At 41.0% G+C, this 288,358-nt stretch overlaps 8 protein-coding genes across 17 annotated transcripts; 2 read left to right on the top strand and 6 right to left on the bottom strand.

The window, feature by feature from the left end:
• Window positions 1-2,996: 2,996 nt before the first annotated feature.
• LOC137288014 (TBC1 domain family member 5 homolog A-like) lies at window positions 2,997-5,345 on the bottom strand. The gene is made up of 2 exons (XM_067820373.1): window positions 5,320-5,345; window positions 2,997-3,846 (listed from the first exon to the last, which is right to left on the bottom strand). The coding sequence occupies exons 1-2, from the start codon at window positions 5,343-5,345 to the stop codon at window positions 2,997-2,999; spliced, it is 876 nt and encodes a 291-aa protein (XP_067676474.1).
• Window positions 5,346-26,920: 21,575 nt separating this feature from the next.
• On the bottom strand, window positions 26,921-42,012 carry LOC137286347 (uncharacterized). 2 transcript variants are annotated; one of them, XR_010956991.1, is made up of 9 exons: window positions 41,824-42,001; window positions 35,597-35,712; window positions 35,164-35,236; window positions 34,546-34,659; window positions 32,067-32,166; window positions 31,005-31,093; window positions 30,292-30,402; window positions 29,017-29,716; window positions 27,427-28,528 (listed from the first exon to the last, which is right to left on the bottom strand). XR_010956991.1 is itself a non-coding variant. In XM_067818154.1 (8 exons), the coding sequence occupies exons 1-8, from the start codon at window positions 41,989-41,991 to the stop codon at window positions 29,531-29,533; spliced, it is 957 nt and encodes a 318-aa protein (XP_067674255.1). In that variant the 5' UTR covers window positions 41,992-42,012; the 3' UTR covers window positions 26,921-29,530. The 2 variants fall into 2 exon arrangements, 1 of the variants encoding a protein (XP_067674255.1); XM_067818154.1 differs by having other exon boundaries at window positions 26,921-29,716; window positions 41,824-42,012.
• A 19,242-nt stretch (window positions 42,013-61,254) lies between these two features.
• On the bottom strand, window positions 61,255-68,838 carry LOC137286349 (uncharacterized). Its single transcript, XM_067818157.1, has 8 exons — window positions 67,242-68,838; window positions 66,745-66,860; window positions 65,865-65,937; window positions 65,176-65,289; window positions 64,168-64,267; window positions 63,966-64,054; window positions 62,858-62,968; window positions 61,255-61,864 (listed from the first exon to the last, which is right to left on the bottom strand). The coding sequence occupies exons 1-8, from the start codon at window positions 67,407-67,409 to the stop codon at window positions 61,679-61,681; spliced, it is 957 nt and encodes a 318-aa protein (XP_067674258.1). The 5' UTR covers window positions 67,410-68,838; the 3' UTR covers window positions 61,255-61,678.
• Window positions 68,839-75,739: 6,901 nt separating this feature from the next.
• Window positions 75,740-80,791, bottom strand: LOC137286350 (prefoldin subunit 3-like). The gene is made up of 6 exons (XM_067818158.1): window positions 80,678-80,791; window positions 79,785-79,912; window positions 78,339-78,405; window positions 77,866-77,964; window positions 77,327-77,465; window positions 75,740-76,429 (listed from the first exon to the last, which is right to left on the bottom strand). Exons 1-6 carry the CDS (start codon window positions 80,738-80,740, stop codon window positions 76,356-76,358), a joined length of 570 nt encoding a protein of 189 aa, XP_067674259.1. The 5' UTR covers window positions 80,741-80,791; the 3' UTR covers window positions 75,740-76,355.
• Window positions 80,792-82,044: 1,253 nt separating this feature from the next.
• LOC137286744 (cullin-5-like) lies at window positions 82,045-141,180 on the top strand. The gene is made up of 18 exons (XM_067818726.1): window positions 82,045-82,072; window positions 86,189-86,298; window positions 111,573-111,675; window positions 111,809-111,994; window positions 113,037-113,178; window positions 113,480-113,706; window positions 114,037-114,130; window positions 114,374-114,504; window positions 114,661-114,768; window positions 114,880-114,944; window positions 115,653-115,785; window positions 131,485-131,616; window positions 132,132-132,255; window positions 132,562-132,734; window positions 133,143-133,304; window positions 133,930-134,048; window positions 134,637-134,760; window positions 135,182-141,180. Exons 1-18 carry the CDS (start codon window positions 82,058-82,060, stop codon window positions 135,374-135,376), a joined length of 2,343 nt encoding a protein of 780 aa, XP_067674827.1. The 5' UTR covers window positions 82,045-82,057; the 3' UTR covers window positions 135,377-141,180.
• Window positions 141,181-142,010: 830 nt separating this feature from the next.
• Window positions 142,011-152,753, bottom strand: LOC137286531 (DNA-directed RNA polymerases I, II, and III subunit RPABC2-like). Its single transcript, XM_067818448.1, has 5 exons — window positions 152,559-152,753; window positions 144,646-144,709; window positions 143,461-143,594; window positions 142,904-142,975; window positions 142,011-142,415 (listed from the first exon to the last, which is right to left on the bottom strand). Exons 1-5 carry the CDS (start codon window positions 152,588-152,590, stop codon window positions 142,325-142,327), a joined length of 393 nt encoding a protein of 130 aa, XP_067674549.1. The 5' UTR covers window positions 152,591-152,753; the 3' UTR covers window positions 142,011-142,324.
• Window positions 152,754-162,404: 9,651 nt separating this feature from the next.
• On the bottom strand, window positions 162,405-200,692 carry LOC137286344 (serine/threonine-protein phosphatase 6 regulatory subunit 3-like). 8 transcript variants are annotated; one of them, XM_067818148.1, is made up of 27 exons: window positions 200,364-200,692; window positions 196,237-196,303; window positions 192,391-192,470; window positions 190,493-190,579; window positions 189,684-189,870; window positions 188,920-189,057; window positions 187,708-187,773; window positions 187,071-187,183; window positions 186,371-186,484; window positions 185,913-186,042; window positions 185,340-185,498; window positions 182,246-182,371; window positions 181,813-181,877; window positions 181,434-181,552; window positions 181,220-181,305; window positions 180,001-180,090; window positions 178,068-178,165; window positions 177,162-177,222; window positions 176,730-176,860; window positions 175,923-176,047; window positions 174,552-174,711; window positions 174,200-174,270; window positions 171,481-171,664; window positions 171,043-171,159; window positions 170,299-170,349; window positions 166,324-166,482; window positions 162,405-165,629 (listed from the first exon to the last, which is right to left on the bottom strand). In XM_067818148.1, the coding sequence occupies exons 2-27, from the start codon at window positions 196,294-196,296 to the stop codon at window positions 165,548-165,550; spliced, it is 2,859 nt and encodes a 952-aa protein (XP_067674249.1). In that variant the 5' UTR covers window positions 196,297-196,303; window positions 200,364-200,692; the 3' UTR covers window positions 162,405-165,547. The 8 variants fall into 8 exon arrangements, with proteins under 8 accessions (XP_067674249.1, XP_067674245.1, XP_067674247.1 ...); XM_067818144.1 differs by having other exon boundaries at window positions 189,684-189,891; window positions 200,364-200,690; XM_067818146.1 differs by having other exon boundaries at window positions 174,212-174,270; window positions 189,684-189,891; window positions 200,364-200,690.
• An 8,246-nt stretch (window positions 200,693-208,938) lies between these two features.
• On the top strand, window positions 208,939-232,181 carry LOC137286348 (SIN3-HDAC complex-associated factor-like). Of its 2 annotated transcripts, none has more exons than XM_067818156.1 (5): window positions 208,939-209,217; window positions 210,349-210,603; window positions 227,166-227,325; window positions 229,790-229,964; window positions 230,309-232,181. In XM_067818156.1, the coding sequence occupies exons 2-5, from the start codon at window positions 210,376-210,378 to the stop codon at window positions 230,631-230,633; spliced, it is 888 nt and encodes a 295-aa protein (XP_067674257.1). In that variant the 5' UTR covers window positions 208,939-209,217; window positions 210,349-210,375; the 3' UTR covers window positions 230,634-232,181. The 2 variants fall into 2 exon arrangements, with proteins under 2 accessions (XP_067674257.1, XP_067674256.1); XM_067818155.1 differs by lacking the exon at window positions 208,939-209,217 and adding an exon at window positions 209,825-209,964.
• The last annotated feature ends 56,177 nt before the right edge of the window (window positions 232,182-288,358 follow it).

The following is a 288,358-nucleotide window of genomic DNA, read 5'->3' as shown; positions in this document are numbered from 1 at the left end:
GTGAGAATATATGTTGCCAGCACCAGATGCTTGCCTCGGATTGGGTGGGTGAGAATATAGGTCCCCAGAACCACATGCTTGTCTCCGTTTTGGTATGAATGTAGGTCCCGGGCACCATATGCGTGACTCCCTTTTGGGTTTGTAGAAACGTGTGTTTAATAATTATTCTACGATAATTACTTGAAACCTATAAGTTGTTTTGCCAGGGTATATTACATCATAGGATTCAAAATTCCTGCTGTAGTGTTGGTAGCTACAGATAATATTTTGGATGTCAAACCTTATTTCAATGAAAAGTTGATCACTGGACTACCAGACTCGAGTATTTACAGACAGCCACCATATAGCTGGAATATTGCAAAGTGTGATCACATGTGTGATCACATGTGTGATCACTTGTCATCACACCAGTGAGATCGGATGAACTACATAACCTCATCACATAGCGCCGATGCAGCTGGAACCGGTCATTGTGTAGACATCGGCAATCAGCGTGAAGATAACTCTCAACATTGGGAAACGATCGCCATTTTAGTAATTCTGCACGTGCTCGTGCGCGTACCAACCCCACATTGTCATTGGAATTTTAACAATATGCTCTCACTGCTGTCAGGTGAACGTTGTTGCTGATAAGACAGTAGCCACATGTAGCGATAGGACGGGTTCGTCCTGAGCCAGTTGATGATACATGTTCGAGAGGACTTACCAGACGGGAGTCTTGGTAAAGGTCATGTCGGTGTTAGTTCGGATGGCTCCAGTATATGGCAGCAGAGTGAGAAAGTGGTTGGGTGAGTGAGTGGACAAGCATGTGGCTTCGGAAATCCACATCGTAATGGTCACGCATTGTATACTGTACACATCTTTATTCAGGCATCCCGGCAGGTGGGCAGATGAATCGATAGGTAAACAGACAGTAACACACAGAGTAAAACTGATAGTTAAACATGCAGCTGACTAACTTTGCTAACATGTTTATAACACAAGGTAATAAACAGGAATAAAACCTAGATGAAGCTGTTCTAACATGAACTGGTTGGAACTCGATATCCCGATAGCCTATCTCGGTGAGGAGGCGGTTGATTTGGATAATGACGTCCCACAAATTCGTAAAAACATGACCCATCCCACGAATAACGCCCACCCTATAGGCCCGGATGCCCGGATGCCCGGATACCGGTAGACGGGTAGTAAGTGTAACTCAACAGCATCGCTGTGTCCTCCAGCCACGCAGTGCCTCGTACGTGGCTCATTTGTCACCACCTTGTAAAAAGTGACGTATGTGCAGAACCAATGAGAGGCCTGAAGTTGGTCTTCCCGTTCTAAACAATGCACATCGAGGGAAAAAGTAATTATTTCAGTGTTCGTAAGCGTTTCAGAAAGTGAATTAGAACAATTAGATTTTAACAAGGATAGTCACTACACATGTATAGTGAATCAGGTTCTATATTCTATACACAATATCCTATATATTATTATTCGACACTGGGATTTTATGGTACAACGTTGTGTTTTGTGAGTGGACCCTACAGGTCCGATATTGATTTAAGCCAGCAGATGATACGGGCACTTGTGTGAATATGCCTAGTAAGCAAAAACGGCGCCCCCACTCGTCTGATCTCCAGACAACTATCATGGTTACAAATAAGCGTCCGCCTGGGTGATGAAGGATGTCTGCAGTGTCGTTGCAGCGTCAGCGACGTGGGAGATGTTGTTGTATTGCAGCGGAGGAGGTGGGTGCGTGGTTACGGGAGCTGCTCACAGTTCATCAGGTACAGGGTAGGGGTTGAGAACAGTTAGCATACAATATGTGCAAACTGTACAGTAAATATGGTGAGATCGGTAAATATGGCGAGTACAAGTCAGTTCTCGCTGTTACACTGACTGGGTGGAAATAAGGACTTAATGTACACACCGTTAAACGTGTTAAATTATTCGGTACATTCCTAATCATGGCTCTTTCAGGAATCAGTATCCCTTTCTGAGTTTATGACAACCATATACACTCTTGCTGACAAAGTGACAAGACTGAAATATAGAAACTGTGGATCCTTATCCAAATTTGATAAATGTCCCAAGGTACACACATTGCTCTTAACCATTTGCTTGTCAAGGTGCGACCAAGTCCAAGTGTACGTTCTCAGAATCCTGGTCTACCTGGCCACAAGGCACCAGAGGTGTCCCTGACATCCATCACCGATGATATCGATGTCTAACCAATGGGAGACACGCGGAAGGAGTGGTGCTCAACCAGTTTGTAGCTGCTGTAATTTCCCTCAAGGAAAAGGTCCTGGGATGAAACTTTATTCATTTTTAAGCAAGTGTTGAATGAAGGTTTGGGGCAGCTCAAAGTAGCCAAGGAAAATCCGATTCTTTCATATTACGATAGTTAATCTCCCACGAGTGATTGAGATTGGTTTTACGTCGCACTCAGCAATATTCCAGCTATATAGTGACAGTATGTAAGTAATCGTGTGATCAACAGCATGAGCACCGATCTACGCAACTGGGATACGATGACATGTGTCAACCAAGTCAGTACGCCTGACCTGCTGATGCAGTTAGTTGCCTCTCACCATAAGCATGGTTACTGGAGATCAATTTTAACCCGCATCATCACGGAACTCTTACGATACGATGGTTTACTGAAAATCAATTCTGACCCGCATAATCACGGATCTCCCATGCCATGGCAAATAAGGTTATTAAAATCAAAGAAATCGTCGGGTTTTAATATGTCAGGATTGTTGCTATGACCTTGCTTGTATGGTAGGAGCGACGTAAATACATTGATCTTTTGCAATTAGTCCGGGTGTATCACATAGAAAGGTGTGATGTGACCGCCTTAATGCGCTGTTCATTAAGATGTACTATCGCTCTGTAAAGTCAGCTACTGGGCAGTGTGACTGTCACCAGAGAACAGAGACAATACCCAGAAAGTAATGCACTACTGTATTGGTAAGTAACAAACTCAGTTAAATTCAGGTTCTGTTGTATATTCAAAACCCCAAGTAGATGCAATTGTCACTGTGGCAAATGTGGTAGTTGTCAATGTGGTAGTTGTCAATGTGGTAGAGGTGACTGAGGTAGCTGTGGTAGTTGTCAATGTGGTAGAGGTGACTGAGGTAGATGTGGTAGTTGTCAATGTGGTAGAGGTGACTGAGGTAGCTGTGGTAGTTGTCAATGTGGTAGAGGTGACTGAGGTAGCTGTGGTAGTTGTCAATGTGGTAGAGGTGACTGAGGTAGATGTGGTAGTTGTCAATGTGGTAGAGGTGACTGAGGTAGATGTGGTAGTTGTCAATGTGGTAGAGGTGACTGAGGTAGCTGTGGTAGTTGTCAATGTGGTAGAGGTGACTGAGGTAGATGTGGTAGTTGTCAATGTTGTAGATGTGGTAGTTGTCACTGTGGTAGATGTGGTAGTTGTCAATGTTGTAGATGTGGTAGTTGTCACCGTGGTAGATGTCACCGTTGTAGCTGTCACTGTGGTAGATGTGGTAGTTGTCAATGTGGTAGAGGTCACTATGGTAGATGTGGTAGTTGTCACTGAGGTAGCTGTGGTAGTTGTCAATGTTGTAGATGTGGTAGTTGTCACCGTGGCAGATGTCACCGTTGTAACTGTCACTGTGGTAGATGTGGTAGTTGTCACCGTGGCAGATGTCACCGTTGTAGCTGTCACTGAGGTAGATGTGGAAGTTGTCACTGTGGTAGATGTGGTAGTTGCCACTGGGGTAGATGTGGTAGTTGTCACTGTGGTAGATGTCACCGTTGTAACTGTCACTGTGGTAGATGTGGTAGTTGTCACTGTGGTAGATATGGTAGTTGTCACTGTGGTGTATGTGGTAGTTGGCACTGTGGTAGATGTGGTGTCACACACAAGTCTACTTACCAACATACAGTCACACACAAGTCTACTTACCAACACACAGTCACACACAAGTCTACTTTGGAAAACTACAGTCACATACAAGTCTATTTAACAATATACAGTCACACACAAGTCTACTTAACAATATACAGTCACAGACAAGTCTGTTTACCAACATACAGTCACAGACAAATCTATTTAACAACATACAGTCACAGACAAATCTATTAACAACATACAGTCACACACAAATCTATTTACCAACATACAGTCACACACAAGTCTACTTACCAACATGTCGTCAGACACAAGTCCATTTACCAACATACAGTCACATACAAGTCTACTTACCAACATGCAGTCACATACAAGTCTATTTAACAATATACAGTCACACACAAGTCTACTTAACAATATACAGTCACAGACAAATCTGTTTACCAACATACAGTCACAGACAAATCTATTAACAGCATACAGTTACACACACAAATCTATTTGCCAACTTACAGTCACACACAAGTCTACTTACCAACATACAGTCACGGACAAGTCGATTTAAAAACATACAATCACGCACAAGTCTACTTACCAACATACAGTCACACATAAGACTACTTAGCGAGCGACCAGCTGAATATTCGATTTCGCTGTCTTGTTTACTCACTCTACGTGATTTCCAAATGAAAATATAATCATTAAATTTTTGAAAGTATAAATATTTTATGTCCTGCCCCGCCTAGTTGGTCAACAGAGAGCCGGGAACTAATATCATCGGAGAGTATCTGGAACCATCTTGCATGATTGAACTGCTCTAAGATATTATCCCACCTGGCTTCATTGTGTGGTTTATTACTGAACGAAGATGAATGTGCGTTTCGTTTATAAAGAACGATGAATGTTAAGTGTCCACTGACAAGGTGTAAGGCTGTTAACTTGGCGCAGTAATCAAGGATCTTTAACCGTACAGTCGGTTGCATCCGCTTCCTGTCGTCTGCTGCATCAAAGCAGACAGCATTTGTCGGTAGTTGAATCAAATCTTGAACACAAACTAGAAGTTATGAGGGTTTGATTAAACTTGATGCCACGTTTGCGTCCATTTCGCCCACTCATTGCCAGACACTGTCTCAAGGTTGGCAGAGTTAAGTAGAAGGTCAACTCTCACGTGAATCCAGTCGTATAAGGTCGTCTCTTCAGGCCTTTCTCTATAACAGTTATGCTTATTTTTTATAGACAGTTCCGAGGCAGCTATTAGCGACAACTACACTATCGCGGGTAATGCACACTCTGCCGTGTTAGTGACTGTGGTGTTACACGGATATATCAGCTCCTCATATATGTTAAAGCTAATGCACGTTCTGGTTCGTAAATAAACTTCAGCATGTGAAACTGACAGAGCCTGATTTCAACAAAAGTATGAGCACAGGTACTAAATTTCAATTCAAACCCAGTTTTACGTTCCAACAGCTGACATCACCGACATATCTACGCTAATCGCTGTGATGGCGAGTCTAAGTTTGAAAGCGTGGTCATTGGATCTGGTCATTGGACATTGTTGCTGTGATTGATGTCGCTGTGGTAGATGGCGTGTCAGGGTAGAGCAGATGTTGCTGAGGTAGATGGCGTGTCAGGGTAGAGCAGTTGTTTCTGAGATAGATGGCGTGTCAGAGTAGAGCAGTGGTCACTGTGGTAGATGGCGTGTCAGAGTAGGGCAGTCGTCACTGTGGTAGATGGCGTGTCAGAGTAGGGCAGTGGTCACTGTGGTAGATGGCGTGTCAGAGTAGAGCAGTGGTCACTGTGGTAGATGGCGTGTCAGAGTAGGGTAGTCGTCACTGTGGTAGATGGCGTGTCAGAGTAGAGCAGATGTTGCTGTGGTAGATGGCGTGTCAGAGTAGGGCAGTGGTCACTGTGGTAGATGGCGTGTCAGAGTAGGGTAGTCGTCACTGTGGTAGATGGCGTGTCAGAGTAGAGCAGTGATCACTGTGGTAGATGGCGTGTCAGAGTAGTGCAGTCGTCACTGTGGTAGATGGCGTGTCAGGGTAGAGCAGTTGTTTCTGAGATAGATGGCGTGTCAGAGTAGAGCAGTGGTCACTGTGGTAGATGGCGTGTCAGAGTAGGGTAGTCGTTGCTGTGGTAGATGGCGTGTCAGAGTAGAGCAGTGATCACTGTGGTAGATGGCGTGTCAGAGTAGGGCAGTCGTCACTGTGGTAGATGGCGTGTCTGAGTAGGGTAGTCGTCACTGTGGTAGATGGCGTGTCAGAGTAGGGCAGTTGTTACTGTGGTAGATGGCGTGTCTGAGTAGGGTAGTGGTCACTGTGGTAGATGGCGTGTCAGAGTAGGGCAGTTGTCACTGTGGTAGATGGCGTGTCTGAGTAGGGTAGTGGTCACTGTGGTAGATGGCGTGTCAGAGTAGGGCAGTTGTCACTGTGGTAGATGGGGTGTCTGAGTAGGGTAGTCGTTGCTGTGGTAGATGGCGTGTCAGAGTAGAGCAGTGGTCACTGTGGTAGATGGCGTGTCAGAGTAGGGCAGTTGTCATTGTGGTAGATGGCGTGTCTGAGTAGGGTAGTCGTTGCTGTGGTAGATGGCGTGTCAGAGTAGGGCAGTGGTCACTGTGGTAGATGGCGTGTCAGAGTAGAGCAGTTGTCACTGTGGTAGATGGCGTGTCAGAGTAGTGCAGTTGTCAGAACACTCATAACACAAACATTTGGGTTTAGCCATAAGAGCGTCGCACGAGTCAACATCGCAATGGTTAGACCCAAGAAAACTGTCACCATGCACGATCGATTACCAGTCACTAGATTCTAAGTAAATTTACAAACAAAATTAATTACTGACAGTACATTTTCAAGTTCGTTAAAGGTGGAGAAAGAAACACATCGGAACACAACCAAACTCAACAAAACGAAACCAAATTTTCCAGATGTGATCATGACTTTCATCAACTCGATCCACTAGTAGGGTAGGGGAACACATCGTCGCATAATCCAACACTGCGTAACACCTCGTAACACTTTAAACTGCTTTGAGACCACTTAAACATAGTTATTTCTTCATTACATACAGTTACATTCCAAACCCGTCGGCCATTGAAATAGGCTTCTTTCTCAGCCATGGCCTTCGCGTTAGAATTTCAGTAAAGAACCCTTATTGAATAAACTCGTCTTTATATAATAAGCCTTTCCTGCATCTGTAGTCCGATGCCCTGTGTCAACAAGCCGAGCGACTGACTGCTGCTCGGTGATAGCTTAACATGAAAACTAACACAGAATCGAAATAACATTGATTTTTGTCTCTGACGTCAATTGTGACGTCACAATTGCATCACAATAATTCAATATCCGGTGAGAGGAAATGAGTCCCCTCACCGAATCCCTTGAAGTTGATGCGTTTTATCAATAAGGCAGGGTAAAATCAGGGGCTGTAAAAATGGTAACTCGTCGTCTGAACAGAGCTGGAGGCACTGGGGCCAGAACGGATCGCAGATCTCTTACTGTACATCAGAATACTACTGTAGCCTTGAAGTCTTTTTGCCAACCCAAGCCTTTTATATCTTTGTGCGTTCGTGTGATAGGGAGTATTTAATGTTAGCTTGTTATACAGAACTAGTCATACAGAGAACAGATTTTACTCAGAGTAGCGGAAGGAATTCGCTATTGTTAAATGACACAGTGATGGCACGTTTGGAGGGCAACATGTCCTTTGCCAACTGAGTGATGACAATGACGCCAGGATCATGAAAGATGAGGTACTCTACTCGAAGGGTACCAATCAGCTAGCCATAGCGCTCTGAGCCTTATTCCCAAAGTGAGGGCACGTGACGTGGTCGCAGTCAGTATTATACGTGTGTCGTTTGGAATCGACTTTGTTTCGTTGCCTTGACCTTGGCCAAATCATGAAAGCACGCACTAGAACCGGATCGGCATTGGCGTCTTTCTACCTCTCTTCCGCCTCATATGCCTTAGTGTCAACTTTATACAAATGAGAAGCTAAGATTGTTATCATGTTCAATCACAGCCACAACATCTCAGGTCAGAAATACCATGTTGTACACGAAAGACATGTAAGGGGCACATGCTCCCTTGTTTAGACTTGTGTCGTATATTCAGGTATTCAGTTGTTAAAACTTGTGCCGTGTATTCACTTACAAAAAAAAATTGTGCCATATATTGACTTGCTTGGATTGCCGTACTTATCGTGTGTTCTCTTGTTTAGATGTGTGCTTAATTTTCGCTCGTTCAGAAATGTGCTGTATGCTCTCTTGTTCATATCTGTGGCTTATATTCTCTAGTTTTTACTTTGCCGTATTTTCCTTTGTTTAGGCATGTGTCATATGTTACCATGTTTAGACTTCTGTCGTGTGTTGCCTTGTTTATATTTGTGACGTGTGCTCTCTTGTTTAGGCATGTGTCATATGTTACCATGTTTAAATTTCTGTCGTGTGTTGCCTTGTTTATATTTGTGACGTGTGCTCTCTTGTTTAGGCATGTGTCATATGTTACCATGTTTAAATTTCTGTCGTGTGTTGCCTTGTTTATATTTGTGACGTGTGCTCTCTTGTTTAGGCATGTGCCATATGTTACCTTGTTTAGACCTCTGTCGTGTGTTGCCTTGTTTAGACGTGCTGTGTTGCCTTGTTCAGACATATGCCTTGTGTTCTCCTGTTTAGACTTGTGCCTAATGTTCGCTCGTTTAAGTAGGCATGGGTTTAATCTTGTGTCGTGGTTTTTCCTGGTTCAGATTTATGCCTTGTTCAATTTTTTGTTGTTTCTCTTGTTTAGACTTCTTCCTTATGTTCTCTTGTTTACAGTTTGCCGTATTTTTCCTTGTTTGGAACACAGGGGCTCATAACGCTAAAAACTGCCACCAAGGTGTGTACTGTCACTAAAGGGGGTTTTAGGACAATATACAGTATGGTTCAAAATTATTGAGAATAGCTAAAACATTTCATATTATTAAACGAGAACAAATCAGATAAAACTGAATGTATTGTGAAAGTGAACTGACCTTTTCATGTTGTGTAGGTAACAATTTAATATTTTATCAAGTCTCCTTGAGCTTCACGGCACAGTCTAAGACGGGTAGGCATACTTCCTATCAGAGAGGTTAGTGTCTCGTGAGTTATGCTGTCCCAGTATCGGACCACTTCTCTCTTCATGTCTTCAATTTTTGTCAACCCCTTTTGATTCACACATTCCTTCATCATCCCCCAAATGTTCTCAATGGGATTTAAGTCAGGACTATATGCAGGAAATGGTAATGCAGTCACATTTTTCTCCTGAAACCACTGCTTGGCATGTTTTGCGTTGTGTTTAGGATCATTATCTTGCTGCAAAATCCAGCCATTTCCATAAAACACATGTGCACTTGGAAGGAGAAAGTTATCTAATATGTTAGTGTAGCGTTGACTTGTCAGATTTCCCTCAAACACACACAGCGGGGTCGTTCCTAATAAGGAGATCCCTCCCCATACATGAAACTTTGGGCTGTATTTAGGTCGTCGATACAACGGTGCTGACGCAGACTTTGTCCCTATTTTCACATTATTGGGATATACCCATATTGAGCTTTCATCAGTAAAAATCACATTTTCCCAGTCAAAGTTTTCATGTGCCAAACACCACTCAACACGCCTGTCTTTATGTTCTTGTTTCATGAGAGGAGAAGGAATTCCAGTCTTTTTCTCCCATCCAAGATCAATCAAATTTCTTAGAATTTGATACAACTGTTGATCCCCTTTCTATCATTTCATACCTGATGTTGGAGATGCTTGCCCTTTGCTTTTTAGACGCTAAAATTCCCAGCCGGACGCGATCTGAGAAGTCCAATTTTCTGGGTCTCCCTGCTCCTTTCTGGTGCCCAAAATCCTTTCCCTCTTTAAAATTCTTCCTAATCCTATACACAGTAGAAAGATGAGTTCCTGTTCTCTCTGCCAATGTATTTACATCATCAATTCCTTGATTACACAACTCAAAAATCAACCTTCTTTTATCTTCAGCAGACATTGTTGACAGTGCTGAGGAAAATGACGTCTGCTACAAATTCAGGGGAGGTAACTCTAATTGTACTATACTCAGTAGGCCAAGATGAGTTACCTCCCTTATACCATTACTTAGTTTTAAGTATCAGTGAATCAGCTGAGGTGTTAGGATAGCTCAAAGTAAGAAGAAAAATTCTCAATAATTATGAACCAGACTATAAAAGGAAAGGGATGTAATGAGGTCGCCATTGGCGATCTTGGCCTTGACCTGCCCTGCACTAAACAGAGCCAGGGACTCAGTCGCTGTTATAACTTCGTTCTGGTTAGATGTTTAACTAGGGCACATGACAAATCTCCATATCAAACTCGTTAACACATGGCAACTTATAACAGCCAATGAGCCAGTCAAACGAGAACAAAGTTTGATATTGAACTCGGACACATGATAAATCTCCCTATCAAGCTCGCGGACACATAGCGACGAATTTATCTCGGCGAGCACCCTTACGAAATGCTTTACATCTTGACTGTGAGAATGAGACAACAAAAATGGCGACCGATTGTCTCTGTATACGTTTTTATTGGTGAACGTACAATGTTTTGGTTTATACCATTGTATTCAGCACATGTCAATAACAATCGATCTAGGACCGTGCAACCGTGCCAGACTGAAGTACACTATTTACTGTAAGCAGTTACTGTGGACGTGTCGATATCCCACAACAGGTAAACACATGGACACAGCTGTAGTGAATGTGAGAATAGGTTTTGGTACACTGCTATAGAAGTGCATTTGTGACCTAGAAGTTACAGGATTTCTGTCGCCGACCCCTCTCAGGTGGAAGGCAACGGTCAGTTATGAGGAGTCCGGTTATGAGGAGTCCGGTTATGAGGAGTCCGGTTATGGGGAGTCCGGTTCAGCACAAGATTTAAGCGAGTCGTTTCGGGTCGCTTGCATCAAGGCAGGGACAGTAGATGTGAGGAGAAAAATAGGTGAATTTGTTACCCACTATATAACATGTAACGGTGCATCACAAATATGGTCGAAAAACGGACAATTAGGCACACATCAATCAATATATCCCATTTTAAAGGTCTCACGAGTATCAAACGCATTTGTCCATATTTGCGGTGTGAGAAAGAGACATATACACATTTCTTGTTAATTTTTAAAATCACCAAAGGCAGAGTTGCTGTGCCGGATGTATACAAAATTAGGTCATCAGCCCTATCAAATTGTTGATGAAATGACCTAAAATGCACGTGTGAAAATGAGCGAAATTCCAATGTCTTTCATCTAAGATGTCACGGTCTGTTGTTTTGTCTTGGTAAGAATAATTTTGAAAACGAGTGAAAACGCTTTTTTTAAAAAAAAATTAGCACATTAGTATCCATTCATGCAGGGTAATCTGTTAGCCAATCAGAGCACTTTTAGACTTCTGGTTTTCCGGAATTTATCTCCTCTTAGTTTTCTATGTGTTTACTTCCAGGACACTTATTCGAGGACATTCTACAGTGTTGGCTATGTTCGTAAGTGCCCGAACTTTCGGGAAATGACTGAGTATATATATAAAGGCTGGTTGCCGTGTTGAGGGCGACACACATTCACATAACTGGAGGATATACATCACTGCCAACGCCTGAATCTACATTATCTGCTGTCAGACTGATCGCTGTGTTTACATTCTTCATAGTTGATTATCTCTCGTACTGAGACTGGTGAGTTTGCTATATTATATCTTGTGACCCATTGCCTTAGATTTTGTCTCATTTGTATTGAATTTGTAATCAGCATTGTGACTATTGACTTGTGATTTTGTATACCTTGCTCTCGTTGCATAATAATACAGAATTTGAACACTTACGACTTGTCTTTGTTCTGTTTTGCTGGTTCACAGTGGATTTCTTACATAGTTTGTCATGGTAAATTCTTAACTTAACAAAATCAGCATATGCCTCCCCACGTCAAACCTGTGTATATGCCTTCTACAAACATTGGAAATATGGAAAATAGCTTTTCATACTTATGAGACCTTAAAAATACGATATATTAATTGATGAGTGCGGAATTGTCCGATTTTTGATAATGTCGCCGTATTTCTGTGATGAACCTTTCCATGTGATATAGTAGGGGGACTGGATAGAACACCAGGGCATAGTTAATGGATTTTCTGACATGCGGTGGACGCCTTTGTCAGTGACGGTCATAATTTGAGCTGTACCTGTGACAGAGTGATTTTTGTACACTGTTTATCCGTGGAATTGCGGCTTTAAATACTTACAGCTTGTAAATCTTGAAAGTTAAACATATCAACCATGAACTCAGCACTGACCTTTCACTACTGCATTATGAATCGAGTGAGGGGTGAGTATAGTTTTACGCCTCTTTTAGCAATATCACGGCGGGCGGGAGATACCCCCAAAAGGCTTAACACTTTGTACCCATGGGGGAAATCCATGCGAAGCCCATTTCCGTTGTTCCCCGACGTGATAGTGATCGAATATTGCGTGACACCGCACTCACTCACTCACTCACTCACTGTCGCATTCACAGCAAGGCAGTCGTATTGACTAACTAAATGCCTAAAACCATTAGCCAACCTGACCCACTGATGCACCAACGTGGAGCCCAGAACCCCGTTTCACAAAGCTCTCGTAACTTTTCTCGTAGCATTCCTACTATACTGAACGAATGCTGCGGGAGAAGTTACGAGATCTTAGACTTATGTTCTGGAGTTTACTTCACAAGGCATGAAGACTTCTTCCAAGAGCATCCTATGATTGTTCCATGGAAGTGAGATCGGTTGAACTCGATGGCCAGTTCATGACGCCATTAACCACATTTTGTAGGAAATTTAGTGAGGCATCTGTGCAAGGCTTAGACGGTCATAACAGCCCTACAGGTTGGCCAGCCTGGAGCATGCTAATTGCACGCTCTCGTTCAACATTTGTAAAGCTTGGCATGGGACAGGGAGCATAGACCACAGATCACGTGACATAGGACTGAGATCATAGATGACACACGACAGTGACACAGGGTGAAGTATTGTTCACAAGACTGGCTTTGACCTGTACCACCCCAGGTACATTACACACACGTGATAAGAGCACCATCTGGACGTTCTTATCTCTTGGCACTGATTAATGTGTATATATAGATTAATCATAGTATTTGTGGTAACGGAAATGACACGATAGCCTGAAATACCTTCATGGGAGTACCATCACCTGTGTTATATTGCTACTTAATGCACTGGGGGTAAGCCGGTTGACAATCACCGGTGCTGGCTGCCATGTGTTTCTTGACGTTCGCGGTGATTTGTAACACGTCATATCAGGGATTACACTTCCTCAGTAAAGTCAAGATTCTTCACTTTTCACTTCACTGGCGATTAAGTATCTGGCTTTGAGAGTACGGGTTCGAATCCCCGATTCAAAATAACAAAAGAAATGGAACTTGAACGTTTGAAAAAACCACCCCTGTTGTCCCGTGTCGTCGTTAAACGCACGTATCTGAATCCATTTTATGTCGACAAACGTGGTTATTTTGTGCCCGTTACACACAGAGTTAACAGAGTTTATTTAAATAACTACCACAGTGAGGGTGATAAAACGGCTGACACCATGACAGCATACTTATTTAAAACGCGTGGAATTATAAGGCATGATGATGATTGTCAAAATAAGTACAATTTTACTGTTTTAAATAGAAATGATTGTCCTAGGTCAGTTATGCTAATAAAACACTTCCAAGAACAATGGACATAACTTTCCCTGGTGATTTAATCATGGTCCTACAAGGAATGAGGCCCCCACTGACACTAGACATAAGGAGTATGCTATCTCATGGATTTCCTAAAATCACCTCCAGTCTTTATATTCAGTAATTTCACGAGTCCTTGAATAATTTTAGTATTATTAAGTAAAATCTAAGGCCAAAGAAGAGTTTTCGAGAAATGAGAAAAAAAATCATCCATTTCACGGAACTGTTGTACTACGTAGAGACTTGAGCCCCGCCGTCGCCACGTCCTGGGATCTAGATGCTCTGGAAGCGAACGGGGAATCGCTCTGAATCAGATTGTTGATGTAATAAGTCTGATTCTATTTAGTTTTCGGAAGATGATATTTGCATTAAATTACATCGCCTTCAGTTACAACAAAATACAATTATTTTTAGCAAAGATAGAAGAATTATTCTCTTTTAGGATAAAATACAACAATCTACAACAAATCGATATGAAGGAAATTCATTTTCACTGCGCAAACATCGTCACAGCTACAATTCAGATAACATAATCAGAATCGAATATTTCAACCTGTTAAAAATTTATTTTCTATTTAACTTAACACGTGTCACAAAAGAGATGAATTTCCCCAAAAGGGAATTCTAATCTGATTGCTCGGGAAATGGCATTCATTCCGCGCGATGTGTTCCAGTTTGGCGCATGTTTCAGGCAAGGTGTTCAGGTTTTAAGTGAAGGTCTGGTTCAGGCAATCACTAATGTTGCATGGTCGTATGTAGGTAGGAACACGTGCCCACGGACACCGGCTAATGTTCGCGTGTACCAGATGACATCTGATTAATCCTATCGCCGACGGACTTAATGGGCTGCATTGCTTTTGAGAATACTCCAATGTGATTGGTCAGAAAGGGACACCTGCAGGTGATCTGGAAATGTTGGTGGCCGCACCTTGCCGTACTCTTGAACGGTCACGTGATGTCACAGCCACGTGTACCGCCTACAAGCAATGTGAAGAGGTTTTTAACATGCTTAACTGCAACGATTCTCATGTTGTGTCACTGTTATAACATACCATAGGCGTTTGAACTGGGGGCAGTTGCTCATATAATTATTAGCATACACCGCCAGTTCGCATATTTCCGATGCTGTGGTTTTGAAAGTTCAGTCCTTCGAAAACAAACAAAATATGACTGCGAAGCGTAAATTTCATTATAAATTCTTCATGATGACATCGGATATCATAACATACTTGTCATAAGCACACATTATTTACCATTTTAAAACCAGCTGAAAATTACAAGCCCTGAAATTTAACAAGACATTGTTCGTGGCGGATTTTTGACTGACGTTACTGTTTCAGTCTTGGAGAAATATCAACCCTCCACACACTCACCAGACACATGGTGTTGACAAAACGTGATGCTCAATGCTACGACGTAAGTTATAATGAGACGTAAATACGTGTGTTCGTGTGTTCTTACATCATATTAGCTAGTTAGGGTGATAGATTTAGAAAGAAACGATGGACGTTGCTCAAATTTGGTACCACGGTGTCGTAGCGAGATTCACAGTCACCAGTTGAAGTCAGTGACCTTGAGAAAATTTTCAAAGTCACAGCAAAAATATTTGTGCATGTTAAAATTGTTGGCCCGATCACTTATGAAAGAACTGACAAATTCAGCTTAAAAGTAGTAACCAGGTGCGTTGGGATGCGCAGACACAAGATGAATTTGGCGACCTTCAGTGTTACTCGATCGGACACAATGCTTTACGTACAATGTATGTCTCATGTTTTCGAGTTGTACAACCAGGCTCACATGATAAATAAGAAAATGTTGAGAGGTAGGTCAAGGTCGTGTAACACAAGATAGTGACTGTGTAGGTATGTTTACGATACGTTTCATGTTAACCTAGGAGTCTTAAGACGTCATGAATGACTGCGTGTCTAAGCAGAACTATCGTGGCGATGCATTACGGATCAGCCTATTGAGCAACAAGAAAAGCCACACAACCAGCACACAAACTGAGTTACATAAAAAAATGCTGACATGATAAATAACAAAATGGTGAGATGTAGGCTAAGGTCGTTTAATATAAAGATAATAATTAAAGATTTCATTTCGCCACTTTGACATGTACTTTTGATAGCACAAATATTCCCAATACTCTGAATGTAATTTAAGTAGGGTAATATCCTCGTAACTCTCCATTCCTGAACAATAATGGGTGTTGCCCCCTCCGGGGCCACAGCTCCATTATTTTAAGGCAAGGAGAACGTTTACAGTCCGTGTCATGTTAACCTAGCCGTCTTCAGACATCATAGATAGACTGTACTTCCTATGGGAACCGTTCTGGCGATCCATTACGGTCCAGCCTCGTGAGCTGTAAGAAAAGCCACACAAACATTAGCCAAGTGTTTCGTCTCTGATGCCTGACGTTTACGATCACATATACATGCAGACATTTTCATAAGCTAGGGTAGGGTTTAGAGTAAGGCTTTTTCTGTACGCCGTCCTCTGTGATTAACTAGGAGTGAGACAGCGAGTTTAATGTCACATCGCAAGTATTTTAGCCAAATCGTGACTAAGAAAGCTGGACACTTACAATTGAATGATTACTTCAGATGTTAGCGATTTCTGGGGAATCTGGCCATAAATTAAAATGACCTATATGATGTAAGTAGTAACTTTAATTTACTTTGAACTTTCAGAACATACGTACCCACCGAGGACAATGTTTTAACAGTACTTTAATCCCCTTTGAGGATACAGCTCTAAACACACCTAATGGATAATCTAAACTTTTAAATACATGTATACAATATTGATCTATTTGCAAACATATAGGAATGTACGCTACAACTCTATCTCCTAAACAATCACAAACTTAATAAAATTACAGCAGTAAAATTAACCTTAACAGTTTTCACAGTGAAATGCTTGTCCCTTGTAAGGGAAAAATCAATGCAGACAAACAGGACATGCTTGACCGTGATTCTTTCATCTCAAGTAATACATGCTCAAAACGAAGGATCCTCACCTTTTAATAAGTATTCATGTGTATTTCGTGTATGGCCAATCTGACATCGTCGCATAATGACCTCCTCAAATCTGCACTGACACCCCGATAGTTGGTTTTATGTGATGTAATTTATTGATGCTAACTTCGGTGTCCCACTTCTTCCACCTCAGATCATGGAGACTTGATGATAACTTTATAATCAGATTGTGGAATCTTAAATGGTGTCTGAGATGTGTTGTGTGCTGCCTTAACAGGAAAATGGGCCCATGAATTACCAAAAGTTCCAGCATGACTGGGTAACCAGTGGAAGACGATGTATTGACCAGTAGCAAGATCAGTATATAATTCACTAATTTCTGGTAAAAGTGGATGTTGATAAGACACATTTTAATAGTCTGAAAGCACGAAAGAGAGTCGGAAATGATTGTGTATTGTTTATGTTCAGGGTGTTTATTAATATAGTGTAAGGCTGTAGATATCGCATTTGCTTCAGCTGTAAAGGTAGAGCTGTTATCGGGTAATCGAGAAGATATTTGCCTGGATCCAATGGCAGTGGCAACCGTACCACCATCCGTGGATCCATCAGTGAATAAAGGTTTGTAAGATTTATATTTATTTCTTAACTGATTATGTTATTGTCTGTGTGCTTCAGATTTCTTTGTGGTCACCGTTAAGTCTTCTTGTGGCCTCACCAATTGCCAAGCAGGAGAATAAAACAGGAAGAGACGAGATGTGGTTATTTGCATAAATGTTAGAAGCAGGAAGAAACGGCCTTATTCTTATTCCAAGAGGTGGAATAAGAGAAGCTCTTTTATAGCACAGATCCTCATGAAGAGGATTTAACACACAGGTATAAGCAGGGTTGGACTGATTCTGAAAAAAACGTTTAAGGACATAGTGCAAAGATAATTTGAAACGGCGATGTTCTTAGGCTCATCAGCCTCGACACATAGACTGTCGATTGGAGAAGTACGAAAAGATCCAAGAAAAGTCTCCGAGTTTGATAATAGATAGAATCTAAAACTTTAAGGTTGTTTCTGCAGACTCCCCTATAGATAGTAGAGCCATAATCCAGTTTGGAGCATATAAGTGTTCGGCAGAGTTTGAGGAGGGCTTTCTCATCACCTCCCCACCTTTTAACATTTAGCAAATCAAGAGTCTTCGGGCTTTTATATTTTAAATATTTAATATGAGGCCGAAAGGCCAAGTGCCCAATAAGCATAAAAACCAAGAATTATTTATTTATTATTACAGGATATGTATATAGTGCACATATCCATGCACCTAGTGCTTGCCCAAGGCGCTGGTATATGGTTCCCTCAATCATTGGATGTCAGTGTCAACGTCTCATCGTATTACCAATCTCAACTCCCTGGGGAGTATACAACTCTTGCTGCCACTAGGCACTAGTGTTGTTGTGGCAAAACTCCTAACGAGGTACCCAATTCACAGCTGGATGGACTGGGACACATAGTCACAGTACTTTGTTCAAGTTGCACGTTGCCGTACCCGTAACTGGGTGTTTGTATGTATTCATGCGGCCACCATCTGGCCATATACCAACGGATTCGTGGGTTCTTTTAAGTGCACAGGATTGTGTACTGTACACTAGGGGTTGTGACAACACTGAAAGAGTCTGCACACAAAGTTGACTCCAAGGTTTTTACACCCGGCCACAGGTGGGTTCGATCCCGTCACCTCAAAATCGCTGGATCACTAGTCTGGCGCTTTAACTAGCTCGCCCACCACTTCTTCTACAAATCCAATAGGTGTGTTATGTAAATATACGTGTCGGTCTTTGTGAGGTTTATATTTGTGACAAAAATGGATACAATTAGTTTTTGATTTTGAAAATTAAATCCATTTTCCAAAGAACATTCATTGTTTAAAAAAAGCTGCACTTGTATTGGTGTGAACATGCTGGAGCACATGTCAATTCACGTTTCAGGTAACGTTCATTTGAACCGAAGTGATAAAATTGAAACAGAATGTCGCTCACTATCTAACTCACAATTCCATCATTCCACTCACTCAATCACTCACTCACTCACTCACTCACTCACTCACTCAAAAACACTCTCTGACTCACGTACAGATCTACCATGGCATCACGACACCAGGCACCCACCTACCACTTCACCTTGCATCCAACTCACACACTCACTCATTCTCCTTTACGTTCAGGTAAGCTTTATTGACTAGCTTTTTCTTTCTGCCATGTAACGTGTTTATCTCCGTAAAGAAGTGGCATTACCGCAAACATTGACGCAAGCATCAATCTCTAAAATATGGAATCCTACAATGACTAAGGATCAATACTGTTATACTTCATTCTAGCTGGCGAAAACATTGAGCCAATAAAGGCGTATGAAATGAAATATGAGATTGTGTCGTTATATCCTGGTCGGCTGGGAGTGTTCTGGATAAATACGTCAGCAAGATCAGGACACGTGTACTCAATAATGCAGGTTCTGCATTCCAAACTATGGATAATTAATGTGTGTATTTGTCAGAATGTTGGACACACCTTACACACCACCACTACTTCACGACACCTTGGACCCCACCACTACTTTACGACACCTTGGACCCCACTACTCCTTCACGATACCTTGGACCCCACCACTACTTTACGACACCTTGCACCCCACTACTCCTTCACGATACCTTGGACCCCACCACTACTTTACGACACCTTGGACCCCACCACTACTTCACGACACTTTGGACCCCACCACTACTTTACGACACCTTGGACCCCACCACTACTTCACGACACCTTGGACCCCACCACTACTTCACGACACCTTGGACCCTACCAATACTTCACGACACCGTGGACCCTACCACTACTTCACGACACCGTGGACCCTACCACTACTTCACGACACCTTGGACCCTATAACTACTGGCACCCACAACGTCATGCACTTCACGACTGTCTGCATCCCACCATCACGACACCACTAACCCTTGCACACCATAGGTACCCATCTACAACGACACCTTGTACACCACCTTCACCTTCATGACATCTTGCACCTGGCCACCACGACATCACGACACCTTGTACCCCATCACAACGACATCACAACACCTTGTACCCCATCACAACGACATCACAACACCTTGTACCCCATCACAACGACATCTTGTACCTCACCACCACATCACGACACTTTGCACCACACCACGCCATTGCTACACCCATCTACCTCGACATCACGACACCTTGCACCCTACTACCACGCCATTGCTACACCCATCTACCTCGACATCACGACACCTTGCACCCTACTACCACGCCATTGCTACACCCATCTACCTCGACATCACGACGCCTTGAACCCTACTACCACGCCATTGCTACACCCATCTACCGCGACATCACGACACTTTGCATCCCTCCGCCACGATGTCGCGGCATGTTGCACCCTACCACTACGCCTCCAGACACCCATCTACCACAACACCTTGCACCCCAGATACACGACACCATTTATCCCACCACTACGCCTCCAGACACCCATCTACCACAACACCATGCATCCCAGATACACGACACCATATATCCCACCACTACGACGCCAGACACCCATCTACCACAACACCATGCACCCCAGATACACGACACCATTTATCCCACCGCCACAACGCCAGGCACTCAGTTCCCACCCCATGATGTAATTCACCACATGACAATCGGCATGTCGCCACCACGACAACCGACACATGATGCACAAGGAAGGGCCATCATAATAAACTATATAATGTACTTCCCTTAACGACTTGTGATATGAGTGTGCGTGCCGTGCATTAACGTGGATACTACACGTGAAGAGATGTTCAGCTGCAGACACCGAGTCAGGAGTTGGACGGGAGATGTTCAGCTGCAGACACCGAGTCAGGACTTGGACGGGAGATGTTCAGCTGCAGACACCGAGTCAGGACTTGGACGGGAGATGTGATTCACAAGTTCAATACATCGTGAGTGTAGTGACAAAACACACAACCGACACCCCAACCCTGTCTACAGTGACGGTAGGATGTTGTTAACACCGTGAATTAAAGAAACACTGGTTCCTAGAAACGATTCCCTGTGTAGGGATCGGCAGCGTAATGCCCTAGCACGCCTAGTGTCACGTGAGATAAGATATTACAAAGTGCGTCATCAAAATCAAACACATTCCCGCCATCAGATCAAACTTTGTCATTACTCGTTATCACACCCACAATCACTTTCCCTCACAACCGACCATGGCGGAACAATCATTTCTTTCCAATAGATTGAACACATAGGATACGATATACATTCTCAACCGCATGAAAGAACAAACCTAAAAAATATTTTTCACAGTAAAAATACTATCTGAAGCTCTCTGCTGGTGCCCCGCAGCTGTGACTGCAGTACGTTAAGAAACTGTTAATTTACAAAATAATTAATCTCTCTCCGCCTCTTTTTTACTTTAATTATCCGAAATAGATTCTTTAGATTCCGGAATCAGCTGATCTAGATTTTGAAGCAAACCGTCGAGAATAAACACCTCATCAATCAAAGGTTGTCGGAGACTGTTATTTCCAGCCGAGGTCTAGCAGAGGGCCTACGGCAGCTCCTGTAGGTGAGCAGACCGTGTACTCACAGCTGAGACTCAGTGGTCTGCCGCGACAAGGTCGCCGTGATGACGTACATTCTGATGGAGTAACAGCTTTCTGCTGCTGAAGTTGCAGCGAGACAAGTTCTGGGAGACTCATCTTCCATCCAAGTTGGGAATATCATCACACTGTCACACGTACGTATGTGTGATCACACGCAGCAAGCATTGTGGGTGGTGAGGTAGTCGAATGGTTAAAGCCCTCGCAAATGACAGCGAGTGCCTGGTTCGATTCGCATTTGGGTGAAAACTGAATTTCTGGTCACAGCTAAAGGAAAGGAATAAAAGCTAGGCGTCGAGATCGTGTATTCCCTACCCGATGATACCTTAAACCGTCAAAAGCCATGCTCACTCACTATAGCAAAACATTATAAACATATGCCTGCATGCGGTAACATTTGTTCAACTTAATGCAAGAAAATACCATTACCAGTAAACATATGACACCATTAAGAGCGTCTTCAGACTGTTCCATTGGAAAGGGCGATAAGCATATAGTAACCAACCTATGCCAGGAGACCCGTGAAGGTCCCGGGGTAGAATAGGCCTTCAGCAACACATGCTTGCCATAAAAGGTGACTATGCTTGTCGTAAGAGGCGACTAACGGGATCGGGTGGTCAGCCTCGCTGACTTGGTTGACACATGTCATCGGTTCCCTAGTGCGCAGATCGATGCTCATGTTGTTGGTCACTGGATTGTCTGGTCCAGACTCGCTTATTTACAGACCGCCGCCATATAGCTGGAATATTGCTGAGTGCGGCGTAAAACTAAACTCACTCACTCACTCCCTATGCCAGCAATCCCAATTTTTATAGTGTCATCGACCATGTTGCCTTCTCTGGGTGTCTGGTTTAAGGATATGGTTTTTGATGTGCTACTGGATCAACATACATGAAACAAGGAAAAGGTTGTATCACTTCTTGGGTAATGATGGGACATTGAAAAATGTTTCTTGCAGGGAAACACGGTGTTCCACCCAGATCATTGTGCCAGGATTAGAGACTGAGTTGAGTTTCAGACCCCTTCAATAGAGTCCAATGTACATCACGACGATAGACACCGGAAATGGGATTTACACATTACCCATCACGGGAGTCGAACTCAGGTGTAAGGCATAACAAGCTACTCACCATGTCTATGTTAAACCGTCCTTTTGGATATGGGAAAAGTTCCCACAGACGTAAAACTCAGAAGAAGGTAAGTTGTTATGTTTGCGCGTGACTTTGAGCAGAATTTACCTGAATATCAGTGGAAACTGACACCAATCCTTTTGCCATACTCATTTGTCTGGTGAATAATTTGAACCGCCCATCGTTCATTCCTTCGATAACTGTATTTCTTCTTTCATACATTCAGAAACACAAGCTCACTCTTGAAATATCTCCGACCAATTTCATACACGAGAATACTATTTGTATTCATACAGTCTATCCAGTGGGTCAGTCTATCACCTGATTATCTCATCATTTACCCTGTCATTCAGTCAGTCGTCCAGCCACGCAGTCATTTATCCCCAAGCTACGTTCATTCATTCATTCCAAGGTCCATTCATGCTGCCACATTCAGTCCACGCCAGTCTTCGATCGACCCATTCATAACCACATTCATTCAATCCTGATCCACTTCTCCAACATCGGTACTATACACTAACGAAAGCCGAAAAGAAAAAATCCACCAATTTCCGTTCTATCTGTAGTGCAAAGGTAACTACAATGCCAATTTCGCAATTATTTCTTAAATCGTAATCTCTGTCTGGTCAAGCTGGACAGGTCACTGCGACCTACTGATGACCTTAACTGAAACATTGACTGGGTCGATACGGAACAGTGTGCTTCTAGTGATGAATGACCAAGCCCCTCCTCAAACTGAACGAACAAGTGCTTGCGAACTAAACGTTCTCGGTGGAGGTACTTTGAAGAAGTCCTTAGTGAAATGTAATGACGTTACAAGTTGTGTGTCATGTCCTGGAGTTTACAGATCAGTAAATTACCACCCCTACCTTTCACAAAAAAGACATCTGTCTCAAATTATAGATGAATAGCAAGTAGTTTCACATCCCGTTCAGAGACAACACTGCAAATATAGGAGAACATGATGGCATGTCATAGATCACTACATTCAAGTGTTTCTTTAAAGCTGTTGTTAAGATTCGTAATTACTCCTTGCGCCAGACACAGTCCGAAGATATGTAATTCCATTGAAACGCAACACCACTACGCCATGATACCCAGTCTGTGAGCAGGTCGGGTAAACGTGGTCATTAGCTGGGTGAAGGTCATCATGCCCCGACCAGACGACTCCAAGGATGGGGTGGTCAAGCTAGAAGATTGTCCAGACACGAACAACAACAGACAGACGTTATATACCAGAACTATTTAATGATTGAATTATTGCAGGGCGTGACGCGACCTTGACCTCACTCTCTCTATATATAAGTGTGAGTGTTTGTGTGCGTGTGTGCGTGTGTACTGATGTGTAATTTTGTCAAAGGACTTTCGTTGTTTGTCCTCGGTGTGCAGGGAATAAAGGGGACTGGGATATGTACTGACTGCAATGGTGACGAGGGTTCGAGTTTGATATAGAGGGACAGGTGGGCAGTGGCTGAAACAGTAATACATACCGTGGCCTCACTCGCCCACCATTACATGGTGACTTACGGAGCCTGCTGTTACTATCGGTCCTTTGATACAGTTGGTCAGAAAATGAATATTCACCATACGGTTGTCAGTAGTTTGGTCAGAAAAGACAGAGAAGCCAGTAATGTGAAGGGTCACCAACGTTCTGTGCGGCCGATGGTAACGTCAGATCGTCAAGACAGGACACAATTGAGCCTATTTGGTATTTCAGAACCTGAGGACTTAACGAAGAATACATTGGTCTGTTGAGAGCTGATTTCGTTTCCTCCTGTTTTATTTGTCATAGTTGCTTACATAGGGTGGGCGCCATGTTGTGAAAGTCATGTTCACATCCAGACTATCAATCGGTGGTGATAAAATTAATATGAAATATTTCTCACACATTTTTATTCAAATATATGGAAATGAATCAACATAAACAGAGCTTCAGACAATAGCAATACGTCTAAATGTACAAATTGTGACGATTATGTTATCAAACATATATTTTAAGTGTTCATTTACATCAGATATAAATGTTGTCGTACGAAATACTATTACAAGAGTTTGTGAATATTTCTATTGTTGAAATAACATATATTTAAAGTTAATATTATTCTTACATTGATGACGATGAATCGTCACTGACAATAGTCTGCAAATAGTCTGAATCATGGTCAGTCAAAAACCACCCATTGATCTAAGGGAGACTACTCTGTTTAGATATGAATTCCCGGCAATCACGAACAATACGCGTCAACCTGCTGGTTCCATCCCACACACAACCAGTGTGACTGGTATGTTTTAGTATGTCTACAGTTCACAGGACGGTTACGGAATAACGGCATGCATGTGGCTGAACAAACATTGACAGATTGACAGATAGATGGACAAACATATTTATTCAGAACGAATCCTCCGCCCAAAAATATATACACGGAATGATTACGAAGGTGCATTTTATATATAGTGTGTCCTATTTTTGCATGTTGCGTGGGTAGACAGGCATGTCTGATGGTATCAATGCTTTCACGCGGCAAGACGTTCATTCTACTGTGTTGCACATTGCCTGGAGCTGCAAAATGTACTTTTCTCAGACTTCTTCAAAAAGATAACCTTCAATCAAATAATGAAAATAGGGGCGTCATGATAAGCCCATTATTGATCCGCAGGCAAATTATAGCGCAAATGGGACTGCGCAGCTTAGGGAATATGACAAGTCTTCTTACCTGCGAGCGAAGCGAGCAATGGTTGGAAATATACTTCCATCGCTTCGGATCGAAAAATATTTTTCATGTCAAAATAAAATATCGCCACCATCAAAGACACACTCCCATTTATTCACTTGGTTGTACTCTCAGATTTCCTATCCCATGTTTAATAATTACTCGCGTGAAATATGTTTCAGTCAACATTTTGAGCGCCACGCTTGGTATTCAGATCGTTCTTCGCCTCCATTACCCCTCCAGCTTCCGGTTGAACGGAATGACGGAACAAGAATAAGCATAAATTAAAAAGAAATACCATATTGCCTAATCTTACCATGAACATGTTGGCGTTTACTTGTCATTTCTGTCGTCGCTATTGTTAGAAGTCTCCTAACATTGATTCTACATAAAACACTTCTGGGGTACTGGGCGAATGAAGCTATCGAGGTAACTGTAAGTATTCCACTTGGAGTGATACCCTCCCCTTCCTTCACTCCGGAAGCTGGAAGGGGGGATGGAGGTGAAGAACGGTATGACATACCACGAGATGCGCTTAAATTGTTGAATAAAAATACATCACGTGAGTAATTATTCAACATCGGGTTGGAAATGTGAGAGCACAACCCAGTGAAGAAATGGGTATATACGTTTGATGGCGGCGATATTTTATTTTGACATGAAAAATATTTTTCGAACCGAAGCGAGGATAGTACGTTGCCAACCTTTGCTCGCTTCGCTCGCATGTAAGAAGACTGGTCGTTTTCTTTATGCTGCGCAACCCCAATTGGTTACAGTTTGCCTGTGATTCAGTTGATGATGCAAAATACGCAATATTTTGTCTTAATAGCGAAATGTACGTGTAAAGGGTTTGATTGTATTCAGTAGATCATTCTATAAACCCCCAGGGAGACTATATATATAGTCTGGTTCATAATTATTGAGAATTTTTCTTCTTACTTTGAGCTATCCTAACACCTCAACTGATTCACTGATACTTAAAACTAAGTAATGGTATAAGGGAGGTAACTCATCTTGGCCTACTGAGTACAATTAGAGTTACCTCCCCTGAATTTGTAGCAGACGTCATTTTCCTCAGCACTGTCAACAATGTCTGTTGAAGATAAAAGAAGGTTGATTTTTGAGTTGTGTAATCAAGGAATTGATGATGTAAATACATTGGCAGAGAGAACAGGAACTCCTCTTTCTACTGTGTATAGGATTAGGAAGAATATTAAAGAGGGAAAGGATTTTGGGCATCAGAATGGAGCAGGGTGACCCAGAAAATTGGACTTCCAAAACTTGTACATTTATGAAGGCGAAGAGAGATCGAATGGTGTTTAACATGGCGTCCAACACTATAGCAGGTGCATGCACACGTGTGTGTGCGAGTGTGGGCGTATGCGTCAGCTTGTAATAGCCGAAACATTGGCTGAATGTGCTAGCCCACGTTTCACATCAGCAACTTATTCAGACTTCGAGCCGACTTGTCCTTGTTATATCACGTTTAATGACAATCGCGGGCAGGGCAAAAACGAACACCATCTTCTAACGTTTTCTGATATGAGGAGGGTGGGTTCGGAAACACACTCTATCAGTAAACTACGGAGGCGGTGCAGCAAGCACAGGCAGGTCGTCAGCCATTCACACGCCGGGCAGTTTGTCTACCATGAGTCTACAGTTTTCAGCACCAATACGTTATAATTGGATCTCAAGGACATAAGTCCTTTACTGAAACACTTCGCTGAAAGAAGCACGGTGTTCCGTGTTCAACATCAAAACCTGACACGTGAAAGTAATACGATTGTATATACCAAAGGAATATATTGAAAGACAAAGAATAATGAAATTCAAAGCGTTTTGTTTTTAATTGCACCAAAGTGCCAGTTTGTATTTGATGTTAAATGTTAAAAGCTATGTCTTCCGGTCACCTTGTGTCCGCCATCACAAATTATATTGTCCTTTGTAGAACATGATTTGCGTCAGAGAAGTTTCAGTGGTGAGTTTCAGCCTTTAAACAAGAACCACAATAACATGCTGAAATGCTCACTTCCAACGCAACGCTGAATGATCGGCATACGTGATACACTAACCGATAGCCTGTTAATTTTGTCACACTGTGTCGTTGGTATGTATTCTGAACATAATAAGTCGCAGAAATATTTCGAAGTACATTTTGCGTTGTTGGAGAGTTAGCACAAAATTTGGTAAAAATATCTCCGCAAATATGTCTGATCTCCAACGTATTTGCCAAACATACATCACATACGTTATTGCTGTTGACCGTCGCCTTAAAACCATTCTCTGTGTAACAAATCTTACAAAAGGACAAAAAGCCAAATATAAAATCTTTGTCATGGTATTTGTTATATTCACAAATAGTGGAGCGGCTAAAATCAAGTGTCTATACAAATTGTGCATTTGATGATAAAAGCACCAAAATTAGTCATCATATAAAAACATGTCCGAAGTTATTCTTCACTGTTAGGGTTCAGGCATAGCACAACTGTTGATGAACCCCAGACGCACAAACCAGAAGAACAAGCTATGTAGCTTCAAACCATGAAAACGTATTACAAACTTGACAAAATAATTAAATTTCCTCTCGAAACGAAAGTATCTCGGACTGGAACGTTTTCAGTTTTTTTCGGGTTGGACATACAACCCGTCGACGATAATGAAATGTTGTTTGGCAACACATTTGCTGAAATAAGGGACAGAGGGACAAGTTTATAGTGAAGCCTTTCAAAGGCATTAATATCTTAAATTACAAGAACATGTGCAATGCAAATTCATGGAACATACTCAGAGATAAACTGAACCTTCTACAAGTTGATTCTGGCAGCCTGTACATCGATAACACTCAGTTGGTACCATCGCCTTTCCTAGAGACGTCAAACGATATTATAGCATCTCACCAATGGTGCTCAACATAGCGCCCCAATCTACACTCATCCACTTTCAAACAGCAGCTGTAATGTGTTTAGCTGCGACTGGCAATCAGAATGGTATGAAAGTATTTCAAGCACCTTTGCATCAGTAACTCAAGGAAATGACAAAGACAACTAACAACTGTTCACGACTTCAAAAACATCAGTTGAACAGATAATGTATTATATATACACACTAGCAATAGTATCCACACGTCCAATACACCCCCAGAATTTATCAACAACCAAAATGAAACATCTGCTAAAATTGCTATGGAGTTAGAAAAGGGGCAAAATGAAGTGTCTAAAGTGACAGAGTATCGTGAAGATGATTGGCTTATGTGTCACTGAAATGTGATGCATCAATTTATACCTGAAGTATAAGCCAACAAACATTTCCTACAAAACATAAACTAAACAGTCAGTTTTGGATAATTTCACTCAGACTCATGTGTGACCGCAGTCTGAGTAAACTTAGTCTCAGTGTATTTCGTTACACTTCACCACCGAGTCTAACAAAACCTAGCAGAAGGTCGCGTCAAGTAACCTTTCAGCGACCAATGACCATCCAATCAAATGCGAGACGGTTAAAAAGATTTAAGCAATCGGACAACGGCTACTATTTAGAGATTGGAGGGACTTTCAAAATATTCAGGTCACTGACACAGATCTCTCCACAAACAAATCCGCATATAACACAGTTAATTTGACTTGCAGTATATACGATTTGGGGTTTCTGTTAACATGGTTACCATTAGCTAATATTTCCGCAAGATGACATCCTTGAATGTTGCCCCAAACACCATTTTCAGTGTTTACTCACCGTTGTCATGGTTGTACGTAAGCCGTGTGCATCACCTGGAAGCGAGCATAAGCTAAATAGCATTCGGAATCGTTCGAGTATGAACCTTTTCGAGATAAAAAGTTGCAAAGGTATGTGCGAATGTGCACTTTCGCGATTTGGTAAGCTGTGTTCTGATTGGTTAATCTCAAAGGTTACCTGACGCGACCTCCCATAAGGTTTTATTAGACTCAGTGGTGGAGTGTAACGAAAAGTACTAAGACTAAGTTTACTTAGACCGGTATGACCGATGAGAGACCCACTTTAGATATAGTCATTTCATATAGCTTGCAAACAAAAATAACAACATTGCACGGTTTCACAAAAATACTGAAAACGTAATAAATATTTTTTTATGTCTTAAGAAAGATAAATCAAAACATTTAACAGACGCATTCACAAATTTCGCTTCCAACACAACTGTAATAACTTGAAACTTCAATATCAGTTTACAAGTGATTTTTTTTAAATCATCAGTCCTCATTTTCATTTATAATGTATGACTGACACTGCTGCGTATCCATCTACTTAAGACACCTTCTTCCTCTATGATGCTCATATACAGCAAAACTGCAACTACTAGCAATCAAGGATATGCATTAGCAGAGTCATTCATTTGATGATAAAAAAAATTAACAAAATCAACAGTAAAAACAAATTGTGTTTGTATGTATACCGTGAAATCAGGCTTCTTTATAAGTGGCCCTTATCCTGCCGATTACAAAGTCATGAGAATTAATAGGGCTGTATCGCCCAGATCCATCTAAACAATCGATGATGACGTCATCATCTGGATCCACAAAAAGAACCGCCGACTGCCGACATTGTTTCTTGATTGTCTCCGATTCTGGGATGATAACTCGGTGGACCTGAAAAAGAGATTTCCGTTTGAAGACCGTTCATCTAAACATCGCCCCTGTGTATTTACATGTTCTTGGATTCGGAACCTGTGAACATCCGGACTAGAGCTGGTCCAGAGGCAACTCACGGGACCGAGTGGTCACAGTCGTGCACCAGTCTTATGCATGCCAGGTTTCCAATTTAAGGGATGTTATAAACGAGATAAACTCTGCTTTCCAAATACTGAAATAAATATTTTATCCTCAGGCATTACATAAAACACTTAACGTTTTGGGAGAGTACCTATAGAGCACCACTGTTTCTCATGAACAAGTTCCCCTCGTGGATGCAATGTGTGAAGCCCATTTCTGATGTCCCTTGCCGTGACATTGCTGGAATATTGCTAAAAGCAGTGTAAGATCAAACTCACTCACTCATGAACAAGCATATCACGCATCAGTAAGGACATATAGCAACCTGCTTGCCAGACATGCGTTGCTCACTTAGGGTGATCACAATAATATTGCTGGAAGAATGATCCAGACGTGCGTTGCTCACTTAAGGTGATCACAATAATATTGCTGGAAGAATGATCCAGACGTACCGTGGCCTTGAGTTTGTCGGCCGTCCATCTCTGCATGAGGTCACCAATGTTGACCACGACTGTCCCCTCTATCGGAGGTACCGAGATGAAGGTTCCATCCATTGACTGTATCTGTTGAGAAAGATGCAGTGACATTGTAGCGTATTACAGGGTTGTAAAACAAATCACAAAGTCATAACAATCTTTCTTCAATTGTTATTCATTAACGACAACAATATGTCCCTGGGGAGATAAATCAATAGCAGTTATACCATACTGTTAGCAGCCTATTGTCTTGTTGTATACTTATGCATCTCCTATAATTAATAATAGATAATTAAATCATATAGTGGAATTGTGACTGAACCGCTTATTTCCCGTTCTACTCCAAACAACTGAATGTTGGAGACTGACCAAGCTACTGGTCTCATGTTGTGGTGCTAACATAACGCTAAAAGTGTGACTCTACAATTGAAATACAGGACAAATGTTAAGGACAACAACTGCTTGACTTATTTTTCTTCTTTTTTTCACAATTATTCTGGGCTATTTCTCACCTATTCTTCAGGTGGATAATGATCATAACGTACAGTACTGTAAAATCGTAAATGCCTTGGAAAAACTAATTGTAAGCAGTTCTCGAAGGTAAATGAATTACTGACATACTGAGCATGTGTATGTGAACGTCAGTGCACAGGGCGACATCCTTCAGTTCTAGTACAGAACAGACCTACCTGTAGACCCCCAATCTTGTCTTGGAACAACAGTGCCAGGGTGCCATAGTCTGTATGCTCGCCACATCGCAGCTGTCCATGTTTGATGGCTGGATAGAGAAGAAGAGAGAGGGTGAGGATGCATGTATGTATGGAAGTTGGGGTGGGGGACAGTTCACCCTTAGAGCACCCTTAGAGCACGTCCACTCTCTCTGTCTCTGTCAACTAAGTAGCACATTGTCACCTCGTTATTTCAGCTAGCATGGGTACTGAGGTTCCCCGTGGGGTAAATGTTTCCGACACTGATCAGTATGTAAGACCCACGTGGTGAAGGGATGGGGATGGGGCGATAATACTTCCGTAAAGCGTGTTACTTGCGCTCGCCTGATACAGGACTACCATACAAACGGTGAACAAATCATCAAAACTGAACTCATATACACCAAAACTGATAAAAACACTCAAATAGGAAAACAAATTATAACAATATTCTCTAAAACCGAAACCAACGCTCTGTAATGGAAAACTAACCGTTTGAAATGGTAACAAAACTCAAGTATCAGCTACAAGAGCGCCCGAGAACTGTCGCCGAGCGTACAAAATGCCAGTCATAGCATCCCAAAACGGCTATCATAATTTACTTAATCAGCACACTGGCTTTTACACAGGTGACCAAATAATTCAGACCTACATACATGATTTCACTTTCTTGGAAAACGAAGTTCTGAGGCTTGTTCCGAAAGTTAAATGATTTATTCATTATGTCGAATCAGATCATCCGAACAGCCAGGAAACCATGCTTCCTTCACCTGGTTTTGCGTTCGCCCATGGAACATGAGAGGCCACCATCCATGGAGTAATCTGATTTGAGCCCAGGTAGACCTATCTGTGTGCTGTTGTACTCAGGCACCTATGAGCTACGAAAGTCGTTAGTCTGTGTGAATGGGCCTAGAGATCACAGTAACGCCCGTATGGCTTAATACGACATCCTTGTGATATCAATGAGACTGGTAGCGCCACTAACGACTGGTCATCGTCTCAGTATTTCACTGCAGACAGCTACAGTGCTATATTAGTACTTACAACCATCATCCGGTAGAGGGGGATAGTATATGCTCCGCAGTGTTGCCGGACTTTTTTTGCCTCCGAGACTTCGGTGCCGGTTTCTGAGATAATACCTATCCTGCAAACAGGTGACGTAAACCCCAATCAAAAATGTGATGAGCGAGTCCGTAACCGCTCAACCAATATGTAAGGGACACAACTCTGCACAGCAAGCTTCAATGTGGCGATACTTTGTTTTCAAGTGACATCACGAAACGTCTTTGCTTGTGACGAAAGGTGAGTCAAGACGTTAGCGTGAGTCAGTGAATGAGGATAGCTTTGTACCGCATTCACCAATATTCCAGCAATATGGCGGCGGTCTGTAAATAATCGTGTCTGGGTCAGACAATCCAGTTATCAACAGTAGACAACACCATGACTATCGATCTACCCAAACGGGAACGATGACATGTGCCAACCAGTTCAACAGATATGACCATCTGATTAGGTCAGTAGCGTCTAACGACAAGCAAGGGTTACTGAAGATTCATTCTAACATAGTTGGTCGAATCTGGTTAGTTGATGGTGATATTTGTCTTTATTCTGGTTCACAGGCTACTTCTTGATTACTAGTATTTGGAATTTGGAGTTCTAAATGATATTTGGGTGAAAACAGATAACTGTTTGAACATATACGACATAAATTTCTTGAAAGGCATTCAGAAGTTGGACGGAGATGAAAACATTACACTTTTTATGGATAATGGCTCCTGTTTATGCTCCAAACGACGTTTTAGAGCTAATTTGTCTGATGAGGGAGCATGAAGTAGCCCAGAAACGTCGTATTAAGAATTTAAAAAATATTGTTATCTATAAAAACGTGTCGTGTATTTATGTACAACATGAGCACTTTTTTAAACGTATTTTTATGTGCGCTTCATTTCGTTCTGCCACATCTCTTGCTCTCACGGAGACCTCTGAAAATGACTGGTACGGATAACTGATAAGCGGAGAAAAGAGGTTGCACTGCCAATACCCTATAATTGTTTCATTTACCTAACACCCGACATGCCTCGTATTTAACATGACAATAAAGTGTTAACCATTTTGCTTAGGGATTCGCCGACCCATTTATTCTAAACTGAGAAATGTCTTAGTTTTATTTCTTTCGAAGATTAATGGCCGAAGTAAGCCAATGTAGCAGCTCCTCAATGTTGCACGCAAATTAAACCTTTTCATGTCCGTTTCAGAATTTAAGAATGTTTCTAAAATGTATACTGAGTTTGATTCCGACAACAATGCGTTTTGGTGACAAAATGCCTGTAAACCATCAATATCGGCATTCACTACACTTGTAAGCCACATCCATCACAAGCAATGCAGTTTCGCAGTTACGGGTTTCTATCCAGAGTGAGGTCATGACCGTGGCCGTGACTAAGCCATGGATGTCGACTCTGTGTAGGTAGTGTGTTAGAATCTTACCCTTGCCTGACGCAATGTTTGCTGCTGCTGATAAAGTGCTATAGCACATGTTACTGGGGGCGTAACTACCATTATTTAAAATACCCGGGCTGACACGATTGTTGCCAGAATGGGGCAAACCCTCAATACTGTCTAAATATAAAGCTTACACCATAAAATGGGCTTGCTGGTTGCGCACGACATACTATTGATGTGTTTTGGACGCTGTGTCTCAAGGCTTCCCTGTAGTCGGAACAAAGCTGATTTTAATTATAGGCTCGTCGTGCCACCATCTCCAAACCGACGTTGTAAACCAAACCATACTTTGTTTGGGCCTCCAGAAACACAGGCCCTCGTGTCATTGCGAGGACGAAAGATTTTTTTAAGAGATATAAAAAATTTCGAGATGACCCCCGACTTGAAACGCTTCGCAATACAATATATCTAGACATAGCCGGACAATAGTAGAAGTAGCTCGTCCCTTATTACTTCTACTGCTCCGGTCACTTGGGTGTACCCCACCCGCTTGCTTTACCTGTGAAGCGTTTCAAGTCGCGTTTCATCTCAAACTTATTGTTTTATATTTTTTGAAAATATCTTTAATCCTGACAATGACACGAGGGCCTGTGTCCACAAAGTGGTATCTCCCAAGATGTTGTTGGCCTTTGGCCCTCTAGTATGATGTTGCAATTTGGAGGAAACGAACTACGATCGTCTCTTTGATTTGTTGACATTTCTGGTGTCCCCCCTGATACTGCTGGAATATTGCTCAAAGCGGAATAAAACCATACTCACTCACTTGATCCGTTGGATGAAAACAGAACCTCAGAGCTGTTGTATGTCTCCTCTACACTTACGTTGTGTATGCAAACCCCTGACGGTTTGAGGAGCCTAAACCCTAAAGGTTCACAGTGAGCCCTAGACCCCCAAATCCAGTGATAACAGGACACTGACTGGTCATGATCAATACTAACTGTTAACCAGAACCACGGACAAGCAGGACTGTGTGGACGCCCAGACATACATGCCATCTAGAAGGGTGTCTGGGTTTACCCACCTGCAAGCCCAGGGAGAGAGACATGACATCCAGGACGCGATGGGCTAGATGCGTGACATGGGTGAAGAAGGTTGAAAACGCAGCCTCCATACCCGGAACACTGTCGGGATATTTCTGAAACAATTGGGTTTACCTGTAGATGAAACGTGGAGATCAGCTTGGAAACGATTCGTGATCCTAAGTCCCGATCCACAAAGTGGTCACAACGTTACGACGTTACGACATGTCGTAACTCTATAGTTTGTCACAGGCTTACGAATGTACGTAACGCTACATATGTTTCTTAATCGGGACTCAGGCCTTTATACAGTCGAATCTGAATAAGACAGACCAGAGAGTGATATTTTATGAACAAATCATTCTTCATGTTATAATGCACCTCTGTTCATGATGCATGTCATTAACCAAATCATCACGCGCTGATCTAAGTATTTTCCCCATACAATTATCAGAGGATTGAAAACTAAACCAAATACTCTAATATATGTGGACATTTGAAGACTTTCATATTCTGAGCGGGCGAGTCACCACGTGGTCCTGTGGTCATGGCGGTAAAGCACTACTGTCCCTCAACATTAATGTGTACAATGGTAGAATGAATGTTTTGTTCGTACTTACAATATTGAGGTGATCTTCACATGCTGCATAATTAAAGGTCTCCTTCAGATCTCCCGGTCTCGTGGGGGTCAGTCTGAAACAAACGAATCCCAACGAACGTGACGAGTAGAATACTACAAACACTGCCCAGACTGCAAGCATTCAGAATTATGGGTAACGAACTATTCGTGGTCGGAAACTTTGTTTTAACGGACCGTGCACGCAGTGAAGATTCTCAGTAAGAGAGAATGATTATGTACTAAATGGCGCATTTAACAACTGGCACACTTTTATGCGAAACGTGAGATTTATACAAAAAATGGATGTGTTTTTCGTTTCGAAGAGCCATCGTACTGTTTTATACGCAGCTCGACTGCAGCCATTTCGCTGGATTATTGTCGAGTGCGGAAAAGACCTAAACTCACTCACTCACTCTACGTAGTTCGATACTTGCCGTTCTTTTTCGAGTGCTTGGTAGCCATTGAATCTACCAGTCGGAGACTCACACGCGTCCTTCACGTCCCTTGGCTGACTGAAGAATGTTTTCGAAACCCTAAAAAAGTCATCGATCTGCAACATAAAAGATGGCATACCTTTTTTCCAAAAATACCAAACAGTCACATTATATTTACTGTCTTTTCCACGTAGCGTCTTTTGTACTGAACAAAACTAGTTAGCATGATACCTATTTTGGGACGGTTCAGTAGCCTAGTGGTTAAAGCGTTCGCTCCTCATGCTGACGACCCGGGTTCTATTACCCACCTGGGTACAATGTGTGATGCCCATTTCTTGTGCCGCCGCCATAATATTGTTGGAATATTGCTAAAAGCTCGTCACAATAAACTCATTAACTCATGTCAATGATACACAGTCTTCACTACGAAAATAAGACAAAATTGTGCCCAGGGACAATTCTGTTGTACACATAGAAGCTCAATCGATTCTGTTGCACACGTAGGAGCTCAATCAATTCTGTTGAGCAGCTTTTGTGGAGCCTTCATCCATTTCATCCTACACTATATCAAGAGACAAACTCAACAAAATTTTCAAACGGCATTAAAACTGAAAAACAAAATAAAATACAAAGTCAAAATTTGTGATGTACACCTTTAGAGTGCCTATAAAACACATGTGTAATCTAAATGAATTCCATGAATTAGTGTTTGAGAAGTGGATAACGTACACTGTGTCATGGCTATTCCAAATTGTATAATCCATCTATGCATACCTTAAAAGGTAATACTATCTCCTTTATCAGGCAAAAGTTACTCATACTACTTACTCATAGTTCTAGAAATACGTTTATCTTATCATCTAAAAATACATACCTACAACACACGACATAAAATCTAAATAGAGCACACGATAACGCTTAATTTCAAAGATACCAAAATATTATAGACTTTAGTGAACACACCATTGCAGCATGACAACAAGGTTCTAACGATATGAGCTGCAGATACCTATTATCCGTAACGTTACCTAACACACGTTAACCAATCACGTTAACGTACTCATGGTCCCCCGTTTCGTCCCGTCTTTGTTCATTTAAAGCTCATTCTTCCCATTGCCACTTATATGAATTGTTTATAACCCTAACGCCTATATAATACTATCTCAATAATCCAACTTAAGATATTAGATAATATGCTTCATCATAGCCTTCATTCATTTAGGGATATCATGGATTATGTAGCAAATGACTACGGTTATTGACTACTGTTTAATATCGAGACATTTTCAAATCATTTCAAGATATCTCTGATATGATTCAAGACATCTTTAAAACAGATCCCAGTAATTTTGGGTTATATTTGAAAACGACTTGCCATAGAAGCGCATGAATTGCACATGTCATGATGACAAACTTACACATAGAAACATCAACGTCATGCTTCTAGATAGCGACATTCTTTGTACACAGTTGCTCGGCGTCAATAAGAAAACCTGCTGATGTCATGCTGACAGTTAAGCAAGTTATTCTAGTAGGTTCGCGCGTACTTTTGGCGCGTGTGCGTTCTGTTTTCATTGTCTTATCGCCTCTTGTACAGCCGTGTTAAGATAATGTATATATACATTCCGATGTATAAATATCCGAGTAGGCAGGCGGTTGTTGACATTATGCGAGCTACGATTTGGTATCGAGTCTTTACTTTACTGCTGCTTGTCAACTAAACGTGCACACAAACAGTGGTGTCAGCAGATTGGATCACAGTTTCTCCTGAAACTCGGTAGCAGTACTAGCGCCCTAGTAGGCAGCTGAAGAAACCCTCGGTAACCCTAGTACAACCGAAACATCTGAAGCCAGGAACCCAAACCTACCTGCTTAACTTGGTATCACTTATGAGTTGGTGCTACGTCTTATGTGTGTCCTGAGTCCCTGAGGAGCCACTGCCCGCTGTGCACAGGTGCACTAGGGTGTCACGCTCGTTATTGGCTTCCTCTGTTATAACAGCTGCATTAGTCAGAAGTTCGGGTTCGTAAGGGAGGCCATATATCGCCATGCAATATTTCCTGGATAAAATTATGCCTCGTCACGCTTTGTCGTTCGTTTTGTCATGTGCATAGCACCATTCCCAGACTAAATATCAAGTTTTTGATTTGGCTGAGTATACATACAAGCCTGGCTCGAAATCAACCACGTGTACCTTCGAATTCCTACCCGAGAGCAGAGATCAACAGGCGTTCATTCGTCTAATAAAACTGCATTGGACCAGGAATTGTAGATTATCCCTGATTGGACTTGACTTCAAGAGTTTCAGATTAGCAGTATATGAGGATCCGGGTCTTGATTTGACGTTACAAGTGTGATCAGGCTCGATAAATGAGTTTATTGTTTCATTCCCCGTAGGGTTTGTTATGACAATGACCTACTTTTCAGCCGATCCAAATTTTGTGTAAAGGTGAAAATACCACAAACAACTCTGGCTACACTGAATTCCAAATCCTTGTTTCATAAGGAAATGGTATTTATGAACGGAATTTATTTTTGAACTTTAATAACCCCGTAAAAGGGATAGAGGAAGTGATATATTTTATGTCCAGGCCAAGGCAGCATACCTAACTAAGAAATCACAGACTGCCACTGTTTGATGAGGTCGTAAAATAATTCACAATGTATCTGGCTCACTGGTTACACCAGTTATGCGATTTAAACTTATTCTGTGTTGTCCTGTAACGCACAATGTAATTGATATAATATCAGTTGCATATCAGACCCTCAATGTTTTCCACCGGTAGAACCTCCTAATGAGATTTCCGATTTTCTGGTGTCCCCCGCCGTGATATCGCTGGAATATTGCTAAAAGCGGCGTAAAACCAAACTCACTCACTCACTCACTTACTCACTCACTCCATGACTTCAAGGTTTCTGTTTGTCAGAGTTCGCTCTGCGTCAAAGCACGCTGTACGACGTGTTTGCAAAAATTAGAAAGAGCGTAGTGTTGCAGTCAGTATACAAATGGGCAGACGAATCATACTGATGAATATTTATTCATACAGTTAAAGGAAGTAGTCTAAAATTCTGGACTGGGTGTTGCACAATTGGACGGAACTCGGTAACAGGAAACGAACTGATCTGTAATCAATGTTTTGACTTGATAATATCAATCTGTTGTTTGGCACTGGGTATCGCACTCAGTTGCGCAATAGGACGGAACACAGGAACAATACAGGAAACGAACTGTTCTGTAATCTATGTTTTGACTTGATCATATCAGTCTATTGTTTGGCTGGTCCAGACACAACTAGTTGCAGGCTACCATAGCAACCTCGAAGATATTGTTAAGTTGTTGTATAACAACTAGTTGCAGGCTACCATAGCAACATCGAAGATATTGTTGAGTTGTTGTATAACAAATAACACGTAACATATAATGATCAAATAAGGCAAGCCATCAATAAATGACCGAAACTCCTCACGGCGCCCAATAATAATGACCCCTCATAGACGGCCATTATGTACCCACGTGACCTCGCGCTCCCAAATGGCACCGGTTGTACAGCCACAAGGCCAAGGTTGAATGTTCCTCCGGCTTTAATAACGAACCGACAACAATCGATATTAACATCCAATGTGTAATTATTCTCCCTGCCACCTGGTGTATCAGCGGAAGAGCAGGTAATGGAGAAATGTAAATTATGTTGATTATTAATTGCCACACAAGATTCGTGCACCATGTAGAAATAACACAGATATTTGTGTTTGAGTGATGAAGCCTGAGTTCAGTTTATCAACATGACATGACAACTGAGAACATGTACATAGCAAGTGCACGCAGAGGCACAAGCACGTAGACGCATCAATGTCCACCCACGGTTGTGTGTCCGATGGTCATAACACCACACTTTTCAGGAGATACTTTCAGTGCTTGGGTGTGAAAGACTGTGTCGAATCAAGCGAATATCGGCCTAAATGATCTGTTTAGAAACGACTCGATGTGTGGCAAAGTGTAAGTTTAATTCTTGGTAAATAGAGAGGAACCTGCACGTCTTTTGATATGTAACATACATTGTATCAACACAAATCAATGCAATCTTGAAACTTGTAGTGAGGTTTGTTCATGTTTGACGACATCAAAACAACAAGGTTGAAACTATCTATCATCCACAATCGCTTCCTCTATCCCTTTTCAGTTAGTAGATAAAAAGCCTAAAGTTGTCCGACAGATTAGTACTGCCTCTAAGTCTTACCTGTGGCTTGAAGGTATAGTAACCAATGCTAACGAAATATTAGCGTGCTGATAGAGCCCACATGGTACGCTCCATCTTTCAAGCGACATCTCGTATGGACGCCATTAGGTTTTCATTTGTAAAGGGGAGCGTTTGTTTACATGGAAGAAAACAGTTTGGTGGAGTGATATGCAGATTCGATTAATCATATAGATGGTGTAATGCTGAGTCATCATTTCGCCGAAGAGTGAAGCCGCCCGTGGAAAACTTTTCACACAAGATATTGTCCGAGGATCAGGCATAGGCATAATCATACACAACGATTTTCAAAAGCCATCTTCAGTCTAAAAGCAATTTAAACTAGATCTACCCGAAGATCCGGGCAAATACTGATCTTCAGCAACCCATGCTTGTCGTAAGATGCGACAAGCGGGATCGGGTGGTCAGGCTCACTGACTTGGTTAACACAATCAATCACAATCATGTCATCGTACACCAGATACGTAGATCCATGGTCATGATGTAGATCAGTGGACTGGCACCATATACTCTGTATCTAAGGTGGTGCTGCAATCGTGAGAAACATGGCAGCAGGGAGATCGTTTTGCCGTTATTTCCCTCGAATTAACAGTCTTCCAGAATTATTTAGTACACTGATAAACCTTGATGGCGCAAAAATACATTGAATGCGCTTATTAATGTCCATGTGTTGAAGGGTAAGCGTTTTTGAAAACGCGCGAGGATGTCGGTAACTCAAGGTAACTCAATGGACATCAAGACTTAGAGTTACAATGATATAGCAGGAAAACTGCTGAGTGTTGTATAACACTCACTCACTGAGTCAAAACTCGGACATAAGTCTATTCCGAGTGGCGAGTTCAATCTGCTACGCCCAATAACAATTAGAAGACGTCATCTTTATTAGTAGGGACGAAGGTATATTATGACGTAATACTGAACAGATCTCTTCACAATGGAACGGAAAGACCAATCAGCTTTGAAGCAAACAGTTACATATGGTTCACTAACGGAACGACATCAGCTGGTAGCACGAATACTAATATAATTCTGTTCCTTCAGTTCACATGAGGCTAGCACGACGCTCCCCATAGCTACTGGTATGACGTGCTGGTTAGAAGAAATATTATTACTGTGAAAAGGAAAGGCAATGGCAGATAAGTTTGAGTGAAGATTGTTTCACGCCGTGAAAACATTACATACACATTCACATACATTTATTCAACTGGTACAGCCCTCTGGGGCGCCTTCAGCTTCATGTGTAGAGAGCTGTGGGGGGCTGTCTATTCTTTTACAAAGACGGACACTGACAAATATACTTATTGCAGTAGTCATAAGTAATTAATTCCCTTTGATATAAACCAAGGCAAGATATTACGGCGCTTTCTAAGAAGACTTTGAAGTTCGCTTTACTAAATCGAAATACTGTACCTACAGTATGATATTTTATCAGTGGTTCGTGTATAATGAGCAAATACATTTTACATACACTAAAAGAGTTATAGCGACAAATATATACTGAATAAACGACTGCTACGCCATCACAAAGTGTCCACTGCTCGCCTACCAAATCCACAGCTAATGCATGGGTATTTATAAACTGTTCGATAACGCTTAATCAACTCCCCATGGCCATGGAACGCTGTTCAGGTAAACAAGGCACAGTCACTTGGTCACTAATGGGAGCATTCAGAAAGCCAGTAAGTTCCGCTTGCTAATTCTTTTCCGGCTTGAGTGCTTAATGGAGAATGCCGAAGCAAACCTGGATGACACGATACTGACAATTCAGTAAATATTTGATCACTTACTAAGACATTTTAACTGATAACAAGGCTGGTTGTCATCAACAGCAGCCCGTGCCAGCCAGCGTTACGTATCTCGAAGGCTGCAGGGACACGGGCTTGCTGTACAGTACAGTACATACTGTAACATAGCGTGGGGCTGCAGACGATCCGACATGTGCGAGATATTCTGTCGTGGAAGTGCACCTACCTTGTCTTGGGATAATCCGTGATTCTTTATGTAGCAAAATCCAACTGTACTCAACGCTTCATAAAAGCTGTCAGCAACTGTCTTCAAATCTGAATCTGTAACAGACTCAGGGTCAGTAATCTGCAATCGGTAAGCAGCAAAATCTATGACCGGCACTTCCTCAGCCATCGCGTCGGAATGAAGGGAGGTAACTCTATTGTTTACGTCTATATATAGGCACGAGTAATGGGACGGGCCACATGTTCAGTCACGTCGAGGATTTGGGGCAATCAACGTGAAATGTATTCGCCCTCATGTTAAACTGGAATATCCAGAATGTTTTCATGGTATCTGGGGAAATATAATTTTTTTTGTGTGTGGAATTTAGAGTAAGTTAAAACCTTCTACTCTGTAGGTATGTTAAAACGGGTGTGCCCATTCCCACCCCCTACCCGGTTCAATTACTTAATAACCAAATTCAGGGTTCACTCCGGGACAAGTCGTTAATAAGGTATGAACGTACGGGCCAGTCTGGGTAAGTTCAGCGTTGATGTCCATTTTTGTATATTTCCTATATGCAGACTTCTGGGCTGGTTGAATCAGCCATGATTTTAAAGGGAGAGATAGTTCCTAGTAGACAAAATGGGCTTGATATTTTAATGGAGGGTTTCGGATATAACACGATGAAGCAAATGCATTAATGTATGGTAAAACACTCTGGTTGGTTGTGTTTGTTTTTCAACATGGTACACAGAGGTCTTGTAAAGCATCACACCTCTGTATTTATCCAATACTGCTGGTGCTTAAGTTGATTGGTCTGAGATTTCATCTTTGAAGGGCGGGAAACAAGGCGAGGAAATTCAGGGGCCACTGTATGGGAAGGACATAAATCGGTCAGTCGGTTGGCTGTTTATCCCACGCATTCAGGAAATGTTCAGGTGTGTGACGATTGTCTGTATATAATCGGGTTTGGACAAGACAATCTATTGATTGACCCCATGAGCATCTTTCTACGCACCAGGAATACAGTGGCATGTGTGAACCTGGTCAGCGAGCGTAAGCATCAAATCCTGTTGAGTCAGTATGAGGGAGTATAGATTTGGCCGAACCGTTATTATAAGCCTGCATGAGCTTTAACTAAACTGCCCACGAGTTGGGATCGTTACGCGTCTAACCGTTACCAGCTGAAATGTCAACAGAATTAATTTGCGTAGGGTTTGTATGTAATATTATGCTTACTCTCTCCCATTACAAGCGTGTTCACAATTGTCACATTTTCAAAATGTCCATATGTGACATTACGTAGGTAACTATCTCCATACATGACACTACTTTCATCTGCGTAGATAACTATCCCATACATGATATTACTTTCATCTACGTAGGTAGCTATATCTTCATACATGATAGTACTTTCATGTACGTAGATAACTATCCCATACATGACATTACTTTCATCTACGTAGATAACTATCCCATACATGACACTACTTTCATCTGCGTAGATAACTATCCCATACATGACACTACTTTCATCTGCGTAGATAACTATCCCATACATGATATTACTTTCATCTACGTAGGTAGCTATATCTTCATACATGATATTACTTTCATGTACGTAGGTAGCTATATCTTCATACATGACATTACTTTCATGTACGTAGGTAGCTATATCTTCATACATGACATTACTTTCATGTACGTAGGTAGCTATATCTTCATACATGATATTACTTTCATGTACGTAGATAACTATCCCATACATGACATTACTTTCATCTACGTAGGTAGCTATATCTTCATACATGATATTACTTTCATGTACGTAGATAACTATCCCATACATGATATTACTTTCATCTACGTAGGTAGCTATATCTTCATACATGATATTACTTTCATGTACGTAGATAACTACCCCATACATGATATTACTTTCATCTACGTAGGTAGCTATATCTTCATACATGATATTACTTTCATGTACGTAGATAACTATCCCATACATGATATTACTTTCATCTACGTAGGTAGCTATATCTTCATACATGATATTACTTTCATGTACGTAGGTAGCTATATCTTCATACATGACATTACTTTCATGTACGTAGATAACTATCCCATACATGACATTACTTTCATGTACGTAGGTAGCTATATCTTCATACATGATATTACTTTCATGTACGTAGATAACTATCCCATACATGACATTACTTTCATGTACGTAGGTAGCTATATCTTCATACATGACATTACTTTCATGTACGTAGATAACTATCCCATACATGATATTACTTTCATGTACGTAGGTAGCTATATCTTCATACATGATATTACTTTCATGTACGTAGATAACTATCCCATACATGACATTACTTTCATGTACGTAGGTAGCTATATCTTCATACATGATATTACTTTCATGTACGTAGGTAACTATATCTTCATACATGACATTACTTTCATGTACGTAGGTAACTATATCTTCATACATGATATTACTTTCATGTACGTAGATAACTATCCCATACATGATATTACTTTCATGTACGTAGGTAGCTATATCTTCATACATGATATTACTTTCATGTACGTAGATAACTATCCCATACATGACATTACTTTCATGTACGTAGGTAGCTATATCTTCATACATGATATTACTTTCATGTACGTAGGTAACTACATCTTCATACATGACATTACTTTCATGTACGTAGGTAACTATATCTTCATACATGATATTACTTTCATGTACGTAGGTAGCTATATCTTCATACATGATATTACTTTCATGTACGTAGGTAACTATATCTTCATACATGACATTACTTTCATGTACGTAGGTAACTATATCTTCATACATGATATTACTTTCATGTACGTAGGTAACTATATCTTCATACATGATATTACTTTCATGTACGTAGATAACTATCCCATACATGACATTACTTTCATGTACGTAGGTAGCTATATCTTCATACATGACATTACTTTCATGTACGTAGGTAGCTATATCTTCATACATGATATTACTTTCATGTACGTAGATAACTATCCCATACATGACATTACTTTCATCTACGTAGGTAGCTATATCTTCATACATGATATTACTTTCATGTACGTAGGTAACTATATCCTCATACATGACATTACTTTCATGTACGTAGGTAACTATATCTTCATACATGATATTACTTTCATGTACGTAGGTAGCTATATCTTCATACATGATATTACTTTCATGTACGTAGGTAACTATATCTTCATACATGACATTACTTTCATGTACGTAGGTAACTATATCTTCATACATGATATTACTTTCATGTACGTAGGTAATTATATCTTCATACATGATATTACTTTCATGTACGTAGATAACTATCCCATACATGACATTACTTTCATGTACGTAGGTAGCTATATCTTCATACATGACATTACTTTCATGTACGTAGGTAGCTATATCTTCATACATGATATTACTTTCATGTACGTAGATAACTATCCCATACATGACATTACTTTCATCTACGTAGGTAGCTATATCTTCATACATGATATTACTTTCATGTACGTAGGTAACTATATCTTCATACATGACATTACTTTCATGTACGTAGGTAACTATATCTTCATACATGATATTACTTTCATGTACGTAGGTAGCTATATCTTCATACATGATATTACTTTCATGTACGTAGGTAACTATATCTTCATACATGACATTACTTTCATGTACGTAGGTAACTATATCTTCATACATGATATTACTTTCATGTACGTAGGTAACTATATCTTCATACATGATATTACTTTCATGTACGTAGATAACTATCCCATACATGACATTACTTTCATGTACGTAGGTAGCTATATCTTCATACATGACATTACTTTCATGTACGTAGATAACTATCCCATACATGACATTACTTTCATCTACGTAGGTAGCTATATCTTCATACATGATATTACTTTCATGTACGTAGGTAACTATATCTTCATACATGACATTACTTTCATGTACGTAGGTAACTATATCTTCATACATGATATTACTTTCATGTACGTAGGTAGCTATATCTTCATACATGATATTACTTTCATGTACGTAGGTAACTATATCTTCATACATGACATTACTTTCATGTACGTAGGTAACTATATCTTCATACATGATATTACTTTCATGTACGTAGGTAACTATATCTTCATACATGATATTACTTTCATGTACGTAGGTAACTATATCTTCATACATGATATTACTTTCATGTACGTAGGTAACTATATCTTCATACATGACATTACTTTCATGTACGTAGGTAGCTATATCTTCATACATGATATTACTTTCATGTACGTAGGTAACTATATCTTCATACATGACATTACTTTCATGTACGTAGGTAACTATATCTTCATACATGATATTACTTTCATGTACGTAGGTAACTATATCTTCATACATGATATTACTTTCATGTACGTAGGTAACTATATCTTCATACATGACATTACTTTCATGTACGTAGGTAACTATATCTTCATACATGATATTACTTTCATGTACGTAGGTAGCTATATCTTCATACATGATATTACTTTCATGTACGTAGGTAACTATATCTTCATACATGACATTACTTTCATGTACGTAGGTAACTATATCTTCATACATGACATTACTTTCATGTACGTAGGTAACTATATCTTCATACATGACATTACTTTCATGTACGTAGGTAACTATATCTTCATACATGACATTACTTTCATGTACGTAGGTAGCTATATCTTCATACATGACATTACTTTCATGTACGTAGGTAACTATATCTTCATACATGATATTACTTTCATGTACGTAGGTAACTATATCTTCATACATGACATTACTTTCATGTACGTAGATAACTATCCCATACATGACATTACTTTCATGTACGTAGGTAGCTATATCTTCATACATGATATTACTTTCATGTACGTAGATAACTATCCCATACATGATATTACTTTCATCTACGTAGATAACTATCCCATACATGACATTACTTTCATCTATGTAGGTAGCTATATCTTCATACATGATATTACTTTCATGTACGTAGATAACTATCCCATACATGATATTACTTTCATGTACGTAGATAACTATCCCATACATGATATTACTTTCATGTACGTAGATAACTATCCCATACATGATATTACTTTCATCTACGTAGGTAGCTATATCTTCATACATGATATTACTTTCATGTACGTAGATAACTATCCCATACATGATATTACTTTCATGTACGTAGATAACTATCCCATACATGATATTACTTTCATCTACGTAGGTAGCTATATCTTCATACATGATATTACTTTCATGTACGTAGATAACTATCCCATACATGACATTACTTTCATCTATGTAGGTAGCTATATCTTCATACATGATATTACTTTCATGTACGTAGATAACTATCCCATACATGACATTACTTTCATCTATGTAGGTAGCTATATCTTCATACATGACATTACTTTCATGTACGTAGATAACTATCCCATACATGACATTACTTTCATCTACGTAGGTAGCTATATCTTCATACATGATATTACTTTCATGTACGTAGATAACTATCCCATACATGACATTACTTTCATCTATGTAGGTAGCTATATCTTCATACATGATATTACTTTCATGTACGTAGATAACTATCCCATACATGACATTACTTTCATCTACGTAGGTAACTATATCTTCATACATGATATTACTTTCATGTACGTAGATAACTATCCCATACATGACATTACTTTCATCTATGTAGGTAGCTATATCTTCATACATGATATTACTTTCATGTACGTAGATAACTATCCCATACATGATATTACTTTCATCTACGTAGGTAACTATATCTTCATACATGACATTACTTTCATGTACGTAGATAACTATCCCATACATGATATTACTTTCATGTACGTAGATAACTATCCCATACATGACATTACTTTCATCTATGTAGGTAACTATATCTTCATACATGACATTACTTTCATGTACGTAGATAACTATCCCATACATGACATTACTTTCATCTATGTAGGTAACTATATCCAGTTACAAGTAGTTACTAGAACTGCAGAAATGTATTCAAGACCCGTCATGTACCCCGCTGGCCAAACATTATTGACAAAAACATGATTATTCTATACAAACAAGCCAGTTACCAGTGACTACTCTGTTTCTACAAGAACTGTATTTACGGTCTGTCATATACCCACTGGCCAAACATTATTGACATAAAACTTGATAATTCTATGCCAACAAACTTTCTTCGTGTCATTTATTGTAAATTACGAAGAGAGATATGCACTTAGTGATATTCACAAGAATAGTATTGACAATATATCGCTTAATGTTTTAAACGTTCAATAGGTGCATGAACTGTTTATCCATTCACTGATCATTCACATGGAAGCCTTGTGTCGTATAGACGACATAGTCTGTATGACACTTTTTATACAGTAACATCTTTCTTCAACAACATACAACCGTATTCAGATTCTCGTATTTTCTTGAGATATTCTACAAATATATCCCGTGGGGTTTTGACTGAAAATTTGATACCGATGTACTCCGAGATAACTTCCCTGTACATACATGTCACCGTTATATTTTTATGACCATGAACTTTGACAATAACAGGCCGATACACCATTCAGTATTTGTATCAACGGTAGCGAGCTGACATGATGCCATGTTGTCTGCATATGCGAAATTTCTATAGGTTGTTTCTGAAGGTGTTCTGGCGGCAAGCAATGCTCACAAATATCTGATGGTAAATAGTATTATATCTTCTAATTATCTTTCGATATTTCTGTATTAACATCATTTTGCCATTGTAATTGTCTATTTTTCTCTTAAGACTTTTTAAAAGCAGCATATAACAAGTTCTATTTTTCAAACCGCCTGTATGTATATCGGATAGCATAATCTGTAACTTATGACATGAAATCAGATAATAGCGTTATGGTTAAGCGGCTTAAGTGAATAAGCTGTGAAACTGGAGGCTCTAGTGAGCATTGCGCACCGCCAGTGCAGAACACCTTAAAGGTTACATGCAACCAAAACAACAAACATAATTAAAACACAATTATCACTTATTCATGATGTATTAAATGCATTGCTGATTAAGAAAATACAGAATAAAAAAACCCCAGAATTATAAGTGTATAATCGCAAATCAAAAGTGCAATATTTTTTTTACCTCCCTCGAAACGAAGCAGCCGCGATACCGAACCCAATCAGAGCCGGTGGGTGTGCACTCAAGTGTAACGAAGTCTTTTCATTGGCCACTCGTTCATTTGTCGGCTCTTTGTTTATGGCGTGTAAACCTGATAGGTGTCAATGTCAAATTGCATGTAGTCAGTAACTGAAGCTGTGTATCGCATAATTATTGTCATTAGCAGACAGACAGGCAGACATTGCGTTTTCTCAGTGCCATCGGTTGCTTATCACAGTCAACATGTTGGTTTGTTATTGTGTCAACGTATTAAAATTCCTTCCTTTTGGTTTAAATAGTTTTAAACATTTCACATTATTTCAGTCGTCACAATTTTGCTATAAACTCACTGCCGCTTATTTTACGTACTGCCAGAAAACCACCGGGCTGTACATGTATTGGCAAATACACTGGACATCAGCCGAAGCAGGAAAGCTTACGCAATAATTTTCTTCAGACTGTCTCACGGCCTCTCCTGTCGAAAAGTTAAGTCAACCATCACACTATATAACCTCAAACAATAACTTACACCACAATAATTTAGAACTATCCTTCCGCAACCAAGTGTGATGAGAATCGCGCTGGCTAAAACGTAATGTTGGGTAAGGGCGTGGCTACGAGTGCCCAAACTAGTTTGTGACATGGTGTAAACATATTTATTCCCAGAAGAGGAATCGGATGGGTAAACAAGCAATATACTGCATATGTTAATACCGCTGCGGGATACAAATAACTTAGATACAATAGTGAGTGAGTGAGTGAGTTAATGTTTAACGTCACATCGGCAATATCTCAGCCATATCGTGACGAGAACATTTAAATTAAATATATGCATATGGAAAAATCTGTCAACGGAGGACAGTAAAACAACTAGCATATCACAATTTTAAGTAAAACTAGTATGGAAAGTTAAAACTAATAGCACTATTTAGACAATACATAATAAAAACAGACTATAGATCGCCAACAACTGAAGGTAGATCACCACACTAGGGACCATGGGGACTTACAGTACCTTTGCTACCTGCATGGACCCTAGTTGGATTTACATCATCCCCTCAGCTGCTGGCGATTGTACGAAAGGTTAGCCAAAATTAAAACAACATGAATACTACGATTAAAAACCTGGCAGACTTAAATTTACTGTGAATGTTTGTGGACTTACGTACCCTCTCAGGAGGACAATAATTTTACAATACTTCAACCCCCTTTGAGGGTACAGCCACCAACAATTCAAGTTACTAATTCAAACTACCAATCATTAAAATACATCTATTTACAGAAACATACTATTCAAAATTCACCCAAAAAATCAATTTCTTTTAAAAAACCTATAATAAAATGAGAATTAACGTTGGTAAAAAGATCCTTCATTGTTTTAACTGTAAAATATTTATCCCTTGTGATGGAGAATTCAACACAGTCAAGCAGAATATGCTTGACCGTGACTCTCTCATCACAAGGGATGCAAAATCGAGGATCCTCACCTTTCAACAGGTATGCATGAGTATATCTAGTGTGGCCAATACGACATCGTCGTAGTATGACCTCTTCAAATCTGGATTGACAACCCAAGTGGGTATAACCAATGTAAGGTTTTATCTCATGTAATTTATTTATACCCACTTGGGTGTCCCACTTCTTTTGCATCAGATCACGGATATAAGATCTAATGGTGGCTTTGTAATCACTGTAGGGAATAAGAAGCGGTGTCACAGATTTGTTGAGTGCTGCCTTGGCAGCAAGATCGGCCATTGTGTTCCCTGAAATGCCTACATGGCTGGGTAACCAACAAAAGACGATGTCGTATTGGCCAGTAGCAAGATTATTATACAATTCAATAATGTCAATTAAAAGTGGATGTTTACATGATAAATTTTTAATCGCCTGGAGACAAGAAAGAGAGTCTAAATAGATTATATATTGTTTACGTTTAGGGTGTCTTTGAATATATTTGAGAGCTGTTAATATGGCGTTAGCTTCAGCTGTAAAAATAGAACTACTAACTGGTAATCTGGAAGATATTGTTCTGGATCCAATGACAGTGGCACAAGCTACTGCGCCACCGTCCCTGGACCCATCTGTAAATAAGGATTTATAATTGCTATATTTATGCTTTAATTGATTATATTTTTGCTTATATTGTAATTCATTAGTCTCTGATTTTTTAAATGTGGTCAATGTTAGGTCTACTTGAGGCCTGACCAACTGCCAGGGAGTAGAAGAAAGAAGACGGGAGGGAGCTATGTTTTCCAGCTGAATCCCAGCAGCAGAAAGAAAAGGTGTAATTCTATGTCCCAGAGGCGGGACAAGAGAAGACTTTTTGTTGTATAAATCCTCATAAAGGGGATTGAAAACACAGTTATATGCAGGGTTAGAATGATTAGAGTATAATTTAGTAATGTATTGTAAAGCTAACTTTATACGGCGCTGCTCAAGAGAAGGTTCATCAGCCTCAACATAGAGACTGTCAATAGGTGAAGTTCTAAAAGATCCAAGACAAAGTCTCAGACCTTGATGATGGACAGGATCAAGAAGTTTAAGATTGCTTTTGCAGGCTCCCCCGTAAACGATTGAGCCATAATCAAGTTTAGAACGAACTAGTGATCGATAGAGATGGAGAAGGGTAGCTTGATCCCCTCCCCATTTTGAATTTGAAACAACTTTCAACAAGTCAAGTGCTTTCAGGCATTTAGTTTTAAGTGATTTGATATGTGGTAAAAAAGTTAAATGTGAATCAAAGATTAGACCCAAGAACTTGGCTTCCTTCACAACTTTAATGGGCGTCCCATCTAGAGACAATTCAGGGTCTTTATGTGGTTTGTATTTACGACAAAAATGTATGCAGTTAGTTTTCGATTTAGAAAATTTGAAGCCATTTTCAAGACACCATTTATTTATTTTGTTTAAACAAAGCTGCAGTTGCCGTTCAATGGTATGCATATTTTTCCCACGACAAGAAATATTAAAATCATCCACAAATAACGATCCATCAATTGAATCGTTTAACACTTTTGATAAACTATTTATCTTGATGCTAAAAAGTGTGACAGACAGAATACTGCCTTGTGGAACACCCTGATCCTGATTGTAATGATCAGACAGGGTAGAACCCACTCGAACTTGAAACTGTCTGTTATTTAAAAAGTTGGCAATAAATTGAGGCAAACGACCTCGCAAGCCGAAGTCATGTAAATCTCTTAAAATACCATATTTCCAGGTTGTGTCATATGCCTTCTCAAGATCAAAAAAGATAGACACAGCATGTGGATTATTAATCAGTGCATTTTTAACAAATGATTCCAGTCGCACTAAGTGATCGAAAGTACTTCTGTTTTTACGGAAACCACACTGTATATCAGTTATAAGGTTATTTGTTTCCAAGTACCAAACAAGTCGATTATTTATCATGCGTTCCATGGTCTTGCAAACACAGCTAGTTAACGAAATCGGACGATAATTGGATGGATCGGTATGATCACGTCCAGGTTTAGGTATGGGTACTACTATGGCGTCACGCCATGATGAAGGAAAGTTACCCGATGTCCAAATATCATCAAAAATATTTAGGAGAGTTTCTAGGCAGGATTCTGTTAAGTGCTTCAGGAGTTGATAATGTATGTTATCAGCTCCTGTAGCAGTATCATGAGCTTGATCAAGAGCAGTATAGAGTTCATGAATAGAAAAAGTTTCATTATAATCTTCCCCATTATCTGAGTTGAAATTAATAGTTTTCTTTTCTTGTTGTTTTTGATACTGCTGGAATTTAGGTAAATAATTAGAAGAGGAAGAGTGTTTAGCAAGGGTTTCACCCAGTTTATTTGCGATATCTGATTTATCGGTAAGTACTTGATCTCCATGTTTAAGATGATTGACAGTAGATTTAGTACCTTTACCTTTAATTTTCTGGACCATATTCCATACCTTGGACATGGGTGTCCGAGAATTTATTTTAGATACATAATTTTGCCAAGATTGGTGTTTGTTCTGTTTAAAAGTACGCCGTGCTTTAGCATTTAAAATTTTAAATTTATTCAAATTATGCACCATAGGATGGCGACGGAAATAATGTTCTGCTTTTTTCCTTGCCTTCCTAGCTTGTTTGCATTCATCGTTGAACCATGGTTTTCTTATGTGTGGAACTGCAGAGGACTTTGGTATACACTCATCAGCTATGGAGTTCAATTCATCAGAAGAACATTTAATAGCATCAGGAACGTCAGTAAAACGTTCAGGTTTAAGCTTTTCAGCACACAGTGTTTCATATAAAGTCCAGTTAGCCTCTTTAAAATTCCGTCTTGATGATGGAGGAACATCGGATGGAGTTACAGCTTTTAAAATAGTAGGAAAATGGTCACTTCCACAGAGGTCATCATGGACTGACCATTCGAATTCATTAAGTAGTTCTGAATTTGTGAGTGACAGGTCAAGAGCAGAATAGGTCCCTGTCCCAGGGTGTAAATACGTATTGGAGCCATCATTATAAATACATAAATCGTTGTCAGAACAGAAGTCCTCCAACAACTTACCTTTAGCGTTTATATTTACACTACCCCAGAGAGGGTTGTGCCCATTTAAATCTCCCATTATAATACAGGGCTTCGGGAGTTGGTCATAGAGAGCTTGCAGATCAGTTTTGGCAAACGTCGAAGACGGCGAAATATACAGCGAGCATAGCGTAAACGCTACATGTAAAGTAATTCTCACAGCAACAGCCTGCATATTAGTATTAAGTGATACAGGGCTTTGAATAACGTTTTGTCTGACTAGAACGGATGACCCGCCAGTGGCTCTATCACCCGGAGGTGAAAAAGAATGATATGCATTAAAATGGCGAAGGTCAAATGCATCTGTTTGTTTTAAATATGTCTCTTGGAGACATAACGCTGAAGGTGTGAAATCTTGGACTAATAGCTGTAATTCATGTAAATTAGTCCTCAAACCTCTGCAGTTCCATTGTACAATATTATTGGAATAAACTATCTTTTGGGGGGATTTTGGGGGGATCTACCCCGCACTCTTTTGGAGGGCGACAAGCTATGTGCCCTAGAATGGACGTTTTCAGAAACGTCCATATCTTCAAGAGACCCATATTTATTAAACAATTGAATTTTATTTTGTGACCCCTTAGGAGCTCTGCCACTTTGTTGCTTTGAAGCATCAGACTTAGGTTTGGGTTTAGTTTTAACAATTTGTTGTCTATCAGCTGTTGAATGAGACTCAGAGCGTGACTGTGAAGATGACTTATGATCAGAGGACTTTGATGTAGTAGGAAGTGATTCCTCAGTCTGGGATGATATAGCAGGGTATAAAACCTGTGGGGAGTCAGAACTGACCCAAGTCAAGGTAGTTTGGCATCCTGTGGATGATTTTGTTATTTTAGAGTTGGATTCAGATGATGATTTTGCTACTGTAGCATAACTTTCTAGAAGGTCAGATCTCTTCACCAGTTTCTTTGCCTCAGAAAAAGAGATATTTTGGGTGAACTTTATTTTGTTAATCGCCATTTGCTCTTTCCATATTGGACACTGTTTTGACGAAGATGAATGGTCGCCAGAGCAGTTAGTGCATTTTTTAAAGTCACTGTCACAATCTTCTGTTGTGTGTGTCTTCTCACCACAGTGAGCACACACAACAGACAATGTGCAGGTAGATACACCGTGTCCATATTTCTGACATTTAAAACACCTGAGCGGGTTGGGGATGTAGGTTTCAACTTGGATATTGCAGTAACCCGCCTTTACTGATTTGGGAGCATTTGGCAATGAAAAAGAAAACAGATAGGTATTTGTTTGGATTGTTTCATTGTTTTTTCGGGTGGAAAAGCGCTTCACATACAGCACACCTTGATCCTTCATTTCGCATGCTATATCAAGCTCGGACATGTCAGCAAACAACCGATCACGATCTCTCACGATACCTTTACTTGTGTTCAAGGTCTTGTGAGCAGAGACCGTGACCGGAATGCCCACAAAAGATTCAATGTTCATCAGATTGGTTGTCTGCTGTTTCTTGCCACACTCTATTAGTAATGCACCCGAACGCAAGCGTCTAATGTTCTTGACATCCCCAGCAATACCTTGAATGCCCTTAGATACTGCGAAAGGGTTCAACTTCAATGGTGTCTTGTCCGGAGTCTCAATAACGAGAAAACGTGGCCAATACTCAATCGATAGAGACGGTCTATGAGAAGTATCAACGGGATCAATTTCAAGTGGACGTTTGGTTTTTTTGGGGGGTATTTCATAAGCCATGATTGGTGTCATATGATTCATCATGCGAGCTCCCCACCCACCATGGAGTATCACAAGGACAATGCTAAAGCAAGCGGGCCTCCAGCTTGCAGCACCAAGGATACCCGGATGATATACTCCAGCAGAAGAATTAAGAGATTAATAATTCTACCAGATTGGCCCATGAGCCACCGCCTTCTGGCATAGGACTCTAGGCAAATTACAGAACAACATACTTCAAATTCAAAATGTTTTAGATTATATAGTCAAGTCCAAATTTACAACGATTCCAAATGATATATGTGCATTGATAAATATAATAATGCCCCATGCACAGGGCTTGGCATGACCAGCCGATTGGTCGAACCGGGCCTATTCGACCACCCGTCTAGGCGAAGTCAGGGCCGAAGTGGTGTATTGAGCAACAGGAACACGGTTGCAAGCTCCTATTGCTCTCAACCACCAGGATCCCCTCCTCCGCCGACACAGGGCTGCAACCCACGGCAAACGGGTTGGTGGACCAAATATCCTCCCGGGTCCACTACGGGGATGTCGGCGAGCTCTTGGCGTTACCCAGCACCCACCACGAGGAGGTGGCTCGCCACGGGTGCCTAGATACAACAGTCGTAAGGAGAAACCCGTTCAAATACCAAACAACAGACAATAGCTTTCTGAGAATGTAACAATCAAAACTTGATAACATGACCACCTATAACATTAGGATCAATAGTGTCGGAAGTGCAGTTCCGTTTTTACTATTACAACACAAATCTGCCTGAGAGTACAATGAAAGAATGGATAGATTCTAATAGTTCATGATTATCGTTGGCAGATGCATTAGAGTGGACGTATAGTATTGACTTGATGTCATATCCTTTGGTATAGAAGTGCATTTTATGTCTCATGTCAGAGTAATTTATGCACGAAAAGAAATAATGAAATGAATCTTCGTTAGAGTGGCCACAAGAACAAGACGAATTTGAAGATAAAAGTCGTTGATATTTATGTGCGTTTAAATCGCTGCAACCGACCCTGAGGTGCGAATGAATAATCTGACAGAATCTTGATCCAGAGTTTAAATTCAAGTAGTTTTGACTATTATTATTTGACACATTAATTATTTTTTAATCTACCGAAAGTAACCGATTCTGTATGATCAATGGACAAAGAATTCCACAATCTCACAGTATCTGGGAGACATTAGTTAGCATAAATTGCACTTTTACTATCGATAGTTTGGATCTTCAAACGGTCTCGGAAACTGTCGTCTGCAGTGTCAGATACCTTAGGAGGGACGAGATTGCTAAAATATTTTGGAGTTAAACCATCTTACAGAAAAATGTTAGTTTTTGGATGTGTCTACAAGTACATAGTGGTTGGAAATTTGTCTCATCATTCATTTTCTTGTGACTGGTACCGCGAACACCGCCGCAAATAGCTCTCAGTGCATCAAGATTACGTTTTCTAAGTGTTTATGCTTAACATTTGGTACAATTATCTCAGATGTGACAACAATAATCGAAAATAGGCAAAATAAATTGTCTGTACATTGTTTGTAAAGTTTACCGTGAGAGACGATATTTAAAACCTCAGTTTACCATAGGGGCAACCTTATTAGAGATGCATTTAGTCCAGGGGCAATCATGCTCTAAACATTCACACCGTATTCAACCTAATGTAAGTAACGTTCATTACCTCAAATACGTCCGCTATTTTAAACGCTTTATTCTTATATTTCACAACAGGTGATTAAATTAGGTTTTGAATTACTCTGTTAATTCTTCCGTATTGTTCTTATAGTGTTTTCAACACAAATTTAGATGTCAGTAATAGCAAGAATTAGAGATATCTCTTGTTGAATTGTACACATCTATAATACATTTGTAGATATGTACCATTTCAAGATATCTAGAAGTGAATTCAAGATATCATGACTGAACGCATTTGTCGCCATTTGTCACACTACACAAAATCGCGATTCACGTCGTTATTTGGTGTTCTGAAATGTGAAAATCGGATAAATACTGGGAGTATTGAATTTCATAAATAGCACATTAATGATCATGATCATGTTTTCATGTAACCAGTAATGATAATTCTGAAACGTCACCTATGAGTCCAGAATCGGTTTTCGAAAATACACTTACCGGAACGCCAAGAGCGCGTTCCGCCATACTGGATGGTGTTTACAAAATCACGTTTCGAGAAGGCCGGAAACGCCTATTACATCAAGTATATTTCATATATACACATGCATACACAAAAACACACACTCCCACCCCCCACCCCCACCCCTCTTTACACAAAAAAAACAACAAAAAAAACCCAACAAAAACAACAAAAAACAAAACAAAAATACAAAAACACAAGTGCAATTCGAAAACGATACTTACAATTTTGTACACATATGCTGAGTCAAACATTTTAAAGGGTTGCACATTGTTTCTGGAATGTTTTAGCAGATCATGCTTGACCAAACGCAACCAAACATCGTTTTGAACGGTTTTATCAATCAGGGTTGTCATTATGTGCGTAGATGTCATGCAGCAATATGCAGCGAATATGTCACAATGATTGTTTCTCACGTGCAAAGCGTGAGTACAGCATGTGACTAAAAAAGACCCAAATGAATCTCACAAGTTCACCCACGATCTTTGCAAGTACTGTTCACGAAAAGGGGACGTCTCAACGTTGCCGATCGGAATCAGGACGATTCAAGCTGGCGAATCAAAGAGTGAGGCAGCAAGAATCTTCAACGTTCATCCCAGCACAATAACTCGATTATGGAATCAATTTCGTCAAAGAAATTCGACAAATGACCTAGAGTCACCACACCTGCCCAAGATCGGTACATCCGGGTACCCACCCACGTGACCGCCATCGTAACGCCCGGGACACAGCACAAGAACAGTTTGAAGCCCGAAGAATGGAGAAGGATTCCACAACAAAACACCCAACGACTGATTCGATCTGAACCCAGGGGGTGTCGTGCAGTGGTAGCAGCTGCAGGTGGTCATACGAGGTACTGACTTCAACACCACCCGGTGGACAGCTGTAATGGCTGTGATGACTGTTGTTCCCATGAAATATTGCCAAGATAGCAATGCATTGTTCCACAAAATTTCATTCATGTATCTTTGTTTTCCGCTGATCTACACGTCCTTGAATAACACCACATTTTCATTGATATTTGGGTTTTGCGCTTCAGTTATTGAGAAGTGTACATTATCTTAGAGCCGTGTCATGTACTTGAAAGATACGTGCCGCGGCGCCCTCTAGCCAAGGGAGAAAATAAATTGTATCTTCCCACGAACCTCTGTTCTAATACGGCCATATTTCGCTTTTCTCATAAAATCCAGGCAAAAAGTGGCAGCAGATTTATCTCCATTTTTCTGTCCAATCAGAACACGTGTTACATCGACTTAGATTCAACATGACAAATGCAAGCAATGTGGGGAAACAAATATGACATGACTGAGTTCCGTCTAGAAGAGACATTTGAGTATCGCCCCCGGGAAAAGGTTCTAGTTTTCACGATGCATCCGGAAATTACCGAGATCTTGCGAACGATCACTATTGAAACAAGGGCACTGATTGCACTACTAAATCTGAGTACCTCCAATCACTAGTCTTGAAAGGGTCGTATTAGAACAGAGGTTACGTAGGAAGATGTGACATGTAACCACTGTGGGAAGAGAATGACTTTTCTTATCTGTCGTCACTATTGTTGGAATTTTCGTAACATTTATTCTACATAAAAATACTTTTGGCGTAATGGGCGAATGAAACAAGGGAGGTAATTGTAAGTATCTCATTTGGAATAATACCTTCCTGTTTCTTCACTCCGTTGACCTGGAGGGGGGAATGGAGGCGAAGAACGGTCTGATGCTTAAAATGTTGAATACGAAATATTTCACTTGAGTAATTGTTCAGCGTGGCGTTGGAATTGTGAGAACACAACCCAGTGAATAAATAGGTGTATACTTTTGATGGTGGCGATGTTTTATTTTGACATGAAAAATATGTTTCGAACCGAAGGAATGTAAGTTGCCAACCTTTGCTCGCTTCGCTCGCATGTAAGAAGACTGTTAATTTTCTCTATGCTGCGCAACCCCATTTACGCTACAGTTTGCCTGTGCATTGATATACCACGACGCTTAACAAATGATCTCATTGTGTAACTGTAACTGCATTGACCAAACTATGCTAAAAGACACTGCCAAGTGGAAGATGTCACATCACGTCAAACCTTGTCTGCCCCTATCTGAACGACATGCACATATACACTCTTCCAAAAGAGAAACACGCACGTGTTTTCAGCAGTTTGTGTCGATATATTTTGACAGCAATCGTCATTAAGACAATTCCTCACCATGTCGTTGTTGTTTTGTAGTGCACTCAAAAAGTGTTTGTAAATGGTTGTCATCCAAAATGTAAACGATACATGAATGTTTTTTCCACGTAAAGCACGTGCAATGTGTCGGGGGGAAAGAGAGTAGACTAACTAGGGAAGATAAAAATACAAAGATGAAATGCTACTGACCGAAATACCGCCATTAGACGTGTGGGGCCCCTCTCTGCATCATATCTCGATTGTGACATCAATATACCCGCTTCATTTCGACCAAAGATGAGCCCTGAGGAGGACGAACAAAGTGACCATTCCTGCTCAGGGTCGATTTGCTACAGCTACGGATACAGCGCGACAGGTGCCTGGTTGTCGGCCAAACCATTAGGTATCGTCTGAGAAAAGCGGGAATTCGAGCACATCGACCACATTTTTCACCACGTCGACAAGGACGTGGGCAATTGTGCAACAGCGTACAGGCATGGATGCTTGGGAACTAGCGACAGGTTTGGTTCAGCGATGAATCGTATTTCTCCTCCAAATACGTGATGGGAGACAACGTGTCTATCGACGTCAACACAAACGTAATAATTAACGAATACTTCTGTAATTTATTCAGGTCTGTATGAACGCTTTAGCCCTGAAAGTACCTTGAATTTCCAAAATTGTAAGAAATATTACATTCCAATGGTAGCTGAATGAAGGCAACAGTACAGTCAGTAGTGAAGTACGACAGTTGGGGTTATGGCCTTGACCGACAAAGGGGCACTATGGGAACTATCAAATGTGATGTTTTTTGTCAGTATATGCCTGACTTGATTTGTCAAACAATTCCATGATGTATTCTGTCTCAGACTCCCAATGGCGATCGTAAGTCGCAATGAGTTCTGTGTTTCTTCAGACTCCTGGTCCAGCCCTGGATTTAATATTGTTGCTAAACCATGTGACCAGATCTTAAGTATATACAATGCTTACATCATATCATCATGTAGATGACATTACAACATATAATATATGTATATTTCAAATGTGTGAGTAACATGATCATCTAGATTAAAACATCATATCCTAACCTCATTATAACATACATATTTGCATGCAAGCATAAAAAATTATAAATCGCTTTTCGTCAAGGTAATAGCTCAAAAGCGCTGAGTCCATTGTTTTCTATGTGGAGAGGTGAATAGGTGCATATGCAAAGACAACGTACCTTGTCCCCAATAAGTGATAAAACAATTAGAGTTGAAACTGTAGCAGTGACCAGAAAAAAGGAATGCTGGAGTACATAAAGCTCTACATCATGACCCGCTGCTGTGTATCATGATTATTACGTTGGTTAATGTGGACCATAGCAGGCACATTGCATGGCATGAGTGTGCGTGCGTGTGTGTGTGTGTGTGTGTGTGTGTGTATGTGTGTGTGTGCGTGCGTGCGCACACATATATGTATACTAACGTATATATCTATTAATACATTTTTAGAAAGTGTATCAGTATATCATGCAGAAGCATATGACGTTGGTTGTCTACACAAAATACTCAACATCTTGTTTTGCTTTGTTGTGCAATCTTCATACGCTTTATTAGATGTCTTTATGTTGTTGCTGAGTTACTGATGACACGGAAGCAGACAGTATGTCTAGCTTGCAGCAAGAGATGGATATTTTATCTACGTTTTGTAATAATTGTGGCAGCATTATACATTAAATGCCATATAACTTAACTTTACATGAGGTTATATAAAAAAATGTGCCACATTCAAATTGTTGTAAAATATTACACCTTCACCCGAAATCATTTTATTTCTTTCGCCTTTTTATTTTATTTTATTCTATTTTATTTTATTTAATTTTTTATTTGATGAGTCTTGGACTTACATGCTTTACTGACATAGTGCTGAGTTAAACTCTGTGGGAACTGCGCTCGAGTAAATTCACAGAAACTCCACTAAGTATTGACTGTTTAACTGTCAGATCAAGCAGGTTGGTACGTGGCCCTCAGTCTGTCGCGGACGTAGTCATAGGAAGTGACGGGTTTGTATTTCTTGGACCCATCCAGACACTCAATGACAACCTCGTCGTCAGGATCCACAAACAGTGCCACAGACTGTCGACAACCAGCCTTCTCCATTTCGACGTTGGGGAGGGTCACTCGGTGGACCTGCCATATCAGACAATCATCTTAAGTCGTTTACAAAATATTGTGGTGTTATGAGGCAACACGTTGCGAGACAGTATTCCAGCTGTTATACGTTGTACCTTTTGATTCAATGACGGACAGTGTGTTACATTCAGACCTAATCTACTTTGGGCAGAATGGGCTACAAGAAGCTATTCCAGAATAGCATGTGATGACCATTATACCCTGGACAATGTCTTCTTGACCCGTTTTACCTAGCTGGAAGTGAGTATCACCATCACGGTCTCTGTTGCTATATACACTACCCCTGTACTTTATTACCACTACGATTGTAGATCTAGACAATATTGTACTGTTATTATGATATCTGTGTAGTGACTGATTCCCTCTGGTATAGATACCATAAACGAAAGTATAATTGCAATATTTAGAATACAAGAACACCTTCTATATTATTTCGATTCAGGGCTGTGCCCTGGTTTTCGAACTGCAGAAATCAGAGCCTCAACGCCGATTGTAGGACTTGAAACTTTGCCACATCTTCAAGCATATAGTTACCGTACCAGAATACAGGATTCGATTTTTATGAGATTTCCGTGTTACTTATTTCAGAAACATATCACGTAAATTTGGAAACTAGTAATCCAGGGATCTACAACTACTGGTCATTGAGATTTGTGAGAATACATTGCCTGGATGGCCATTTAAAATACATCTGTTCATATCTATAACGTAACACGTAACATATAAGTTAAAGTCTGGTGAACATGATGTAGCTATGTTATACAGGTTGACAAAGGTAAATGGGATATTTCAACCACGGCTTCCTTTTCTTTCTTTTCTGACCACGAATTAACATATGCGGCAAAGACGGAAAGTAACGCCATCAATATTCGACCCACTGACCTGATGTACAGTGTGTGAAGTCCATTTCTGTCATTCCCCACCTTGATATTGCTGGTATATTGCTCAAAGGGGCGTAAAACCACACTCACTCACTCACAATTGACATACCGTTGCTTTTAGTCTGTCGGTGGTGAGTCTCTGCAGGAGGTCTCCAATATTGACAACTATCGTGCCTTCAACTGGGACGACTGGTTTAAACTCTCCATTCGGTGCAACAATCTGGGGAAAGATTCAGTAGGGACTTCTAGATGTTGTATGGTAGATAGCAAAACACTGTCTCCAGCGATAGACCTTGCATACATGGTGTAAACCTTGTGCTATGAGACAAACTGAAGGAGTTCCTTCAAAGGAAATGTCACCTAAATCCCATCACGATATTCCAGAGTAACACAATCACTTTAGGTCACTGTAGACCAGGCCTCCCTAAGTAATTGAATTAATTACAGCAAATTTGAAGGAATTGCATCTCAAATGTAAACAATTACGAATTACGAACGTGCGCCAGATATAACATCATTTTTTTGTAAAATGTGTTTAAATTTGTCAATTGCACTTCGTAGCAAGAAAAATTATGGCTCATAAACTTCTTCATGGCGCACGTTCATGATGTTCGTAATCATCGGCACGACTTCGATGTTCAGATGTAAACAATCTCCAGGGGCATGACTTGTGACACTCTTCTGCAGTGACAATCTTTTCCTAAAAACATAAGCTCTTGCCCCGACAACACCTCATACCTGAACGCATTCAACGCGGGTGGTCAAAGATGGATAAGTATGAAAATGTAATAGTAGGAACTTAAAAACAAATCTCACCGAGACGGGTGCTTCTTCCAACGACGCCATGTTTTGCTGCGTGAGTTTCCGCTCGCGACCGAAAAATCTCCGAAGATGGCCGATCGTGTTTCCAGTATTACCGACATTGCTTCCGATAGGGCCGATATGTTTCTGTTATTACCGCTAAACTACCGATATCGCTGCAATTGTTTCGCGAGTGGGCTGCGTTTGTTTACATTTGAGATGCAATTCCTTCAAATTTGCTGTAATTCCTTCAATTACTTAGGGGGGCCTGTAGACCATCGTCCATGATTTGATAATGCCAGGAGCTTATTTTAAAACATACAATAATCATTACTTGTGTCTGATGATTAGAAGTACTTTATCTGAGACACCATTACATAACCCTCCGCCATGACACCACATGCCCATCAACACACCTCAAGACCTCCACACCTGTCTTGAAAAAGCAGGGTTAGCGTCCCGTAGTCGCTGTGCTCCCCACACCTTAACTGGCCAGACTCAATACCTGCAGTAAACAATATTTGATACATTCACAATTCGTTTCAGATGGGGAGTTGGTTCCCCCATCTGTGACAAGACAGCATATTGTTCAATGGACAATACATGTAAAATACATACGGGTACTTGCAGGTAGAGGCGGATAGTACAGACTTCGCAGCGTTCCTGGGCTCTTCTTGCTGCCAAAGCTTTGATGACAGTTACGGAGAATATTCCTATCCTGTCAACAGATTGCATGTACATGGTTTAGCTCACTGCAAGGGCTAAACTCATCCCCATGGAATACATCAGTTAGGTGGCTGATTTAGTTAACATTGAATAATGAACAGGTTATGCTATGTGTGCTAACAAACGGGTCAACAGTTACGACAGGGTAGTGCCTGAGATATCGGTAGAAAATGAGGTCAGGTTGATGGATAAGTGTGAATTCATAAATGAGAAGTTGCCGTACAGCAAAAAGATGTAATTGTACAACACTAACAATTTAACCATTATGACATCAAACTATTGTAGTTGCTTTTTATTGACCACTTTCCGAACGTGCATTTGAACAAGCAAAACAGGTGCAACAACAGACCAGTTTGCCCGTGTTTTGTTATTTATGAATTAAAGTATGTTATATGTCGGCGATATCACTCAAAAGAAGCATCTTTAATACGTTATATGTACGTGTCTGTTCAATGCATCAAGGACCCAGATTGACAGTCACACGTTCACACCTACCGACAACCCAATACACAGTGATATGACGTCGAGGATCCGGATTGACAGTCACACGTTCACACCTACCGACAATCCAATACACAGTGATATGACGTCGAGGATCCGGATTGACAGTCACATGTTCACACCTACCGACAATCCAATACACAGTGATATGACGTCGAGGATCCGGATTGACAGTCACATGTTCACACCTACCGACAATCCAATACACAGTGATATGACGTCGAGGATCCGGATTGACAGTCACATGTTCACACCTACTGACAATCCAATACACAGTGATATGATGTCGAGGATCCGGATTGACAGTCACATGTTCACACCTACCGACAATCCAATACACACTGATATGACGTCGAGGATCTCGAGGATCCGGATTGACAGTCACATGTTCACACCTACCGACAATCCAATACACAGTGATATGACGTCGAGGATCCGAAGTGATAGCTTGGTGCTCTGCTCATAGAACTCGGCATAAGCAGCCTCCATTCCAGGCACGCTGACCGGCCATTGCTGTAAGTATACTTCTTGCTGTAATCCATTGTATAATTACACACTTTGTATAGATCTTATGTGTTTACTTCACACCTTCCTCGCCGTTGTTTCAACAACACGTATTGTACTGATAGGACTTCATGTACTGACATCACGCCTGACCATATATCACTTTGTTTCTAGTCTATATTAGAGCACATGCATTCCCTTCAGTACTCTTCAGTGTTTAACATCATTTATAGAGACAACATATTTGTAATAATTCTTAACTCTCTTCCAGTGATAATACACAAATGATTATTAAGAATCCTGTAAAATACCTGTAAATAGTTACGTCTTGAAAGTTGCCATCCTCTGATATTGTGCTGTGTTATTGTGTGAGTGCCAGTCTAGAAACAACTAGCGTAGAGTCATGAATGAATTTAAACAATTCTCTAAAATGGTTAAACGGCGAGTCGTGAATCCGTGGTGAGCATCGATACCTTAAACATATACTTACTATTTACTTGTATTAAGAGGCTTTTCTGTTGATTTCTACTGCATTATTTATTGTTGTATTGGCGACTGTCCCATTTCAGTGCATGGGTACTTACAATGTCTATAGGCCCATCGTAGGATGTATAGTTAAAGGATTCTTTGAGGTCTCCCGGCTTGGACACGTCCAGCCTGCAGCGTTAAACGTGTGTTGATAACGTCAGGAACACAATCAGCATAATGTAAGAAAAAAATCATAAACGCTTGAGGTGTGACGTTACAACATCTGCAACATCTGGAAATATGTGGACCACATTTTATAGCAAATAATTATATATGTACATATAATTTGAATTTAATCCTTCTGACTCTCGACAGCACATGCAGAGGAATTTATTTCAAACAAATAATTTCGTAGTTACAGCTGTGATGAAAACAGAAGTCATGTTGCAATTTTAGTTCATTGCGCTTATTCCAACACTCCTGACATGTTACAAATACATCATAGTATATATGCAGATCACCCCCGCTGATGACATAACAGGCATACATGTAGGTATTGTATAACACGAATATACACACATGTAGCTAATGTATAACACGGATATACATACATGTAGCTATTGTATAACACGGATATACACACATGTAGCTATTGTATAACACAGATATTCACACATGTAGCTATTGTATAAGAGACCCCTGAGGGTCCGGGGTAGAATAGGCCCTCAGGAACCCTTGCTTGCCACAAGAGGCTACTGTTTGTCGTAAGAGGCGACGAACATGATCGGGTGGTCAGACTCGCTGACCGTTTGCCCAGATCGTTACCCATGCTATCGTTCATTGGATTGTCTGGCCCAGACTCGATTTACAGACCGCGGCCATATAGCTGGAATATTGCTGAGTGCGGCGTAAAACTGAACTAACATGTAGCAACTGGACAACACAGACATAACATATGACTTAGATGGTCAGTATGACTGGAGGGGAGACTCCTACCGTTCCTTCGCAAAGCCTTGGTACCCATTGAATCCGCCAGATGGAGATTCGCATGTTGCTTTCACGCATTCCGCTTGGGTGAAAAATGTTTTGTTAATCCTGAAGAAGTTGTCAATCTGAAAAAAGATATAGAAATGTGTCTGTGTCTGAAACGGCATCGTGGTATCAATATTATGTTATTTACGCTTAAGAATTATAGTCACACAAAATGGAACCCAGGTTTTCGGCTTCAGGTCCTAGGATTGGGGTTGTGGGCTCTTTTTCGGAGAATCTTGTCAGTGTGAATGACCCCCTAATATTACAAATCCTGAACCCTCTCCCCTACTTTCCCAGATTAAAATGGGTGGAAACACGCACTCCCAAATATTATCTTCTCCTCCCACCCACCCAGCAAACAAAACATGCTTGTTTCTGTAAGGGGCCACGTCGTCCCTATGAGCATGTATTCCCACATTCAACAACTCTGTTTCAGCCAGAAGACAGAATATGCCACTTACCATCTTCTGAGGCATTCCGTGATTTTTGATGTACAGAAACCCGACTGTGCTCAACGCATGATAGACGTCTCTTGCAAGTATATCTAACTGCGAATTCGTCACCGAATCCCTGTCCGTTATTTGTAAACCATAAGCGGAGAAATCTATTATCGGCACTGTATCTTCCATCGTGAAATTCACGTGAAAATGTAGACAAAACCGGGATGATATTTCCACCAATGGGTCTGGTGCTGCGATGATATCTCTACCAATGGACCTGGTGCTGGAATTATATCTCTACCAATGGGTCTGGGGCTTGGATGATATCTCTACCAATGGGTCCGGTGCTGGGATGATATCTCCACTAATGGATCCGGTGCTGGGATGATATCACTACTAATGGGTCCGGTGCTGGGATGATATCTCCACTAATGGATCCGGTGCTGGGATGATATCTCCACTAATGGGTCCGGTGCTGGGATGATATCTCCACTAATGGGTCTGGTGCTGTGATGATATCTCCACCAATGGGTCTGGTGCTGGGATGATATCACTACCAATGGGTCCGGTGCTGTGATGATATTTCCACCAATGGGTCTGGTGCTGCGATGATATCTCCACTAATGGGTCTGGTGCTGCGATGATATCTCTACCAATGGACCTGGTGCTAGAATTATATCTCTACCAATGGGTCTGGGGCTTGGATGATATCTCTACCAATGGGTCTGGTGCTGGGATGTCATCTCTAGCAATGGGTCTGGTGCTGGGATGATATCACTACCAATGGGTCCGGTGCTGGGATGATATCTCCACTAATGGATCCGGTGCTGGGATGATATCTCCACTAATGGGTCTGGTGCTGGGATGATATCACTACCAATGGGTCTGGTGCTGTGATGATATCACTACCAATGGGTCCGGTGCTGTGATGATATCTCCACTAATGGGTCTGGTGCTGGGATGATATCTCCACCAATGGGTCTGGTGCTGGGATGATATCTCCACTAATAGGCCTGGTGCTGCGATGATATCTCTACCATTGGACCTGGTGCTGGAATTATATCTCTACCAATGGGTCTGGGGCTTGGATGATATCTCTACCAATGGGTCTGGTGCTGGGATGTCATGTCTAGCAATGGACCTGGTGCTGGGATGATATCACTACCAATGGGTCCGGTGCTGGGATGATATCACTACCAGTGGGTCCGGTGCTGGGATGATATCTCTACCAATGGGTCTGGTGCTGTGATGATATCTCCACCAATGGGTCTGGTGCTGGGATGATATCACTACCAATGGGCCCGGTGCTGGGATATCTCCACTAATGGGTCTGGTGCTGTGATGATATCTCTACCAATCGGTCTGGTGATGGGATGATATCTCCACTAATGGGTCTGGTGCTGTGATGATATCTCTACCAATGGGTCTGGTGCTGGGATGATATCTCCACCAATGGGTCCGGTGCTGTGATGATATCTCCACTAATGGGTCTGGTGCTGTGATGATATCTTTACCAATCGGTCTGGTGCTGTGATGATATCTCCACTAATGGGTCTCGTGCTCGGATGATATCTACCAATCGGTCTGGTGTCGTCCTGTTCCGAACCCTTGTGAAAATAGTCTTGCGATAATGATTTGTCATGGAAAAGGCTGCTGAGGTAATTAAACGTCCTCCCCATCTGTTGCACATCAACGTTTACTTTTATCGGTGCTGGATATTGGTAATGTATGTGTCATAGTACACACTTCGGAATAAAACGCTTAGGAGATAATTAGAATGTTGATTTTGTGGATGTTAAATGAAACATTTAACATATATGTGGTTTGAATAATAATATCTGTACTGATTATGTCAGGTTCGATAAAATCTAACGTTATTTTAAGCTTCTCCAATATAAGTGCAAGTTTCTATTTGTAGTCCATATCTCCATATACACCATGCATATTTACGAAGGGGCGGCAGTGGACTGCAAGGCCCACACAGGTGCCTGTATCACTGATGGTACAGCAATGGACGCTGAACAATACATGAATGTATGTATACGTCTTAAAGAGTGGGGATAGTCGACAATATCTAAAAACTACATCAAAGAGTCATTTGCTGTCACTGACAAAATAGGAACACAATACAAACGGTTGCGATGTATGTCAGTACTGTGAGACGAACTTACATTCCGCATTTATCAAAAGCATTATATTGAGTTTTAACTTCGGCACGAGTACGCACTTTTCCCGAGCTTGTAAACTTAATGGTACCCATCGCGGGAAAGCATTTACCTTCAACATGTCATATTTGAGATTTCACTTTCTTACTATGCACAAATTCTGGTACTTTTTGGTTTAGTCTCATCCGGGATTCGAACCTACACCCTCAGAGTCAAGCACCTAATCCCCAGCACAAAAAGTCAGCCGCCTAGCCCGATCAGCCACCTCGACGTTCAACCAAACAAAGTACTAGAATTTGTACTTTACTAAGAAAGTCAAATCCTAAATATGACATACGTTGCATCTAGGCACATTCTAAATGAGCATTGTGTAATCATAGCATGTCCCTTCGTCATTTAGTTTGCGCAAGTTAGTGACAGACATACCAGTAGAATCGCTGGCTTTTCTTTAGTGCACTGTGCTGTCGGAAATAGTACTCGTGTACAGAATGACATTGTAGGCAACATCACATGTTTGTGAATGAATGACTTGACCCCGTTTACCCAGTTTTGAGTACAACATGAAAAGTTTCAAATAACTGCAGAGTTTACCACAATTTTCACAGTCCACTTTACAAGATACTATTAAACAAATGCTCGAACAGAAACACGACGCTTCCGAGTAATTGCGTAGAAAGTAATTACTGCAAGGATCACAAAACAATCACGTGCGCGAAGTTTTCAAACCTGTTCCCCCTTCGAGTAGGTAGTGGATCAGATCACGCTCTACCCTCTCCTTTACAAACGCGTCTTTCACGCTCCTCATTCTAATGTTGGTTGGACTGTAAGTGTCATGAAAGTCAGAGAATGGAGATATGGATGAGATGCGAAATGTCCAACTTGACGTATTTGCGAGCAAGGTTCCGTTCTTCACGATGATCTCATCAGAACGACTGTGTAACGAAACAGTGTACCTTTGAAATTGGAGGTTAGCTGTACAGGGCTACAGGTGTTACCATTAGTCGACAGGCGTTTTGTAATCGGTTAGACTGGTGGAACGTGGATGTCCGACGTCTACGTGTTATGCCACGATTGATGGATCGTCACATGACTGCAGGGGTAGCCTAATGGTTAAAGCGTTCGCTTGTCACACCCAAGACCCGTGTTCGATTCCTCATATGGGTACAGTGTGTGAAGCCCATTTCTGATGAATCCCGCTGTGATATGGCTGGAATACTGGTAGAAGCGGCGTAATAATAAACTCACTTATTCGCTCACATTACTGCAGGATGTCGTTGGTGTCAAGAGCGGCACCGCAGGACTAATCCCATTCTCTTCCCACAGACGTTACTTGTCATACCTTCCTACGAACCTCTGTTCTAATACGGCCATATTTGCTGGTTCTCATAAAATCCCCTAGCGGCAAATAATCGCAACTCGAAGTATCTCCCTTCTTTCAGAACGCGTGATACATCGACTTACATCCAGCATGACTAACCTAAGCAAGTTGGCGACTAGTGTTGATGTGACGCACAGGTTTAATAGCTAGCTTGTCTGTGGTCAACGAGGGCGATGGAGACGCCATTGAATCGCCATTTTATGGATGTGCTCTGTCTGGAAGACGCATTTGCGCCTCGTCTTGGGGAAGAGGTTCTAGTTTCCCCGATGCATAAGGAAATTACCGAGGCCTTACGAATGATTACGTTTGAAAGAGCGTCGCTGATGGCACAACTAAATCAGATGGCAACCAATCACGAGTCTCGAAGTCTCGCCCCGTGAAAGAGCCGTAGTAGAACAGAGGTTCGTAGGAAGGTATGACAAGTAACCTCTGTGGAAAGAGAATGGACTAAACCTTCATGTGCTATAAATCATTTTGACTTTTCATTATAAAATGACGGCATGTGCAAATCTCATTTGGCTATCCCTATGACACAACTGAATTATTAAAATTTTGTCACACTAAAGATATAACATATTAACAGTTGTGACACATTTGTATTGAATATCCCTTCTTTCTTTAATAGTGTATTTGTTGTTTTGAACCCATTGGATTTTGTTGAAGGATTTATAACCATTGTTGTGGCTTGGGGATACTGCTATGAGCCAGAAACATTCAAAACAGTAAAGACATCCGGCATCTCCACGAAAGCTTGGCAAGGGTAAGGCTTCGTATTCTTGGGACTTCGAGGGATATTTTTTATCCGTTTTGGAAAAACTGTGAAAATGCTAAAGTTGAATGTGGTGGAAACCCACTACGTGTGTATTCTTCCACCGCATAGCAAGAAAAACCGTCAAAACGGCAACGTTGGAGGCACCCGAGTAAATGAAAAAAAACAGTAAGGACGTAAGATGATTTGGGGGTGAAGCTGATTTCAAGGGCACCAAGATGCCGAAAAGAGGTAAACTCTAAATGAGATACATCTACAATTCTTCAAGGCGTGTATATCATATAACTAGACACATTTGATTAGTGGGACATAATCAAACCTCGAGGGTACATGAGCCTATGGACCCCGAGGGACCGAACACCTGAATTTTAATTTTGAACTTTTTGAAGCACTTCTGTTGAATGCGAGGCGAATCGCCATTTAGCAGACGACACAAGGTAAACAGATTTAGTTATCTCCCATCGATCGATTGTCAATCGCAAATCATCGGTAATTTCCGTGCTTGATGCGTGATTCAATGTTATTCGAGATACAAAAGTACTACCATGAAGTATCAGAAGAGTTCGGAATTCCCAGCGGTGTACATTGAAAATAATACATCGCCTGTAAGCGGGGTACATTGAAAATAATAGAATAGGGCATAGCTAATCAGAAAGCGACATTCATGTGTGAGGTGAGATAAACGTTAATAGCGGGGCTAAAACGGGCGCTAGGGACCAAGAGAGGTTCGCGTCAAGGCCTTTTCCGGGCATCAGGGGGTCCGAACTCACTCGTCAACAGAGACAAACTGACATATTACGAAGGACATATCAAGACTTGCTAGGCCATATACACAGCTCACGCGTGAATATAAAACCGTATACAGCTCACTGTCAGGTGTATACGTCAAGATGCTGTATATCACCGTATACAGTTCATTTAGGAAAGATGTTAATGATGATGTTGACGACGGTGCGCCACCACCACCAGCATCCGCATCCACCGACCACCACCATGACTACGTCTAATACTACAACACTACTACCCTTTAGACTATAGTATTCCCAGAAATTATTGAGAATCATGTTGCGTCATGTAACTCATTACGTTTATTAACTTCTGGCGTTTTACTTACATAAACATGTTAAAACATCATCCTTTTACAGTCTCAGTCTTGTTTTAGTACTTTGTTAGACCTCCTCGCTCAGCAATGCATGCCTGAATACGCCTAGGCACACTACCCATCAAAGTTTGTAGGTAATCGTGTGACAGGGTATCCCAATATTGGACCACCTCGGCCTTCATATCTTCAATATTTCTCAGTCCCTTTTGGTTTATTCTGTCCTTCATGACTCCCCACACATTCTCAATTGGGTTTAGGTCTGGGCTGTAACTGGGCCAGTCTAAAACTTGAACATTTTCGCCCGACAACCACTGTTTTGTGTAGCGCGCAGTGTGTTTTGGGTCATTATCATGCTGGAAAATCCAATCATCTTCATACAATGTTTGTGCTGTCGGAAGAAGGTGACCATTTAGAATGTCAACGTATCTTTCTTTTGTCAAGTTTCCCGTGAAAACACACAATGGCGTCACTCCGCGAGCCGATATGCCACCCCACATGTGAAACTTCGGGCTATGTTTTGGTCGCTGGTAGATAGGTTTGACAGTATCTTTGGTCCAACTTTTCACACAATTAGGGAAAAGCCAAACAGAACTTTCATCCGAAAAGAAAACATTATCCCAATCTTGATTTTCATGAGCCCGACACCAGTTTAAACGTTTTTCCTTTTGTGCATCTTTCATCAACGGCGAGGGAATTCCACGTTTTTTCACCCAATTAAGTCTCTGTAATTCCTGCCTAACTGTTTCATTGCATACCTGAGGACTTCCTCTGCTAATCATTTCATTTCTGATGTTCTCAACACTTTTCAGTTTGCCCCTACTCACAATCTGCCCAAGTCTTCGGCGATCCACAACACTGAATTTCCTAGGCCGACCGGCTCCTGTTTGAATATTCTTCAAAGTTCTGTATACTGGAGACAGAGGAATACCATGTCTACAAGCTAACACTTTAGCATCAGCCTCACCCCTTTCAAAATCATCTAGAATGAGCTTTCCTTTCTCTCTTGCTGTAAATTCTGCCATGTCAACACAGGAAGCCGTCTGCTCAGACAAGGGAGATAATTCTTGACGTAATGAGCTGCCTTCTATGCCTTCAAGAGTTGTCTCCCTTATTTAGTATGCTTAGTGCATAGTGAAAGCCCTTTTTCCAATCTTATCATCATTAGAAAAAAAACCCAAAGATTTTCTCAATAATTTCTGGGAACACTGTACCACTGCCACCACTAAGGCCACCTCGACGTGTACCACGACTACCAAAGACCCTCGCGACTACAACCACGACTACTATTACGACATCCACTTCGACTACACTACGACTACTAGACCGATTACGACAACGGTTACGACTATGACCACTACAATGGCCACTGCAGCTACTATTACTACGACGTCGACCACTAGCCAACACCACCATTAGTACTGCTGCCGATCCTGCTGCTACTGTACTGCTATTATGGCAACTATCAAGGCAGCTACAACTATAACAGTTACTGTTACTGCCATTAAGTATTCTTTTACTACTGATACGATACACTTTACCCACAATGCATCTATCCAACGTGGAGAGCTTATGTGAGCTATACAGAGTGTCCCACAATACATGTCCTCCTCATAAAGAAACTTATTGTGATAGTTTGTAATTCAATGTATCATGTCCTGTGTATCAGTTTGAAGCTGAGAGGTTAATGAAAGTTTTGTGCAAAATAGAGACGTAATGTTGACGTAACGTTGTATGACATCATCTACGACATTAAATGGTTTGTTTCTTTACTTGAAAATGGCTGATTATGGTGAATGGAGATACACTTTGGCGTCATGTGAACCCTCTCTGATTCTCTACCCCTCATAGGCCAGGCGCATTAGACATGACATTGGATAAACATAGTAGAAAGCTGAATTTTTTCAGGAAACCTTCAGAACATCATTGCCATGTGCAAAGTAAAAATTCTGCAAATTCTACCTTGTGGCATTTTCTTCAGATTTCCATCAGCTGGAGCGTCCATTGCGGTGTTTAGTGTCACAGAGTTACTAAGAAAGTAAATGTTACCTACTGACGCCATAGTAAGCGGAATATTCGAAAAGTTCGTGTTCAGATTGTAAGGACTTAAAACCTTTTATCAAACAAAACTGTACTATTTACCGTTCAGTTCCTCAAAATGACAATCATAATAATTGGCAGGGTGTTTTTGTTGGCAAGTTGTTTAATAAGTTACAGATTTTTGGATGAGGAGGGTTTGATTTGATTTGAATGCTTCTAAGGATGAAGCATTTGTCATGAGGAAAAAGGGTTGGTGCTGCAAATTGAATGATCTATGGACAATGCGTTCGAGATGAACTTAGGGAACCGAGATAACATCTTGATTTTTAGTAGCTGAAAGAACAGGCAGGCATACATGTTGACATCATCTCAGAGAGGTATGGAGGAGCTAGGCTGCAGCGGGATATGACAAGAATGGGGATATTGACCTGAATTCTGGCTTCAACCACCAGCCAAAGCACACTCCAGGTGACTGGGGCTGTGAGAAACCATTTGGACGTTTTAGTGACAACTCAGGCAGAAGCATTTCGACATTTTTGAAGTCTGAAGAGAAGATCATTGGAGATTCTAAGAAGTAGAATATTGCAATAGTCAATCCTGATGAGAACAAGTGACTGGGTATGAACTTTAGCTGCATCTTTGGTTACAAAATGGCACATACTACCAATAGAATGGAGATGGAAGTAGTCTACTCTACAGAGATGGTTCACATCCATGGTGAGACAAAGATCAAGATAAACACCTAGGTTCTTGACAGTGGATGAAAGTGGGATATCTCAGTTACCTACTATGATGTGTGTAGAGCTGATCCTTTTCAGACACCAGTATGTGCCAGTCTACAGTCTCAGTCCTCAGTCTCGTCTTCATTAAGCCTCAGCTCATTTGTCATCTATGAACTAATGGCAGATGCAAATCCATGATTCGTGAACTACACGTTTCTGTAGTATGTATGGGGTGCAACTCTGCACAGCAATTGCAGCAACTGAGAGAGAGTGAGTGAAAACTAGGCAATCACTGATATCAATTCAGAAGTTGTACCTTGGCCGAACACACAATCAAAAGAGTAAATGTTTTAACTTTAGTTTATTTTCTGTGAGAAGTAAAGGTAATACATGTACCAGTCTGGCTTTGACAGAATCAGTCCTAAGATATGAGAATTTATAAAGCTGAGAAATGCACCAAGAAGAAAGATGAAGTCAAAATGCCCAAAAACATGATTCCTATCATAATGTATTTGTTCTAAATAGATTCTTTTGACAGCACACACAAAACAACACATTCGGAAGTAGACTGCATGGACAGAAATATGCCATATGGAATTTGAGACTACATCTTGAAATGTGAACACAGAGCTGACATCTGTCCAATTATTGGTTCTCCAAAGACAAATAGAAACTTTCAAAGGGAGATAATTCCACAACTATTTACTAGCCAGCTCCTTCGCTGTATGACATCGATTACTTATGTAAGCACGGTAACCGATCACAGTGATAGAGAGTCCACCACACTTCAGTGTCATCTGTAGCCAGTAAAGAAATCTGTACAATTAAGCTTTTCAGTCCTTACTGAACACAGCCATCATAAACTGAAACATTGGCAATGTAATATACAGGCATGTACATCAGATGACAAAATGGATTAGAAATATTCCACATGAATATCTGCTGATGAGGGAGCATCAGAGCTACGACTTGACAGCTGGGGATGTCTTGGTTCCTTGTCTCCGCTTCACATCCCAGTTGTACACACGAGCCATATCTGCCAAGGTCAAGGAAACTACACAAGAAAACTGGACTCAATCTCTACAAAACGTAAGACAAACCACACACAGAGATCTGGCATCAGTGCAAGGAAATAGATGTATCATCAGAGCTGCAGGTAACAATACCATAACTGATAGAAACATGTTATAATGTGGCAAAAGAAATATTACTGGAGCAGTATCAATGTCAGCTAAAAAGTCTGACGAGGGACCTCATGTACTTCAATTAAGGTTTGCTGTAACTGTTGAAAACTGATTGCTCCCTAGGTATCTGAGAGCTTGCTTTCAGTGAGCATGGTACTTGGGCATATATAAATTTTGCAGAGTTGACCATTTAATCAAAATTTCACTACATACAGGTCCAGTAAACTTTGAAATTCCTCTTGCCCAAACTAACAATTTGTTTTCATTTTTAAATAATCTATCAACTATGAGCAAGAAGACCGCTAAAAACCTCTTCAGTATTTTGGCACTACTGTACCATGGTACAGTTTAAGGTGGATATTTGACCTTGACCGACAGAATTCCACTCAACCTGGGCATTGGGTAATTGTATTTTTCTACCCCTATAGTGACTGAGGGAATGCAATTTGTGTTACGGAAAGCAGTATTGCATCTTTATCATGGTTCCGGACCAGCAAACCCGAGACATGATGAGCATCAATGCACCTGATTTATTCAGATGCCTCTTACAGTCATCTCCAAATGATTGTGGAGGACAAATTCTAACAAAGATCTTCATGGGGAGAAGCTCTTATATAAGCGTAGATAACTTTAGACATTACTTCAGCTCATGATCAGCAAGATGTACACAGAATTAGACATATTTCGAGAACATGAAAGTGTACTTTCAGGACAACACAATCCCATGGCCTTCCATAGAGAAAGGATACTGACTTCTAATGTCGTAGTTTGATCTCTAAGAAAACCCAGGTCCTCCTCTACTTGTGACAAAGATTTCTTAGCAGCATTTAAATTCTTCTCTAACAAAGCTTCGGCATCATCAAGGTTATATTCTAACATAACATTTGCCTGAAACAAAGGAAGCATGAACATGTTAGAAAGAAACAGTAAGGGAGGTAACGCCATCAAACGTAAAGCATTCTGAATTGATGGAAACACTTACCAGTGATGGAAACTTGAAAATTGGTTTTCAGCTGAAAACTTAATATTGTGTCATCGAATGAGGGGATCAGACGATTCACAAAAATTATCAGTTTGAAATAAAATGCCACCCCTGAGTTACCAAATCTGCGAGGTTGCTAATCCAAAGACTAAGGATTTGATGAAAAAGCACTCAATTGTTATTTTAAAATTTAACACTTTACACATTCTTATGCCACTTGACCTCCATGTTAAAGTGACTGTTCAAGAAGAAGACTCACACATGCGACACCACAAGACAGCAAACTCCTACTAAACATATACTCACCCCCAACCACAAACAAACTTTATCTGTGGGAGGTATTTTTGCTTTAGCATACACTTGATCTGATAGAAGAAAGCTGGCTTCTAGTGCTTTTGGAGATTCCTAGAAACCAAACAGACAAGCTCTTAAAGTTAGTGTCTTGCGAGACTTTTAACATAGGATGAGAAAATGACAGACAAAACACTTTTTCATACAATAAGACAGAGGCATGTCAGCAATACCATCTTTCTCTGAAATATAATTAATTTTAAGTGTGTTAAAATCTTGCCACTAAGCTACAGTCTTCCAGTAGTAAGAAGTGAATGTAGACATGTACACAAACAAGTTACACTCACAGATTTTTATAGGTTTCAAATCTGCCATTTCAAGAGGACTTAATTGCACCTTAATGATACCTTGTCCTTTCTCTCTGTGCAGACCTATATGATGACTGGAGAGAAGAATGTGCAACAACATAAGTCATCAACAAACCTCACCTTCTTTAACTGCAAGTGTTTGACAATGCTGAGAGTGGTTGTTATATCAGGAATCTGGGACTTTAACCTGAAATGGACAAATGTATATGACATCAGAGGTCAACCCATAAGCCGTCCTCCTAAGAGAAACGGATTTCAGACTATTGGGTAAACACTGAAAGTGTGCGAACTCATCACAGATGACAGTAAGAGTCCAGGCATGGAACAAAAGAAAAGGTGTTTCACGTCGCCGAACATTCCCTTTCTCGGCCCACTAAAATCAACAAGTCCATCTGTCCAAAATCAGTGAGGCCAACTGGCACAACACCAAAAGCTTCTGTTACACTGTCCTTAGTGTAACTCTGCATTACAGTAACATCTGGAGGCGTGGTAGGTGAACTGTCTAATGCGCCTGGCCAGTGAGGTTGGAAGTACTATGATCGAGCCCAACTGTGACTGTGTATAAAAACCTTGCCGTCATATCTTTGTGCAGTCTCCTTCAGTGTTGTCACAACCTTTAATGTACAGTACACAACCCAGGCACTTTAAAGAACAAATGAATCCACTTGTAAATTCCAGGTTTTTGCGACATGAATATGCGCAAAACACCTAGTTGCAGTACAGCCACGTTCAGTAAACTTTGGACAAAGTACTGTGAGTGAGTGAGTTTAGATTTACACCACACTCAGCAGTATTCCAGCCATATGGTGGTGGCTTGTAAATAATCAAGTCTGGACCAGATAATCCAGCGATCAACAGCATGAACGTCAATCTGCACAAGTGGGACCCTATAACATGTGTCAACCAAGTCAAAAAGCCTTACCACATAATCTTGTTTGTCACCTTTTACAAGCGTAAGTCACCTTTTATAGGACAAAGTACTGTGTGAAACTCACATCCCAACTGTGAATGGGTACCTCATGAGGATGAGAAAGCTACATTAACTTAGTGTGCCTAAAGTACTGTGTGTCCCACACATCCCAGCTGTGAATGGGTACCTCATAAGGATGAGAGAGGTACACTAACTTAGTGTGCCTAAAGTACTGTGTGTCCCACACATCTCAGCTGTGAATGGGTACCTCATAAGGATGACAGAGGTACACTAACTTAGTGTGCCTAAAGTACTGTGTGTCACACACATCCCAGCTGTGAATGGGTACCTAATAAGGATGAGAAAGGTACACTAACTTAGTGTGCTTAGTGACTCCATGAGTTATATGAGCCCTAGGAGTTGAGATTAAATATACAATGTACCGTCGAGATTCATATTCCGTGCTAGAGGGAAAAAACAAAGCACTTTGAGCATGCATGTAAATCGGATGGACTATGGTGCTACCAATATGGCAGACTTCTGATAATCTCAGCATCCAGCTTAATTTGTGCACGTGAACCCTGGATAAACATCCCCACCTAGCTACCCTGGAACTGTGTTCCATTGCTAGAAAGACATTTGTAATAAGACATCACCTTGTTTTCTTTGTGTTCAAGTTATACTCCATGAACTTGTATTTACTGTGCATTTCATCAAGTCGTTTGAGCACCACCTCTGCAGACTCATTGTTGTCAGCTCGCTTCATGAACGCCTCCACATCTTCCTGCAACACACACAGCAACAGTAGAGGCAAGCATTCTACACATGCCAGTACTGTTAGTTGCCTCATACAGGCATGGGTCATAAAGACCAATTTTAAATCAAATCTTCAAAGGACTTTTGTTAATACTTGTTAACAGGTGTTGATATCCAATTCCATACTTGGACATAAAACCTCATTTTGTTGTCTCTCATCACTGGGTCATGTTATGCCAAATGTATGGAATAATTACAGTTTCCTCTTTGTTCAGCAATCTTACTTTACTTATTGATCTAGGACAACAAAATGGTTATGTGTATTATTTCAGTAACATGATGCTGTTAACAAACCTGTTTGGGAGTACACTGTATTAGAAATAACTTAGAAACAGACTCTGTAGCCATAAAATCACATAACAGAACATCTTGAGGCGTTTTATTTTCTAATTTCAGTTCAGTAACGCGTAAATTGACGTCTCCATGACAGCGCATTTGAGTTTGATGATGCGAACACATTTCAGATACACTTCCTCAGGAAAAGATGATTGTATACAGTGACGATTCCTGTAGGTTTAGAGAGACTCTGTTTGTCGAGGTGTTTCGATATAAATAGATTAGAACCAAGCTAAGACTAGTAAGAGTGACAGCGAACATGCACGCACGTGTTGGGTACACGCCTACAAATGCACCCAAAATGTCAAAAAACATTGATATCTACCAACACATGATATGACTTTTAGTTCTTGAAATATCGGCATGTACGTTTGTTGACATTTAAATGAAACTTTACCACAAATTCAGTCTGAGGAATGCCTGATTGAGTTGGCTCTTCGTTTGATGTATCTGTCGCCATGTTTCTTCCAGTACCGGTGTAGTTTCCAAATGTTCCCTGTAAAAACTGACCATTCGTCTGTCCGAGTTATCGCCCTTTTGCACTGGAGCCCGGTTTAGGCTTTCATTCACGGTTGAAGGAATAAAGCATTTTCTCTTTCCAACATTGCCGTCGCAATTTAGCCACAACATGGTATTTTGAAATGAAAGTATCACCCTACTCTGTATATTTTATGACATAAAACATACCAAGGCTGCTCAGAAATGGTTAGTAATTTACTCCAACGTACATGGAATAAATATTCCCCGTCACTGGTTTTGCAAGAGGTAAACTCTCCGCACCTGTTTTTAAAAGTTGCTCAGAGAATATAGTTTTTTTAATGTCCTATGTGCGATTACAGCCTTTTTGCACACTCTTGAGAAAAGGGGTGGGGTGGTTGCACACTTCAATTTCGCCCCTTTTCACGGACAAATAGGGTGAGGGCTGCGCACTCCTCTTTCCGACCCGAGCACAACCCGCCTCCCCCTCGTCTTGATCCACCTATGTGCCCTGCTACATGAAACCAGGGATACTCTATAACACTCTCTATATAGGCTCCCTGATGAAACATTTACTCTGCGTGACAACTCACCTAGATATTCGTTAACATCTACCTAGTCTTTATATGTACATGTATTTATTTGGAGATGTCAGGCATGTTGTGATTTGGAGCGTGAAATGACCCAGTCTCTATCCTCGGGAGGCCTGTGGATGACTGACTCGGATATTACTCATATCATAATAATCACCGCAGCCATTCCTGGTTGTATGTTCTTTGGAAAAAATAGGGAACGTTTGAGAAATGAATCTTATTTACAAGGGTGTATTTTCTGAAAACAAACCACGCTTAAGTAATATTTGTAACAGCTTGTGAGAGATGTGGTTTGGCATGTTACAATGTATCCAATATGTATGATAACCATGTAACTTTTAACGTCATGAATAAAATAGTTAGAATGAAAAGACAATCACACTCTCGAAAAGTTAAAAAAAATATATATAAACAAAGTTTTACTGTGCAGGTTGAGATCTTCTCGTGGCATATCAGAAATCTCTGTCAAGTCTGATTATATACTGTCAAAATTGGAAGTGATTGTAATAAAACTTCACCAGTTTCAAATTTGAATTTTCTATTAAAAATCCACTTAATTTATCCATTGGTTATGTTATTTTGATTAACATTTTCGTGAGATGCAAAATGTCAGATGAAAATGGCAGGTGGTTGGGACTAAATGTCATGGTAAGGAAATGTGAATGCACCGGCGAAATCGCATATTCTCGCGAGAACATAAAGAAATCATGGCGATGTTAGGAGTGAGTTTAACTTACTGATCAATGACATTGTAACTGTGTAGTGACTCTGTTATACCATTGTTTATCGAACTGCGTTAATTATTCTGTTCTTACTCATCAGTACTTTTATTCTGGATCTTATTTTATCGAAATATGAAGCTATGTATTTTTCTAAATGTGACCATGCCGATTCAGTAAATTTGATGTTTTGACTGATTGTGAAATATAGGATATGAATATATTGTCTTGTTAAAGCTGTGACAGTCACCACATTTCAGAATAATTAATGTCAGTAGTTGTATTACTTGCATGATGATCCACAATTATAATATTTGATCATAAGGTCCAGTATTATTAGATCTATGATTGTCTAAAATATGGCTTAGTCATTGACAAATCTGATTGTTTAGTATTTGCACAGTGGTCATGTAACTATGCATTTGGAAAATTATGTAAACAACCATTATGTTATTGTTCCAAATTTATTGTCAGATATTGTTCTATTTAAAACAATCAGTTATCCAAACAACTGTTTAAGTGATGACATGAATTTGGGCTTCAAGCTTAGTTGTGATTTAAAGGCATGGCTGTTTTACAGGAAAGGATCAACCAGTAACCTTGGTCATCAGTTGTGTATAGATATACATGTTCATGGTATTCGTCATTTTGTAATCAGTACTTAGTCATAACCAGATACCCCACTAACTAATCCTTCCAGAAGATTCTGATATGATATTGTTTACCATGATTTTGTTTCATATTTGCATAGTCCTTTCCATATGATTTATGATTTGGATTTACATCCTGTTTTCTCTGACAGCAGGTGTCACTGTTATGTGTACTTCACTGTGTACTAGACTGAACTCTTGGCATTTCTTTCTGTACATTTTTGGCTCAGTCTGTGAACGTCTGGTCTGCCTGATCTGGTGGTACTGTTGTGTTTTTTCAGTGTATTAAACCAAGGTTTGACATTGTTTTCCAGCCAGAGTTTAATTGTCCAACATGGGAACAATCTATTGAGCCCAGTTCTAGCGTCCCCTGCTGTGATATTAGTTAAGCAGCATGAAACTAAACTCTTTCATGACACAGCTGAAAACAAATTTTGAAGGAGATTTGTACTTCTATGTCACAGCCAAAATAGCAGCCTTTAGCTGTGGATGCAATACACATATCTTTTTACTTCAACATGATATAGGCTCCAGTGAGGGTTTGTGATAGAAGTGATCTCCAGCATTCCATCCTTGTTGTGCAAGGTGATCCATGGGTCATGCAATAACAGTTGCATAAATGATGTTCAGTGACATTCTTACAGGACTATCTGGACCATGCTCAGCAATACTGAGACCACCACCTGGAATATCTTTTAGTTCAGTATTTAACAACAAACACATGAAATTTGATATAGGTTAATATTGACCTTTGTTTGCATGGTTAGTGAATGCAGGGAATATAACCTCTATATAGACTTGTGCATGCGAGTGGCAGTGGAATGTAAAATGAGCTGAAACAGAGCTTTTCTTTTGGGATTGGATTGTATTTGTATGGTCATTATTTTCCACCCTTAAAATTTAGAGTTTCTTTGACAATGCTCTTAATGATACAGTATTAACATGAATAGTCCCAATTGGGTTTTAAGGTACTGTAAACTGTCTTATTTCCATGAGGTGATCTTGTTACAGGGGTGTCCCTGAATGTTTTTACAAGACACGCGTGACCACTGAGTTGTTATAAAATAAACAGATTTGCGAAGTGATCTAAAAACAAATGTTATTGATTGCAGAATTAATCCTTTTAAATTGGGTGTTAGAGCAATGAAAATAGAATGTTACTGAGTTATTCCAGATTAGTCTAGCGATGACACATGATTGAGCAATGACACCTGTATTGTTTTCGTGTTGTTGACTTACCTGATTAGAGTGTATGATATATCTATATTATCGCGTGTTTTTATTCTCGCGTCATGAAGTCTGACGCAAAGTTTGCGAAAATTAAATAGTCACGAAAATTTGACTGTTAACAGTATCTTATGTTACAGGGTTTGCGTCATTGGTGTGTGGATGTGGACTATGTTACTTTTTATGATGAATATATGTTCAGGCTCCCTGTCCATGAAGCAGTTGTATTGATAAAATTGACACAAGTGTCTGCTATTGTTAAAGTGTGGCAGTCACGATTGTTTTTAGGGCTACAATCACTTTGGGGAACAGGGCCCAGAACTGTCATGTGTAGCAACTACTGACAGCTTAATACAGCTTAATACAGCTTAAACACATTTCCATGCAGTATCAGTTATAGAAGTAATCATCACCTCCAGGAATGATTGGCTGGAAAGTGAGGTTCCAGATTGTAGCGAGGTGTGGCTCTATCATCCATTTTGCATGTCACACTGGATCTGCAATGGCTGCCAGTTTGTTAGCTGGGGTCCAGCTGAACATATTTGCACAACTGAATGGGTTGTTGTTGACAAATTTACTCTGATATCTCAGGTGCTTTTTGGTTTACCAAACTGTCAAAATATGTAGGCGGAATGTTATGCTGATGATTTCTGATGCCCCCAGTTATTTTTAAAATGATCGGTTGACTCACTCACTGACTTTCACTGAATCACTGTCTGACTCTCACTGACTCTCTCTTCTGTTAAAAATGATCCAAGCATGCGGTCAGTTGTGTTAAAAATGATCTGTTGACTCTCTCACTGACTTTCACTGAATCACTGCCTGACTCTCACTGACTCTTTCACTGACTTCCACTGACTCACTCTCACTGACCCACTGACTCACTGACTTACAAAAGTTACATTGACTCACTGACTCTCTCACTAACTCAACTGTCACTGGGTCACTGACTCTCCGACTCTCTCACTGACCACCACTGACTCTCACACTGACCTTGACAGACAGACTGACTCACTCACTGATTGACACTGACTGACTCACTGACTGATTCTGACTCACTGATTGACACTCTCTGACTGGTTCTCACTGACTCAATGACTGACTCTATCATTATGCTTACGAACATTGTATGATGTAGCAAAAGTACTTTGTGAAGCAGCATTAAACCCGGCTCACTCATGAGTTGACAAGGCTTGTTCATTTACTCATTTGTTTCACTGATTCCCGTGCTCAGTAGCTGATGATAGAGTTTTTGTTTCAGCAGCAAGGGCAGTGTAAGTTTGAGGACAAATGGCCAAGCATGCCCCCAGTTAATGATCCGTTGACTCACTCAGTGACTTTCACTGAATCACTACCTGACTCTCTCACTGACTCTCATTGACTTCCACTGACTCACTCTCACTGACCCACTGACTCACTGACTTGCATTGACTCACTGACTCTCTCACTAACTCAACTGTCACTGGGTCACTGACTGTGAGTGACACACTCACTGACTGACCCTCTCACTGACTCCCACTGACTCTCTGACTACCATTGACTATCACTTACTGTCATTGACTATCACTGACTCTCACTGACTCATTAACTCTCACTGACTCACTGACTACCACTGACTCACTGACTCACTTACCCTTTCACTGACTCACTAACACTGACACTCGCTGACTCCCACTGACTTACTGACTCCTTATGACTCACTGACTCTCACTGAGACACTCATGGGCAGACTCTCTCAGAATGACTCCCACTGACTCACTGACTCTCACTGCGCATTCATAGACTGACTGACCAACTGACTTACTGATTGGCTCTCACTGACTACCACTGACTCATAGATTGACACTCTCTGACTCTCACTGTCTCACTGACTGACTCTGACACACTGACTGACTTACTCTCTGACTGACTCACTGATTGACACACTCTGACTCTCTCACTGACCACCACTGACTCTCACACTGACCTTGACAGACTGACTCACTGACTCACTGACTCACTGACTGACACTGACTGACTCACTGATTGATTCTGACTCACTGATTGACACTCTCTGACTGGTTCTCACTGACTCAATGACTGACTCTCTCATTATGCTTACGAACATTGTATGATGTAGCAAAAGTACTTTGTGAAGCAGCATTAAACCCGATTCACTCATGAGTTGACAAGGCTTGTTCATTTACTCATTTGTTTCACTGATTCCCGTGCTCAGTAGCTGATGATAGAGTTTTTGTTTCAGCAACAAGGGCAGTGTAAGTTTGAGGACAAATGGCCAAGCATGCGGCCAACCGTCCTCAAGCTGCTTCGACAAGAGGCCGTGACACGTGATGAGTGGCATGGACTCTTCTGGTAAGTCAGAAGCTTCACGTTTCCCAGACTACCTCTGACAATACAGAGTAGACCGCAGTCATTTTCACTAACTTACTTAATTGTTCACTGAGATGTCAGACCCTGAAAGAGTTAAGTTGCTCTTTCTTTGAGTATTTTGATACTTGATAGTTAAAATACTTTAGAATAGAATGTTGCAGATGTGATATTAGAGTCACTCTCCCTGCTTAAATGTGTTTCTCATGAGAGAATACACTACAGTGCTATGAGTTCAGAGACTGCTAGCCCATGGACACCCAGGTTAGCTATTCTGGAAATGATTCTAGCCTTACGAACTTCTTATGCCCATACTTAAACACACTGGCTACAATCAAATTTTAGAAGTGCCCAGATTTAATTAAATACTAATTAGCTTGTTCAAAAGTGGCATTTCCATTCAATATCTGTAAAATATAGTCAGAAATGTTTCAAGATTAAATTATAATTTTTTTTCCAAAACAGCAACATTCAGCTTTTTCTTTATTGGTCCTGTTATCAGTGAAATGCATGTCACCTCTACAAGAAGATAACTGCAAAACATGCTATATTTGGAATTTCACTTCCTCAGCAAAGTACAGATCCTAGTACCCTGTTAAGCTGAGTCCCATGTGGGATTTGGCCAAGCACATAGTAGTATATACAATGGGGGTTTTAAAACACTTTCAAGAAAAGTCTCTACAAAGCCTTATTTACTAAATAAGGCTTTGGTTGGGCCCTTAGCTCTTGCTACTATTACCCCTACTACTTAACGTGTGTTGGAGGTAACACTGTGCCGTACGGTACGATCAATAATTCTTCTCTTACAAACCCCCTACCCGGCCCATCCCTCAAGTAGTATAAGTTAGGTTCATCGGCTTTCATATCCACTTTATCTATGTTGTAAGTTTTGACTGACCATATAGGATCGGTGGCCCGCTTACGGCTATCACCCTCGTGTTCCCCCGGTTGGTATAGATACCTCACTAGGGCCCTATCTGGTATCTGTTTCTCCTTCCCACGCAATGGAGCGGCCGACTCTGCAACTATTGATTTTAGTTTGATAGCGTCTGCCGGTTTCTTACCGGTGAGACGGGTGACTTCATGGTTGATTGCCGACACCACCTTGGGTAACCTCGTGACCCATTCAGTCGATCGTTTTCCAGGGGTGGCCATCTCCCTAGCATACTGATGGCCGAACAAGCGCTCAGCTAAAGTCCTATTAAATCTCTCAACTATGGCTTGGCTGCGATGGGCTCCGGCCGTGCCACGCCTGACCTTTGTATCGTGTTTGGCTAGCAGTTATGATACGGCACCCATGAACTCCCGTCCGGGGTCAACTTGCAGCTCTGTTGGCCACGTCAGCGGACTGCGATTGTATATGCGTTCGAATCCTCTGGCTACCTGGGCCGAATCTTTCGTGGTCAAGGGTTCGGCTTCCTTGTAACGACTGGCTACGTCCACTACGGTTAAGGCATACTTGTACCTCTTGTCGTGGGGTAGGAACAGTAGGTCTGCCTGGTGAACGCTATTAGGTATGTTAATACCGAACCTCCTAGGCACGTAGCGTGGTGCCGGCAAATAGATCTGCCACAGGGCTTGTTTTTCAAGCCACGCTTTGGCTTCCTCCGGGGGTACTCGCGCTATTTTAGCTAGCTTATCTACTGCGCTAGCTCCTTTCCAGTACCCACGCGGGCTGTAGTAAATAGCCTCAAATTTTCTCATGTCCATACGCGTATGTGTTTATCCCATCAATAGCTATCCAACGTTTCGTGTCCATAGGCGACAGGGACGTCTTGTTTATAGTCAGTCCGTATATCTTATGTCCATCACTTCTAAGTGTGTTCATTTTATGCCTAAAGGTACGGGTCTTGAACAGGGCTTCCTTGAATCTGGCGTGTTTGATGTGTTGTTTCACCACATACTTCTTAACCCCCTTAGCCTTCCGGATCTCACTATTGTCGGCTTTCAGTATGGAGTACATCTTAGGTCTCAAACCTATGTACTCGGCTATGGGCGTGCCAGCACACTCGTCCTTCATCTTACCTAGGACCTTTTTATTTACCGTACTGTGTATGGCATGGGTCTTAGGGTAGTCGCTGGTGTCGTATAAATCGAGGTGTTTTTTCATGTCCTCGTACACGTCCTCGGTTCGAATCTCCATCAGCAGGGAATCCGTGTCAGTGTACAGCACTTCACACCTGTCATCGTACTGTTTCTTGAGCTCGTTGTAGTAAAAGTCGTACATCAGGTGTTTGGATAAATCGAGGATGCTCATCCCCACGTAAACAGGCCGGTTGAATTTTATGTGGCTTTTCTTCATGTGTAGGGCAACCAGGTTGTCTGTGAATATCTTACTACGGTTGAATGCCGGACTGGCTATCAATCTCCTGAGCTTGTCTTCCTCACTCGACCGAACCAGCTTCACGGTCACGCGTTTCCTCAGGTTCTCCATAGTCTTACCAAACACCGAGTTGTTCATGAGCTTGTAGAGATTTTTCTCAAAATCACTGGTGGCTTTTTTTCGTAGGTCTGTGTTCATTCTGATGTAGGGCTCCATCCATGGGCTCTGGTCGAACATGAGCACCCTGTGTATTTTGGTCAGCCTCATACCCAACGACAGGTACAGCTGTAGGTTGCGATAGTGAACGATGTACTTGGTCTTATTCATTAAGTTAGGCACGAGTTTTTCAACGTCTGTCACACGCCCACCTAACAAGTTATGTTGGTACTCAGACATCCAGTCTGGGTTAACCCTCATACGTTCGGGGGCCAGGGGGTAGCTGTTGTGTGATGTGTGTAATTCCTTGGTATACTCTAAGTCAACCTCGAGGATATACCCTTTGTTCGAATCTGGTGCAACCCCCATAACATCAACGTGGGGTACCCATTCGAATCCCCCTGTAGGTAGATACTGGCTCATGGCCCAGCCGTACAGGTTGTTTGCGTCGAGGTAGAGAATGTGATTGGTTGGCTTGTTAGGATCGTAACCTTTCACGTATTGATTATTTGCTTTCGCGTATCGTTTGGATGCCATGGAAATCCCACCTCGCAAGCCTTTCTCAATGAATAGGTGCATGTCGTAATCTGTGAGCAATTCCAAATTAACTCCGGTCTTTTTAAGCAAGGCGTCCCACGACAGACCTGGGCTGGTGTAATACCATGCGGGGTCGAGTTTATACTGCTTGAAACACGTCCGCCTAAACGTCTCAAACACGTCGGCTAACAGCAGTACATCTGTCCTCAAGTACAGGTCGTGATAATCACCCAGGTTCTTACAACCCAGTTTATTCCATACGTTAGTCGCGTGCGAGTAATCGTCTCGTGAGACGGACGCCTCATTCAGCTTGCTATAAAAGCAGTCAATAGGGGGTAGTCTGGTCTCGGTGAACTTGACCCAACTATCCATGTACTCATAGGGGTACACACCCTTCCTCATAAGCAGGGGTCTAGTCTCGGCGTCTGTGTATTGATCGGTGATAGGGAAGGTATTGTTGGCCTTGACCAGACTGTCGAGTGACGACAGGAGGAACTGAAACGAGTCAATGAACCTAAGTCCGTTTAAGCTGAAGGAGATGTATCTCTCCATGTTGTTGGGGATGCACGTTATATTACCATCGATTTTCGCGATGGCCTGCATGATCAAGTGTGAGTCGTACCCTCTCAAGTTGTGAAAGACAACGGGGATGTTTATTGTCTTAGGGTTGATTTTAAGCTTGAGGTTGCACGCGCTGTGAGCGGCGCCTCTATACTTACCAGTTATGTGGCAGTGATCTCTCACCGAATCACCGTTAAGTGGTGAGTCACACACGTGACAGTTAGTGCTACTAGCGTGAGCTAGCCTGTCGACTCGGGTCAGACGCATGGGAGCGATTCTATACAATGCATTCCTAATAATTTTTTCTTCCTCCTGCAAACACTTTAGAAACCTTTCAGCCGCGTCAGGGCCCCTATACACTACCGGAACTTTCGTTTCCCCGTCACAACGGACGACAATGTATCCAAACCCACAGGCTTTATGCTCTTGTGTTTTGTGGGTGACCAAGGCTTCGAAGTCGGCGTATATGATATAAGGCACAGACATTTGGTTCTTGTGGTTACCGAATTTTAGGATATTATCACCTTCCTTAGGCATGTCGACTCGTATGGCCGTCTGCCCCACACCTTGACAATCATCCCGGTGGGATTCTAATAAATCAGCTCGTGTGAAGCCATGTAGGCATCGTTCACAGAAGTGGGTCTTTTCTCTGTGTGCCGATTGGTCATACAACAGCCTGCTAAAGTGTTTTATCCATGTGTAGTGATACTTGTCACCTCGCTGGATCATGAATATATTGATAACTTGGCGATCCTTCACCGGGCTGACCCTGTGTACTATTGTTGTGTTACCTTCGTGCCCAAAGACATTTATAGCCAGATTATTCTGTTTTTCTACTTTAGTGATCTGGGATATGGGGGTGGGTTCATCTATACCATCCCAGTTGAGCCCATCATCCTGAGGATAATTAGAAGACCTGTTCGGATTAGTGTCAGCTGGAAATAAGGCTGACCTGATAGCTAACCTCAGGCAATCGTTTCCTCTATTCTTAACGTTTACTATGGCATGTTTGTTCCTATAGTAGGGGGGCAAGGCTAGGTATGACCCGCCTCTGAATGGCACGTAGTTAGCTATGTCTAGATAGACATTATCGATTTTATCTACAGCCCACCCGGACCCCAAGTGTGTGTAGCGTTCTAGGTATTCTCGTATCTGCGGAAAACTTGTATCGATTGATGCGTCAATGGTCTCTGTATGTGTGACAACCTCTTGTTTACCTCGGAAGTAAGGCTGAACATACTCAGTGGCCCCTGTGGGGCCCCCAACCTGCTTATCGAGCGACATTTTCACTGTGATCTGAAACTTGATACTTCCTAGGTTATTTAGTTCCTGGTTGACCTTATCAGCTATCAGAGGCTTGATATCTGTAATGTCTATGTTTCTATCAACGTGCATGCGCCAACCTCTCAAATAGTTGCCTACAGCGCGCTCAGTGCGCACGAACTGTAGGTCAATAGCTCTATTCTGTCGTAATAATTCTACAAGCTGTGGTTTTCTCATACGGGAATACCCGCCTAAACCCAAATCGCGTGCCTCGGCTTTCAGTTGTTTTACTGTAGGCACCACCACTGGGGTATGTGATAACAATTCGACTAACCCGGCTCTCCCCAGGTTTGAATAACCCGTGTATCCAAGCTGTTTTGCTTGAGCTTTTAATTGTTTTACCGTAGGAGGGGCTTCTAAACCTAGTAATCTCAACAATGCTGACTTCCGCATTCTAGAATACCCGATCACACCTCTCTGTTTTGCGACCCGCTTGAGCTCGCGCACAGTAGTCATAGTGTTTACACCTAACATAACCAATGTCTAACTGGGTCACAGTAAAGGGAAAACATTTATTTGGAGTCTATCTTGAGCAGTCGCCTACGTTCTTTTATGTAGTCCTTTTTATTCTCGTAGATGAGTTGATGTCTGACTACGTTCGCTCCGTGAGCTTTACATAGACAGTAGTGTCCTTTAACCCCGATACCACACACAGAACACGTGTAGTTAGGACTTCCCATATGGAAACAACAGAACCCCTGATTCCTGCATTTCCTACCACAGACCTCGGTCTTCCCCATAAGTATATATTCGCATCGGTATGGAGCGGGTCTCATGTTTACTTATATAGGTATTTAATTTAATTGCTTCGCAACCAACGCAGTAGCTGCTATACCCAACACTATGAAGCCCAGTTCACGATTCATTTGTCCCTTGGATGGTGTGTAGTACTGAGCGAGTGTGGGTTTATTGAGCGGTTCCAATCGTTTACCAGTTAGTAGGTAGTATTCTTTCATTGCTTCATCGACATCGTTGAATGTTTGAACGGCATGGTTTTCACGCTGGTGTTTTTCGTTAATAAAATCGATCCTCTGGAGGCGTTTTTTAGCGTACTCGGCCTGTGCCTTTTGTAAGTTCTCAGTAGCGAGATCATGCCGCTTCCTTTCTTCCTGTATTTCAGCCGCGTGATCATCTCGTAGTTTCGAGAAGAGGAAATTACTCCCAGAAAATGCCAGGGCATTCACTAACGCCCCACCGACCATTATAGCTATCGTGGCCATCCCTATATTTATTTCATTATATTATCAGGTATTATCCCTTGTTTTACTAGGATGTCTTTTGTGGCCATCGCCATACCAAGGTTCATTATGAGCATACCCATATCCTGCAGGTTGAAATCTAGCTTGATAGTTGGTTGTTTAAGCACCATTTTAGTCAACCGAGCGTACCCTACTGCTAGACTGGCGACCACTGTGGCGTGGTATGCGTCGTTGACGAACGTTTTCCCCTCAGACATTATGTATATATAAAAATATTTTAAATTATAACATGATATGCGGGTCGACAGTGGGGGTTCCCCCCACACCCCCAACAGTGGGGGTTACCACCTCAGGTACCACCTCACGGTGAGGGTTTCCCTCACGTGTATATAACCACGAGATAGCCAAGGCAGCAGTTACGCCTACAGCCAACAACAGTCGGGGGTTGGTCACTGTAATAATTTTATGTTGGTTACACCACCGTTTTTTACCGGCAGCTACTCTCTTAGGATTCTTCTGTCTGGTTACTGTTGGGGTCACTTCCCCCACTGGTTCCCTGGTCTCCTGTGAAGGAGTCACTTCCCTCACTGTGGGGGGTACCACCACTGGGGTTTCCTCCTCCTCCCTGGCATCCATCTATACTATTATTATCATTTTTTCTCTCAAATTGACAATGCTTTGCCGTGATAATCGCCGCCGTCACTGGAGCCAACAACATACCATATTTGTGGTACAGCCCGCAGCTGATAGAACTCACGGCGTGTTCGATAAAAGGGTCTTTCTCGAGGTCCTCCCACAGGTAAAGTCGGCGCTCTGGTGGAATGGGAAGGAAGTATGATACAATACCGGTGTATATCTGGGTCATAGCCGATCCTATTGTCTTTGTCATTTCTGCTCCGAGCCGGGACTCGTATCTAGCGTACAGCTTATCGATTTCTTCGGCTGACATTTTGTGAATTTTATCCGGAGTGTAGTCTCCAAAGTAATGTTTGGCTTTGCCGCCAACAGCCAACGCCACCAGTTTCTCTCGCTTATCATCAGTGTGGGAACCCTCCACCAACAATTGTTCGAGCAATTCCTCACACTCCATCTTATAATATAACAAGTAAGATTTAGTTTTAACTATATAATACCCGATGCAGACAAAACACAGAGAAATGAAGGTTAAGTTGCACACGACAAACACTTCAAATATCATAGCTATACTTAGCATTTGCTTAGCTTTGCTTAGCTTTGCTTAGCTTTAGCTTAGCTTTGCTAAGCTTTGCTAAGCTTTGCTTAGCTTTGCTTAGCTTTAGCACACCCTATATGCTACTGGTTGGTCGGTCTTGAGCACGAGCTTTGCGTGTTTAGTTTCAGCGAGCTGTTTCTTCACCCGTTCCCGTTCTAATTTGCTCATCACATCGTTCTCTCTCAAACACTCCTCGAACGAATCCCTGTCCTTGCAGTGAAATAAGGCCACCCATCGCGTCTGCTCCCTGAGGTCTTTCAACACCGAGTTGAACTTCTGCGTTAGCACCCAGACGCTGTGATTTGCATGCCGGCCGGAGAAGGCCAGGTACGATAGCATGTCTCTCTTTTTTGTTATCTCGCGATTAGCGCTGCAGTCGTCCAGTATGAACAGCGTCGGTTCCCCTTTAAATTTCTCGTGAAGAGCTTTCAACCAGTCCTGCAGGCGTGTTCCAGGGTCGATTTTGTGTACGTCCGGGTCCGTCATCACCCAAGGTCGCGCGTACGTTTTATTCATGCTCAGAGTAGGACACATGATAATGATGTTATCGAACACATCCTTGTAGTAACCCTCCAACATATCCAACACGAAAACGGTCTTCCCACAGCCAGTCTGCCCGCACACTATGGCGCAGTGTGGGTCAGTGGGGAGTGGGGGGTGTGGGGGTGTCCCCCACTCAGTAGATAGCTTGCACGAATCTCCCATTGTCTATATTAAGTTGCGCGTCCATAATAACGTACAGATATAATTTCAACTTACCAGCGGGTTGAGCCTTCTTAGTAATCTGGATGGTTATCCCTTCGCTGCCGTTATCTATACGGCGCCCGCTACCGTGCAGTTTATCATCATCCGTGGATCGCATGTCCAACCATAGGGCGTACTTGGTGGTCAGGTATTCACCGATCTGCACGGAGCCGAGGTCCAGGTCCTTTGTTATATAATCCCCCACTGGTAGCTTTTTTATCTCATCCCACTGCTGGTGTGGTCTCATACCATGACTGAACAGCTGGTTGGGCACGCCCTCGATGGTCACTTCCACCTTTTCAATCTCGGGGTTGAAAAACTTCTCGCTGTCCCTCCGGAATGGCTCGTAATCCTCCACGGGGACGACCAGGATACCTTTCATCGATCGCGCCGGCACGTTCAGGTTGATATTCCACACAGTGTCGCTCTTATCTCGCACGACTGATCTATGCCTCAGTACGCGATCGTACAGGATAGCCATCTTCCCAGAGTACTGGCTTCGAACCTGCCTGGCCAGCTCCGGGCTAGTGACCATGTCGAACTCCAGAGAGATGTTGTCTATGGCATAACTGGCCTCATCACCGTTCGGCGTACGCACTACTTTGCTATAGTCGTTAAACGTGAGCTCGTATTCGAGCCTATCACCCAGCGCGGCCTGGTAAAACGGCGCGTGTCCCGTGAGCAACTCGAAGTCGAGCGGCACGCAGAATCGATTCCCGTATGCTCGAGCGATGGCCTTTTCACCGTCCGATAGCTTGTCTAGCTGGTCTGGCGTGAAGCTCGCGTACCCTACCGAGCGTACCCTACTGCTAGACTGGCGACCACTGTGGCGTGGTATGCGTCGTTGACGAACGTTTTGCCCTCAGACATTATGTATATATAAAAATATTTTAAATTATAACATGATATGCGGGTCGACAGTGGGGGTTCCCCCCACACCCCCAACAGTGGGGGTTACCACCTCAGGTACCACCTCACGGTGAGGGTTTCCCTCACGTGTATATAACCACGAGATAGCCAAGGCAGCAGTTACGCCTACAGCCAACAACAGTCGGGGGTTGGTCACTGTAATAATTTTATGTTGGTTACACCACCGTTTTTTACCGGCAGCTACTCTCTTAGGATTCTTCTGTCTGGTTACTGTTGGGGTCACTTCCCCCACTGGTTCCCTGGTCTCCTGTGAAGGAGTCACTTCCCTCACTGTGGGGGGTACCACCACTGGGGTTTCCTCCTCCTCCCTGGCATCCATCTATACTATTATTATCATTTTTTCTCTCAAATTGACAATGCTTTGCCGTGATAATCGCCGCCGTCACTGGAGCCAACAACATACCATATTTGTGGTACAGCCCGCAGCTGATAGAACTCACGGCGTGTTCGATAAAAGGGTCTTTCTCGAGGTCCTCCCACAGGTAAAGTCGGCGCTCTGGTGGAATGGGAAGGAAGTATGATACAATACCGGTGTATATCTGGGTCATAGCCGATCCTATTGTCTTTGTCATTTCTGCTCCGAGCCGGGACTCGTATCTAGCGTACAGCTTATCGATTTCTTCGGCTGACATTTTGTGAATTTTATCCGGAGTGTAGTCTCCAAAGTAATGTTTGGCTTTGCCGCCAACAGCCAACGCCACCAGTTTCTCTCGCTTATCATCAGTGTGGGAACCCTCCACCAACAATTGTTCGAGCAATTCCTCACACTCCATCTTATAATATAACAAGTAAGATTTAGTTTTAACTATATAATACCCGATGCAGACAAAACACAGAGAAATGAAGGTTAAGTTGCACACGACAAACACTTCAAATATCATAGCTATACTTAGCATTTGCTTAGCTTTGCTTAGCTTTGCTTAGCTTTAGCTTAGCTTTGCTAAGCTTTGCTAAGCTTTGCTTAGCTTTGCTTAGCTTTAGCACACCCTATATGCTACTGGTTGGTCGGTCTTGAGCACGAGCTTTGCGTGTTTAGTTTCAGCGAGCTGTTTCTTCACCCGTTCCCGTTCTAATTTGCTCATCACATCGTTCTCTCTCAAACACTCCTCGAACGAATCCCTGTCCTTGCAGTGAAATAAGGCCACCCATCGCGTCTGCTCCCTGAGGTCTTTCAACACCGAGTTGAACTTCTGCGTTAGCACCCAGACGCTGTGATTTGCATGCCGGCCGGAGAAGGCCAGGTACGATAGCATGTCTCTCTTTTTTGTTATCTCGCGATTAGCGCTGCAGTCGTCCAGTATGAACAGCGTCGGTTCCCCTTTAAATTTCTCGTGAAGAGCTTTCAACCAGTCCTGCAGGCGTGTTCCAGGGTCGATTTTGTGTACGTCCGGGTCCGTCATCACCCAAGGTCGCGCGTACGTTTTATTCATGCTCAGAGTAGGACACATGATAATGATGTTATCGAACACATCCTTGTAGTAACCCTCCAACATATCCAACACGAAAACGGTCTTCCCACAGCCAGTCTGCCCGCACACTATGGCGCAGTGTGGGTCAGTGGGGAGTGGGGGGTGTGGGGGTGTCCCCCACTCAGTAGATAGCTTGCACGAATCTCCCATTGTCTATATTAAGTTGCGCGTCCATAATAACGTACAGATATAATTTCAACTTACCAGCGGGTTGAGCCTTCTTAGTAATCTGGATGGTTATCCCTTCGCTGCCGTTATCTATACGGCGCCCGCTACCGTGCAGTTTATCATCATCCGTGGATCGCATGTCCAACCATAGGGCGTACTTGGTGGTCAGGTATTCACCGATCTGCACGGAGCCGAGGTCCAGGTCCTTTGTTATATAATCCCCCACTGGTAGCTTTTTTATCTCATCCCACTGCTGGTGTGGTCTCATACCATGACTGAACAGCTGGTTGGGCACGCCCTCGATGGTCACTTCCACCTTTTCAATCTCGGGGTTGAAAAACTTCTCGCTGTCCCTCCGGAATGGCTCGTAATCCTCCACGGGGACGACCAGGATACCTTTCATCGATCGCGCCGGCACGTTCAGGTTGATATTCCACACAGTGTCGCTCTTATCTCGCACGACTGATCTATGCCTCAGTACGCGATCGTACAGGATAGCCATCTTCCCAGAGTACTGGCTTCGAACCTGCCTGGCCAGCTCCGGGCTAGTGACCATGTCGAACTCCAGAGAGATGTTGTCTATGGCATAACTGGCCTCATCACCGTTCGGCGTACGCACTACTTTGCTATAGTCGTTAAACGTGAGCTCGTATTCGAGCCTATCACCCAGCGCGGCCTGGTAAAACGGCGCGTGTCCCGTGAGCAACTCGAAGTCGAGCGGCACGCAGAATCGATTCCCGTATGCTCGAGCGATGGCCTTTTCACCGTCCGATAGCTTGTCTAGCTGGTCTGGCGTGAAGCTCGCGTACCCTACCGAGCGTACCCTACTGCTAGACTGGCGACCACTGTGGCGTGGTATGCGTCGTTGACGAACGTTTTGCCCTCAGACATTATGTATATATAAAAATATTTTAAATTATAACATGATATGCGGGTCGACAGTGGGGGTTCCCCCCACACCCCCAACAGTGGGGGTTACCACCTCAGGTACCACCTCACGGTGAGGGTTTCCCTCACGTGTATATAACCACGAGATAGCCAAGGCAGCAGTTACGCCTACAGCCAACAACAGTCGGGGGTTGGTCACTGTAATAATTTTATGTTGGTTACACCACCGTTTTTTACCGGCAGCTACTCTCTTAGGATTCTTCTGTCTGGTTACTGTTGGGGTCACTTCCCCCACTGGTTCCCTGGTCTCCTGTGAAGGAGTCACTTCCCTCACTGTGGGGGGTACCACCACTGGGGTTTCCTCCTCCTCCCTGGCATCCATCTATACTATTATTATCATTTTTTCTCTCAAATTGACAATGCTTTGCCGTGATAATCGCCGCCGTCACTGGAGCCAACAACATACCATATTTGTGGTACAGCCCGCAGCTGATAGAACTCACGGCGTGTTCGATAAAAGGGTCTTTCTCGAGGTCCTCCCACAGGTAAAGTCGGCGCTCTGGTGGAATGGGAAGGAAGTATGATACAATACCGGTGTATATCTGGGTCATAGCCGATCCTATTGTCTTTGTCATTTCTGCTCCGAGCCGGGACTCGTATCTAGCGTACAGCTTATCGATTTCTTCGGCTGACATTTTGTGAATTTTATCCGGAGTGTAGTCTCCAAAGTAATGTTTGGCTTTGCCGCCAACAGCCAACGCCACCAGTTTCTCTCGCTTATCATCAGTGTGGGAACCCTCCACCAACAATTGTTCGAGCAATTCCTCACACTCCATCTTATAATATAACAAGTAAGATTTAGTTTTAACTATATAATACCCGATGCAGACAAAACACAGAGAAATGAAGGTTAAGTTGCACACGACAAACACTTCAAATATCATAGCTATACTTAGCATTTGCTTAGCTTTGCTTAGCTTTGCTTAGCTTTAGCTTAGCTTTGCTAAGCTTTGCTAAGCTTTGCTTAGCTTTGCTTAGCTTTAGCACACCCTATATGCTACTGGTTGGTCGGTCTTGAGCACGAGCTTTGCGTGTTTAGTTTCAGCGAGCTGTTTCTTCACCCGTTCCCGTTCTAATTTGCTCATCACATCGTTCTCTCTCAAACACTCCTCGAACGAATCCCTGTCCTTGCAGTGAAATAAGGCCACCCATCGCGTCTGCTCCCTGAGGTCTTTCAACACCGAGTTGAACTTCTGCGTTAGCACCCAGACGCTGTGATTTGCATGCCGGCCGGAGAAGGCCAGGTACGATAGCATGTCTCTCTTTTTTGTTATCTCGCGATTAGCGCTGCAGTCGTCCAGTATGAACAGCGTCGGTTCCCCTTTAAATTTCTCGTGAAGAGCTTTCAACCAGTCCTGCAGGCGTGTTCCAGGGTCGATTTTGTGTACGTCCGGGTCCGTCATCACCCAAGGTCGCGCGTACGTTTTATTCATGCTCAGAGTAGGACACATGATAATGATGTTATCGAACACATCCTTGTAGTAACCCTCCAACATATCCAACACGAAAACGGTCTTCCCACAGCCAGTCTGCCCGCACACTATGGCGCAGTGTGGGTCAGTGGGGAGTGGGGGGTGTGGGGGTGTCCCCCACTCAGTAGATAGCTTGCACGAATCTCCCATTGTCTATATTAAGTTGCGCGTCCATAATAACGTACAGATATAATTTCAACTTACCAGCGGGTTGAGCCTTCTTAGTAATCTGGATGGTTATCCCTTCGCTGCCGTTATCTATACGGCGCCCGCTACCGTGCAGTTTATCATCATCCGTGGATCGCATGTCCAACCATAGGGCGTACTTGGTGGTCAGGTATTCACCGATCTGCACGGAGCCGAGGTCCAGGTCCTTTGTTATATAATCCCCCACTGGTAGCTTTTTTATCTCATCCCACTGCTGGTGTGGTCTCATACCATGACTGAACAGCTGGTTGGGCACGCCCTCGATGGTCACTTCCACCTTTTCAATCTCGGGGTTGAAAAACTTCTCGCTGTCCCTCCGGAATGGCTCGTAATCCTCCACGGGGACGACCAGGATACCTTTCATCGATCGCGCCGGCACGTTCAGGTTGATATTCCACACAGTGTCGCTCTTATCTCGCACGACTGATCTATGCCTCAGTACGCGATCGTACAGGATAGCCATCTTCCCAGAGTACTGGCTTCGAACCTGCCTGGCCAGCTCCGGGCTAGTGACCATGTCGAACTCCAGAGAGATGTTGTCTATGGCATAACTGGCCTCATCACCGTTCGGCGTACGCACTACTTTGCTATAGTCGTTAAACGTGAGCTCGTATTCGAGCCTATCACCCAGCGCGGCCTGGTAAAACGGCGCGTGTCCCGTGAGCAACTCGAAGTCGAGCGGCACGCAGAATCGATTCCCGTATGCTCGAGCGATGGCCTTTTCACCGTCCGATAGCTTGTCTAGCTGGTCTGGCGTGAAGCTCGCGTACCCTACCGAGCGTACCCTACTGCTAGACTGGCGACCACTGTGGCGTGGTATGCGTCGTTGACGAACGTTTTGCCCTCAGACATTATGTATATATAAAAATATTTTAAATTATAACATGATATGCGGGTCGACAGTGGGGGTTCCCCCCACACCCCCAACAGTGGGGGTTACCACCTCAGGTACCACCTCACGGTGAGGGTTTCCCTCACGTGTATATAACCACGAGATAGCCAAGGCAGCAGTTACGCCTACAGCCAACAACAGTCGGGGGTTGGTCACTGTAATAATTTTATGTTGGTTACACCACCGTTTTTTACCGGCAGCTACTCTCTTAGGATTCTTCTGTCTGGTTACTGTTGGGGTCACTTCCCCCACTGGTTCCCTGGTCTCCTGTGAAGGAGTCACTTCCCTCACTGTGGGGGGTACCACCACTGGGGTTTCCTCCTCCTCCCTGGCATCCATCTATACTATTATTATCATTTTTTCTCTCAAATTGACAATGCTTTGCCGTGATAATCGCCGCCGTCACTGGAGCCAACAACATACCATATTTGTGGTACAGCCCGCAGCTGATAGAACTCACGGCGTGTTCGATAAAAGGGTCTTTCTCGAGGTCCTCCCACAGGTAAAGTCGGCGCTCTGGTGGAATGGGAAGGAAGTATGATACAATACCGGTGTATATCTGGGTCATAGCCGATCCTATTGTCTTTGTCATTTCTGCTCCGAGCCGGGACTCGTATCTAGCGTACAGCTTATCGATTTCTTCGGCTGACATTTTGTGAATTTTATCCGGAGTGTAGTCTCCAAAGTAATGTTTGGCTTTGCCGCCAACAGCCAACGCCACCAGTTTCTCTCGCTTATCATCAGTGTGGGAACCCTCCACCAACAATTGTTCGAGCAATTCCTCACACTCCATCTTATAATATAACAAGTAAGATTTAGTTTTAACTATATAATACCCGATGCAGACAAAACACAGAGAAATGAAGGTTAAGTTGCACACGACAAACACTTCAAATATCATAGCTATACTTAGCATTTGCTTAGCTTTGCTTAGCTTTGCTTAGCTTTAGCTTAGCTTTGCTAAGCTTTGCTAAGCTTTGCTTAGCTTTGCTTAGCTTTAGCACACCCTATATGCTACTGGTTGGTCGGTCTTGAGCACGAGCTTTGCGTGTTTAGTTTCAGCGAGCTGTTTCTTCACCCGTTCCCGTTCTAATTTGCTCATCACATCGTTCTCTCTCAAACACTCCTCGAACGAATCCCTGTCCTTGCAGTGAAATAAGGCCACCCATCGCGTCTGCTCCCTGAGGTCTTTCAACACCGAGTTGAACTTCTGCGTTAGCACCCAGACGCTGTGATTTGCATGCCGGCCGGAGAAGGCCAGGTACGATAGCATGTCTCTCTTTTTTGTTATCTCGCGATTAGCGCTGCAGTCGTCCAGTATGAACAGCGTCGGTTCCCCTTTAAATTTCTCGTGAAGAGCTTTCAACCAGTCCTGCAGGCGTGTTCCAGGGTCGATTTTGTGTACGTCCGGGTCCGTCATCACCCAAGGTCGCGCGTACGTTTTATTCATGCTCAGAGTAGGACACATGATAATGATGTTATCGAACACATCCTTGTAGTAACCCTCCAACATATCCAACACGAAAACGGTCTTCCCACAGCCAGTCTGCCCGCACACTATGGCGCAGTGTGGGTCAGTGGGGAGTGGGGGGTGTGGGGGTGTCCCCCACTCAGTAGATAGCTTGCACGAATCTCCCATTGTCTATATTAAGTTGCGCGTCCATAATAACGTACAGATATAATTTCAACTTACCAGCGGGTTGAGCCTTCTTAGTAATCTGGATGGTTATCCCTTCGCTGCCGTTATCTATACGGCGCCCGCTACCGTGCAGTTTATCATCATCCGTGGATCGCATGTCCAACCATAGGGCGTACTTGGTGGTCAGGTATTCACCGATCTGCACGGAGCCGAGGTCCAGGTCCTTTGTTATATAATCCCCCACTGGTAGCTTTTTTATCTCATCCCACTGCTGGTGTGGTCTCATACCATGACTGAACAGCTGGTTGGGCACGCCCTCGATGGTCACTTCCACCTTTTCAATCTCGGGGTTGAAAAACTTCTCGCTGTCCCTCCGGAATGGCTCGTAATCCTCCACGGGGACGACCAGGATACCTTTCATCGATCGCGCCGGCACGTTCAGGTTGATATTCCACACAGTGTCGCTCTTATCTCGCACGACTGATCTATGCCTCAGTACGCGATCGTACAGGATAGCCATCTTCCCAGAGTACTGGCTTCGAACCTGCCTGGCCAGCTCCGGGCTAGTGACCATGTCGAACTCCAGAGAGATGTTGTCTATGGCATAACTGGCCTCATCACCGTTCGGCGTACGCACTACTTTGCTATAGTCGTTAAACGTGAGCTCGTATTCGAGCCTATCACCCAGCGCGGCCTGGTAAAACGGCGCGTGTCCCGTGAGCAACTCGAAGTCGAGCGGCACGCAGAATCGATTCCCGTATGCTCGAGCGATGGCCTTTTCACCGTCCGATAGCTTGTCTAGCTGGTCTGGCGTGAAGCTCGCGTACCCTACCGAGCGTACCCTACTGCTAGACTGGCGACCACTGTGGCGTGGTATGCGTCGTTGACGAACGTTTTGCCCTCAGACATTATGTATATATAAAAATATTTTAAATTATAACATGATATGCGGGTCGACAGTGGGGGTTCCCCCCACACCCCCAACAGTGGGGGTTACCACCTCAGGTACCACCTCACGGTGAGGGTTTCCCTCACGTGTATATAACCACGAGATAGCCAAGGCAGCAGTTACGCCTACAGCCAACAACAGTCGGGGGTTGGTCACTGTAATAATTTTATGTTGGTTACACCACCGTTTTTTACCGGCAGCTACTCTCTTAGGATTCTTCTGTCTGGTTACTGTTGGGGTCACTTCCCCCACTGGTTCCCTGGTCTCCTGTGAAGGAGTCACTTCCCTCACTGTGGGGGGTACCACCACTGGGGTTTCCTCCTCCTCCCTGGCATCCATCTATACTATTATTATCATTTTTTCTCTCAAATTGACAATGCTTTGCCGTGATAATCGCCGCCGTCACTGGAGCCAACAACATACCATATTTGTGGTACAGCCCGCAGCTGATAGAACTCACGGCGTGTTCGATAAAAGGGTCTTTCTCGAGGTCCTCCCACAGGTAAAGTCGGCGCTCTGGTGGAATGGGAAGGAAGTATGATACAATACCGGTGTATATCTGGGTCATAGCCGATCCTATTGTCTTTGTCATTTCTGCTCCGAGCCGGGACTCGTATCTAGCGTACAGCTTATCGATTTCTTCGGCTGACATTTTGTGAATTTTATCCGGAGTGTAGTCTCCAAAGTAATGTTTGGCTTTGCCGCCAACAGCCAACGCCACCAGTTTCTCTCGCTTATCATCAGTGTGGGAACCCTCCACCAACAATTGTTCGAGCAATTCCTCACACTCCATCTTATAATATAACAAGTAAGATTTAGTTTTAACTATATAATACCCGATGCAGACAAAACACAGAGAAATGAAGGTTAAGTTGCACACGACAAACACTTCAAATATCATAGCTATACTTAGCATTTGCTTAGCTTTGCTTAGCTTTGCTTAGCTTTAGCTTAGCTTTGCTAAGCTTTGCTAAGCTTTGCTTAGCTTTGCTTAGCTTTAGCACACCCTATATGCTACTGGTTGGTCGGTCTTGAGCACGAGCTTTGCGTGTTTAGTTTCAGCGAGCTGTTTCTTCACCCGTTCCCGTTCTAATTTGCTCATCACATCGTTCTCTCTCAAACACTCCTCGAACGAATCCCTGTCCTTGCAGTGAAATAAGGCCACCCATCGCGTCTGCTCCCTGAGGTCTTTCAACACCGAGTTGAACTTCTACGTTAGCACCCAGACGCTGTGATTTGCATGCCGGCCGGAGAAGGCCAGGTACGATAGCATGTCTCTCTTTTTTGTTATCTCGCGATTAGCGCTGCAGTCGTCCAGTATGAACAGCGTCGGTTCCCCTTTAAATTTCTCGTGAAGAGCTTTCAACCAGTCCTGCAGGCGTGTTCCAGGGTCGATTTTGTGTACGTCCGGGTCCGTCATCACCCAAGGTCGCGCGTACGTTTTATTCATGCTCAGAGTAGGACACATGATAATGATGTTATCGAACACATCCTTGTAGTAACCCTCCAACATATCCAACACGAAAACGGTCTTCCCACAGCCAGTCTGCCCGCACACTATGGCGCAGTGTGGGTCAGTGGGGAGTGGGGGGTGTGGGGGTGTCCCCCACTCAGTAGATAGCTTGCACGAATCTCCCATTGTCTATATTAAGTTGCGCGTCCATAATAACGTACAGATATAATTTCAACTTACCAGCGGGTTGAGCCTTCTTAGTAATCTGGATGGTTATCCCTTCGCTGCCGTTATCTATACGGCGCCCGCTACCGTGCAGTTTATCATCATCCGTGGATCGCATGTCCAACCATAGGGCGTACTTGGTGGTCAGGTATTCACCGATCTGCACGGAGCCGAGGTCCAGGTCCTTTGTTATATAATCCCCCACTGGTAGCTTTTTTATCTCATCCCACTGCTGGTGTGGTCTCATACCATGACTGAACAGCTGGTTGGGCACGCCCTCGATGGTCACTTCCACCTTTTCAATCTCGGGGTTGAAAAACTTCTCGCTGTCCCTCCGGAATGGCTCGTAATCCTCCACGGGGACGACCAGGATACCTTTCATCGATCGCGCCGGCACGTTCAGGTTGATATTCCACACAGTGTCGCTCTTATCTCGCACGACTGATCTATGCCTCAGTACGCGATCGTACAGGATAGCCATCTTCCCAGAGTACTGGCTTCGAACCTGCCTGGCCAGCTCCGGGCTAGTGACCATGTCGAACTCCAGAGAGATGTTGTCTATGGCATAACTGGCCTCATCACCGTTCGGCGTACGCACTACTTTGCTATAGTCGTTAAACGTGAGCTCGTATTCGAGCCTATCACCCAGCGCGGCCTGGTAAAACGGCGCGTGTCCCGTGAGCAACTCGAAGTCGAGCGGCACGCAGAATCGATTCCCGTATGCTCGAGCGATGGCCTTTTCACCGTCCGATAGCTTGTCTAGCTGGTCTGGCGTGAAGGCATACCCTATGCGCGACCGGGTTGATTTGCTGATGCCCTGGTACACATCATTGACTCGTTCTCCCTTGCTTTTCCAGAGATCCCCGTAGCAGTGAAACACGTCGCTGTCGTCGATGCTCAACACCTCGTTACCGCTGATCTTGACGGTCGTTTTCTTGATGATAGCTCGACCCACGTTCCGCACTAGCTCGTGTTTGTCGTTGTCGGAGGTCAACGTGATATTGAACGCCAGTCGAACAGTGCCTGGTACAATGAGGTCATTCTCACCAAGGTTTGGAAATCTAACCAGCAGAGTTTGATTCTGGTCTATCTTGCTGGGATTGTTGGTGATGGTCACCGACTGGCGCACGGCTCTGGCGCCTAATGGCTCTCTCAATCTTCTGAAAGGATCTAATTTTCTGCCGTACATTGTTATATAAAGGAAATATATTTTTAATACTAATGGATGAAGACATACCTATGGATGATATGTGGGACGATAGTGCCCAGGCATTCAATGATGACCAGGAGACCTCATTCAGTACTGGCCTACAGCCGGCTGTCGAACTCATTAAGGGCGCCGTCGACGATTATTACAACGCAGTTGAAAATAGAGACAACATCAAGCCGTTGGGAAGGGACTATTCCAAGTTTACCATCATCAATAAAACGCTGCGTTTGAAGGCTCGCCCGGATATCGATCTCGTGACAAAACGCAAGAGAGAACCACTTGCTTTATCAACACTGAGCAGTCGACATGGGAGTGACTTTATCCGCGATGAACTAGGCTTCATAGATTACAGTGGCGCGCGACCTAAGATTCCTCCGAAGTTAGTTCAAAGTCTGGAAGGCATCAGGGACGCCCCATCGGATCAAAACATGACTTATGATATTAAAAAGGTGTTGGCCGACTACGAGAACAAGCCCTTTCCGGGTCTCGAAATTACCTTTCGGGAACTGAAGGGGTTGGACCTGTTGATGCAAACCATTCGTGGTCAGCTCTGGAAAAGCACGGCCAAAATGAGTGAGATAGACGACCACATCGCCTATGAAAAGAAAAAACTCGGTGAAACTGAGGACGAGTCTATGAAAGCCACCATCGAGGAACGAATACGTAATTTGGAAGATGAAAGGCAGACCTGGTTGGAGACAGCGTCCGGCTACAAAGAAAAGCTTAGATCCCAGACCAACCGTGTGCGGGAAACCATCAATCAAGTCCTCCACCGAGACACCACGTTAGCAGACAGGATTCGGATATTGTTCCGGGAGCAAGGGATCACCATCGCCAGCATTCTGACTGCATTGGGTTTCATCATATCAACCTTGGTGGTGTCACTGACAGGGGGTACTGTGGGGCCTGCCGGCGGCGGGGGAACTCCCACACCTACCGGCGGTGTTAAAGACTGGATAAAAAAACTCGGGGAAGGCCTAGCTAAACTGGCTGGTAAAGCCGCCGAAGCCCTCCCCGGCATCCTGGGTAGCATCGTCTCGTGGTTGTTGGGCGCTCTTGCTAAAACTGCCATGTGGCTCAGTCAAAACATGTGGGCAGCCATCGTCGCCGTGGCGGGTCTGGTGTACGTAGCGGCTAAGAAATCTTTAACCAAATAAGTCCCAAAGCTACCCCAACAACCACCAGGGCCGTTTTACTATCGATGTGATTGGAGGCCTGAATATGGGTGTGTGTGGGGGGTACCTCCACATGAACTTTAGACTCTGGGGGTGGCGCCACTATACCCGTTTCACGTGGTGGGATGTGTGGGATATAGGGGGTGTTAATATCGGGGTTGATACCCAACTTTTGATCCGCCGTGGCTATGACTATTTTGTTGTTATAACCCACCACTTTTTTTACTCTCAGTTGCATATCACTCGGAGCCATGTACAGCCCCACGCCGAACACGTAGTTGACTTTCGATCTGGCGTATTCTAACACGTTTTGGTAACGGTCGATGGCCCGCGGGAGATCAACTGGAGAATTGATAGCGTTGGAACGTTGGAAACGAACTGTTTCTGAGCGTCGTAAGCAGTTCCCTTACCGAGGATGTTGGAACGCGTCATCGACTGCGCACCCAACAGCGCCCACACGTACGTTCGAATCGAGTCGTTCAAGCGTATTGTACCAGCACGAGTGAATTCTTTCGATGTTTTTGAGATCATTTTAGTCCAGGCTGTGGCTGCATCAGGATTGGTTTGCTTTATACAGCTGACATGGATCTTTTCATTCGTTGTGGGGCCTGTAAATGTATGACGGTTTGGGTTGTATGAACCATCTTTAGAACCGGCCTGATATGTTCCGGACCTGTAGAAGTACACGAGAACTATACCGAGACCATGGTTCACACCAGGAAGGCGAAAGTCTTTATTCGTTGGAATCTCAAACTCCCCACAAACACGTTCATAAGCTCGTTTATCATAGGGGTTATTCGTCATACTCCACGCTTTATCTTGGGGAAGAGGAGCACTTATTTCCTTCAATATTCGTCTCGTTTGATAATAAATATGAAACAAAATAACCGCCTTACTCAGTTCGTCTATACCGTAGTCTGGTGTCACACCCGACCCTGTCGTCGCACACCACACAGCAAAGTTGAGTTGGTTCTGCCAAAACTGCATTGGGTTTTGATTCCAGTTTACCACCGCCTGCGCGTTATTAACGGACACGATATAGTTTTCAAAGATATTAATAAAGGTTGTTTTAAACCCCGTACTACCTTCCACCACGATTTTCAAGTGTGCTAAATCCATATTATAATATATAATTTATATATTATAATATGTACATAACACTTCCAGGAATAACGAGCGGTGAGGCCGTTCAGCTGACGCACGCGATCGATAACACGTCAGGTCAACTCGAAGTCGCACTCTGCGATATCACCTACCTACCGCAATGGACTAACATCAATGCCAGCAACAATAAGCTGTTCGTCAGTGGGGCTCGCAGTCAGATAACTGACGGCTACTACAGCGTGTGCTCTCTAAACGACGAGGTCTTCAAACCCCTGGGAGCCGAACTCAAGATGAACGACTCAAACGGCACAGTGGTGTTAATCAACAACGGAAGAAACCCCTTGAGGCTCGGCCGACCATTAGCGAGGATACTCGGTATGTCTCCTGACGAGATAAAACCAACAACAACCGTCACAGGCACGAAGTTACCCGACCTAGTACCGTACCGAGAGCTGTACATTCATCTCGGTCAGGTGAGCACAACGTACAACATTCAAGGAGGTCACCCTTCCACTATACTGAGAGCAGTGCCGGTGAAAACTGAGAAATACAACGACGGTAGAACCGAGTCGTTTTCACCACGGCAGTATAAGAGATTAACCCAGGGCAACATATCTGAGCTGATAATATCGGTGTTAGATATAAATCATAATCCTGTAAATATAGGATACCTCAGCTTAACGCTTCATGTAAAATGACCAGCGCCCAAGGGCCCGGAGTGAAAAAATGCGTCAATATCGGGCTCTCCGACCTCGGAGACACGCGCGGTTTCGACGCTCCTGGAGTAGATGGTAAATCGTACGCCTTGCAACTGAAAAACAACATTTACAAACGCGTTGAAATCCCCTCCGGTGGAACCCTAAGTGATATAGTAGATACCACAAGAGCAAAAATCAACACTAAGTACACCCTTGTCAACACCGGTAATAACTGGATAATATACCCATCGTTCGGGGGTAAACTGTTCGACTTAGACGATGTTGAGAGCACTACCGTCGCCCGAAACAAGCCATATATGCTCGTCTTCACCGAAGATGACAAGTGGGTGTTGTTACCCGATAAAGACGACTGGTTTCTCAATATTAGGCTCGGCTCCCCTTACGTGTTTACTGATAACAAAGACAACCACCTAAACAAAGTCGTGAACAATGGAACCCTGCTCGTGGCTTACGTCCCAACTCAGAGACGTAGCGTAGTCGTCAGCCCACTCAACACTATGGCAGCCCACATGCTATCGAGTAAACTGACCATACAAAACGTGACATTGCAGTTGGTGTCTGAATTCGAAGGCGTGGTCAAGATACTAGAGAGTCTACCGGCAAACTCAACACTGATCATCAAAGTCTACCTAGGGGAACCATCGGGGAATGATGTCGAGATCGTGAATGGGATCAAACTCGGGTGGGTGAAACGACACCAGTATCAAGTTTGCAACGTTTACGTGCGGGTGGGTGTTGGAGCCGACACCAGTCTGGAGGGGGTCAACGTGATCGTGGAAAACAAGATATCACTAACCAAGATCTTCCTGCCTGACAACATACACTTCATGGGTATGAAGTTCACCCCTGAATTATTATCAAAAAACCAGTTGGAAATTATATCGTAATAGTATAATAATGACCAGTCATCATCCCAACACTACACTTAACGACCTAGGAGATACGGAGGGATTCGATCAGCCTGGTGAGGAAGATGAATTATACATCCTGCACTTCAAAGACAACGTGTACAGACGGGTGTCGTTATCAGATTTAAAAGAGCCCAAATGGCTGATCAACTTAACACTCGCCTCACCTTATATCACATTAAAAGAGGGGGGGGGGGGATTAGGGTTTGTCTCTAAGATTAGGAATAACGGTATCTGGCCCGGGGATTTCATTCTGGAGCATAACGTGAATAAAGTAGCCAAGATAAATGTTAGGGAAGAAAAAATTTTGTTAAGTACTGGAACAGTAGATCATAAATTAACATTTAACAGTAATCTTTATATCCAGAGTGTTCTTGATAGAACATCCTACTCCTACACAATCATCATAGAAGTCTTCTTTATGTATTTTGACAATGAAAACTCCTGGAAAGGACAACAAATTTTACCCGGGTTGATAATACACTGGTATACCGAACACGTAGATCAATATTGCCGTATTGTTATACAACGGAATACCCCCACGGGTCCTATAAACCGTTTAATAAGCCTCCGTGGGGTTTTTATTACAACAGAAAAGTCTATTGACCTCTCACCTCTTAGCATTAGTTATAATCTATCCCTTGTAGGTTTCAAATACATTGATAGAGTATTAACTGAAACCCAATTAAAATATCTTTCAAAATATATATTATAGGATGGGTCTGTACCCAGTCGTAGAGGAAGTAGCGAAGACGCTGGAAACCGTAGATGGGTTCCGCTTGAGGCAGTTATGTGATGTGAAACGCCAACTAGAACAAGACCGTGACACGCGGAAAGCACTATGTAAGAAGTACAATAGAGCTTTCAATATCGTGGACGGGGCTGACACTACCCTTATGGCAACCAGCATGGGACTAGGGGCAGCAGGTGTTGGGTTGTTAGCTACCATCGTGGCCGCACCTATAGTGCTAGGTATTGAAATAACAGCTGGGGTGGCAGGGTTGGCAGGGTTGGCGCTTAAGTTAGTATCACGCAGACTGCATCGTAAGGCATTGAAACACGACGAGATCAGGGTTCTGGCCGAAGCAAAGCTCAACACAGTGAGTGAGCGTATTTCCACGGCACTCTCTGACAGTAAGATCTCAGAAGAGGAGTTTCGTTCAATCCTCTCTGAACTCAAAAAATATAACGGAATGAAACAAGATATTCGGTCCAAGTCTCGTAAGTCTGCTATCAGCGAGGACGAGAAAAAAAAGTACATAGAACAGGGGATACAAAAAGCCCAGCAAGCCTTTATTACGAACACCAAAGTGATCGTAGGCGGTTCACGTTAAACTGTTTCATTGATATAAACGTGATATAGGCACAGTGTTACCTCCAACACACGTTAAGTAGTAGGGGTAATAGTAGCAAGAGCTAAGGGCCCAACCAAAGCCTTATTTAGTAAATAAGGCTTTGTAGAGACTTTTCTTGAAAGTGTTTTAAAACCCCCATTGTATATACTACTCACATTCAGAGCACCTAAACACCAGCTCTCACTTGGGTTTCCATTTCTTAGTGATGGAGGTCCATTATCATATTCCTCTTGACTCCTAATTCTTGCCAAAATATTGCTGAGTGTTTCAAGCCTCACAGTTGATTGACCCAGGTAGCAGAGTGCTCTCTATATCTATGGTTACATGAGTACACACTGAAGTATACTGTTCTGTTTGCTCAGGGCTGTACATTCTGTTTGTATGTGGGATGAGAAAGATGGCCCGCCAAAAATCTACCAAGCACTACAGGATGACATTCTGGACTTCATCAAACAGGCACAGACAGTAAGTACTTCAGTCCTCAGGGAAACTGCTGAGCCTAACAATTATCTCAGACCTAAACATCATATTGATACTGTTTGCTGTAGTTATTAAAAGGTAGCCTAGAATTCTCTCACATTCACGTTCTTGCTTGCAGCGTGTGCTTCAACACAAGGAAGATTCAGCCTTATTGCGAGCATACATTGCAGAGTGGGGCAAGTTCTTCACTCAATGTAACTACCTGCCCAAGCCATTCAACCAACTAGAGGCCAACCTACTCGGGAAATTACACAGCAGCATGCCCAAGAAGGCACAAGGAGGAGAGGAGAGCCTTGTTAGGAAGGTAAGTCTTTCTGAATAACTATGGATTCTAGCTCAGAAAGCAGGTTCATCTGAATATATAGTGAGTCTAGCAATGAAGACAGGTCGTTTGAGGAAGTAGTGAGTCTAGCAATGAAGGCAGATTTTCTGAGGAACTAGTGAGTCTAGCAATGGAGACAGGTCCTTCCGAGGAACTAGTGAGTCTATCAATGAAGGCAGGTCCTTCTGAGGAACTAGTGTGTCTATCAATGAAGGCAGGACCTTCTGAGGAACTAGTGAGTCTAGCAACGAAGACAGGTCCTTCTGAGGAACTAGTGAGTCTAGCAATGAAGACAGATCCTTCTGGGGGACTACTGACTCTAGCAATGAAGGCAGATCCTTCTGAGGAACTAGGGACTTTAGCAATGAGGGCAGATCCTTCTGAGGAACTACTAAGTCTAGCAATGAAGGCAGGTCCTTCTGAGGAACTACTAAGTCTACCAGTGAAGACAGGTCCTTTGAGGAACTAGTGAGTCTAGCAACGAAGGCAGGTCCATCTGAGGAACTAGTGAGTTTAGCAATGGAGACAGGTCCTTCTGAGGAACTAGTGAGTCTAGCAACGGAGGCAGGTCCTTCTGTTCTGAGGAACTAGTGTGTCTAGCAATGAAGGCAGGACCTTCTGAGGAACTAGTGTGTCTACCACTGAAGGCAGGTGCTTCTGAGGAACGAGTGAGTCTAACAATGGAGACAGGTCCTTCAGAGGAACTAGTGAGTCTATCAATGAAGGCAGGACCTTCTGAGGAACTACTAAGTCTACCAGTGAAGGCAGGTCCTTCTGAGGAACTAGTGTGTCTAGCAATGAAGGCAGGTCCTTCTGAGGAACCTCTGAGACTAGCAATGAAGGCAGGTGTTTCTAGGTTGCCACTGAGTCTAGTTATATATACTGGTTTTTCCTGAGGAACTACACAGCAGCATGTCCTCCAAATATCAGTGATTTTGTAATGTCTCAGTGGTTGAGGCAGTTATGTCCTTGTGTGCAGGGGTCCTACTCAAGTCAGATCTGTGACATAATGCTTGTGTTTCAGCTGATGCTTGACAGCTGGAATCTGAGCATCTTCTCCAACATCAAGCAGCGCCTGCAGGACAGTGCCATGAAACTAGTTCATGCAGAGAGGAACGGAGAAGCATTTGACTCGCAGCTTGTTATAGGTGTCCGAGAGTCATATGGTAAGTGTCCCAGCGGGAATGTTATGCTGTTCAAACGGAAACACTGAAACACATTCAAATCTAAGTGACTTTAGTTAGCATTTCCATTATAAAAATGTCCCTTGTTGTATTCACAAATTGTATTTACAACTGTCCTTCCAAGAGCCATGTAGGATTTCCATTGCTTGAATGGAGACTACTCTTATATTTTACATTGTGGTCGAGGAGTAAGTATTGTTCTGAGGAAAGCTGATATAAGTATAACATACTTCACATGAAAGTGCCTATTTATTTTTTCTTTTAATGTATTATTATTTTACAGTAAACCTAAGTTCTGATGTAGAAGACAAACTAAAGATTTATCGTGAGAATTTTGAGAAGGCCTACCTCGAGGCAACAGAAGCATTTTACAAGGTAAAGGCCCCCCGGTACTTGGAGGACAATGGTGTACAGAACTACATGCGGTATGCAGACTCCAAGCTGAAGGAGGAGGAGGCTAGGGCTCGCAGGTACCTCGAGACGGGGTATGGCTGTAATTCAGTCGCCGCTGTAAGTCCATACACTTTTTATATGTTTATAAGGGGTTTCAGTTTTTCACTTGCCAACTAGCTTTGGTCATTTTAAAAGAAAGATCTGATTAGTTTAAGGTCATTTGATAGATGTTGTTGTGTATTGTCTCTTGTCCTCATGCCTGTGTCTGTTTTGCTTTCACTATTTAGTAGTCACAAAGACTAAAGCCAATGAAGCAAAAGTGAATAGTCTCATTCACACCAAAGGGTGTGGCTAGGGGGATGATATCATGTATAAAGTTGTAAATGATGATGATGATGATGATGATGATGATGATGATGATGATGATGATGATGATAAATCCTTCAGCTGACGGAGTGTTGTGTGCGGGTGTTGGTGACCGATTTCAAGGAGACCATTCTACAAGAATGTGCATTGATGATCAAGAACAATGAGACAGAGAGTAAGTTTCCTACCTGGACTTAGCTGTGCCACATGATCCTAATATTGGGCCTGGTTACTTTGTTCCTTGTTGGTTAAGTTACGTTGACTTGATATGTGTACTGTGACTACTCACATTGCAGAACTCATGATGAAGACTATCTTTGTCTAGATTTCAGTCATAGATTTTCTTGTCATCATAGTGACTAGTCAATCAAACACCTAGTGTCTACTGAAATGTAAGTGTGGATGTTGCATGTTTCAGAGCTGCGGCTGATGTTCAGTTTAATGGATAGAGTGGCAGATGGCATTACACCGATGCTGCATGACCTAGAGTCACATATCATCAGTCAAGGCCTGGCAGACATGATGGCCTCTGCCGAGACAATCACCTCCGTAAGTCCACAGTGCTGTGTTAGCATCCCTGGGGATTGGATAAAAATGCACCCTAGTAACCAGACCTTGTCATAGATCATCTGATTGGGTGCCAGGTAATGTTTAAGTTACAGAGTTTGTTGTGATTATTTTTCCATGTCTTCTTGTATGTTCCAGGATTCTGAGAAGTATGTTGAGCAGCTGCTTGACCTATTCAACAGATTCAGTACCTTGGTACGAGAAGCCTTTAGCGATGACCCACGCTTCCTCACGTCGAGAGACAAGGTACTCAGATCTGTTTAGTGTTTGACATTTTTAAGAAGGGTCCAGATATCCCATGTCAGAACACATACAGTTATGCTTTAACATCTCATGTCTCTTTCCCTCTATTTTCAGGCCTATAAGAGTGTAGTTAACGACACATCAGTATTCAAGTTAGAAATTCCATTGAAAAACAAGGGGTAAGTTGATACTAAGATCATAGTGTGAGTGACAGGCATCAAGTCAGATTCTTGGAATCTTGGTTGTGTAGAACATGGCTTCCCATCTATGTGAATTCCTTTCATAATTGGATCTGTTGAAGTGTTTAATTAGTAAGAAAGTGAAATCCCAAATATGACATATGTTGTGTTTAATTCAAGATCAATTCTCGCAAAATCAATTGGGAATCCATAGAGTCCCAGTTAGTGGTAAGCATATAGTATCCATGATTACTCGAACAGTTACAGGGTAGAGACAAGTGTCCACACAGCCACACTTGCCCTAGTTTCAACCCTCTTAAACTCACAATTGATTAAACTCTCAACAATTATAGGAAATATATTAGAGGTTGGTTTTTTTAATATCTGACCAAACCATGCCAGTATTCCATCATGCCTGACAAGGGCACCTTTCATAAAAGGTAGAGGCGATAACTGTAGTTACATCAGCAGTTACTGCAGTGTTCTCACACGACTGATGCATCATCATCATGTAGAGGTGTGCTAGGATCTGGGAGATGATGTGAGGAGGGGGTCTTGATAATGAGTGGCAATCATGATACAAATCTACGTACGATGGTCTTGTTTGAGTCTAAGACAAAAATATGATACTTAGAAACTCTGTTAACTGTCTCTTTGAGTGAAGGCCAGCATGTTTTGTGTGGCATGATGCAGTGGTTTGTGTTACAGAGTGGGCACCAAGACACAGCCGGAGTCCAAGTGTCCAGAGCTCCTGGCTAACTACTGTGATATGTTGCTGCGGAAAACACCCCTCAGTAAAAAACTAACCTCCGAAGAAGTCGAGAAGAAACTTAAAGATGTTGTAAGTTGATTGATTCTACAAGTTTGTATGCATATGAATTATAATTCATCATCAGTTTCTTCTAAACTGTTGTGTTTATTTATCTTGATGATGCTACATTTAAAAGCAAATGTAATGAAATGTTAAAGGTCACATGCAACCAAAAAATCAAACATAATTAAAACACATTTATCACTTATTCATGACATATAATATACATTGCTGCTTAAAAAAAACCAAATAAACGAAATTATAAGCGTACAATCGCGATTCAAAAGTGCAATATTTTGTACTTGGGCTTACTTCCCCCGAAATGAAGCCCTCGGGAGACCGAACCCAGTCATTGCGGGTGGATATGCACTCAAGTGTAACGACGGCTTACGATTGGCTGTTTCATTTGCTGATAGGCTGAGGGTTCATTGTGTGTACAGAAGGATGATCTGATCTGATTTTAGAAGTAAAGCCAGTCACGAGAAAGTAAGATTCTTTATGGATAACAACTTTTTTTTGTGTATTTGATGTACATGTTCTATGAATTTGCACTCGATCCAATCAAAAGTCACGTCAGTAGAGATGGTGAACTACTGCGTGGCTGGAATCTGTCATTCGTCCAAGTACAAAGCAGGACTTGAAACTGACAAGAGTTTGCACCAGTTTCCGTCAGATCCAGTCATCCGAAAAAAATGAATATAGTTTGTTTGCAACCCACAGACATAAAAACATGTCATGTGTATCACACGTGCCTAATTACATAATGTGGCAGACACGGGACTCGGGCGCACGAGTCATAAATCAACTTATTTTCTTTATGTCGTATAGTCTGATAGGTGTTATGTTCAAATTGCACGTGGTCAATGATTGAAGCTGTGTATTGCATGTTGTCTTTAGCAGACAGGCAGGCAGACATATAGGTGTGAATAAACCAGACACTGAGCTTTCTCTGTGACAGAGACTGCTTACCACAATCAACAAGTTTTTTTACGTAACGAGTAGATCATTTGTACACAACCAATATTAGACTACTGCTCACGACCTCAGACGCTGGGAATGCATACTGTTCCAAGCTCCACGAACCTATTCACTGCGCATGCGTTATGGACGCAAGTAGTATAGGGAATAGGGGTTCTGGACCACTTTCAAGAAATGTCTCTACAAAGCCTTATTTACTAAATAAGGCTTTGGTTGGGTCATTAGCTCTTGCTACTATTACCCCTACTACAAAAAAGTTGGCGGTAATTACTATGCCTACTTTGTGTTGGTTGGAGGTAACACTGTGCCGTACGGTACGATCAATAATTCTTCTCTTACAAATCCCCTACCCGGCCCATCCCTCAAGTAGTATAAGTTAGGTTCGTCGGCTTTCATATCCACTTTATCTATGTTGTAAGTTTTGACTGACCATATAGGATCGGTGGCTCGCTTACGGCTATCACCCTCGTGTTCCCCCGGCTGGTATAGATACCTCACTAGGGCCCTATCTGGTATCTGTTTCTCCTTCCCACGCAATGGAGCGGCCGACTCTGCAACTATTGATTTTAGTTTGATAGCGTCTGCCGGTTTCTTACCGGTGAGACGGGTGACTTCATGGTTGATTGCCGACACCACCTTGGGTAACCTCGTGACCCATTCAGTCGATCGTTTTCCAGGGGTGGCCATCTCCCTAGCATACTGATAGCCGAACAAGCGCTCAGCCAAAGTCCTATTAAATCTCTCAACTATGGCTTGGCTGCGATGGGCTCCAGCCGTGCCACGCCTGACCTTTGTATCGTGTTTGGCTAGCAGTTGTGACACGGCACCCATGAACTCCCGTCCGGGGTCAACTTGCAGCTCTGTTGGCCACGTCAGCGGGCTGCGTTTGTATATGCGTTCGAATCCTCTGGCTACCTGGGCCGAATCTTTCGTGGTCAAGGGTTCGGCTTCCTTGTAACGACTGGCTACGTCCACTACGGTTAAGGCATACTTGTACCTCTTGTCGTGGGGTAGGAACAGTAGGTCTGCCTGGTGAACGCGATTAGGTATGTTAATACCGAACCTCCTTCTAGGCACGTAGCGTGGTGCCGGCAAATAGATCTGCCACAGGGCTTGTTTTTCAAGCCACGCTTTGGCTTCCTCCGGGGGTACTCGCGCTATTTTAGCTAGCTTATCTACTGCGCTAGCTCCTTTCCAGTACCCACGCGGGCTGTAGTAAATAGCCTCAAATTTTTTCATGTCCATACGCGTATGTGTTTATCCCATCAATAGCTATCCAACGTTTCGTGTCCATAGGCGACAGGGACGTCTTGTTTATAGTCAGTCCGTATATCTTATGTCCATCACTTCTAAGTGTGTTCATTTTATGCCTAAAGGTACGGGTCTTGAACAGGGCTTCCTTGAATCTGGCGTGTTTGATGTGTTGTTTCACCACATACTTCTTAACCCCCTTAGCCTTCCGGATCTCACTATTGTCGGCTTTCAGTATGGAGTACATCTTCGGTCTCAACCCTATGTACTCGGCTATGGGCGTGCCAGCACACTCGTCCTTCATCTTACCTAGGACCTTTTTATTTACAGTACTGTGTATGGCATGGGTCTTAGGGTAATCGCTGGTGTCGTATAAATCAAGGTGTTTTTTCATGTCCTCGTACACGTCCTCGGTTCGAATCTCCATCAGCAGGGAATCCGTGTCAGTGTACAGCACTTCACACCTGTCGCCGTACTGTTTCTTGAGCTCGTTGTAGTAAAAGTCGTACATCAGGTGTTTGGATAAATCGAGGATGCTCATCCCCACGTAAACAGGCCGGTTGAATTTTATGTGACTTTTCTTCATGTGTAGGGCAACCAGGTTGTCTGTGAATATCTTACTACGGTTGAATGCCGGACTGGCTATCAATCTCCTGAGCTTGTCTTCCTCACTCGACCGAACCAGCTTCACGGTCACGCGTTTCCTCAGGTTCTCCATAGTCTTACCAAACACCGAGTTGTTCATGAGCTTGTAGAGATTTTTCTCAAAATCACTGGTGGCTTTTTTTCGTAGGTCTGTGTTCATTCTGATGTAGGGCTCCATCCATGGACTCTGGTCGAACATGAGCACCCTGTGTATTTTGGTCAGCCTCATACCCAACGACAGGTACAGCTGTAGGTTGCGATAGTGAACGATGTACTTGGTCTTATTCATTAAGTTAGGCACGAGTTTTTCAACGTCTGTCACACGCCCACCTGACAAGTTATGTTGGTACTCAGACATCCAGTCTGGGTTAACCCTCATACGTTCGGGGGCCAGGGGGTAGCTGTTGTGCGATGTGTGTAATTCCTTGGGATACTCTAAGTCAACCTCGAGGATATAACCTTTGTTCGAATCTGGTGCAACCCCCATAACATCAACGTGGGGTACCCATTCGAATCCCCCTGTAGGTAGATACTGACTCATGGCCCAGCCGTACAGGTTGTTTGCGTCGAGGTAGAGAATGTGATTGGTTGGCTTGTTAGGATCGTAACCTTTCACGTATTGATTATTTGCTTTCGCGTATCGTTTGGATGCCATGGAAATCCCACCTCGCAAACCTTTCTCAATGAATAGGTGCATGTCGTAATCTGTGAGCAATTCCAAATTAACTCCGGTCTTTTTAAGCAAGGCGTCCCACGACAGACCTGGGCTGGTGTAATACCATGCGGGGTCGAGTTTATACTGCTTGAAACATGTCCGCCTAAACGTTTCAAACACGTCGGCTAACAGCAGTATATCTGTCCTCAAGTACAGGTCGTGATAATCACCCAGGTTCTTACAACCCAGTTTATTCCATACGTTAGTCGCGTGCGAGTAATCATCTCGTGAGACGGACGCCTCATTCAGCTTGCTATAAAAGCAGTCAATAGGGGGTAGTCTGGTCTCGGTGAACTTAGCCCAACTATCCATGTACTCATAGGGGTACACACCCTTCCTCATAAGCAGGGGTCTAGTCTCGGCGTCTGTGTATCGATCGGTGATAGGGAAGGTATTGTTGGCCTTGACCAGACTGTCGAGTGACGACAGGAGGAACTGAAACGAGTCAATGAACCTAAGTCCGTTTAAGCTGAAGGAGATGTATCTCTCCATGTTGTTGGGGATGCACGTTATATTACCATCGATTTTCGCGATGGCCTGCATGATCAAGTGTGAGTCGTACCCTCTCAAGTTGTGAAAGACAACGGGGATGTTTATTGTCTTAGGGTTGATTTTAAGCTTGAGGTTGCACGCGTTGTGAGCGGCGCCTCTATACTTACCAGTTATGTGACAGTGATCTCTCACCGAATCACCGTTAAGTGGTGATTCACACACGTGACAGTTAGTGCTACTAGCGTGGGCTAGCCTGTCGACTCGGGTCAGACGCATGGGAGCGATTTTATACAATGCATTCCTAATAATTTTTTCTTCCTCCTGCAAACACTTTAGAAACCTTTCAGCCGCGTCAGGCCCCCTATACACTACCGGAGCTTTCGTTTCCCCGTCACAACGGACGACAATGTATCCAAACGAACAGGCTTTATGCTCTTGTGTCTTGTGGGTGAAGCTACCACTGGGAGCCTCGCCGGCGGCAGCCACTAAGGCTTCGAAGTCGGCATATATAATATAAGGCACAGACATTTGGTTCTTGTGGTTATTGAATTTTAGGATATTGTCACCTTCCTTAGGCATGTCGACTCGTATGGCCGTCTGCCCCACACCTTGACAATCATCCCGGTGGGATTCTAATAAATCAGCTCGGGTGAAGCCATGTAGACATCGTTCACAGAAGTGGGTCTTTCCTTTGTATGCTGATTGGTCATACAACAGCTTGCTAAAGTGTTTTATCCATGTGTAGTGATACTTGTCACCTCGCTGGATCATGAATATATTGATAACTTGGCGATCCTTCACCGGGCTGACCCTGTGTACTATTGTTGTGTTACCTTCGTGCCCAAAGACATTTATAGCCAGATTATTCTGTTTTTCTATTTTAGTGATCTGGGATATGGGGGTGGGTTCATCTATACCATCCCAGTTGAGCCCATCGTCTTGGGGATAGCTAGAAAGCCTATCTGAATGAGTGCCAGCTGGAAATAAGGCTGACCTGATAGCTAACCTCAGGCAATCGTTTCCTCTATTCTTAACGTTTACTATGGCATGTTTGTTTCTATAGTAGGGAGGCAAGGCTAGGTATGACCCGCCTCTGAACGGCACGTAGTTAGCTATGTCTAGATAGACATTATCGATTTTATCTACAACCCACCCGGACCCCAAGTGTGTGTAGCGTTCTAGGTATTCTCGTATCTGCTGAAAACTGGTATCGATTGATGTATCAATGGTCTCTGTATGTGTGGCGACCTCTTGTTGACCTCGGAAGTAAGGCTGAACATACTCATCCTGCTTATCGAGCGACATTTTCACTGTGATCTGAAACTTGATACTTCCTAGGTTATTTAGTTCCTGGTTGACCTTATCAGCTATCAGAGGCTTGATATCTGTAATGTCTATGTTTCTATCAACGTGCATGCGCCAACCTCTCAAATAGTTGCCTACAGCGCGCTCAGTGCGCACGAACTGTAGGTCAATAGCTCTATTCTGTCGTAATAATTCTAAAAGCTGTGGTTTTCTCATACGGGAATACCCGCCTAAACCCAAATCGTGTGCCTCGACTTTCAGTTGTTTTACAGTGGGACGTGCTACGGGGGCATGTGATAACAATGCGGTTAACCCGGCTCTCCCCAGGTTTGAATAACCCGTGTATCCAAGCTGTTTTGCTTGAGCTTTTAATTGTTTTACCGTAGGAGGGGCTTCTAAACCTAGTAATCTCAACAATGCTGACTTCCGCATTCTAGAATACCCGATCACACCTCTCTGTTTTGCGACCCGCTTGAGCTCGCTTACAGTAGACATCGTGTTTACACCTAAGAGAACCAATGTCTAATTGGTTCACAGTAAGGGGAGGTAACCCTTAAGTGGCTATCTTGAGCAGTCGCCTACGTTCTTTTATGTAGCCTTTTTTATTCTCGTAGATGAGTTGATGTCTGACTACGTTCGCTCCGTGAGCTTTACATAGACAGTAGTGTCCTTTAACCCCGATACCACACACAGAACACGTGTAGTTAGGACTTCCCATATGGAAACAACAGAACCCCTGATTCCTGCATTTCCTACCACAGGCCTCGGTCTTCCCCATAAGTATATATTCGCATCGGTATGGAGCGGGTCTCATGTTTACTTATATAGGTATTTTAATTTAATTGCTTCGCAACCAACGCAGTAGCTGCTATACCCAACACTATGAAGCCCAGTTCACGATTCATTTGTCCCTTGGATGGTGTGTAGTACTGAGCGAGTGTGGGTTTATTGAGCGGTTCCAATTGTTTACCAGTTAGTAGGTAGTATTCTTTCATTGCTTCATCGACATCGTAGAATGTTTTAATGGCATGGTTTTCACGCTTGAGTTGTTCGTTAATAAAATCGATCCTCTGGAGGCGTTTTTTAACGTACTCGTCCTGTGCTCTTTGTAATTTCTCAGTAGCGAGATCGTGTCGCTTCCTTTCTTCCTGTATTTCAGCCGCGTGATCATCTCGTAGTTTCGAGAAGAGGAAATTACTCCCGGAAAATGCCAGGGCATTCACTAACGCCCCACCGACCATCATAGCTATCGTGGCCATCCCTATATTTATTTCATTATATTATCAGGTATTATTCCTTGTTTTACTAGGATGTCTTTTGTGGCCATCGCCATACCAAGGTTCATTATGAGCATACCCATATCCTGCAGGTTGAAATCTAGCTTGATAGTTGGTTGCTTAAGCACCATTTTAGTCAACCGAGCGTACCCTACAGCTAGACTGGCGACCACTGTGGCGTGGTATGCGTCGTTGACGAACGTTTTCCCCTCAGACATTATGTATATGATATAAAATATTAAAATTATAACATGATATGCGGGTCGACAGTGGGGCCTGCCGGCGGCGTGGGGGTACCTCCCACACCCCCAGAGTTTCCCTCACTGTGGGAGGGTACCCCCACGTATAACCATGTTATAACCACGGCAGCAGTTACACCTACAACCAACAACAGTCGGGGGTTGGTCACTTTATGTTGGTTACACCACCGTTTTATACCGGCAGCTACTCTCTTAGGATTCTTCTGTCTGGTTACTGTTTGTGAAGGGGTCTCCACCGTCACCTCGGGACTCACTGTTGGGGGTGGGGTCTCCTCCACTGGGGTTTCCTGTGCAGCATCCATCTATACTATTATTATTATTCTTTCTCTCAAATTGACAATGTTTTGCTGTGATAATCGCCGCCGTCACTGGAGCCAACAACATGCCATATTTGTGGTACAGCCCGCAGCTGATAGAGCTCACGGCGTGTTCGATAAAAGGGTCTTTCTCGAGGTCCTCCCACAGGTAAAGTCGGCGCTCTGGTGGAATGGGAAGGAAGTGTGATACAATACCGGTGTATATCTGGGTCATAGCCGATCCTATTGTCTTTGTCATTTCTGCTCCGAGCCGGGACTCGTATCTAGCGTACAGCTTATCGATTTCTTCGGCTGACATTTTGTGAATTTTATCCGGAGTGTAGTCTCCAAAGTAATGTTTGGCTTTGCCACCAACAGCCAACGCCACCAGTTTCTCTCGCTTGGGGGAATCCCCCACACCCCCACTGGGGGAACCCTCCACAGACAATTGTTCGAGCAATTCCTCACACTCCATCTTATAATATAACAAGTAAGATTTAGTTTTAACTATATAATACCCGATACAGACGAAACACAGAGAAATGAAGGTTAAGTTGCACACGACAAATACTTCAAATATCATAGCTTTGCTTAGCTTTGCTTAGCTTTGCTTAGCATACTATATATGCTACTGGTTGGTCGGTCTTTAGCACGAGCTTAGCGTGTTTAGTTTCAGCGAGCTGTTTCTTCACCCGTTCCCGTTCTAATTTGCTCATCACATCGTTCTCTCTCAAACACTCCTCGAATGAATCCCTGTCCTTGCAGTGAAATAAGGCCACCCATCGCGTCTGCTCCCTGAGGTCTTTCAACACCGAGTTGAACTTCTGCGTTAGCACCCAGACGCTGTGATTTGCATGCCGGCCGGAGAAGGCCAGGTACGATAGCATGTCTCTCTTTTTTGTTATCTCGCGATTAGCGCTGCAGTCGTCCAGTATGAACAGCGTCGGTTCCCCTTTAAATTTCTCGTGAAGAGCTTTCAACCAGTCCTGCAGGCGTGTTCCAGGGTCGATTTTGTGTACGTCCGGGTCCGTCATCACCCAAGGTCGCGCGTACGTTTTATTCATGCTCAGAGTAGGACACATGATAACGATGTTATCGAACACACCCTTGTAGTAACCCTCCAACATATCCAACACGAAAACGGTCTTCCCACAGCCAGTCTGCCCGCACACTATAGCGCAGTGTGGGTCAGTGGGCAGTTGGGGGTACCCCCGGGGGGTGTGGGGGTCTTGTTTATTGTTGGGGGGTGTGGGGGGGTACCCCCCATCAGTAGATGGCTTGCACGAATCTCCCATTGTCTATATTAAGTTGCGCGTCCATAATAACGTACAGATATAATTTCAACTTACCAGCGGTTTGAGCCTTCTTAGTAATCTGGATGGTTATCCCTTCGCTGCCGTTATCTATACGGCGCCCGCTACCGTGCAGTTTATCATCATCCGTGGATCGCATGTCCAACCATAGGGCGTACTTGGTGGTCAGGTATTCACCGATCTGCACGGAGCCGAGGTCCAGGTCCTTTGTTATATAATCCCCCACTGGTAGCTTTTTTATCTCATCCCACTGCTGGTGTGGTCTCATACCATGACTGAACAGCTGGTTGGGCACGCCCTCGATGGTAACTTCCACCTTTTCAATCTCGGGGTTGAAAAACTTCTCGCTGTCCCTCCGGAATGGCTCGTAATCCTCCACGGGGACGACCAGGATACCTTTCATCGATCGCGCCGGCACGTTCAGGTTGATATTCCACACAGTGTCGCTCTTATCTCGCACGACTGATCTATGCCTCAGTACGCGATCGTACAGGATGGCCATCTTCCCAGAGTACTGGTTTCGAACCTGCCTGGCCAGCTCCGGGCTAGTGACCATGTCGAACTCAAGAGAGATGTTGTCTATGGCATAACTAGCCTCATCACCGTTTGGCGTACGCACTACTTTGCTATAGTCGTTAAACGTGAGCTCGTATTCGAGCCTATCACCCAGCGCGGCCTGGTAAAACGGCGCGTGTCCCGAGAGCAACTCGAAGTCTAGCGGCACGCAGAATCGATTCCCGTATGCTAGAGCGATGGCCTTTTCACCGTCCGATAGCTTGTCTTGCTGGTCTTGCGTGAAGACGTATCCTATGCGCGCCCGGGTTGATTTGCTGATGCCCTGGTACACATCATTGACTCGTTATCTCTCGCCTATCCAGAGATCCTTGTAGCAGTGAAACACGTCGCTGTCGTCGATGCTCAGCACCTCGTTACCGCTGATCTTGACGGTCGTTTTCTTGATGATAGCTCGACCCACGTTCCGCACTAGCTCGCGTTTGTCGTTGTCGGAGGTCAACGTGATATTGAACGCCAGTCGAACAGTGCCTGGTACAATGAGGTCATTCTCACCAAGGTTTGGAAATCTAACCAGCAGAGTTTGATTCTGGTCTATCTTGCTGGGATTGTTGGTGATGGTCACCGACTGGCGCACGGCTCTGGCTCCTAATGGCTCTCTCAATCTTCTGAAAGGATCTAATTTTCTGCCGTACATTGTTATATAAAAGAAATATATTTTTAATACTAATGGATGAAGACATAGATATGACGGAGATGCCGGGCGCTAGTGCCCAGGCATTCGATGATGAGCAGGAGACCTCATTTACTAGTTCACCATTGAACCAAGAACTCTTGGAAACAACGGTAAATGATTATTACGAAAGTTTAAGAAGAGATAAAAACTACGTTGAACCACAGGGTCGATACCATAAGAATTTTTTTATTGATACAAAGGGTGTTCTACGCCTTAAGTCTGACCCAGGGGTTGACCTCTTTAACAAGAGCAATAAAAAACCACTGGCCTTGTCAACTCTAGCCAGCCGCCATGGTGTTGAATTTATCCGTAAAAATCTAAACATGAATGATTACGGTGGTGCAATACCTAAGGCCGTTAAAGAAGATCTGCAAGCTACCAGATCCCACCTCACCACTAGAGATGAAATGACACCACAGCGTGCTACAGAAGCCTCGGACAGCATAGAAAAACTGTTGAGCACCTACTGGGACAAACCGTTACCGGGGTTTGACTTTCCGGTAAGGGAACTGCGCGGCTTAGACGAAGCCGTGAAACGCGTGCGTGGAGAACTCGTGAACAACATGGGGAAACTGAACGAAATCGACGAGCACATCGCTAGGGAAAAAACCAAACTCAACGAAACTGAAAACGATGATATGAAGCGTCGTATCAATGAACGACTACGCGATTTAGAAGACGAGAGACGTACACGATTGGAATCCGCTTCCTCGAATCGTGAACAGCTTCGATCCCAGATCAGTCGTATTCGGGAAACAATCGATAGAATACTGAATGAGGATACAACTTTAGCCAACAGGATTCGGATATTGTTCCGGGAGCAAGGGATCACCATCGCCAGCATTCTAACTGCATTGGGTTTCATCATATCAACCCTGGTGGTGTCACTGACAGGGGGAACCCCCACACCTGCCGGCGGGGGAACTCCCACAGGCGGTGGTGTTAAAGACTGGATAAAAAAACTCGGGGAAGGCCTAGCTAAACTGGCTGGTAAAGCCGCCGAAGCCCTTCCCGGCATCCTGGGTAGCATCGTCTCGTGGTTGTTGAGCGCTCTGTCTAAAACTGCCATGTGGCTCAGTCAAAACCTGTGGGCAGCCATCGTCGCCGTGGCGGGTCTGGTGTACGTAGCGGCTAAGAAATCTTTAACCAAATAAGTCCCAAAGTTACCCCACCAACCACTAGGGCCGTTTTATTATCGATATGCTGCTGATAGGGGGGTACCCCCACATGCATATGGGGCACATGAACTTTAGACTCCGGGGGTGGCGCCACTATACCCTTTTCACGTGGTGGGATGTGTGGGATATAGGGGGTGTTAATATCGGGGTTGATACCCAACTTTTGGTCCGCCGTGGCTATGACTATTTTGTTGTTATAACCCACCACTTTTTTTATTCTCAGTTGCATATCACTCGGAGCCATGTACAACCCCACGCCGAACACGTAGTTGACTTTCGATCTGGCGTATTCTAACACGTTTTGGTAACGGTCGATGGCCCTCGGGAGATCAACTGGAGAATTGATAGCATCATCAACGTTGGAAACGAATTGTGTCTGAGCGTCGTAAGCAGTTCCCTTACCGAGGATGTTGGAACGCGTCATCGACTGCGCACCCGATAGCGCCCACACGTACGTTCGAATCGAGTCGTTCAAGCGTATTGTACCAACACGAGTGAATTCTTTCGATGTTTTTGAGATCATTTTAGTCCAGGCTGTGGCTGCATCAGGATTGGTTTGCTTTATACAGCTGACATGGATCTTTTCATTCGTTGTGGGGCCTGTAAATGTATGACGGTTTGGGTTGTATGAACCATCTTTAGAACCGGCATAATATGTTCCGGACCTGTAGAAGTACACGAGAACTATACCGAGACCATGGTTCACACCAGGAAGGCGAAAGTCTTTATTCGTTGGAATCTCAAACTCCCCACAAATACGTTCATAAGCGCGTCTATCATAGGGGTTATTCGTCATACTCCACGCTTTATCTTGGGGAAGAGGAGCACTTATTTCCTTCAATATTCGTCTCGTTTGATAATAAATATGAAACAAAATAACCGCCTTACTCAGTTCGTCTATACCGTAGTCTGGTGTCACACCCGACCCTGTCGTCGCACACCACACAGCAAAGTTGAGTTGGTTCTGCCAAAACTGCATTGGGTTTTGATTCCAGTTTACCACCGCCTGCGCGTTATTAACGGACACGATATAGTTTTCAAAGATATCAATAAAGGTTGTTTTAAACCCCGTACCATCTGCATTCACCACGATTTTCAAGTGTGCTAAATCCATATTATAATATATAATTTATATATTATAATATGTACATAACACTTCCAGGGATAACGAGCGGTGAGGCCGTTCAGCTGACGCACGCGATCGATAACACGTCAGGTCAACTCGAAGTCGCACTCTGCGATATCACCTACCTACCGCAATGGACTAACATTAATATCAGCAACAATAAGCTGTTCGTCAGTGGAACTCGCAGCCAGATAACTGACGGCTACTACAGCGTGTGCTCTCTAAACGACGAGGTCTTCAAACCCCTGGGAGCCGAACTCAAGATGAACGACTCAAACGGCACAGTGGTGTTAATCAACAACGGAAGAACCTCATTGAGGCTCGGCCGACCATTAGCGAGGATACTCGGTATGTCTCCTGACGAGATAAAACCAACAACAACCGTCACAGGCACGAAGTTACCCGACCTAGTACCGTACCGAGAGCTGTACATTCATCTCGATCAGGTGAGCACAACGTATAACATTCAAGGAGGTCACCCTTCCACTATACTGAGAGCAGTGCCGGTGAAAACTGAGAAATTCAACGACGGTAGAACCGAGTCGTTTTCACCACGGCAGTATAAGAGATTAACCCAGGGCAACATACCTGAGCTGACAATATCGGTGTTAGATATAAATCATAATCCTGTAAATATAGGATACCTCAGCTTAACGCTTCATGTAAAATGACCAGCGCACAAGGGCCAGGAGTGAAAAAATGCGTCAATATCGGGATCTCCGACCTCGGAGACACGCGCGGTTTCGACGCTCCCGGAGTAGATGGTAAATCGTACGCCTTGCAACTGAAAAACAACATTTACAAACGCGTTGAAATCCCCTCCGGTGGAACCCTAAGTGATATGATAGATACCACAAGAGCAACAGTCAACACTAAGTACGCCCTTGTCAACACCGGTAATAATAATTGGGTAATATACCCATCGTTCGGTGGTAAACTGTTCGACTTAGACGATGTTGAGAGCACTACCGTCGCCCGAAACAAGCCATATATGCTCGTCTTCACCGAAGATGACAAGTGGGTGTTGTTACCCGATAAAGACGACTGGTTTCTCAATATTAGACTCGTCTCCCCTTACGTGTTCACGGATAACAAAGACAACCACCTAAACAAAGTCGTGAACAATGGAACCCTGCTCGTGGCTTACGTCCCAACTCAGAGACGTAGCGTAGTCGTCAGCCCAGTCAACACTATAGCAGCCCACATGCTATCGAGTAAACCGGCCATACAAAACGTGAAATTGCAGTTGGTGTCTGAATTCGAAGGCGTGGTCAAGGCACTAGAGAGTCTACCGGCAAACGGAACACTGATCATCAAAGTCTACCTAGGGGAACCATCGGGGAATGATGTCGAGATCATGAAGGGGATCAAACTCGGGTGGGGCAAACAACATCAGTTTCAAGTTTGCAATGTTTACGTGCGGACGGGTGTCGACTCCAAGACCAGTCTGCAGGGGGTCAACGTGATCGTGGAAAATAAGATATCACTAACCAATATCTTCCTGCCTGACAACATACACTTCATAGGTATGAAGTTAACCCCTGAATTATTATCAGAAAACCAGTTGGAAATTATATCGTAATAGTATAATAATGACCAGTCATCGTCCCAACACTACGCTTAACGACCTAGGAGACACGGAGGGATTCGATCAGCCTGGTGAGGAAGATGAATTATACATCCTGCACTTCAAAGACAACGTGTACAGACGGGTGTCGTTATCAGATTTAAAAGAGCCTAAATGGCTGATCAACTTAACAATCACCTCACCTTATATCACATTAAAAGAAGAAAAGGGGGGGTACATCTCTAAGATTAGGAATAACGGTATCTTGCCCGGGGATTTCATTATGGAGAATAACGCAACAGTCTCGATAGATTATTATATTGGAGAAAAAAGTAGGTTAAGTTCTGACACAGAAAGTAAATTAACATTTAGCAGTAAGTTTTTTTTACCCAAGGAGCATCTTGATCAAATAAACTACCTCTACACAATCATCATAGAAGTCGTCTTTACGTATTTTAACCAGGAAAACTCCTCGAAAGGACGCCAAATTTTACCCGGGTTGACAATACACTGGTATAACGAACACGTAGGTCAATATTGCCGTATTGTTATACAACGGGATACCCCCACGTGTCCTATAAACCGCTTAATAAGCCTCCCTGGGGTTTTTATTACAACAGAAAAGTCTATTGGCTTCACACCTATTATCCTTAATTATGATCTATCCCTTGTAGGCTTCAAATTCATTCGTGAAATATTAACTGAAACCCAATTAAAATATTTTTCAAAATATATATTATAGATGGGTCTGTACCCAGTCGTAGAGGAAGTAGCGAAGACGCTGGAAACCGTAGATGGGTTCCGCTTGAGACAGTTATGTGATGTGAAACGTCAACTAGAACAAGACCGTGACACGCGGAAAGCACTATGTAAAAAGTACAATAGAGCTTTCAATATCGTGGACGGGGTTGACACTACCCTTATGGCAACCAGCATGGGACTAGGGGCGGCAGGCGTTGGGTTGTTAGCTACCATCGTGGCCGCACCTATAGTGCTAGGTATTGAAATAACGGCTGGGGTGGCAGGGTTGGCAGGGTTGGCGCTTAAGTTAGTATCACGCAGACTTAATCGTAAGGCATTGAAACACGACGAGATCAGGGTTCTGGCCGAAGCAAAGCTGAACACAGTGAGTGAGCGAATTTCCACGGCACTCTCTGACAGTAAGATCTCAGAAGAGGAGTTTCGTTCAATCCTATCTGAACTCAAAAAATATAACGGAATGAAACAAGATATTCGATCCAAGTCTCGTAAGTCTGCTATCAGCGAGGACGAGAAAAAAAAGTACATAGAACAGGGGATACAAAAAGCCCAGCAAGCCTTTATTATGAACACCAAAGAGATCGTAGGCGGTTCACGTTAAACTGTTTCATCGATATAAACATAACATAGGGGAACACGAGGGCGATAGCCGTAAGCGAGCCACCGATCCTATATGGTCAGTCAAAACTTACAACATAGATAAAGTGGATATGAAAGCCGACGAACCTAACTTGTACTACTTGAGGGATGGGCCGGGTAGGGGATTTGTAAGAGAAGAATTATTGATCGTACCGTACGGCACAGTGTTACCTCCAACCAACACAAAGTAGGCATAGTAATTACCGCCAACTTTTTTGTAGTAGGGGTAATAGTAGCAAGAGCTAATGACCCAACCAAAGCCTTATTTAGTAAATAAGGCTTTGTAGAGACATTTCTTGAAAGTGGTCCAGAACCCCTATTCCCTATACTACTACGCACCGCAGCACAGCTGTTGAAACCAGTTTTCCCCCCAGCGCTGGGGGGAATTTAGTGAAACGTTTGAACTCCGATTTCGCGGGCTTTTTTTTCATAGCGTTTGTTTCTACTTTATAGGTTGAATTGGCATTTTTTATGATTTGTTTCCGTAAGTGCATACCGAAAGGTACCAGAATCTGCAAAGTTGTGTTTTACGTTGCATGTGACCTTTAACAAAGTATGTGTTTTCTGGGAAGTTTTATTCAGACCTGAAAGATGTGGTATCTTCTCTGAGAGAACTATTTTGTTATGGTTTCGAATGTTCAACATATAAAACTGATGTGTCTCTTGCTCACTGTTTCAGTTATTAGTGTTGAAGTATGTGATGAACAAAGACGTGTTTATGAGGTACCATAAAGCTCACCTTACACGACGGCTCATCCTGGACACATCTGCGGACAACGAGAAGGAAGAAAACATGGTGGAGTGGCTGAGGGTAAGTCTCAGCCCAGTCTTGTTGATGGACCATTCATAATTTATAGCAAGGGGTTGATGACGATTTTATGGAGTGATCACCCATGTTGGAGATCTGGAGAGCTTTGGAGTTGGTGGGGTAGGGTGGGTGGGCGATCAATTTTGTGCACATGTAGTGGGTGGGGCCGTTAATGTTGTACATAAAGATGTAAAAAAAATTTGGCTTAGAAATTTAGGGGGATGTTGTTGATTTCCAACATGATTTGGGGAGGAGGGGAGGGACGGGGGCGATTTGCCTAACTTCATACATTTTGGGGGGTAGTAATTCACATTGTACATGCTTCTCTATAAAACAGTTAGAATCAGAATATGAGTAATAAGTGTTGCAAATATGCAGATGTTCTTTCATTCCCAGAAATTGCAAATGTTACACATTCTTGGGGTTAGGGATTATCTCATTCAGCTTATGTCAGTGTTAATCCTGATGAATATGGTTTGGTGATTGTTTTAAGTTATGTTTTTATGTTGTACAAACAGGAGGTTGGTATGCCAGCAGACTATGTCAACAAGCTGGCCAGGATGTTCCAGGACATCAAGGTCAGTGAGGATCTCAACAACGAGTTCAAGGATGCCCACCGAAACAACAATGAAGGATTGGCAGGTGAGCTTTATTTAGATGAAACCATAACATTTTATCACTTTTTAGCTTTCTTTCTATTTGCAATTGTTACAGAGTTATGTCCCTTGGCAGATTTTCTCCAAAATTGTCATTGATAGGTAAACCAAATTTGCCTTGATGGAGTTCGAAAAGAGAACAGAACACTTTGGTGATATTGATGACATAACTCACTCACTCTTGTTGTTGTCAACATTAGAGATTGGAACTTAATGCCTCAAGTGATCTGAATTTGTTTTACGATGTGAAGGTGGTATACAGATTCAATAAATGATAATGTTACTATTTCAGATGCAATAAACATAAAGATCCTTAATGCAGGGGCGTGGGCGCGGTCTAGTGACAGGGTAGCTGTGTCACTTCCCATGGAACTGGAAGACTATATTCCGCAGGTTGAAGAATTCTACAAACAGAAGCACAGTGGTCGCAAACTTCAGTGGCATCATCTTATGTCTAATGGCATTGTGAGTCATTTGCCGAATAGACTCAGGGAGGGGGTAGCATGTGCCCAGACTATACTTGTCTGTCCAATACTTACCCTTGATCTGGTCAATAGTGAATAGAGTGGTCAGGCTGGGTGACCTTAATGGCGGCAGGTCATCATTGTCAAGCACTGGTTCAGACGTGATTGTTAACAAGCCTTGAAAATACTATTGGTTACTGTAACAGCCCTGAGGATGTTCTCTAACATGTTTTGAGTAGGATAAATTTATCAAGCCATAAAATTATCCGTGCGATTCCTGTCTGGATTAGGCTGTGGCACCACTGCATGGCTGGTACTCACACTATTGATCACTGGTTTTTCAAGACTATTTAGAGGTTCTAGAACATATACCTTCACTCCTTGACACTGTGACTCTTCATACTTTCAGATAACATTTTGCAATGATTTAGGAAGGTATGATCTAGAAGTTACAACATTTCAAATGGGAGTTTTGTTTGCCTGGAACCAGCGACCCAGGGACAAAATATCCTACGAGAGTTTGAAGTTAGCAACTGAACTCCCCGATGCAGAACTCAGGAGGACGTTATGGGTGAGGACAACTCTAAAAATGACCTAGTTTTGTCTGTCATTGTATCAAGGTCATTTAACACAGACCAACAATAAGCCTTACTTGTCATCGTAAACCATGCTGTTTTTTACTTTTGTTGATATTATATATGTCCTGTGTTTCTTTCAATTACAAAGGTGAACTTGGATGAAATCCCTCATGACTAAAGGACTGTCTGATTTCATTTGGGACCATCTTGTGTGATGTGCTCACACTGTTGATAATTGGTTTAGTCTACTGGTTTTGTGGGATCCAGATTTGAACACTATAACCACTATAAAATAACCATTAGTGCAATTATCTCCTTTTCCCAAACTATTGTATTCACAATATTAAGCAGAGGTCAAGGCTGGCCATTGTTGGTTGTGGTTTTGTTTAGCCAATATGCCAAAGCAAAAATGATCAATACTTTTCTCAGAAATGTTTCTGTGGTAATGAAACTGTTTCATTTTTCTTATTTGATTATGTCCCGTTTACAATTTTTAAAAAATGGGTGATTATATACATGTACTTTTCAGCAATTAGACTTCACTTAAAGAACAATGACCTGATAGAGCTTAACAACTGTTACATTATGACGTTATGGCCATGTGTTTCTGTGCTGCAGTCCCTGGTGGCGTTTCCAAAGATAAAGCGACAGATATTGTTGTGTAGTCCAGATGTGAAGGCCCCCAAGGATGTTGACGACAACACACAGTTCTGGATCAACCAGGAGTTTGCCCTTATGTGAGTCACATTGTCCTCCTGTTGTGTGGCTAGGTTGACGTTTCCCACACCTGTCCAGGGCAGTCAAGTAGCCTAGTGGATAAAGTGTTCACTCATCACACTGAAGGTACAAGTTTGATTCCCCACATGGGTACAATTTGTGAAGCCCATTTCTGGTGTCATCTGCTGGAGCATTGCTAAAAACAGTGTAAAACCATATTCACTCAGACCAAAACATGCACACTGAGCTCATGAAATTCCATACACACTACATGTTGTGCATGATTTTATCACTTCTCACCAGAGATGTATTTTCACTGAAACTGTTGCTGTAACGATGTGAGTTCTGCCTCATGACCGCTTTTGTTCAAAAAGGTCAGTCAAAAATGTGGATTGTTATATGATATGCCCAATAAAGCATTATGGTAGGCCAGCTGTGCAAGCTGGCTAAACAACTTGTATGGGTTGTTACAAGATGCCATCAGGCAAGTTAGATAGCTGGATTTTTAAACACAGATTGGAGGTATGTTGTACACAGAGTAGGAGCTATATTTCTTCTCTTGATGGTCTTAATGGAGGAAATATAGAGTCATGAATGTCATATTACAGCAAAAATGGAAAAGTTCAAAAGCGTGGCAAGATGAACCTGGTTGGCCGTCTGCAGCTATCTACAGAGAAGACAAAGGAGGAGGATAATGAAGGCATAATGCAGCTTAGGATATTACGTGTACAGGTGAGTGTGTGGGATGCCATTCTGGGCAGGAATTACTGGAGGAGATAATAAAGGTGTAGCTCAACTTCGATGTTATGAGTGTACATCAGTAAGAATGAAAAACAATCATATGTTGGGGGCTTGATAATGTTTAATATACTGAATGGTTGTTGATGATACACAGTGTTCCTATTGTGATGACATTGATAACATTAATGTGTTAATATTGTTATATGAATAGTCTATACAGAAACGCTGTTAAGGACGATATATGTAGATCTGTGTCAGTGTATATTGTAGGATTCACAACACTGGTTTAAGTCTATGGCCTGTATCAGTTTAGGTTTTCCTCAGTCATTAATTGGCCATGATATGGCAAGAGTGGTCGATTCTTCCAGTCTTAAGAGTACATCTCTCATTCATGTATCTGATTTGTTTCCAGGAGGCAATAGTGAAAATAATGAAGATGAGGAAAAGAATTACAAACGCTGCCTTACAGACCGAACTCGTAGAAATCCTGAAAAACATGTTTCTGCCTTCAAAGAAACTGATTAAAGAACAGATCGAGTGGCTCATTGAGCACAAGTACATGAAGCGAGATGAGGAGAACATCAACATGTTCATATACATGGCATGAACACTAGCAAAATGAACATTATGCAATTTTCAGGGAAGTGAAAATTTCATACTAGACTGAAGAAGGTTTTCCCCAGGACACATGGGGCAGTTTTAAATCATTGTCTATTTATTGGTGCAAGCCTGAGTATGAACACAGTTGGATGTTTGCAGGGGTCAGCCAGTGAGCTGGTCCAAGCAGTAGGTCTGTTGAGATGTCTTGAAGCACCAGGTGGGACAAGCAGCCCTCTGGCCACAGTACTGATGTTTGGACTACAGACATCTTTTGAAAATTGTTATTCAATTTAATTGAAGTGTTCAAATGACTGAGAGCTAGAATTCTTTGAATGAAGAAATTGTATGCAGAATTATGACTTAATTATCAAACAAGTTGGTTTTTCAATGTTCAGATATACTGAAGTTGGCAAGCTTGGCGCTAAAGCATAGAATAATGTCATGCCAAATGATGGCACTGTTATCTTATATTCCTGCAGATCTTAACTTCAGTCAATTACTTGCTCATATTAAAAAAAACCAAATGCACATTTTAGAAATAAGGTTTAATATCATACTTCTCAGAAGGGGAACACACTATTCATACATGTTGCTATGTTTAATCTAACACTGAAAATAATGTACTAATTAACAGCTCTCTAAACAGTGTCAGTAAGTTTTACAAACTGCATCTCATAACGTTTATATATGTCTGAAATATGGTAGTTCTAGCAGTCATGAAAGCATCTGCATCTTACCATCCCTTTGACTGAAGATAGCCTGGAGAAGTTCCATGTTCCAGTGGTACACAGGCCAGATGACCTATATCTATAGATACCCCGGTCCAGCAAGGCTCTGGGGAGCTGAAGGTGGCATCAGAGACACAAAGCAGCCTAATCTGCTATATCACTTCATAGATAACTTTGATTATGGTAAAACTTTGGTCACCAAGTAAAGTAGGTCCGCCAGTATGTAGATATCTTGATACAGTAGAAACCTGTTAATCTGTTCTGACTTAACCATTGTCTGGATTATGGAAGCTATATGTGTATGTGAGTGCCTGTTTGCCTTCGTCCAGGGTTTGCTGCAATGGAAGTATTTGGTTGTCAATATTTTTAATGGCATACTTGAAGGATCTTCCACCTGCTGGGTCATTGGTAGCCATGTGACTGTAGCCTTGATCTGAAGCATTGTGTTCTTTTGTCAACCCATTTAACCACAACTATCCACAAAGGGGGGTGTCCAGATTAGTCAGGGTCCTCTCCTACAGGGTCTACGGTACAGGGTGAAACAGTTTTACAGGGCTGCTAGTTACACAGAATGGTCAACTGTTTGAAAGGCTCCACATCTGTATGATCAACACTTTTGGATCTAGAATGGCTGACAGTTATAGACTTCTTAAAATAATATTCTTTATGCGCACACATATGGATTGTCTTGTAGTTTGTTCTGTATTTCCCTGTGTATCTATGCCAATTACATGATATCTGTTTTAACATGTTTCAATCAATTAAGGTTTTACCAACAGTTTTGTGATATGAGTGTCAGCATATTAAGTGCATACTTTTGCCATCTCATCTGAGACTGACAACTTTCTGTCCTGTACGCAGTGGAACACTCTTGACTAATAGCCTTTATGTTAAGAGACAAATATCATTTATAACTTTATTCAGAAGACACATGTTTTGTAACTTTTATTCAGAGGGCACATGATTAATAGCCCATATTCAAAAACAAGCAATAACCTTTAAACAAAGAGATACATGATTGGTTACCTGAAAGAAGGATGCATGATTGCATGATTCCAGGGCGTTAGATGTGTACAGTTTTCACCAACATCACGTCACTTTATGGTTTTCTTCATGATGCAGTGCTATGATGGAGAACTTTGAAACAACATTAACTCTCAGTCACCTCATTCAGTGGGAGTGTTCTCCTCACATCTCCTCCAACATCTCACTGACAACAGTTACACTTGTCAGGACCTAGACAGGAGCTGTGATAAATGATGATGAAATAACCTAAACCAAACAAAAAGTATAACATTACAAAATATACATTGAAACATTGCTTTAGGAGATTTTCAGGCATTAGGAAAATACCAAAGAAGATGATAAAATATGCCTCTGACTTAATTCAGGTAGGTAGCAGTCTAGTGAGACGACGAAGCCATCAGGGACCTGTTGATAATAACCTCATCTACTGTCTCAGTATTTTCAGTGTAGTGGGAGGTTGGACATGCACTGAGTTGTATCCCAGCTGTACAGGAGAATCATCTCAGGTGTTGATGACTGTATTGCCTTCATGTTTCACTGTATGTCTTTGCTCTTAGATTTATTGAGAATATTATAATTAATAGGCGGTAAAAAATCATGATTCTGTGTTATAATGTCTTGACATTCTGCTGCATGGTCTGGTAACGCTTTGAAGAGCTTTCTTTCAGTGGTTCTTAGGCAATAGATAATACTATCTAGAAAACAAATTTGAAAAATATAATGTATTTCTTTCAAACAATATTGACTATTTAAGAATAATGGAGTCCTATCAGTGGGTGCTTCCATGTTCAAACCAGTCTGTGAAACCAGTTCCTACCTTGGCATCGAGAACACTACCTTGGCACCAACTGATCTACAAGATCCTGGCTTCAAATCTGATCAACATGTGCTGCCAGCCTTGTACATCCCTGGCCATAGTTTAGGTAAGGTGCTGGGAGAGATGTAACACAACATTTACTCCTTGAGTCTATGATTCAGTGGGATTGTTTGTATGTTCTCGGTCTTGAGTTCTTGATGCACCTTTATCTGTGTTTGTATGACTTTCCTTAGTGCAGGTGAACTGAAAGGGCCATTGTGATTGAAGCTATTTTTACGTGAATAAGTTTTGGAATTGAATCAGTACATTTTTTGTGGTAAACCCTTCTTCACTGTAAACCTTCCCTTCACTTCACTTCATAACTGAAATACTGTGCGGTTACAAAGTCACCCAATCAGTCTCTAGAGTGGACATCATGAAGATTAGAAAATTGTATAATACTGCACAATCATAGAAAGGTGATATTTCGGTAAATAGGTGGTTAAGCTTGGATTGTGGCATTAGATTTGTTTAAGGAAAGGGTGAAACAGTGATGTAAAAATATTTAGTTACAGTGAATATAGTTATAATTAGATGTGATTTAATGAAATATTTCAAATCATTCAGGGTTTTGTGATCTTGTGTAAGTGTGATACAAGTTCTCTCCAGGGATAGTTAACTTCAAGTGCATAGATAGATGATGGAGACAGGCTTTGTTTGGACAGCTTGGAATAGAATGGTTTCTAGGTCTGTCAGCACCAGGCCCCCTGGGTTACACCCATATTGTGAAGGTCTCAACTCCCACCCCTACATTGTGAAGGTCTCAACTCCCACCCCTACAGAAGGCTGACATGATGTGATATAACTGAGTACTGTTTGTTGTAGCAATGAACTCAACTCGATCTCACTGGCAAGGAATGAGAGGGAGAGAGAGCTATTGTATTGGTGTTGCTATCGGTTACGGTGGTTTCAACTTGCAATTCCACACACTGCAGGCTCATGTCTAAATACCTCAAAGACAACGCCTGGCGTCTAGGAACTGAAGCATGTAACATATCCCAATTCAGCAGTGTTCCTCCCTGTAAGTTTCTGGTGGAGGTCGTCAGTATACCACAGAATAGTGTGATAGATCCCCAGTGCATTGACCTTGTCTGCTGGGTTGGGGAAGGTTAGGTCTCGAGTTCTCCATGCATCCTTTATAGATTTCGGGGTAGAATATGCCTCACCCATGTAGAGTTGGGGACAGGTCCACACCAGTTGCTACAAGCTGTAACATTGGCTGCAGCGTTTTGGTTGGCAGGATTTTTATTCTTTGTAGACACATTGCTTGGACTTGGCTTGAGTGTTGCTGGCATTCAGTGAATACAACATTCATCACTGGCTTACTTAGTGGTTAAAGTGCTGGCCCATCACACCAAAGACCCGGGTTCAATTTGTGAAGCCCATTTCTGGTGTCTTTCTGCCATGATACTGCTGGAATATTGGCAGAAGTGGTGTAAAACTCAACTCAGTCACACACTACTGACTCATATCTCCAGTGGAATTCTTTACTGATCCCTCATGTAGATGCCTGCATCAGTGAGTATCTTTGAATTGGTGCTTGAAGGTGATGATAGTCCAGTGTATTGATGCCATGAAAAATTGTCAGATGGGAATAACTCTGACAGCAAAATTCCTCAACTGAGAGTGGAATGCATGTATTCTGATTCATATCACCATGGGGGCATCAGCACTGTAACTGCCTTAGTACCCTATGGCAATATTGCAGAGAGGAGGTGTCATCTTGGGCTGTCATGCCAGACCCATGATTCTCAAACAAAGTACCATCATTTGTCATGTGCTAGTGTAAAGAGGCAACCACATGGATGGTGTGTTGGGTTGCTGACAGTATCTTCAACACCAACGCCTTACATGTTGCTCATATCAATCACATGTTCATCTGGTCAAGTCTTGCATATTATTTGATTCCACCATGATAATGCTAAATCATAGTGCAGTACATTGGCCAGACACACTTACTGTATTATTAGCAATTCTTCCTGTGAGCAGAAAGTTTGTCATGATTTGATGGAGCATGGCTAACCAACCCAGTGGTTATAGGCGATGAATTCTCTATGCAGACTTCATCCTCTATTTGATTACTTAACAAGTCCATCGGTATCTATACCAATATATTGCCCACATCAGTGTCGGCCACAGTTGCCCTGTCCATAATCTGTATGGCAAGCCCACTTCGTTTTGAGAGTCCAGATCCTTTATACTGGAACTGATCTAACATCTGACAGACAAGGACCAACATACAATGATGTCTGGAACATCATTTAAAGAAATGAATTTGATTAGAGTCAACTGTTTTTGAACCACTATTTCATTGCTACTGATTAATTACAATATCAACAAACCTGAAGACACACACTCAACACTGTACATACTGCAGATGTTATATGTTTACTTCAGTGTCTGAACATACACACCTGTGAGATATAGGTGGCGTCACTGTGGTAGACAGCAACATCCCTGGCTATTGTACGGTATAAGAAGCTATACCGAAACGTCGCGTCATCGAAATAAGGAAGTTGTTATCCATAAAGTATTAGACTTTTCTACTGTGCATCAACTTCTAAAATGGCAATCAAACAGATCTACAGGGCTCTTGTTCCAGCCAGAATGCCCTACCATGATATCTGTGAAAGTTCAACCATTCTCTTGAATAGTTTTCAAATACAGTCCATAGTGCATGTGTTTTTTATGTTGAAAGTGGAAAAGTTATGTTTCCTTTTATTTACAAATTTGGGACATAAACTAAAATACACAGTGAACGGTCTGATTTGAAGTCTAATGTTTAGTCAGAGTGTGGCACACTTCATGTTACAATCACAGGTGATCAAGGGCATGGCAGAAGTCCAGGCACCCTCATTGTACATCATACTGATAATACATCTTTGGCTGTATGAAGCGGTTTTATCTCCTGAAACCCTGTGAACTTAATTGGGATCCTTAATTATGCTGTATTATCTGCCGTTATCGGTGTGAAATTGAGATGCCAATTTGATGTGAATCTATGAGAAATATTTCTATTTTTCCTATCTATTTATTACCATGTGTAATACGTTATTACTAGGAATAACTGGCGTTTCCGTGAGAATGAACCTCCAAGAATATGTTGTTGTGTAATAACTGTGTGAATTGTGGGGGTTATCCCACATTATGTACATATGCTTTTTTTAAAAGCATAAAAAAATAAAAAGTGTATAATATATCTGAGACCATGTTGTCCTTGATTCATTCAATACGAGAAAGATCATTTCCTAGTCAGGAGAACCAGGAAAATACAGGGTAGAATAGGTCTGCAGCAAACCACGCTTGTCTTATCAGGCGATTAATGTGATCAGGTGGTCATGCTCACTGAATTGGTTGACATGTCCTTCGACGTGCGCACATCGATACTCATGCTGTTGATTACTGTATTGTCTGGTCTTGACTTGATGTTTTACAGACTGCTACCATATAGCATATGGAATATTGCATGGAAAGAACAAATAATGTGATTGTTACAGGTCGAACAAGAATCTGTCCAAATTGATAAAAGTTTTATGATTTTGTCTGTCTATATACAGGTGCCGTTGGATTCAGAACTTTTCTCATGGATCTAACAACATAACTGAAATTCTGTATTTAGTCATGGAGTACTTGTACTGACCAGAAAATGGCAGTTTTGGAGATAGTTCACACATGACACAAGTTGACAAACTGATCTTAGTGTATGCTACGTTTCATGATAGGATACCAGTTACTCTCTCAAATATGATCCATGCAAACTAACAAATAACAGAATCCAAGACAAACTTGTTCGTGTCGAAAAGGACAAATATAAATTCTGAAAATCTCTCATTAGCAAAGACCTCTGGCTTGCAACCTGGTATTTTGCATCAGTGGTGTAATATAAGAATATCTGCTGGTTCTAAATACATGACAGAGACAAATGATATTATGACCGCCTTGTATTACATCAGAGAGCTCGGGGGTACGTCGCCCTGCACAACCTGCAGACGGTTGAGATTATACACAGCAGAATGACTAAAACTGCAAAGTGGTGTTTTATTGTTTTATTATAAAACAATGATGATGATTCATATGATGGATGATTCATGAAGATGTGAGAAAATGGTCTAACACTGTTTTTGTACCAGATCCCATCTTTCAAAGACATCTGACAGCAGCAAACTGATCCACTTCCTCCCTTCTCTCCTGAATTCATAAAATCCATTGAACAGAATGAATGTAAAATACTACATGAGAGATGAGGCTGCCATCATGAGCTGGAGAGATAGTCTACCACAATGGCACCTCCCATCAATAACAGATGTAGTTCCTGATTCAGCCAAGTCACATGGAGTTGACACGATCATTCTGTCATGATCAGTTCATCCAAAGCCCAATCTTCGAAGCTACCATCTGGTAAATATCGTCGGATGATAAAGGGGATTTTTCTAGCCCTGAAACAGCATATTGTGAGAGAAAGAATGTTGTTTACTGCCTACTGTTAATGTCAGCAATGTAAAAACATGTCAGGAACACAACAGCTTGGGCATAATCTGAAGGAAGCCCAAAGAGATATCTATTGTGACAACTAACCATTTCAAACAGGTACAGTTAAATCCAGATAAGTCAAACCACTGGGGACCAAGTAATAAATTCGACTTATTGATGTATTCGAGACATATGTATGTCTATGCTGGTAGAAAAAATAGTTGGGACTGGTACTTGGAGTTATGCCGTATATTCGAGAGGCTGGCATTCAGTTTATCGGGGTTTGACTGTATAACCCTACCACTCCTGAGGTATTAATGATGAAATGAGGGTAACCTAAGAATAATAATCCTGACAACCATAACTGGAAGTAGTGATGCATAACAGATCGTGTCCGATTGCCTATAACACCATTAATACTGCCAGTCTTGACTACACTGCTGAAGCTACTCACTTGAGTTCCTTCATAGCAATCATGAGTGGATCAGTTTCTCCCTCCAATTCCACCATCACAGGGGCACACATGCTGAAACACAATCAGACAATTACATCAAGGCACACATTCTGAAACACAATCCGACAATTACATCAAGGCACACATTCTGGAACACAATCCGACAATTACATCAAGGCACACATTCTGGAACACAATCCGACAATTACATCAAGGCACACATTCTGGAACACAATCAGACAATTACATCAAGGCACACATTCTGGAACACAATCAGAGATGGTTACCTTCCTGCACGTAAGCTTAATGTTGGAATGAGACATCATGATGGGAATTACAATTACATACACATCATGGCAAGGAACATCACTAGGGTTAATACTGGATTCAAACCTACAAATTAACAATTACTGAATCCTCATTCTGATGGTGCACCATGGACTGTCAACTGCTGTGGTGGTTTCGTGGTCATGGATGATGTCAAATGTAAACTACAGACCTCTTTCAGTTAGCTGACAGCATATTGCCTGAAAATCTCATGCTTGTTTAAGACTTACGCTATCTGTAATGCTCTTGTTCCAAGAATCCTTGCTCTCTCATATTTCGTCATATAGCGGGATGTAATTCTCTTCATTGGTTCTACCTGACGGGGGGTGTCACTAGGTAAGACTTCTATCTGCTCCTGGCCAACCTGAAAACAGGAAAACCTTCCCCAGACTTTGGCATGCTTGGTAGTAATGCTGAGTAACATGGTTGCTCATATACAATGTGTACTGCCTCAACCAAATGCTGAATCAGATTGCACTGTACAATAAGAACTCTGCTGAATTCACTTTCCATGCAAGGTTAACACTGACTTGTTGATAGCAATAACCCTGTCTACCATAAAGCATTGAGGAGCTCGCACAAAACTGATCCAAATTAAATATTCTGCTATGAATGCATACCATAACAAACTCAGTATCCCCAGTTCTGTTAGCAATGTTGCAGCAATAACATGGAAATAGGGCCCAGTGATGGGCTTAATGCATGATGCAGGTGTGGGGCACTGAACTTGACATGATCTGCAAACACTTCAACTACTAAGCTACTTTTCTGCACAAGAAAGTGCAACAGAACAGTAACCAGCAACAGTACTATATTTACACTGGTGTACAAAAAACAATAACATGTTGGTTCTTGCTACTGTTCAACTAAGATCCAAAGGCATCCATTTACGGCTCAAGAACTTCTGGGAACATAAACCACCCAATACAGCAACAAGAATTTCAACACAGGTCAATCACAAACTTGTACTGTCAAACTTTACATCACTTGTTTCAAACTGGTACCTCATGTTTAAGACTACACTTTAAAACATATCATGACATGTCAACTCAATTGAAAACCTGAACTAAAGCCAGTAAAGTCTAAACAAATGGCAGTGCTTCCCACACTAATTAATCTCTCTTTTCGTCAAATGTTTATCCCCACTTAGAGGCTTTTAGTGATGTTAAAGGAAATCAGTCATAAAGCCCATAACAGTCATTCTGAAAACCCTGTGTTAACCCTTTCAAGGCTGCATGGTTAGGGAACACCTTGGCACTCTCCCAATCTGGCAAGCAACCTTAAGACTGGTTGGATGCACGGACATTCTTACAAAACCTGTAACATCATGCATCATATCCCCTGATCTTTGTTAACATGGTTAATGAGGAATGACAACGAAATCGGATTTTAATGAGGCTGTGTACAAAAATTACCTCAGTATTCTCAGGTTCATCCAGGACCTCATCATCATCAAGATCATCAGCGACTTCATCAAAGCTGCAATAAACACACAACAGTCACCAATAGATCAGCATACAGAAGCAAGTTTTAAATTCCATGTCAACCATTCTCTACATCAGATTTAATTACATAAAATTCATTTTCTACCGCCATGTCTCATGTGTTTTTTTAGCTATGGGGCTTATGTCTGCTGGGGATTTTGTCTGTGGGACTTTTGTCTGTGGGACTTCTGTCTTGTGGGGCTTTTGTCAGGCAATCCCTTGATCAAACCTTATCATTCATCTAAAGTGATTGATCACCTATCACCTAACAGATTTTTCACTAAATGGAGCCTTTCTTGTGGTACATATTATTTTTTCTCAAGTAAACAACGTCCAGAATAAGAGGTTTCCAGATATATGGGGTCAGAAGCGGGATTCACTTTAATAAGAATGGTGATGACTGAGAAGTGGCTTAAACATTCAAAACTGTGATTGAAATACATCAATCTGTAAGTCAAGAAAGAATCCATTTCTGGACTAGGTTAATTTTCGTTTGTGAATTGCGTTGATGGTGTCTTCACGCTTTCACAGCAGTGTGAATGTGAAGGTGACCAGTAGAGGACGTAACGTGTACGCGAGACGGTCTCCCGTTACGCGTACAAGTGACTACCTGAGAGGGGGTCACTCATACGCGTGACTCCCTGATCACAGAGAGAGAAATTCTGCATGTCACACAAAAACATGTCTAAAATTGTTATTTGTGAAAATAATTAAACAAAATTTGCTACAGTCATTGACAGATGGTCAAGTTATCGGATGACGTGAATGAAAACATAAAAAGAGGAAATTAAATTGTGAAAAAAATGACAAAAATGTGCAAAATTTGAGCAAAAATTGGCGATATTCAACTGCGAATTTCACCTATGTGCATAATTTTCAGAAACGTACATTTAGTATTTTCTGAAAGCTCATTTATCGTAGATTCATAATATATATGCAGCTTTCGATGCACACCAACGCACACCTGTTTGTTATTGTGTTGAAACATGTTTACTTTCTTCGAAACCGCGCGAATCGTCTCGCGTGGAAGTGACCGGGTTAGCGTGTCATTAATGGGAGGTAACTGATGCCTGACTAAATTGCCCAGTCAAAACATCCGTCTTGAGTCTGAGACTGTGTGAAGCGTGCGTAATGTACATGGCGATATTTCTTGCGTTACATCAAAGGGGTATAATAAATTTAAACAAAATCACGAATAACATTTTTTCATACGGACTACTCTTTTGTTGGAAGTATAATCGTTGGAAAACACGATTAAGAGTGGGGGTCACTTCTACCGATGCAAAAACAGTTTTACGTTTTATGGTAGCTGCCATACCAGTAGATATTAGACTTCAGACGACAATTTTCACCTATGTGTACACTTCACATAAACATGATTTTCATATTTTCTGAAAGCTTATTCAACGCAGATTTACCTCGTACATGTACTTGTTCGTGTACATTAACGCACATAGGTGTATCATCGTGTTGTAACAAACCTACCTTCCTCCCACCGCTCGTCACAGACACACACAGCGTCCTCACAATATAGTTACGCGTACGAGAGACGCTTCCCAGAAGCACGAACAAAAGTAGTCAGTTTTTGACGGCAATTTTCACCTAAGTGCACATTTCTCACAAACATGATCTTTATATTTTCTGAAAGCTTATTCCATGCAGATTTACCTCGTATAAGTACTTGTTCGTGTACACGAATGCACATAGGTGTACACTCGCGATGAAACACATCTACATTCCACCCACCGCTCGTCACAGACACACAAACGGCCTCACAATTTCGTTACGCGTACGAGAGACGCTACCCAGAAGCACGAACAAAAGTAGTCAGCCTTTGACGACAATTTTCACCTATGTGCACATTTCACACAAACATGATGTTTATATTTTCTGAAAGCTTATTCCATGCAGATTTACCTCGTATAAGTACTTGTTCGTGTACACGAATGCACATAGGTGTACACTCGCGATGAAACACATCTACTTTCCACCCACCGCTCGTCACAGACACACACAGCGTCCTCCCAATTTCGTTACGCGTACGAGAGACGCTTCCCAGAAGCACGAACAAAAGTAGTCAGCCTTTGACGACAATTTTCACCTATGTGCACATTTCTCACAAACATGATGTTTATATTTTCTGAAAGCTTATTCCATGCAGATTTACCTCGTAGAAGTACTTGTTCGTGTACACGAATGCACATAGTTGTACACTCGCGATGAAACACATCTACTTTCCACCCACCGCTCGTCACAGACACACAAACGGCCTCACAATTTCGTTACGCGTACGAGAGACGCTACCCAGAAGCACGAACAAAAGTAGTCAGCCTTTGACGACAATTTTCACCTATGTGCACATTTCACACAAACATGATGTTTATATTTTCTGAAAGCTTATTCCATGCAGATTTACCTCGTATAAGTACTTGTTCGTGTACACGAATGCACATAGGTGTACACTCGCGATGAAACACATCTACTTTCCACCCACCGCTCGTCACAGACACACACAGCGTCCTCCCAATTTCGTTACGCGTACGAGAGACGCTTCCCAGAAGCACGAACAAAAGTAGTCAGCCTTTGACGACAATTTTCACCTATGTGCACATTTCACACAAACATGATCTTTATATTTTCTGAAAGCGTATTCCATGCAGATTTACCTCGTATAAGTACTTGTTCGTGCACACGAATGCACATAGGTGTACAATCGCGATGAAACACATCTACTTTCCTGCTACTGGCCACAGACACACACACACCGCCCTCACAGACGTTCGAGAGGCAAAAGTAGTCGGTTTTGACGACGATTTTCACATATGTGCCAGTTTCATAGAAACATTAACTTAACATGTTCTGAAAGCATATTCAATGCAGATTTACACCATACAAGTACTTGTTCAAGTACACGAACGCACATAGGTGTGGCATCGCGTTGAAACACATCTACTTTCCTCCCACTGCTCGTCAGACACTCAAACCTTACTCACAAGATCGTTACGACTACGAGAGACGCCTTTTGCCACGGGAGCCGACCCGGTGCTCAATATGTTCACTCGCATCAGGTGGTAAGTAACTTCGGAGGACTGCATGATCTTTAATAGTTTAAGCAAAATGTATTCTTGAACACACTGCATGCAGGAATTACCACTCATTTCCTTAAGTTTTATGTCATTGTCATCAACACGTAATATTATAGAAATGCGATTTCTCCACTTTTAAACAGATGACGTGAATGTGATAAAAAAAAGAGTTATTTAGACGGAGATTTAGCCTCAGTACTTTTCCTTACGCTCCATTACTGAGTCTAACAAAACCTTATGGGAGGTCGCGTCAGGTAACCTTTGGGACTGACCAATCAGAACACAGCTTTCCAAATCGCGAAAGTGGACATTCGCACACACCTTTTGAACTTTTTATCTCGAAAAGGTTCGTACCCGAACGATTCCGAATGTTGTTTAGCGTATGATCGCTTCTGGGTGATTCACACGGCGCACATTACAACCATGACAACAGAGTTAACTGTCTCCGAAAACAGTGCTTTGGCAATATTCAAGGGATCTCATCTTGCAGAAATATTAGCCAATGGTCACCATGTCAACAGAAACCCCAAAGCGTATATATCGCAGGTCAAATATCTGTATTTTCTGCGGATTGTTGTTTGTGGAGAGAGCTGTGCCCCTAAGTAGTAGCCGTTGTCTGATTGGTTAAATCTATATAACCGTCTCGCTATTGATTGGACGGTCATAGGTCGCTCAAAGGTTGCCTGATGCGACCTTCTGCTAGGTTTTGTTAAACTCAGTGGTGGAGTTTAAGGAATAACATTGAGACTGAGTTTACTTAGACTGACATTGTTTCAAAGCTGTATTATTAGTCAACTACAGCAATAAAATCAGTCGAGCCATCCCTGTTACACACGGAAGATGCCACTTCCCTGAGCAGATTTTGCTCACCTACATATCAACAGAACTTTTGTCACAACTGAATAAACATGATTCTGTCTTTTACCAGCTTAACAACACCAAACAAAATAGTTAGCATTTAATTGTGCGTTTTTAAGTTTATCACGGACGATAAAAGCATCGTAAGCAGGAAACTGCACAGTGGCTGGCAGTGTCCACAAGACAGCCGTGTCAACTGTCTGCAAATATGCTGTCTCCAAACCCAATAAATGGGTATCCAGTCTCCTACCTGTATATTCAGGGCTAATCAACTGCAGTCATAAACTATGCCTGACTGCATCCTCTTCATTCCGGCTTAATCATTGCTGGAAAACAGTGTCGTGTGTGATATTGCATAATCTGTGTGAAATTTATTTGTGTTTCATTCTGTCAGGGGACAAATACAATTCGCCGTACTGAAGAATTTTGAACATGCACCTGTGTCCGAGAATATAAAACTATTTCCATAGTTATACTAAATACATATAAAACAGTCAGTGAAAGGTTACGTAATTATGACAAATAATGCAAAACTCCCTGGTATACACATATTTCTTCATTCTGCTGATGATGGCTGAAAAGGCTGTCCAAACCAACATGCTGGACTGTAGCTGGGTCTGGTTGTCTTCTCCTGTCCATGCTGTCGTCCAGGAAGGAAAACCCTTCCTATTTCACGCATATACATAAAATATATATTTCTGTGTTGGCTTTGAATGTATTGTTTTTATCTATGAATACTGTTTAAATAATCTACCAAAGTAAAAGATAGGAAAGCCGATGATAGTGTTGACAACGACGCACAGCACTTTCAAGTACTCTTCGAAGATAATCAGTACAAGAATAACTCCTTCATACCAAAACAGAACACTTTGAAAAACATTATAACATTAAGCAATAAAAATCTGTTTATAAGTCGTCGATCAGTAATGCTATGGACAATATTTTGAGTTTGTAATCATCTGGAACAATTTTATTCCTTTCTTCCTCATAAATATGTCATCTCATTATCACGTGAGAGATCGTTATCACGTGATCAGTTCAATCGGAATGAAGTAAGAAAACGCTATTTTGCCCACCTCCATGCGACTTGAATATTTGTCACCACAAAATAAACATTTCTATGGCCTTTCACAGATTATCAAACACAAACAGGAAACGGAATACATATAATTAGCATTTAATTATGTGTTTTCAAGCTATCATAAAATATACCTCGAACGACAAAGGCACCGTAAACAGGAAATTGCACAATCGCCCCCCGTGTCCACCAGATAGCCGTGTAAACTGTCTGCAAACTCATTAGATGTACACACCCTGAAGTAACGTGCTGTACTGCATCACACCTGTTGCCTGTCTCCACCTGTATATTCAGTGATACCCAACTACAGTCATTAACTATGCCTGGCCGCGTTCGGCCCAGTCTTCACTCCAGTGTCACGTGTGTGATACAATAAATTGCGTAATCCAAATGAAAGTTAATTGTGTTGCATTCGGCCAAAAAGATGAACCAAGACAAGCACAATTCGCCGCACTGATCTATTTGAAATATGTACCTGTGTTTCATAAACATAGCTGTACTACATACTGTGATACATCTAAAACATTCAGTGAAAGCTTCATACATTTTCGTTTTTATAACAAATAATGCAATGTTCTCAGGAATGTGCGTGTTCCCTCATTCTGCTGACTCCTGGCGGAAACGGGCATTTGGCCGTTCCCAGTCCAACGCAGCATGCAGGATTATACACGGGGCTGGTTGTCTTCCACTGGCCATGCTGTCTTCCAGGAACGAAAACCTTTTCTGTTTCAAGCATATACATAGAATATGTGTAAACAAGAAAGTCCCAGTTTTTACCTGAAGTAGATCTGGTAATGTGTGTTGTTAGTTTTGTTGTAGAAAAGGTATGTATGCAAATACGTATGTATTCGATCTAATTGAAGTTGCCTGTGTGTGTACAGGGTAAGTGAAACAACACATTCTTACCTGAATATACTGTGCACACTGAAGGGGATAGAGGAATGATGTCTTCCAGGATGAGGGATGTTACGCAAATCGCCGACATGATGCACAATTCTTCAGAAAATGATGATTTGTAGACTTAACATGATCTTACCGAATGCGTAATGTATCCGCCAGGTCATATGGAGTTTGATCGAAAGAGGGGGCGAAAGATATTAAAACCTGCAGGGGGCGTTATGTTTCCTTATTTAAATTCGTACTTTTTTCAATTCGAAATTATGTCACAAAGTGTGATTTCTTTTTTTAAATGCCTTTATCAAATCATGTCAATTTCCGAAGGCATAAATTAGGTTCAAGTTACTTATATGCATTTTCATGATCAACAAGTCATCATTCGCAAGCTGGACCGTACAGAGGAACACCATCCTCAACTTGCAATAAGCAAACACGAGATCAGTGAGCCGCTTGAGCGGCTCACCAGAAACCTTATAACAGTTACCGTCTAATTAGTTTGTTTTCTTCCCAACTTCTGTCATTTTACACAATGCACATCTATTTACGGTGGTCTTAAAAGAAACATCATTTCTCTTTCAAGAGGTTCAGAAACGCTAATGCGGGCATAAACTGATATGTACTCTGGAAGATACGATATCCACATGTCAACACCATGAGCTGTAATGAAATATCGAAGCAGGTATTTTAGTATAACACTAATTTTGATCAGTACGAGATGTCAGCTTTGGCTGGCACCGCGAGTCCCTTTTTTCAGTGTGCTGTGTGGAGTTACACAATGGACGTACGTCACTTCCGAAAAATATGCAAATGATTTAATAGTTTTCGCAGGATTACTTTTGACGAAATTGGCAAAGTTTTGATTCATGCAAGATGCGGTAGGGGTCGTATTAGTTTCAAAATATTCTGTAACTTTCTGCAAGATGATTACGTTGACATTTCCACCAGTAATACATTCAAATGAAATAAATCACCTTTTCATGAGCGATGAGTTGATTTTTGTGTAATTGGCATGTGTAAACAGCCGACCTTGGGCGTGGTATTCTGCTTTCCCGATGTTTTCACGTGCCGAAAAAATCGAAAATACAGAGGCCAAGTATGCATCAGCCTAGGATGATTGTAAATATTTTGTCGGACAAACAACTTGTATTCTGCAGGTTGTAATCTGTTCAGTGCAAATGACGAAAGCGTGGCATCCGAGATCGAAAAACCTGTTCATTCACGACTGTCAAGTACCCCACCACCCTTGGGGATTTTACGGGACGCTTTAATTACCCTGCATCGTGTTCGCACCCAATCGAGGTGGTTCCACGGTGATTGAATTAATTAGTGGGAAGCGCTTCAGTTAGTACCGCGGAGCGCACCGTCTCGCGGACAAGAGACGATAGGCCGTCTCGCGTACACGTTACGTCTCGGACTGGTGACCACAGGGGCTTGTATTGCTGAAAATAGTACGTCCTGGGTCCAACATGCCTACACTGATATCCATATACATACCTTCTACATATGTATATGGATATCAGTGTAGGCATGTTGGACCCAGGACGTACTATTTTCAGCAATACAAGCCCCTGTGAAGGTGACAGATGATTACCTACAAAAGAATCGGAGACATTATAATCACTCTGTGATATGGTCTCTGATAAAAGTAGAGTAATTATGGTGCCTGGATTCTGTTAAAGTCTCAATGTCATCAGTTGATCGTAAGCATGATAGGTCTTCATTCCTCAACAACACGTGTGTCGATTCATGATAACAACTGATATAAAACCGTACCCGTTTGTTTTGGAAAGACTACCTATATTGCTCAAAACATGAGAACCATTAAACAAGCTTTTACCTTAACATACAAACTTAGATGTAGCAATCCTTGCAAATACGTAACAAACAAGAGTTAAAAGTAGTCAAATATTACAAAAGAGTCTTACTCATCGCCATCGAAATCCCCATCGTCCGCCATGTTCAAAGCAAGTGCCCTCTATCGGCGTTGTGACTGGTTATCTACCCTTGGTTTCTCCCGCTGGTGTGGGCCTACCTTCAGCTTACAGCACCACACGCTTTAAAGAGGCACTGATGCGGATCAATTTCCGTGGACTGGTGGTTTCTTTTGTTATTGTTTTTCTCCCGTGAGTACCCGGATGATATCCCAGAATTCGTGAGTGGTTCGTGATCTCTGCCGCGCCTCCCATATGCACAATTGATAATTTATGTGTAGACTGATCAACAAAGATTAAGTCTTTTACTTCGTTATTATGAAAACGAATCAAACACCTTGAAATTTACTCATCTGCCAGTGGTATAAAAAAAACGTTAGGACTGAAAAGTAACGAAGTCAGTGTACGTCTTTGTATTTTGCTTTGTAAATCTAATTAGTTCCTTGTCACATTTGAAAGTTAATAAATGTATGTACCCATCAATGAATGTATCCATCAATATCCACATAAAAGAACGATATTCCATTCACTTGCAGCTGCTAAATAATCCTGCTCTATGTCTTGTGTCTTTAAACAGTCTAATATGCGAAAAGTGACACATCGTTTGAAAAATTTTCACTCCGGTGTGTGTACATAATCTCACTGGTCACCCAGGACAGCACAGCTGGCAACTAACTGTATAATGTCCGCCATTAGTTAGCCAATAATAAGCAACAATCAGACAATCAAAGCAGTGGCGGTTAATTCTTTGTAGGAAGGATGTTGTTTTTACACTCGTACTTTACGACAGGGCGTATTCAGTATAGATTACGTAAATCTACACTGATAAACACTGCCTTTTTGACAAATTCGTTGTGGAAGTAATTAATCAATCAGTGTGTTATCGGTTGATCCTTTGATCGACGTTAAACCCTCTTGGATCACTTACATGCACATATTACATAACATCAGTCTAACTAAACTTCGTCTCAGTGTATTTCGTTACACTACACCACTGAGTCTAACAAAACCTAGTTGAGGGTCGCGTCGGGTAACCTTTGAGCAATCAATGACAATCCAATCAAATGCGAGACGGTTAAATAGATTTAACCAATCAGACAACCGCTACTATTTAGGGATCGGAGGGACTTTCAAAATATTCAGGTCACCGATCTCTCCACAAACAAACATCAACATATAACACAGTTGTTTGACCTGCAGTATATACGCTTTGGGGTTTCTGTTGACATGGTTACCATAAGTTAATAATTTGCGCAAGATAACATCCTTGAATATTGTCAAAAACACTATTTTCAGCGACTGTTTACTCACCGTTGTCATGGCGATCGTACGCTAAATAGCATTCGGAATCGTTCGGGTATGAACCTTTTCGATATAAAAAGTTCATAAGGGATGTGCGAATGTGCATTTTCGCGATTAGGTAAGCTGTGTTCTGATTGGTCAGTCTCAAAGGTTACCTGACGCGACCTCCCATAAGGTTTTGTTAGACTCAGTGGTGGAGTGTAACGAAAAGTACTGAGGATAAGTTTACTTAGACTGTACATAATATTCACTACATTTGCCACTACAGACCTTAATTTATAATGTTGAGTATTTACTCCAGACAGGAGAAATGCCAAATGGGAACCTATGTCGAGTAGTTTTAGTGGTGTTACCACTATTTAAACCCGTTATAAATTCATTAACTTACCATCAAGTGAATGCTGACAAATAACATGTGTAGGTTTAACACGTTTACCATCAAACGCCATTTACGGCAAGGAAGATGTAATCTCTGTGTCGCATGCAGCCTGAAAACACTTATGGGCCGAAACTGTTTTGAGGATACCAACGGAACGTCGCTGTTACATAAGAAATGCACATAGGTATTTCCTGTGTACTTGGGTAGGTACATGGGTATAATCATTTTTTTACGTCAGAAAATCTTCAGATTTCTCTACAGATGGCAAAGTCGTTGTTATTAGTTTAACAGATTAATCAACTGTATATTTTTTTACTATCATGGATAATAAACCAGGGTCGTACCTACCAAAATGTAGGTATGATGTTTGCTATGACAGCTGGACCAACCCTCAAAACTATCTAGAGATAAAGCTTTGCAATCTGTCGGACTTATATGAAACAAATGACTTGCTACGTGTATGTACATCATATTTTCACATGACATGATTAAATATCGAGGTAAAAACACAGAAATAGGATCAAGTTGGATCAGTCACTATACCACCAAGGCATCAGAAAAAAACCCTACACTGCTGCGATATTTTGTTACAATCAGATAAGGAATACCATGGATATTTTTAAATAACGGCATGTGATGGACATCCAGACTCCTGACTTTTTAGGGTGAAGAAATTCTGCTAATGTGGACTGGAGCCCAGTCCCTTTGTCCGTAACGGTCGAGGGAGCGGGTGCTGACCAATTTGCTGCATGGTTTCGTAATTAGACCGTTGCTGAGAAACTTTATTCGCTCCGCATCGGCGCCCCTTTAAAACACACCATAATATTCTTTTACGTAAATATTGGTGGTTAGGGTTAGGGTTAGGGTTAGGGTTAGGGTTAGGGTTAGGTTAACCTAACCTTGACGTCCTCACGTGAAGTGCTGTGTTCTAAAGGTGCTAGGCTTTGAGTAACCCGTTCTAGAATCGTGCACAAAAGCATTTGTTATACTCGCGACTAAAGGTGTTGAATAAAAACAAAACACTCTATTTACAGAGTGAAGATTGGAGTTGATAATCTGATTTAACCATTCCTTCCACACTGGTCCAAGTTCTCTAGAATGCACAAAGCCCGTGCTTTAAAAAAGTTATGAATCACGTCTTCATGTGCTCAGACGGCTTCAAGCACATACAAAATTCATCACATACATGCAGCATGTGCACTGCATTTTGCATAGGCTGAATTAAAAGGTAATAGTACTCAAACCCTCTTTTACATGGTCTAGAAGACGAGGACTGAGATGTAAAGGATCACCAACGATCCTGTAGACCGGAAAGACCAATGACAGCCAGTGAACCATTAGAGTGAGTTTAGATATATATAGGCTGCTTTTACTAAATACACTTGCAGGAGAGAGTGGAGTTGAGTTTTACGCCGCACTCAGCAATATTCCAGATATATTGCGGCGGTCTGTAAGTAATCGAATCTGGACCAGACAATCCAGTGATCAACAACATGAACATCTTTCTGAGTCAACCAAGTCAGCGAGGTTGACCCGTTAGACTTTCCTTGTCTGTATCAGACGCTTGGGTATTTTGTTTCATCATCAAGAGTTGGAGCATGTCTCTGGGATGTTCTGCCATCATAATCAGTGAGTGGTCATCGTCGTGTGGTACAACAATGTAAATGATGTACCGTTATCTGTTCAGATTTAGTCCTATCGTCATAAGGTTAAGTTTAAGGTTATGTGAGAGGCACGCCAACGAAAATGAGAAACCGACTTTCGCGCAACCAGTAGACTGGCTCGCAGTATGCTCATTTGTTTCGTGTAAGCCCGATAGGTTGCAAAGATTTATACACGCATTTAGAGGATTTGTCCACCCTTTTTAGCAACATATGTGAACCCGTTTTGCTTTTTTTTTTTTTTTTTTTCATAATGGTAGCTAAACCGCTGGTAGACCCTTCTTCTATGACTTGAAATTTCAGGGAAGTACGTCGAGCTTGACACCAAACTGGTTGTGCAACTTTGTGCTCTGGGGATCTTTACACTGCCCTATCACCGATTTTATTCGAATTCGGACCGTTCTCTTGGACAAATGACGCCGTGGAAGCCACTCGACAAGAATGGATGAAGTGTTGTAACTCTCCATCCTCGAGGATCTCCAGGGAATAATTATCGGAACGTTATAACCTGCAGATCATTGAGGATGATTCTCAGGAGACCTGTATCCTCCCTTATCACCTTGGTTTGGTGATGTTGTCAGTCCAATCGATTGATGACAAGAAAAATATTTTGCAGTAGCCATATATGACAGGTCAACATTTTCCACACCAATAACTTGTCAGTTTTGTGCAGTTGACAGTTGAGGAGACGGCGCATTTGCTTATCTCCAATGATATCAATTGAGTTTCAAAGCTATGAGAATATTTTAGTGAAACTTGATATTTGTTTTAGGACTGGAACAATAATTGCACGTGAAGCTATCCTTTGATCAAAGCATGTGTACATCTAGAAGTGATGTATGGTGCACAACATAATATAAACATAATAGTCATCTGAATATCCTGGCTATACTGGGGTTAATATCGTAAGTGTTGTGATATATTTGTCCATGTTTATAGAATCTTCGTTTGATAGTATCGTGAATATTTATGTCTGTTTCATGGTCTCTGGTTTCAGGTACTACTTGGTACGTATAGAAACAAAGAACTTAGTTAGCACCCACGACATAACGATTGAATGAGCCCCGATCATAAAACTTCGGTACATATCTGGGACATGAGGATCTACTGTAAAGAATCTGGCTTTGAGTGCTGGCTGTCATACAGTATATGGAGGTCACACTCGGACCTTGAATCGTAAATGACACTCAAAATGACGTTGGAATGCTCGCATTCACCAATAAATTCTACATTAGACATTACAGGGCCATACTAAAACGGACATAGTTTGGTATGAATTTCGTTATTTTTAAACGAGCATAAAATCACCAGGATAAAAACAATCACAAGGATCAGAAACCCCTCACGTTTTTCCATCGTGGTCACCACGAAAAGTTCTATGTAGATGTTGAAGACCTTTCATTAACAAACTGCAGGGAGTGCTCACTGTAGTTTTTTGTCTGTACATTTACTTTGTGTATACATGAAAGCATCCTCGATATCTCCAGGGTATACGTTCCGATAAGTCTCCGCTATACCCTGGACGCATCTACGGCTCTGCCCGATAAATTTATTAAAAGGTAAAATTTCATTGGGATAGCAGTTGTCATACTGCATTTGAAAAAGTCAAAGCAATACTCATGAATTCTCCAGTATTGCAGGCAACAAAGTTTGAGAAGGCATTAAGTTGCAAATAGATACAAGTGATGTTGGTGCAGGTGCTGTCCTTATTTATTCAAGAGAATGATTCAGGAATTGAACATCCAGTTTGTTATTTTTCAAAGAAATTTGACAAGCACCAAAGAAATTATTCTACCACTGAGAAAGAGACATTAGGTCTTTTGTTTGATTTGCAGCCTCTTGAAGTGTACCTTGGTACCACCACTTTGCCAATTGCAGTTTTTACTGATCACAATCCCTTGACTTTTCTTCACAAAATGAAGAACAAGAATCAGAGACTTATTAGGTGGAGTTTGACCTTGCATGGGTTCAGTCTTGTGATCAAACACATTACAAAGACAATGTTTGTGCTGATATACTTTCCAGGGTATAAATGTATGATGACTTGATGATGCTGTATGTATGTATATGCATTCTGTCATAGTAATTCTGCAAGAAGTTTCTCATATTACTCATATTATATTATGTCATGTTATTATTGCTATGATTGTAACAGAAAGTTTCTGTGCAACTTCCTTTTCCTCAAGGGGGAGAGTGTTACAAGAGTGTATTTTCTGTATATTTTGTTATTAATTCAGTAATAATTATTATTTGGTCACAACATTTGGTGTTCGGAATAATAATTATGATGTGTCACATTTCGTTTAATAGATGGTCAGCACTTCAGGATTCTGGTTTTCCGGAATTCATCTGCTGTCAGTTTTCTATGTGTTTACTTCCGGGAGACTCATTCGAGGGCATTCTACAGTGTTGATGATGGTCGTAGGTGCCCGTACGTTCGGGAAATGACTGAAGGTAAATATACAGGCTGGTTGCTGTGTCACGTTCGGACAGTCTTTCATACTCACTGGAGTTGCATCGCCAACGATCATCAATGCCTGACCTACATTAACCGCTGTCAGACCGATCGCTGTGTTTACAATCTGCATAGTTGATTCCCTCTCACACCAAGACTTTGGTGAGTTTGTTATACTGTATTTTGTGACCCATTGACTTAAATTTTATCTCACTTGTATTTGAAATCGATATTGTTATATTGACTTGTGACTTTGTATACCTTGCTCTCGTTGCAAGATAATATATAATTTGAACGTTTATGACTTGTCTTTGATCTGTTTAGCTGGTTCACAAGGGGATTTCTCACATTGTTTGTCACGGTAAATTCTTAACCGTAACAATCGTTTCTCATTTTTACACTTTGATATCATACAATACAAAAGTCAAGAGTATTGAAAAATAATAAAATAATTTTTTATGACCATTTTGACTTTTTGGTATGGCCATTTTGACTAGGGGTTTGTGTGGGTAGCCTTTTTGACTTTCTGTGGCTATTTTGATGTATGGCCATTTTGACTAGGACCGCTGCGCTTTGGTCCTATGCTTTAGCGATTGTGTGAAGAGTTCCACCACCAGAAATGGGCTTCACACATTACACTCATGTAGGGAATCAAACCCTGACCTTCAGCATGACGAACACTTTAACTACTAGGCCACTTCATCGTGACTGTACATGAAAGAAACAACATGTGTTATGACATGTGATAACAGGTAAACTGAATGATAGATATATCCGTTGCAGCATAGACAATGTTAATTGAACGTTTGGGGCACCCATGAAGCCAGCCGGGATAATGATCTACTCTGTGCCAACAAACTCATTCTAAACTATGGAAAAGCAACTCACCACAACTCATCTGTCAGAAACACGCTTACAAAAGAACAGAATTCATATCAATTTTTATAATTTATTTATAAATACTGTCAATCAACAGCCTTTGTCTCTGTATCTCACACCCTGCACTGTTAGGGAATACACAAATGATTCTGTACACAAAGTCATTGTCAAACTACCAAGTTTTTTTTCATGCAGCACTGTGAGAGCATGGCTCTACCTTCACCCTAAAATACACATCTCTTCACATAGAAAATTAGTTATTATGACTTACAATGAACTTACTGTGAACCACTGTACACCTCTGTACAGTATTTTAATATATATGTATCTATACAATATCATTATTCTGCATACATTAACAACAGCAGGGCTCGGGATGCGATTTACCTGGGCAAGGTAGGAAGTTCATTAACTGCATATCCTAGATCTGAATTATCAACAAAGAGACTGCTTCATGTCTTCATCATAAAATAGATATATAGCTTTTGGGTTGAAACCAAAACTTAAAGCAACTAAATTTTGGCACATATCAATGTACGTTATATGTCTAATGCATTTCCATAAACACAGATATGTCTCCAATGAAATAAATCAATTATACATCTGTACACCTGGAATATTTACATCTAAGAATCACATGTCTAAAAGTTGAAGATTCCAGCAAGATGGAAACAAATGTCTAAAAATACAATGAAAGAATGTTACCTGTGGATGGGGGAACACTCGAAGTTATTATGGAAAGTGGTTTCCATGGACAAAGGTGGAAATGAACTGCAAGTTATCAATTTTTCACTTATTCATGTGCTCAAATAAATACCAGGTTACTCTGACTTCTAGTCAAGGTATAAGCTTAGTTATATTTGTCAACTTGCATATTCATTCTAAAATGCTGAGGTTTGTTTTGTAGCATTACAAGAAAGTTTGGTCCCAAATTTTAGGGTCAAAACCAAAATCACTCATTGTTGGACAATTACTTCAACCCAATCAAGTACTACTTGACTGAAGTACTCGATTTGAACATTTCAGATGAATGTTCTTGAGCTAAGATCCACATAGTTGTAATTTGATTAGAAACTCGACATAAGTAAAAAGATCCCACACTTATACAACAGCTCATAAATGCACACCACACTTAGAACACCAGCTCAGGGAAACAAGCATTTAAGCACAAAACTACAAAAAACGTATCAGGCAACTAATAAACGTTGGTATCCAGAATAACAATATTAGGACAGATCAGTTTCAGAATTGACATGAATCTGTAAATATGAGATGTTCCTGGTGGTCCACTAGTGTATCTGTGGACACACCGCACCACACATACAGGGGTGAAGGAGACATCAATGAGGGACAAAACAACAAACACTGAACAACAGCAGATAAAACAACACATCAGTGAGGAGGGACAGTGCCCCATAATCTACAGCAGGTACTGGATCCATTGTGGCTATTCTGACGGACAGATTTAATTGTTGGGGGGTGGGTGGGGGGAAAGATATAGGAAATCAGGTTTATCTCTTAAAAAGACATACTTAGAAGGCCAGTCTAGCAATGGCTATAAATCTGGACAATCAGTCCTAATATTAATGTTGAACTTAAATGTTTTCTGCCTTTATGTAGGTGCTGAGGAGCAGATTTAATTTATCTAGCATACTTTTATTTCAAATATTCTTATTGCCTTAGGAGTGTGATATTCAAAGGTAAACTCGAAAAATATACTTCTGAAAATGGTATGTTTCCTTTGCAAACATGAATAATGAAAAACACAAATACTTCACAGGTTCTTACTTTCAGAAAGATAAAGTAGGTACACTGTTTCCATCCTTATTTTGCATTTCACAAATGACAACACCCCATATTTTCAAAATAGAAGATCAAAACCATATTTCTCTACATTTTTCCCCTGTTAATTGTCACATCAAGATCATAGCCGAGTAAACATAGCAGGCAGTTTGATTTGTATCAGTTTACCATATTACAACATCCACAATGACATTCACGAACTAACTGAACAAACTAAAACCTGCTGATGCTTAACAGTTGAGTCTGTGAAGTTCTTATCAGCACGTCAGAGAGGAATGAGTTAGAATAGCGAACACCTTGACCCAGCCATAAGCATACAGTTATACATATGTAACCTTTGAATGATTTCACCGGAGCTCCAACTTGAACATAAAGACTCTTTCAGATTAATTTGAGCATTGTATTCAAGTCACGGAAATTATCTGATGGTGTCAATACAGTTCATGAAATTGCTTCTACCTGTAAAATGATTTAGTGAACATCAGTCATTCTGCTAGAAATGTTGAACATCGAGACATTCACAGATTCAGTTATGGATATTGAAGGTACATACACAAAAGAAGTGTCTTTTCACTTGCAGCAATCATTTCAGGAGAGATGCTGATTGGCAGTAATGCCAGAAATACTGTACACTACCAACCAATGACTAGGGTAAGGGTCAGGGACTGTTTGTCTCTCCCCTTTCAATACATAAATGCTTGTCAAACTGAATTGTGTGATGGAAGACATATCTCTAGGCAGAGTCTATGTCTGGTCACAGAGTCTGAGCACATGGAATGATGACAATAACCCCATTTCAGTTATTCATTAGATCCTTAGGACTAACTCTGACCAGACATAACGATTAGTGTCATAGCTACAAGCTTGGACCTACGGACAATTCAACCTGCCACTTACTGAAAAAAGCGCTAAACCCCACCCCACCCCAAAACCAACAAAATAAACAAAAACAAAAAAACCCAAGAAAATGGTTTCCTCTTCTTTAAATGTATTCACAGAAATGTTTATCAGTATCTTACCATCGGCTTCCTTCATGAACCCTGTGTTAATTCAACAGTGCTTATTGAAACCATTTGAAGTGTTTAATTAGATCTGATGTTGAAATTGTTCCTAATGAGCATTGAAATCTAAGAAGAGATATGTTCTTTTCAACATTATGGAGTAATTGACAGCATAGTTCAGAAGACTGCACAGTGAGTTCTGTGAGGTAGAAAACTGTACGGTATGTCAGACAGTACAACATCAATGGCAAGCCAGACCAGGAGACTTTCACTAAAGCACACACAGAATCACTTCAAATGCAGTTATGGTCATTGCTGTTCCCTCAAGGCTCAACAGAAATTACAAAAACATCAGCAAAGATTCAATTTCATATTTTAATATTAGTCATTTCTATTTTTTCATATAATTTCCAGACAATATGAAAAATTATCCCATACCATGTGCAAGATGCTCCTCAATTGTGTAAGCACAACACTATTTAAAGGCGAACTCTGTGTGATCATTTTACATTACATCTTCTTCAAGACACATCAAGATGAATTAACTAGAATGTTGTGAACCTTTTCCACTCTCATTACCCTTCCTTCCTTCCACATATAGAAGGTGAGAATATTGAGAACCGATGGCCGTTTCTTAGGTGATTGTAGAGCAAGATTTAACATATGGACAGAGATATAACTGCAATACTTTCAGTAATCGTATGACAATACTGTAAGACAGCACCTTGGGGTATTTCAGTTGCTGGTTAATGTTGCTAGACATCCAACAGCACTTGAAAGCTGTGAGATGGTGAGTCACACTTACAACAAGCATCTTATTTCACACAGCAACCCCAGTTGAAGTCTCAAGTCTCCACATGTACTGCTGTGGCAGCTCCATGGAAGAAGTTTTTCGCATGAACACATTTTAACTGAAAATGTTATCACGATGCATTCAAAAACCTGGCAAGGAGTCTTGTGTAGGAAATAAAGAAAAGAAAATTGGAAAGACAGACATCGTCACTTGAACAATTCCCATCAATTAGCTATACATGGACTAACCATTCGTGATTGACTATTACATGGCTTATAATGGCCAATACATGTTGCTTGTACAAAACGCATTGACTTGTATATAACAGTATGTACAAATATCACAAAACAATTACCTAGCTAGTGTTCCATTGGAAACTTGCAAATTTGTTAGAATATTGTAAGTAAGGTATTTTACATAAACTCTCCTTCTAAAACTTAGTAATATTTACAACATTATACAGATCAGCACTTGCATGAGTAATGATTATCTATGAGCAGAGTGAGGGCATTGGTATAAAACATTTCAAAAAACAAATCGTCTAAGAAGATTCAAAGGCACAGAAACATTTTCTGAATTGGGTGCCAAAATCTGCAGACATGAATACTCAAAACAAAAGTATTGGCAATATTTCAGATTCATAAACAAATAAAAATTAACAGGAGTAATCACACTATTTCAGAGTTGTAAGTAGTTTCATGAAAAAAAAAGGGTCTAGTTACTTCAACAGGTCAACACAAAATACTTCAAAATCTAAGTTCAGAAAATACTTGTCAATGATACATAAGTTTTAATGACAAAGATCGGAATTATAAATGTTGTTTACTGGAACACCTGAGGAAAAAGAAATGAGATTATGATGGTTTGGTTACATTTCCAACATGGCAAATAACACTTATTACATAGATATCATTTGGTTATGAACATGTGTTGTTCAAACACAATAAATAAATTAGGAACAGTCACTTAAAATATTGCTAGTTTGGGTGCAAAGGGAAAACTGTCTATTAAGTGAAATTAAAACGTGTCAGAGAATATAAAATGGAAATACGAGATCATGATTTAAGCATAACAAATACTCATCAAGATGGAAACTTCACACTTTTATGACAATTACCATCTTGAGCTGACTGACAATTACTGAGCATTATTGAATACAACACAAAAGTACAGACCATGATTATCTCCATAATGTACACATTATTCAGACTTAATTACACTGAAATAAGACTTGTCTCCCCTAACACAGGCATGTGATCCGAGTCTTGGTGTTGTTGACAAAAATCACAAAAATAAAATGTCTATCTGATACAATGTAAAATATATCACAATTCAACTGCCCATCACAAGATGATCCACAAAATTTACGTACGTTGGAGACTGAGTGCTATTTTCTAAAATTCTAAAGTCTTTATGGCAATTATGCTTCATGAAGTTAACTGAATTAAATAGAATATTAAAATATACACGTACTTCTAGATGATGGATTACCCTTTGTTACCATAATCGATTAATGCATCTTCGGAGCATATAAAATTCACCCTCAACAAAACATACAGCAATAAATAAGTGACAAAACGATTCTTACTTTTATTGTACGTGTAAGTTTGCTTGTCACAAAGCATGCTAATACATAATATGGCTGTGGAACATAGAATCACAAGACCTTGGCAAAGATAAACTTTCTGATATGGTTTTTAAAAAAAAATTCTGTGTAGATAACAAACTTGAGCTACATTTTGATTTAGTTGTAACCATAATAGATTGCCACCTAGAGTTAGTGAACTAAAGTAATCCTTACTACACACAAGAAACAAACCCAGAACCACTTGCATAAGCAGTAGAATGTGTTGTTCCATACAAAGGAGCTATACAGACTGGGAACCAAATGAATTACAAAAAAGCCAATCAAACATTTAACATGATTTGCAAGTATTAATATCATTGTTGATATGCATAATGGGAGAGCTCTAAAAGTGCATAAAGTGGCAGAACATAGGGAATATAACTTTACCAGAACATTTTTGTTTAAAACAATATTGACTTGGTGTGGTATGTTAATACCACTAGGACTGCCTGTGCTAAGTGCATCAACAAACATTGTCATTGAAGGGTAACTCTTGGACTGTGTGATGTAGCTGTGGTCGTCGCCCAAGCTGATACCGAGTTCCAGCATCAGCATCAGGGAGGTCTGTTTATCATATTTAAAAGCACCATGACAGCGTCGTGGCAGTCCTCCCTCCCCCATCCACTCACTCTTTATACTCATTCATTCATTCCTCCACTCTCTCTCCCTCTCTTTCTCTCTCACACACACACACATGCATTGTGGCAGATGCTAGTCTTGGATGTCAAATGAAAACTAACAATTGTCTGCATCTCTTTCTAGCACAACTAAAACATCACAGGAATCGCAAGTGCTGTATGCCCATCTGTAATCATACTGACGACGCCAACAAAGTTTTATCTGGAGGTTAAAATCAGTCCTTTGAGCTGGCCATTTGTCAATGAGGGGTCTACACAAGTCGTCGCATGGTTGTTTGGGTGGGAACTGGGGCACACACTGGCTTGCCATTACAGACAAGATTAAAACTGTTAAAAGCCTGGCTGCTATCACAGGCATCCCTGTTTTTGATAAGGCATTATATACAGAAGCAGCTGCCTCATAGCATGTGTTCGTTTCCTTATATATCTAACTTAGGCCACAGACTCAAACGGGGCCATTGGGTACACTGGAAGAGGAATCGGGCACAACTTTGTTATAGTTCTCTAGGGCTTCTTTGGCCATTGCTCTGAAAAAGAGAGAGAGAGAGGACAGATGTTATTTGCAGTTCAATCAAATCAGTCACATTTATCAGGGCTATATTCTTAAAAACAATTTACACCAGTCTATAAATGATCACGGATTTGTTTGATTCTTAAGTTAAAATATTCATGTTATATGAAGGTGGCTTGAAATACAAGTCTGGACCAGACAATAGACAGAATAATATCTTGAACAGTGTCATGTAGTTGGTGTCTGATGACAGTCACTAAGCTTGACCACATGATCCACACTGTTGCTCCTGAAAGAAGCACAGCTTGGTGGGGACCCACTCTAACCTAGAATCAAGGGACAAGAACTAATAACAGTCTTAAGAAGCTTGATACTTTAATTGAGTTACTGAGCTGCACTAACCAGGTATATACATTAACTGTGAAATGCGATATGGAGCAGGTCCAATATAGCTGCATTAGAACATGTCAGTGGAATCAAAATCAAAATCTGCTCAGCTAGCTAAGATGTCTTATGGTGAATCGGGTCACTAATCAGTCTTAGCAAATTTGGTTCAAGTCACCCACTACTGCCACTGTTTTGTGAAGTATACTGCTCAGGGAGACAATGGAGGTTGGCAGTGTAATTAGAATATGAAAACACAGAATAAAACTTTACAGCAAGTCACAGTCCACCCTATTAAGCTCCCTTGATTTGTCCAATATATATACCTTGCCTCTTCAACCTTTGTTGTATCTACATTATCTGTGTTTAGGTCTTGTGTGGGTCCATTACCATGCACCTCTTCTGTGGCTATGGGTTGTGTGGCACTCAAGGGAGCTGGGGAGGATGGACTAGGGGACTTTATCAAACCAGAGGTCGCCAAAAAACTGCAAGCAATTTAGAGAATGTTAATTGCGGCAGACATTTAATTTCTAAGCATAATACAACAAAACCTCCCCATGGGAGTTGCACTGGATAATAAGCCTAATATACACATGAACACAGTTGAACATGAACTAGGGAGTCACATGGCATTCTTACAACAAATGGGTTCTTCAATGTACTTAAAGGAACAACATATTTCTCTTTCCTGCTTACTCTGGACAAAAGATTCTAACAATGAATCTATCAAAACATGCACAAATCTACAAACATCAATCATGCCATCAAACTGAATAATGGACAACACTGACATATTTAAGGACCAACAATTTCACCTGAGATGAAGGGTTATAAACAGGGATGCAAGCTAAAGAAATGTAAAACCTGTATATGGTGTTAATATATATTTCCAATAAAAAAATTGCTGCTACAGTGAATAAACATATTCAATCTTAGCTTAAATCTGGATATGAGGTGCTTTAATGTCACAGGCTGGTTATGGTTGTGACTCGTCTATATTACTTTCATTTCTCATGAAACCTACTTACACGGAAGAATATTTTTTAGTACAACTGACTGAGCCATGAAAGCACAATGAAAATATGAACCAGCAGCCTGTCTCCAAAGGGTAAAACATGTATTGTTTAAACAAAAGTCAGCAAATGTTGTTTTCTGCCAGTCAGCAATACTGAAGCTATATCCAGGAAGCGCTGAAGTAAAACACTGGAAGCACACCTGCCATCCCATATGGGGATCTTAAGAGTCTAAACTAAGGTGTGAAACAGGTATGTTTCCTGATAATTTATAATAGCAACGGGACTGAGAACCAAAACAAGTTCCAGTCAGGTTCACATACTTATCACTGTCAGTAACATATGTGATTTAATCTAAAAAATCTAGTACACCAAATAGTGACAATGCATACATAGCTGTAAAATTCACAAGCCCTTAACTGAAAGACAAAGCTTGTGCTAAGATGAATTCCTGCACAAAATACTTAATCAGACTACAATCATTAAAATGTTTCCTTCCATATCATGCCAGCATGCTGAATCAATGCAGATATCTACCGAAAACTGTTTCCATTTCAAATGCATATTAAGCTCTGACATCCAGCTCAAAACCACCACAGGCACACAACTTAAGTTTCGACTAGTTTCTACAATGCCATTTCTTCACCTAGACACTGTACAACAGCTCATGCAAGGCCACAAAGACGGATTTACTTCACTAATACATATATCATGCTTCAGAAGTTTGGTTTGATATGTCCCATATCATTCATTCTAATTCATCACATTTCAAACTATGAGAAACTTGGTGGTGTATAAAGGTGAAAGTGGAGATTACAACATCATAAACCATTACCAAGTAAGTATTTATTAGCTGCAATATGAATATATACATTGACAAAAGGATGGCTGTTTGATACTAAAGTGACCAAAGAAATGTTGTAATACTCATAGGTTTGGCTACAGCAGTTTCACTACGGTTGGAACAGTAATGGGTGTCATGATATCTCAGGCAAATTATTCATTTTTTGTAAATTATATTTTTCTTAAAAAAAGAATTTTTATGCAAAAGCACAGGCAATACTTATTTTTGTTTGTTTTTTGTACTGGCACAATCAGTCCAATCTCGGACAAAATCATATGATTAGTCATCACTAGTTATGAAGATCTTTTCTACGTGATGCTCACTTTTAGAGAAAAGCACTTGTCACTTCAACTTCATTTTGAGTTGAGCTCAAATGACAGTTCTAAACATAGCTATCTTGTTCTGTTCTTTTAAGACTGAAAGTCCAGCAGCTTAACCTCTTTAATTACAAAACGGGAATATTCTAATAATAAATTTCCCTTTGTCCTATACTCATGCAAAAGTTCCATCCCCCGACCCCATACAAAAATTGATTCATTACTATCTTCAGATCCACCTACTCCATCAGAATGAAGATTTGCTTCATACGCCATTTGTTGACATACGCCAAAATCTCACTCGTATTTCAGAATTTCGTCACCATATGAGTTTTCTTCTAGTTGAGAAACGGTATGGGTCATGAAAATATGTTATCCCAAACAGGTTATTGCAGCATAGCTATTGTTTTCTGTAACAAAAAAATCCATACCATGAAAAATTGGACTAAGCTGTAAAGTTTCTATCTTTTGGGGTTAAACATCATTTGCAGATTGGTCTAGAACTCAGTCATAGTGCATAACAATATTGAGCAGGGCACTTATTAATGTATGCTCAATGACCCATAAATGTTTGTTTAAGTTCATTGACAAGTAACTCCAAGCAGTGTGTTGCACTGTTGCTCTGTGAGAAATATTCTGTCACATTAAACAAAATGTCCTCAAAACATAAAGAAACACATTGTATTTTTTGGTCTAATTTTCTGTGTTGCCTTGAACACAAAGAGAACATACAATATTTGCATTCCTGACGTAGGAAAATAGGATCGGTTATGAAAATCGTAATTTTGAACAAGATAATCATTCTCCTCCCTCTGATCCACGGGGAACACTGAACATGTCAGGGATGAGTAATACACAAACATTAAATGAATGAAGCACTGTCATGAACGCATGACAGCAGTCAGATAAACACATGAAGCTTAATGATAAGCTCATCAGCAAACACTTCCATTGACGACAGAGCTGACTGCAATCAGTTATGGTCTGTGTGACTCAGTGGCCATAACTGGTGGTTGAAACAGGCGAGTCCATTAGTTATTTGCTACTGTCAAATTATTATACTTCTTTAGGGCTATGACAATAATATTTTTACATTCACTCTTCCTAACAATTGTTTGGTTCATTACTTCAAATAAACATAAATATCACAGAAAGGTTTTCAAATGTGTAAAACCAAACTGATATTCAAAAACAGGGCCTAAATTTTGAGACAGTCGTTAGGTAATGTTAATGTATGGTACTTAAGACTATCTTAACGCTTAGAGTGAATGAGTCAGTTTAGTTTTACGCCGCACTCAGCAATATTCCAGCTATATGGCAGCGGTCTGTAAATAATCGAGTCTGGGCCAGACAACCCAGTGACCCACAACATAAGCATTGATCTGCGTAATTGGGAACCGATGACATGTGCCAACCAAGTCAGCGAACCTGACAACCCGATCCCGTTAATGAGGGCTTAGAAAATCTAGGCCCAGACCTAATAACAAAAAGACATGAACAATGACCCTTGTTGGGAAATGTTACTGAAAGATGGGTCAAGGAACCTAACACACCCATAATACGTGAGCACCCATCACACTATGTCTGTATACAGACCGTGATCCCTAAGTATCTGGTTATAGGAATGGACACCAGATTGCAACCAGCTCCGTAATCATTCCACGTGTTCACTGTAGAGCAATTCACTTCACATCCTAGATTATCCAGCATAAAATACCTCCACTTGATCATGACAAATAAATACATTACAACCCTGTTCTGTACAGCTTTGTCTTGAATCCACTTAAACGACAACTTTTATGACAGTGTATTGTCTTGTCTATTTTTTAACTAAGGGAGATATTATACCCTGGAAAATCTAGGCTGCTCACATCCAAGATGATACCAACACCGTAACAACATATGAAAGCCTGGCACTAAATAGTCCAAGAAAGGTATTAGAAGTGTGCAATTCATGCTAAATGTCCTCTTGTTAACTTGGTCAGTGTCTTCAGCCCTTCATGAGCAAAAGTGCAAAATTAGATGCTTGGTATAAGATTACCACATTGTAGGTACACTAAATAATAGAAGCACTGGTGAATGAGCAGTGTCACCGACGACGACGACGACCATGAGAGCTGGACTCACTTATAGTTTGCATTCAGGTTGTCTTCTTCCTCAGATATTTCATTTTTTGTCCTTGACAGGCAAGTAGAAAAAGAAATGCTCCTTTCATATTGTGAAAAAGTACAAGCATTGGTGGTGCAGGGGAAACTCCAAATGGATACATTTTTGCACCAGCAGAAAAATGTGATAAAGGAGATTATTTGACACCAGGTGATAGTAGTTCCAGCTGATCTTCACTGACATACAATACTTGTAGCATGATTTGTTTGTTGCTTTCAAGCCACAGGTCCATTTGCATAGATCAATTATATAATTCATATATATATATATATATATATGGTTATTGTCAAGCAGGTAACCATTTCCCTAACTTTGAACAAATGGAATGGAACAATTTTCATTAGAGTTGTCAGCAGTGAGAATCGGCTTGAATATACTGAACTAATATTTTTGCTTGGGGAAGTATCACCTTTTATAGACAACGGAACATTAAAAGTGTTCAAAGAATGTAACATAATTGTCTTGAAAAAACTAGACACAAATAACAATATCTGCACATGACAATAAAGAATGAAACATCGAGAAATGAACAGCTTGAATAATTTTCATTTGATGATACAAAACTTTCTGTCTGGACTGGATGATGGATGTCATTTCATCACAATCTTAATCACCTTCTTCAGTTTTGCATAACAATGAAATCACTGGTATGAACATACAAATCACATACGAACACTGCAATGTTGAGATATTCAAGAGAAATACCTCTCATCTTGTTTGATCTTGTCCGGGCTTGTTCCTTCAGATATCACCTGATCTGGGGTGGGCTTGGAAGTTTCTTGTGACTGAACACTTTCTTCAATATTATTTTCACGTGGGGGACTGAAAGAAACAAAATTTAGCTTTCTTTAAATACCCCAGCTTTCTGATGTATGAAAAATAAAACTAAATGCAGCTTTTCATAATAATACAGCAATGTGACAGAGCCTGGGCCTTTATTGTTTAAGTTATCCTCACCAGTCAATCAATCTAGGTCAGACAATCTAGTGACCCAACTACTGCCGAGTCCACTCTGGACTTCATGATCAGTGCCATGTATTGACAATTTGTTGACTTTCTTTGAGTCGTAAATGGTGACAAACTGAAGGAATATGCCAACTTTGCTACTGCTGAATAAACTTGCGCTTTGTGAGTTTCAGATACCTCGTTGAAGGCGGAGGGGGTGGATTATCCTGAGAGTTATCTGATGATTGTGGTGACAGCGAAGCAATAGGAGTTGAACATTTGGCATCCGTTTTCTGTTCTTCATTCTCCACATCCTCAAGGTCAAGGTCAGTATGTGGTGATTTCTGATCAGCTTCAAGGTTGCTGCCTCCATGAGGCACCACTAGACAAAAGATTAAATCTGAAGATAAGTCTATTGTCAAAGAGCATGGTGAAAGTAGTAATGAAGTAATGAAGACTATCTTAACGCTTAGAGTGATTGAGTGAGTTTAGCAATATTCCAGCTATATGGCAGCGGTCTGAATAATCGAGTCTGGACCAGACAATCCAGTGACCAACAACATGAGCATCGATCTGCGCAATTGGGAACCGATGACATGTGTCAACCAAGTCAGCAAGACTGACCACCCGATCCCGTTAGTAGCGTCTTACGACAAGCATAGTCGCCTTTTATGGCAAGCATGGGCTTAGTTCAGAATGATATTGAAAGCAAACACTTTCATCAGTTATAAATAATGTTTCTGGTAGATGTTCTTTGAATTCTATGACATGAAAAGTTGTATTGATGGATGATGGGAGAGTATCACCTGACAGTAATAGGAACAGGCTAATCTTATTTGAATCAGCATTTTCATATAAAGTCTTTTAAAATATACATCAGTGACCCAGAATATATAATCACAGTTACATTCATTTTTGAGACGCCTTTTAATGAAGTATTGGACAGCTCTAAACTTCTTGCATATTCTTTCTATATCCAGTGTTCACTAATACCAGGTAATATATCACTGTTTTTGGTTTACAGATATTAAAGAACATCTGTTGTCTTGATTATCACATGAAACAAGATCAGGGACATCAATGCCCCTGCTGCCACAGGAAGTGTGCCCTACACTGAGTGTGCTCTGATGATTGATTTCTACTTAAAAAGTTCAATAATACAAAATACAAAAACAAAAACGCACACCTGTAGAGTCTCTACAAAAGTGATATGTAAGCTAAATGAGTTTTGTGGTTTTTGAGAAGTGCAAAAACTACGAGATGTTATGTGGAATGAACAGGATGAAGAGAACCAAATTCAACTAAGTTCAAGATGAACACTTTTAAAGTCCCAATGAAACACATGCAGTAGCACAATCAATTCCGTTAAACAGCTTTTTTGTAGAAGTGGATAGACTTCATCAGTTGTCACACTTCATTCACAGAGAAATTCAGCAAAAGTCATGTAAGTTCAAATGGTATTAAAACTGAAACAAGAGTCATCAGAAGATGACATATCACCCCAAGCCCCTACATATTTGAAAGGACAGATCATCTGACAGTTACTTAATGTCTTCATAGATTAAGTCTGAATTGTTTCCATGGAATTCATGCAAAATATAGATGACATATATCTGTAAACAGCAAAAGACACCACTTCAAGATCTGTCTCATACATCTGCCAAGATCTGTTGAAAGATATGAAATGATTTTCGAATTGTGCTCCGGAAACGAAGCCATTCTGTCCATTTGAGACTAAGTCAGAATTGTTTCCATGGAAACCAGGAAAAATAAAATGCCAAAACATTATAAAAAGCAAAAGGCATGACTTCGTAGTTTGCCTAAAAAAAAAAAAAAAACTACCAAGTTTTGCAGAAAAATATTGAACAGTTTTGAGTTGTGCTCCGGAAACTAAGCCCATCCCTTCATTTTGAGACTAAGTCAGAAGCGTTTCCATGAAAACCCCGGAAATTATAAATCACAAAAACCTGTAAATAGCAAAAGGGACCACTTTGGGGTCTGCAATATATATCTACCAAGTTCTGCTGACAGATGTTAGAAACTTTTTGAGAGGTGCTCTGGAAACGACAGACACCTCTCACTTTTGAGACAAAGTCTGAATCGTTTCGATGGAAACCAAGAAACTAAGAAATCACAAAAGCCTGTAAATAGCAAAAGGCACCATTTTAGCTTCTGACTGGTATATCTACCAAGTTTTGCAGAAAAAGAATGAACAGATTTTGAGTTCTGTGCCGGAAACGAAGCCCACCACTCCATTTTGAGACTAAGTCAGAAACATTTCCATTGAAACCGAGAAAATAATATATCACAAAGACCTGGATGTACTAAAAGGCATCACTTTAGGTTCTGACTAATACATGAAACATGTTTTGCAGAAAAATATTGAACAGCTTTTCAGTTCTGCTCCAGCATTACATGCCAGGGGGATAAAAATACATTAAATATAAAATCAACATATGAGATGCACACCTTTAGAGTCCCTATAAAGCACATTTTTATCTAAATGTATGCCATACAGTAGTTTTTGCAAAGAAGTGGATAACATACACACACCCTCGTCCCATACTACACTATCATCATAGAGAAATTCGGCAAAAGTACTTCCATGTCAAACCAAACCTAACCCAATAAAATGTGAAAGACAAAATAAGACATGCACATCATCTGAGTAACAAGAAAGTCCATGTGTAAGCTGAATTCCACAGAGCCTTTTTTGTGGAGAAGTGGAAAGATTACATTCCCTGTTTCATACGAACAGACATCGGGGCCACCCTATATGCCCCCTGCCATGTATGGTGGGGGCATGAAAATGTAAAACATATCACTGAATTATTAAAGACAACTTCATCCTCAGCCTTCAGCTGAGTATTTACAATATCCGTGATACAACCAGCCTCACTTGAATCTGATTACTAACCATAAGCACTACCTCTTGTGTTTTCTGACGTATCCATGGCAACTGGAGACGAACTTCTTGGATTTACAGGTCTGAAAACAAACAGTATCATCAGTAATATAAGTCCAAATTAGTTAAAAATACCAGATGAAAGAGTATGCTTTAAAGGACCATCAAGGTTGTCTATGATAGTGGTAGAATTCAGAAAACGAGGAAGGTGAAAGCCAGAAAGTCAATGAGTTTCTTAGCACCAAACAATCTTCCTGTGGTATTATAGTGGGTCAACCAACAAAACCCTTGTGATGGCTGTTAACACATTAAGAATCATTTTATTTCCACTTCAAAGGTCAACTGATGACAACAATGTGCTTACTCTTTGAACTGATTTGGCATATTGGAAAAGTCAGCCCAATTTTCTCCATTTTCTTCTGCTGCTTTGGCTGGCTGTGCCCATCTGTCCTGACTCCATGAAGCACCTGTCTCCATAGCATCACCAGACTCCATTGGCACATCATCAAAGTTAGCCCAGCCAGCTGCACACATGCATACAAGCAGTCATAGTCAAAAGCAAATCTTATTAACATCAAAAACATCAACAGTCAATAAGTTCTCTACCTTCACACAACACAACACTGGGATTGGGAAAGGCAGGGGCCATGGGCCATTTTGCACATAAAAATGAAATGTGGCCCAGTAAAATTTTGAAGTCTACTGTTGATACAGTGGCTCATTCTAAATTAAAAATGTGACGCTGGTTACATTGTGACGCTTAAGAAGAATGAAATATTTCTAACATATGGACTACTTTTTTTTTTGCTCACTCGCAACGTGCGTGAAATGATTGGTGTCTGCATGATCACCCAATGCAGGCTGTCAACAAAATGGAGGACATTGGTTACAATGTTTTATGGAATATTGCGTTAACATAAGTTCAAAAGTGGACAGTGTTGTGGCCATATTAACAATAAGATCAAGGTCACCCAAATCGACTGCTTTTTGCCTAATTCCCAAATGTCGGCTGTCACCACATTTGAACACATTCTGTACAACAGTGCATGAGATATTGTGTTAACAAGAAACAGGACATATGTACGGACGGATGTACAGATGCTGCTGAATACAAAGGCCCCAGTACCATGTTAGGGCAGTTGACAGCAAACAAACAATCATTTCTGGTGCATCCATTACCCTTTATGTTATGCTTAGTTGTTCATGAAACTGGAAACTGAATTAGTTTTTCACTGAATAAGAAAATCACAAAAAATGTTTGTTTTCACTTATCTCCCTTGGAAGCATGATAGAATTTAGAAATTTGAAGAGTTTTAACTGATCACATAAAACATGACCGTAAACCCATCTTATATTCCATTCATCTCAAAAGCACACCAATGAATTGCAATGTAACTACCAAAAATATACTACTCAATGAAACACTGACCACAATCAAAACATACCACCTCTCTGAGGTTTTTGCAGAATTTAAGTCCTATAACTGAAAAAGTTGTTTTACAAACTTTCATCAAAATACTGACATACTTCACTATGTGTTACAAAGGAGAAGTAAAGAGAAAGAGTAAAGAGAAAGGGAAAGGGACAACCAGGTGTTCGAGAAACGTGTACAAATGTCGACAAAGTTATTGTGCTGGCTCCATCCGTTCTTCCACACCAGGCTGTTCCTTTCTCTTCACTCCTCCTGTAATATATGGTCACATATATATCAACATATATATCAACATACACATACCATCCACATCCATCTTCTCTGCTTGTTGGCACTGTGTTATCCTCTGTGGTGAGTTGATCTCTTCCTCGCTGTCTGTGCTGTCCTCCTCTGAACTATCATGGCGGGCTGTCTCCCCTGACAACCTACTGAAATGCATACAGACTTTGAACATGTCCTTCAGGGAGTCATAGCTGATGTGTTTTCGATGCAGGTTACCACTCACTCATTCTGTTGTGTCACAATGAAATCTTTTTTCATTTCTGTGTATATCAGCAGCAGCAGAGAAAATACTTATTCCTTCATCTTAGAGAGCTTCCACATCAATCCAGCATAACAGAGTCAACTTAAACAACAAAGGTTTTACTTCTTCTGCATGTTTCCAATTTTCACATCAAACACCACAATGTCCTTAAATAATTTATCTAACAAAGTATTATGAGGCCCGCCAACCTCATATGGCAACCAAACATTATTTGCAACACAAAACTGAAATAGTTGGCATCTGCATAAAAAAGATCAAATTAACTGGATCTACCACTGCCCACATGTCATCATTTGCCCATCTTTGTTCGGTATCCAAACATTATCCTTTTAGATGTCAAAGATACTATGACTCAATCCTTTTATAACATAAGAGACACCATGGATCCTTTTGCCGCCACAGTTTTACTGAGATACAGATAGCGATAGTCAGTGAGATAGCGAGAGAGAGAATGAGACAGACATATGGCAATAATACACACACAATATCTGAAAATACAGTACATTAGATAGCTGATGATGACCAGCCCCATAGCACAGCCACTTTCTGGCACAAAGAAATCTGACCTTGATCTGTTTTGCTGAGCAGTCTTGTCGAAAGAAATAGGTTTCTCTTCCCAGATGTCTTCCTCACTGTCATCATCAAACTGCTGGATCTTCTCCTGGGCAGCCTGCTCAAACATGGTGGAACCTGGATGCTGCAACATGTAAGATGATTACTGAATATTCTCTGGCACAAGACTACACTGTCTCTCTGGAACTGCATTAACTATGCTTGTGAATTTTATCACTGAACGAAATATTCTCACATTCAATGTTCTATCAAAAACTTATTCATCTAAACATCTTCACAATAGAGCTTTGCCATAATGTGATAATAAATTAATGACTAACTAAATGTCATCACAAAATTCATATTCAGGTTGTTTATACTTGCCTTGACATCAAATGATGTTAATTAACGCTCACAAAAACTGGTAACATGAATGTCACACGTACCGTTTCCTCGTTTGCCCGAATATTGAAGTCTATACTGGATATTCTCTCGTTGAAAGGTGAACTGAAGAGGAGAAGAAGAAATATGTATTTTTTAAAAAGTATTTTCACATAACCAAAATTTGCTCTCTCCCTTGGATGAAAGAATTAGAAATTTGAAGAGATAAACACTGAATTTGATAAACAAGTACTATGAATAGAAAATAACGCTGAATGACGTGGGCAACATTTAAACCAAACATGACTGATAGAATATAGATTGCAAATTATCTTCCTTCCATGCAAAAGGATGGAACAACCTTTACACAACAAAACAGGCACAGGCACTGACACTAATTTCTAAAAATTTTGGATATCCTTAAACCAAATATAACACAGAATGCAATCTGGAAGATTTTTCCCAAAGCCTTAATGTACTCCATACATAAACGAAAGAAAATAGTAGATAATTAATAAGCTTAAATAACACTGACTATTTGTAAAAGGGACTATTCCTGCACGTCGAGATAACTAAAACTTCTGCTAACCTCCTTACAGGACCTAAGCTAAAATGGCATACATCTAATAAGCAGGTGACTGACAATCCTAATCGTCCTTGTTAAAAGGGATACCTTAACAATCAGATCACCAGACCTCTCAGATGATAAGGACCTTTTTGAAAGGATCACGCCAGTGCGGCTTTAGTCTGAAACTGAAATTGACCAAGAACACCAGCAAACCCTTTTCCACAAGAAGCCGAGTGATTCCCAAACATCAACATCCTCAAAACAAAACACTGCCCAAATCCCATCTTTCAATGACTTATGTACCATCACAACAACAACGACAACACCAGAAGATAAGACAACATAAGCTTACCTAGAGGGCCATCAATCAAGGCATGCACACTAGAAATAGATGTCTACTTACTCAATCTTTTCCTCCTGTTCTATCAATTCCTCTTCATTAAAGCCAAACTGGTCTATGAAGTTGCTTGTCATCTGTTGCAGCTGGTAATCAGAGAAGGCCTGATGAATAAACCAGGCAATGAAGGTGTCAACAGCAAATAAAGACCGACCATCTGGTGGCAGCCTCTGCACTACAACACTGCAGCAGCCAACTAAAGCAACTTCACTACACACACGAAGCACCCACATTTACAAACAACAACAAACCTTGATGTCTGTCCTGGCATGACAACAGGGATCAGAATTTAGAAGTAATACACATATCTTAAGATTACATTCAACACTACAGGAAATTTCACATGCACCATTTCTAAAGAGGAAATTCAGTGACTTTTTCTTCTATCACAGCAGCAGCATCTGTCACTGTAAACTTATGGGGGGTAAAATGGTCTTCGAGCTATGATTGCTTTACACAAAGTTCTGGAGGGGACTCAACCTAAATATACTAGAAGCTGAACTTCACAGAGAAAGTGTAACCAAAATTATTACATATGCTGCATTTAAAATGGCATCATGTATGCACATATACTATCGTTCTATATTTTCCCCAATTTTCTCTCTGCCCTTAAAGTAGTTCCAATAAAGGGCTTAACAATTCATAACAGTTTTCAATCCCGCAAAAAAGCATTTCTTTAGAACTATGGAAGCCCACGGCCATTTTATACAGCTGTTACGGTCCCCGATCTTGTGAAATATTTTTTACTGCAAATCAAGGTAAGACACAGACTGGCTATTTGTGACTGAAACATTTTCATCCCTGAATCTGGACAGTCCTTTCAGTTTCTATAAGAATGCTGGAATCAGTTTAGGGATATATAATTGGGGATATATTAAAATATGACCAGGTTCTCCTTAGAATACTAATTTCTATAGCTGTCATAATATACGTTGACCACTGATCTGGAAGGGAACATGCCAAAGAGGGGAACAGTTCGACGCCGGAAACAAAATAAGAGAGGCTACTTAAACACATATTAGCAAAACGAGCAGTTTGACAAGGAATTTATCTAAATGCACATCTAATTATAGAGCAGCGATGTCCTGTACCCATACACTGTGGTAGGTAACAAAATCAATAGCTACTTCCTGATATAGCTCCACACTGAATGCATTGTAAACGTTTAGAGAATGGTGTCTTTCATCAACTTGAGATAAAAAATTACTGTTGGCATGTTGCAGATGTAATACTAACATATCCTCAGTTTGAGTGAGAAATATACATGTTGGCAGGCTACTGATGTGAGAATGGGTCTCAGATAATCGAGTCAATTTATTCATCACTGTATTATTTTCCTCGATCTAATGAGAATAATACACATGCATAGTTATTCAGAAACATGTAAATCAATGCATGCATTTTCATTTCAATAGAGCTATCCTAATTGCACACCAAAGTTTGGTCCATTTATTCCCAACTAGTCTTACAGGGTTTTAGCAGAATAGTTTACTATAATGCTTACTGAAAACAGTTGATACATTTGTTAAGCATGCAGCTGAAACAACAATTTTAACATTAACAAGGGCTTTTAAATCTACAGCTACATGCAAAGGCTGGTTCAGCAGCAAACCATCAAAATAAGCTTTTGGGGAAAAGAAGAAGACATTTAGCTGTAAACATAAATTCCACTACGAATATAAACAAAACTTGACACCATTTACTGGCATTAACATGTTCAATTACTTGATATCCTATAAACAGACACTTAATAAACAAACTTGATGGTAATGTTCTGTGTTATTGTTAAATGCCAAACAAATTCAATAATGTGCCATTTAATTTGCAAACTATAAAATATATAATGTAACACAGGTAACAGATCACTGACTCAGTTTGTCAGTTACATATTGTGATCTTTTGTTGTGAACATTAGTTAGAAGTTCAGTGCAAATTTTACCTGTTGCATGGCAGTGTCCTGAGGGAAAGGAATGTCTTTGAAATCACCGTCATCTTCTTCACTGCTAGAGGCTAATGGGTGACCTCGTATCTAGAAATACCAATTGTATTTGAAAACATGAATCAAACACTAGATCAAAGAGAGGCAACATTTCACATTAATGCTCCCAAACTCCTAGCAATGAAACCAGTCACTACTTCATGCAATTCATATCAAGTCCCCTTATGCATAGTTATGCAGTATTTATCCAGCAAAAGGCATTGTGGTCTATTATGAACAAAGCAACACATCCTGCATTTTGTGAAAAAAAATCAATATTGTAGAAGTCAAACAGATTGAGATTTGCTGCTTTAGTATTTGGACCAATACTACACAATACTACAGCATGACAACTACATGAAACAAACATTTGTTATCAACTTTTCTTTGTTTTCACTGTTCACTGGAAGAGTGGGAATCCTGACAGAACTTGAACATATGTTGTATGTATATTATGCAGTGGTTCAGTCTAAGTAAACTTAGTCTCAGTGTATTTCGTTACACTACACCAACCAGTCTAACAAAACCTAGTAGAAGGTCACGTCAGGTAACCTTTGAGAAATGACCGTCCAATCAAATGCAAGACAGTTAAATAGATTTAACCAATCAGGCAACCGCTACTATTTAGGGATCGGAGGGACTTTCAAAATATTCAGGTCACTGACACAGATCTCTCCACAAACAAAAATCTGCATATGACACAGTTATTTGACCTGCAGTATATACGCTTTGGGGTTTCTGTTAACATGGTTACCATTAGCTAATATCTCCGCAACATCCTTGAATATTGCCAAAACACTATTTTCAGCGACTGTTTACTCACTGTTGTCATGGTTGTACATACGCCGTGCGCATCACCCGGAAGCTAGCATACGCTAAATAGCATTCGGAATCGTTCGGGTACGAACCTTTTCGAGATAAAAAGTTCAAAATGTGTGTGCGAATGTGCACTTTTGCGATTTGGTAAGCTGTGTTCTGATTGGTCAATCTCAAAGGTTACCTGAAGCAACCTCCCATAAGGTTTTGTTAGACTCAGTAGTGGAGTGTAATGAACAGTACTGAGGATAAGTTTACTTAGACTGTGCACTGGTTCTGGGCTTTTCATTCATGCATATTCGAGAAGAACTGCATTTTCAAGCCTATCAGTTTTGAGATATTCCAAATACTTTAAAGTTCTTACCAATTCTACTGTGTTCTTCTTATTTATTTCTGCTAATGTCCCAGAGACAAATGTTTCCCACTTCTGTCGACTTTCTTCTGGTGTTTCTGTAAAAAAAAAAAAAATTACATAGTGTAAACGTGATGAAAAGCAACTAATCAACTCAGACAGCAAAACTACAATGTTTAAAACCAAACTATATGAACATGAAAAGGAAAATGTGAATATGACTCACCATTAAAACAATCTTTGACAAATTCTGCATTTTCGCCTTTTTCTAAACTTGATACTAGCGTGTTAGCCATTTTCGTTAAATGTCCCATAAAACCTCTCCTTCTACCTCCTTCTCTGGCTCTGCAAACAAAAGACATGTGTCTACAGATGTGTATAAATGTAAATAGGTTTATAACAGTGCTCAATATCCAACTAAAATTCCAAACTATGATACAGATATACCTTCACAGTATGATTCAAAAGCTTCACATAGACAAAGACAAACATTTAAAAATCATGACAATGATGTCATGTTTAAAGTTTGTAAATCATCTTGTGGGTTACTAAAGGTTAATACATTCTAATACATCGCTAACCCATGAATGGTTTCTTATACTCACTGTTGTTGCTCATTTTCTTCCCATTCATCAAGTAATCTCTGGATTATTTTACAATCTGAAAATAGCTGCAAGAACGAGGACATTTTGTTAACAGGGTACAGGGTACATCTTTACATTCAAGATTTCATTAAAACAAATTATAGTGACGATGTGATATGTTTGCTATAAGTGTATTGTATAATAATGCTGCAAAAGCTATAAGAATGATAAGAAAAGCACTGCAAAATATCTCAGGATTTTTCATTTAACAATCCCTCAGGATGACAAACCAGTGGGTGATATTGTGAATGCAATGTAAGATAACATGGCTCAGAGAGACTGCTAACCAAATCACTGAATCTGGATACTTAAGCAAGAACATTGACCAGCACGGACTTGATTCAACAACGAATTGTCACAAGGTAAGTATCTGAATGAAGATAATTTCACTTACTTGAACTAAGAGAGGATTTTCTTTCTTGTTTTCAACTTCTACTGGAACGATACTGAGTATTGTGTTAATACACTGCTCCACTTGTGTGTGCAAGAAATTATTCCACACATACTTAAAATAGAGATCCTGCAAACATGAAACATTTGGTACAGTCAAGCAATAGTTCAAAGACAAATCACAAATACAAAAGGGTGTAGAACCAACTATACTGAGTCAAAAAAGAAACTTCACAAAATGTAATTTATAAAAATAATGAATAATTTTTCTCTAATGATACATCTATGTATCCGAAAAGGGACCCCTATCTTTTGACTCTAGAAAAACATTGTGATCTATTATGAACAAAGCAACACATCCTGCATTTTGTGATAAACTCAATATTGTAGAAGTCAAACAGATTTGAGATTTGCTGCTTTAGTATTTGGACCAATACCACACAATACTACAGCATGACAACTACATGAAACAAACATTTGTTATTTGATATCAGCTTTTCTTTGTTTTCACTGTTCACTGGAAGAGTGGGAAGCCTGACAGAACTTGAACATATGTTGTATGTATATTATGCACAGATACAAAATCACAAATACAAAAAGGGAGTAGAACCAACTATATTCAGTCAAGAAAGAAACTTCACAAAATGTAATTTTTAAAATTAATGAATAATTTTTCCCTGATGACACATCTATGTATCCAAAAAGGGACCCCTATCTTTTGACTCTAAAAAAACGTTATCAAAACCCACTCAAACACATCCATCCATCATGCAAATGACGTTAGTGCCAAACCAGGTTTTGCACGTGCAGTCGATCACGTGATCTTGCACTGAAGTTTTCTTCATTTGCACGATTCCACTGGCCTCAAGAACTGAAATAACTTTTAAACCAACAGTTCTAACGGTACTTTAAATGCCACGATTGTCAAATGTGCAACGTGAACGTGCCTTTGGCATGTAGCAAGTGGGAAGATCAGTTATTGACATCGCAAGAACAATGGGATGCAGCTGTCATACTGTGTATGACTTGCGAGGTCGTCTACAACGAACTGGCTTCACTTCTGATCATCCAAGGGTGGGTAGTCCAAGTGTGACGTCATGAGAACACCGTCAAATTGTCATCTGCGTGACAGATTTCTGCCAGCCACATGAACCAGCGCTGAGATGTTTGGAAGTCACTTGTCCTAACAGACCATTTGAAATCGATTGTGAGCTGCCAGTCTCCATTCTAGATGTCCATATCTTGAGCCAATACTGACGCCCAACGTCACCTCCAATGGACCCAGAGAGACTGGAATCGAATTGTCTTTAGCAATGAATCCAGGTTTACCCTCAAATTCACGGACGGCAGACAGAGTCTGTGGACGACATCGTGGGTACACAACAGTATGCCCAATGTGTACATCAAGTGGAAAGATTCGGAGGCGGAAGTTGCATGGTGTGGGGTGCTTTCTGTGGGAACAACTGTTCCTGACGTCTAGTCATCCATGGAAACCTCACAGCTGCTGCATACTGCAACCAGACGCTCACCCCAGAACTCATTCCATTGATGGCGGCTCACGGCCCAGGTCTACAGTTCCAGCATGATAATGCTCGGCCGCATACCGCAATATTGACACAAATTTCCTTCAAAACGCTGGAATCAGTGTCATGGATTGGCAATCAAGGTGCCCTGACCTTAATCCAACAGAGCACATTTGGGATGAACTTGGGAGAAGGCTTCGTGGTCTTAGGAACCAACCTCAGAATTTGCAGGAACTTGACACTGCCTTGCAAGAGCAATGGTGCAGCATCCCCAACAATGTGTTCACAAGCATCAGGCAGTTGATGAGATGGTTTTTGGCAGTGGTGTATGCACGGGGATGCCATACACAATATTGAACTGAGAAATTTCAAATATTTATTCTTGTGACTTGACATTCTGTATACCCATGTTTTGGAACAGCAGTGCAGCCTAATGGAACTGAGTGGAACAGTCAGTGTATCGAGTACATAACACAGATCTCAGCAATGAAATAATAAAAATTTAACCATCTTACCATCTCTTGTTCTTTTATACGGCCCAGAAGAAAGAATGTGAAGTTTCTTTTTTGACTCAGTATATATTTCTTCTAAGATGCCAAGTTGCTAACTACAAATCTAATGCAAAATATTATATTTTTAAACTGTTGTCAATACTGACATGCTGTTCTACTGATGCGAATGCCACCCCACCCAACCCCCACCACACATCGGCTAATGTTTCCACAGAGCTCCAGATAAGCTGCGTATCTGCATATGAAAAGTTGAAATACGCAAGAAAAATAAATGCCAGCATATGAAGAAACCCTGAACATTTACGCTTATGCTATGTCAAAATAACAATGTGTATTATGTCAAAATAACAATGTGTATTCACCCAATATATCAAAATCATGTCGCGTAGAGTATAAATTTAAGTCAATTGAAACAAACCTTATGGTTTTCCATCTCCAAATTTTCGCAATTAATAGAATCTTCCACAAGTTAAATTGCAACAACACAGATAGAATACCAGTCATGATTTGTTAACCCTTAACTGTTTGGTCCATTCATAAATAGCGACCAATGAAATAGCTGTTGTCTTTCTACAATTGTTGTCGTAAGAGCATGGTCAAAAGTTAGCTGCTAGATGAATTAATAGGTAAGTGCTGTTTCAGAATCAGATTCAATATCTTAAATGAACTTGTTACATTAGCTGTTTGCTGCACTGAAACAGATGTAGACATGCACATATTATTTCTTAATAATCTTACAGCACCAGTGGATATTAAGCTATAATTCACCATTATAAGTTATTTATCTTTAACCTGGAGGATTTTGTATTACCTCTGTTATCAAATGAAAACATGTTGCACCTCTCAAAAACTTGGTGGGGTATCAAAAAGGATAGAGATCATACCCACATGGCCAAAAGCTTATTTGGAGCTCTGTTCCACACATGATGACAGCTGACAGACACATCAAGTCAAGTGATGTTAAAAATTCGCCATATTTTGTGCAAATCATGCCCTGCATCCCAACGTTACCATGATGATCAGTAGTACTGTTGTATAAAGAAAGAAAGCTGATCATCCTTACCAGTAGAACTCTCGTGGTCCCGAGATTGGCTAGTTCTACATTGACAGAGTGTGTGTTTGTGGATACAAGAGCTGTGACCAGTTTGGCTATCTGTAGACGTGTGTTGCCGAGTGGGGGTTCAAGTGTTCCACACGTTGTTGGCATTGCACTGAAACGTTGCTGAAAGAAAAATTAGGGTAAGACGAATGAAACAAGCTTTGAGCACTATTTCATTCTTACTGAGTGTCAGCTCTATGTGGAGTGGAAAGGAAGCAAGGAGTAATGTAAGTCTTAAATGTTGATCACTTGAAAAGAATACTTGAGCACAGCTTTGGTGATGGCAAACTGACACATTAAGAGGAGGAATCATGGTTTCTGGAAGGCCTTACTGATGCAAGTAGATGCAGCAATTCACAGTCTGGCTTCCTGTGCCCTTTTCAAACTACCTTAGAGTTACGTTACTGCCTGAATGCCATTGATAACAATCAGCAAATGCAAAACTTATGCCAATAATAGCTTCAGCATGCTTTCCTATGCAGTTGTTGAACTCTTGAATATTTAATGGTAGAAAAAACCAATGTGAACGTATGTTACCTTTGGTGGCTCTAGCAAGAGTTGGTGAAAGTCTTTTAACCTTGGACTTATTGCTGCCAGCACACTATTGACTCCCTGAGTGAGACGTTCGGTGTCAAAGGCAGCCATGTGATCAGCTGCTCCCTCGGTCCTACCAGTCACAAATAGAAAAGCTTGACTAACTAGACTATAAACAAATTAAGCCATAATGGACATAAAGTAAAATAATGTTAATCTGAAAATCCTACTTACTCTACAAGAACGTACATCTACATATATAAATTTTGTTGCCTTTAACAACAAACAACAGACTTACAAATTCTGTACAGGCTAACTGAATGATCACTGTATCAAACCAAGCTTTCAAGGATGGATGAAATCAACTCAAAAACAATACTCCCATATTACCATAATTAAGGTCCTGAGGTGAAATGGTTTTTGGCATGACCTGATACAATGAGAAACATTTTTTCACTTACCCTTGCTTTCGAACCTCTAGAAGTGTGTGTATAACAAATAACCCATTCACCAACACAGATTCATTTTTCTCAGTGTCAAGAAGATTTTTTAATAACTGTGCCACAGTTTCCTCCCTGAAAACACAGAAATATATTACAGTTAATAATAAATGGCAGTAAATTAACTCAAACCATCAAAACTGAAAAGGGAAACCATGGATAAATTCCCATGTTTGATAAAGTTATATTTTCCCATAACCTGAGTGAGGGAGTGAAAGTTGTCTGAAGTCAATATACCAGTCAAATCTCAGCAGATTTCTTTATTATCAAGTCTCAGATAGGTAAACAAATAGTCAGTCCCATGTGCACTCTGAGGTTCATTTCTTACGTCTCCTCCTTGATATTGTTCGAATATTGCAAAAAGCAGCCTAAAACCCAAACTCATTCACTAATCTGCACTTGACCATGAATATTGTTTCAGCTGTACGACACAACAATCCAAAATCACTGCCTTGCTAAGAAGAACAAGTAAATAAAGCATGAGTGACCACTCCATAGAATCCCAACAGTGGCTGCTGGTACTATCAGCTTGGGTTTGAAGATTTGTTCTAACAAGCATTCATTAATCTGAAATTTACCTCAGTTTACTCAAATTTATCTTTCTGTATTTCTCAACATATGCTTCTTTTTACAAATTGGTAACCAAAAGATTCCAACTTACAGTTCCATTGTAACCAACAAGGGATCTGGATCAGAGGAGTCCTGCAGTTGAATAATTTGTTCTCTTCCAAGTCGTACAATATCACAGAGAGACTGGGCTGCATTGCAGTGAATCTGTACAATGAAGACCATACAGAACTTTTCATGTTTTCTACACTCGGTGACACACTAATCATCTCTAATATTAATATATTTCATGTCATTATATCTGAATAACATACACTTAACCCATAACCCTATAACTGTATATGGGCTGGCAAAACAAAACATAAGAACCTCGTCAAAGGTAAAAGAAAATTTTCCTTTAATTCAGCAAAACATGTTTGGACTGACAGGGACTAGGATGTAGAACGGGCCATTTCCAGGATCATCAGCCATTTTCTGAATTTAGAGGGGGCCACTGAACTTGTACAAATGGCAAACTTCAAATTTTAATTTTCTGTTTTAATGTGCTAAAAGGCCCACCGCCCCAGCCTTTCCCAATCCCTGGACTGATTATCTGCAAACATAAAATTGACTACTATAATTGATCTAACTCCGAAAACTATGCTCTCATTAGAATGACATTCTGGCAATGAAGAGATGAAGTGCAGCTATTGCATTCACAAAGTTTACAAATAATAATTATGAATACTCACATCTTCATCTGTTGACGGGACTATGCTAGCTACAAGCCGCTCCACCACATGTTGGTCATTCAACCACTGGAAACATATAGCTAAATACTAGAAATCACAATATTAGTGACATACATATGGACACATAACATTTGCAGTAACTGAAATAACTTTGCTCTGTCTATTGCATGCACAAGGTATGATGATGCACCTATATATACTGAAAGTAAGGAATGTGCTGTCCGTCTCATTTTCTTTGAAAAATGCAGCATATCCTTAAATACACAAATGCTGAAATAGTAAAATGCTGCAATAATATGAATAACAAGATCCAGAACAGCATGCAGTTACCTCCCTTTCAATAATCTCTTGTATTTAGGCATGCCATGTTGTGGTAATGGTAAGCTGGCCCCCATCTCTTTCACCATAATACACAAAATGGTGTGCACAAAAGGAACCTGGAGCTAGCTATTGGTAAGCAGTGGTCTATTTAACTTGCTAATGCAAGGTTGTTTGCTAATTTTGTCAATATCATAAGAGTTATCTACTTGTATTACAAGTACCCCAAGAAAGATCTCTCTTGAAAAAGAAATAAAAATTCACAGAATTTTGTGTACTGAATGCCAGACCTTTTTCATGCGCAGATATTAAGATTACTTGTGTATCTGGATCATTAAGTAGCCAAACATAGCATCAGCTGCTAACCGATTTTGAATATATTGGCTGTCCTCCCGATAGCATACACTGTTCATACAGTTTATACAATGGATAACCTAAGGTCAGTGCTGTGAACTGTAAGAAAGTTTGACTTAATGCCTTACTGTTTGACAACTATTACAAGAGCTAGCACAGTGAACGCGTATGTGACAAGTAGGTGGAGCAAGTAATCTGGATGAATACACTTGGTTGCTATAGGTAGATTGGTGATTAAGCATGCAGTACATGATGACTTTGGCGTCAAATCGATACCGCTACTATTTGACAAGTGTCTCGTACGGCGATAAAGTTCAGCAAGACATCATCATGACATGATTCGCACAAAGAAACTGAACTTTTCAATATTTACACGACAACCTGTTTCCCTCATTTCAAATGGGTGTTCTGGGGGTCATTTGTCAGGTCGTGGCTCATCTAATACTTGTCAAACGGAAGGAACTGAATAGAAAGATGGTGCATTATATGTGACAGCTTTCTGGACATACATTACCACTTCATCCAGCATTTGTTACGTACATCTATCACAGCTCTGCGTACATCTGGTAGCTCTATACAGGTGATCAATCGCAGTAGTAAATCCATTATTGCTGATGTGCCGATGTGATCTAACAAACTGCCCACAAAGTCTTTCTTACTCTTCAAGTATTCAAATATCTGTCAACAACAAACATTTTCAGGTAATAAGGCATAAGTCAACAAGGACGACTTACTGATCTGAACCACTATGACACAAGAAGGGAAGATTAAAGATATAGCAGATTGAATTGAGTCAAGTTTACAGGTCACGGAATAGATGACTGAACTGTGATTTGCGAAGAAAATGAACAGATGTTTGGGTGATGAACAGGGGTGAATATAATGAAAGAAATGACGAGGTAGAATAAGACCATAACTAACCTTCATTTATGAAGACGTAGACTAAAGTAGAATAGGTATGACAGTTAATACATCTTCACAGACTTTCTCTATTTAAAAATATCAAACATCAGTATTTTCATTTCAGTTGAACTTCAGTATTAAATCATGTCACAAAACTTGCAAGTGAAGGAAAACAAAGAATTATTGCCAATACCATCACTTAATTTTTCACAATGTCCAGTCAACCACAAAAGGACCATTTCCCACCTCGTCCTTTCAAAACTGATTAAATCTACTGGAAAATGAGATAAATAAACAACAAAAGAACCAAGAACACAAATAGAAACATAGGACATATAGATGGCATGCTGAATGGAATCCTCCACCAAAACGATGCCACACTGCTCTGCAATGATTCTCACCATTTCACTTTTCCGTGTAATTAATAAACCCATCACTTTACTGAAAAAGCTAGCGAGCAATGGGTTTAATGGTTTCTCCCCCTCAAGAAAACCATAAAGTTTATCTATGAGAGCTTCATCCCCAGCCAACTTGTCATTTATTTGGGTAACATCTGATGTCAGCACCTCGCAGGCAGTGTTGGGGTATCTGAAACACAATGTGTCGGGCCTATTAAGGCCTTCATTTATAATAACCGTTCATATACAAACATAATTACATCATTTTAGTTTCTCATGCGTTTTCTTGTACTTGTGATGGCAACAGGAAAATCTATTTTCAGCTGAGAACTTAATATTGTGTCACTGAATAGGGGGTTCAGAATGATCAGTTTGACACAAAATCTGCAGAATCTGCGGATCAGCATATTGCCATCTGTCACATATAGCACCATTTCTTGGTCTGTTATGAAGAACCTTCCCGAGAAATTATAGATGTGTGTGATTGAGGCATCTTGATTTGGGATATCAAATATAGTGTGACTGTGGGAAAATGTAACTGATGGTTAACATCAGCTCAACAATGAGAGAGCAAAACATCAAAATTCAGACAAAAAACTTAGTATTGTTGAAATTAATTCTGATGAATTTAAGTACAGTGAAAACATATCAGAATTCTGAAATGCCTTAAACTTACACCTCTACTTATCACATATTACACTTATGACTCTTTCTAATCTTGGGTAGAGAGCTAATATGTATCTTACTTTAAAAAAAGGAGGAAGAGACTATTCACTGGTTACAGTGTAAACCAACAGTGACTGGATACTTACTTGAACCTCATTTTCTCATCCACATCATCCGGAGGATCTTTTGTGATGAGCTGCACCATCTCCTCCATGTTCTCTGGCTGGATGATGCTTGAAACAGTTCAGAAATATGTCAGGTTTCAGAAGGAGATTAGTTGGGTGTTATGTTATATTTTATTTATTACACGGGACTCAGAACAGGTCATGGTCAAAGTCTGCTGTTTAAAGTTTTGAGTAAATGTCAGCTTGATATCACTTCTGGTATTTGAAGAAAGCTTTATCTAGACACCTGACTGGATAAAAGCTGGTCAAAGGAGGCAATAAATTCATTGAGCCATAGATGCATCCAAGGTATAATGGAGATTGTGGCACATTTGATTTGTTTTCGAAAGTGCATTTAAGCATATATTCACTGTTATTATCTTTCATGATTTAAAGTGACATTATGAACAATGACAAATGAGGAAGTGTGCAGATCTGCTAGCAAGCTAAGCATCAATGTCTTTTCAAGGTCTGAGATCACTGAATAAACAAAAATACACACCTAGCCTAGTTTTATTACTCGTGATTTATTAGTGAATGTTGCAATTACAACTTTTATATTCACTTCAAGTCATGTAATGTTTTGAAGTTCAGTGTAAAAGACCATGAATTTTGGGCACACCTGAAATTGAAATGGCACACTTAAATTATCATGACTGCAAACGAGGCACACTCGCAGCGATAGAAATTAACCTTATTTTCAGACAGACCCTTTGGGCCTAAAGACATAAAAACTTGCTGTCCCAAGATGTTTTCTACAGGCCCAGTTAATTTTGTACTAACCAAATGCAGTGAGGCAATCACATTTAAATTATTATGGTGAGACTTTATTATCACTTATCAGAGGGGGATATGGATGGAGTCTTTATAGCTTTATAATAAGCAATGACACATACCCTTCTTGCCTGGGTGGGGCAACCAGTGGCATGGTTCTAATTTACCTATACACATTTCAACTGACCACAGGTCTGGGGGAGAGTGTTAATTTCTATCACAGCACTTGAACAAACATTATTTCGGTCTCGATTTCAAACAAAAACATTTAGATTCAGAAGCATGTTTGGGGTATAATCATGTTATTCTGAACATGTTACAAAAACCAAATCAGCACCTATACATATATTTAGGATTTTAGTGGATGTATGGTGGTAGGCTATGACCAAATTTTAGTACTAAACATCATGTCCTAGCATGAAGTTTCAAGGTGATGAACGTTGAGATGTCACTTGAATTACATTACCAAAGTCCCTTGTATGGTGATATACCTTCAGTTGCTGGCAATCTATAGCCCGTTTTTATACTGTATTGTCTTCTGTAGATAAACTGTTTCAGATTTAATTACTAGTTTTAAATATCTGTGATAATGTAGTTGTTTAACTGTCCTCCACTGACAGGTTTTAATGATGCATTTGACCACTTTCTAAATGGCATCGTGTAATCAGGTTTTAATGATATTCATATACTCTACTTCTATGTCAAACATGTTCTCGTCACAATATGGCTGAGATATTGCTGATGTGACGTTAAATATTAACTCACTCACTACATTACATGATTCCACAAAACATGGAAATACAGTAAACTCCCTGGATCTCTAACTCTTGAATCTTAATCTTCTACATGTCAAACCTAATCTATGGTCCGTATCTCTTCTTAATTCCTAATTCCTCATTCCTGTATCTTCACATTTTCAAAAAATATATATCAAAAGTTCAAAATTTAGATTACTGCCTACTACTGTTTATAAATTGTAAGAAAAATATCACCACAGAGAATAACGAAAGACATGACGATGATTAGATAGAGGAGATCTGTCACAAGTTCTGTCAAGATAGAAGTGAACAGTTGATGTGATTGCATTGCAGGCTTATTCAACTTACAATTCGATGAGTTTTCTGTTCTGAGCTTTGCATTCTTGAAGGATATCATCTTCATCCATAAGCTCTCGTAATGTAACATCCTGAAAACATATCATTCACCATGTTAATATATAGACTGAACAGAGGGGAATGGTCATTGGAAAGTTGCACGGAGGTAGCTCTGCAGCCGCTGTAGTTAGACAATTGGGCTATCATCCTAACACCATCACATGACTTACTCATTATCATCAGCAATCCAGGGTTGGAGCTGATCGTCCCCATACGGGACAGCCACAAGATCAGTTTATCTGGGTCACTCATCTAAGGAACCAAACTCAAGCAGCAACAGTAAAAGCAGCCATAGTTCATGGGTCAAGGGGTGCAGTGTCCAGCGATACGATTAGGTGTCCTCTTTGGGATTTAACTTTTAAGAATCCAATTCTTGACGGCCACATGTGGGACAATTTTGACATGTGACCAATGATGGTGTTGTTTACAGCCAACAGCAAGAGTGGCAATGGATCATATGGCCAACAACAACATTTCACATTCTTCCATTGCCGTCTATGGCTCCAACTGAACATTCTGGGACAAAATTGGATGCATGATTGCTGTAGGTAGATTGCCACTCACACCTGCGCAGTTGGAACAGACTCTGGTGTCTGAGAGGAACCACTTTCCACAGGCATTCTTTCAGACTCCGGTGAACTTAATGAGGCAACATTGCACAGCCTGTATGCAAGCTCAAGGTGGCTATACTCGCAACTAAAGAGACTGTCACTTATCTCATTCAGTGGTATCTCCATTTGATGGACTGTGGTCAATTTGAACTTATTGCAATTCAATGTCAAGTGCATCTTTTGGCTGTTAAACTGACAGTGTTTTCTAGTGGTGCACCGACTGACCAAATAATTGGTTTATTGATCGTTTGACAATCAAACTTTGATAATCGATTGAAAAAATCTAACTCAATAACACTGTATACCATCTTCAAGAATATCATAAACGATTGGTGTAAATGCAAGATCTGTAAATAGCCTTAGGGAGGCTTGTCATTGCAGCTATAATATAGATGTCAAGCCTATTTATAGCCTGCCAAATTCAACAGTCTTTTCTTCTTGTGCAGGTAGTGGCTTGTAGCATAACAACAGTTATAGCATGGATACACATATGATTTAAACCCATGTTTCATTACATGTTTGAATATGCAAGCATAGATTATGGTTCTGTAAATGTGCTACTTTAGGTCATAAAATGCATTTGAGTTGGAACAAGAGTTACATCCCTTTGACCACAATTTTCACTTTGTGCGTAACAGCAACAATAGAACGGAGTACCTCCCTTGAAATGATGCTGCAATCGTCTACACTTTGGCGACAGATGTGCACCCTTGCAATGCTTTGCACCTGAGAAAAACAAAAATTCCTCCCACCCTCCAAGTTGTATTATTGGCGTGGCGTGTTTAAATGTATATGGTATCTCAAGCTCGTTACTTAAGGGTCAGCATACTATAGGCATACTTAAGCATTCATATTTTTTCTTTTTTTTTTTTTCCTGTTGCAGCCTAAAAGAATTAAGGCCTGTTTTTATCCCAGTGCATGTTCTTGTCATTTTAGTTACTTTACTTAAAACAGTACCTTATGAAATCCTGGTCCTAAAAACTATTCATACTCCTGAAAATATAACACATGATCAAAACACGCATTCATAATAGGCTGGTCATGCTGTAAACAAAATGCCTGCTTTCCCGCATGTGTTTGCTTCGGGAAAACATTTTGTATTTGCGAAAGGTTCATTTCTCGTTGAATTCATGAACAAGGCTGGAAATGGATAGCTTTAATTGTCGTATCTACACACTTACATGTATAGCCGTTCTACTCCAATTTCTGCATCAAATTCAAAACTTAGATCTTAAAGGTCACATGCAACGTAAAACACAACTTTGCAGATTCTGGTACCTTTCGGTATGCACTTACGGAAACAAATCATAAAAAATGCCAATTCAACCTATAAAGTTGAAAAAAAAAACGCGATGAAACAAAAAACCCCTGCGAAATTGGGAGTTCAAACGTTTCACTAAATTCCCCCCAGCGCTGGGGGGAAAAGTGGTTTCAACAGATGTGCTTCGCTGCGTCCATAACGTGAATAGTGAATAGGTTCGCGGAGCTTGAAACAGTATGCATGCCCAGCGTCTGAGGTTGTGAGCAGTAGTCTAATCTTGGTTGTGTACACAAACAAGTAAATAATCTACTTGTTACGAAAAAAAAACTTGTTGATTGTGGTAAGCAGTCGCTGTCACAGAGAGAGCTCAGTGTCTGGTTTATTCACACCTATATGTCTGTCTGCCTGTCTGCTAAAGACAACATGCAATACACAGCTTCAATCATTGCCCACGTGCAATTTGAACATAACACCTATCAGACTATACGACATTAAGAAAATATATTAATTTATGACTCGTGAACCCGAGTCCCGTGTCTGCCACATTATGTAATTAGGCACGTGTGATACACATGACATGTTTTTATGTCTGTGGGTTGCAAACAAACTACATTTATTTTTTTCAGGTGACTGGATCAGACGGAAACTGGTGCGAACTCTTGTCAGTTTCAAGTCCTGCTTTGTACTTGGACGAAAGACCGATTCAGTCACGTAGTAGTTTACCATCTCTACTGACATGATTTTTTATTGGATCGAGCGCAAATTCAGACAACATGTATTTTCCAAACCCAGCAACTCTATATACATTCTTCGTGGATAACAGCTTCTTTTAGTGTATATGATTTTGTTTGACAGCAGTATATGAATCCATACTGAAACGACGCATCAAGTACACAAAAAGAAGTTGTTATCCACAAAGAATCTTACTTTCTTGTGACTGGCTACACTTCTAGAATGCCCATCAACTAGATCATCTTTCTGTACACACAATGAACCCTCAGCATATCAGCAAATGAAACAGCCAATCGGAAGCTGTCTTTACACTTGAGTGCATATCCACCCGCTATGAGAGTATGACTGGGTTCGGTCTCCCGAGGGCTTCATTTCAGGGGAAGTATGCCTAAGTACAAAATATTGCAGTTTTGAATTGCAATTGTATGCTTATAACTTTGTTTATTTGTTATTTTAAAAGCAGCAATGTATATTATGTCATGAATAAGTGATAAATGTGTTTTATTCATGTTTGATTTTTTGGTTGCATGTGACCTTTAAGTTCAATGTTTTTCGAACACACAATTAATTGACATACACATTGTTTAACTGGTGATTTAAGTTCATACCAATTGTAAAATACTCCATGATTTTCAAAATCCTTTTGTCTAAGTGTTTTGAATCCATTTCTAAAGAAGATTAGGTGACGATCTTGTGTCATGACATATCTGTTACAAGCGATCATGTTGCAGTCGTATATCTTGTGTTCATAAATCCACATGTGTAGCCGATAATTTATTATTAATTGATTGACAGGAGACATTGATAATTGACTTGGGTTTTTGAGATCGATTCCAACAATGTTTTCTAAAGAATATATGTTTAGACATAAGTTTGGTTGTCTTCCAATTAAAAGCCTGACAAAAAGCCACACTTGTGTTTCTTATGCTGTTCAGTATTTGTTTGGTTGGTAAATCCTTCCTCGTCACTCAGATCCCAAGCTGGATCATACATGTACAGATTCAGCTTCAGATCAGGTAACTGGTACATCTGATACATCTCCTAGCAAATCTTTTTTTTTTCATTTTCATTGTTGTTTAATGCCACACTTCACACTTGGCAGCATTTCAGGTATCTGAATCAATGTCAACTCAATGAACAAAGGTACACTTTGAGTTTCTAGACACTGAAGAGCAAATGTTTTAAGTTACATACCTCCTTGTCAAGCAGTGAGTCAATGTGGGAGGAAGTCAATATATTGAACTTCCAGAACATGGTTGATCTGAAAAACATAACACAAACACACTCAAACAACATATGCATAAATACAAGGGTGATACATAAGGTCAGTTAAAAACATGTTACATTAATGGCAATCACTTTCTTTAGAAGACAGATAGAATTCTAGTAAAAGCCTAGGTGAAAGTAATCAGAACCACAGATTACTTTGGAGATCATTGAGTTATGAACTCACTGTGCTCATCTCAAATGGGTATCTTAACCTTACTTTTAGTAACCAAATACACTGCACCCACCCAAACTCAATTGGATATTTTGCTGTTTTCCATTAATAGTAAAAATATAATGAAGAGACCAAATGGATTTCTTGCTTACCAAAGTTTGTCCTCCAATAGGTTAAAGACAGGAGGGAAAATAAAAAGATATAAAATCACCAGTCATTGTAATATTCCTTTTAAATACCAAAAGCATTTTACTCTTGACGATTTATGAAGTGTTTATGTTGCAAAAAAATCAATCTGAAAAAAGAAAAAAAAAATCCATTTTTGGTCCATGAAACATTAGGATTCGATTTCTTTAAACAGGAAAATTTTCATTCATATATTTTCATTCTCATCCTTGAAAAACATATGACCAGTGGATCCATAAATCAAGAAATAAAATTGGTCTGGCTTACATTTAAATGTTTGTTTATGTATATGTTGTATATATTTGATCTGCAATACGAGGAACAATAAGAGAGACTGCAAGTTGACAAGTTCCTGATCCGAAAACAAAACCCCTCGAAATGCCTCAGTTATTGTATCTATCCTAGCAGGTTTGGTAACCAGAATTAATTCACCAGTACACAAGCTACGACTTGACATTTTTGTATGCATGCATGTAAGGTGAAATTTACTGAGCATTTACAAAATAATAATAGAAATTGAGTTTTCAAAAAAATATTTACATAATTAATGAAGATACGCAGGTTATCTGTACCTCTGAGTACACCATACATCAAAACTTCAGTTTTAAGAAAGAGCATGTATTTCATCTTTACTGGGTCAAACTTGAGCTAGTCATGTTAATTTCTATTATGTTATAACCTAAATTGTCGCATACAAGAAAGAAGAAAGCTTTTTCACTGTCATGCTCACATCAAAAACAAAATTTATGGTTTTAATTATGCCATTAGGACTAAAATACTACAAAATGTGAACCCTCATGAGTAAACAATGAATTTTATCAAATAATAGAGAGCGGCATAGCCTAATCTAAAATAAAAACATCTATACAACACTCAGATACTTTCAACAATTCATGTTATCAACCAGCTGGATATAAATGCATCCAAAATTATCCAGTCACCTGTGTTTAGTGGCGTCAGTTGTGCTAAGTAAATGGCAGTGTGAACACAATTACACTAAATTCTACAGAAAATGATGCAAAAAAACAACAGCATGTTGTAACCCACATAAATATACTTAACTGGCTTCACCACAGTAATATTTGAATAGATCAGGCTGGTGCCTGTTTCTGGCAAAGTTACACATTTTTAAAAACTAACCATTTTTCATCAAATTTTCTGTTCACAGGGAAGTAATAACTTTGATTTTGCTCCATGTCATGATGTCATGCATTAACCCACCATCACCTAACGATACCTCAATGACCTTGACACACTTTCACAGAATAATTTGTTTTCATATGTTGCTGTATTTCCCAAAAAGTATATATTTCTTCATCAAAATGACTTCAAAGCAGTTTAGCTGAAGTACACTTCAATATTTTCCTGGTCTCTAGCTAAGCACCATTTTCTGAAATAATTTATGCTGATATCATACGGAAATATTTAGTGATGTGTGCCGTTGGAACTCTGCACATCAAATTACAGCTCCTTACAAAACTAAGCCCACCCATACCCAAAGTTTTCATTGAAATATGATGCAAATCATATCAAAGTACTGTGAATATGTGTCTCTGTCCACCCTGCTGTGAATTGGGTACCTTGTGACACAGCCACAATAAACTCCCTTAGTGGCAGCAAAAGTTGTATGTTCCTCTGGGAGTTGATATTGATAATGCAATGTGACGTTGAGATTGAAATCCAATAATTGAGGGAAAGAAATGCCAGCTAATTGAGCAAGCACTAGTTGCATGGACTTGCACTATAAATACCCAGTAATAATAATTAATATTTACCAAATACATACTAAATTTGCAGATGAATTCCTTAGGGCACAAAATGACGCACATATCTGTTACATGTTTATAGATTTGTAGATCTGAACTCACACATGAATAAACTGGAGAACAAATTTTAAAGTAAGAGCCTGACAAAAGTTGAAGAATCCATATGCAAACTCATCACAGAATAATATAACAGTTTTCATCAATAAAGTATCCTGTCTTTACTGTTTCTCGCCAACTACTTACTTGCCATTGAAACAGAACACCAATTAAGCTGGGTAAGTGTCTAATCACACCTTGCATACCCCCAGTGATCTTGACACGAATGGTTGGTGTCCCGTTTGCTGTTAAAAATCTTAGATTTGGTGTGGAGGTTATTGAGGATTTCTGCTACAATACTGAAATCTAAATAAATTTTCGTAGACTCTTGACCTTTAATACTGCCATGGCACAGTGATCATGGTAGATTTTGTGCATGCAGAAATAAAATTATAAATATGTAGTCCAAATCTCTTGCGCATGAAATTTTCAGTACAATCCTGGATCATGTTAAATTTATTGTTTGTCTATATGTTGCAGATTTAAGGTACTTTTTAAAATCATGTAGATCAGAATCTATGCATCCAAACACGCGCAAAATATGTTTTGAGTTCGTGTTTATTTTTTTTGCGTGAAAAAGCATATTTCTGAGTTAATGTAAACAGTGCATGGCATAGTGCATTGCATGGCCATCTCTGGTACTAATATACCTACTGATCAGTAATGACCCCTGGCTAGCTGTCTGATGCATTATTACCCTTAGGAACAGGTTCTAGCGTTATCTAAGCCTAGGTAGACAATTCATTTCTGATCAATGACCTGCACAACACAAAACCATGAAAACTAGATAAGGGCAGTGACATGTAACCATTCCACTCACTTCAAACATTGGTTAAGTGAAGTTAATGTCTACTGATGAGTGCTTCTATCATTTGACTTGCCTGAATGTACTTTTCTAAGATTGATAATAACAAATTTATTACATTATGGAAATTAATACTTAAATAACCAACTCTAAAAACATTTTTTTGGTGCTTTTTTCTCGTATTCATGTTACATATTAGAGTAAATATTTACAGAAAAAATAGCTATCATTTATTATTGTGCTGATACTTACAGAAGAAATTTAATGTAATATCATTATGCAAAGAGTATATTGACATACAAAATCGTAAGTAGGGAGAAGAAGAACACCAAAAACCTGCAAAAATCACACTGTATGCAGCTCTTGGGGTGATATTATATAAATACAGTTCATGCATTCTCAACCTGTCATGTGTCACCATGGTCACTGAACAAGTTGTCAATGGCTTAAGATTTCACTGAAGAATATATAAGAAAAATCTTCTTTAAACTGTGCATGTAGATTAACTATTTCAATGAAATTAAAGATCACAAATTTCATATTGCAATGACCATATAAATTCCATTTACTTACACCTGAAAGATTCCGAATTACCGTAGCATTGTACCCGTGATTTAATGCTAAAATATGCATAGGCACTAAATTAAATATAATAATGATTATCTTAATTTGGATCGTGTGAAAAATGAAACAACGTGATGTTTATCAATGTGATTAATCGGGGTCATCCAGAATGAACTTGCACAGGTGACTTATACGTTTGACGGGCAGGGGAATCGTCAGTCATTACTAAAGGAGAAGTAACACGAATAATGAATGCTGGAACCTTAAAATAAAAGCTTCAGATGTTCAGTGTCATAAGGGCATGTCACTCGACAGGGACGCAAAATAATTCCAGGTGCGGAATATCCGAGTAGGCGTTTCTGACAGACGACCCTCGACATTGTTTTGATCAGTACACCATTGGTAAATAGATCTCAGTCGCCAATCGCGCTACACACATGCACGGCATAAATGACAAACTCACTCTTAGAGATGTCCGCAGTCTATGGTTTTATGTAAGTTGTAGCTAGATGAATTAGTTTGCAGCAATGATCCTATCTGTTCATGATTGCGTCGATGCAGGAAGGGTCAACAGTCCAGAGTCAAAAAGGGCACCATCGCAATGAAGGCGCGTGATGGAAGACGAGCTACATTCACAAGCAGTTACATTGATATATTTCTGATCATATGATCAAATGTCACAACGCCAATTTATCAATTTACAGTGTAAATTGAAAATGTTGTGCCTTTAGGCGGGAAATACCAGACACTTCCAATATGGCGTCCACTGAAAACGAAATTCACGCACAGCCCATAATTTTACGTTATCTCGCGAGATTTTACAGCAAGGTGCCCTTTACGTGACAACTGATTAAAAATGTGCATTGTGGTTCGACATAACGACTGCAATGTTCGGCTTTCAGTAAGGCAGATATGAATATGATTGGCAAGGATAGTTCACACATGCAGTTCTGGTGGAGATATTGTTATTGTCTATGACTTGCGTGTGATATATTGGAGTCGTATTAAGAAATCGGTACAACATGTTTAAGTTCAGCCATGTGTCAATGAGGACCGCTCATGAGCCTCTGACTTACTAGACTGATTCAGATGTGTTGATCAAAACAGATCGTGCACGTTGGGTATGCTACTCAAAATGCTAATTCAAATTTTTGTTCAGAGATAACCACGAACAGTGGCAATCACAGAAACGAACGTCAAGTCAAGGGGGAGATAGGACTGACATTAACAACACATTAATCATTTTTCACAAGTGCTTTTACACGGTTGAATACGTTGGGGGTCACTCAGTTTTAAACGGTTGGGAGTAAAGCGATTTTGAACAGAACAGTGGGTTTGAAGAATTATCCACTGTCTAAATTAAAATCTACTCACACGTCTAACTGATCAATCACTCAATCAGTCAAACGAAGATACCCTGCTCACAGCTTTCTGAAATGGAACCATACCCAAATGGGGGCCATTTTCAGTCTACAGTAGTAAACCCAACACAGTCAAAGTAGCAGATAGATTATTGAAACATACAAATGTAGACAGATTGCAAAACGACCTTTGTTTCAATGACTTTGAACTAAGGTTCAAATTACTGTGTGATATACTGGTATACTAACGAAATCAGTAAATCGCATAGAAAGAAAGTTATTTGAAATACGTGACAGAAATGAAGTGGCCAGAAGTTTTGGTGTCCATCGAAACAGTATCTCCATTCTCTGGAAACGTTTTCAAACAAACCGAGAACACAAGAGATTTGCCTCGGCCAACCGTCCACGCGTTACGTTACGTCACGTCAGGAAGACAACCACCTTCGGCTGACCCATCTAAGGAATCCATTCCAGACTTCTAGGGCCATTCCTGACTTGCACCCTATCTGTTCCAGCACGGTATGGAACCCACGTCCAGTTTTGCTCCAACGTCACCGAGAGGCGCGTCTTGCCTAATGCAAACGGAACCTACAGTACCGGTGACATGATATTGGGATATTCTTTTCTTTATCGACGAGTCGAGATTGCATCTGGGCATCTCAGATGGCAGGGCAAGGGTGTATAGGCGGTTGGACACAATTTGTTATTGTCAATGCAATCTTACAGGTCTGCTGTACAGAGATGTAACTTTACACTTTAGCTAGACAATGACTGTCCACGTATCGCTCGTGAAGAAAATCGAACACGGTTAAAGCTGCAGCATCTTTCATAAAATGAATTTCACCCTAGAATAGAGACCTCTTTGTGGCGGGTGCTGGGTAACGCCAGTGGCTCTTCGCTCCTGTATGGACCCGGGGTCGAATAGGCCCACAGCACTTGTAAGAAGCGACCAAATTTGACAACCCGTTTGCCACTGATTGGCAGTGGAAGGGAGTCTGGTGGTTGAGGATACTGTTCAATAATCCAACGCGCCACTTTGACCCTAACTTTGCCTGGACGGGTGGTAATATAGGCACGATCCTACCAATCAGCTGGTCACGCTTTGCCCTGTGCATGGAATGTTTATACAACTTTGGCATGTACAAAATGTTAACTGATATTCCGTGAAACCAGTTAGTCGTGCAGACACATGCATAGAATCCTGACGCCGATTTCCAACTGATTGTCATGAACCGAACCACCATGACCTTTAATCTATGAGACAGATGCAGCATTTCATGTCAAATTCGCTAGAATATGACACCCCATTATCCTCGGTCTTTGCAGCTTGGAGATCCGCTGCAATATAAGATCGTCCCTGTGGTCGCTCCATCACTGAAACGAGTGTGTCAAGTACCTTTGCAGCTGAACCCATTTTCAGTGTCCAACGGTATGGCCGGTATCTACGGAGAATTTGCCATTATCACAAAGCTCCGACCCACTTCAATCCTTCTAGAACGTGTTTGGAGACAGCAGTCTTTGAATCTAATGAAGTTACACGCGTTTGTCAATGTAAACGTCGCTGTCTCAACGCACAAAACACTTAACACGTGTAGAGGCATTGTACGGGACAGAGCTCGATGCCTGTTTGATATGACTGAGTAACAAATTGTCCAGGAACTCACCCAGTAGTCTGTCACAGCTGAGAAAAGATTCACAATCAGGAAGGATGATGTTGTTGAACCCACAAACACCTGTCTCTTTCCGTTCTCCATATCTAAGATTCCCTAACCCATTAAAGCTGGTTATTGCAGCATTTATGTGGAGGTGTACGCCCCCAATCCACTCTGGTGCTACAACTGCCAAAGTTTGGACATGCATCCATGTCTTGTCGTTCTTCAGCTGTTTGTTACCTCTGTGGAGACAAACAAGAGGGCAATGAGCGTACTAAGGAAGTGAAGTGCACAATCTATGTCGCCAACTACCAAGCCTCTTCCAAGTCATGTGTTGCAGCGTGAATCTGAGATCCTAAATATTAGACACAAAGGAAATATCTCCAAGTTTCATTGTAACCACTTCAACCATCTGCACGTCCTTCTATCACTGCTGCACCTATATATCTTGTATCGGACCGATTTGACATGGGCCACATCTTCTCAGCCACTTCACCCCCAAAACCAAAAGTAAAAATCTGTGAATCACAAACACCAGATCCAAATGCCAAAGCCAGAAACAGAAACTGTGCACCAAGAAAGGAAAGAAAAACCAAGATACAAAGACTAAAGCAACTTGATCGACTGCCAAACCTCAAACCAAAGCCCAACTTGCCTTTAGAGGTCCCCGTCGAGGTCTGTAACTCCTTTGGCACCCTGGGTGTGAAGACCACTCCATCTCACAATCAACAGGAGTACTTCAAACGCGTCCACACGATCACGTGACGCATCAACAGAAGAAGCACTATGAATCCACAAAACGTGATTCAGTAGAATTGCAGAGGATTTCAGAACAATTTTAACGACCTGCAGTTACTGATCCAAGACTTTAAACCATTCGCTTTTTGTCTGCAGGATATACACTATGTTCACTCCTCAACTATCCCCCTATCAGATCTTCTAAACTTCAGCTGCGGCAGGAGCTGCTGATAATCATTATCAGCTTCTGAAACATCTCTTGGATTCAAGTCTGGATGCTCTACTCACACGTATATTTGAAGTCATTTGGGCAACTAGAAATTTTCCTGCCTCGTGGCACAATGCCATTGTTATTCCTACGAAAGTCAGAACATACTGATCCCTCAAACTGTAGTAAATAATCCACTAATCTGGTACTTGTAGACCAATAATCTCATCAGTGACTCCCATTATGGTTTCCGAAAGAACCGAAGTACCACCGATTATCTAGGTGTGTCTGGGGAGTACTGTTCAGTATCTACCTTTTTCGATGTGGAAAAAGTATTTGATACAACTTGGAAACGTGGTATCGCAAAAGATTTACATGAATTTGGATTGAGAGGCAGATTACCCAGTCTAAGTAAACTTATCCTCAGTACTTTTCTTTGTGAGTGTAACGAAACACTGAGACGAAGGTTACTTAGATTGCAGATTACCTAAGTTCGTATCCCAGTTGTCTGACTGTTTCCACCAAAACCAGTGCTTCCCTCAAGGTAGCATCTTGTCTGTCTCACTTTTTACCATCAACATTAACATCTGACTAACGTTTTGAGTAGTTGTGCTGACGGGTCCCTTTTCGTTGATGATTTCAATATTTCATGCCGCGGTAAAAAAAATGCATGCTTTAGAAAGGCAGGTACAAATCTGCCTTAACAAAATAAATGAACCAATGGAAATGGTTTTAAAGTATTAAAACCCAAAACAAATTGTGTTCACGTTTTGTCATAAATACAAATGGAAGAAGAATCGGGATCCTTCACCTATAGAGATCACTGGTTCGCTCTAAATTACATTATGGCTCCATTGTCTATGATGGAGCCTGCAAAGACGATTCAGAAAAAATAGATTCTGTCCACCAATAAAGTCCATATGCTCAGTCTATGGGCTTTTTGGACCTTTCCGCTAGACAGTCTATGCCAAGGCTAAAGCACCGTCCCTTGCACAACGCCGCATTAAACTTTAACTGCTTTATATCACTATTTTACGTTCAAATGAGTGCAGTCCACCATACGATTGTGTTATCAACCCTTCCTACGAAAACTTGTTTCCTAAACTGCCTAAAACCAGAACCACTCCTAAAACTTCATCGATTGTTCAGGTTTATTGTCTTGCCTTCCAACACTACAAAATGTTACTTCAAGTCACCCTACCATCCTAAACATTTTCGAACTGTACAACGACCCTTCTACTGAACATTGTGACATCGTCCTCTGCCATTTGGCGGGTCACGTCGGCATAGCAATTAACACAAAGGCCGATGCTGCAGCTAAATCAGTTCTTTACAAACCCATATCGCCACTGCTGATCCCATGCGGATATTACAAACCCACTATCAAACATTATATGCAGGCCCTCATGCAAGAAAGGTGGGCACCCAGGTAGGAAGAAGTAAACTTCATGAATTGAAGCCAACAGTTGGTCATACCTCCTTGGTATGTCAGTCGCGACGTGAGGAAGTAGTTTTACGACGATGTCGTATAGGCCACAGTCGGTTTACTCATGACTATGACAAGGGATGAGGATGCACCTCCCACGTGTGTCTCGTGCGATGATTTGTTCTCCATCAAGCATATTCTGTTCGACTTTGTGGACTTTCCGATTGCAAAAGACACACACTATGATGCGAGAAATCTGAAAGATCTGTTTTCCCGCGTGAGCAGGCATCTGATTGTAAACTTCTTGAGGGAAGTTGACCTGTTCATAAATTGTAACTTTGTAAAGACAATAACGAATTGTATATGGTGCAATGGCATAATCTGTTTATAAATAATAATGTAATGAAAGTGTATGTTTTAATACAAAACTCTTTTGGACCATGGACTTAAAATGACAATGGCTGCAAACGTGGTCTCATCACTCATGTGGTGTAATAACGCTGATGTGACGCCAAGCATAACTCAACCAAACGTTTAGTGAACATTTTGTGATATGAAACAAAAATAACTGCAAATGTTTGCTTTAACGGAGAACAGTGCACAACCATTATTATACTTTAGACAGAAGTTTCACAACTTGAAAAGATCTTAATGCAAAATATGTGCACATGGTCGACAGTACGAACAGACATGCAGTCAAAGATTAACGGTCAGCGGGGTCACCACGTGATCCTGTTATTTGGACTGGCATGGTGTCAACAGTTCCCTTTTAGCCTTAGTGGAGTAATTTCCCTGAGTATTACAGACTTCATGTCCTCCATAACAAGGATTAGACGTCTTGTGCCCAATGTCCTTGGACCGTCAGTGTTGTGGGACAGCGTCCTCGGACGAATCCTAATGCTTCGCAGTGCCCTTGGATAGGACCTATTGTGCTATCACCGTAGTTCTATGTTGTAGTAATGTACAGCAATGTGCAAACATCTACACTGATAGCAATATACAATACACTATAACTGCCATCAGCAGCACAATCCACGATCTGAACTTGATCTGATCGTTCACTGGGAACTGGGAATACTCATCACGTGTAGGGTGTGAACATACATGATCATACCGTCAAGTTTTCATGTAAGTGATAATAGCGTGAAGTGTGAATACGGGACATGATCATAGCATTAAGTGTGAATATACATGATCATATCGTCAAATTTTCATGTAAGTGATCATAGAGTGAAGTGTGAATACGTGACATGATCATGGCATTAAGTGTGAATATACATGATCATAACCTGAAGTGTTAATAAACATCCTCATAGCACTAAGTGAGAATAAATATAATCATAAAGAGAAGGGTGAATATGTTTGATCATGACTCGGTGTGTGAAAATGCATGATCATGACTCGAAGAGCTAATATATACACATATGATGAAAACACGAACTATGAATACACATGATCATAACACGAACTGTAAATATATGTGATCATAGCACGAACTATGAATATATGGTCATAACACGAACTGTAAATATATGTGATCATAGCACGAACTATGAATATATGGTCATAACACGAACTGTGAATATATGTGATCATAGCACGAACTATGAATATATGGTCATAACACGAACTGTGAATATATGTGATCATAACACGAACTATATATATGTGATCATAACACGAACTATGAATATATGATCATAACACGTACTGTGAATATATGTGATCACAACACGAACTATGAATATATTGTCATAACACGAACTGTGAATATATGTGATCATAGCACGAACTATGAATATATGGTCATAACACGAACTGTGAATATATGTGATCATAACACGAACTATGAATATATGTGATCATAACACGAACTTGTTCGTATGTTAATACATTCTGGCTGCAGGGATGCAACTTGACGTTTGTAGACAACGATTTGTGAAGCCCGTTTCTGGTGTCAGTCGCCGTGATATTGCTGGAATATTGCTAAAAGCAGGGTAAAATCAAATTCACCCACTCACTCACGCTAACGACATTCCTGGCAGTTGAAATTTGATTGAGATCCCCGTGTTTGTCGTACGAGTGTAAATCAGAGCGTCAGCTGATAAACTTTTCGGGCAGTCTGAAAACACAAGCTTTCCGAACGGAGCGTGCGTGGCTAATTTGAATGACGTCATCTCTACCACTACAAACGAAATAAGCGTGCAACTTCAGTTGTCCAAGGTTCGAGATATTTCATTCTGGTGTTTGCGTAAAAATCTTTCCTGCGCGTCCTTTGAATATCGCAACATGAATATCCACCAGTTTCAATATATGTTTCGGTCACAAGACAAAGGACAATCTGATTGCAATGGGGGTCTCCGGGTTAAGTCGGCTTTGTCCTTTTGGCTGTAGCTTGCCAGTTGGTGAGTCGGTCCGTGTCTGGTTGTCTGTTGAATCTGGACTCTGCTTTACTGTATGGACAGGTCAATGACCCGGGCCTAGAAACATTCCTGTATGCGGACAAGCTAAGGAAGTGGAGAGTAGAGCTTAGTGTGGGTGTATTTATCTGAGAGCAGAGACCATAGTAATATTATATGGTCTCTGCTGAGAGTAGGAGGAGTGGGGCCTGAATAAATACACATTGTACTGTTCAAATATTTTCTTGGTGGTTTGGTAAGAAAGAATTGTATGTTCACAAGTAGAATACAGCAGGCATATCTCTTTCCTTGTTTAGACAAAAACCCTCCAAAAATACATGCTTGTACACAAACGTTCACAGGTTCAAGAATATCGGTACCCGTTTATTATCAAGGGAGACAACTCTTTCTGCTCTAAAACGCTGTTTGCCCACACTGACTATGCATGTGCCCTCTCTTTGATTTAGAAACTACATTGTACATAATGCAAGGCATGTGTCCTTGGTATGGCTAAAAAATCATAGTTACTTTATCACATAAAAAAGGGCTAATATACCCGATATTTTAATCATCGATATCTAAGAAAGCATCGAGTATGATTGTCCAAACAAAAACATGTAGCAGACAATATATTGTTCATGAATATGTGATACATAATTTGGTTTTCAACATACGTAAAACTTAAGATATGACAGTTGCAGTGTATGCCTAAAGCGGTTTTAAAAAGGCAGATGTACATTGATCTTATGTACATAGGCGACACTTACCTGGAATGTTTTCATCTGTTGGTGTATCTATGTTCATCAGTTAAAATGGGAGTTGGGTTATAGCCGACATACCCAAAACTATTGTAAAAAAAGTACATTGTTGAGTCAAGGTGGATCGAACTGAAGAAGTAAACTATTGTATGATCCAGATTTACGAGTAGCTAAAGTGGCAAAAAGACACTAGTTGTTTCCCTTTGCATGGCATTTTAGCCACGCCTCCCTAAATTATTCTCAAAATGACCAATTTACACGATAATTAGATAACTGTTCATCGCATATAGTTTTAATATACGTGTAGAGATATTTTATGAATTTGTATTGGAAGCTGTCATCTTTGTAATCCAAGCAGATACATGTCAACCGGGCCTAATGTGTCTATTTCACAGGAGGATTTCGGTCATTTAGCGATTGTTCGGTTGCTCATATCAGTTGTAAGGAAAAGTGAACATGACCATATAAGGCGCAGAGCCTATGAACACGCGGCGAAAGAGGTCACGTTTATATAAAAAACTGTATATTTATTTTCTCTGTCAGCGTTTGGAATAACAATCTTTTGCTGAGGAAATTGTTTGGTATACGTCTGATCAACTGACACTGTGTATTTTTGTAATTTTCATGTCTGTCAGGGCGTGAGTGTGGGAAGTCGTAATTTGCATCACAAAAGCCCCGCACATGCGCATTCATTGAACAGCTGAGAAGCGAGGGTCGTGGCAACTTGAAATAAGACAGAGAAAAAATCTGTGATCCCAGTTCAGTCGTCAAATCGGTAAGTGACAACATTCATTTAGGATATATTTGTCAGTTTACAACATATTTTCATTTATTGAAACGATCTCTATCTTTGGTGGGTGAAGTTAAAGCAAATTTTCGAACTGCGTATGTTGACCTTGTTTGATCGTTAGCTCACTTCAAAAAGTTTTTCCCGTTACTGAAAGTGGGTGTGGAACGCAAAAATAACAGGTAATATTTGATATATTTGTTGAAAATAGTGTGAAAATGAACTTTTACACAATTGTCAGTGAAAACGGGTGACTGTCATAACTTTTGAACGTGGGTGAGAAGCCTCGTGGCACAAGCATGTACACGATTTCTGCTGCGCGTCACAAAGACGGTCCTTTGTTCGTCTTTTCGGCGGTAAAATGTACCCTTTCATGAACATGACACCACCCTCGTGAGATTCATAGTGAAAGGAGAATCGTTTATTCTATCAGTAATAAATTTTGCTGTGGTATTTCGTAGTCCAGATTGTAGGATGTCAGCTTCTAAACAACCGAGACCTTTCTCGGCGGATGCATTTGCTGTGACCCAGTGACGGCTGCATAAATCATGAAAATGAGATGGTGTATAAATTTAGCCGGAATCTCCTAAGCTAGGTCAGTTTAAGTTCATCCTTACCAGCGCAGCAGTTGGGTTTTGCGTAACTCTTCAGTTTGGATGTAGTTAGTCTGTGTTATTGACAAATGTCAATTTGAAATAGACAAATTACTGACTCCATCGAATTATCATTGTTACGGTAAGTGTGTTAGAACGGGTGTTGTCATTTGAGCACACGTTTCGCTCATGATTTTATCGCAAGCGTACCAGGTGAACTTACATAGGGCGTTGAACCCTAAGTCTCAAACACTAATTGTACAAAGAGGTGTCCTGTCCTTGGCGAGATTGATATTGCTTGCACATGGAGAGACGAAATGTGTAGTGTGAAATAGAATGTCCGGGAATGTGAATTTCATTATGATAGTGCTGCTCGACGCGTGAGCCGGTGGTGTGAGTAACCCAAATCTGTGGGCGTTTGATTCATTTTCTGAATCATAATGAACTACAAGTGTCATTTCACCGCTTTGATGTAGTATTCTGGTTGGACGAGGCTGTGTCTAAGGCTGTGCATTGTCAATTTCAGGTGTGGAAATTACCATAGACAAGCATCATGTTTAGTTTCCACAAGCCAAAAATCTACCGCAGCATCAATGGTTGTTGCATTTGTAGAGCAAAATCGTCTAGCTCCCGATTCACTGACAGTAACAAGTATGAAGCAGAGTTTGAGAAATGCTTCCGAATTCGTGAAGAGAGAAGTGGCGAAATCTGCAATGCTTGTGTATTGTTAGTGAAAAGATGGAAAAAGTTACCCGAGGGCACCAATCGTCATTGGAATCACGTAAGTTTATTCGCATTTGGATTTTATGAGTTCTCTCAGAACATACCACGATGATTACGTTTATGCCTAAATAATCATAGACATTGATATTTAGGTTCCCCCTACTAATTATGTGTCAGCACCATGCAGTTCATCTGACCTATCAGTGGCAGCTGTATGTATGTATCTCATATGTACAGTGCTGGAAGTGTCATTCCTATAAGAATGTTCAAAACATTCACATGCCATAACAGGTACATCTGCACTTGTTACTCACTAGTGGTGTAAACAAAGCAGAGTATTTGACATGTTTAGATTTCTCAAATTGGTTGGTTGTTTTACCAAGGTAAGTAAATCAGGTCAGTAATTAGCAGTCACTTGTTTATTTTTTGGCAACTAACAAGCTTACGTAACTGTAATGTTTGACTAATGCTCTATGTCCCCATGGCAATCCTACTGACGACAAGATGAGTCATTGTTTGTATGGGGTAGGTTCACCTGGATGATGACAGTATCTTTGTTTATAAGGCCTTGAGTCTTTTTTCGTCTTGTGTCTGGTAATGAATTTCATTGCCCTCGTGATGAGGCATGTCAGTGACTGAGGGAAAATATTTTTACCAGAGTTAAATACATTGTTTCAAGTGTTAATTCAGAAGCTGGTTTGGGTTAAAATATTTTATGTGTTATTTCTCTGGAAATATTTTTGACAATAAACTTTTGAATATTACCTCATATGCTAACAACTGTTGCCGTGTGAATAGTTAAATGCTTGTGTCCTGAAGTTTGAGACATTTTGGACATCGTATCACGTCTTTGATATTACTGCTAAAAACAGAATATATTGCATCAAATCATGTACATGTTTCATCACATGTGATGAAGAAGCTATTATTTCCATAGCCTTAAACCTTTCTTCTTTGCATGTTCCTTCTTTGCTAGATGCTGGTTCATAAATTCAGATTTGGACACAATTGCACTTTGCAAAAAAATTCTATCTTTTGGAATTTCCATATTTGACCTGGTTGAAGTGTGGTGACTGTTTGACTTGGTTTCATACAGTCAGGCTTACTATCTACAGATAATGCTTCAAGTAGTTGATACAGCAAATACTAGGAACTATGTGACCTACATACTTGTGAGCCTTGTTGGTTGGTAGAGTGTGGTCTAGAGTCGGTCATGTGGAAACTACTACTGAACCTTCCACTGTGACCTGGGATGGGCCAGGGAAAGGGTGGGTTGGCTGCGGCTTATCATTAGGAAAACAGCATCTATAGAAATATATGTTATGATGCACTTGGAAAGTATTTTGACATGTACTTTTATGACACCCACATGTTATAACATGACTGGAATTTTTTGTTTGTAATTTTTTGTCCAACAAGTAAACATCTGAGTGGTTTATTTTCCATAGCATGTTCTTTGAATGTGATAAACAAAAGATTGTTGTGACAGAACTATTTACAGGTCTGTCAAATGAGACCAGAGATGTGTCATTTAAATGTCATTCGTCATAATTATGGAGATTCACTCTTTTTTAAATGTTAGCAATCATATTCTGTGTGCTTCATTCACAGTAATGTCTTGAAATGTTGGAGCAGATTATGTTTGATAAGTTAAGATGTCAGCCAGCCAGCCACAGTGTATCAGATCTGACAAATGTTGATCCAAACCACACATGAATACCATGTTGTATGTTTAGCTAGCCTGGGGCCATTACACTAGATGTATGCAGATAGGCAGTATACCATGTGGAATTCCAACCCAGCGCACTCCTCAATGTCTACACAGCCTTCACAGGAGGTGTAACCTGACACCACCCTCATCAGTAGATAGCCCTCTCTCACATGGTACAAATGCCATACATATACGTGCATATAGAAACTCTTCCTGTTCTATATTAAAATATTAGATTTTGTGAGGACCAGTGAAACATTAATACATTAATCAACAAACTGAATCAAGTATCTGAGTCTATATGAATTACTTTCTCCTGTATATCACACGATTTTGACGCCCAGTGTACAAGTTATGAAAATGATGCTTGTTGAAGAAACTTTTGTTTGTATTTTCATGGCTCATGGTTGCTGAGTTAGTTTTCTGTTTTTTGCAACTTCATCTCACTGAGATGGTAAACATGTTTTGATGCTGAGGGCGTTAGTTTCTACACCCAAGAGTACGCCACTAATATAACGGAAGTAATTGTGAGACGACGTCAAAGGATTTTCATTGGTTGTGTAGGAGTCATACATGGTAAACAGTACTTGTCATTAAATGTAGGTCACAACAGCTGGATGTTATGACACTGGCAGTTCAGATATTACCAACAACTGTATATGTCACTGTCAGTTTAGTAACTAGATAACCACCATTAGCAATAACATTCGCAGAATAACCTCTTCTTTGAAACATTTTAGGCAGGGTATTGATTCATTATTTGGATTTGGTCTATGATTGCATTGATAAAATTCAATCTTGCCAGATAAGAATTTATCTTACAGGAAAAATATTTTTAGCAGTTTAAATGAATGGAAAGGATTGCTTCGTTGACTTTCAAAGGTCCACTGAGATGTTAAAATATGCAATATTGATTGTTCTGATGTGTGTTCAAGAATTTACTGAAAGACAATGTGGAAATTCTTTGACTGTGTCAAGACTTCAGTGATCGGTCATTGACACTGCTACTGTTGTGGTATTTTGAACTGATAATGGCTTCTTAATTATTGATCTTAGGGTCAGATAGCTCTTTTTGCCAGATTATTCACTCTGGAGCCATCTGTTAGGATTTTCGTTGGCTTGACAAAGATGATTCCCACTAGTCACTGTGTTTCAGTTGAGATTTAGTTTCTGTTGAAATATGCCTTATCAGGTTTAAACTGATAAGTGCATTGATGTTTCCCACATGTATGATATAATGAAGGTATTATTGTAAAATCCATTTGAGTTGATGTTGTTATTTATATTGAAAGTAGTCCAGTGGTTTTGGAAATGTGGATTTGTTGGTTAGAACAGGTATTGATAACAGGAAATCAAATGTTAAAATATAACATAACAGGATATTTCAGTATTGGTTGATTGTAGCTGATGACACAAACCTGATATGTTAGTAGCTGATAGATGGAGGGTTATTTTAAGCTAACATATCTCAGAGTTAAAAATAGAACCAGTACTGCTTGCCTACCTACCTACCAACCTTAATTTTCTGTGTCATGAATATGGAACCATCATATTTAGCTTTTCTGTCCTTAACAATTGCATGGCACTAACTGTCACTTAGGATGTAATTTAGGCAACAACCTGCTCTTCAACATGCACACTGCCTATATGTTGAAGTCTGTTTGAAAATGGCGGTGTATGGAGCCGTTTGCTTTTCCAGCCCTAGTCATACTGTGGGTATTTATCAAGCAAATGAGAAAGGCACTCGGTGAATGCAGAGGTCATGCCCAGAGTGAATGAAAAAGAAAAGCTTGATTATTGTGGAATATGTTAGTACTTGATTTGGTCTTCATGTCATTGGGACAGATGAAGGTTATTGATGCATAATTTTGAGAGATATTAATGTCTTTTTGCTGTTGATAGTCATTGATTGATGGAATCTGTGTTTGACCTGTCGGTTGACATTGTGTGTCTACCATGTTGATTGCATCCATATGTAACAAGTCGGTGGGCTGACAACCTGTCTGCAATCATGGCATGTTGACTTTGAAATTGATCACTTGGAGTTAAGACTACCTGTCAAATACTTGTACCTAGGTAATTGGGAGTTATAACTAGCCTTTTACTCAGTGTACATTTGCTTGTCAGGTGAATATTTGTTAATGATAAATGTTATTAGAGTTTATGATAATAAAAGAAAAAAATGTCTTTTTTTTCACCTTTGTGAATGTTTATTGAGCCTGTGGAGGTGATGTTTATTGTCTGTACATTACAGTTCTTGTTAACAGTTTTTCAAATATATGTGGATGGGATAATGAAGCGGTGGAATCATTTTGAAATTAGGTGGAAATCCTCATGGAATCACTCCACAATAAGTCCTTCAGATGTGAAATTCATGATTATCCAACTGCTAATTACGTTTCTATGTAACACAGGAATCAATGGTAATCGCCCCCAAAAGCTAGGCCTGTTTTCCACTCCAGCATCTTAAATTGTTCTAGCAGCCTAAAACTATCAGTCTCTGGTCAGCTGATGTTTCAATCAGTCTCAATCTCAGTGGGCATCTGCATAAACCAATTGGCTGATACCACCAGGAGATGGGGAAACACAATTGCAGCTTTCTGTCCAAATTACTCTATCGCATGTGCAAGTTTCAAGTATCGCCTTGTATCATAACACTGTCAGGCAGAGTTGATGGATAAGGCCCTACTGCCACTCTGTACTGTCCATTTTATTATGGCCAAAGTCTGTGGATGGACACCTAATTTCACTTTATAATTAACAATAGCCACTAATCAGGGGTTTGACCATATCATGCTTTGCACTGGGCTGTGCCAATCAGTCTCTTGGCCTGGAAACACTATAGATGGGGTTGCAGTTTGTGAAGATGTCCCTAGAAGGTGAGAGGTCATGTCTGCCCTGAAAGGTTAGAGCAGTGTATTATGGAATGTGAGAAGTCTGCTGCTGGGATAATGGGGGAGGGGGTGGGGGTGACATAGGGTGTTGGAAGGAGGGGGAGCAGACAAGTGATGGTTGGGGATGATAACAGGGGTGTAGGATGGGTCTTAGATTATCTTTGCCTTAGAATCTTCACAGACTGGGCAGCTGGGAATAGACTGGTCCTTTGCAATTACAGAGAGTTCCAATTTTAGTTAGTGTGGCATTTAGATTAAATTCACTGGGCAAAGATACCAAGTCAGTGGCTGATGAAAAGAGCTGTTAGTTCTGGTTGCCAACAAGTAATCAGATTTAGCAGGTGTTGATTGCCGTGTCCTCATTATGGTTATGTCATCATTGGTGTGAATTCTGATGACTTTCTGTATCTTAGCAGTGCCATCCTTTCTGAGTGGGCAGACACTGAAATATTGGTTAAAGTGTTGTTTTGTTTCTGCACAGTCATCAGTTTTGCAGTTATTTGAGTGTTTGAGACATGATTAATTTGATGTAGATGGTATATGTCTGTTTGTTAATGAAATGGTAATATGATGAGTATCTGTCATCTAAATACAGTGTTCAGTATTACAACATCACAAATTGATAAGAGATTTGCTTCAGTTTTTGGCCATAAAGGAATGAAAAATCTCAGTTACAACAGTGGTGAAAAGGGACCAAGAACAAGAATACTGCATATCTCCAGGTAATGGAGCAGTATAATTTAATAACATGGTTGTTTTGTGCTAGTGCTGGCATGAACTCTTGCAAGTAGCAAGCATGGTCGCTCAAGTAATGTGGATAGTCCTAATGGTTATTTGTACAGCTTGTGTGAAGAATACTTGTAAATGTGGCCGTGATAGTTTCCAGATGGAGAGCCACTGACCCACAGTGGTCAGCTCTAGCTTGGAAGTAGATGGGCTGTTATTCCCAAACCTTTGTACATGATTGTTATAATGTAGGTTGTAGCCATGCTTGATACGACTAATGGATTTACACCATTCAGTAATGAAAATTAATGTTGGAATGTGATCAGTAATGGCCATGGCAAATTGCTCAGAGGTACTGTTGTCATAAATTGTTAGTGACCAACATCTATATCAACTTTTGTGTTTGGTTCTAAGCAGGACTAAACACTAGTCCAGTTAAGGAAACAGATTCCTGCCAGATTTAACTTTATCTGATTCTGTTAATTTTGAATCTTTTCGAGTTAATCACTGTAGTGCCATGAAGTTCCTTGTATGGTTCAAATTTTCTGAATTCATTATTTTGGCAGCTTCATTTTGTGAAATAACCAAAGACATATTGGATTGTTACATTGTTTGGCTGGGTCTCCTTACATATTCAAGATGGCCACAAGCCATCATCTATCTTCATGACCATCTGTTGGGAGAGCAGAAAGCTCCCCTCCCATCAACCACCCACCCTGCACTGATCCTTATCAACCACAGAGACATTGGTGTGTTCCTATCTCAAAATAAAGTACAGATGGATGGGGGTGGGATGGGGTGGCGGGGAACTATCACTGTCAGTGATTTTCATTCAAGAAATATGCATCTGAGGAAAAGTAAATGAGTGAACAGGATGCATCATGAAATGTCAAAGTGTTTACAGAACCAGGAAGAGAGCAAGTGGAATGAGTGTTGATCTAATTATTAGTGAAGCTGTGTTTCTTCAAATATATTCCTTAATCCTATACATGCATCATTTGAATCTGAAAAGCGTATGTAATTTGTTTTTGAAATAAAGCTTGGAAGTCAGCGCTCCTGAAGTTTGTAGATTCCTATAACATACAAGCAAATGCACCCATGCTCAACCGTAACTCCCTTCATTCTGTGAAATAGATTTTTGTGTTACTGATTCTTGCTAAGAAGGTATACGCATGTATTTGTTAATTTGATGAACAAAGATGCAGAGAAGAAAATAGGCATCAGTATGTAGACATCAGGGAGAAAGATCATTAGACACCATGATTCAAGTCACAGATCAGTTAATACCTGATTTTTATGAGAAACCAAGTACTCTTTCACACTGACACTAACCCCAGGACAAGTGTCAACCATTGAGTGCTGTAATATTGTCTATTTTTCTTTGTCTCGTAAAAAGAGGGGTTTTGCGAGTTGAATACTTTTGCAATTTTTTGTGTAACTCTTTCTAGCCATCTTTATCCTGGAGAGAGGAATGTCCTTTAAACAGGACTGACACATGAGACAGTTCCATACTGGCTGTGATAACACCTATATCAGATGGTCTACGCCAATACAAGGAAGTGGACTCAACTGTAATTACAGTTAATTGCCTGCAAATTTGGTAGCTAGTCTTGCATGGGGGTTGAGGTCTGATTACCTCTCATAAAACTGACAAAGCAGCTGGCCATTGATGTAAGTCCAAGCCTCATCTGTCCCCTCAACATGGGAGAGCCAGTGACCACATGGCAGGGTGGAGGTTCAGCTTTAGGGATCTACATTACATAATAAACCAATTTACCCCGGGACTACTCCAGCCTTAGGACTAATCAGCAGTGTTTGTCTCATTGCTTTAGGCATGCTGTCAGTTTTATGTTTCAGTAACTGAATAGGACTTCATTAGTGTTGTGATGTAACACAGGTCATTGTGACTTAATGAATCTATTGTTCCTATTGATGTTGTGTTAATCCTTTGTACTTTTCATCTGCTAATGTTATCCTTGCAGCTGGTACAGGCTTGTACAGAAACACATGATACTGTGTTGTCAGTCAGCATCTGATTAATACATGGCCTTGACGAATGGTGGTACACTTTTGATGTTATCTACAGAAATTGAAAGTATTGTCTAGTACAGTCGTTTCTCTTAGATACTGGTGTTTGTGCTTTGAAACTGCCAGAGTACAAAATGTGTTAAAAATGTAATTACAGTTAAATTAACACATTGGCCTGAAATCCTGTTGTGCTACCTCTAATAAATGTATAACATATTCAGGGGTTCCTTCCAATGCAGTCCCAAACCTGAAAGATGGACCCTTACTACATCTTACTAGGGACAAAGAGATTGCTGTCAGCATGGATTAAGTTGCATTTAAGCTGCATGTAAATTCACTCATTATGGTAGCATTTGCCAACAGTTGCATATTCAAATCTCTGAACTGCAGAGAATACCACCTCAATGTGCATCGCTGCACATCTCAAGTGCTGAAGTACTGCCGCTAGTACTGTCTGCCTGTTGAGTTTATTAAGTACCAAGTCAATCGATCTATTTATTCAGTGCCTCACTGACTGGTAGATTGCCGTCAATGGATCTCGCATCGATTTATTCAAAATACTATGTGGGATTCTGATTGGACGGTGAGTCTCATGCGCTGAACATTCATAGTGACTGAACAGGAATAACACAGGCTTGTGAAGGCTTTTGTGCACTGCCTGTTTTGCAGCATCGTCAATAATATTCAATTAAGAAAATTCCTTCCAAGTCTTGAATGACCCCAGCTTTCCACATGGCTTTACAGTTTTCAGAATATGTCGTATTGATCTTTGTTGACAGCAGCATAATGACATTGTCACTATTCATATTCATGCATGCTTCGGGTAGTACAAATCACACATTTTAGTATTTTCAGGTCATATTACTCTTCTTTGCAATGAATTGAAGAATCACTGTTAGGGTAATCTGGAGTTATTTGTTAAGTAACACTTTCCAAACCATTAAGCTTTGAAATTTTCCTTTTATGAGAACTGTCTCAATAGTCCTATTCAAGCAAGACATAGGGATTCTTAAGCTCTGCACATGCTTGCATTTTGATGCACAAGCAAAGAAAATCCATATTTTGCCTGTGTCAGACAGCAGATCATTAAAAATAACAGCAGAGAGAGCACTGACCCACATGAAACAGATGTGTATGACCCTTAGCTGTAGAATCCTTCTGGTTATTGTCTTGCAGTGTGAGCGGGAGACCCTTACAGTGAAGTCCTTATTCTCTGCTTGGTATAAAAATCAATGTAAGGAGAATGCTTCATGCTTGGATGTGTGTCACTGTGCTATGGGCCTAGCTTTGAGAAGACCATGATATCGAGGAAACATGCATGTAGCCATCATAATTTGACGTTGCAGACCCAATTTGTGGTTGTTTTCGAGGCAGTATTATTATTAGAAAACTACAGGCTGCTTTTGTCTTGTCTAGTTACCATGCCTAAGGTAACTTAACCAATGCTCTAGAGAGGTCTGACATTGTACAGCTATGCATATGGTTTTGTTTTGCATTTTGAAATTTCAAATTTTCAGAAAACTGACATTGTGATACATTTTAGAAGCTGCTCTATCAATAAACAGTACATAACCCAGTATATTTAGCAAACAAGTACTGAATTTGAAATAAAATTAAACATCAAAATTCATGTCAGGTTTGTATGAAGTGACCCTCCATTTCATTAGTGAACTTTGCTGTGTTCTGTACAGACTTAAAACCAAACCATGACTGCCCTGAAACCATGCCACTGTGGGTGATCAGCATGAAGGAAATTGAATTCATCAATATTCTAGAATTATGTCTGAATAGTCTGCCTAGGTTTGAAGGAGTTGAAAATCAATACTCCTAGCCCTGTATCTGGACCAGGGATACAGGTCTACTCGACCCACCATATGGATGAAATCTCCCCAATTGTTTAGTCTGGGCACTGGTCAGTGGGTATTGAAAACACAGACGAGGACATAGTCTTCATCAAACAAGGCTGCTCAACCTGCCTCCCAAGTGAGGTGGAAACATGACCTAAATGAGGTGAAAAAACAGGAGCCTGGAAACTTCAAGATGGCTTCTAGCTAAGGCTGAGGAAGAAGGTGGCTGTGAACTCCTGACCTTCATCAGTTGTTTCAACTGGCCTTGATTGGCAGGCAAGTCTGTCACCTAAAGGAATCCTCAGATGGCCCTTCAACCTGCAGAATTGAATAATCCCATTTCTTGGTGGGGTAAATGCATATGGTTTGAAAACTGACAAAACTTGAAATTCTTGGTATGAACTTGGGTCAAACAGAAGGTTAGGTGATTTTTTTATATTGTGCAAATTTGTTTTCAGTTTCTTAATGAATCTGAAGTATCAAGTGAACTCCTTTTGAATGGCTTTACAAAAAATATTTTTTAAATGACAAAACCTTCGTTAATAGTATTCTTGTTTCATGAACACCAATTATGGGTCTCAGCATGGGATGTCAACTAATTTAAGGGTGTAAAAACTATGTAATTTAGCATAATCTGCTACATAACCAAGCTAATGAATACAAATTAGTGTGGGATGGACATTCCCTGGAGAACAAAAGCAAAGATTCCTTCCTCACTCGTTTCCTGTGTTGTCCCCTTGTTTGACCAAATGATGGATGACCCCTTCCCTCCCCCCCCCCCCCCCCCCCCCCCTCCTCTGTCTCCAACAACTGACTGACCTTTCCAAGGTGTCAGCTAGTGGTCAGTCTCCCCAGTGAACCCCAGTAACCAGTTTGCCAGTGGCCAGTGTATTTGTACTTGGAACAACACACGTTCACCCCAGGGATGCCTGGCTTACAGCTAGGTTGATGGTGTGTGAATGGATTAACCATTAGACATGATATGGGCTGCCCATGATATTCAATATTAATATCTGATTTATTAACAAGTATTGCCAGGTTGTTTTGCACCTGAATGAGATGGAATTGAATCTCTAGCAAGGATTCATTTCATCATTGCCGAGACTACAGGGTACAGAGCACTATTAATATTCCATTTAATTTCTTTTTGGAGGAGTTATGCCACAGTTGGAGACAGCTGACTGTTGTCCTGACCATAGAAAGTCTGGTAAAATCAGAACACAAAAACTGATTCAGTGTTAAGTAATGTTGAATGTAAGGACACCCACCCACCACCCATAACATTAATAAGATGTCACTAGTAGACTTTACAAATGTTTCATGGATGGGTGAACATTTATTGCTGTGGCCTTCATTACATTTCTGAATGGGAACATGCTATCTGTTTGAGAAAATGAGAAAAAGGTTTGTATCATTCTCAAGAACAGTATTATGTTGTTGTGTCTGCTTTCGAATCATTTCCTCCCGGAACAAGCTGACATTTGGTAATGTTTATGTTCTTGTTAAATCAGACTCCTGTGTTAGGGAGTACAGTGTTTTTGCCTAGTTAAACATAACCATTTACTCACTACATTATTCAGATATTCTAAAATCATTCTGAACATGAATAACCCCATGGGGATCCCACAGAATATTTCAAAATAGCTGCATAATTCAAATGAGAGAAATTTCACCAACTGAGCCTGTTTGTGTTTGTGTCATCATGCCACTCTTTGGGCGCCAATGAGCTGTGTGGTTACCAAGCTCACAGACCACTGTCACACAGCTGTAGTATTACAGACTATAACTCATTCATGTTCCGAAACAACCTTTTCCTAAACAACTTACCTGTCTAGACACACCTTGTGTATATATGTGTGAATGTTTGACACAGGTGTATGAAGGCACGCAGTTACTAGGTCAGGGTCAGGGATAACTCTACCACTAGTCCAGGTTCAACTGCCCCTCAAATGTGTTGATCTCTACCAGACAGACTCCAAAATGTATCTAATCTCCCCTCACTCAGGCAGAATATAAAATATGTCTTGAGTATTAAAGATTATCACAAAAATATCAGCATGAAGGAGGAGTGTATCTGCCTGATGATTGTTTTGTTTGAGAAAGGGTTTAGTTTTGCCATTGCTTGAACTAAGTTTGGATGCTATTGCTCGATTTCAGGTAACACAACTTTGACCAGTTGTGCACACTCTTGCCTCTACAGTTGAGGACACTCTGTTACCAAGGGTTCCCTTTATAATAAAGGGGCAGGCGAGAATGGTGGTGTGACGTCAATACATTGTGACATCATGCAAAACATGCTCTTTATGGCCTGATAAAGTACTGTTGGTTCCTTTGATGTTTTATCAAAGCAACTTTTAAAATTGTATTTGAAATTCCCTGCCTGCTGCTCTGTAAACAGTGTAATTATCAAATTGCAAGAGGTGATTAATTCAGCAAATATGGTATTATGAAGTTTCTTGTGACTCCATATTGTGGAATGTGATATGGCTGAGTGGGTTTTCTGTGGAACAAACATTACCAGATCTGGTAATACTAAACAGTCATCACACAACACAATGATGGAGTAGAAGGATACAACACACAAAATGATAGGGACAAAATCATTTTCTTTCTTTTGCTATTGGGCAGAATTGTGAAATTTGTAACTCCAGTTGAACTAGGTGTTACAGAATGTTAATAATGCTGCAGAGAATGACAGAGGTAAATACATATATATGCTGACATGACAAAACTTAATAATCTCATAATCTCATACAGTCGCTGATATCTGACAGATTCCTGGGCTGGTTGGTAAGGAAGTGAAGAACTCTGTCTGGTTTGTTTTGAAAATAAATAGCACCAGTCACATTTATCAACTGATGAAAAGAACTTTCCACTTTTGCCATTTCATGACTAGTTCAATTTAGGTAGGAATTTTTGGATGTACAGACTTCAGTGTAGGGCTCATTCTGAGGCTACTTGCTTGACAGGTAATTGGCTAAAATGACTAATTGGCTATGAATTGAATGTGGCATGTTGACAGGAAAGGGGCATCCCACATGAACATGGTCAGTTGCCACACACAGCTGCTCACTAGCTGGTCAGCTTTATAGTATTGATGGCTGCTGTCTGAGGCTGCATGCTGATTGAACTCAGTAGCACAGAACACCTTTCTTTCTCAAACAAAGCACAGTGGTCTATATTTTTAGCGGAAACAGATTATTGTCTAGGATTTTTATGTTTTCTCATTCTACTTAGTTTAACTACCTTTCCTCAGTTAAGACATTTCTCTTAGACCCGTGAAGGTCCCGGGGTAGAATAGGCCTTCAGCAACCCATGCTTGCCATAAAAGGTGACTATGCTTGTCGTAAGAGGCGACTAACGGGATCGGGTGGTCAGGCTCACTGACTTGGTTGACTCATGTCATCGGTTCCCAATTGCGCAGATCGATGCTCATGTTGTTGATCACTGGATTGTCTGGTCCAGACTCGATTATTTACAGACCGTCGCCATATAGCTGGAATATTGCTAAGTGCGACGTAAAACTAAACTCACACACTCACTCACTCACATTTCTCTTAAGACTTTGACAAGGTGTAAAGGTAGTGTCAAGTTCAGTCATCTTGTGGAACTGTGAAACTCATCACTGTTGTACATTCCTTTCAAAAGAGGAACAAGTATTTCTTGCATGCTGAGGGAAAAAACTCTCCTGACCTGGTAAAATCTATTCTGGGTAAAGAGGCCTGAGGATGAGTGGAGCATGTCTATACCAGCTTTTCCTTCTGCCAGGTGTCACTAAGCAGATGGTGGACATGACTATCACCACCTATCTCGACTTACTCCATTTTCAGCTAATCTATTTCTGTGGCAACATTGCAATCAGGGCCAGGGACCTGCAGCATGGGCATGGGCAGTTTGTCCATTCGGCCACCAGCCACAATAACACCTCTGTTCTGAGGTGTTTGATTTGGGCTAATATATGCATGTTGGAATTCGGTCAAAAGATGCAGGCTGCTCGCCTTGTTTCATTGACCTAATGGATTCCATATTGGCAGGAAGCAGTTTGGTCAAATTATTACTGGTGGCAGGGGTTAAGGATAGCCATGTAAAATAATCAGATGGGGAACTGCTGTTCAAACAGTTTGATGGCAAATCTCCTAACTCTCCTAGTTTGGGAGCTCTGGGTCTTTTAATGCATGTTGTTAAGGCAGCTGTTGTTGATGTTTCTTTGATCTGGCCAATGTGGATTGTCGTTCAACTCAACTGAGGTTTGAATACAACATCAATATATATGTTCGTGTAAACAGGTCAGATCTGAAGCTTGTTACAACTTACGTGTTGGTGTACAAGATATATGATTTACTTAGTGCATTCTTGTCAGTGAATTCAGACTTTATTTTGTTCAGCGTGACCGTGGGCCAAACGCATTGTGACTTTCAGCACCTTTGAGATCATTTATTTCTTGCCAGTTTGGATAAAGTTCAGTAGTGATTGTGTCAAAGTTTGTGTTCAGGTTGTGGTTCGGTTGCCCCAAATCAACGTTTTCTGGTTTTCCTCCCAAGCAGTTGAGTTTGTTTTGGCAATATTTAGGTGCAATGATGCAAGAATTTAGTTCAGTTTGTGGACGGAGGTAGGAAGTAGAGTATCAGTCAGCCAATACTTGACACTGCAGGTTTCATGGTTGTTCAAAGCCAGCCCTCCAGTCTGCCAAGCCACCATTCTGAATATGCAAGACCCCAAATTAGGTTGCGTCTGCCGCCGACAGTGGGAGAAGAGAGCCATCAGATCGGAGGGTGAATGCCCTCCAATGCTGCATTATAATTTCCTATGCAGCTGAACTCGTCTGACTGGCACAGAAGGCTTTCAGGGGATTAGGGGCCATGTCTACAAACATGGATGCATGCTCCAATCACAATAATGCATTTTGTGCAGAAATTAGTATTTCTGTTGAAATCACCTCAGTGTAGCTGCATAGGTATCTGTGAGCTAGTCTTAGGCTGGTTTTAGTGTCCGACGGTCTATTAATAGCCCAGCCACTACTGTGGTCAAACTATTCTGAGGCAGGGCCAGATCAATACAAGCTGGTAATTGATTCGGTGGCAGCATGCAGACTGAAAAGTGCAGTTTTGTCAGATGGAATTTGGGTGTGATAAAAAAACCCACATTGCTGTCTAATTTCGTCTTACAAGGATGCACATAATTCATCAATAGATCATCCAAGTCTCTCATTACTTGTCAGTTTCAAAGGAATATATGTTTAGAAATTATTTGCTTTAAATTTCCTGGGTTGAGGTGGTTTTAGTTGTTAGTCCATGTAGGCAGTTATTGAAATATTTTCTTGCCAAACTTTTATTCCATATACTGTTTTATTCAATGGATGCCATGTGTCTGATTACCCTTGACACACTGTATTTCAAGGCTTAAACTTAAAATGTAGTATAAATTATCATTAGCATAATGTATGAAGTTGAGAGGTAAAGTGTAATATTAATAGTGGGATTGATATGAGTGAATAACTGGCAGCTGACTCTCGGGCGAGGGTGACCTTCACCTCTTCAATACACAGGCAAAATATTCAGCCATTTGTGTCTGAGCCAAGGAGAGTAGTTGGTCATGATGCCGTCTGCAAACAGGGCACCTGTTTTGATAGTGGGTAAATGTCTGCGCAGATGCAGCAGCAAGCCATCAGTTGCAGCACCACATGTTGCAGCGCCAGCAGTGCCGGCAGCCACCTCGCATGCATGCATGCTCAGCCTTACATGTGCACTGCACTTGCTCATGTTACAGTTTCTTCAACTGCTGCATTCTTTATAAACATTGACTCATAGGGTGCTGCTTAAAACATGAAACTTGAGTGCCTGCCGCTTGACATGAACAATGAGTTTTGTAAGCGTGATAAATCTGCAAATGTTTGGCCCTGTGGTGGCAGTGGGCCAGACACAGTGGGTCAGTGTGTTAGTATGTCGACCTCACCGGCCTGCCCCACGGCTGGGTGCTTCTGTAATATGACATAGACTGCGTTGCTTGTCGATGAATCTGCATCCTGTCAGGATCCTCCCTGCAACTGTTTACCCCCTGCCCACACCAGAGACCCACCCCACCTTTTCTTGCCCCTCAAAACAACCTGATAGTGATCACCCATGGAAGGTCAAGTGGTCAATGTAGTCATAGTGCTGAAAGTCACCTAAGTGTTCCATGATTTAGAGGTTGCACATGCTAACATCAAGAACACTGATTCCAGGTTCTTATACTGCCTTGGTTTCTCCTTCCTCATTCATTTCAAACACTGCTTTGTCTTCCTTTCCATCTGTCTCAGCTGTCAGTGTCTAGATTGTGTCACGGGTATGTATTCACTCATCCTTTCATCTCACCTCCAAGCAGACCAAGGTAAGCATGGCCATTCATAGTTACAATCTAGAAGGACTAGTTGTTTTACGAAAGAATTTATCTATTTTACATAAGCACTAGTTAATGAGTTGTGGTCTAATGTGGCCTGACATGCAGGATTGTATGTTCTGCTGCCTAGTATATCTACTTTTGTGGTGACTTGCCACCTATACTTGGGGTTTCATTTTCTTATGTGGGTACAAACTATTGATAATGGAATATGCATTGAATATTGTTTACCATCACTCTTCCATTCAAGTAACTGCTGTCTAGCCCTCCCGTCTGTCTCTCCTGGGGTAGACTAGTGGATAAAGCATTCATTTGTCAGACTGAAGACCCGGGTTCATAGCCCAACATTAGTAAAATGTGTGAAGCCTTTCCCCTGCCATGATAGTCCTGAATATTGCTAAAAGTAGCATTAAAATAAACTCACTCTGTCCCTGCACCCCTTCTCCACCCACTGTACTGTATTTGCACATAACAGTCTTTTCTATTTGTGCCATTCGTCAGTGATCTCATTAGAAAACTACTCTTGGCACTATGTCAGATAGAGGGAGTTTTCATTCAGTGATTTTTCTGGATAGTTTCTATCAAGCCCCAAGTTATCCAAAACCAACAGACTTCACAAGTGGATACTGCGTACAACCTTCGCTCATTCACAACATTGTCTGTTGGACCCAGTCCAGTGGCAGCATCACTGCCAACAAACTCTGTCTTGTCTTCAAAGGAAATTTTTTCCCCACATTTCCTGCCAATCATGTGATTAATACTGATGTTTTAATAAATGTAGAAGTAATATGTAATTTCAGGAAATTGTCATATTGTACAATTTCTGTGGATGGTAACTTGCTCATGAGAAGAATACAGTTTTAGATTTTTACGTGTGAGAAAGTTGTTGCATGAAACATAGCCAATTCTCACAATGGAAAAGCTGTATACACACGTGATGCACGCACAACATTTGTCTGCAGTGAAAGTAAACAGGTTAGGTTGACAAACTTGCATGTACCTTTGAGGTTACCTGGCACTATTTGTTGTGTGTTTACAGGTAGTGGATGCTCGGGCAGGTCCTGGCACTAAGTCAGCGCTCAAGATCAAGAACAAGAGTCCACTCAAGTTCAAGAAACACAAGAAGATCAAGAAAAACAAAGAGAAAAGAAAAACTTACAGCATTCCCAGTCCCGGCCAACTCTCAGATGAATTCTCAGGTGAAAATCAGGGTTGAGGAAGTCTGGCCCATATTTGATGTGGATTATTCAAAGGGTGGTGGGGGAGCCTAATGGGTGAATATTTCTGCTTGTCATGACAGCAATGAGGATTCAGATCTCAAGTCAAATGTTTGTTTTCATGGTTTGAATAGTTAGGGATTATTGCAAGTCGTAGTAACACTTGCTCACACATCCTAGGTTTATTATGTATAGTATTTTGTTGAAATGTGGTTGTTTTTACAGAGAAATGGAAATGCATCTTATGAATGGAATGGATTTTGGTTTCAAAGATGTTTTTCTTGACATAATAATAATTGAGAACAGCGTTACATGAGGAGATGTCCTGTCGATTTGGCCAAACTGGATGGTGTCACACGATACATCTGGGTGATAATTCTATCTCAGCATGTGCTAAAGTAATTTTCCACAAGCTAACCTACAGCCAGAAGACATAGATGGTCATGAAAGTTCAAACAAGCAAAGATCCATCCTCCCTTAGAAAAGAGTGAAAAAAGACTCATGTTACTAGGGGCTGGCATTCTATAATTACTCTTACAGACATAGAGCTCTAACCCCTATCAACAACATAGCACTTTACAGCACAACCTTCTGTTGAAAATAAGGCTTAGGTAGCTTATGTAGGACCCTTTGAAGTGCAGTAAAAGTTAGAATTGTGTTCAGGCCACCTCACTGCTGTTGTGCACGCCATAGTGATTTGATGAATTCTATTGCAGTTGAAACATTTCATTATTTACCAAGGTTAGGGAAAAATATGGCAACATTAATGTTTGTTTTGTTTGTCTGTGTGTGATGTTAATGGTAATGTATTCCTTTTATCATCAGTATGTATAACTTTAAGTTATGTTGATTTTATCAGTCTGTTTATCAACTGATATTTTGATGGGATGCTTGGCAACACAGGAAGTCACCAGTGAATTAGTCTGTTTGCAATATTTATGTTGAAAGTCCCATGGCATGTTAAAACCCCACATTTAGATTAACAAAATAGTAGCTAACACATAGTCCCTGTAAGACAGCATAAGGTACCGAGATGTGGCAACGTAACGTTTGCATGAACATGTATAGGAGGGGAACCCAACAATGCAGGATTGAGCAGCAGGTTACAACATGCTTTGTCATTCACTCCCTCCCACAAGATCATAACAATAACCCAGTAACCTCAGGCAGCAGAATACAGGGTTATGGATGAAGCTGCTCAGGGCAAACTGTGCAGGCCGTGGGTCGGCAGAGCTGCCTGCCTGCCTGCTGCACCAGCTCTACAGAATCAGACCACACCCTTTCTACATATTTGAGTGGTGACTGGGACTCCGAGGGGGAGAGTGCTACCCACAGTTGCAGTCCCTCTGTTCTCTGTACTGTTGCTGAAAGAGGGTGGTTGAGGGAGGGACATCTGTTAGGAAATCTGAAACTCATTGGCTGTTGTCTGTTCATTAATTGATCTCGTTTATGTGGGTGTAGTAGATGGCTCTTCTTCACCTACCTGCTCCAGTTTTGACTTTTAAGATCTTTTGGAGCCTAACATCTATCACATTTCTATCTTATTTCATAAAGTGTCCATGAAAGTAAATACGTTTTTCCCATACAATAAAACCTATTTAATCAGTACCACACCTCCAGGGTGATGTCTGGGTTAGATTACTGGAGCCATTCCATACTGTATGCTCATAAATGCCCAAATGTTTGGAAACACTGTTTGAAACTGAAATACTGGATTTTTTCTCCAACTGTTTAGTGCCATCACTGTCTTTCAGGTTGGAATTCTGGATCAGTTTACTATAAATGAACATGGTCAGGTCAGTTTGTGAATTATTAGAAGCGTGTGGGTTCAAGTGGAATGTGGGCCAAGATAAGCCGAGAGAGTGATTTAGCTTGTGTGTACTACAGGTTATACCTGCTGTTTAGGTGATGACAGAGTGATTGTCTTGCTGTTCACAGGGTTTGCACATACTCCTGAATGTATGTGAAAAAGTCCTCATCGCCTACTGATACAGATCAATATATCCCATAGGTGTTTCATGGAAGATTTGTTAGTGACTGTTTACTTTTATCACTTGTAGCAAGGTGTTACTAGGCCAGGTTTGTGAGAAATGAATTTTGATTTTTAGTAATTATTACCTCATTGGTACAATGTGTGAAACTCATTTCTAATGTCCCCTAAAAGCAGCATAAAATCAAAGTCACTCACTCAAGCAAATATTATGATCCAAGTGAAATACCCTCTTTTGTCCTACTCTTTATCAGTTCCTGTAGTAATTACTGAAAGAATCAAATTTTCACAAAAACAATAAGTCCTTTGGAATTCTCTTCAAATTATCATTTTGTAGTTATATAATAACAAAGACCCAGTGGAACACCTTGTGTCGTTGTCTTTGATAATAACATGTCAATCACATTTCAGGAAATTATGAAGTTTGTTCTGAGAACTTTTTCTTTGCACCAGCAGGTGATGAGACATTGAGTCAAAACGTTTCATTTCCTCGAAAACGTTCCCTAAGTCTGAGTGACGAGTCTGACAACGAGGATTCACGAGACAGCAGCAGCTCGAAGCACAGGAAGAGATCTCCCAGTCTTGCTCACCCTCGAGTCAGCTCCTTCCTAGATCTCAGTTACTGGAAAAAGTGAGAAGGCAGCCATTTTGGATTTTATGTTTTTGATCTATTCCCAGTCTAGGCCCAAACCTTTGCTTTGAGCTGACTTCATTACAGCCTTTAAAATCATTTGATACGCTGTATGAGTAAGCTCTTGTCCTTTATAGTTTTACATGAATAAGCCCTTGTCCTTGAGTTCGCTGCATAAGCAGGTACATGTATATGTGAAGCCCAAGCTTGGAGTACCCACCAAGGAAATTACATGATGCTTGAAACATCAAACCTGTGAAGTTATTTATCCTTGCTTATAAACTTTTTCAGTACTTGGAATATTTGTTTCATTTATGTTTTATATGATGTTTCTTCTGTTGTAGAACTCAAGTGTGTTGTGGAATCATCTTCAAAGGATTAAATGGAGAAGTATTACTGGACCCCAAGTTGTTGAGGCCCTGTTTCACCTGTCGAAGAGACAAAGTGACCACCAAGACAGAAATACATCGCAGCCAATCAGTTGAGACTGAGAGCAACGCAAGTAGCCAGAGCTACGGCGACAATGACTTCCTAGATGCTCGTGTGACAGCAGACCAAGATTGTGCAGCAGCATCCATGACACCAAACTTCTCACTAGAGAGACTGACTTGTGCTGCTTCGAAACTAGAGGCCAGCTTTACACACAGAGCATTGGCAATGGAATGTTGAAGCTAACAGTGATCTGATTCAGCGTGAGGCAAACATCTCAGGAAATCCTTCCACTTCTGCACAAAGAATCTGCCATTTGCCATTTTCTTTTGTAAAAAAACAAAAAAAATCAAACCATTGTCTGCTTACAGTATGAGAGTCTTGGATAGTACGCGTGTGCAAGTTTCTGAATGGATTATGATGACTTGTGTTTGCTCAACTGCCTTGTTGCAACATAGAAAGTAACAGTACCTCTATAGGTTGGCCATGAGAAGTTTCAGTTGGAAGAATAAGGGTTGTGAACTGTTACTCTCCTCTGTCAGTTAGCCAGTGAAGCTGATGATCATGGTGGATACGTACAAAGTTCACAGCTGTGGAAATACTCTGACTGGCACTGAAGGGGATGATGCCTAAAGGACTATTCCATCCTTGTGTACGTACACCGAAAAAATTGTGGATCCAAAGCCTGCCTTCCCCAAACTTGCTGCCATTGAAGGGTTGTGTACATTGTTCCATTCATCAACGATCCACTCTTGTCAACTGCCAACCCTATATTCAACTTTGCAATTTTGTAACAGTCTTCATTTACAGTTCACACCCAGCCAGTAGTGGCATTAATATGATTTCTTGTCAGAGCCTTTTCCGTGCAACGATTCATGGATCAAAACTGGATGTTGACTCTGTGTATTCGCTGCTGATGCTCGCTATTCAGTTGACGAAACAGTTTGGTGCTTTCATCATATATTACTGTGCATCAGTGTAGCATTGTCTTTGACCCCTTTCACTGGGGTGCTAAATGATGTACAGCCCAAAGCCCTTTTTTACAATATTCATTTACACGATCTCCGACCCCAAGGGTATGAGATTACTGCTCACATGGCGTTCTCGGTCAAACCAAATATAAGAAGCAGTTGTCCAAATATCATCGAAATATTTATTATGAACCATCATTTCATCTTAGCTAGGGCAGTGTTAACGATGAGGCCAGTTTAATTTATTCCAGACCTGTATTCCCTGACATTGTCATAATATTTGCAAGACTACATATCAGCTTCAGCAGAGTGCATCCTCGTCACCCATGGACAATATGCTGTTGAAGCAATGGTGGTTTCTGTACACAGACTTCCGAGGAAGGATTCTCCTTCGCTCCCAACAATCTCTCTTGAAGGACCAATATTCACCACGACATAACTTAGAGCTGTCACCATGATAAGCACAAGCAAGGTTTCAATGCCCTATTCCTAAGTGTAAAATAGTATACATATTGTTATGTTACAAATGTGTGTGTTTTCAGTTTGTTACAGTTCTGTTTGGTGACACCATGTGTACCATCAGGATGTCTTAAGCCTAAAAGAAACCAACTGTTGAAATGGTTTTGTGGAAAATTCTTACTGACATTTCAGCTGAACGGCAGATCAAAGCAGCATGTCATATGGGATATCATCTGTATGAATAATTACCTCTAAACTGCCATTTGTATGGAAATATAATAGTATTATGGTTGACCAGAAAACAGGGTCGAAATGGTGGTTAGAACTATTTGTTATTTTTATGCCTTTCCAAAAGAAATACTTAGTCCTAAGTGCGTACAGTTCCTTGGTTTGACATGTTACAGTACCAGTTTAGTATGTCCATTGTTTACACATATGTATGTATATAGTTACTTGATTCTCTGTCAACACAAGGAAGATCCCATGCTGAAACTCAATCAATGAAATCTTTAATTTCTGTATTACTGGAAATGTTTTTGATGCATTGAAATCTTTTGATCTGGAAGAAGAAGTCAGTAACTTTGTAATGATGGTTTTTATTTTGGGGAAAGTACCATGAAGACAGAAGTATTTTCACACACTTTGATAATTCATTTACTTTGTATAGAATTAGTTTTTTAAAGGTAGAAAATGAGGTTAATAAGTGTGGGATTTTTCTTGTTTCTGTTTGGACAGAGGTGGTCTCCTATTGCCTTTCTCTACATGAGTTGTTGTGATCCGAGTCAAGGTTTGTTTTAATGACATTCAGCCTAAACAACCCTTATTTAAAAATTAAGTTTTCTATCATGTATGTGTTGATTCTATTTGTTGATATGAAATCATTTCTGTTTTAAGGAAAAGCACCAAATTTCTCTTCTTCCAAGAGGATTGTTTAAATTTGAACTAAATTGTACAAAGTTCAGCTTTTTCTCAAGGTTTGATTTTGTGTTAAGTGGTTTGGCCTGTATGTCTGTATAATTCACCTGACTTCGAAAGTTTTTTCACTGCACAATGAGTAGTTTTCCACCATAGGTATTGGAACAAGTTTGTATTGCTTAAGAGAGTTGAAACATGTACATCTCGGTGATCAGGTTGTCAATTTCAACTATTATTACCCTGTGAAATTTATGAAGTAGTCGCCAAATTGTATAAATTGAGCTTTGTTAACATATTTTGTGGGAAAATTACCCCTGTACTTTAAGTGCTTAACTTTTATATAACAATACTCATCAAATATCTCGGTACAACTATTTCATAAGATGTCTAAAACTTGGCATATGGTGCATATATTTCTTCGTAAATCTTAATCAGGCTTTAAATATACGTTCCTTATCAATTCTTTAAATCATAAATGAAACTTTCAGTTTAACATACTTGTTTCAGAAAACAATGTTGGGTAAAAATTGTCGCTGTAACACTAACAGATTACTTCCTTATTCATTGTTGACACTTTCTACTTCAGAGGAAGAATTTCTAGAAGTGTTAAAAGTAAGTTTCAATGCAGTGTGCTTTTCCCTGTCTGATATGTATTCAGTGATAATTCCTTATACATTGTTGCTGAAAGTTTCATATACAGGCTGCGTATATCAAATGTATTAGTCTCTCACCAGTCCCCGTGGTAGATGACTGGGTAGATAGGAAAGTCCTGTATATTTATGATGTTGTATGGCTTACAGTGTGTTTGGTGAAAACTACTCAGTGATGCAGTTGTCCACGGTCTGATAGGGGCCCTCTTCTGGAAACAACTGAATTACAATGTTGTTTACCTAACATGTCTTGAAATTAATTTTCATGTAAATCCACCATTTACTCAAGATGAGGACAAATCGTTTTTGAGTCCATTGAGTCATGTATCCTGAACCACAGACATGCACACTTTTGTTAATTATTATATAACTTTATAGGAGAGCTAATTCTCTGATACAAAAATTAAATGGTCATATAAGCTTTAATACATTTCTAAGTTGAACTTGACCACATTTCTGGTTAGAACGTCACGGAAGTTGAATTGAAAGTGTTGAAGATTGTCTAACATTTGTCCAAGCCTGTTGCATTGAGAGAGAATTATTCATGTGATGGTATCTAATTGTTTCTAGGTTCATTGATATGGGTGCCATTAATTTATTAGTTGTGTTTGTGTCTTTCAAGTATTTGCTTTATTTCAGAGGGCACAGTGAATTGTAGATTTATATTTAATGAGTTATTGTGTCCTTGAAATCAAAACACTTATCTTGAATATCCCAGGCAATTAACTTATTACATGTGTCAGTGGATTCATACTTGGTTTGTCCTATGGGCCAAGAAACTAATATATACTATTGAATTGTGTGCCCATTAATTGTACATAGATCTGTGTAAAATTGCCCCAGATTCCTAACTTATTAAGGTGCAATGTCACCGTATTGGCTGCGATGACGACGAGTGTTATGTGCATGCTTGATTGTATATAGATATATAGGTAGTCTGTTGTTGCACTTGCAAGGCATCATCTAGTCATAAATATGATGCGCAATCATAAGTTGATCAATATTTGTCGTACTTAGATAGAATGAACAGTTCTTGGCGGTTTCATTCAGTTGGAACACTGGTTCAAATGTTTCGCTCAGGGTTATATTAAATAGTTATGAAACAAAGAGTTGATATATTGACTGGCTTGTTTTAACAGGCTTGGCATGAGAACGACTGACTTTGAAAATGTTGTGTAGATCAACGCAAGCATGCTTCATGCAATGTCTTTAGACAACGGTAAATTAAGATTGCTATGCCTGTTAAAAGAAGCCTGTAAAAAATTTCTAATTACTGTTGAATGCTCTTAGATGCTCTCTAGTGGTTAAGCCTGACCTGCCTGTTTTAAAACTTCATTTAATGTTTGACCATCCAAATACGTCAGTATTTACATGAGGTTCAAAAGTACCCCAAATGTCTTTGTTCTTAATGAAATTTTAAAATATGCATGTTTGAGCACAAGAAGGCTTCTTTTTGACAAGGTAGATACCTTCTTGCTGTGCTAGGCTGAACAGATGAATATGTTGTGTACACGTTCCTGTATGGGTAGAGGAATTTATCATACCATTAAGAAATCTTGTTAATTTTTCTGTCAGAATCATTGTTAAGATAAAGCTCTGTTCTTGCAGAATACACAAGTCTTCTTTTTCAACTTAATTGATCCCTTGCATATGGCCATTTGATATGAAATATTCATCATCATGGAAATGTCGCTGATGAGTGGTCTCTTTGTTTCCTTTGACGATTTCTTATGCAGGATCAACTCTGTTAAAAAACTAGACTGCGCACCAGAAAGTTGTATATCTTTTTAATCTGTTGTCGTGGTTATCAAATGAAATGAATTCATGGTGATTTCTATGTGTCTGTGTGCATCATTCCCTAAAGCTTAAGCCTCTCTCACATGATCGTTGCATAAGGCTGTTACTGGCTGTTTCTCTGAATATACGTGATTCCCTAATGACCACAGTATCACTTATCTCATCTAAAGACAACTTTCAAATGCATATCACTCACCAAGGTTACAGTACATAGCAAGAGTATTTGTCACAAAACTTGTTATTATAACAAGCCATACTCATGAACCTGAGCTGCCAAATTTGTTTTGAAAAGTATCTGCTCTGTGAGCCATTTGTTTGGGTTTATGGTCATATAGTGGTCTCTGATTACAGATGAACCACAAATGACTTTTTCTTAAATTCCTATGATTTTGAAAGTTGTGCATTCCCGGATTGACAGTAGAAAAAAGAATGTACTTTACAAATTTGTATTGTTTATTTTTATCAAGTCATCAGAACGAGGTGTATGCCAAGAGCATATATCACCATATCTTCATTTAATATAGACTGTGCAATGCCTCAATTCATGAAACGAAAACCCTTGCCAGTTATGTTTTTTTTGTGTTTTTTTTTTCATTATTTATTTGCTCCACATTAGGCATTTCATTGTCATGAGGAAATGTCTGAATTATTTTTTGTATTGAAAATATTTGGAGAAAAAAATATAAAAAAAATACTCCCTAATTGTCATGTTTGACACATTGTCAGAAGATGTCATAAATTTTAAAGTATTCCTACATCACCATGGTATTTATTGACTTTATTTATTTATTTAACTTAATGCTGTTGTTGTCATGACTGGACCCAGTTTACCTCACTATTAGCGATCAGTTAGATCTCTTGATGTGGTCCTATACTCTATACTTGAGACAGCCAGCTTCCTCAGCAATACACCACCTTCACTTTTTGATGCCTTCAGAAAAATATATTGTCTCTGCCCAAATATTCATGATCTGATTTGCAAATTTTAGGAATCTTATGACATCAATGAACAAAGGGTGTGGTCAGGCTCAGTTTCAACATCAAATGAAGGACTTTACTGGATATTGTCACCCTATTGCTGGAGTACCATTCCAAGCATGAACTCCAACTCCAGAGGGAAGTGGCACCAACCTCAAGCATTTTCCATGACAGTTCAATCACATGAAATATAAATTCAATGTGAATTTATTAGTCCACTTCCTTCTACCCGGCTATCAGTTGGACAGGCAGTTGTGGAAAATAAAGAGGCTAGTTTTGTACCAAAATCAAACTTTTAGAGAAACCGCTAGTCTGAAATGAGCTGCAGACTTGCTCAGTTTAATGAATGGCATCTTCCATGGAGTACTGGTATATTGTTGTGATGGCTGCCCTGTGACATGTAACCACTTCTGGAGATCTAAACGTTTTAGTGATGCAGTCCTAAAACGTGTTATTAGTCGTGTGATGATGCATCCTGTAGTCTCCATGTTCTGTGTTGCAGGCCTATCCAAATGATATTTTCCCATGTTGCAAATGTTTATTTCCATTATAAACAAGGAGTGAAAATGTTCTGTTGCATATTATGTTCTATTGTACAAAGTGTAATGGAGAAAATATTTGCCACGTGTGATGTTTTAGTGGACAACCGAGGGACATTTGTCAGTGTCACTGCTTCCCTTGGTTCTCTTGAAATACATGAATGAATGTTCCGTTGTAAGAGTGATGGTCAGAACAAACGATTATTGTAGCACTGTCTGGTCCTCTTCCATAAAGCCATCTTACAGCTTAAACTATATACTTTCACATAGTCGTGGAGCTTAGATGACCTTGTGGAACGTGGCCTGTGTGCCCAGTTTGTGTCAGTAATTTAAACACTGAATGGTCATGAATGCTAATCAATTGATTTCTACATGCTAATCAAATCTGTAGTCCCGCCAAGAAGTTCATAAGGTCAACAAATATGACAATAGCTCAAAAACAGTATACTTGAGATGGAATTGTAACGGAAAGTTGTTAGGTTAGAACTCGTCCCAAACTTCAAATGAATAATTTCATGACAGCAGATACTGACCAAATTTGTTTTGTCTTTGAGTTCGTTGTTTTGAAAATGTTCAAGAAGTAGTCTTTGAAATGAGCCCTGGAAGTACGGTTATCTTATCGTGTTGCATGGTTCGTGTCCCTGTTTGTTGTATACTGATGAGGTCTGTCAAGACTTGGCACTAGCTCCAGTCACCATCCATTACTGAACTTGGTTGTCAATGAAATGCAATAATATCTATGCACTAAGCAAGATTTTTATACTCAAAATATAGCTGTGCTTATTTTTGCAACCAATTGCATATCAGACCAACTTTATTTATTGTCTTTCTATATCTGTCACTACATCCATGAGCCATGAAATGGAGACAATCATGACATTGTTCCATCAGTCATCCAGGAGCAAGCGGACAATTTCATTGGTGGAATTTTGAAATATACAAATTCATTAGTGAACATGTTTGTGTGTGTGTGACTGTGATCCTCGAGGCATTAGCTAACTTACGATATCTATTATTCATCATGTGTCTGCAGTGACTGGAGCTAGTGAATGAAACTGTCCATGCCCTCATTCCTTCTGCATCCCCAGATGATCAGTTAGGGCAGTCCAAATCTTTAATACTCCTGATCAGAATTGATAAATCTAATTCTGCTGAATTATAACCATTTTTGGGTGCTAAAATGATCAAGTTACCTTAGTGTCAAAATTGTCTTAAACGTTTCATTGGTATGTGCGAGTGTACGATTCGATTGTTTTACAACAGATCAGCTTCCATGTGAATTCTGCAATTTGTGCCTACAATAGATCTCTTTAAGATATTTCGCTTCCAAGTCATTGTCATGTTAATCTGTCTTGCCTTGACCAGGTTATTCAATTGTCTTAGATATTCCCTTTTGTAATTTAATTTCTTTCCCACCCAGAAAGGGCTATCTCCCCTTAGTTCATGCTGCCACTTGGTAGTGACCTTGTGACCTAAGGGGAGACTACTGTCTGTCCCACCATGGTCTAGGCTGGTCAATGTTTGTTCCACCTGTCATTATAGCATCAATAGAACATTCCTTAGAGGAACAATACATTATTGTATTCATTTGTTCATAAGAAATTCATTTGTTCATTTATTCATAATTCATTTTTCGCCATTGTTTTCTACTCCTTGGTCATTCAGGGTTTTGTATCAATAAACGTTTGCAAAACTATTTGTTTCACTCTTTGTTTTCTCTTAAATGAAGCAGACAACGTGAGGTCATGACATATAAACATTTTAAGTGAACACAAATCACATGGATATGTGTCCAAAATGCCATGTTTGTTTTGGTTATTATTTCAGTGTAAGAACCCATGTGGGTTGTAGGTAAGATAAATCCTTACTTGTTGATATGTAGGATGGTCTGGAGGTGACTGTTGTCATGCTGCTTGAAGATGTTCAAAGTTGGTCTAAGGCCAACCACTGGATTTGTATTAGACTAAGGCAATGTAAACAGACACTTCGAGAAAGAGTGGAGGGCCTACTGTTGCTTGTGACCAGAGACGCAAATGTTTGTACCAATACTTTGTGGCCCATCACATTGTTGAGGCCATTCTGTTTCCTGTAATCTGACATGCTGGACAAATGTCTTTACCAGAACATTGTTGTTGCTTTTAGCTGGTAACCATTTTCGAGGACATTTTTTCCTACATGAGCTGTTCTGTTCGGCAGAAAGTTGTGTATTCAATCTCCCCATATCTTTTGTCATCAGTATTTGTGCATTATAACATTAATCCAAATGGGTTGTTTTAGCTGCGGAGATTATATCAGTAAATGTATCTCAGTTGAGACAGTGTCGGTTAATGGCCATGTCTGTGGTTGATTGAATAGTAGAGTGCCTCAAGCAAGTTTTAGATTCAGGAAATTGAACACTTAAGTTCACACTGCAGGAGATGTGACTAAGGTGCCCCATATGCTGCATCTTCCTGATAATAACCACTGCAAGTCTGGGTTCTCGTTTACGGCATGTGTGAGAGCCTGCAGTACTGAAAATGTCTGGACAAAGGACAGGGTTTCTGACCTTAAAACGTTCACATCACTATGAACACAGATGTTTTATGTATTTCAGGGTTTTTTGTGTGTGTGCATAGGGACCCTTAACTGCAAACTGATTCTTCCGTACAGTTTGATAGCGGGGTGTGCGACTTGAGCATTGAGATTGTATGGACAATAGCCAGTAGTGCACATAACAGAAACATGAGAAACTATTTTGTCTGGTACCAGTAGCTTCTGGCATGATGGCATCTGGGCTTTCTGTTTTGACTACATATCATGCCATGTATGTTTAGGCTATAGTAGGGCTTATCCTTGCTCTAAGGCTGTTCTGAATGCGAAGCACATATGGATCTTTAAAGAGGAAAGTTCATATGAGCGGAGAGTGCATCTAAGGACACCCGTCTGTGAGAAGGACAATGTGTTCTCTTTATTCACAGAAGTATCATTAAAGTATTGTTTAAACGTACAGTTTAAGTTAAGTACAGTTTAAGGGTCTGTTCCACTGCTGATTCTGTGTCATCAGTCTTAGTGGACCTGACTTGTCGCTCATTTGTCCAGACACAGGCTGGTTGCCAACACTCATGGTAAATCATGATGGATGCTCAGGTCAGACACAGACAAACCAGCTGGCGTACACTATGGTTAACACAGTCGCTAATCACCTTAAGGCGTATGAGTCACTCAGTATGATCATCGAATCCAGTTTAATCGTCCTTTTCACCAAACGTAGTTTTCGGGACTTGTGCTCCCATAACCTACGATCGTGGTGGGATGGGATATACGTGCTTGGCTTGATCTTGTTTTAACGCTTTATTCCAATAGTTCAGCTACATGCCGTCTGTAATTTATAAAATCCGGGCCAAACAAACCAATGATCAACTGCACCTATGAAACTGGAGCACGATGACATGAGCCAAGTCAGCGAGCATGATCACTCCATCTCGTCAGTCGCCTTCTACGACAGAGCTTGAGTTGCTAAAGATCAGTTCTAAACCGAACCTTCGCGGGCCCAGGCCAGCTATTCTCGAAACGTTCGTAGCCCTACGAAGTTCTTAAGCACATTCTTAACACATTGGCTACGACCAAAGTTAAGAATTCTTAGGTCTACGAACGTTTCGAGAATAAAGGCCCTGGTTTTCAGCGAATTCATGACAAGTGTAAATGGTATTTTAACTACAACACACTGCTATGATTAAAGGTGCCAGTTTCCACCATAAATAGTGCGAATTCCACTTAATAATTCTTTTTGGTCTATAGAGGAGGTTGAAATGGGTTTCACCATGACCAAGGTAATTTGGGGCTTTCCTCCCGGTTAGCTCATTACGTCTTCTGGGTTCGAATCCTGGATGTGTTCGCTCCAAAATGATGCTCAATACGCATCCAGAACTAACACCGTCCCTGCAAATAGTTTCACCGAGCTCTCAGACACTTTGGGTTCATGGGATTTTACTGACAAGTGAGCTGGAGACAACCCAAACTGGAAATACAGCTACTACCAAACAGACACTACAACAACCCACACATATCGGGCCTCTTGGGAGTGAGTTTTGGAATTTTGCTTGATGTTGGAAGACAACCCAAACTGGAAATACAGCTACTACCAAACAGACACTACAACAACCCACACATATCGGGCCTCTTGGGAGTGAGTTTTGGAATTTTGCTTGATGTTGGAAGAAAGTTCAAACTGAAGCTCGCCTGTGAAGATCCGTGTCTGATCTTCAGTAGCTCGTGCTTGTGGCAAGAGGCGACTAACGTGATCGAGATGTCAGGCTCGCACACTTGGTTGACACATGTTATCGAATCCCAGTAGCTCATGCTGTTGGTCATTTGATCTTCTGGTCCAGGCTGTCGCTAATTCATTCGAGTGATGTTTTTGGTTATCTTCGTAACTTGACTGTACTATGCTGCGAACTATTCATCTGATCTATTCATTTCGGATTCTCACCTGAGACTGTTTTCGCCACTGTCCACGTGGTCGCGAGTTGACAGTTTTCGTGACTCCGTGACTGGCGTTGTCCACCAGAGAGTGCATCAGTTAACGCTAACAGGACACTATGTATCACAACAGATGGCCACCTGTCTCAGGAGAATGACTTGACGGCCATCTGATTTACAACACTTGGCAGCTGGAAAACAAGATCCGTTTTGTATCGGGGAAAGTGTGTGACTCTTTGGTCTTGTCACATGACAGGAGAAATATGACGTGCCGCTACGTCACTGGCCACATACGGGGCTTACGGTACATTGATGTGATCACAAACTCCGTTTTCTGAAAGTGGATCATATCTGTCAGTTTCCAACTACAGGAAACTATGAATGAACATATTTTGAATGGGTGAAATAGACTCGCTCTTTGCGCTGTGTTATGTGGGAGTTCACCCTCGACCAGTTAACCAAGGAGTTTTGGAGATAGCACTAGGTATTTCTTTTACATGTTACACTCTGTGAATAACTGAACTCAGACCCTCGCTGTGAAGAGCAACCGCTTCCCCACTAGGCTACCCAGCAGCCAACCTCATACAAAGACAGAATCCAAGATGGTCGACGAACTGAAACCCCCAGGCTGTTCTTAATGATATTACCCGGTCAAAGGAGTATAGATTGTCTGTATTGAGTAACTTGAGTGACTGGGTGTCACTTTGTCGAGAAAACACCAAACACTGCTCAGCAATACCATTGTATATGAGTAAAGCTTAAGCTTCATATGTCAATATTGTCACGGTATGGATGCTTGGCTTCATATCTAGAAATCTTCAGGCTTTTAGGTTCTAGTTTGACACCGATATGAAATGATGAACATCGCGTTGGAGATAGGCAGGTGGGGATTGGCCTAAATACCAAAATAATGCCTAAATGTCTGACTGAGTGGTGGTGTTTGTAGCATGTCAAACGAATACTGACGCACCTGTATACAAAGGATATTTATCATGGTCATTTCAGGCGCTCTAGTTCCAGGTAAACATAAACCAAAATGGAGGGATGGTTTAATAGTAGAACTTGACAAAAAAAAAATAATATCAACGATTAATCTGAGAGCCAGAGCTGTAGGTTGTACCAGACAGCCCATGTCAGCGAACCTGACACCCTATCCTGTTAGTCGCCATCACCCACGTCAGTGAACCAGACCACCCTATCCTGTTAGTCGCCATCACCCATGTCAGCGAACCTGACCACCCTATCCTGTTTGTCACCATCACCATGCCGGCGAACCTGACCACCCTATCCTGTCAGTCACCATCACCCACGTCAGCGAACCTGACCACCCTATCCTGTTAATCGCCATCACCCACGTCAGTGAACCAGACCACCCTATCCTGTCAGTCACCATCACCCATGTCAGCGAACCTGACCACCCTATCCTGTTAGTCGCCATCACCCACGTCAGTGAACCTGACCACCCTATCCTGTCAGTCACCATCACCATGTCGGCGAACCTGACCACCCTATCCCGTTTGTCACCATCACCATGTCGGCGAACCTGACCACCCTATCCTGTTAGTCACCATCACCCACGTCAGCGAACCTGACCACCCAATCCTGTTAGTCGCCATCACCCATGTCAGCGAACCTGACCACCCTATCCTGTCAGTCACCATCACCCATGTCAGCGAACCTGACCACCCTATCCTGTCAGTCACCATCACCCATGTCAGCGAACCTGACCACCCTATCCCGTTTGTCACCATCACCATGTCGGCGAACCTGACCACCCTATCCTGTTAGTCACCATCACCCACGTCAGCGAACCTGACCACCCTATCCCGTTTGTCACCATCACCATGTCGGCGAACCTGACCACCCTATCCTGTCAGTCACCATCACCCACGTCAGCGAACCTGGCCACCCTGTCCTGCACATTAGTCGCCTCATAGGATAATCACGGGTTACTGGGTGTTACTTTCAACCCGTACCTTCACGAACGTGGTAGTACGTGCATGTGTGACCGGGTTAAGCCAGACATACCCGGGCTGTCCTTCCATAAGGTCAGTATGGGGTTCATCGAGTTTGAACCAGAAGAACAAGTGGTTGACAGCATGAGCAGAGAAACACAATGTACGGTAACAGTGACGTCTAACGTACATCATTGCAACCATCCGGTCCATATATGTTTGCTGTTAAGAATCTTACTCCTCTTTTAGCAATATTCCAGCAATATCACGGTGGGGGACATAAAAAATAAGCTTGCATCCATGTGGGGAATCGAACCCGGGTCTTCAGCGTGACGGGCGAACGCATTAACCACTAGGCTACCTCGCTGCCCTGGCTCTTAGAGCAAGCACTGGGTGCCAGAATCCCCACAAGGTGTTATACTGAACAACTTTCACTGAACCTTTACTGTGATGACCATAGACGCATATGTCATGCCTCAGTTCACCTCCAAGTGGTCCATCTGCTGTAATACGTGTGTCCACCATCTAACTATCTCGCTTGGTTGTTGTTTAACGCTGCAGTCAGCGCTCACCTATGTGACGGCGATTCTGTAATAGTCGAGTCTGTTCAACCATCTCTATACTGACGTAATCTTGATGAATGTCAATACAACTTAGTGTACAGAAATATCAGGAGACCTTTAATGTCCATAGAAACAAAGTCACATTCATAAACAGATTCCAGTCGGCGAATGAAGCAAATTTGATTTATTGAAATAATGCATTCATTTGCTACTGAAAAACAGTTCTCATGGTGCTTGTCAAGTCAATGGTCCGCTGAGAACTGAAAATATTCATATCTCTATCACGTGAGTCAAACATTTGTCACATCTGATCTCATTTTGTCAGAGCGCGCGCACTAAGAAGTACTTCTGCCAGCCCGTAACGCAGTATTGGTTTCAAGTTGTACAACGCTGTCACATACGCGGACAATCAATCAATTCTTTTTCATTTTACCTCAGTTTCAGGGAGACCAGAGATTCGGGGAACCTGGGGAAATCTAGACTTGCTTTATTTAAGGCTTTGGTGCTGCACAGAAGGCTAGGCAGTATCGAAAATAATGTAGTTCTGGGACTGTGAGACAGACTATGTTTTTGTCTACCGTATTATACAAAACGTTGATTGACTATAACAGTTTGCCCAGCAGACGGGTGTCTTCGTGCAATGACCGATTGCCCGGAGGTTGCTTGGAACAATTAAAGATCTTCACTAAGGGTTCACAGACTCTTTCTCTACTCCCAAATAACAACTCGTGATAATTGTATCGTACAGTAAAAGGTTTGTCCTAAATGCTGATAACGACTTTTTTATCCAATAGAGGGCAAAATAGTTCATGTTGTTCGTGAATCATTCGCAAGTGTCCTCACATTTCACAGATCAGTACGGAAGGGATACGATATCAACCAGACGTGGAGAAGAAATATTAAGTGAGACTTAAACGTCTTCAGCAAATCCTCGGGCACACTCGGGCATATCGTAACACACCCTAACCTTGTTCCCAGTATTGATGATGGACCATATTGACTTGCCTGTTAAGGTTCACGCAGCTATTCGCCGACCTCTTCCCACTGTCCATGCGTGAGATGCGACAAGTCCTGGCTCGCAGTGTCTGTAATACACTGAAGGAACTGTTAACTAGGCATGTTTTGTTGACGTTTTGTTGAAGTATCTGTTTGTAATACTTGTTATCGGCTTTATTGGTTCTTTCTAGCCCGTTATTTCTTTCCAGTACGTGCTTATTAGCTTACACAACCTATCCCAATTTACCTGTAATCACACGTAGATACCTGCAAAACATGATTTCACAATTACATCCGGTCAAAAATGACGGTCCCATTCATGTCCGTAATAGACAGATTCCACTGTACATGAAATCCATGCGAAGTGTACCTGGATGGATGTTAAACGCTGTGTTTTAAACACGTGACATACATTTAGGAGGAACGAGCTTCTGCGTGTCTTATTTCCACAAACAATTTGTCGTGAAACACTGCCGAAGGTACGTTCATAGCTGGAGTCAGTCCTAAACCTGCAACGGCTTGACTACGTGATATAATACGTCATATACGACGGCGACGGCGACGGCACTGGACACGTTGTGACACGACGGAGGAATATCTACATCAACTGCATCAGAACCAATCTAATTTAGAATTCAGAATGCAGACCAACTTGCTGTTGTACTCAAAGCAGACAGACATATACGACGTCATCTTTAATGGAAAAAACATCCCCAGCCAAAATGCCGAGGTTTCATTGTATGTACAACAATCGTAATTCTACATTTCATGACACACATTATCCACCCCACGTGGGTCACGTTACATTAAGAAGTCACCTCATCTATTGTCTTGTCCACGATCTATACACATCTCTATTTGTTTACAGAGAAGAACAAATATTGATATCAGAGAAGAAAAAAAAAACAAAGCCCGTTTCGGAGGCATTTCATATTTGTTCGATAGATGATATTAATTTTTGTAGAAGGTGGAAGTGCCATCCTAATCAATAACTACACTTAAACAGGCCGAGTTAGTCATCATTTAATCAGGTCAAATTGCTGTAATATATTAGGCGGGAAAAGTAGGTCACAATCGCGGATGTAGGTCACAGCGCTATGGGGCTTTCTCCAGGGAGACCAGATCCCATTAACACAGTTCCTGATCGTAGTATTATCTGGCGTTTGTGTAAATACGGTTAGCTACTGGAGAACAGACGTTGAGGAGTGAGTAAATGCATTCAACCTGCGTTCTACAAACATGGCTGACCTCTGGGAGAAATTAGGTCAAAATAGCATGGCGCTCCCCATCTGAAAGCGACGTGGTATGAACATGTCCACGATCGATAGAGAACACTGCTGTTGGGTCTGCCCGCGTTGTGAACCTAATGTGGCACCTCCATGCTGCATGCCATTCAGCCGAATGTAAATTTAAGCCTCCACAAACCAAACTCAAGTTCTTCTAAAACCTCGCTTTACTCTGAGCAGTTAAGGCGATCATTAGATGAGTTTAAAAAAGCATTAATGTTGATGCTTAATGTTGATCGCACTGACCAACTCGCTTGTTGTGCACTGTTACGTATCGTGTCTGTTGCATATTTGTCAAACTGAGACGTTAAATTCGAATTTATTCATTCTGATGAAACTGAACACATTAAGGGAGTGCTGGAAATGGATCAATATATATTATTTATATGATTATTGCAATAAATCTGGTGGAATGGGAAAATGGTGCTGCTGTAAAGGGGTGGGTATATTTTATTCATAGTATTGTCATAGCTTCTGGGTATATCATTGGATGTCGTGTAAGCCAACCCACAGGACAGCATCGCCTTCCTCCCCAACTGGCCTAGTTACCAGCATGTGACTGCTCCAGGCCAAACGCCACCCCACCTAGCGCACGTGTACCCACGTGTCTGAGCCCACGCTAGATTCTGGTGGAGACAGGGTGAGGGAGTGGTGATAAGACTAGGGCAGCAGACACTGGGGGTGGAACGATGGGGGTGAGGCTGACAGGGGTAGGAGGGGGAAAGAGGGGGGGGGAGGAGGAGAGGTAGTGTGGAAGGATCAAATGTGTTGATCGGGAAGGCGGTCAGAGAGGGGAAGGTGGGTGGCGAGCAGAGATGGAATAATGGAGCGTGAGGGGTAGCTAAGGATAGGGGCAAGGTCAGGCAGAGGGTGTGGTCGGAGTGTATAGAGTCAACACTATGGACCACAATGTGGATGAGATCTAATCTTGGGGGAGGCAGGCTTGAATAGGGACAAAAGACGAGGGTTGGGGGAGATAAATAGGTGGGCGAGATGGAGCTTAATGAAAATACTGCATGGCTGTCAAATGCTAATTCATATGAAACGTATTTCTTACTCAATTCAAATATATAATGAACGATTTGTCGTTCACAACATATCACGTTTACATTTCCGCCAAGTTCTACAAGGACTTCTGCTCCACGGTAACGACCCGCCGTCTGACCCGCTCTAAAACTAGCATCGGGAGATCGCACTGACGTCATGTCTGACTGACGTCACCAGCTTTGTGAATTAACGCTTGTCACTTTCTGCGTGCCACTCGACATCAACAAATTTCCTGTCTCAAGGAATTCTGCAATAACACTTCAGGGTGTACGGGGAAGAAACCCGCCTGCATTACAACTTATTTTCTCTTAAGCTTTTAAACCTCAGGATGCCAGTGCGTGGTGAATGATCGTTCTATAGACTTAAGTAACAGAAAGGCTAGATCGTCTATCTTCAAAAACGCGATCCTGTCGAGCTTAAATCGACGCAGAAAATCAATATCCGTGTCTCCCCGATATATTTGGCTTGAAGTCGGAGCCACTTGTTTAGACAAGGTCGGCCGCATAAGGCGATTGTCGGAGTGACGCATTGCGGTGTCTTTACGCAAGCAAGGGCATCCGCAAAAGACGAGCTCGCTTCGTCAAAACAATCACTCATAGATGAAAAGCAGGCTTTGTTCTACACGGGGCGGGGCAAGCACTGGTGTTGGAATTACTCGGGGGTGCACAGGGTCCCCAAACATTGATGGAAGACAGTGTTTATGTTCAGGATATTTCACAGTTGTCGGGGTTGTGAGCAACACTGTTCACGTAATGCTACCCGCCAACAGAAACGTTCCATTGTTTGCTTGAACATTAACTTAAGATGTGGGTCTCAGGGCCACACCCACATTCCACGGTGATGGAAGCTGAAGCATTACTCCCCGACATGAACACTCGTCTGGCTGACACTTATTAATTGTCTGAGTATTGATGTAAGATCACATTTATCGCTAATTACGGGGGAATATGTATTCAAAGATGTGCAAAATATGATCTATTGTCATTGCAGACGTAAGGAGATTTAGGAACGAGTCACGCCTGCATGAAAGGCGTTGTATTCTGGTTTCAGCAATCTAGGCCTTGAAGCTTTCTGGGACGTGAGTAGAGCCACACGTTTCATGTTCAGGGAGGTAAGCGCACCGAAAGTCGGTGAATGAGTGAGTGCGTAACAATCTACACCAACACCAACAACATGACACCAATACCAACAACATAATGACACCAACACCAACAACATGGCACTTATACCAAGATGCCCTAACACCAACAACATGACACCAATACCAACAACATAATGACACCAACACTAACAGCATGACACTTATACCAAGATGCCCTAACACCAACAGCATGATACCAACACCAACAACATAATGACACCAACACCAACAACATAATGACACCAACACCAACAACATAATGACACCAACACCACAAACATGACACCAACAACATGACAATAACACCAAGATGCCCTAACACCAACAACATGAAACCACCACCAATATGACATCAACAACATACCAACACCAATGACACCACCAATACGACGCCAGCACCAACAACATGACATCACTCCACTACATAATGACACCAACACCAACGACATGACACCGACATGATCCTACCAGCACCAGCATAATAACACCAACGACATGACACCAACACCAGCAACATGATACCAACACCAGCAACATGACACCAACACCAACATGATCATACCAACAACATCATACCTCCAACAACAACGTAACACCAACATGATCCTGCCAGCACCAACATGATAACACCAACGACATGGCACCAACACCAACACCATGAAACCAACACCAACACCACGACACCAACATGATCCTATCAACAACATAATAACACCACCACTAACAACATGACACCAAAACCAATAACATGACAAACACCAACACCAAAGCATAAAGACAGCAACAAGACAACTGCACCGAAATCCAAACATATAGGGTGATAAACATAAATAACCGACATAAACCATGATCCACAACCACAGCATCAGCACCTAACACCAACATTTTCGCCTCCATTTCAATCAATATTTACCCCCGCTTCGCTACAAGAAGCAACAAAACAATGCGAAACCATTATATAAGAAACGCCTTTGTCCATGGATCGACCTTGACCTTGCTTAAAATTCGAAGCAATTTCGTACGTCCCCTGTCGTGGAAGCCGACAGCGGTATAATGTGGTATTCTCCTGTACAGCAAGCCTCTCTTGTTATTTAAATACCCGATGCATTTAAAAATAGTGGTCAATTCACTTTATCGATTTATCGCAAATAAACCCCGTGCACTCATATCAGGAAGTCTAGGTCAGGGTGAGGAGGTTGTAGATGCGCGTCTTAAACACGTAAACATGTTTTGAACACCTTCTGCATGGCCTATCAAGTCACCAGCGTCAGATACAGCTTCCACTCCAGATTTCTTTCTCACTTCCTGTAATTTAAAACAAACCAACAACAACTACTCCACATTAAGCTATACGTGCCTCTTGTCGGTATAATTTATTCATACATTTTTGACACATCCTGTGTGAATTATCTTTGTCGTAGAGATGTGCATGGTTGACCACATTAGCAAATAAAGAATTTTGATAAGTGGAAGTTGCAGCTTTTGTTGGTTTCGAGCCTTTTCCGTTTATTAATACATTATCCCGGTGGAAGGTTGGACAATTGATGTTATTATTACGATACGATGCCTAGAGAGGCGTGACGCCCCGGCAGATATAAGGCCAGAATGATCATGCAAATATAATGACAGCTGGCAGCCGTTCGACCATCTCATGACATAAATCCGGGACGGGAAATACAAAGTAGAGGCGCCAGTTCCGTTTGATTTTTAAAGCAATCAATATTTTTGTGTGGAAATTATCAATTACATTGCGAAAAGCCAAAACATCAGAATAAGACGGATGAGGTCTGTTTTAGCCTTGAGCTACAGTTCTGCAGAGTGTCCACCAGTTTGGGTTGGGGTTTCATTCTTTATAAGTGACAATTCTGACGAATTATGTACGATGGAGCAAAGTGTTGCTGGGTGTACAGTCTGCCATTAATGACAAGGTCAGAGGTAGGGTCTCACCCCAGTATTGCTGGACCAACACGCCCTAAAGTTAAGGTCTAGTTTGTGATCAAATCCTCCCGCTGTGAGTAAATTAAGAATACATAAACTGGAGGAGAATCCTTGGCATTTGAATTTCTAACCTAGACGTTTTTGCTTTGTTTCCATAGACCAAAACATAGGCCACGCTAACTCGCGGTCTAATGCTTCTTGACTGGCTGATGACAGAATGGACGGTGTTTGAGTTCGATTTTTGGACGATTCTGGATGTGCTGTTCACAGGATATAATGATTACATGAGTATTCTGCTATTTTCTAACGTAATAATTTATAAACAATATTTCAACAGGTATTTCTTTTGACTGAGTTATAACAGTCAACTCCGAGACGTACAGTGCCCATTACCTGAAGCGGATATATGGATGTACACGGTTAGTAAACTTAGTACATAAGCACTGACACAACCAGTTCGTGAAGTTTACCACACAGTATGAACATATATGTGACTCTAACACACCGTTGTCATTTTTCACTAATTGTAAACAGGATGAGGCCATATTATGGTGCTAAAAGCCATTCCTGGAATAATGAATGGCATAATGGAACTTAGGTCAATATAACACGTTCACCACATTACAGAATACTGACAGCCTTCATCATAACACAGAGCATTGGGTTTACCAAACGTTAAGTGGAATGGCATTTCACTGAATTTATCGCCATTAGACCTCGGAATCCCTCCCTAACCACCAGGCCCAGCGAACCTGCGTGAAATTGGGCAACCGACCTCCACAAGAGACGAGCAGTCAAATCTCTTGGCCGTCATCAAGCGACTATGGCCGTTATTTGGGGATCCTAGATTCCAAAAATCGATACACGCAACAAAACATAATCTGACTAGGGATTATTTGCACGTGCAGAACTGTTGCTTCAGTACTACAATGAAAAACTAATAATCCATTTCCCGTAATTTTAGTCAACGCCTTGGATCAATCTTTTTTCCAAAATCAATTCAGGTTTTACCCGTGCAGCAAGTGTCGAGAAGCAAATCAATTTCCGACTGGAGCACATTGCAGTGATGCACGTGATTGCTTAGTGTGTAATCTCGCGGCAAATGCACGTGCTGCACGCTTCCCCCGGGACTGTTGTCGAAGTTACGTAGCCATGGCAATACCAGCAGGACGCAATGGCGGAATTCAGCGAAGGAGCATTCAACAAAAACAATGTGTGGTTTGTTTTAAACGGTGAATAGATGAAACTTTAAGTGCCATTACAACAGGCGGGTATTTCTTCAACAGATGTTTTATACCTCCTACCCCTTTGATGTTCGTCCTTTTCATATTTCTTAGTTGTCGGATTTTCAAAATAAATTGTGAACTGATAGTGTTGGATCCTCCATGATGTATCCTTTGCGCGTAATATCTTTTTAAGAGGTTGTCGATGGGGACACGGCAAAACTTTATGTGAAACAGACGGAGAACGGCCATTTCAATGACGATGACAAATTAAGACTCTTGGCAAATTATGAGAAACAGATTTTCCGGCCATAATGATCAGCGATCTCAGACCATGTGTATTCTAAGCATACCTCATGACGTCGCTGTTTCTTCACAATGTCTGTCTTCGTAAATATGGGATATCCGAAATGTGACACTTAAAGAAGTTCAAAGTTAATATAAGCGATTAATATTGAATTTGATAACTTAGTCATCTTAGACGATAACCTTGTGTTCTATTTCCTTCTAAGCATTAACTCTCGCACGGTGAGATAAAGCGTGAAAATGCGAGACTCTGTGATATCAAACAGAGTGTATGATGTTCATTACTTCGCAATACCTTTGATGTCCGTCGCTATAACTGCATTAAACCTCCTGTCTGTGAACCATGAAAAGAAGCACGGGCAGACACTCCCAAACTAACCCCCACGTGGCAGCGGTCTTAATTCGCTTAAACATAATAAGTTTACGCCAAACATTTCCCTTTCAGCACGTATCTCTTGCTCTTCGCCGTCGTCTTCATTTGCGTCGTGACTGCAACGTTGACGACGCCCTGTGCTTTTTTCAGACGCTGGGACAATCTAACACCTTCGTTTCAGCAAAATTTTGATATCAAAAGTGTTGGTCCAAAATTAAAAGACTTATTCACAGTGGCGTACAAAGCAGATAATTAGGATGAAAGATTCAATGTTACCATCTAACCAGTCTAATAACAGTTGACATTGTGGAATGAAACTACCGCTTATATGCAACTTTTGAAATGAAATAACAGAAAACAATACTCATTCTCTAAAAAGCTGATATTCCAGCTTTTTCGTGGCATTTTATAAACACACCATGGCAACGCGAACCAATGGTTGATTATCTGGGTACCCGCAACAGGGTCATTAAAGCTTGAAACATCATTATCAAGGCAAAATGAAATACTGCAATTCATCGTAATCTGGATAGGTTCAAACACACATGAGGTACCCAGAACCTCACTAACCTGACAGCTTAACGAGGTACTGTTCTGTGACTGTTCCTTTCATGGTGGTGATGTTGTATTGTGACATGAAAAAATATTTTTGAACAGAAGCGAGGAAAGTACGTTACCAGCCTTTGCTCGCTTCGCTCGCATATAAGAACACCGGTCATTTTCTCTATGCTGCGCAACCCATTTTGCGCGACAGTTTGCCTGTGCGTTAACATACGTAGCGCACGGAACAATCGTGGATGGGCCCTCGTTTACAAAAAGAGCCTTTCATTATCAAAACGCAGAAAGGACGATGGCTAGTCTACGTGCTGCAGATGATGTATATCGCATGTTGCTCAAACGGCCGCCGTAAGTTACATTTACATCACAGCAAACAAGGAGCAGCAAACACAAAGAGTTTAAACAACAGAAAGTAGAAGATGGGCACCCGTCTCTTTCTTCGTATACATGTAGGTGCTTTATTCTGTAAGACTGCAAATGTCATCATGGTTCCTGGATACTTCATCGCTGGCACACGTAACACCTGAGTCTGGTCAGAATATACGCATTTCGATAAAATTACTGTCCTTGGTCCGCTTGTTCCAAGTGAATGTACTGCCTGCACGCTGTCTCATGCATGACCTCTTGATAAGTCATGAACTTCTATTAATCAGAAATAAATGTCAGGAATTTTCAGGACATGTACTGTGCGCTTGTTGAAAAAAAGATACAAGCACTTGAGAACGAAGTTAATATGTCGGTTTTACCATTTATTTATTTGTTTCTTTCTTTCTTTGTTTATTGCCAGAACCTTTGGAGTAATGTCTAACTCGCATTATTATGTTTTCTGTGATGTAAGTGTCATTAAGTTCCTGGGTACAGTGTATCCCGAGGTCGTTGCTTGTCGTGTGTGGACTATACAAGACCAGACAGATGAAAGATCCGCCACAGAATCCCTCTTCACGTATGCTCGTCGTACGCAACCAACAGGATCTAGCGATCAGGCTCTCTGACATGCTTGACGCGATCATATGCCATCTAGATCGATGTTCATGATGGCAATCACTGGATCTTCTGATATGTGCTAATATAATATACGCTATCTAGCGATTACTATAATGTATATCTGCTTCAGTTCCAAACTTAAAATTAGCATAAGGAATGACACATCAAGTTCGTGTGCGGTTTGTTGTTGTCAGTAAAACTGTATCTTGTCACGCAGAGACCGAAGACGTTAGAATAATCATTCTACATCGGTGCCAAAGACATCTAAAATTTCAGATGTACAATAAAGCCTCATTAATTTTGGATTCCATGCCAAGACTTCAATAAACTGACTTGAAGACTTCAAAGCGTTGGTCTGAGTGGATCATCTGGAGCCATATTGCTGGAATCCTGCTCATTACAACGTTGAACAATCAAACCCAAACACACAAACAGGTGCAGGGTGTACAAATTATTGCCCTTGGTTTTATTAATGAACAGTGTCCTTATTCTCGGAACGGTCGTAACCCTAAGTTTTATCGTAGCCAGTGTGTTAAGAATAGGCTTAAGACGTTCTTAGGGCCACGAACGTTTCGGGAATAGCTAACCAGTTTCGTAAAGAGTGTACGTCATTCTAGTTCATTGACCCCGACAAGGAGACGTCGTGGGTGTTGCTGATGTAACCGACGGACTGAACCCAGTGGGTAGATTGGTATCAACCTGACGTTGGGCTACATGGATGTATTGGTCCCCAGTGACCTCTGCTCGCCGATGGGTCGAGCTTAGGATCAGTGATTTAGTTGACGGTGTTTCAACCTACCCCAATCACTGGATTGTCAGGTACAGACTCGTCAGTGCACAGTTGTAACACTGTAGATGGGGTCGTTCAAAAACCAAATACGGGTCTTGAGGTCTTGTACCATCATAGGTAATCGAACCTGACTAGAAGAAACTACAATTTACAATATTTGTGTGAAGCATCTAACGGTATCGAGAACGGCATCTACATAACCTTACGTCTTCGTTGACTGTCGGACATAAGGGCAAACATAGCACAACACCTTCTCCGTAATGGCCAACTCGAAACTGATCAAATCAATGTGACTTTAATATGTTGTGAGATGTAATAAAAATAATCGTTATTTGGAACTTTCTCTTCACGTCGGTGTACATATATTCATACCAGAAGGTTAATCAGTCTACTCTACCTGATATAAACGTAACGGAATGTAATTTGGTAAACCATCAATGGCTAGTTATCGTTTACACGTATCCTATTCTGACGCCGTATCAACCTCAGGAACTAAATACCCCTCGTGCAAACAGGCAACGCAGTTGGTGCGACAACCAATCGGAACGTCTTGCATTGCAACACAACGAACAAATTCAGCCAGACACATTTTCCCTTGAAATCAATATCCTTGAAACACATCCGAAGGCTTAATGTGAAAAATACCCCCTCACTGCGATTGCCAACCGTGTCCAGATACTTGTGAGCCAATCAGCTCTGCTGCGTGGGATGTAATGTCGTTAATTACGACATGCATGTTTTCGGCAGCCCCTTTACGGCAACGTGGAGATTGATTTCCGGTGACAAGGTACTTTGGTTATTTAGGCGTAGGAGCACATTAAGGCAACGTCAAATTTGTCACTCAAAATAAAGAAACTGTACACAAATTAGTCCATGTGATAATGATGCCATCCTAAGCAAACGCCTGCAAAATTACCCGAACCATTTTGAAAACGTTTTAGTAACGCCGCAATCAGCAGTATTCCTGGGGCCCCTTTCACAAAACTCTCGTAAGCCTAAGGTCTCGTAAGTTTTCTCGTAGCATCCCTACTTCCTACGTTACAGTATAGGAGGTACGAATGCTACGAGAACAGTTACGAGACCTTAGCCTTACGAGAGTTTTGTGAAAGGGGCCCCAGGTCAGTCGTGGTTTTACTCGTTTACCAGTTTGATGAAACAAACGAAAACACGTGTAGTGTTGACAAGGCTTGAATCCTAAACTGGGTGAATCTGAGAATCATAGAATCCTGGGACTCCATGGGGAGACAATCTTTAACAGGCAAATGGCGACAAGCAAGTCACATATTTTCATATATCATGCCTGAACGTCGACCCTTTCACAAAGAACCAATTTGTATGACATAGGCATAAACAAAACGTTTATTACATTCACATGCTCACATTGTCACGTATCGTGAGACCAGGTGACGCCTGTTGACACCTTTCATACCCAGGTGACCCCGCAGTCATGACGCTACAAATACTTCACTTATAGGTTCTCGCTATATCAGATAGATGTACGAATAAACCAACGCCTGTTTGTCGTAGAAACATTTTCCGCTGGTGGGTTTCTGTTCGGAGTTGGGATGTAGCTATCGGAGTTGAAATTAAAGCAAGATGAATGTGTATGTACACATTGAATTCAACATGAATTCAAGTAGTCCATATTTGTTTCTCTTCGAACTTAAAACGTGTATGTAACAGGTGTTATAATTTGGATTGCACTTTCTCAGTAAATACCCACCGCGTCTAACACTGAGGCTGAGTGGGTTAGACGGCTGGCTTTGTTTACTGCAGGTTAGGTGCCTGACTCCCAGAGTGTGGGTTCGTATCCACATGGGTATAAACCCAACAAAAGTAGTTGTACTGAGAAGGGTTATCTCAGATATAGCATGGGTTACGTTTCAACACTTCTTAAATGACATTGTGTGTTCATAGAATGTGTCTACATCAGACTGAATCCATTTTGTAATTCTCTTCAGACTCTGGGTATAGAATGTTTATGTATATCAAAGTGAATTCAAGATGTCCACTTTAGTTGGGCATATTACTGAATTTTAACAGAAAATCCACACTTGGTGTTAGTTTTCCTTAGCACGATCTTCCGAAATAATTCTTATCAGAGACATAAACACCGTTCATATTATTTTATTTAGCGAGCATCTCATCAGATATCTACATCAATAAACTGGCGTCCGTAGTGCCTCTCTAACTACGCCACGACAGTTGTTTGTGTCGTCTGCCCACTGCAGCAGACGACAAGACAAACACCTTGCCCGAAGGTCACCAGCGGACTTGTAAACATGTGAATTCACCAATAGACATCAATGTATTACTCCACTCCTTTAATGTGACCCATTTTCTCTTATCCATCGTGTCCACACCTTGTTTGCCGGATGCGAACGGAAGTTGACTTTTGACCTATAAGAGTTGACCTAATTACGAGGTACAGCCTTCGGTCACTTCATCAGAAATGGACACGCAGAATAGAAATTGATTTGGATCGATTAATCGACGTCTGTGCAAATACTAAAAACACTGTTGTAGTAATTCATCGGCTTGCTGTAGTCTCTCGTGTCAGTCACGTGTAAACTACAGGTTTCAGACTTAAAGGCGCACTCTCTATATTCAAACATCCAACGTTTTCGGTCGGTTATCATATAGTAAAACCGATTTTGGTGGTAATTCTGTGAAACCGAACTTATTTCACTTTTGAAGAAATGAAATTGTACAATAAACGGCAAATGTGAATTGCTGTGAAATGTTGAATTCTTGTTTGTATTTATAATAGCCTCATCGTGTGACATTTGTTATTCCGCGGCTGAAATAAGTTTTTGGTTCCATTCCAAGTGCCAACGAGTTTTGTTTGAACAGTGGCGCTATTGCCACATCGTACACTAGACGCAGATTCCGGTCCATTCACAAAGTTAAACTGCACCTATTCATGGAGTCGTGAACTCCATTGTCCCTCCAGTGCTGGACGGTGGACGCACCTGACCACTTAATGTCGCGTTAATCTTTGTGGAAAGACCCGTCGGGCTGGTGACGAACGGACGTGTATTAGTGATAATTCTTTCAAGATGAATTGTCAGTTGAAGAGGGTTTGCCAAAACAACCAGTCAACCAGGACTGGACATCATGGAAACGGGTCTGGGGGAAAGAAGAAGCCTACTGCACCCGATGTATTGCTGTTTCAAACCCCATTGGAAATGATGAGACATAACCGTATCCCCCGATGACATGTGTCCCGTGTGTTATGAACAGTAACTAATTTCACAGACTTCAGAATCAGATCCTTACGACACCTAAAGTGTACGTATTGTAACCTCCAACACAACACACCATACACAAAGATATCAGGATTACATGCACACCAAGGGCAACATCGAGGGGCGTCAAATGTCACTGCGCGCCCTTATTAACCTTTATCCATCAATGTCAACGAAAATCGCCTGCAGCAGGAATCACTACCAGTTGGATAACGTAACTGAGTGTCGTTGTTCTTCAGTGAGAACTCTCTTGACATCTCCGATGTGTTACTGGTAATATGACGGCACAGTAAAGTGGCAGTCATTCATCAGACCATCGAGACGATGTTCTTCAGATTGGACTTGAGTAACCTGACCCAGCACAGAAACTGACGTGCACACAGGCAGCTACTGAACCAGTTTATCGAACTATGACGTTGCGTTTATCACGTGTAGGCAGACAAATGTGAATGAACTGTGAAAATCATTACTTGCACTACTTAACATTGCTCAAGAACATGTAAAGCCAATCTTAAGTAATCTTAACTTGACGTCATTCCAGTTAGGGCAGCAGCAGCAGGAGTAGTAGTAGTAGTGGTGGTGGTGGTGGTGGTTGCGATAGTAGTGGCTGGGCTAGGTGTGTGCTGTTATCAGTTATTGTTTAGTTGGCGCGGTTGAGATCGTTGGTATTCACTGCGGCGGTAGAAGTGTAATACTAGAAGAATGAGTGGCGGTTGACTAAGTGGTGCCTTTAGGGCATTTCTGCTGTTAATGCATAACGGCACGTTAGCTTCTTTGACCAAACCTTGATGCGTTGTCTTTCTTTGAAGCCTACGAACACGGATCTGATGCTGAGAAAACATAGACATAACTTGGATGTTTGGGATTCGAACCTCAGATTACATTTTATGATGCCTCCATAGAAAGGCTGCTATTCTGTCACCTCAGAGACCCAGGTATTTCAGTAACGGAAGTCGAGCTAGTGTCTGAAGAACCAGCAGCAATGTCGATGTCGGCGTCGTTCTGAAGTAGAATCAGCTGAAATAAGTAGGTGATTATCTGTATTTCAGCAATAGTTCGGCGTGCAAGCTGCAGTCAGATTAGCCTAACTGCAAGGTGTTCTCCGATATTGATATATAAGGATTTTCACTTCCGTTAGTTAATCTCGGCTATGTTGAACGCATCGCAGTCGTGTCTGAAGTGACTGGAAGAATGCGTCAGAAGTTTTAACATGTTTGTTTTTGTTCAGAAAAGAAGTATTTCCTCTTACAAGTACACATTAAATCCAATTAATGCGATATATTAGTGAGAACGAAGATGACACGGCACATAAAGCATGTTCTGGCAGTACCCTGTCTTATAGAGGGCACTCACTCATCTTCGGATCACTGTGTACAACAATGGTATCATATTCGAGCAAATATCATCAGATTGCATTTCCGATTCAACCACCATACACACAGAAGGTACACTCGTCTGCTGATCCTATGATTATTTTCATCCAAGGTCATTAGATACTGCCACCATAGGGAATGCCAAGCTAATGGCTTCTCCATCGCTACATCAAAGAGAATGCCACGTGACTGGTCAATACACCAGAATGTTGTTAGTATATGTGTGTTGTTATGATTCTTCCATGTGGGCAATGACCGGACGTCGGTCAGAAGATACAAATTATTCCATGAGATTTCATCTACCGAAATGACCCTTTTAGACGTTTCCACCAGATTAGGCAGCGGCAAGGTCGAGGCTATAGCTGTGCCGTTGACGCCCTGTATGGCTGTGCAGGCTTTCTTGATCAAGGACATGTACGTCTATTTTGACTTTCGGCTACAGGTGTGACTGTTTCATTACTGTGTGCCATGAAGGAAGCGTTGTTTATGTATTTACAATGTATATGATTAACAGAATACATTTAATAGCATAATTGTCAACCCCCAGCACATCATCATCATTTGTCTAAGAGCAACACTTTCATTCATGTAATATTCGTTTGGGGTTTCAAATTACGTTAACGAGTTCTTAAATTTCAGTTTTACCAAATGGATCCTGAATTATCTTTTGTATATGACGTATTCACAGTATATCACATATAGGGTTAGGGATTTTTTCAAAATGACGTCGACCATATGGTACCCAGTTGGTGTTTATTGAATATATTCTATTGGCGTCAGATTGCCAGCGAAAATGACACCACCTCTACACAGTTACATAGTGGTAGGGTGTGTATAAAACACGGTATTGGTTTCAAACAGTATTATAACCATTTAGCTGAATTTCAAAAAGACAAGTCTTGAGACCACTTCCTCCCACCTGTTATGGTTCGATTGGCGTCAGATGTCGGGAGTCCCGCCTGTTACAATTCCCCCTCTGCCGCCCCCTCCTCCCGATCTTTGTAGTTATCGTTACTGTACGCTTCATTACTCGTGGCCTTCAACCGAGTTTATGTGGTCAATGACCGATCATGTGACTGGTCACATGGCGTTAATGGATTTTACACACGCACGGACTATTCGTGCTCGACATTGAAAGCGAGAGCCACTGAAATGCGTTTAGGTTGTGTTTTCAAATATTCTAGATTAATGGGTAATGATATTGTCAAAGAATCTGCCATGCAAACATATTAATGTTTTAATGTTAATTTTTATATTTCTATATTTACAACAAGCCAATATCATCTGAGCATCCATGGTGGCATGTGGTACATATGTTGATGAGGGCAAAGGGTCATGGCCTCCATCACCAAGAATAACTATACTCGATAATTCAGTTCATGTTCACTGGACGTAAACAAACTATGTTAGAATTATTTATACATGAACAATGAAAAACAGATGAATGAATTAGAACTAAAATCAGTGTTTGTACCCATATAGTCAAAACGTCATTTGACATCACGTGACACGTTGCTCAGCGAACACAGGGAAGAACGTCTGATAAACGTTGACGTAAACAGGCAGTGTTGAACTACGTAACACTTGATTGGACTCAAGCCTCAGGAACTAAACCATACAGCACAGCCATGGGAATGGTTTCCTTTGTAATTAAAGTCCCTCTGATCTGATACATGATACGCTTTTACGACATTCTGCTGAAGTGAAGTCACGCGAAATGTGTCTCTCAAACAGTCACACTGTGGCCAACGTCGCGATGACGGTGTCCTCCCATTTGTGAGAAGTCGCATTTGTGAGACACATTAATTAAATGGTTGAGGGTACATAGGTGGTGCTTCCACATCCCTACAATGAAAATGGGAACGGCCCAGTTGTTGCTGAAGAGTACCCACAGGCGGCATAGTTCATTAATGAGTTAATTAACGCAGAAGACATTGTTTGTTGAAGAACATTTATTGCTTTCAATGAAGAAAATCAACAGATACAGAAATAATGAAAAAGGTTATCAAGAACATGGAGCGGCCAGATCGACATCGGTACTTACTGCCATATAATGGTGATTCAAAAAAGAGCAGTCAAAGGTAGATACCCCATCAGTATATCAGTAAAAAGTAACAATTATATCAAACTGGCCTAAAATGTTATGTTGTAACGACAAATTAAATACCATGTTATATATAATATTATGTACACTTTGTATTCTTCAAATGCTGATTTTAATGGTCCATTACAGGACAAATCTTATGGATAACAACTTCTTGAATTTATTTCTCACGAAGTTTCGGGGCTTGGTCTAGCCCCAGCATCAGGTTGAACCGAACAGTAAAGCTTCTTATCAAGAAGAAAATGGTCTCTGGTAACAGCAACACGTTTACTTGTCATGAACTATTGCGACAAAATAGTCGGATATAACAGAGGAGTGGGCTACATTTCCAGCAATTTCTCGCGTTCAACAACTCATCATCCTCCAGAATATCACGTTCTAGACGCCCTGGACTGTCTGACGACATTTCGTAGTGCTTGTAAATGGTTCCATTTTAGTCAAGCTCGGCTAAATCATCGGGAGAATCAATAGGAAGGTTACCATGACCTCCAACTAATTAAGTCCACTATAAAACAATCAAAACATATAAACCCAGGTCATCACCAGCTTGACAGCTATTGGGTGAATGGGACTGATAACCAGTCATGTCTTTTTACAATACTTTATTTTTTAAATATTTATTTTTGATAATTAGTGTGACGGCTGAACAAACTGCCATTAATGGAATTAATATCTTGTATCATCAACGATCTCACGCCACGTGTACCATTTTCACAAACATGCTATCTTTAAAATAATATTTTCTATTAATTACCCAACGCATGTGTCCATTCGATGTATAGAATTAATGTGTCGATATGTGTCTTGCGTAATGCCGAGGTGACGGAAAGCCCAACTCAACTCGGTGCGTGTATGTCGAGCTTTTGGTGCTTCACGGAAAATGACGAAACCTTCCGAATGGTGATCAAGGCTTGTGCCATGGTGTCTTATATCGATCATGGGAAACTTAATCAGTATTTAAAACTTCTTTTAACGAGGTTTAGATGCTTCGTGCTAATGACTGCAGAGCAGCCACGTTATATCTAATGGAAAGAGGGACTATACCCATATTGTACAGATCAAGCCGTGCATCAGTACAACATGGTGGGTGTCGGTATAAGCTTTCATGGTTCGTTTGTTTCAGCAGGTGTGAGTGAACTTTTGACTTTTCCAAATTGCTTTCACGGCAATAACCTGCAACAGATTGTCTCAACTTGTACAATCGAAACCCGTGAGTCGTCGTGCCCACTTAACACTGGAGTTGTGGCAATCAAACATGGCAGCGGTGTATCACAACTCAAGTGTCCGTCCGCAAGGCAACACTCATGGCTAATTATCGTGGTTTTATAGGTTAAGATGATAATATCCTAAAGGTGTAGTGGACTTCGGTGAAGCGGAAGGTCGCTGGTTCGATCCCCGTCAAAATATAAAATGATGTTATTTATTGTCAGACTGGCTCTAGAATTTCTTATATTAGTAGTAAGAATATACACGAGATTCGAGGGGGGTGTGGTCGGGGATTCGAACCCGATCCGCCTGGCTATGTTCTGGTTTTGTGAGGACCTTGATCATAAGTTTCACCATAGTAGGAAGCATTATTATATCTCTAGCTACCACTCCTCGCACACGGCGCCATGTTGTTTCCGCACATATTCTTTAATGCGGTGTGAGGCTGCCCGAAAATGGATATAGACAGGATCTGTCGTTACATTTGTTTTCCATGGCAACGGGTAATATTCCAGCTAATAAAGGGCGGGCTGCTAGTAATCGACCTTGAACCAGACAATCCCGTGACTGGTGTTGCCAGCAGCTCCCGGGTAAGATGGTACGAAGAATAGCTTACCATAGACTTAACTTCACTTGGGAATTCTGCTGGGTTTTGAAGTGGGGACAAACTCAGGAGACCGGTAGTCAATCCACAGAGTGTGTTCAGCGTGGCAGCTAGATACCAAGGTTCAGATTGGAACGTGTGCTTACTTTGCCACTCTCACTCTATGCGCTGTTATAAGCAGTCGGAATATTCGGGCATTACATCACTCACTGATGCGAGGGAAAACGGACCGAGCAATTTGTATACACAAACACCCGCTGAGATAAGTAATTCCATAACTGACAGCTGTAGAGGGGCTCATCGTGAGAAGCATATTTCCTATGGGACTTCCGAGACGGCCGAGAGTCGCATCTGAAGATGACAGTATACAGGGCAAGATGGCTTCACGTGTGAAGAGTTGTATAGCGCTTAGTCGTAAATCATTTTGATAAAAGTAATTAATTCAAATTTTCTGGAGCTGGGCCCTCTCTGGATAATCTCCATAAATCTGTAAATATTTTGATGATAATTAGAGAGGGTATTGTCTCACGACGTAAGCATGAGTGAGTGAGTGTTGTTTCACGAAGTTTAGAGCGAGTATTGTTTCATGACTCTCAGACCAACAGCCAAGCAATATCACGGCAGTAGGCAAGACATGGCCTGAACACAAGTTGGGGGGATCGTCTTAAATTACTTGACGGACCAAACCACCAGGTAATTTGAAAACTGTGGAAACGCATGGCGTTACTTTATAAATAATGCATGTGCAAATATGCATAATTTATCCCCATTTGTTGAACGTGTATGTACACATTTACATGTTATGGTATATCCAAACTAGTAAACACAAACAACACTTATTCGTGAGTAAATAGTCACTCATCAACCAGACATAATTATTATACTAGACCTGCCAAACACCGCCCAGCTAGAAACAACGCCTCCCCGATATCGAAGATGTAATAAGCTTCATCCCCACCAATATGTTACACCACAAAGCGTCTTTAAGGCGCGACGATATCACGGCCGTTGGAATGTGCATAGATAGTAGATATTTCCTCCACAGTTGGGAGGCGGGCGGGGGACCGGACACAGAACTGTACCCCGGGGATACGTTCTGATCACGTAGGCCATCTCCGGGCATAACACGCCAGCCCCGACACCTGGGGCGTGATCTCGAGACACACCTGTCGAGAAATGCAGGTGATCACTGTGATCTTAACGCCCAGTTGGCGAAAGCGGATTTCGAGTCACATCTCCATCTTGGGGCCAGTTTTGAAATAGAGCTATACTGGGAAGATCGGTGGTTCCGCTGAACACAACCGAGAACTCTTTCACAAATGTGTTTCGCTGTATCACGGAAACGGGTAACAGGTGCCAGTTCTCCTTATTGGCATTCCCGAGGAACACATCGGCCACAACCGCCTATAAGTTCGCGACCGGCGATTGTTGTAGCCGTACCGGCTCGGGCCACACTACCGCATGGTGATGTAACTCCGCGAAAGTATCTAGGTCACTACGTAGGCGGTCAGACGCCCGACGGTACTGAGGGCGACCTACTTGTACTGCAGTGTTCTGCCATGCGCGGGCCGCTGCGGCTGATGAACAGTACAATGACGTAGAAGGCCGTGAGATAGAGTAGCTCCGCCCTCTGACGTTGCCCATAAGCGAGCTGGGAAGAGCTACGCAAACATTCCATTCATAGACGTAAGCAATTGTAGACTCCATACATACCCATGAGGATGATTTGTAGGTAACGCAGTGTGAAGTTATTGACAAGCAGTTGAGGTATGGCGTCAGTAGTACAGGCTGTGAGATGTGGTGTACAGGTATATCTGTAGTATTCAGCAGAATTGAGGGATCAATCTCTTTCTCCCGTGTCCGTCATTAATCGGCTTATTCTTAAGCGTGACTGAGGCTTGGGTATATTTTAGTAACTGTGCGTACAAGTGGGTTAAGTCGAAGGGCTGATCGCCCCAACAATGTGGGTGTCTTCGATCACGTGGGGAGAGGATGGACAGGAGAAAGACACGTGACTGGATGGGTGTGTGGTGCCTTAAACACAGGTTAAAGTCAAGGCCTTCCTGACTTGTATACCACGTCCAGGCGACACATTCCATAAATACCTATATCTGCCAACACATTCTTAAAATATCTATTCTGGACGGCCCAAACTTGGTGTTTACCAGTATCCGACCACAGCTTGACAACGTGTTTATGAAACTTGTCCACAAGTGGGTCTAACTCTCAAACACAAATTAAGTTACGGAAGAGCACCTGCTTTTGAAAATACATGCAGTCCCTTGTCCTCTTATATCACTCATAGCCATGACTCAGCCCTGGCCTATCATACTGACTGGTTGTGCCTGTCACTGCCGAGTGGAAAAATTCTTTGTGATAAGTTAAACCCCAAACATACCGGAACGATTAATCAGAGATTTCTTTTTCAGTAAAGGCCAAACTGTCGATGTTCTATATGTTCATTAATGTTTTGACCAAGTCCAGTTCAACGTTCTACTTATAACCGTGAAACTACAATTACTAGTCGGGCACTGTAGGGACGGCTGCAACCGGGGGATAGGGTAGTAGACAGTCAATGAGTCTTGATTTACGCCGCTGATCCTTTAAGTTCCCTGTTCAGACAACATCTCCACGCGAGATGCAACGTTATCGCTAGTAACAATAGTTTTAATGTCCGAATCTGCTGTGAAGAGCCCTGAAGAGATGGGGAGTAGAGCAGGCCTTCAGCAACCCATGCTTGCCACAATAGGCGGCTACGCTTGTCGTAAGAGGCGACTAAGGGGATCGGGTGGTCAGGCTGGCTGACTTGGTTGGCACCTGGCATCGGTTCCCAATTGTGAAGATCGATGCTCATGCTGTTGATCACTGGATTGTCTGATCCAGACTCGAATATTTACATACCACCTCCACATAGCTGGAATATTTCTGAGTGCGGCGTAAAACTAAACTCCCTCACTCACTCTGCTAGGGATCTAGTTCATCAACACCCTTGAAAGCACAGACAAACTGTGATATAATTAAAATCATTATTAACTAGTATATAAGTTTAGTAAAAGAATAAACATTCAGTCACTATTCGCTACAAAACGTCATTCAGTAGGTTATATAACGTTTAAAGGTCACGTGTTACGCAACTTCATTCACAGCTCTCTATGAGACGGTTATGATCGAGTCTAGACCACAGACACCGTGCATGTTCAAGATCAATGGTCTATATATCCCGGAGAGACAAGGAGACATGTGAGCAGCAAGGTCACACGTTGTAACTTTTCGATTCCCATCTGGTCACCGACATTTTGCTCTTCTGTTCTCTGACGACGGCATTACTGCCACGGATGGGTCGGCATTGTTGACAAGAAATTATGTCCTCGAAAACTGCTGGTAAACAATGTTACAATATTTCCTGTGACATATTTGATAATAACATTTCTCAACACTCATAAAATCAAGCAAACTGTCCGTTCCTTGAATTTCGTTGTTATATTAGAGACTGACTAATTGCATGATATGTACTTGCATATATAAAATTAGCAATTGTAATCCGTTTTTCAGTGTTGGTATTTATGTAATCAATGTTTTGTGAGCTGATTCCGTTAATAAATAAACGCATGTTTAAACCACGGACAAGTAGACAGACAGACTCTCAATTAATGACTTACGTCATGTTTTCCATAATTATACAATTACATATTGTCATAAATTACGTTTATGGGTTTTGCACATGTATCACAGTTATGGGCTAACAGTAAAACCCATTCTTGACTGCGATACCTGCTCGGGTAATGCCATACGTCACTGCATATACGCTGTTAAACCGGCCTTTCGCCACCACATAATGGACACCTAGTGCGGTGAAAAATCTTTCTCATTCTCTTCACATTCAAACCAGTTGAAACAGAAAAGTTAAGAATCTACCGTGCTTACTACCTTCCTACTGATCAGACTTTCGCCAGAAAGAAAAACACTTAATAAATTTGTTAGTCAGTAATCTTGTCTTTGAATATAAAAAAAAAATACGCCATGCCTTCTTTAAGTTTGTATGTAGCTGAGATATCGAAAGTTATTAAGAAGTTTATTTTTCAGTAATTTTGTCTTTCAAAATGAATGATTACGCCATGCATTGCTTTGGAGCGTCTATAGCTGCGATATTAAGACATTAAGATCAGACTATTTAAATGCAACTACCGACAGTGTCCGCCTGAAAGTACTTACACTCTACAAAACGCCTCTATTTGACGACGCTGTTCGTTGTTATGGTTCCCCCATAGATGCCGCTAATGGAGAAGAAATCAATGTGTCTGACAGGTTGTTACTTTGAATAAATACCACATGTCAACGGCCGTGCATTGAAATCAGTTTTTATCAGTCCACCAAGGACACGGCCTGTGTTCGGACATTTGTTACAGCGACTGATGATGTTCCGGCGACACATTTTCAAGTTTAAAAAGTTGCACTTCCCTTACGGATCGATTGTTCTGGGTTTAACGCTCCCCAAGGCCGCGGTGTTTACGAAGTTGGTTAAAATCTTGCAGAGAGGCGGATCTAGGAGTGGCTTCACTTACAGCGTGGCTGCATTTCTGCTTGTTCTACCTTGCGCAACAGATACATTCTACACTTGTACTGTAGTCTACTATATGTTGTAGTTCACCTCAGACACCACATGACCTCGAGAGGGTTCGGATCAGAACTAGTCACAACTGGTTTCATTGAGGCTCAGCGGTGAGTGAGTAAGGTTTTACCCCGCTTCTAGCAATGTTCCAGCAATATCATGGCGGGAACAACAGAAATGGGCATCACATATAGTAGGGATGACCGGAGTCAATTTGAATATATTTTTCTTAACTTCTTGTAATTCAATACTAGTCGACCGCTCACAAAGCTAATCGGTACTAACAAGTATAGTGGCATCTTGGCTATAAACCTGAGTGTCATGTAAAGTTCACTGTCGTGTTATTACCTGGTTGTTACGCATCGCGTGTAATGACTTCATCGCAGGTAATGACTGCCAGTAATACAGTTGACCCCCAGGACGGGGCAGTTGTATCACGTATGAATAGATGAGGCAGTTGTAACAAAGAATGTTAAAATATAACAATCTGCTCATTTTAGATATAAAATCCAAATGAAATGTGGAAAGATGTTATCTTGATCAGTTGAGGTGGAAATGGATTAACAATTAAACCTACATCAGCGTCGACATTTATAATGTTTTTGGTTCAATATTCCTGTATTGGTGTGCCCAAAATATAATGAAAAGATTAACGCTTAAACGTTCACCTGACGGCCATTACTATGATGATAACATTGTTCTACTAAGATAACACTAGTGAAGGACTAACACAAAACATCCATCATGACTCGATTCATTATCATAATACATGGAAAATTACATGGGGGCAACTGTAACACAGTGTTTCAATGTCCGCGTTGGTAGTAGCCATGTTTCATGCCATGTCACATGTTAACAACTTCGTGCTACTCTAATATTTCTGCTTCAAAATATGCCTTGATACCTCAGGTTTATACTTGAAAAGTTCGTTTCATACCAAGCAACATTTACTGCATTAAGAACATTTTGTTACGTTTTGAGAAAAGATTACTTGCCTGTGTGAAAAATGTCAACTGCATCTCGCCATGATCAAGCAGCACAGAAACACCAGGGACTCTATTTTAGCGCTATGATAGTCGTAACTGCGATACATTAACATTAACTTACGATTATCTTAGTGCTAAGAGAGCTTCGAAAATCTAGTCCCTAGAAGAAAAGGGAAATAACTCTCACTTACACACTACTTGAGCAAAAACACTTTAAGAGTAGTCGCCCTTGTTACAATTGCCACTTGTAACAATTGACCCCGGTCTGACCTACAACTGTGGGGAATCGAACCCTGGTCTTCGGAGTGACGAGTGGACTTAGGCTACCCAGTCGCTCCTTGGTCTGCAGGCCTGCGTTTAGTCAGTCTCACAGTCCCAGAACCACATTATTTTGCCTTCTGTCAAGCCTTCTCTGCGGTGTTACAGCCTTTAAAGCAGTGAAGCAAGTCTAGATTTTCTCAGGCTTTGAATCTCTGGTCTCCCTGGGGCTCCTTTTCAGTTAAAATGGGTTTGTTTGTTTGTTACTATCAAATTATATACATTCACAGACTAAGCCTTAGTCTAGCCGCGTTTACGAGTAGGAACATTGCTGAATGCGGCGTAAAACAACAGTATCTTACAAAGAGGGAGAAAGGGTTTGATTGGCAATTCTATGTAATTGTTTTAAACGTGCAAATTCATATATTTTATACCATAATTATCGCGTGACGCTTGTATTCCTGTTTGCTTCGCAAGGATATAGACAACATGGCGTTATTTTCCTTTGAACCAAAAACAGTGTGTCAAACTTGCCATAGATTACTTTCACCAGCGTATGTTTTACACAACAGGTTGCCTCGACCTTCACATTGACTGTAACCTGCTGCAGGCTGCTGTGAGTTATTGAAATATACAACGTGCTCATTTCGCCTGCTACCACAACAATCTCGTGCAGCACAGGCGACACGTGATGGGCTGTCATAGCTGTCACAACACGCACGAGCGTCACGTGTTTATCTTCCCGCACGAGCTGTGGCAAAAACAATATTCGACCCAGATCGCTTGTGTAGTTTGTGCATACGAATGCCAGTCTATGCCAGAAGGTAAATTATTTCTTTAAAAAGCTTCATATACTCATTTCCTTTATAAATGTCGCATTATTGCCTCAGAACGTGAATTCGTTTATATTTGATAGAAATTGCGCAACACTATATAGTATCATCATTGGAACTTAGTTTCCAGTAAATCAAAATTAAAATCATGTGAAAACTGGATTCTAAACTGGCAAATACTCATTCATGATATTATATTTGCAATAAATATCATATGTTTGTCACAAATTCCGTCATGAAGAATCACATCTGACGACATAATTTATGGAACTACTTAAATAAAATATGACCCTGAAATACAACACGTGGATGATATCATTGAATGACTGGTTTTGGAAACATGCATTTCGCGGACTGACAGGTGCCAATCAATCACCAGTTTCAACGTCACGTCATTTGTCATGAGCTGTCACATTCACACAGAGATCATTGTCTGTAAATAAACATCCATCATCACACGGCCCCAGGTTACTCCATGTAATGCTTAGTCCCTGAACAAATACTCATGGAAATGACTAAAGTGGGTGAGTGAGTTAAAGTTTTTAGTCACATCGCCAGTGTTTCAACCATATTGCAGTAAATTATACACGGATATAACAGTCAGCTAATATACGTACCTGTTGGCAAAGGACTATACAACAACTAGATTATCACAGAAATGAAGTTAAACCTAGTAATTAAAGCTAGTAATAAGTAATTGTAAAATAAATTGACTACAAGTGACAATACAATATAAAACCAACTTAATTTAGATCACTAAACTAGGAACCATGGGAAATGAATAAGGGAACACATGAAAGTACAACAGTTCCTTTATGTTTTCCAGGTTCCGTCACAAAGTACACTGTAGGTGAAATTTGGGGAATAAATAAAGGAACACTTGGGAGAGTTGGGAGATTCTGTGTACATTTAGGGTTTTAGCATTGTGGGGAGGGTTCGGCAGTAGGTAAAACAGTGGGCTCGTCAGCATGTGAGACAGAACAGCGTCAAGAATGCTCTGTTGGTCTTGGTCGTGTGGGACCGGTTCCTGACGACTGTATGTTCGAATCATGCCAGAATCTTTATGATTATCTATTTGTCAGCACCATGCCTTTGTACATTTGCTGCATGTCGGTCCCGAGGGATTGTCTCTCTTATCGACGTGACACGTGACACGGAATTATAGCTTTAGATACGGACACTGAAACAACAAATGTATCCTAGGAAAGCCATGCAAAGTTCATTATACGTGGCAGGTCTAGATCACTGCCGCTTTAATCTCTGTAAGTGAAGAATATGTCTTTACTCCGTTTTGTATGGTTATATTTTAAGTAAATTTAAGAGTTGCTTCCTGCAAATATGTTAGTCCAGAACTTAGAGTGAACATTGAAACTACCTCACTTATTGACCGTGTCAAAGTCATGACTCATGTATTAAATAATCTGTATTCTATCATGACTTAAGTAAATACTGGATTGTGACTGGTTAATCAAGGTCATTCAGAGGTATATAATCACGTCATATACCTCTGATTTTCCAACACATTATGTATTTGTTTAAAATCTGAATAACGCGGTTATGGTAGAATGGTGATAAACATACAGTGTTGGAAAATCAGAGGTATATAACGAAAGTATAATAGCTTTCACGCTACGCGTTCGGTTTTACATCAAAATTAGAGCTATTGTTATAATTTCGTTATATACCTCTGATTTTCCAACGCAGTAATGTTTATCTCCTAAATATTCCAGGACTATGAAACGTAAAGATACTAGGATGCGTATGTCAGCGGGAGTCGGTTATAACGGGGATGACAAAATACGAAATGAATGAATGTACATGAATTCCTTTTAACGCGCTTCTGATTTTCATGTTTATAATTCTTATTTCTTTACTTTTTGAGGGTTGTTTTATTTTCAGTTAAGACGTTGAACTTATACGTAACTTGACATTCCTAAACGGTATTTTGATTTTTATTTGAATGCTTAAGTGGTAATACTTTAAGTCCCCAGAGAATGAAAATAATTCATTCTCAAATAATTGAACACAAAATTAGCAAGCATAATACCATCCATAACGGCCTATTGGCTTTGTACTTGTATCAGGTACCTCCTGTGAATATCTCCGATTTATTCCATGTCCAGACGCACTACACAGGATCAGTGGAGGATGATTAGTGGTAATTATCGCCACAGGCAGGTCAGTGCACGTGGCACTGGCGACTTCCTTTGTCCAATATCCGTGATTCATTGTTGGCCAAATTGTTGAAAGTAATCCATCGCCACGGTGTGGTGCTTATGTATTTCTGAAACTCAAACCAACCTAGATTATTTAAAAGCATGTGAAGCCAGCCTGCTCTTCACTACACATGTGAAGCCAACACTGAAAGGAGTGTATTGTGGAATAAACAATTCATAGTCAGCCTAGTTTAATTTCTACATTCAAATTTAACTTTCGGAGAGTAGGCTCCCGTGTGTGATACGTTATGGGATGTTCAGACAAGGACACTCATACTGTTAAGAACTCAAACACAACAGCCATAAGGGCAAAGTTTAAAACGAAAACAAAATCCCTTTTCTGATTTAATATTTTTAACATCAGTCGAGAGTTTGATATTTGAGCGTATTAAAGGAATTGTAATACATTTATAATGCCAACAATTATTTCCCGAAAGTTGTTATTTAAACATGCCAGAATTTGTAACTATAAATAACCCTGATTTACATCGGCATGATTAATGGCACCATGGCAGCCATAACGCCTTCACACGTTTCCTCTGATTTTTTTTTACAAAAATTTTAAAAAAATCAAAAAGTGATGTAAAATTGAAATAGAGTATTACAATGACGTCGCGGTGGAGCCTATCCTGGTTTCATGAAAATGAATTCTAAGTCAGTTCTTCCCGGGTTTACAAACTAGTATGGCCCACTTACGCTTTCAATTTAAAAACGTTTCGAGATAACGTAATCATCTAAGGAAACATATGTCACTAACACTAGAATTCTTAAAACCATTGTTTATAAAACTATTTCATCCTCTGATGCAAGTACTTTAATAAAAAGAATAGTGCAACCAGTGTTTTCTACTTCGCTGAAGTCAAATCTGGTGCCAACAGATTATTTCTTACAACTCATGCTTTGTTCACAGAGATCCTAAACTCATTTTATAAAATTACTTCCTATGCAAGCTTTCTAGAATTTAAATTTATAAGGCTGATGAAGTGCACATGTCAAAACGTGAAGAGCGAAATTCAAGAAAGAAATATAGGGCCTACACAACCACTGGTGAGAAACAATAGCTTCCGAGCAACGTCCGAAACACATTGCTGTTCTTTCACTTCCGTAGCTGAACAAACACCATAAACTCTTCATAGTTAGGGAGTGTTGACTTCAGGTGCTGTCTGAGATGCTGATTGCTGCTTACATATACCACTCAGCATGGTGAAGGATACTGGATCGTTTCAAGTTTGCTTCGTAACAAGAGAACAGTAATTTGACGTGTGTACTTACATTTCACCTTTAACGGAAGCATAACATGCCCTGGTAGTCTGCCATAAAGACCCTGGAAAAAATATACCTATTGTAGCCCATGCAAGTCCAGAATGTGTGGCAAAGACCACAATTTCAGGAAAATGAAGAAAATACATGTGTGTATTGCATGCTTTGATTACCAAAACGTATTTTCTTCTGTAGAACATGTTCATTTCAGTAACTATATGTTTAAACTATATGTTACATGATCTGGTTGCTTGGCGATACTATCTGGGATATTTGTGTGGAAGCCTCTCTGTAAACAATTCTACCCCTGAAGATCTCGTTAGCCATGAAGCTTCTACAACAACCCATGTTTTCCAATTCTCTTTCCACAGGGGTTACTTATCTTCCTTCTCTGTGGAAAGAGAATGATGTTTTTCGTAAGAGGTTAATAGCGGGATCGAGTGGAAGGCTCGCTGACTTGGTTGACACGTGTCTTTGTATGCAGATTGCGTAGCCTGGTCCAGACTCAATTATCTACGGACCGCCGTCATATAACCTGAATATTGCTGAGTGCGACAAAATTCAAGAAAATATTATCTGTTAAAACTTCTCAAGACATAGTGAATCTATTAAAATATATTTTACATCTATCGTCTCTTGTCAGAAAAAAATGTTAAGAGGTTGTTTTCCTGCTATCTTGAATTCGAATTTGTATTTGTATATATGTTTACAATATATGCTCTTGTGCCACTAAGGCGGTTTATGAAAATAAATTGAATTGAGTTGTTAACCACCAAACCAACCAACTGTAAACCAATCACAGGAGCCCCGCACTCAGCTAGAATGCCCCAATCAAATGTCGAGTAGGGTATATCGGTGCTCTTATCCAGAAGACGCTGAATTGAGTACAATGGCGGAGCGACATATTTAGGTCATACTTTATGTCCTCCAGCTATTGTGATCTCTCGATAGCTTCCTCGAAGAAGCGCGAATGTATTACGTTCTCGACAGGCGTGCATGATTAATGGCACATACCATGTTCACTGAGTGACTGAGCGTGGTATTAAAACCATTCCGAGAAACCCTGTGAAATTTGAGTCTGGACCACGACAACCAGTGGTAGATAGAGTGATGCCACCGCGGTACACTGCCTGCAATATGTAGCCACCATTTGCAGACCCGAGTCCCTGTGATGTTTAATATTAGCGATAATATTGAGAGTGTTAAACCTTCCCCGTGCCTGTGAGGTACTGTATTGTAGCCATGGTAATGTACATGAACTTCAAGTAGTTTCATGTTAGGAAATTCAGAGACATAATGTGAAACAGAGTTCTCGGGTCCATCAAATGAAAACTTACGAAGGCTCCTGGAAATTATCCCTTTGTCAAGAGTGTTGGTGTGCTTTATGCAGTTATCCACCTGTTAGTTTGGGGTGGAACTATGACGCTGTCATCATGATACGGTGTTTAATTATTAACTTACATCAAAAGGAAGCACATACAAAACAGTGCGGTACGGTTAAACACCAGTCTGTGGGTATGATGTGACTTCACATGAGGGTATGACGTGGGTAAACGCATTATCATACGAGTCCACAGTATATGATTGTCGACCATATCATAAGATCGACAATATCATAAGATCGAACTGTCGATTAAGACGTGTTCACCTAATTAGTAACGATGATCATAATTACAAGATACACTGCACCGTTCAGAGCACGCTTTGGTCGGACGGTTGGTCTTTCTGACATGACCTGTATTAAGATGTTCTCTGACCATTGTTTATCGGCAGCCAGAACTAACAGATGTAATTATATAATCGGGAATATATAACCCCTCCCAATACCACACAAGGTTAACGTGATGTAAACCTGATGCACAAATGAATGTGTCACTTGATATATAAAAGTAAACAGCGTGTGCCTCTCTGTACAAACCCACTACCCCATTGTGCCACTGGTCATATTGATCTGATCTACACGACGACCCAGAAAACACAGAATTGGTGCCCACCAAACAGCAACTGATCGTTAAATAGGTCGACTTGACCTACTTAGGTATTTGTGAGGAGATAAATGAGTATTGGAAACTATTGATAGCCTGGAATCAAACACTGGCCTGTGCAACAACTGACCCTCTTACACTGACCAGCCTGGTCAGATCGTGCTGCTATCTGACCCAGTTATCACCCCGGGGATGGTGATGCAGCTTTGACCTACATACCCGTAGCAATGCAACTGACATATTAATGAAAGGTCGGCGACAATCTGTCAGTTTACGGCACACAAACCGATTACTGTCTCTGAGGGAGAAAATGTGTCATTTTGTTATCCACATACTGTACAACACTAAATACCTCATTAAGATGAAGAACAGTCTATCGTTCATTCTGTACTTCAATACTTGTCTGTACTGAGGTGCGGTTACAAACATCAAGTCTGTTAATTATCGTAAGGTAAAATGTAGTTGTTTATTAATTAGTTTGTTTAAAGGGCCGAGGATGTTTACTCTGTTATATTATTTGAAACAATAGGTAGGGAAGCAGTTGCAACGTTTACTTGTCGCTGCGGAAAACCAGGTTCGACTCTGACGGGGCTGTGTGTGCCATATGGACTGAATTTCGCCAAATACATACCTGCTTCCTCACTCTACCTATAGAATGCATACATCGAAACACATGCTTGTAGTCTTCTATCCAAACGACGACACGTTTGGCAAAGCTTTAAAGTTTAGAGATATGATTATCAGTGAGTACAGATTGGTGCACACCGCTGTAGCAAAAGCGCTAAGGTATCAATAATGACACATGAACTAAGGTGCCATTGATGACACATGCATGGATTAAGGTACCTGTGATGACACAGTGGATTATGGAGACCTTAATGACACACTGGACTAAAGTGCCATTGATAACACATGGACTAGGTGCCATTATGGTGTATATGGTGCCATTAATGACATGCCTGTGATGACACGTGAAGGTGCCTGTGATGACACACTGGACTAAAGTGTAACGGATAATACATGGACTAAAGTGTCATTAACGATACAATGGATTATGGTGTCATTGATGACACTTTGGACAATTTACCATTGATGACTCAGAGGACTAAGGTGCCATTGATGACACATGCATGGATTAAGGTGCCATTGATGACACAGTGGATTATGGTGTCATTCCTTACTCAAGCATGAATTAAGGTGCACGTGATGACAGAGTGAAGTGTGGTGCCATTGATGACACATGGACTAAGGTGCCATTGACAACAATGGACTCATTTACCACTGATGACATAAGGACTTAGATGCCTTTTATGACACAGTTTATAAAGGCGCCACTGATAACACAGTTCATTAAGGTGCCATTGATGACACTGTCCATTAAGGTGCCATTGATGAGACAGTGGATTGTGTTGTCCTGACACAAGCATGAACTGAGGCGCCTTTGATAACACACTGGACTAAGAAGCCATTGATGACACATGAACTAAGGTGTCATTGATGACATATGCATGATCTAAGGTGCCTTTTATGACACATGCACGGACTAAGGTGCCGTCTATGACATATTGGCTAAGGTGTCATTGATAACACATGGACTAGTGTGCCAGTGATGACCTGTAGTTTAACGTGCCGGTGGAGTTTAGAGTTGCGACCCTTAAACATGTCTGGATCCGCTTGCTCTAGTTCGATTCCCAGATTCGCTCAGCTTATCACCTTTGGTCTTCATCTTGAATTTGAACGCCCATGACAATAATAACTGCTGGAGTTTCTCCTACATCATGGGGTTAAAGCAACAACAGCTCACTGAAATGAACCAGTTGTATTTCCAACATTTCAAACAATGCCAACTACAGAGCAGACAGTGAGTCTCACTCCATAGGTGGAGTGCAGACAGGGAGTACACTTTACCCCGTCTTGTTTCAACAAGTACAGTGGTCTCGCCCTGTCCACGCCTGGTTGGCTCTGACCTGGCTACAGTACTAACTATTCGCTGGATCTGTTATCATAATTATACTCCCTGTATGCTTCACTGTGAATATCAAGAAACAACATTCTGTTCAACTCAATAAACTGATCACTTTAAAAGGCTTGTGAAAAATCTGTTTTCTTCTCTGTGGAATGACGCACAGTGCACCTACTGCCTGCCCTTATTAGCTAGTCGATATCTGAGGACGTAACCTGCCCGTGATGCATCAGTGCACTCAGACAAAGATTAGGTTGGGATATAACGAAAGTGTACTCTCTGAGCGGCAATTTCCCGGGCTCCGTCGTTGATTGCAGGGCTCTCTTCCTGAATAGCAGGACAGGCACGGACATACTGGTAGTTGACGACGCGTGACGTCATGGAGTCTCCGTACCGCCATAAGTCATGTGACGTGCGTACTTTGCCAGTTTGCTGTCACTGGGATTCAGGTGATGTAACTCAGCAGGATTTTGCCTGTTATCTTATACTACTGAGAAAGGTTAGGTAACTTTGGCCGGCAATATCCACACAGTAAACCACGATTGCCCCACTACGCATTATACTCTGGAGTGTCTTCCACTGGCATCCATAACTTGGTGTTGTGATGTGTTTTGGGCATCCATGACTTGATTCCATTAAGCGTTTTGGTAACCACGACGTTCACGTTATAATGGGATCTATGACTTGGTATTGTCACGTGATATTGTGGACCAAGGCTTGCAAGACGTGTCTTCATTGTCATTTAACAAGGGGCAATGACTGATGGTCTTCTCAATAGTAATGTAACCACAACTGCCACCACGAGATGACAAAAGTCTTTAGGCAAATAGGACCATTAACGTTCATTGGATGATCAAGCCTGACCGCCATTACGACTGACTGCCAAGTGGACAAACGAGTTTTCAAGTTTTGTTTTTAATTCATCGCTTTTTAATTTCCTCAAATAGATCTGTCCTCCAAATCAAATCCGGTTTATTCAAGGCAGGTTCGTTGCAAAATCACTTCTTTTTCCTTAGTACAACCATGAACACTGAATGCCAAGACTGTGTTTAAGTGCACATATTGTTGCACGGTACAGCACACCAAGTGCAGCCTGAATATGACGCAATGCACTCAGCCTGAAATCGCTGAACCTCGGCTGCTCTGCAGAGTAAAGCGTACCATGGCACCCGATCCACATGGCTGAGTACCATTACTGCGTTCACGTTCTGCGACTGGCTGCCAAGGCAACCTTCATTTTCAAACGCTTTCTGAGTTTTTTTCTGTATAATTTAATTACAAAACTTTGAAAACGTCATCAGAGGCCTTGATGCATTAATTTTTAACATAAAATCTATAATTCCAACTGGAAATGATGATGAAATGAAACATCTCCAAAGCGGTACACGAGGTAACGCACTGTTTCACCGCCGACAAAATAACCCCTGGATCGGAATCTGCACCGTATGCACGTTATGGGTGTCATTTACAGTCATAACCATCAATATCTTCATCGCGTGCGCGTGTGGTTTTCCACTGCTTTAGCTATATAACAGTTGTACCACGACCGGAGACACCAGACACAGGACCCATGACACATGAGCAGGTTAGACAAGAGACTTCCGCGTGACAGGCGAACGCTTTAACCACTAGGCTACATGCCCATCCAGTTCATGGTGGACAGATCGCTGATTTCTGAGCACATTTATTAATTTACTGATTTGCCTACAAAATCCAGTGTTGCATCTCACGCTTGAATGAAAATGGTTTTGTGCCGCAGTCAAAAGTTTCTAGGTATCAGGACAAACTGTGAAAGTTTGCCGTTGTCAGCAGCATTTCGATCACATGTTCTCAGCTCGTAACATAACTTGAAGCAGTCGACTGTAAAAGCCCAATAATCCACATCGTCAGTTTATGATAAGTCAGATCAGATAGTAGATATCTAAGGGAGCCGGACGTACTTTGTGAGCGAAAAGGGGCAAATCATTGTTAAAGCGGTTTGAAGTCCATAGACACAGATGACATACTGCTCTTTGAATGAATGTAATCAATTACTGTCCAAACGTTGTATCGAAAATCATCAAAAGTCCCAGAGATGGACGGTATGCATGCCTAATCAAAAACATATGCAGCTTGTGTTGATATACTAACGTAGCATTACTAACGGATAAAGGGATTATTTCGCCGAGAGAAGTAAATGTGTGCCTCGATACGGCCTCACAGTCCATCTGCCTTACAGTCCATCTGCCTCAGCTTAAAGATATATGCACGGTGGGCGGCTTTTTTGTAAATCGGTGAAAGAACGTCCACCTGTGACTGAACAGAATTAAAAACAAAGTATTTTCTTCACATCAGATCCGATACAGACTGAAGGCAACAGTTCAGAGCGAAGTGCAGAAAAGTACACTCGAATCAATCGTCTGGGCGTTTGTGCACTTGGTAGTGAGAGAAACAAGCAGTCAGATTGAAAGGTTCACAGTACCAACTGAACTTGAGTACAAGTAGAACGCAACCTTGACTCACCCCAGTGATTAGCCCTCCAGAGCATACTCGAGTATTTATGTAACGGATTTCAAGATGTGGTTATTGCAATGCATATGTTTGCGTCTTTTGTGTGAATTTGTATTGCTGGGCTGAATTAGTTCGCCTACTGCTGTTGTCGCTGATCCGTGGTAAAGGACGTTATGCGGCGAGAGAGTACGACAGGGTCGGCTCCGATGATGCGCTCCGCTGGTGCGGTTGAACTGCTGGGCAATGTAAGATCGACACTTCCGCATTTAAACGACTTTCAAACAGTCATTGCCCAATTTCTCAACCTTTGGCTGTCACAAGGATATCGTTCTGTGTGTCAGTACTCACGTGTTCATTTCCCTGTAAAAATATAGGCTTACATTGTCATAAAGGGATAATATTTAACTGAAGCAATGAAAACATCAAATAGTTCTGTATGACTGCTAAAATGAAAACAACTATTATGTTCAATCAGTGAAATTTAGTTTTTTTCTCTTTAAGATGCACTAGGATTGGTCATGTTCGAAGATATAAAGTGTGCTACTGTTGGAAGCGTAGAACATTGTTGGCAGATGTACAGTGACCAGTCTGTTTTATTACGTGCATTAGTGTTGGTAGATGTACACTGACCAGTCTGTTTTATGATTAAACCTGCATTGGTGTTGGTAGATGTACATTGACCAGTCTGTTTATGATTAAACGTGCATTGGTGTTGGTAGATGTAAAAATGTACTATTGTTGGTAGACATAAAGTGTACAACTGGTCGTAGATACGAAGTGTACTGTTGTTATATATAACTGTATTTGAGTTGGTGGATAGAAAGTGTAATATAGTTGGTAGATATAAAGGGTACTAGAATTGGTAGATATAAAGTGTACTAGTGATGGTAGACATAAAGTGTACTAGTGGTGGTAGATATAAAGTGTAAAGTATTGACACATTCTTCGACTGTATCACCTTATATCAAGTGTGTCAACAAAAGCGTGTGTTATAAGGAGACACAACGATGTTGGTGCCAACATACCTGGAAAGTGATTTGGCTTAGAAAGGACCGAAGCTGCAAAGTACATGGACGTTATACCTATGATGGATATTTGCTTTGATATTTGACATCCACCACGACCGGTCATGGGAGGCGCTAGCTGCTGTGGTGTCAGATGCTGTGGTGTCAGATGCTGTGGTGTCAGATGCTGTGGTGTCAGATGCTGTGGTGTCAGATGCTGTGGTGTCAGATGCTGTGGTGTCAGATGCTCTGGTGAATCATGCAGGACATACCTGGAGTAAGGACGGATTAAACCCCGTAATACACCTGTTACAGGCGAACAGATGTCAAAGCGATGTATGTCGGACACCAACATTTGGTCATAGTGCTCAGTGACCTCTGAGTCGATCAGCAATAAAAAAACCCCATGTTTTCTGGCTCCGGCAATTCATGTGTCAACTAAACAATGTGTAGCGATTTCATATTAGTGTCATTGCGGTATCCATCATCGGATGGGTCGGAACGTTTTTATGGGTTAACTGCCTCATAGCCTCAGTGACAGCTGGCTGCGGACTTTACTTTGAAGAATAATTCAGACTGCATGGCCTGTCTCCATCATGTGAAAGGAAAGCTCGAACCAGGATTGATCTAAGCCTTGATATTTTAGTGAAACCCTTGAGCAAGGGTATAGTGCAAGGGTATGTTGTAAAGGTGACAATAGTTTCAAGGGTATAGTGTAAGGATGACAATAGTTTCAAGAGTATGGTGTAAAGGTGACAATAGTTTCAAGGGTATGGTGTAAGGGTGTCAATAGTTTCAAGCGTATGGTGTAGAGGTGACAGTAGTTTCAATGGTATGGCGTAAAGGTGACAATAGTTTCAAGTGTATGGTGTAAAGGTGACAATAGTTTCAAGGGTATAGTGTAAGGATGACAATAGTTTCAAGAGTATGGTGTAAAGGTGACAATAGTTTCAAGAGTATGGTGTAAAGATGACAATAGTTTCAAGGGTATAGTGTAAGGATGACAATAGTTTCAATTGTATGGCGTAAAGGTGACAATAGTTTCAAGGGTATGGTGTAAGGTATAGTTTCAAGGGTATATTTTAAAGGTATAGCTCTGGGGTATATTTCAAAGGTATTTTACTAGGCTACAATGTAAGGGCATGATGCAAGGGATGGTGTAGTGACGTGCTGCAAGGATGTGGTGGAATGTGGTGGGATACGAATATGGACTACAAACAACGACTGTTCCGTACCTGGCTGTCTGCAGCGTCTTGTTAACTGAATATACATATAGTTGAAAGCGTCTGCTCTCGGCGGTAAAAAGCAAGGTATGGTAACATTTAGTGATGATACATTCCCTGTACAACGTAACTGCAAATGTATTGTAACAGGTAGAACTTTTCATACAACTATTTCCAAATGATAGGGAAAATCCCACCAATCTGTACTCATCCCGAGGGCAATGAACCCAGTACACGAGGCACGTTCAGATACAGTGTACAGGAAGGAAGTTGTTTGAGATCAAACCACAGGTATTTAGGTTAGTGGGTGCAGGTGAGTATTTTACTCTAAATGTAAGTAATCGGATGAACTGTTTGTTACTGATCTTCCTGGTGTATTCTTTGGTGTAATAAAAAACCTGTCCCCAGAACAAACTATTTACCGCCTGTTCAGCTGAGACATTCTTATTTACCAACCTGCCAACTTGCACAAGACGACATGTATCTCGACATCTCGTGCACATTTATCTCTATACGGTAGAAGCCCACAGGCATAACAAAATGCATGGCTCTGCACGATATATTTTGGTAGCTGTTTTGATAAGCTAATTTAGCACTATTTCACACCTAGAGAAAACTGGCTTGGAGACAGAATATTTGTTGGCATTGACATATATATTCAGAGAATTGTGTAATTCGTCGGACATATATAATCTACATTCGGATAATAAGCCAAAAGAATAGAAAAAGGAAGACGTTGAAGTAGCTCTAATTGTTGAATGCCAATGAAATAGCAGTCTGTCATACAGACCCTGAGGCAAATAAATCCAAGAAAGCCCATGCAAGTCCAGAAAATGTTGCAAGTCTAGAAAAGAAGGTCTCGGGGCTCCCTTTCGTTATATTGTTAACTGTGAACTTACTAAGTTCATTTCAGAGACTAGTTGTTAGCCTAATGGAATAGCAAAGATAGCTTATATACTACATTGATAGATGGTGCATTTTATGAACTGGTATTTCGACTCTGGATAATTGATATTAAAAAAGGATGGTAGATTGTTACAAAATACACCTAATGTTACCAGTTTACAAATATGTAGCATGCACACACGTCTCATTATCAATGATAAAATCGGTTTCAAAATGGTATTTTAAGTCACAAATCACATCAGCAGTTATATTCATTTAGGTTATAGTCTGCACGATCATTATATCAAATATACAATCATTATAAACTGTCTTCCCAATCAAATATTGTGAAAACAACATTTATTTGCAATTTCACTCAATACGTCATCATCTAGTTAAAGTCTGGTTGGAATGCACTCACTGTGCATGAATAACATTATTCTTCACGAATATTGTAGTTGTGTGTAATGTAATGATATTTTCTTACAAATAAATCCAAATGTTCTCCACGGTAAGAGATGTTACAACAAGTCACCAAAGTGAAAGCTACAAACTTCTGAACGTTCACTTTTCTTTACCTTGTCAACATATTTTCATTACTTCTAAACGAACATATCCTCAAAACTATGTATGTTTTCACTGATCAGTACTGAGTGTGAACTAATCCATATAGAAAATGCACTTGCAAATGTATATAAATACCACTTCCGACGCCACACTTTTGAACATACTCAGGGTCATATTGTAAAGGTCAATACCCACCACCAAAACACCTCCGGCCATCCCATCTGCATGCAAATGGCCTCAAGCACTCGATATATAGGTAATCCACTTGCACGTGCACAAATGCGTGCGTCTCTGCGCATGGTGTCTTTGTATGTCGGAGCTCTGACAACCATGCAGAACGGGCTATAGCGTACCGATTATGAGGTATACATCACACGTGATCAGCTGTGTAATTGATTTGTCGTCGGTGAAGTAAAGTGGCACTTGTTGATAATATACATGAAAGCTTCATATAAGTATTTATTATGATAGTGTGATAGCATGTTTCAAAGAGCAAACATGCAAAATCCTGACATTAATACAATCTTTTATTTATGTCATAACGAGGCGAAACTGTAATTCTATATTATTATTAACATTCCCTCATATTTAGTTACAATCTTTATATGCAATTAAAATGCAAATATTAAATAAGAATGTGTGAGACAATTGTTCATCTTTGTGTCAAAGCGACTTTGAAGATATATCAGTAATGTATACTGATTAAGCTCTATAACGAGTTGTTTGACTGCCATGTTGCACCGAATGTCCGCCATGATGAGTTTGTGTAGCGAAGCACAACTGTGCAAGAGTTGGTCGTGTGGCACGTCGGGTCACTGAGGTGCATTGTGGGTTGACGATAACAGTCGATATCAGTGCCAGGCAACGTTGTTACCTTTCAGGGAGGGGAGCGATCGACGAGGAAATGCAAATTGTGGAAGAGACAGGCAGAAAACACACTTGTCATCTGTCAACAGTCAGACGCACCTGATGACCTGCCCTAATTAACCGCGTTGGTCCAGTTTGTTGCATCATCAGTGCTTTGGCGTACATGTATTAGTGACAGTTTACTGACATTTACCTGTCGTTTGTTCGGTGTTAGATTGAAGGACTTAGGAAATAGGTCCTGTAAGAGACTCACGTGGACCATCTCCACCACGTCCATTGACTGACGAACCATGTAGACACCCTGCCGATATTGCTATTGACGTGAATCGATTTCTTCAACATCCAAATACTTCAAGATATTGATGTTTACGATATCTTGTACGCTGTCATACGAAAACAGTATATCGTATTATGTAGAAAGGCAGTCTTTTTAATACTTTAGTTTCTAATGACGTCTTTGCAAAGTGCAAAACTCGCTTGAATATATCTTATCTACGTATATTGTACTGAACATTTTGGGCGTTTGGACTCACAGTTCGTTTGTTGTGAGTGGGATGAATCATATCTGTTACATACCAGTTATTTTCTTTAGGCACTGTTTGCCATAATTTTATCTATAGAATTTCATTTTCCAATAGCTGATTCACATGCCCGCCATGAACTCCTGTAACAGCCCTTCGACTCGCATACCGGCAGTGCATGTCATACGGACTGCGTGTGCACGGCCCTACCTGATTATATGAAGATCGATTGGTTAATTGCACTTCCATGCAATCGGGAATCTGTATCACTCTACTGGAGATACTTTGTTTCAAAAATTGCTGACTGCATTGTTTTCTAATGTTCTAAAAAAATTTTTAGAAAAAGGTAATTGCAGGTAATTGCTGATTGTTCAGTTGTTGCTTGGAGCTTAAAAATTTAAAGAACATTTCGCTATCAACTGATTAAATCTTAATTAGATTCTTCTCAGCAGAGCATGTAAGACACCCAGTCCAGGTGAGATGATTAATGGCGCCTATCCTCCTCAGGTTATTTAGGTCGCTGCTGTGTTATTGAGTCAAAGAGGTTCGATTCTAAATTGCTTATGTGTTTTTATGACCTTTGATTTGCTACTTGGAGAGGAAGAAAGTTATCTGACGTGTGTTAGTTACTGCATGAGGATTGGTGCTCATGCTTTCAGTGGCTGGTTTGCTTGTGTAATAACAATGACAATGGTGTTAATATCTTGGGAAATACGTCCCTGGTATATTTCTCCAGGAGCAGTGTCTGAACACACCAGTGGAAATGGAAGGATCGGGTGAAAGTGGCTTAACATTGCCCTCCACTGCAGATGTATTCAACGCAAAACGCTTTTCAGTAATGGAGGAGCTGTCATGAAGTTGGGTGGCATGCTCCTTATTCCAACACATGGTGCACGCAAAGATCGAGCATCACGACATCGGGTCTGTGCTGGACAGTTTGAACCTAATCAGCCAGAACCGTAACCTCGATTTTTCCAGCATATCATATCCTCATTCTCTCATAATAAACAGAACAAAGACGGGACACACTGGATAATGGACTCGGCGTGATCCCGTGAACTCTGGCTCTGTGTGAGAGTATATTACTCATATAACGACAACAGGAAACATATAGTCTTTACAGTGTCACCAGGCTAAGCCCTAATGGGTTCAGGTATAGACGAGGGGGTGATTTCCATTGTAGCATGAGACAATGTAAATACCACGTCCCCGGGGACTACAGTGTCACTCCCACCATGAATAGCAGTACTTAAGCATTCTGCTGATACAAGTCAGTCAGGCGCTCTATCCAGAGATTAAGGTGTAGAATCAGCTTTGAACTCTATACATTCAATCAAGGGGTACATTATTTAACACAAGTAGTTCTTGTAAATGCTATTTATTATTACAACGGATTTACTGAGAAATAACGATATAAGATTAGGAAAACCCATGGGAAAAATTGACTGATGGCCATCTGGAGGTGGTATTGTCAGGAAGCTTTCTATCCAAGGTTTATAAATTATAGTGTTCAGATTGATGTATACTGCTGAACGCCGAAACAGTGTGAAAATTGTCAAAGTCTTGAACAGGAAATGCATCACCCAGCTAGGAAAAATCGTCACGGACACACCCAAAAGACACAATGCTCAATTTGTGTCCATTGTGACTATCACCTGCCCAGTGCTTAGTCAGCCTTCAGTGCAGTCGTTTTCCGTCAGGACATGTTCGATCGCAGTATTTGATTTGAAAAAGAAAAGAACTCCGTTTTTCTGACGTTGATTTCAGACCATACATCGTCATTAATCTAGATATGTTGATATAAGTGAACTTTATAAAACTGCATTGGGTCAATTTTATTACCCATCATCCTCCACGAAAATGCCGGTCCAACAAGGCAATGGTTTTATGAGTTGAATTAAGGGCTCAATGAACAGGGACTTCCTGTACGTTGCCGTTTGTATTGTTGTACGTCAGTACTCGCCCTGAGAGGTTACATTTTTAGAAGTAAAACTATTGCCAAAACCGGTCCTCAAAAAAGTTGATTTTAAGCTCTACGTGCTTGCGTTTAATCAATCTTGAATAATCCTTGTAAATCTTGTAATCTTTGTAAATTAATAACGTTTGGGGCAATACGTCACATTTTAAGTTTGTAGCTGCAAATTTACCTCTTACTCCAGCCGCCACTGACTCAGCTGATGCACTGCGCCTCAGCTGACCAACACCTTAATTCTTTACACATGCTTACAGTAACGAATGCTGGATAAATATATGAATAAGGTCAAAAGTGTTATATCAGATTTTCAATTACATTTGTTCATTTCAACATATTGATCTACTATCCTAAAAAGAAACACATAGGCGATTTGTATTTTTAAAAATCTATTATTTACCTATTGTGTTCAAATAGTCGTCAAAATAAGTGTTGACACCATGATTTTACACTATTGCACAAGTGAAAAAAATCGATTTTACGTGAAACTGTTGATTTGACGAGATTTCTAACAAGGGTTAGAAAGGCGTCGCCGCAACGCAACAGAAATCACCGAAATCACAAAAATACAAGATATACAAATACCCAAAATGTAACACCTCAGCACCTCATAATATACAGAGAAATATGAGAGTATTAGTCAAACAAGAAAATAATATTTTAAACTGGTGCTTTTGAAAAATACGCATCCACCTGTGAACAACTACTGGAAACTCGCAACATGGTTGGGCTTTTGCGGTGACATAGCTGGTAGACGTTAAACATCTGTGAGCGGAGACTATACGCTTTCGCTGAGCTTGACGACCTTGTTGTTATGCAGGCGTCATAGGCATTGTCTCGAGAACGTCCTTTTGTACAAACTCACCTGCAAATACGTAAAAGAGTATTATGACGCACTTTCAAAGTTTATTCGAAAAGGTAGGCTGAAATTCATTGCATTCATTGTCGGGCAATGAAAATCCAGATTACTCTCAGATATGGGGTTCGTTTTGAAGGAATTTCCAGGTCAAATCACTACGTCACGCCTTGCCTCTGCGACACGGAAAAAAATCAGTGCTGGAGATTACCAATCTTGTGTGGCCAGGTGTATGAATGTTAGTCTGAGTAGGATATCATGGCTTTCGGCTCGTTGCAACCAAACAGGTACAACAAATGACCATCCCCGTACAGGCAGACCTCGAGTTACCACTGCAGTCCAGGGTCGGTACATCCGGGTACTACAGTTGCGTGATCGTACTGCCACGGGTGAGAGCACAACAGCCAGGGTGCCTGGACACGGCATAGGTTGAAAGAGATTGATCTGAGAGCCAGGAAACCCGACGTCAGGGCCTTTTTACGTCCTCACCATCGCGCTCAACGTCTCCTTTATCAAACAGTATCTACTTTGTTGTATAGACATCACATTCTTCTAAACTGGTCTAAAATGTCTTGCACTGAAGTTTATTTGTGGACGACTTATGCATGTTTGAAAATACAACATTTTCGCAACAAATTTCTCGTCTATGCGTTTCATTTTTTGATAGTATACTTGATCCAATAGAGGAAATTAATCAACTATGCTTTGTAATGCCATTACAGAGGCTTAGCATATAGACCTAGAAGAGGCACGGACCCCGAATGTTAAAGAGACAGCATATAATATAGACCCAGGGGAAACAGAGACCCATAATGTAACAGAGACAGCATATAATATAGACCTAAAGAAACTTTAAACCCTGTATATTACAGAGACTTAGCATATAACGTACATCCAGGGAAATAGAGACCCCGAATTAAAAGAGACAGCATATAATATATACCCAGGGGGGAATATAATAAACCCAGAATGTAACAGATACAACATATAATATAGACCTAGAGAAAC

This window comes from Haliotis asinina, chromosome 6 (assembly GCF_037392515.1).
Source record: "Haliotis asinina isolate JCU_RB_2024 chromosome 6, JCU_Hal_asi_v2, whole genome shotgun sequence".
Classification (NCBI taxonomy): domain Eukaryota; kingdom Metazoa; phylum Mollusca; class Gastropoda; order Lepetellida; family Haliotidae; genus Haliotis; species Haliotis asinina.
Note: the sequence above shows the minus strand (reverse complement) of the source record. Positions and strands in the feature narration are given on the sequence as shown.

What these genes read in the sequence shown, in the direction of transcription:
- LOC137288014 (XM_067820373.1), bottom strand. Translation starts at nt 5,345, where the DNA reads ATGTCGGTGATGTCAGCTGTTGGAAC. An exon ending in GTGATGTCAGCTGTTGGAAC is followed by an intron (nt 3,847 to 5,319) that starts GTAAAACTGGGT and finishes CATCTACCACAG; the next exon opens with TGCCAACTACCACATACACC.
- LOC137286347 (XM_067818154.1), bottom strand. Translation starts at nt 41,991, where the DNA reads ATGGCTGAGGAAGTGCCGGTCATAGATTTTGCTGCTTACCGATTGCAG. An exon ending in CAAGCACTCGAAAAAGAACG is followed by an intron (nt 35,237 to 35,596) that starts GCAAGTATCGAA and finishes CGTTTGTTTCAG; the next exon opens with ACTGACCCCCACGAGACCGG. An exon ending in ACAAGATTGGGGGTCTACAG is followed by an intron (nt 30,403 to 31,004) that starts GTAGGTCTGTTC and finishes CTTTCTCAACAG; the next exon opens with ATACAGTCAATGGATGGAAC.
- LOC137286349 (XM_067818157.1), bottom strand. Translation starts at nt 67,409, where the DNA reads ATGGAAGATACAGTGCCGATAATAGATTTCTCCGCTTATGGTTTACAA. An exon ending in ACGGAATGCCTCAGAAGATG is followed by an intron (nt 66,861 to 67,241) that starts GTAAGTGGCATA and finishes ATCTTTTTTCAG; the next exon opens with ATTGACAACTTCTTCAGGAT. An exon ending in ACGATGGGCCTATAGACATT is followed by an intron (nt 65,290 to 65,864) that starts GTAAGTACCCAT and finishes GTATACTTACAG; the next exon opens with CAATGGCCGGTCAGCGTGCC.
- LOC137286350 (XM_067818158.1), bottom strand. Translation starts at nt 80,740, where the DNA reads ATGGCGACAGATACATCAAACGAAGAGCCAACTCAATCAGGCATTCCT. An exon ending in TTCCTCAGACTGAATTTGTG is followed by an intron (nt 79,913 to 80,677) that starts GTAAAGTTTCAT and finishes TGTGTGTTGCAG; the next exon opens with GAAGATGTGGAGGCGTTCAT. An exon ending in AACACTTGCAGTTAAAGAAG is followed by an intron (nt 77,965 to 78,338) that starts GTGAGGTTTGTT and finishes TTTGGTTTCTAG; the next exon opens with GAATCTCCAAAAGCACTAGA.
- LOC137286744 (XM_067818726.1), top strand. An exon ending in TCCTCACGTCGAGAGACAAG is followed by an intron (nt 114,769 to 114,879) that starts GTACTCAGATCT and finishes CTCTATTTTCAG; the next exon opens with GCCTATAAGAGTGTAGTTAA. An exon ending in ACATGGTGGAGTGGCTGAGG is followed by an intron (nt 131,617 to 132,131) that starts GTAAGTCTCAGC and finishes TTGTACAAACAG; the next exon opens with GAGGTTGGTATGCCAGCAGA.
- LOC137286531 (XM_067818448.1), bottom strand. Translation starts at nt 152,590, where the DNA reads ATGGCGGACGATGGGGATTTCGATGGCGATGA. An exon ending in GGGGATTTCGATGGCGATGA is followed by an intron (nt 144,710 to 152,558) that starts GTAAGACTCTTT and finishes TGTTTATTGCAG; the next exon opens with CTTTGATGAAGTCGCTGATG. An exon ending in ATGAACCTGAGAATACTGAG is followed by an intron (nt 143,595 to 144,645) that starts GTAATTTTTGTA and finishes TCCTGTTTTCAG; the next exon opens with GTTGGCCAGGAGCAGATAGA.
- LOC137286344 (XM_067818144.1), bottom strand. Translation starts at nt 196,296, where the DNA reads ATGTTCTGGAAGTTCAATATATTGACTTCCTCCCACATTGACTCACTG. An exon ending in CTAGAGGTTCGAAAGCAAGG is followed by an intron (nt 186,043 to 186,370) that starts GTAAGTGAAAAA and finishes TGTGACTGGTAG; the next exon opens with GACCGAGGGAGCAGCTGATC. An exon ending in AGAGAAGATGGATGTGGATG is followed by an intron (nt 174,712 to 175,922) that starts GTATGTGTATGT and finishes GCATGTGTGCAG; the next exon opens with CTGGCTGGGCTAACTTTGAT.
- LOC137286348 (XM_067818156.1), top strand. Translation starts at nt 210,376, where the DNA reads ATGTTTAGTTTCCACAAGCCAAAAATCTACCGCAGCATCAATGGTTGT. An exon ending in CCAATCGTCATTGGAATCAC is followed by an intron (nt 210,604 to 227,165) that starts GTAAGTTTATTC and finishes GTGTGTTTACAG; the next exon opens with GTAGTGGATGCTCGGGCAGG. An exon ending in GATCTCAGTTACTGGAAAAA is followed by an intron (nt 229,965 to 230,308) that starts GTGAGAAGGCAG and finishes CTTCTGTTGTAG; the next exon opens with AACTCAAGTGTGTTGTGGAA.